We start from the raw sequence: 281885 nt of genomic DNA on the forward strand, positions 1-281885 counted from the left end.
TGACATAGAGTAGGGATGTTGTTGAGCACATTGATCATTCTTATGTCACCAAATGTCATTTTTACCAGGTACTCTGCAACAAATACTTTCCCATCATAGTCTTGGGAATAGTCATGCCCCTTCTAAGAAGCTTTCTCTTGATCTCAGGAGTGCTCTCCATCAGTGTAACTGCAACTAGTGTGCCTTTCTTTACTGTTGTCTGCTGCAGCCATGTTTACGGCCCAGTTGAAAGTGGCCAGGTCTTGTGTGGCCCATGTGCTGGGTTCACCTGCTATTTTACTTTGCCTCTTGTTTCTCACCCACTTCAAGTTTCTATCTGGCTAAATTGTATGGAAGCTGTCAATATCCTTTTTGGAACTGATATGGTTTGGCTCTGTGTCCCACACAAATGTTGTCTCGAATTGTAATCTCCATGTGTCAAGGGAGGGACCTGGTAGAAGGTGATTGGATCATGGGGGTGGTTTCCCCATGCTGCTCTCATGATAGTGAGTGACTTCTTACAAGATCTGATGGTTTAAAACTGTGGCACTTCCTCCCTCCCTCTCTCTCTCTCTCCTGCTCTGACATGCGAAAATTGTGTCTGCTTCCCCTTCGCCTTCTGTCGTGATTGTAAGTTTCCTGAGGCCTCCTAGCCATGTGGAACTGTGAGTCAATTAAACTTCTTTTCATCATAAATTACCAGGTCTCAGGAAGTTCTTTATAGCAGTGTGAAAACAGACTAATACAGGAACCAAGCAAGCGTTAGCTAAATAAATAGGACAATAGACTAATAGATGGAATAGGAAAGCAGCTGAAAGAGAACTTGGCAACTCCTGAGTGATTGTTCCAGGCTGTGCTGGAAGACCTAGGGCCCTTTTCTTAGTAGTTGTTCAGTGGTTCACGTTGATAGCAAAGCCTTACTCTCCTTATTATAGCTGACAAATTAATAGATTGGCACACTTTTAAAAAGTAGAGTTTGATGTGCTTTTCGTGGTGTAAACTAATTGTTCCATATTGAACATTTAAAATTTATGAAAAAGTAGAGAGAAATCATCCAAGGTCCTGCCATCTGGAAAGAATCACTGTTAATATTGTGCCCTGGAGCCCTGGAGACTTCCAGGACTGACAAACCCAACAGAGGTCTTTGACACTGAGACCTGTGCAGTCTTCTCATTCTGAGAAACGTGGATCTACCTGGACCCTGCAGGTGCACCTTGCCTCAGAGGAGATGTACCCAGGAGCACTGAGCAGAGTTCTTGGTACGCAGTTAGTGCTCAACAAAAATTAGATATTCATTCTTGTTTTCACCATTTAAAATGAAACCAGTGACTACTCTAGGATAGTCCCTGGGGGTCAAGTTGTTGCATACTTGAGCCAAGCTTTCCTGTGGCCAGAGAGGGGCAATTCCCACATCACAGGCAGTCCTACCCTGGAATCTGGGCAATGGGCCATCTTAGCTTTTCTCTCTCTCTTTGGAAACATGTTTCCCTGGAGCTATTTACAGATTACTGCATCTTTATTTTCGTTTCCACATTGGCCCTACCTTATCTTCAAGTCACTTACCAGTTTTTGCCTCCTGCCTGGGTACAGAAGGATAAAAACTTAATAAAGTAAGGCTAAATGACGCTAGTCTTGCTAAGAATAAGGGTGAGGATGCTATGTGTGAAGAACACAGACAGTAGCATTGGCTTGGCTCTCACACTGATCTTGGCAAACCAGGACAAGCCTTCGGATGGGGCACCCATGGGGCAGAGGCACTGTGGTTCCGGTTGTGAGGTCTGAGACTTGTTAGGAGCTTGACAGAAAATTCTTGGAAGACTCGTGCTTCACGTTGACAATTGCAATGGTTAAGGGAAAGAAACCTTTCCCACATAACCTATTCAGTGTAATAAGGTGTTTGATAGGTAATAGGAAATGCCTTACCCAGTTTCTGACATATTTTGTATTCCTTCCCTCTTACTTTGACCACCTTGGGTGGGAGTTCTGCTTCTTGGACCCTTTTTGTCTATTTTTGAATTTAGACAAACTGCCTCTCCTTGCAGGAGGGGTGACCCCAAGCTGGGGCTGGCTTTGAAAAGTGTTTGCAAGGCTCAGCTGTGTAGTTGTGAATTAGCATAACTGGCAGGTCCCATCTGTCTGGGTTACATTGTATAATGGAAGCTGCCCTGTCTTTTGTTGTTTAATACTTAAGATAGATTCTGGTCTTAGCAATGTCATCACAGGTGGAGAGAAAAGAACACAAGCTTTGGAATCTCACTTACCTACATGAGTTACGTTTATTAGTCTCATCTTTAAAATGGAGGAAATAACCGTGTCTTCCTCCTGGGCTTTCCTGAGGAGAAAATGAGATGATATTTAAAGTGCACGGCACATGTGGGTGCTCAGTGAGGGTAGCTGCTGTGTCGATGGTGCAACCTTCTCTGCTGCAACTCAGTAAGCCTCCTCTGCCAGGTGGGCATAGCATCCACCCTAGGAGTGCAGACCTCCTAGGGCTAGTGATAGATTTTACCATCCCTGGCTAGTGATAGTTTACCGTCCCTGGCACGGTACCCAGAACGAACAGGCACTTGGGTCTTTCTCAGCCTCACTCAGAAACTGGCTGGCTGTGTTCCTTCTAGAATAAATTCCCTGGCCACAGATGACTCCAAAATAAATATAAAATCTTCCATCCCCAAACTCTGGACTTGTCTCTTGACTTCCAGATGAACTGTCTCACCAAACCCTGTGCCAGCAGGTTAAACAACCCAGGCCCAACTTCCAACTCAGTCTCATGGCCCCCACCTGTCCCATCCTGGAAGTATTTCTGAGCCTGCACTTCTACCTTCTGCCCCTTTCCTTGCGTGTCCCAAACCAGGCGTTTTCAGACATTTTGTCACATGACAGCATTCTCCAAGAGCAGATACAAAATGTGAGCCGGGCGCTGTGGCTCACGCCTGTAATCCCAGCACTTTGGGAGGCCAAAGCGGGCGGATCACAAGGTCGGGAGATCGAGACCACGGTGAAACCCCGTCTCTACTAAAAATACAAAAAAATTAGCCGGGTGTGGTGGCGGGCGCCTGTAGTCCCAGCTACTCAGGAGGCCGAGGCGGGAGAATGGCGTGAACCCGGGAGGCGGAGCTTGCAGTGAGCCGAGATCACGCCACTGCACTCCAGCCTGGGTGACAGAGCGAGACTCTGTCTCAAAAAAAAAAAAAAAAAAAAAAAAAAAAAGTGAACAGGGGTGTCAAGGGGACAGCAAAAGGATAAGGAACTCTACTTAAACCTCCACCACAACATTGACCCTTGAACACACCCCAAAACCTCCAAGGCTCTGGGGAGCAGTTTGCAAACCACTGCCCTGGACAACTGAAACTGCTACCCAGGGTGCTCACCTGCATCCACCCCAGTCCCTGCTTCACAGCGCTGTCCCAGGAGACATTGCTAAGCCCTCTGGTTGTGTTTCTCCCCTATCTAAACATGTGCAGTTGCTGTCTACTGCCTGCATAATAGAGCCCACTTCTTAGCTTGGCATTGACCCTTGCTGGCTGCGTGACCTTGGGCAAGTTATGTAATCTCTCTGTGACTCAGTTTCCAGATTTGAAAAATGGGGTTGTGTTGAGGTCAAATCTGATTGTGCATATAAAATACTCAGCTCTGTGTGTGGCACATTATAAGCAAATGCTCAGGAAATCTTAGATGATGATATATTTGTTATTTATATACATATCCCTTTCTTACTTGATTGTAAACAATGTAGAAAATTCACAATCTTGTGCCTAATATGGGGCCTGGTACATTCGTGTTTGCGGTGAGGATTTTGACTCCTATATAGTTTTGAAGAATTGTGGTTTAGGCCTTCTAGATTATTATTTCTCAAAGTGTGTGCCAGAGACCACCTGTATCAGAATTGTCCTGAGTGTGTGCGGGCACCTAGGCCCTATTCCAGACTCACTGAACCAACATTTCTGGGGGCAGTGCCCAGGAATCTTCATTTTGACATAATCCTCTAGGGACTGTGATGTGTTCTGCAACGAGCTCTCAATGTAGGTGGTAAATCCTTGAGGCCTCTGTTTCTCTCCCAGGCTCGCAGGAGGTCTCTCAGCCTTGAGATGCTAATTCCAAAGTACCATTCCCATCAATCCATCTGCATCAACATTTAATTTTATTTCAATTTTATTTCAAAATCCTCCTCCTGTCCCCTACTGTCATACAATCAGCCCCAGGCCAGAAAAACTGACTTCAACCCAGAAGAATTCTTGCAGATATTTTTCCTCTGGCTTTAGTCAAATGTCGTTTTTGAGGGATCAGGCCTTTTTGAGAGCCCAGGTCTCACTGTGTAACAGTTCACGAATAACAACAAAAGGCTCTTCATTTGTCATTCATTTGCTTTCACAGTGAAGGCTTATTTTGGTGCCACGGCAGCAACTAATTAATTATTTGCGGTTCTTTTGTATTTTACCAACACTGGGCCAAATTTACATCATGGAGCAAGCCATCCATACAGTATGTGTCATAATTACTGTGTTGTAATTTCACACCAGCAAAAATTTATTAAAACTTCACGACTCATTAATAGTAAGTGATCATAATCACTTAATAGAAAAGGAAACTGTGTTAATGACAGCGGCTTTGATTAACATATTTGACCTTAAGTCATGAAGTCAAGTGAAATTAATATCACTGAGTGTTGAACATAAGGTTATTTACAGTGCACATCATTTCCATCACCATGAAAGGCAAATAAACTGGTTTTGAATTTGACTAGATTTGAAAGCCTTTTAACTCTTCATAGCAAATTAAGGCAATGTTAATGAACTCCTATACAATGACAATTAAGTGACAGGATGTGAGTAGATGCAGAAATGGCTCTTCTCCACCAAATGCTGAAACAGTGTCATTTAACTGGGTAAACACGCTGAGGCGTTATGAGTTACTAAAGCCTGTCTTGCAAGAATTTAGTAAATAGTAGCAGGCACTTGGCAATCTTTTGAAGACTTCAGTCTCTCCTAACAAAATCAATGAACGAGGGCACATGAGGCATCGTAACTCAGGAGAATCTTACTCCCACAAGATTGTTATTGTATATTAGAAAAACCAGCTGTCTTTTGGGATGTCATAGGTTCTGTCGTACGTCCCCAGGGCAGATCAGATGGAATGACCTGCCTAGAGTGAGAGGCTCCCTCCATTCCCTGAAAAGTCTGAATCTTCAAGGTCTGAACAGAGGGAAGAGAGAAAAGCACATAAACTTCCAGTAGGGCAGGAATCATGTTTCTCTGTTTCCCAAAGATAGCGTCCATCACATGATAGGCCTCCAGCGAACTTGCTAATGGAGGAAGGAATGAGCCTGAGGGGAAACCAGTTCATCTGTTCTTTCAAGAATAAGTCAGTGGCCAGGCGCAGTAGCTCACACCTATAATCCCAGCACTTTGGGAGGCTGAGGTAGGTGGATCGCTTGAACCCAGGAGTTCGAGACCAGCCTGGCCAACATGACGAAACCCTGTCTCTACAAAACATACAAAAATTAACTGTGTATGTGGCATGCACTTGTAGTCTCAGCTCAGGAGGCTGAGGCAGGAGGATCGCTTGAACCTGGGAGGTGGGGATTGCAGTGATCAGAGATAGCACCACTGCACTCCAGCCTGGAAGACAGAGTGAGACCTGGTCTCAAAAAATGAAAAAGTGCACATTCAGACTCCTACTAAATGCCCTCCTGGGTCCCAGCATCACTTTCAGTTTTACTGTTAGTGTCACCGTCAGTTTTTGTTGTTATCTTCTTTACAACAGCAGCTGTTACCAACACAGTAACTTCACAGCAACTCCCTGAGGCAGGTTCTTGTATTTACTCCATTTGACAACATGCGGGAAACTGAGGCTCAGAGAAGTCAAGTCACTTCATCTCCAAAGTCTGTATCTTCAGAGTCTGTGGACTGGGAACACACAGAGAAGTCTGTCCTCTCTTTTAGGGGGTGTCTCTGAGGCAGGGGAATAGGGTCTGGAAGGCAGGGAACCTAAGGCCTATTCAGGCTGACTTCCTAGAACTAAATCAAAAGGAAAACTCCAACTTTCCACACCCAAGTAACAAAAGGGCCAGAGGCTACTCCCTTTGCAACCCCCCTCTTTTTCTGTATGGCAGATGAAACATTGAAAGTACCTCTGATTGGTCCCCTCCCACAACCAGTCAGGTTGGTTGCAGGCCAATTCTTCATTTGCATAGGAGTGTAACTTTGTAACTGCACTTTAGCGGTTGATTGGTTGCTTTTCCCAACCAACCAGACTGATTGCATGCCAGGACTTCACTTATATAGACTGTACACCAAGAAACAAATAGGAAACCACCAGAGGATATTTAAACCTTGGAAAATTCTGTAACTGGGCCCTTGAGCTGCTTGCTCAGGCCCGTTCTCATCCTGTGGAGTGTGTTTTCATTTTCAATAAATCTCTGCTTTTGTTGCTTCATTCTTTCCTTGCTTTGTTTGTGTGTTTTGTCCAATTCTTTGTTCAAAGCGCCAAGAACCTGGACACCCTCCACTAGTAACATTTCCAGCCTTGCTGGGGAGGGGAGGCTCATGTTCACAGAACCACAGGTCACATGGGAGCATAGGAGCGAGCCCATGAAAGTTGGGCTCCCAAAGATGGAAAACTCATTGTCAACTGGAGTGACTTGGAAGGCTTCCCAGAGAGGAGCTGAGGGATGGGTCGGTAAGCGGGGGAGGTGGATGGATGGGGCAGTGGAGAAAGTGGTGAGGAGATCTGCTTATTTGGGTGCAAGGGGAAAGTAGGAGTAGAAGTAGAGAGGTAGTTTGGAGTCAGAACCTGGGAAGCCTTGAGAGCCTGATGACAGTGGACTTTGAGAAAATCAGTGTGGAGAGGAAAGGCTAGATGCTGTCGCAGGGGAGAGCCCACAGGTGGAGGTGCAGGGACAGAAGGGAGGGCGGAGGCTTGCTGGCCAATGGGATACAGGCAGGGAGGGAGAGAGGAATAAGTCAACCTGAATGATGGAACCTGACGCTGGTGACTAGGGAGGTCATAGGCATCCTGAACTTAACGAGGCCACCGTGGGATCCTCTCCGTCCTTCTGGGATCTGCTTCTCCCTCGGTGTAGCCCTCCCCTGCAAAGGAACCATGTGCACTTGACTGCTGGAGTCCTGCCTGGGAGTGACTGTTGTTCACTTCTCACCTTCTGGCAGTGGAGCTGGATATGAGACTTACAGGCTGAGTCTGGAGTCAGACTTTTAAAACGTTGCCCATGAAATGACCACTTAAGGAAGTCCTGTTTCACACTCGGAAATCCCAAATTAAGAGAAAATCCAAGCACGTGCATTGGTTGGTTATTCACCATCCTAAAGGATGACCAATGTAACACCTCACGTTTCTTTAAAGATCCTTTCCTTTCATGGCCTTGAAAATGATGCGATTTGCAGGAAACCTCTTCAGGCTGTCGCGGGATGACACAGGTTACAAAGCAGACCCTTGAATCGGGCTGCCTGGATTCAGACCCCACGGTCCCCTCTGATTCATGGGACTTTGCCCAGTTACTTAGGCTCTATTTCTTCATTGGCAAAATAGAGACTGCAGTACCTGCCTCATAGGCTGCCCTGAAGACCCAATGTAATCATCATGCTTAGAAGAGGAACCACCGATGGAAGTAGGGGCCCTCTGGAAACAAGTCTTTGATTCCAGATGTGAAGAGATAGAGACCAAGCAGAGACCCAAACAGAAAAGGACTGTATGGTGGGGGGGTGTGTTGGGGGAGGATAGGGGCCTGTGAACAGATCTGGAGGTGCCAGTGTCTGAGAAACCTGGGCTTTGCTGGCTTGATGCTAGTTCTGGGGGTGAAGTGTAACTGGATGTAGAGGCTCCCTGCTCGCATAACACCTGGAGGTCATCGGCTCCACTGGGGCCAGTACTGGCAGCCCCCCTCATTGACCTGGTCCCCACACCTGGGTTTGCAACCTTGAGTCATTTAAGTGTCCAGTGAGGAAGCCACCGCCCTCTGCTCCCTTTGGTGATCCACCAGGGCTGAGGCCCCTGAGCAAGTGAACAGCACGCTGTGAGATCTCTGGCAACCCCAGGCTAGGCACATGAAGTTGCGTATTTTCTGAATGATAGCAGGGGTTATTCAATACCACGTAAAAACTGCCTTGAAAAACTCAGTAGAAGAGAAAAATACAGTAGACTGTACGGGTGTGCTCTGCAAAAGCAGATAGTAAATTAAAATATTTTGCAATTCTGGCATGAGTGGGAAGATGTCAGAAAAGAAGTCAGGGAGCTGGAGGGGAGGCCATGACACAGGGGAAGGGGGCTGAGAGAAGGACTCCTGGCCTGCAGGGTCCCCTCTGCCACTGGTCAGACAGACACATCCTGGAATGGGGATGATGAACCAGCTCCCCACCCACCAGCGGGGGTGTCCAGGGAGAACATGCCTGCCTGTGAAGGTGCTCTGTGGACTCTGAACTGCTCCCAAGCTTGGTGACTTCATCGGAACACCTGAAGCATCCTCCAGTGACGGAAATGTTTGGAAGAAGGAAAACAAACCAGGCTTGTGTCAGAGTGTGGCTGCTCTCCTGTTCTGATACTGGGCCTTCCCAACTGATGGGCCTGGGGATTCACTTTCTGTTACCTGGAAGGGAAGCAAACTTATGCCAGAACAACGCATCCCAGAAGCCACATTTTTCTTATTGCCTGGTTTATCATTTCTTCTCAGTTTGGGTCCTAGTTTTTGAAGCTCCTTTCCAAAAGCTGAATTTCTTGATCTGCTCACTTCAAAGGGAGATGCCCTGGTCCTGAGTTGCTAAGGCAAAGGAAGCTGCTTCTGCCATTCTGTGGCGGACCTCAAGGTGTAAGGACCGTCAAGTCCAGTGCTTTCTCCCCTGCAGGTTGTCTGGGTGTGGACAGGAGTGGGAGAGGTCGAGATCTAGAATCAGACGGGGACTAGGGACCAAAACATTTTCCTGAGCCAGCCACCCTGCCAGGGGTCAGACATTTAAGACCTGCCCCCACCACCTCCCCTCGTCTGCTGTCCCCAGACTGAAGACAGACCAGGCACAGAGGGTGATAGCTGGAAGGGGATTCTGAGGAGGGTGGCTGAGCACCCCCAGAAGTCAGAGCTGCGTCATGCACTTCCCAAGTTGTAGGATACCAGGCCAGCTAGGTTTCTCCGGGCACAGCCTGTGGGTAAATGAGATTCTTTAAAACACTTAGGCAGGCTTTTGTCACTTGGTGTTAACTGTATACGTTGCCACGGCTTTAACTGGTTTTATGTCTGGAATGAGGGACTGAAATGGAAGTGTAAGTCTAAGGGGAGCAGTCCCGGCACTCAGATGGCTTGTCATATTTCTTTTTAAATCTGCTGTTCTTTTCCTTAAGGCAAGGGAGGTAATCTAATTATCTTTTGAAGACAAACTCATGCCGCATTATGCTGACTTGGGCAGCTCTCAGAACATAGCCCCAAGTGTGGATGGAGGGAAATGTGGTAGGGCCGAGGGGTGTGGGTGTACCTGCGAGCTTTCCTGCTCAGAAGCCAGGAGACTTTCTCCCCACCGGCCTGAGAGCAGAAGAGGGTGTCTAAAGGGCTCGGACATCAGAAAACAGAATTGGAGTCCCACCCTGGCTGTGTCACTTTGCATCAGTCATTTGCTCTCTCTGAGCCTCAGTCTCCTCAGTTGCAAAATGAAATTAAATGTATCTGAGCTGCTGTGAGGACTAAATGAGATCATGTGCACACAGCCCATCCATCCCCAGGCTTGGTGCATGGTGAGCACCCAGCAACTGACAGCTGTTACTATCATGAGCCTTCTGAGAGTACCGTCTGCAGGGTGGGGTTCATTCTTGGAAGAGCTGACCCAGCCTCCCCTTGGGCTGGGAAGGCCCTGCATGGAAATGACTCACCCTTACATTGTCAACCACAGGGAGAGGAGTTATTTTAAAACCCTCCTATATAACACAATGCACAGCAGGTGCCCCTAAGGTGCCTCTTCCCTAAATTGCGGCAATTAATCTTGCAGGAGGTGCTGGTGGGGGCAGCCACTCACTGCTTCTTGGGCTGTGCAGGGCTTGGCTGACTGCAGTAGGGAACCCTGCAGAGCCCTGGGAGCGCTCTGAGTCAGGGCTGCGTCAACCTCTCTCCTCCAAAGAGCAAGGCTCAGAATCTGAGCTGGGTTCCAGAAGTTGCACAGCTTGTCCTTCCTTTACTTTTTATTCTCTAAAAACAATGGGTACAAATAATATATGGATAGAGTAAAACCTATGTAAAAACTATATCCAGGGAATATTCATGTCTGTCTATTATCTTTCTAGCTACCTGTCTATTTATGGTCAATTACCTATCTATAGAAATTTATCATCTATCATCTATTAATATCTCTATCTCTACCTATTTATATCTGCATCAAGTATCTATCCATAATCTATTATTTATTTATGGTTATTTATACTTATCTCTCTCTTATCTACCTAGCATCTATTGCCTACCTGTATCATCTATATATCTATTGATCTACATACATCTAGCTGTCATCTATTTACCATCTATCAATCATCTATCTATACCTGCCTATATCTATACCTGTCCACCTATATCGATGTAGAGTATATCATCCCGCTTTCTGTCAATCATCTATCTATGATCTATCTCTATCATCAATATTTGTCTACCATCTATCTTTTTAAACTCTATACAAGTAGGACAATATTTTTCACCATCCTGTACCTTGCCATTTCACTCAACACACTATAGACCCCTTTTGGTTTAGTGGATGTACGTCTCCTTTTTTAAAATAGTAGCTTAATATTCCCTCATCTAGCTGCGCTATAAGTTCTTTAATCAGCTCACTATTGATGGGCATTCAGGTTGTTTCTAGTCGTTTGTTATTACAAATTATTCTGTGGTAAAAATAGTATTGCATGCGTCTTGACACCCTGTATAAGAATGAAGGGCAAATTCCTTGCAGTGACATTGTTGGTTCAAAGGAGATGTAGATTTTAAATTCTGATACATATTGTCATACAATTTTTGCTTTTTTTCTTAAAGATTGTCCTTATTTATATAACCACCCAGGCCAAATGCTCACCTTATCTTTTAAATATGGTGAATTCTCTATCTACCAGCCTGGATGGCAGACATCTCTGTGAGGCTAAAGCCCATCAGGGCATCCAGCACTGCCAGTTTATGGGACTTTTATGGATACCCCTGCTCATATCTTCGCATCACTGTGTTCTCGTTTATGTTTTATTTATGTCACCAAACACAAGCAGTCTTGTATCTTGTTTCTGTCATAGATTTTATTCACTTTCTTGGCATTTCTCTCAGGGTTTTATTAGTCATTTGTTGTTCCAGCTCCTAAATTTTCTATCACCTGCATCCCAGGGATTTGGTTGCATTCCGAAGATGATTAGAATATGAACGGATGGGGGTCGGAGGACCCTGAAGGTCCCCAGGGCGCTCGCTGCGGCTCTGTCTCCCACTTCTGCTTGATGATTCTGGGAGTGTTCTAGTCCTGCCCATCCCCACGGGCCCTGCACCATCTGTGCTGACAGCTGGGGTTCATTTCTCCGGGAATGAACTTGGGGATTTCTGCAAAAGCTGTCCCGAGAAGCCCAGAGCCAGGTGAGCTGCTGGAATCTAGGCTTTTGTTATACCTTTAAAACACCAGGCCAAGGTCCAAATGTTCACACAAATTTTTCATCCAAACCAACTTGGGGATTCTGTGGAATCATTCTAAACTTGGTCATTTGAAAGCAGAGCCAGGAAGCAAGACAATAGGAAAGCCCAGCTAAAAGAAAAATCACAAGGGAACAAAAGCGTGTCCTGCAGAATCCCAAGTGAAATACAGGCTTCTGTCTTAGAGCAAGCAAGGTCTTCTTGCTGTTTCAGGGACATTAGTTGCATACTGAAGCAAACAACAGTGGCAATATTAATTACTATGTTTTATGTCTTAACATTTTGCCTTAAAGGTTCCTGGCAGTGATAAGGATGCCAAAGATGATAACTTCCTCAGGGAAATAGGGGAGTCATATTTTGCGCAGCCACCTTCACCATCCTAATTCATGGCCTCATGTGATGTTAAGTGATTCTTCTTGGCCAGGCACTGAGCTAGATGCTGGAACCAAGAACAACCACCTCATTCTAAGTCTTTATCTTTTATCAAAATACTATTTATAAGTCTATAGAAATCATCCAATACAAACATGATGGTAACTAGGAATCCACCAACCCTATCCTCTAATTATAACATTGTATTTTGAGAACATAATATAAATGTCAGGTGTGGAGTGAAGCCCAGTGCTGTCTCCCCCGCAGGCTCCTACACTACACCCTGCTGCCTTTTGCCACTCATATATGAGCAAAAGGTTGACTCTGAAATAGTGGCTCTCAAGCAAGTGTGATTTTGCCTAGGCTCAGAGGACCCTTGGCAATGTCCAGAGATAGCTTTGACCACAAGTGTAGATGGGGGGCTACCAAAGGATGCTGCTGAAATCAACAATGTATAAGATCTGACAAGCCCATCCACCCAAAATATAATTATCTGGCCCTGAGTGTCAATAGTACCAAGGTTCGGAAACATGGTCTGGAAGTATTTGTGGCAGCCACACTTAGTCCTTCTGATCTGCTGTCAAGAAAACCCATTGTTTTGACACTGGGGATTTCTACATGTTTGCAGATTTCAAGAGCGTTTTCCAGTGAATGGGATAAAAGAAAAAGACACCACAATGATTTTTGTTTTTTAAAAAAAGGAAACAATGTTTATTAGGATATTCTGGGGTGGGAGGATGGCCAGAGGGACTATGTACATTCTGTAGTGCTTGAGCAATAGGCTAACAGAAAATTCAAACATCACAAAACCACTTCCAAAGTCCAAATTGCAAAACTTGTACTTCTACAGGAGATGTTCTTCCACGGGTGTTGGCAATAAAGGCTGTTGCAAAACAGCTGTGTGAGGAAGCCGTGTGGGAGTGACCCCAGGAGAATGTCCCAGTGTCCTCTGGAAAGCAGATACACAGGACGATGAGACAGATGTGTCATCTTCTACCAGTGAGAAGCTCAGTAAACACACAATAGAACATGGAGACGTGCCCGAAGCCTAACCGGAGGCTCCTCAACAAAGCTCAGTCAACCCCTCACCCCTGTTCTGAGGAGACTGGGTGTCTGAACCCCTCACTCAGGAATGAATTCTAAAAATACCCTAAAAATCAGAAGCCGCCTTCTCTACTCCACTGTACTATAAACCTGCATGAAACAGAACGAACATAAGCTGAAACATACCCTCGGGTTAAAAGTGAAAAATGCAACACCATCCAAAAGAGTACAAGAAAAAAATCCCACAACCTAAATCTCACACAGCTTCTCAGCAGGAGTTGGATTAAACTGAGAAAATAATTTCAATATCAAGGGATAATGCACGCAAGATGGGAAAACTCTTTAAAGCAAACTCTGCAGTGAAAAGTGTTTCCCCCACTCCCTTGGGCGAGGGAAGGGAGAAGAAGATAGATCATGAGAATGATAAGGCCCTGGATTCAGGTTTCTGAAACTGTTTTTCCAACCCTCGGAGGACAATCAGCTCTTTCTGAATCCAGAAGAGCACATCAGAAATGCCCAATGATAGTAAGACCACAGCCAAATATGGTGGGGCAAACTGACTTGGTTCTGCAATTTCCATTCTCCTTCTCCGCATTTGAGAAATGCCGTCAGCTACAGCTAAATAATAATAACAATAATAAACAATTCCAGATCAAGCATGCTTGGCGCACCAGGAAGATAATGCTGGATCATATAACCCTCCAATCATTGTGTGTGTGTGTGTGTGTGTGTGTGTGTGTGTGTGTGAGAGATAGAGAGAAAGAGAGAGAACCACGCATTATTGGCGGAGCCTTATGAGCCAGTGAACTGAGAAGGTCCAGGGTACCTTCACCTGTACTGCCACAGTCACCTGGTCTGGCCCCAGGTCATCAACCTTTACTGATTTTCAACAGCCCTGGTTCCCTATATTCAGGACATCCACTGGATTTTCTAATTCTTCTTCCCACTTCACTCTAGTCTTAGGATCTGTGCTATGCTTGCAAATATCAGGGGTCAACGTGCACATTCGAAGTTTTGCTCCTTTGAGCACTGCTGATTGTTTGCTTTCCTCAGCTAAAGCAGCTCTGGCATCTCCTGTTCCCACCTGCACCATGGCCGGTACCTGACAGTTGTGATTTCCCCACTGCTGTGCCTACCTGGCCAAGCTCATGGCCCTCTGAGGCCCAGACGAGTGGCCGCCTAAGTGCTCTGAGGTGCCCTTTTAGGCTCAGGATGAAGGTGGGTGTGTGTGCCTTCTCCATCATGGAAGAGCTGGATTTGTCATTGTTTGCACATGGCGCAGGACTTACCCCCTGGGAGACTGAGTCTGAAGTTTCATGAATGATTTGTAAACAGAATACAGCGTCTCCGAAGGACGTGAAATGGAAGGATTCTGCCAATCTGGAAGGGATGGGCGTTTCCCTAAGCTGCTGTCAGAGGGCCCTGTGTTCTCAAATTCAGCTCCAAATGCTAGTTCATTCTGTCAGAGTACTCACTCAATAAATGTGCTGACTTGATAAGCATTTGATGTTGCTTCTCGGGATACTGATGGAGAAGTTGTCATCCCTGGGATTCGTCTGGGATCGGCGGAGTGGTCTACCTTTCTTGTCAGCATCCTGTGCTTGAGGCAGATTAAAATCTCAGCGGACTAACTGGCGAATTTTCCACAAAGTCTACCCCCATTTTGGGCTCTGTCCTTTCTGGCAGATGTCAGCCTGCTGGTAAAGATGCTAGTTTCTCACCTCTCAGCAGGAAATGCCATGGGCAGATTTAAAGTCACTTGGATCCCAATGCTTTCTCAGACCCTTTCTCCCAGGTCACCCTCAAAAACCTCAGGAGGACACGTTCAGGGTCAATACAGCCCAATGCCAGGAATATGATGCCAATAGGCCAGTTCTTGCTACTGTATGACAGAATAAAGCCCTTAAATGTCAAGGTTTTTCATTTAACCAGTTTCTGAGTACCTACTATGGGTCATGCTTTCTGCCGAAGAAGCCTGGGTGTGAGCAGCAAGAGATGTTCAAACTAAGGAAGAGGCTAAAGATCTCTGGTCAGTCTCCTGGCACCCTACAAAACAAAATTGGGGATTGGTAAGAAAGCCTAGCCTGAGACGAAGAGAAGAAAATCAGAGAAAACCTTCTATGGATGCCGGTGCTGGGTTTGGCAGCTGCCCTGGAGCAAAAATTAACTCCCCATGGCAGTGGGACAAGATGCTGATATTGGCACCTGCCAGAGGCAGACAGCCGAAGTCGCAGCTGCGCTGGTCAAATGAGCTTGGAGACCTTAGGGGGCTGAGACCTCAACAACTATTAGCAGGCTGTGGTTCTCTGCAGGCAGTTTATTGGAATAGGGTTTGTGTGCCTTCTCCACCCCTCTGGGCTGGGTCTCAGAACAATCAGAAGTGCAGGTGGCACATTCTGCTGAAAACCACCCCTGCATGGTCTCTGGGAGGGAGGAGAAGCTCATCAGAGACACTGGGAGCAACAAAGGGATTCCTGGCAAGGATAAGACCATCCCCAATCCCAAAGCTAAGAAGAGAGAGCTCAGAGGAGAGTTAGCTGGAGGAACTTCGTATTTGGGGATTAGCATCATCTTCAGATCATCTGGCTCCTGAGAGAGGCTTCTCTGTCTTAAAAGATATCTGTTGGAACAGAAATTAATTTGGGTCGAACTAAATTTAGAGCAATTACGATGAAGAATTGGGGAGGGCAATACTTAGGCAATAAAGAACAAAGTGGTGGAGGGAGGCCTGAATAATAATGATGAAAGAGAGCTGAATCAGCCAATATCCTGATATAAATGAAATGTCCTACAGAATACATCCCAGGAAGGAGGGATTGGCAAAAAACCACAGATTTAAGGCCTCTGCAGTGAGAATCTTTTTCAGAGGTCCAGCCCTTACAAAGAATTCTAGACAACAGACTTAAATGATCACTTGAGAAGCAGAGCTGTGTCAAAGTCAAGAGGTGTCAGATATACACTTGAGATATCTATCTTAGGGATGAGAGAAAAATGTAGCTTCTAAGGGTATCCAACCAAATCCCCACTTGTTTTATTTTAGAATTTCTAATAAGAAATTCCTTCCTCTGTCATTCGGATATTATTATTAGCTCTGGCTTCCTGTCTCTAAATAACTTCAGCCTGATTCAAGGAACTCTGGCTGTTCTGTTAGAAGGTTCCTATTCTGATCAGTAAGGAACATCAGCGGACTCTGATCCATTCACCCTTCGAACATGGCCCACTGTTGCACCTTGATTTTGCCTTATCGCTCCAACTCTCCAAGCTCAGATGGGCCTTCTGCTGTCACTGTGCCCAGGCCAGTGGTAATTCACCCCTGCCTGTTGTCATCGCTTTTAGGTTGTTCTTGAAAAGATGGGTGTCACACAGTCTGATTTGCTTTATCAAAGAGCAGAGGCAAAAGCAACACAGATCATGGGGTTATGAATCCAGGAGATCATCAACAGCCTCAAAAGAGAATTAGAACATGTAAATTCATTTAAGCAGCCCTTTTCTGGTCTGCAGTTTATTGATTCAAATACATCGTGCATGTCTAACTGCATGAATGAAAACTTATTTTCCAAAAGACAGCTCCTCTGAGGCCACAATTTTGTAAATAACAACAGAAATACATTTCTGCTGAATTCTGAGAAAAGAATTTGCTAATTATATAAACTCCCACTGCTCTTACATCTCTTTTCCCAGGCACTTTACACGGACTCCAAAATGCTTTGGCTCTCCCACTCTCCTAGTACAGCAGATGGAGTGCTTGGGAGTGTCTGATTTAGAGACAAGAAGGCAAGAGGGAGATGGGCAGCAGCTAGAAGCGGCCCATCAGAGTGTATGCAAGATAGGAAGTGTCTGAATATGGACCAAATCAAAGGCTGGGGCAGCTCTGGAGGAGCCCTGTCTGGTGTTTGAGTAACTCGAAGACACAACTTCTAAGACATTCTTACTACAGCAAAAAAGTGTGTTTTAAAAAAATGAAATGGAAATCACACTCATCACATTCTAGATCGTTCGCGATACTTCATGAAAAATCACCTATGTTAATCTCAACTTACACGTTTTTTATTAGAGACTTGAAAAAAATCAGGTATGGAAAAATAAATAGGTAATTGGCATTCTCAATTCCTTCTCTATGTTGTGCGCTTCTTCCTTCATGTGCTCTATTAAAAAGATACTCAAGCATATATCGGTCAAAAATATTCAACATCAAAGTGGAATGAATGTGCTTCTAATCAGTGTGGCAATACTGCCTTTATGCCCCCTCTTTCTTTCTGAAATAATAAGTAGGGCATGGCTAGATGTAATCAGGAAGTCATGGGCTGCATGGACCCTAGTTACTGTTTCATTTCATCAAAATTAACTGCAATGACATACTTCCTGCAAGACACCCAAACCTCAGCAGATAACCCTTGTCTTCACTGGCACCCCAAATGCCCGGACTGAAGGACAGGAAGTAGTGAATCATGTTTGCTTTTAAGCATGCCAAGAAGAAGTGAGACAGGTAAATGATTTAAATCATTGTGCTCCAGTTCTGGGGCAAATGGTGGTGTTTGAGGGTCACTATGTCAAACGAAGATCACACTGAATGGCAGAAACCTTGCTTGGCTTGCTTTGATAAGAATCTCTCCAACGTGTTGTCCCTGAACAAGATGCTTCCCCTTATTTATTTAATCAGCAACTGATTTTCAAATTGAGGATTTGGTAACTTGAATATGCTTTTATCACTGAAGAAAAATGAGATCTTTGTTGGTGACAGATGAGGCTTTTCAAAATTTAATTTATATGTTGCCTACCCATGCATTCTTCAATGAAGGCTGCCCTTGTTAGCACTGAAACTCCCATTTCCTCTTTGGTCATCTGAAGCTAATTAGAGCTGCTGTTACTGCAGAAGTAATCAATAGTTTTCTACAGTGGATCACATAGAATCAGATCCCTATGCAATTAGTCCAGTGTAGATACACAGAGATAACTTAATGAAAACAAAATATGCTCTGTAAGAGCTATGCACTCATAGATAACTGGCATTCCAAATATTTTGACACATTTAATGTGTTTATTCAAAGTAAGAGTCTTTATAGAACTTTTCACTAATTAAATACAGTTGAGTGTCTGCTGAATTTCCCTTGAAAACATTTTGAACTGAAAAAAGTCAGTACCGAGTACTGTACATTTGTGTTAACATTTGGACACAAATGCACTTTGAACACCAATAGAGCTAAAAGACTATGCCTTATCTTGGATTTCACAGATTTCCCCTTCCCCCTAGCGATTTGACTAATCTGAGAAGGCAAACACCAGCAGGCAAAGGGGATCTGTAGAAATGTGCACCCTGGTTTCCTCCTCCATCTCTCTGCCAAGGTGGGAAAAAAGTCAGTGCTCCCCAGCACTTTATCAAGGTGGGATCTCTGCTTCTTTACTTAATGTTGGAGAAAAGTGGCCACCAGTACTTGATCACTGTAGATTCAGAATCTCGCCATCTAAACCAGACTTCGACAGTGCACTTTCGGGTCTACTTAGTCAAGAAAGAGAATAATGGAAGATGATATGTGGTTAGCAAAGCCAGATGCCTTATCACCAGGGTCCTGTCCTGCTGATCTGTGCCAACCAACTCATCTCGCCAGACCTAATGTCAACCCTCTTGATCCACAAACCTTCCTTCTTTTCTAACATGGTCTGCAGTCTGTCATGGAGGACATAAAACAAGATGCAAGCAGATCCTTAATGACCTTCAGACCAAAGTGCTCCAAACAGTGGCCAAGACATTGCAGTCAGGAGTAAGGACAATCCTTAGGAAAAGAACTGGGCATCCCAGCATGGATGTGCTTCCAAAGAAAGGACAACCTGCCCATGCCCATGTGTCCCAATCAAAGCTGCCTTTGTCAGATAACCTGAAAACCAAGGTGCCGGATTGCATCATGACAAGGGTGCCATGAGATGCTGCAGAACATTTACAAGCAGCCAGCAGTTCCCTCCACAGGTATGCAGGCTTGCACTTCAAGAAATAATAAAAGACAATGCTTGTCTGCTCTGTTTCCTCCTGCCTGTCCACGGTCACGTGATGCAGAACTTTCTGCTATAGCACGAGGCTTCTCAGAGTCTGCTTTTGAAGAGCTGTATTTGTGAAGTTCATATTGGAGCGAACACTACTTATGAGGGGAAACAAGCTCTGTGTATTTTGTATTAAACCATCAGTAAAAAAATGAGACAATATCATTACTTTCAAAATATAGAAAGCCAATAGTTGAAATCATTTAGTAGTAAAATTTTTTCTACATATAACCTCATAAGTGTAAAGAGTATTAGAGCGACGTTTCAGCTATATTGGACTCTTGTTAGGTAAAGGGCTTCTCACTCAGGTAAGGCTTAGGATTAGAAGAGTGCTGTTCAGGGATTGAGGTACTGACTCGGCACACTCATTCCCCACTCTCTATTTTGACTAAAAGACAGATACTATATTTAGATGTGACAGGTGTTTTTTCTTTTGTACAAGAGTGCAGAACTGTTTACAGTACATAAACATCAGCATGGAAAATGCTAGTACATATAGAAAGGTGAACATCAGTACCAGCTGTTTCCACAAAGCCCACTCTTGATAAGAATCTTCTTTGTGGCAAAAAAAGCTTGGCATCAATGTCAGGTTGAAATTTGTATCATTAGAAATCAATGTCATTAGATGAGATATGGGAGTTACCTTAGAAATATTAACTCCTTTTCTAGCTAGGAAAGGCCAGAAGTAAAACTGTTAAAATCATCATCATCATCGAAAACACAGCCCCAGTTTGCTTTACAGCCCAATTTACAAACTGTCCCTTTAAAATACAGCATATCCCAAAGCCTTCTGAGTATGGAATGGAGCACTGCGTCAGGTTTTTCACAGAAGCCCCGAAGGATCACAAGAAGCTTTCTTGAAAGAAAAAAAAAAAATGTTCCAGTTGGATGGAACTGTTTCTCAACTGAGCTCCTAAAACTGGAATTTCAGCTATACAAGAGAACAGGAAACAGATAACTTGGTTTTTGTCTTTTTACATGTCCATATTGTATTTTTTTTAAATGCAGCTACGATGTTTCTGCTAAAGATAAAGATAATAGGGTGGACAGAGCGGTTACCACCAGAACCAGCAGTGGGCTCAGACCGCAGCTTGGAGGAGCAGCCATTGATTTTGTGGTTATGTGGCTGGAAGCACCGAGACCTTCTTTTTCATAATTACCCTGTAAGAAAGAAAGAATGGTTTCATTATCATTCACTGCATGTCTTCTCTCTACCACAGTATACTTTACACTCTCTCTCCCCCCAGCTCCCCATTGGCTGACCCACTCACCAAAGCTGACCAAGATTTTACCACTGAGACTCAAATTCACTGACTTGCAGTTTTATGGGAAGAAACCATGAATCTGGATTAGCACCAGATACTTTTGATAAACTGGTCAATGCTTACTGCTTGCTCTCCCGTTAGGGATTATTAAATTCATTTTGGGGGAAGATATCTGAGTTCAGGTACCCCTGCCATTCTTTACCTCTCTCTCCAGGGTTCCATGTTGCACAGGTAACTGTTAGCTGTGCAGCACGGAACCCTCCTCGTATCACCGGCTGAAGAGGAATGCTCACTGTCTCTCCCCATCAGGGAAGGAGGGCAGCAGTCATCTCAGGAAACTTGCCCGAACAAGTGACAGTTTGTGTAGAGATGGGTCACAGACAGCACTGGAGACAGGCAGAGCAGCCTCTCCCTGCATGAGCCAGTTCAATCCCAGATTTTATAGATGAGGAGTTGGAGAGAGCAAGCGCTTGCTTGCTCGTTGCTGGGCAAACCAAACCAGAACTCCAGCTTCTGGACTCCCAGCCAGCACAGCTGTCCTTCCTCAGGATAGAATCCTCCATCCCCAGCACCTGCTTAATCCCATAATGCCAACCTCCTACACCAGGAACCAGGGCCCACACACAGCAGAATTATCGGTCTCCTCACCAGTAAACTGGATTGAGTAATGTACCTGCTCTAATCTACCCATGGGGGCCTGTGGAGGTCACAGGCACCACAGATAGAGAACATCTGGTGAGCAGTGAGATTTGCTATGTATCTTCTCTGTGCCGGATGATCTTACATGACTGTGATTACAGAGAGGCTCAGGGCCCTGGAACACTTGTATTAATCCTGGGACAAAGATCCCGGGGCCCAGGCTTACTTCCAACTTTGTGAACTGGAGTTCAAAGTCTTCACCTTGCTCAAAGGGCAGATGGTCATGGAGGGTAGCTTAGATTTCTTGTGGACTGGATACCTTCTTGTCTTTGAATGCTTTATGTGATACCCTGCCCCAGGGGCCCAAAGGCTATGTTTCTATAAATGCAGGAAGCCTCCAAAAGAAACATACTTACATTGGAAATACAGAGGTGTGTATTGCCCGACACATTGGATTTTAGCTTCTGTGCCTGGAGAGAGACAAGAAAAAAAAAAATGCTCAAACATAATACAGAAGAGTAATTACTGATGATCTATTAATCAGCTGTCTAGGGCAATGTTCTCTGATAAATATGTGAGACACAGCTGTGAGCTCCATATATAATTGAACATTTTCCAGTAGCCATGTAATAAAGAGATATCAGGTGAAGTTAATTTTAATAATATATTTTATTTAACCCAATATATTACCACTTCAAAATGTACTCAATATTAATAAGATACTTTACATTCTTTTTGTCCATACTAAGTGTTCAGAATCTGGTGTGTCTGGCATGGCACATCTCAATTCCGACTTACCCCATTTCAAAGCCGAGTGGCTCCTGAAGGAGCAGCCCAGGACTAGGTTACTAAAGAAAACGTTTTGAAGTCATCCCTCATTTCTTAAAGTTAATTTTTGGGAAATACCTCCTTCTAGGTAAAAATATTGCAATAAACGTCTGCATTTATGAGTAATATAGACAGAGGCCTTCCTGAGCTTGTTTGTTTGTTTATTTGTTGCTCCAGTCAACAAACCCTTACTGAGTACCTGTTTACCAATGCTGGGTATATGCTGATGAACAAAATAGGACCTGGCCCCTGGGTTCTTGGGGCTCCTCTCTAGTGAGGAAACCACTCACTAGTCACTGTTTAGGATCACATAGAATCAGGGGCTAAGGCACAGGGCAGGGACCCTTTCAGATGGACATCCTCAGAGAATCACGCGGAGCATTACGGATCCTCAATGTAGCCATTTGAAAATGGCTTCCCGAGCAGTTGGTAGGGGACTGGGCTGTGAAGGCACTGAGCTCCCTGTTTCTCCTTAACTGGAACAACCCTCCACTGGGCTTCTACCTGATAATTTCATCATAGGAAACATCCCATTGCTCAAACAATGACAGTGTAAATGCATGTGAAAACTACTGACTCTGGTACAACCCTCTCATTTCACAAAGGAAAACAGCCCAGAGAAGTTAAGTGACTAATTCAAGGTCTCATAGCAATTTACTTACAGACTCACGATGCAAACCCAGTCTTTTCAGTTCCTAAATGAAAATGTGCTACCTCCTGCATCACAGTGTTTCTCCCCAAAATCCACACGAAGAACTCCCACAATGCTCCTCCCTCATCCCCAGCAACAGGAGCCATTTGGCACTGACAGAGAGCTTACTTGTCAATGGGCTGAGCCCTGGTTAAGCGTTAACACTTGAATCAAGGAGGACCTGGGCAACCAGCTCTGTGAGGCTGGCACTGGCAGGCTGCCCATTGTGACTTTTGCAACTCCTGGAAGACATGCTAAGCTAAAATGATAGCATGTTCACCCAAGGAGTAATTTATTGACCACAATGCTACTTGGGAGGCATCATAATCTTTACCTATATTTGCATATGCCAGCTGTGAATATGAAATAGAAACCTTTAAACAAGTATCAAGAATAAGATACTGTGAAGAATCCCTGGGCTGTTCAAAGGTCACTAAATGTTATGTATAAGAAGATCAGAGGGGAAATTGGAAGAGGAATTGAACCTGATTCAAAAGCCTGCTTTTAATCTATATTAATAGCAAATCTGGTCCACTGCATTGTCACCTACAGAGAGTAATGTGTAGTGCTTTACATGTTTTATTTCTGTTCAAGTTTGGAATTGTGCCCAGACACCAAAATGGCCCTAAAACATCACATTCTGCCTTTTCTAGGCCATAATCTACAAAAGACATAAGCCCTTGCTAAGGGCCTTTGCATAACTAACAAATTTACTGAATTGCACAGGGGAGGCAGGGTGATTTCTAGACTGGGATGCATTGTGCTCTCAAGTTCTTTCTATGCTTGCGGTCACAGCTAAGTTGCACCTCAGTGTCCCAGACCACAGTAGCTTCTAAGAGTTCCAAGGGCTGGGAAGGCCTCCTTCCTACTTTGTTAGGTATGATTAGCACTAGCAGACAGTGTTTTATTCATTGTATACTCAATCTGTGACACTCATTAGCTATACTGCAGGAGTATAATCCTACCATTATTAAATGATTAGAAAGGGGCTTTCATCAATGGACTAGAAAAGGCCTCTATCTTAACAGGTTTTCTTAAGTGGACTCTGCCTGCACAGGTAGATTTCTGACCCTCATTAGTCACGGAGGGTTTCACACTAAATTCAGAATTTATAAGCTTTCAACCAGGGAGAGGCGCACAGGTATAAACTCCGAGGATCTTGTCTTCTATCTGGAAATGGCAGGCATAACTTCAATTACACAGGAAAATGCATTTAGATCAGCTCCAAGTCTGTGCAGTCTCTAAGTTCTTGTTCCCCCAAAGCGGGTACCCCATTGGCCTCTGTATAAAGGAAAAGGTCAGTTTCTGGCCTTGTCTCTGTGGAGTCCCATTGGCTAAAGCTGGAAGCAGCACCTCCCAGGCTCATCTTGCCTGGAAGACTATTCGATTGGCATAACTGGGGGAACTGATGAGTCCAAGTAAGAATGTGCAGCCACATTCCTACAGGGGATACTCTGAGAAAACGCCTTCTCTCTCGTTAAACATCTTCCCAACCCACAGAGGCACTCAGCACTCTAGAGACTTAGCAGTCCACACACAGGACTCTAAAGACTCTGCTTACATTGTGTGTTAACAAGCTTCCTACAGAGCGGTCTGGGTGCTCAGGAAAGCCCTACAGCAGCAGAGGCTGAGCAGAGAGGCTCTGGAGTTCCATCTAAACCTGGCACGGGCCACTGTCAGCTCTGTGAGTCTGATTAGCAGAATCAAAGGATTGCATATAGGTTTGAGATCTCTTTAAATCTTACACCAAATGAGCTGAGCGCCAGAGTGTGCTGGCTGTCTAGACTGGATGGGGTCGACAACAGACATCATCAGGCTGAGAGTTCAGGACCTCTCACAGTGGGCCTGCTACTGAGAGAGGGTCACAGCCTGGGATGCAGACCTGTGAACTTCTGGCTACTTGCATGCTTATGAGTCCTGTATGCAGCGTGAACTTCCTGTGACCACTGAGGGTCAGAAATCTACCTCTGCAGATCCAGAGTCTACTTAAGAAAATCTGCATCTTAAAACCCACTTTGGAAGCCTGAGAAACCTGTTATTTCCACATTTTAAAGGCTTTTATCCCCAGCATTTCTGAAAACATCATCAAGCTATCACTGTCTTGCTAGTCGGGTATGATAAATGCAAACAGATAAAATTACAGGGCATCCCCTGCTTTCAACTATCACAAAAAAAGTACTTACACACTTTAAATGCTGTTTCAGTTGCTGCAAAGTGGGATGTCCCAGGAAAATTAAAAGGAAAAAATAAACCCCAAACTCCTGAGACTTTGTAAGGTATAAGGTAAATTAGAAACTGCAAGCGCACCTTTTATCCCTGAGTTACACACTGGTAAAACGAAGGGTACAGTAATAGAAGGGCTGGCACAGTGTTCAGGGGCCCTTCAGTGAGCCTCACAGCCCTGATGATTATGAGAAATGCAGAGAGCCGACAAAGAGCTCAGCCAGCCGGTACCTATGCAGACACCATGCCTTGCAGTTTGTGGTTTTAACACGACATGCCTTTTAACAAGAGATGAAGAAGAGAAGATGCATTTCATTTTTCAAAAAATCAATTTGAACTATTCTTACAGTATGTTGAAAAATGAATTATTTAATCCTTTTTAAGAAAAGGTGTTTCTTAACTCTAATTTATAGCTATAAGGTTTAGGGGAAGCTGCCTGACTCTGAGTTGGGGAAAACACCACCACTGAAATATAGCACACCTTGAGGTTTTCATCTTGAGAATGGGAAGATGAAAATCATACTAGAGAAGCCTGTCCCCAAACCAAGCGCCTTCCCTACATTCTGGAAAACCAGGGAAACCTATTCTTTAGGCACGTGAAGCCTTGTCTCTCCAGCAGCCGTTGCTCTCATATTATAAAAGTGTCACTGGTGGTAATCCCCAAGTCCAGGCACGTCGCATAAATGAATTTCCAGGGCACTGTAATCGTGGGGGGCCAGACCTCGCCAGTCCCTGGCACCAGAGGGTTAATAAATGCATTAGATGCTGTTAACCTCTGTTACCTGGAGTCAGAGCAGTGCCTCTCCTGCTTTTTACCCCAGTGATTAGCATTTGGAAAGCCTGCCGTGGTGCCAGCAGCTTTCCTGTGCAGAACGCAGAGATGCACACATCATTTATAGCTCTCAGTCCAGTCCCCACGCGGGTTCTGCCCACAGCAGGCTATCCCCAAGCTCTGGGGACAGGTCAGGCTTGTGAGCAGCATGCTCACTCTGATTATGGAATTGGAGGCTTAAAAGCGCACTCGCCCGGAGCCTGGCCTTTGCTGCCCCAGGACTCCATTTCTGTAGAGAAGCCAGTGTTTAATCTCCGGATTTTAGGCAGCTGTCAGCCAGCAGGGCATGGAACATTTCTCTGTTCTCCTCCACGCATAAGAAAAGCCAGTTTCTGCTCTACCTCCAGAAAATAAAACCAGGGGAAGTTGCCCAATCCAATAGCAACAGACTGTCCAGTCTGCAGCCAGATAGTCATAATTAATGATGCTCTGGTTCTTTTCTTCCTTGCATTACTGATTAGAGAGATTTGCTATATTAGGAACCTGTTTGCTTAATGACAGAATACAAGCAATAAACAGAGAAATACACAGACTGTAAAATGCAATCAACTTTGCTCTCCAGCACTCACTAAGTACCTAGCTGCATCTATCATACTTGTCAATACCCGTTTATTAGCATACGAGTCTCTTCTGCAGCACAAACTGGACCTTTGCTAGGGAAAACCACTGTGAGTTTTTCACACAACAGTCCAGAAGCAGAAGTCCAGAGCTCAAAGCCATTTCTCAGTTTAAGTCTACATAGTTTATGCTCCCTTGTAAGACAAGCCATGGAAAGAAGAGTATGTACTTAATTGAGGTTAACTGAGCAGAGGAACCGGCTACCAAGTAAGCATCATTCACATTGTATCTTAGTCAGATAGACTCACCTGCTTATAGACTTCAATAGGTAATACTATATAACAATTCTATTGTGTACCTGATACCAATTTGCCCAAATTAATTTCTGTACATACAAAGAAGACACAAAAAAGACGCTCCTTGCCAGTGAATCCAAGCTAAGTAATGGTGGCCCAACAGTGGTCTGGAGCCATTTTTTTTTTTTTTTTTGGCTTTTGGATTTTGCCTATTGATGTCTGGGATTGCTGGGAGAAGTTTTATTGCTGGTCTGGTCCCAAGCAGTTGGCCAGCCTTTCTAAAACGTTTGGCACTGTCTATTTTGAAACTCACCTTCCTGGAGGTTTGCTTTTCCTACAAACTTGGTAAACGATCACTTGCAACCACTGGTCTGAATAATGTCCAGTAAAGTCAGCTGCGTAAAACAAGTGGACACATAAATAAAGCCTGCTCTGAGCCTGTGGGCTTGGCTGTTTTTCTTCCAGAGCCTGAGCTCAGCAAGGAAGGGATTCATTTCCTCCAAGTTGAATTCTGCCAAGCCCCACGGACCCTGGCCCAGGCCAGGAAGAAAACCAGGGGCTGTGAGGGCAGCCAGGATGAGTTTGGGCAAGCGTGCTTCTGAGAAGGGGCTGGAGTAGCCCTGGGTGGCTCTTCTACCACTGAGCCTGGGACTGTCTGGTCTCTTCTACCTGCTCCCCCCGAAGATGCTTTGTCTCTGTGTCGCCTGAACCTCAGCCAGAGGCTTTCATTACATTAAGCTCTTAGAAGGCCTTGTAAAGATATTTCACTCAGCACAAGTTTCAGGAAGGCTCAGGGGTGCCAAGTTTCGTTAGTCTGGGCAGGTCGAGTCACAGGATGAGGGATCTGCAGTCATACTTTTGTACTCAGAGGAGGCATAGCTCAGACAGATTGGGCTACGTTTAGGTGAAGCCTCCAATAAAGGGTGCATAGCGAGTTGAAAAAAAGCCAGATTCCAGATGTGTGTGTTTGGGTGTGGGGATCCTAGCCTTGAAGCTGACAGACAGGCTCTAGTGGCAAAGGTCTTAGATTCCTGGCACCAATGGGACAGTCAGAGTTGAACTGTGCAATTTAGTTTGAGCTTAGTGCCAAGCCTAGATCAGAAACCCTCTTCTTTGACCTGACTGGGGACTGGGCCCCTAGGTGGTCAATTGGGAAATTAAATGAAAGAATAAAATCACTTAGAAATGGTGTATCTATATGAAACTTTAACATCTAAATATCATTCCTTTACTGATTTTTGGATTATGCGACCAGGACCACCTTTATTCTATTTTTTTTTTTTAAAGAGTCTATTGATTGGAGTTCCCTGGTTAATGTTTTGCATAAGCCATGTCTATAATTCCTGGTCTACAGTTCCCGGTTGCAGTTTCCTTAAAACAGGAGTGACTTTTGACACTCGCAGAAGAATCTCAGTACACAATATTCCTGTGTTTTTATAATTGCACTCGGTCCTTTATAGTCATCTCACCCACACCTAATCCAAAGGCTTTTTTTTTAATTTTTTTTAAGGAATTTGCCTTTTCAGATATATTCAACTTAGTGTGCATTGAAGCGATTACCCTTTTTTTGGGCTCCTATTTCAGTGATTTATGTAATATTTCGCAAATGATGTAAGCAAAAATACCAACTACAACCAGCACAAAAGGGCATAAGAACAAATACAGTTGATGCTTGTTAAGCCTGCATCCCAACTGGAGAGAGTGAGGGGCACTTGTGGGCAGAAGAAGCGAAGCCTGCTAGTGTGGTCCATGCAGTGAGTCTTGTGCAGTAGCCAGTATGTTTGCAGGGGAAGGAGCAGGTTGGCTTCTATGGTGAGCTGGCTAAATGAGTGTCAGTTAAGAGAACTGCTGCTGCAATTTAGAAGTTGTTCCTGGTACTGGCTTGATTGATATGGTATGGTAAAAAGAGCACAGGCTGGCCAGGCATGGTGGTTCACGCCTGTAATCCCAGCACTTTGGAAGGCCGAGGCGGGTGGATCATGATGTCAGGAGTTCGAGACCAGCCTGGCCAGCATGGTGAAAACCTATCTCTACTAAAAATATATCTCTACTAAAAATATAAAAAATTAGCTGGGCATGGTGGCGTGCACCTGTAATCCCAGCTACTTAGGAGGCTGAGGCAGGAGAATTGCTTGACTCCAGGAGGTGGAGGTTGCAGTGAGTCGAGATCGTACCACTGCACTCCAGCTTGGGTGACAGAGAAAGACTCATCTCAAAAAAAAAAAAAAGCACAGGTTACAAGGTTCCTAGTCCTAGCTTTCCAACCATCATCCATGATTCCAATCATTCCTGCCTGACTGTCTAAATCACAGGGTTGCAAAAATCTAATGTGATACTCTAGATGGAAGTCCTTTCAAAATTCAAGTTTCTCTTAGCCTCTCTGTGGTTGATGGTCATTCTTTGATCAAGGCAAAAGTGGGAAAAATGCAAAACCTCACGCTAATTGGGCTTGTGAACATTGTATTGAAGAGAACCGGCTTGTGATCATCTGTGATTCCTCAGATTTGAAAATGAATGCAATGAAAGAGACACAGTCCAGTAAGATATATCAACAGTCCTCCATTAGCTAAGCATTCCCTCGGGCTTCCCTGTCAGTCTCCAGCGCACCATAAAAGGATGCCTGCAGCTTTGCACTTGTAATTTAACACTAATGGCAAGATGGCAAGGAGTGCTGCGTGCAGACTCTGTCTACAGCATGGAGCTTCACAGGGGGCCCTGGCTGGGCTTACTTCTTCTTTTCATACCTTCACAGGATCACCTTACATCTCTTTTGCTTTTACCCATGCTGGGGCAAACACAGGTTGCAGAAATACATTAGAAAACTGTTTGTTTTCATTCATGGTTAACTTGCTTGATTAGTAAAATATTCAGACAAGAAGCAATTATGAGCTCTATTTTAGAAAATTATGCGCAATTAACAATAAGATAATGACAAAATGTGTGAAAGACATTTTGAAGACGTTGTGGTTTGGGGTGAGGATGGCTGTTTTGTATCGCGAACATTCAGCATTAATGGTATGAAGCAACTAGGAGGGACGGCCCTAAAATGAAACATTTGTTTTCTCAGAATGTGCAGTTGGGAATGCAAATGTGCAAGAGCAACAGAAAAGATTCATTGTTGTCCCTGATGAGAAGTGCATGAAGCCTATCTCATCAGACACGCATCCTCATCACCATCAGATAATATTTATTAAGGCTCTCATTCTCCTGTGCATTTATGTGCAGCTGAGTGCGGCCCCGTAATGGCTCTGTGACTTATGGTGGTAACTAAGGTTTGATATAAAACACCACGGTTTGGAGACATAACGGACCAGGGGCTTTTGTTCATCCTCTGGTTCAGAAGATGGAACATGGTTGGTGTTGCAAAAAAACAAGGTAAAAGCAAAAAACCTTTAAAAATTTTTTAGAATATGTGCTTTTAGAGAAAAATATTCTCAAAAGTATAGGAAAACCAAGTAGATGAATAGTGATGATGACTGTGATCATTACTATCACAAACAGCCTTCACTGATGATGATCCCATCTGCCTTTTACCAAACACACCCATCACTGAAACAACTTTCTTTCTGAGGGGGGCACTCCCCTTTTATATGGGTCAGGAACAGGGGTTCCGAGAGGTGATGACTTGCTCAGGTTTCCACAGCTTGAAGAGGCTGTGCTGAGATTTGAACCCAGTCACTCTGACTCTAAAAATCAATGCATATTGACTCCATGCTAGATACACTGTTCATTATCTCCCAGATCTTACATCAACCCTCAGAAACAGCTCATTATCCTGGTGACAGCTAAGGAAGGTTCTGAGTGGTGCAGTCATAAGCCCAGGCTCACACAGCCAGCATGGACAGAGACAGCTCAGAATCAACAGAGTCTGAAAAGGAATACAGAGCCCAAGGGTGTCCTCCCAAGCTTCATCCCAGAAACCAGGAGCAACTTCTGCAAATGCAGTTTCTGTAGGAAGTCAGAGGTCAAGCCAGGCCAGGAGGCTTCTGCTCCTCCAAGACGCCAGTGGTGAGTGCCTCTCCGAGGTCCCTGCAGCGAAGGGGCAGGCAGGGGACAGCCATCCTGGGGGAAACTCCCAAAATGTCAACTCAATGTCTACCGTCTTGAGTTTTCTCTCTAGACAGTCTCATTTCCTTGGGTTTGAAATATAAGGGACAGAGAGGAGGGATGCTCTTGGTTGAATTTTACCCAATAAGAGAACCAGGGTTGTTTGCTTCCACATAAGGGAGTTCCATGGTTCAAGAACAGGCAGAACCTATTATTCAGGGGAACATGGTTGGCTGGAAGTCCTAAGGATAAAAGGTCAGTAGGGGATATAAGAAATTGGATTTATTTATAGTATGTGATCTAAATGTGCTCAGAGGTATTCTCACAGGTTACCCAGAACAAGAAGCATATTTATAGCTAAGATGGTGCACACGTCCTATTCCTTTTTATTAAGCATGTTTATTACCCAGCAATTGGGTTAAGCAATTGTCCAAGGGCTGAATTACTGTCCTTCTGATGGGCTGGCCTCACTGCCCTCTGGACCACAAGTGCAGGTGGCCTAATGGCTTTTCCCATAATGCACTGAGGAGGACCTTGTCTTCCCATCCCCTCTCTAAGTCTTTCTCATTTTTTGAGAATAGTGGTTTAAAAAAAAAGTGCTTAGGAGGAGACATCATAAATAGGTGATCAAATAATGGGTGATCAAAGAATTGGTCTATTTTTGCAAGGTAGCACACATATATGATGCTCAAGTTCACTTCTCAGATGAATTTTGGGGTAAAGGTCACTGGATGCCACCTCAGCACGGGCTCCTCCTATGTCATCATCAGCAAAGACCACCCAAGAGAATAAAATAATGGTATAAATAGTTACTGTCCTGGAGGCTGAGTTACTGTGATGAAAGATTTTAATTTGCTTAATAATTATAACACTCCTAGGCAGTAGCATTTATCATTCTCATATTTTAGGTGATAAATCCAAGGACCAAAGAGATTAAGCTACTCTCCATCTTAGCCCGCACAGGGTTTGAATTTTATTGTAGCAAGAGGCCTGGCCCTTCAGTATCTTCTCCTAAGTACAACAGCCTCCTTTTCTTAAAAAAATCAACATTGGAAACTAACCACCCTGTACTTCTTTGCATGATCACCTGTCAGGCATCAGTACAATTGATGCTGTATTTTGCTTGAGCTCTATTATCTTAAAGTGAGTGTCAGACTGGAGCAAAACAAAGGATGGTATTGCCTCCATTCTCCATGGGAACACAAAATCACTAAATGCTGTCCATTACATAGTACTAACATAGTACTGGGGTACTATAACATAGTACTGGGCTGTTCTGGGGCGAGGAGTGAGAGGAGACAACAGCTGAAGCCCAGAGCTAATGCCTGTCTGTAGGCAGCAAGAATGTCTTCCAGTTGTGGCATCTTTGCTGAGATGACTGAAACCTGCCAAAAGATATCCAAATGACAGGCACGGACAGCTTTACATTGTTCCCAAGGAACACCAAATTTCCACAGAAACAGCCTGGAGCCAAGCTGACAAAGATGGGTCAGATGACTACAGAACTGAATGAGAAACAGAAAAAAGGAAGCCTGGGTCATTTCAGGGTGATAGAACAAAGGGGTTCTAGGCGCTGCAGGTGACCTCTTCTCAAAGTATTTACCAGGTGGAGAGTTCAAAATCAGCCTGCCCTTTGTTCACATAAAGGTACCACTGCTTATAGCAGAGTGGTAATGGGCTGTGAACCCCGGGTCACCAGACTGCACCTCAGAGAGAGAGGAAACAGCCCAGCCACATGGGACTTCCTTTGACCTTTTCCATTTCTGTGTAGCAGACACAGGCTCTGAGCCAGAGCTGGTTCACTCAATAATTACACTGTATCCAAGGGTCCTGGGACCTAATTCCCTATGATGTGCTCCCTAAGCTATGTGATAACTGTGTTTGTATCCTTGGGCCACCTCTTTCACTGGCTTTTGTTGCCTGAAAATATACCCATGGCAAATTCCAGAAATATAAATAACATGAACTATAATTCCAATGACAATGAGATCATGCCTTCTCCCAGATGCTATAATATATGATAACACTTGTATTACTAGTAACGAGAATATATAATTAAATGATCAGGTAGGGCTGCCTTTCTGCTATTCACTTTATAGAATAGTAAACTATGAGTTATTTGGAGGCATTCATAAGAGACTTTATAAGAGTTAGGAGCTGGGGTTCAGGCAGTGTGATCAAGAGGCCATCTGTAAAATGAAAATCTTCTCTGGAGAGAACCAATTTATCGCCTGTTTAAGCTGGAGTTCTCCTGGCCTCACTGGTGTTCACCTAGTGCTTGGAAAATAGGCTTATTCTAGCTATAGGAGATTAGGGATAAAAGAGTTTTTAAAAAGAGAAAAATTATAATTTAGAGATACCGCACTGCGTATGCTTAATTGAGAGGGCATCTGGCTACATTGCTGCAGAGAAAAATAGATCCCATGACCTGCCTTTGTTGAAAAGGTGACATCTGGGTTCATTAAAGGTGTGCAATAGATTTTGATAAAAGCTATTTTTCTAAGTCATTAAATTGGTTTTTAGGAACTTTACACTCTCCTTCATTTGAACAATTATTAAACTATAAAATAGAATTGCACAATTGCTAAAACCGTAATCTGAAATTTTACAGCCAGCTATAAAATGCTGTATTATTAAACTATACTGAAGATGCTCAAGCCCATTACAACTTTTAAAATGAATTATAAAACCCTTTACTGCTGATAAAATAATCTTAAATTACAGTATTATGTATTCTAACAATATGTTGAACCAAAGTTTGCTACAATGCAAACATGCCAATCACAAAGAAATCATTTTTTGAATTAAGTTTGCAGAAGCTGGCAATCTGATAACAGCTGCTTCAGCAAGGCAGCCCAGCACCTGATGTCTGCAGGCTGGGCGGGACAGCTTGTCCTCCGTGGGAGCTGCCTTTTGCCAAGTTCCTGCAACCACAGGACTAAGAGTCAGCCTCCTGTTTTAAAGTCTGCACAAGGGACACTTAGGAGGGACCCGGGGATCAAGAAAAGGCTTGCAGTAACAGCACTGTTTTCCCTTAACGTCTCCCCACGAGTGAGATTTTGTAAATGCAAAATGCTTAGTTACTAAGTAGCTGCCACTTACATGTATGATACCTATGATGTAGGGTGCCACACATACATACCTATCATGAGGCCTGGCCCCCAAGATTAAATTCCTATTTTTTTGTACCAGTTATACCCTGCATGCGTCCATTTCCAATCAAGTTGAATACACAGTTGAAAATGTAGTTGAGCATGCTGGCTTGTATGGCAGCCTTAACAGGGTAATACCCAATTCTGAGCTCTGAATTCAAGCACTTTCTTGGCTGAAGGGCTTTGAATAACTGCTCTATAAGCAGTTATTACAAACGGTGTTTTTACAACAGTCTCTTTCCTCCCAAGGCTGACGTGGGTGGATTCTGGAATTCAGCTTCCCTCTAAGCTCCTCTGCTGGCGCTTGGAGCCAAGAAGATGAAGTCCAAGGAGGTCACTGGTAGCCTGTCCATGCTGGGAGCAGCAGGTTCACCACACAGGGCCTGGGACCACTTGGCAGCCTGGTCCAGAGCTCTGTGATGAAGCTTCCAGGAGGGCCCAGAAGGAAGTAGTCTGGGTGAGGGGCCCTGCAGCTTAACACTTCTGTTAAGGGAAGATCCCCCAACAGTTCATTCCTCCCAGAGTGGGGAAATAAACTCAGCCAGAGCAGGAGACCATTACGCAGAGAAAACGCTGGGTATAGCCAAGGTTTGGATTTTTTCTATGTGACAAAAACAACAGCGGGTGCTAGAAAACAGTCTGTATCACACAGAGACGATGAAAACGTCACAAACACCATAAACCAAACACCACAAATAACATGCAGCCCCAAGACCATTCTCTCAGATAAAAGGCCCAGGCAATGGTATCCATGTTGCTACAGTCATTTAGATTCTATGCCTGTGCTATGGGCTCAGTGTTGACATGTCTGATGCTAGTTTTCTAATCCCATTCAATCCCACCCCTCTTAAAGCTCCTCTGTCCTCAAAGCCATGTGTGAGAAGCCTGACCATGGTTTGGCACAACACTTCCATCCACTAGGGTCGTTGGGCAAAAGTCTCCTCTGAGATGTTCTCTGCAGGGTCATCATCCAGCGTGCTGGATACCTAAAAACACCAGAAGGTGATGGTGTGAGGATGAGACACCAGAGCTCTTTCTCTCCTCCATGTGAGATGCAGCAGAAGATGGCCATCTGCAACCTGGAAGAGAGCCCTCACTGGGAACGCAATCTGCCCACACCTTGACCTTGAACTTGCCAGCCTCCAGAGCTATACAATATAAATTTCTGTGGCTTAAGCCACCCAGTCTACAGTATTTTGTTATGACAGCCCAGATGGACGAAGACAAGTAGTAACCACAGCTTCCCTTCCTTGTCCCTGCCTACAGTACCTAGGAAAGATTTGGTCCAATGCACCAGTTTACACTTATATCTTCCTATGCTCCTTGCCACATAAGGAGGAAGAAACATGAGGATTCTCAAACGCCCCCCATTTTCTTTGTTAGTGTAAAGGAAAAGGGGATCTCTGAGGCACCCTTTGCTTTGGGCAGTGATTGTCAAGCAGGTATGCTTCTGCCCCCTGGAGACATTTGGCAATGTTGGAAGGACATTTTTGGCTGTCATAGTTGAGGTAAGGTGCTACTGGCGTCTGGAAGGTAGAGGCCAGGGATGCTGCTAAATACCCAGCAATGCACAGGACAGCCCCCTGTAACAATTATGGAGACCAAAATGTCAATAGCACCAATGTCAAGGAAGCCTGGTCTGGAGGAACTGTTCAACTCATAGCCAAGAGGTTACTAAACAATCCTCCCTGAAATCAACAGGGTTGGCATAGGGGTGTGCAGCCCACCTTCAGCAGAGAATACCAGGGAAAGCAAGTGACTTCCCATGGAGAAGTATCTATCTCCAAACTCCATTTCAAAACCCCCACTCTAACAAGACCTCATCCTTTGTCTTATCCATAACATGTTCCACTCCACACACTGGAGCTCCACAGGTCACTAAGACCAGAAAGCCTACTGGAAAACAGGCCCCATAAAGCAATGCCTCCTGAGTCCCATAACCCAACCTGATCCTTCAGCACTTCTCTGACACTGAAGGTGGGACATATCCAATTGCTGGGCCGAAAGCCCCTTGAAACTTACAACTAATAAAAATTTACATAGTACCACTTTTGAGCTGGGCACCATTCTGAGCATGCTTTACACTCACAAACACATTTAATCAGCAAACACCCCAGGAAGCTCTTCTACTGTCATCTCCATGTTAAAGATGAGGAAATTGAGGCAGAAAAGTTAAAAATTTGCCCAAAGTTTAATGGCTACTAAGTGGTAGAGTGCAAAATTTCAACTCCAGCTACCTTATGAGAAGTTTCACAGTGCTACAAATGGAGTTCAGTGTATACTGCTTGGGTGATGGGTGCACCAAAATCTCACAAATCACCACTAAAGAACTTACTCATGTAACCAAATACAACCTGTTCCCAAAAAACCGATGGAAATAAAACATTTAAAAAATAAAAGAAGTTTCACAGTGCATCTCTAGAATCAAAATTATATTTTAAAACAACCAACTCTGATGAGGCATTGTTGCATAATTAAGAATTTGACTGGCTTTTGTCCTTGGTTCCTGAGAGATGACTTCTAAATCCTTGGAATTTCTTGAGTGCTAGGAGTGCCTATTATTCACGAGTTCTCCAGATCACACCTGAGTGTCCAAGTAATGGGATGACTCAGGATTAGGTCAGGTTACCACAAAGACCAACCATGGGTCACAGGTTGAGACTTTGAGCCACAGTAGGTCAGCCTGACCTCCTGATCCCCATGGTTTGGGGAGGAGGGCTGATGACTGCCAGTCATATGGTCAATGATTCAATCAATAGTGCCTACTTAATAAAACTCTAACAAAAACTTTGGAAACTGAGCTCCTGGGCAGCAAATACATTAATGCGGCAAGGGGGTGACAAGCCCTAATTCCACGGGGAGAAGGCAGAGAAGTTCTCCATTGGAGAACCCCCCGCCCAAGACCTTGCCCTAGGCATCTCTTCGTCTAGCTGGTTCTGATCTGTACCCTGATCATAAAGCTGTAATCCTAGGTTTTGTAGCACTTTCCTGATTTCTGTGAATCATTCTAGTGAAATGAACTTGAGGGGGTCATGGGAACCCCTGAATTTGTAACTAGTTGGTCAGAAGTGCAGGTGGCCTGGGAACCCCGAAGTGTGGCTGGCATCTGAAGCAAGGGCCGCCTTATTGTGGACCACGCCCATAACCTGTGGAGTCTGACACACCCTGAGAGGTTAGCTTGGAATTGAGTTGTACTGCAGTCTACCAGTTGGTGTCAGAATAGGCATCATTACTTTTCTTTACGCTCATTTATGAACCAATCTGACACTTCAGTCTGCCAGATGTTCAACAAGAATTTAGGGACTGATTTAATCTATAGCCATGCATAATGTTACCCAGAAACACAATGTTTAAAGTGCTCTGGTTTCGGCAATACGGTGTAGCCATTTATAACAGGGGGCGGGGAGAAACGTTGCTTTGCTCTTGCTCCTTTTCTGATCAAGTATCTCTGTGCCTCGGGTCTCTTGTCTGAAAAATGGGAATGATAATAGTACTGACCTTCTGAGGTTACTGTGAGGATTACCCAGGGGAGGCACTGTGTACGCATTTGCTTTATTAATGCCTGGCCATAAAAAGCTGGGGTGACCTAAGTTATCAAAGCGAATTGTTCTGGGATCTGTCATAGGATTAGATGGTTTATAATGTTTTCCAAAGTGGGGCTTGGGGACTGCGGGTGGTACATGACATCACTTTAGGTAGCATGCAAACTTTTTTATGGTTTTAATTTTAATATTTATATATTGATTTTAATATAGAGAAAGCACATTGAACTCATGCTTTCACATATGTTAGTAACAGCTTCAGATGAGTCTCAAAGGCAGTGGTGTGCATATAAATAAGTATAGCTCATAATTGAATTTAAAGATAAAGACGGAGCAAATAATAGGATCAGTGGAGTGCAGATATGGCAAAGACTGCAAAGTCCTGGGCTTTCAGGCTAAGAGGCAGGGCTAGTTCTCAAATACTGTCTTCTCTGCAACCAAGAATGTTTCCTGTTAACAACTACATCACCTCTTCCCAATGTCGGCACTGGTTAAAAAGATGTGGCAGGGACCCTGGCAGCCAGTTCCACTCTGGTCACCAGGCTGGACCAAGATCTGACCAGAGTGGCAGCTCCAAGTCACAGCTCCAAGAAGCAGATTAGTCAGATGAAGCTCCCAGGAGATGCACGGAGAGACGGAATTTGGATCAGTTCTAATCCCTCAAGACCTAGTCCTTTTTTATTGCCTTTGGTTTCCCTTCCTTCTTAGTCTGGTGTCCAAAGAACATTCTCCCCCTTCCCCTCCTCCCTGGGACTTTCTACCAAGACCACATCTTAGAACTGGCAGGATATCATTCAGCTTAAACCTTTTTTTTTTGAGACGGAGTTTTGCTCTTGCTGCCCAGGCTGGATGGAGTGCAATGGTGCGATCTTGGCTCACCGCAACCTTCGCCTCCTGGGTTCAAGCAATTCTCCTGGCTCAGCTTCCTGAGTAGCTGGGATTACAGGCATGTGCCACCATGCTGGCTAATTTTGTATTTTTAGTAGAGAGGGGGTTTCTCCATGTTGGTCAGGCTGGTCTCAAACTCCTGGCCTCAGGTGATCCGCCCGCCTTGGCTTCCCAAAGTGCTGGGATTACAGGCATGAGCCACCGCACCCGGCCTCAAACCCTTCTTATTAATTAAGAAGGCACAATACAATCTAAAGAGCTCCATCTTTCTTCCTCTGTGCCCTGCCCCCATCCCCGCTCCTGAGAGCAGCTCTTCCTTTCTGGCCCCAGCATCCTGTGTCAAAATCTCTAATGCATCTCACCAACCATGTCAATAGTGGAGGCCGCTTCCCCCAGTGCCAAGGGTCAGCCCATTGTTGTGCCTGGGCTCTTTGCATACTTGCACTGTTCTTTATTCCTCACAAAAAAACCAAGAGCTCAGTGGTGTTTTACAGCAGAGATTCAGGGTAAAAACCAAGCAATGGTCATGGAGCCACAGAAGGTGAGCCAGGATTCTTACTCAGGTCCAACTAACTCCAAAGCTGAAGCTTTTCCTGGAAAACCAACTCTTAGACTGTCAACCATGGGTGAAAAGGAAAGTGCAGAAGAAATGCTCTCAGGGTTGCTTCACCCTACTTGGAGGGGAGGGGTAAGGAGAGGGGGTTAACCCCCTTCCTGGAGTTTGATGTGGAAATAAGCACCTCTCTTTCCTCGCTTCCATCTTCCCAGGCCTGCTCTCCTCCCGGTCTATCACCCTGTGCAAAATCCCAGCACCCTGGACTGGCTCTCAAGTGTCTCTTCTCTGGTGGAAGATTAACGGGCCGCCAAAGCACCCCATTGCTCTGCTAGCATAAATTGCAAGAAAAACATTTAGAATATTGATTAAGTGCTCCGTGCTAGAAGATTGAAATTTACCTCCTGTATTTCCAGGATTAGCTGACATAATGGGGTCAGTCTGCTGGCACAAATGATTTACAGAACGCCCATTGGCAGCTTTCCTTTTAAAACTCGACACTTAAAATTTTCACTTGGTCACAGCCAGTGGAGTCCTGGGTATTTGGTAGGCTTGGATAATCGCCTTCCCGCCGCATCTAGACTTTGGGGGTTGACCCCCAGAAAGAAGAGTTTTGAAATCATTTCTGGTCTGGTCTGGCCCCATCTGGAACAAATGGACTTTGGCTCTGAGGAAGTACTGGGGCCGTGGGGAGAGGGTGGAAGGGACCATCTAAATATAGATTATTTTCAATATTGGAATGCAGATTAGGAGTTAAACAGATTAGGTCTGCCCTCCATCCCTCTTGCCACTCTGCAAACATTAGGCTGCATCCTACAAGTACCTGTTTTCTAAGCTTGACACGACTCTGGGGAGAGAAGGAAATGTACTGAGGCTTTGCTGGGAGGCTGGGAAGGAGTGGACCTAGGCTGAAATCCAGTGAATGTGGCAGGTTCTCTGCTCCAGGCGGATGCCCACCCCCCAGGCCTCTGCCCTCACCCCGCACAAAGAGGGGCCCGCGGTGTCTCTACTCTGAACCCCTTAGGGCTAGCATGGTCTGACGGCCAGAGAAGACCAGGCAGCTACTGGTGGAGTGGTGGGGGGGCAGGGCAGCTGCCCTCTGCATGGTTGATTTTAACAAGAAGCATGCTTTCGAAGATTATCCACGTGAACCCTTCATCTCTTTCATGATTGGGTGAGCTGCTTTGTGGTTTCTTTCTAGAATACTGTTTTTCTAGAATACTGTTTTAAAAGTCCCACCAGGATGAGCTCTGTCACACTGGTCCTCCATGTCTCACCCACAGATGTGTTTTATGTGACTCACAAAAAAATTATCTAACTTTGAATGTGGTTAGTGCTGTTTACTGGAGCCCCTGCCAACTGCCCACAGCTATCCTCACCTACCCTGCTTGCTCTGGGGCTGAGCGTGTGCCCTATGGTCTGTCACAGCATTTCCAGGGGCAAAGGGGGATAGAGGCAGTGACAACTTCTCAGGGGGCCGGAGTCCCAAGGCTGTAGCTCCCAATCCTTGTTACTCTATTTGACCACAGAAATCAGAGGTTGACCAACACCATATTAAGACGTCTTCACTGTAAGCCACCAGAGTTAAGCAGTCAGTGTACAGTGATGCAAAATAGAAAATTTTTCTAATGCTCCAAAGATATTACTTTAAATAAGTCACACACACATACACAGTCCATTTGGTTTAAATATCCTGAGCTTTTTCCAGCTACCAGACCACTCCAGTGCATGGAAGATGAAGTAATTGGTAGGATTATTAATGTTTCTTTGTTTTCCATATGACCATTTCGTACAAGTTGAAGGAACAGGCCAACAATAGCACAGCCTGTGCTATGCTTGTCAGTAATATGACTGCCAATTAATCCTGACATGGGAGCTTGGCGGGTTACCCAAAACCCGGTATTTTATCACCTCAGGGGGTTAGCACTTGGACATTTCTGTAACATTTTATACTAATCAATCAACTTTCCTTTTTTAAAGCAGAGCCTTTCATAGGAACCATGGATGCATCCTATATTCTCCACATCCAAAGCCACCTAGTTCCCCAAACAGAACTGCGTTTGGTTTGTTGATAATTACACTTCAGAGCAGACTTTTGAAAATGTTTATTCGTGTTTCTTCCCTTCCAAGGGGGAAATCTATCTCAAATGTTAAGACTGAAACTCAAGTCCCCAAGAGTTTTCTCATATTATTGTATATTTTAAAATATTACAAGAGGGCGCTTCTCAAGGGAAGTGAACTTTAGAGCTGCCAAAGATAGTTGACTTTCTCTGAATCTGTTACCAATGGATCCCAAGCTGGTTAAAGTCAGTTCTATTCTGAGTAATGACACATGTGGCTGGGACAAACGCCATTCTAAGATATTTCTAGGACCCCCTCCCTCCTCTCCAGCAAATGGTAATTCATCTGGAGACGGCCATGCAGGCAGAGGAGGGTCAGATGGGGAGAATGAGTCTCCTGGGAGCCCTCCGCCCAGGCAAGAATCCTAAATCAGCTGGAGGGACCATGTTCTCGGGATGAAGGCCCTTCACTCATCACTCTCTCATTCCCCTGATCCTCTAGCCGCAGATGATCCTTTCAACCATTCTTCATAGAGGTCACCCTAGAAAATCAGCAGCTGCAAAAATGTTACTCGCAAACTTTCAGTCCTTCCCCTATACTGTCTCCTGGAATTGAGGCATGAAGAAAGAAACCCAGTCTGAAGTCAGAACTTTGCCTCTGTCCCCCTTATTTGCATTAGTGAACCTCAGGAGGAACTGGGACATGCGGCTCTCTTAAAACCAGCTTCTCCTTTCTTATTCTTTCCTTCTTCCCTGCTGTCTGTTCTTCATCCATAGAAAGAATCCCAGTTGTCCAGGGGTCATGGAGCAAGGCAAAAGTGCCTTGGCCTCAAAGTTAGAAATCTTGGTCTGCTACAGAATTACTGTGTGATCCTGGATATGTCACAAACCTCTCCCTGCCTCAGTTGCTCCATTTGTAAAAGGCAAGGATGTCTGCCACACCTGACTCACGGGGCTGCTGTGAGGAGTACAGAGGGCAAAGCACACAGAAGGTTTTGAAAAATAAAATAAACTACACACCTGTTAGTGTAACCTCCCACTAATGTCCCTAGCACACACCCAACACCCGCCCCCAAGGAAGCACAGCACCACCTTCCATCTGTTATAAAGGGACTAAGTGGCCACTGACTTGGGATCAGACACCAAATTGCATGTGACATTCATAAAGCACCATTCTGGAACATTCACTCTGCTCCACTGAATCCTAACTCCAGCAGCTAAGCCATATATGTGCTTTGTAGATGAGGAAGCTGAGGCTTGGAGAGGTTAGCACGCTTTCAGAGGCTACCATACTGGTGAGGACAAGAGCAGGGTCTGAAACAGACTTGGCTGCCTCCCCTGCCCTTATCCCTTATTCCCTGCCTCATTTGTGCAAAAAGGGGCGCGTGCAGGTCATCACCTTAGGAGTCAAAGTGAGGTTCCATGGAACCCTAAGGGCTCCCTGGGAGTGAAATGCTGTTTAGCTCCAGGACATGTGGAGATGGTGCGTATTACAGGGAAGTGAAGTGTGGTTAGAGCCACCCTTTGTTCCTCGACAGCCCCAAGTCTTCATGTCCCCCTCTGCCAAGGAGTTAAACAGCAGCCCAGAGATAAACGTCATGCTTTACTTTTTGTTCTGTTTTTGTTTTGATACACAGTCTTGCTCTGTCACCCAGGCTAGAGTGCAGCGGCATGATCACGGCTCACTGCAACCTCCGCCTCCAGGGTTCAAGGGATTCTCTTGCCTCAGCCTCCCTAGTAGCTGGGATTACAGGCGTGCACCACCATGCCCAGCTAATTTTTATATTTTTAGTAGAGACAGGATTTTACCATGTTGGCCAGGCAGTCACAAACTCCTAATTTTACTTTTGTCCTTCTGTTTAGAAAGCAGAGTTCCTATCACTAACAGGAAAGGAAAGGCATGGTTTCTGGGGAATAGAGCTCCTGTGTTCCCTGATGTTGCTGGGACAACCCTGAGGCAGTACAGATCCTCCTTGCAGGGAAAGGTGTCTGGACAGATCTGTGTTAGGGGCAAAACCTTGGCTATCTATGTGGCCAAGCCATGTACTGCACTGTACCACAGGGAGCTCAAGTTAGGAGCTAGGATTTGGGCAGTGGGGTAGGGGTGGGCGGTGTGGAAGAGAACACCTCCTATGGCTGACAGACCCCTCTCCTCTCATGTGGGAAACTCCAATTTCATGGAGTTTCCAGTGATGACTATTCTGAGATGTTGCCTTTTAACTTCCAAAAATGTGGACAAGTTGCATCTCGCCCGGTATTCTAAGTTTACTGACAAGGCAACTTTTGTTTTCGAATGCCTGTCTCCACAAAGTTTCTAAAACAGAGAAGGGACTTAATAAACACTGAACACTGTGTTTATTAAGTTCAGGCTGAACACTGAACACTGCCTCTGCAGTCACCCTCTGTGCACTGAGACATGTGCAGAAAAGAAGCTGGTTTTGTGGTAGCCAGAACTTGCTTTTTCTTTCCAGAAACCACCACTGGCTTCCTATGATCACCTTATGATAATAGGACCCTGCCCCTCACCTGGCCACTTGTCTTTACTGACACCAGAATCTGAATGGGCCCAAGTAGCTTGGAAAGCTGACCTAGGAGAAAGCAGGATACAGAGCACCCGCTGGAGATGGAGAAGAGACCCTGTTCCCTGCCTGGCCCTAGGCCTGCCTTTGACTCGCTGGAGGACTCTGAACACATCACTTCCCTGCTCTGAAACTCAGGGCCTCGCTGCAGGATGGAGCAATGCCATGCCATAGTATTTCCCAGAGCTCCTCCTGGCTCTGCCTTTCTCTGCACAGTGCTTTGGAGAGAGTACATGCCCAGGAAATGCTTTAGAAGTATGAAGCACATCTGGTTGACCTTGGGCTGTGCCATTTCCTTATCGGCCTCTCCTTAGTGTTTTGTGTGTGTGAGTGTCTCTGAGACTGTGTGTCTGGGGTGGAGAACCAGGAGGACAAAGGACACACAAGCTCAGATGAATGGCATGGAGGACATCCAAGATGAAGAGGGGTCTTAAGATACCAAGGAAATCAAAACCAGCTTCCGACACTTTCTAGGGAATGAAGTGGGTTGTAGGTCAAGGTGATATTTGGTGAAAGAAGGCATCTTGTGAGAATTCTAGTGAGGCTGACCCTTGATGGGGGCTGGGGGCCTCGATGTGCTCCAGTGATGAGCATGAGGCGACAGCACAGTGGCACAAAGGCCACCAAACATCCCCTTCTCTAGCATAGCGGGAGGCAGAGGTCACCATGTGGTCACCATTGCCCTCAAAATACAGGAAAAATCATGGAAAGAACGAGGATCCTGGGTTCCCAGTGCTGGCTCTGTGATGCATTAGCTCTGCAGACTTGAGCAAGAGTGATCCTTCTCTGATCCCCTGTGTCCTCAAACCAAAGAAGCTACAATACTATAGTGATAGCATCTCTCCTGCAGTCGTCAGGAGGATAACACTCAAAGGGGTAAAGAATGTGAGGGTACCCTGTGAACATACAAATAAGAAATGTCTTGCCAAATAGCTGAGTACTCATTACTATGAAAAATCAATAAAAAGGCAGGATAAAGACTCTGCTTTTGACTGAAGACAGGAAATCACCACTTCTATCTTGCTGTGGTTCTGCCCTCGCAGACCTGGATTAACCCCAAAGAATGTTCTTGACCGTTCTCACTGGACTGTGTCCACATGCGGGAGTTTGCAGGGCAGCTTGTGCCTCCTCGCGGCTCCTCCTACTGCCAAAGAGCACTTGCTTTTGCTTCTGAAGAACCAACCCATCAAGCGCTCTGCATGGGAGTTAACCAGCAACACTGTCTCTGGTTTACCTTTAGAGACAGTTAAATACTCCATGCCATGTGGTGATGTCAAACTCAAGAGCTCCTTTCATTTTATTATGCTGCAGCTTTGCAGAGAACACAGAATCAGCATAATAAATATGTAACCAAGCCACTTGACAACCCCACGCACAAAAACTTCAGAGACGCATCTCCCCAGAGCGCTCGTTTTATAGGTAAAGAAAGTAGAGCCAGAAACAAGCCACACTCCCAGTAAATGACAGAGTCAGTTCCATAGTCTGACTTTCTCTCCACTCTAAGACACATCACAATCTTCACTGGCTGTGTTTAAAATGCAGTTTTAAGACTCAAACCTGAGCACCATTTGTCATCTATCTCTGCATACACTTCGGAAAATGAGTCTACCCGTGTTTCCCCCACACCAGGAAGGGAGCCCTAACAAGGAATCGGGACGCATTTCTCACCTGTAAATTTGCACACGGTGGCAAAACGTGAGTGGGAATTTCATTCTCAGACCCTGCTGGCCCCAGGGGCTTGTTCTTGATCCGGAAGGCAGTGGTGGTAGTGGCAGTGGTGGTCTGTACTGGGAGGGCTGGCTGCCACACAGTCACATCGGAGCCATTGCCAAAGGCTTGAATTGCATTTTCTGCAGTAAAACAGGAGGAAATCCAATTTCAAAGTCAAGCAGCAAATGTAACAGACAGGATATACACAGCCAGAGAGGCACACTAGAAATTCTGATTATAGCATTGGACTTTTCTGAACAAAATGCATCCATCCATTTGCCCTATACGTACTGAGAGCCAGTCTTTGCGGTCAGGTGTTCAAAAATCAATTCAGTCATTAAACCCTGAGCTGGACACTTAGCTATGCTCAGAATGCAACAAATATTTATTATGTTCCTATTTATGTGCCAGGTGCTGAGCAAGATCCTTGCCCTGAAATATCTATCAGTCAAGCCCTTTGAAACCCAGACTCAGTACTGTTACTTGGGATCATAACTGTCCTATTTTCCAAGAAAATTCTTGTGCTCTGTCAATATTCTATATTAAAAGGAAACTAGTGCTTTTTAAAAAAAATCTTAATCACGAAACTGAGGCAATTCAATGGCATTCCCATTAATATGGCAGGCAAAATGGAACCAGTTTCTTAAAAAAAAAAAATCTACCCCAAATCTCATCAATATCTAGTAAACATTTAAGTAAGATTATTTTTTCCTTTTCTGCTCCAGTCTTCCAAACAAAATCTGCATAATTAGGTAGAAGCAGCCCTGCTTAAATGAAAAGTTTAAAATGTAAAACTTTAAAAGCTTATTACAGTTTCATAGGATTAGATTGTTTTTATGGCAAGAGTAAATTGGTTGTGTGTTGTTCCCCTCCCCAAAATGAATAAAAAACAGTTTCTAATCAGGTCTTTGGGGATTTGGCCTGGATTTAGGATTTTTTTAAAAATTTCATATTCATTGTATAAAAAATCAAACTCCTCCATTTGGGACCTGAATGTGCAAATTGTTAATATATGACTCTTAGTTGGCATTTTTCGATATACAAGACAGAATAATTTAAGCCTAATCTTCCTGTTAGAAGTGACATTTTGTTCTAAAATTGTTATCCTTTAAGTTCAGTAAATTGGAAGCTTGTTTTCTGCACCTTTACGTTTTTGGGGGCTGTAAGAAACAGCTTCAAATTAATGTAAATGCTTTTTATGCTCCCAGCTATGTTCCATGGCTTAACTGGTGAGTGTGAGGCAGAGAAAGAGGCGCACAGGGACCAGTTCCCTTAATGCCCAGAAGAACCACCACTGCTACCCTTGCTTTTGCTTAAAACATGTAGATTCAAGAGACTCACAGTTTCTTGCAACTACCTGTGCTTTTCCCAGTGTGTCTGCCTTGCCAAATCAGCGGTTCAGTTGTTTACTTGCTCATTCATTCATTCATTCATTCATTCAAATGTTAACAGAATATCTACTAAGTGCCAGGCACTGAACTATGCATGGGGCACACAGCAGTGAACAACAATAGCAACAAAAGATAGAAGTCCATGCCCTCATGGAGATCACATTCTGATTGTGCAGGCAAATAAGTGAAATATATAATACATTAGGCAGTGAGAAATGCTTGGAGAAAATGAAGCAAGGGAGCACCAGAAGCACTGAGTGGGGAGAGGGAGTTGGTACTTACATAAACGGATCCAGGAAGGCCTTCTGGTGAAGGTGCCATCTGAATAAAGACCTCAGTGAAGGCCACTGATATCTAACCTCAGCTCCATCCCATTTGTCTCTTCCCCATACATCTGTCATGCACATGGCTTAAAAACAACTGTTTCCTCCCCCAGACTAGAAATAAACAATTGGCTAGAGTTGTGTTCATGACAGGAAAATCTGGGAGAGGTTAGGCTTAATCTGAAGGGAGTGGAATTAAGTTTCTACATTTGGGCTGGAATCTACAAATTGCAATTCCTTCTAGTTGCAAGAGATTGAACTGATGGCCCTGTGTCTTTGGGGCTCTGTGCCCCATCTAGTCACAGTGGAAATGGAATGACTGTGGAAAATTCTGGCTGTCTTTGGCCCCTGATGCAGACAAAATGCATTTATTTTTATTGAAAAGTCATTAACAATGAGATATCAGACTATTCTCTCCTTCATCAAAAAGGTTATACAGCAGGAACAACTTTAATTTCCCTGTGAGGGAGAAGTTTTCCAGTCAGCGTGAGCAAAATCTTTCCCTACACTGACCTCCATCGTCATTGCTTTATCTTCGTTAAAACTTGCATTCTGCCAGAAGACTGTGGGATGTGAAAGAGGAAAAACACACACACACACACACTTTCGGTCAAGACCAAACAAGAGGTCCAAGTTGTGATTCCTTGGTATGCCCCAATGTCGTAGTGAAGGTTTCCTTACTTGACACTTGACACTACTTTTGTGGGTGTGAATTTCACTTAAGAATCCAAAAGCTTGTTTTATTTTTAAGAGGACCAAAGCAATTGACTACAGCCACATTATTTGAAGTGCCTAGTAAGCAAATGACTTTCAACAAAGTAAATGATGAGGAAGTTTTAGAGTAACACTCAAAAGCTTTGTGTGTGTGTGTGTGTGTGTGTGCATAGTAAATTATAGCTACCAACCAAGCATCATGGAGAAATTGTCACTTGAAGACAGGGCTCTCAGAGGGGTGGGTGGCTGAGCCTTGATTCCTATAAACTTAGTCCACCCCTCCCACCAGGAAGTCAGACTGACCTGGTTCCTGAAGTTCAGGCCTATGTTCTCATCCAACAGGCTCTTCAACATTGGGGTGAACAAAGCTCTTAGGACACAGGGGACTGCAAAAGGAATCGCACTTTGGATCCTAATTCTGGCATGCATGGCCTATGTGAATTACCAGGCTGTATTCAGCTGTATGGCAGGATAAAACCACCTATGTCTATGAGAACTCTTGTGTAGATTATAGTAAATGAGAATGTATATTTTACACTCGCTATAGAGTGGGTTGAAATTTTCAAGTATCTCAGCTGGATCGTCATCTAGGGCGTGCACATCTGGGTGGATATATGTGAGTCCTGGCACTGTGCTTTTGGAGTTTGATGAATGCCCATTGTTCGCATCCAACCATTTCTCTCTATCCCTGTCCTTTTGGGAAACATGTTTCCAAACTGCCTAAAGGACATTGCAATAAGAACTGATTCTGCTTTCAAGCAGGAGCCCCCTCTCTCCTCCCCAGTGCTTATCTCGCCTCCAGAGATAACGGGCATCCCGAGCCTCCTGCCTGCATCGCCAGTTTATCCTACTCAAGAATTGTTGCTTCTCCTCTGAGCCAGCCCTGAGCATCCAAGGGGCTATTGATGTTAACATTCTAATTTTTCTCAGAGAGTCCTTGGAGGCCTATCCCCATCTAATTTGTCTGAGCTTCTCACATTGTATATTCCGCCCAGGTTTCAAGAACCTTTGGAACAGACTCTCCGCAGGCTGCCAAGATCAAAATTTGATCTGCGGGTAGAAGCGTTCTTTCCCACATAATGTACCCTCAGTTATTTGAATCTCTTGCTCTCTCAGGCCTTTGGATTCACAGTCTTAGAGGCACCCAGTTCATCACTTGCTGGGTTCCCTGCTGCATGACACGGGGTGGCCACAAAAGGAGCTGGATTTACCATCAGTGACTAAGAGGAAAGAGAGAGAGACAGACAGAGAGAGGAAGCAGGCACAAGAAACAAGAGGACCAGGGACAAGGTACAAGAGGTACAGCTGGAGCTCGGAGAAGAAAGCGCGTTTCCTCGTTTGTTTCTTATTTTTTACAAACTCACTAAGACATGTATTGTCCTTGAAGAAATTCAAAAATTTCATGCACTCTTCTAGGTCATTCCCACTGTTGCTGCAGTCACACCATGGGGCCACACTGAGGCTGCTGGAGTCTATGTAGTTGGGGGTCATGACTGTGCCTAAAAGAATAAAAACAAGGCAATTTATTGTTGTACCATGATACTTTTCCAGAGCCTAAAAAGAAACCAATATTCCTCTGACGGCGGATGCACCGTGGATAATTACAAACATTGTGTTTGCTGAGTGGGAAATTATGTTAAGCAGTGCATTTTCTCGGCAATTTATCTTGAGCACATAAAATAATTTACACATTTACTTTAAAAATTATTACAGAACTCCTTGAGCTGCACTTAGGGTATTCTTTTGTGCACAAATGGTATGGATGCTGTGGAGTAGGAAAGAATTAACTTAGAGAATGCATGAGTTGCCAAATCCCTTGCATTTTCTTGAAAATGTCATTAATCTTCATAAATAGATACAGCTGGTTTACATATCTTAAACAATTTTGTTTAGGACTTTGAGTCCACTTCTCCCAGAAGCAAATGGCTTCTTTAGAGTGACACAGGGAAGCTAGAAGCTTCCTAGTGGTTATCCCACACCCTGAATGTATATACGTATATATGGGGTCTTCTCAACTGATCTAAACAAAGTCTTCCACATTGTGAAAAAAACTGGAAACAAACAATGGAAATTCTCTAAGCCAAGGGCTCCTAGAGTCTTGCCTGTGGACTCTCAGTGGTGCTAACAGAAATGCTGGGTGGTCCCTCCTGCCTACATCTTGTCATGATATTTCTGATGAGTTCTACACTGGCGCAAACACACAAAGCATTTATACTTAATCCAAACCAACTGTCTTCTCCTGGGTGGCTGACACCAGGCAATGCCCACTGATGACAAGAAGGCTTTTGTTTTCATATATTTTCTGGATGTAAGAAGTAATAGGTGGTCAATAGTCCACAGGGTGTATTTGGATCACAAACAGAAAAATAATTTTGTTCTAAACTTCTCTGAGTAAAGGGCATACTGTCTTTGCCCTATATTCTTTACTGATTTAAACTAAATAATACCACATGATACCTTGGGATGAACATTTTAACCTGCTGCATACAGGGAACTCCTAACTTTGATTGAGAAAGGAACTGGTACCCTAAACACTAGGGGAGGAGGTTAAGGCCATTGGATATGCCTGGTGCCATGGTGGACCCCTGGCATATATGGAAGAAGTAGGAATAAGCCTTGTACAGAAAGAAGTTGGAGAAAGAGATCCAGACCCAAGAGAAAAAGACATTTTGGTCTATGCAATGCATTGCCTCTGCCATTGGGCCCTCCATTCACCATCCTTAGGTGTGTAAGGGTTTGCCAAGTCTAGGAATAACTTCACGGAAATGCTGGCAGTACCTGGCCTTGGCCCCTCCTAAAGGGGTTAAGGAGCAGGTACATCTGGGAAGGGCACTGACTGAAGTGTTAACAGGGACTACATCCGTTGACTTAGAGGAGCTTGGAAAAAAATTGCTTTTCTGTTTGTGAACCAAATATATCCTGCGGATTACTGACCACTTATTACATCTTACATCCATAAGATGTAGACACTGTTAGCAGATGCAGCTAGAGTTGAGTTGGAGATACTCAACATTTTCTTCTGTGGGCTTCTCTGTATTTTAAAAACACTTTTTACAATGAGAATGCTTTGACTACTTTTGTTATTTCTGCAATTCCATAGTTGGTAAGTAATCCCTAGTAGAGATTAACTTACTCAGGAAAAGGAGAGAGTGAATGCAAGTTTGGAGTATTGGCTTAAGGAAGGTACACTCATTGGCCCAATCAATAAAAATCGAAAATACTTGGGAATCTGGGGAAAGCTATTACCCACAGCAGGGCAGGTATCCTTCCAAAAAGTTGGGAGTAAAGAGTGTACCAGGAACCTGTCCTATCCCTGCATTAAGTACTGTTGTTGATTTTCCCAAAGCTGCCTGCTGAAGATGCTCTGGTGACAAAGAATGTAGTCTGTGCTGTCATTCTCAGGGTAGGTTCTTCCTGCTGGTGACGTGTGTGACCCTGACACAGACAGCCGGCAGGAACACACACCCTGGCTGAGCCATTGTGCTTCTGACAACTGTGATTTTCCTCACCCTTCCATAGCCTTCACTTTGTGTTCCTTCTCAAATGCCAGTTGAGATGAGCCCTGCCACCAAGGCTTCTGCTGTCCCTGGTACCTGGGACACCTGCCTTTCCCTCTGACAGCCCTGGTATCCAGGGGTCCAAGTTTGCTTCCCTTCTGTCTCTCACGGTGGTCATGTGTAACCACACTGCTCGGAACGCTGAGAACATGGTTCTTCTAAAGCCTTGGGTCTTGAAAGACAGAAAATACTGTTTCTGCTATGTCTGTTTTCAGGAAAAAAAATTTAGCCTAAATCACCCTCTGTGCACTGGGAGTTGAATTACCAAGAACATTAACAGCACGCAGGGCCCCTGTATTTAGGGTTTTTATTTCCAAAGGGCTGTTTCTGGGAAACAGCCTTTTTGATTTCCCCACCCTGAATGACTTCTCTTTCTCCAAAGTTCCCTAATTCAATTAACTTTGTTTGACTCACTTTCTTCTTCCATAACCAAGCGCTTTTTTCTCTGCTTTTGTTCTGCGTGGTCAGTTTCCCAACTGAGACGCCTCGCCCATCTGAGCACTCATAGCCTCCCCACTCCTTAATAATCCCCGCTTCCTGCCTCTGCCTTTCGCGCATCCATTATCTCATTTTTTTCTTTTTTCTTTTCTTTTTTTTTTTTTTCTTTACAGGCATGTCCTCAAGGATTTAACAGCCAAACCCCAGCCCAGAGGTTACTGTGAGATTTTCACTTCTGCAGACATCAGCAGGGTGCAATGGAAAGAACACAGGTATTTGCAAACCACACTCTTCTCCCATCCTGCTTCTCCCGAATCTTACCAATAAGCCCCGAGTAGGCGAGGAGGCAGTCAGCGTAGTTTTCCTTTAGACAGCTGCTGACAGACCTTGACTCTGGCTGGCAGTTGGTAAAAAAATCCGCAAGGCGAGATCTACAATAGGAAAAAAAGGGTGGGGGGGTGGAAATGTGCTTTAAAACATCCTAAGCCTCTGGATAGACATGTTTTCTTTATTCCTTTGTTGATATGCCTTTCTCTGCACACACGCACACACACATACACACAAAATACATAGAAAACGTGAGCTAAGAAACTGTTGGCATCCTTTCTCATTCAACCACCTAATGTCCCTTTCCCCAGCCCTCGCTCACCTGTGTGTCTCTGTTTATTCAGATAGAAGTCTTCAGGGCCTATAACTGGAGGAATCTAGAGGCTTTGAAGTTTCCATTCAATATTTATTTCTGACTAGACTTATTTGCATCTTTAGGAAATATGCTTCTTCACACACTCACCGGAGATCCACACTGGGAAAATATTTACTTTACACAGAAACATGTCCCTGGCGTCAAAATAGGATCCTACAGCCCATCTGCTCCTCTTAATTCCTACTGGCTTTAAGAATGTGTATTTCTGTCTTGTAAGTCACCTCTCATCCACCAGCCCAGGGGTAGTGATTTATTCCAGCCGAGTGGCACTGAGGAGGAGCCTGCCTTTGGGGAACAGAAGGGGAAGGAAAGAGGGACAGAGAGGCTTGCTCTGGGCGGGTGGGCCTGTGGTCAAGGCTGTGCCTGGAGAGGCCGCTGCAAGATGCAACAGCTGCCTGCACGTTGGAATCTCTCCAGGGGCCGGCGCAGTCCACACAGAAGCCCTGGGTGGCAGTGAAGATGCAGCGGCCCAGAAGGCGACAGAAGCCGCAGACACGCTGGCCTGGGGAGAAGAGGGCTCTTTGTGGCCAACTGGCTGTTTTTCAGTCTGAAGAGGATATTGTTGGAGAAATCCTGAATGAGAGCTGGGCCACCTCTGAGGTCATCTCTGCAGACAACTGCTCTGTTTCTATGGAAGAACACAATGGACTTCACAAGAATTTAAATTATCTGGCAATTATGGGAGACAATGGGAGGCTGTCTCAAGTTTTCTTCTGTCTTTAGTTCACCCCAGAATTGGATGTCGACACACCCAGAGCTGTTTTACTTCTTTCCACCTAAGAGGCTGTGTTTTCTTGGCACGCTGTGTATGACATAAACAAGCTTGGTTGGGTGGAACCAAGACGGGTAGGATGTGTAGGGATCACAGAGGTTTCTAAGAGGCCCACAGGAAGCACGTTACACATCCATCTCCTGCAATTTTAACTAGAAAGGGCATTCAAAGACCTGATGAAATTATCCAAGTCCGCAGTATGCTGCAAAGTCATGTTTGTGTGGGGTTCTCTTCTTGAACCCTTGTAAACAAGGCTTGCCCAAGCTTCCCTATCTGAGCCTATCTTCTGTGCTCTCTATGTTCTGGGGGCCTGACTCCATTGCGGTGAATGCCCGGGGCAGATGCTGGAGGTCTGCTTCATTTCCTTTGCACAGCACCTGACACTCCTCAGAGAGCTCCTGTATAAGGCTCCCCAAATGGCCATGTGCTGAAGCTAAGTGCCTTGGCAAAATCCTCCGAATGTAGCTGGGGTGTGCGCATGTGTATGCGCCTGAGTAGCAACCACGGTCCGTGCCTCGCTGGTGTTTCCTGACTTTAATGGAACACACTGAAAGATATAAAACTTGCCTATTTTCTGTAGCCTGGCTAAAGGATTTATTTTTCAGAGGAAATCCCTAAAGATGGCTTGGGCTTACTCAACTGGCTCCAATGGCATCCAGCTTGGATTGAGTGTTAATTTCAAAAGAATTTTCCTGGTCATGAAAGTTAATGATCTAGTGGCACTGGGTTTCTAACTTTGCAAAGGCCAACTGCAGGTTCAGGCAGCTGGGGCTCCGGTTCTTCACACAACCTGGCTGCTGAACAGCTCTCTGACCTGGCAGTCCCATGCTCCCGGCTTGTCCCCCAGAGATAGACAAAAGGTCGCTCCTTCTCCACATCTCCTGTTTCTCACAGTCTCTCCAGCAGACTATTAACTGAACAACACTGTGATGAGGATTACTGTCCTTCAGTGAGAGACTAATGCCACCAGACTCATTTTGCTTAACAACCTCGGAATTGACTCACAATTGGACTCTGGAATGAAAGGCTAATTGAGTCAGTCTGCTGCAGAAAGCATAGCCCCGATTGGGAGGATAAAACAAAATATACTGCTCTGAGCAGAACTCTGGACAGGCTGCTTTTTGAGAGATCATCGGCACATATCCTGGCCTTATGACACACAGCCAGTGGATGGGAAGAGAGTTTCGATGTAAGGGTGAGCGCATGCGGCGCTGTTAAAACACTAACATTTCCACGTTTCATCACATTTGACCACCTCCCCCTGGCAGCTATACTTGGAGACAGGATGCTCACATTATAGGATTCACATGTTACAGATGGAAACACTGAAGTAAGAAGTTTATACAGCGCTATGCTGGGGCCAGCTCATCACTGGTGAACTGGTACAATTTCAGGAATTTTGCAGGTTGGTTAACAACAGTGCAGTGGCAGCTTGAGAGTGGCCATGGTGGGGGGATTTACACCACAGTAACCAGCAAACACTATAAATCAGGGCTTTGTGTTGTTCTTGGAGCACCGGTTGTTAAATATTTACTGGCATGACTCTATTTAAGAACCAGTATGATGTTAGTAAATCCCACTGATAATGCATGCATCATGTCTCCAGTTGAGTCCCAGCCCTTCTCAGACAGGCTTCCTCTCCCATCACCAGTCACCCTTGTGCCAAATGAAATAGGGCAACAGCAATTAACCTCCACTCTTCAGTACTTTCCAAAGAAGGAAAACAGCTCCACTCCCCCATCCCACTAAAACATCCTTCCTTCCCAACATCTCCTTCTCCTACCATCATAATCCTCTAACATCTCCTAAATTATGCACACAAATAGTCACATGTATTGACACAACAGCTGGATTCCTGTCCATCCCACTGGCTGACGTGTCAAGTGCCAAGATAAAATGATGAAAAAGACCCTGTCCTTGAACTTATATAACCCGCAATGTAGGTGCCAAGAAAAACAAGTAAAAAGATTATTATAATGCAGTGATTTGTGCTTGATAAAAGGTAAGAATGAATGGCTGCTAACAAAAAACAATACCTAGCCTGAATGAAGTGTTCAGTACATGTTAGGTATATCTTTACAAACTTACTTTTTATGACAGCAAAATAATTGATATTATTATTTTATTATCCTAATTCTATAGACAAGGAAACCAAGGCTTAGTGAAGTTAGACTAGAATAAAATAGTGAGTAGCAGAATGAGAATTTAAAGTCATACATTCTGACTCTACCACTTAAGGTTTTACTATTACACAGCTGCAGAAGCTGGTTTCCAAGAGGCTGTGATAATGGGATTGAGACTTAAAGGATGGGTAGAATTGGTTAAAGATAGAGTAGGGTATTCCAGACAGAAGGAAGCAGCAAAGTATAAAGTAATCACATTCATAATAAGACCTGCATAACAACTACAAAGTATTTGTACATGCCAGGTACTGATTTAATGACTTGACATGTATTCATACATTGGATTCTCACAACAACCTTATTAGGTGATACTTCCAATCAAGCCCATTTTACAGATGAGGAAACTGAGGCACAGAGCCTTTAAGCAACTCCTTCTAGGTTGTAGAGCTCTGTGATGGAGCTGGAACATGACCACATTCAACCTGATGCCAGAGCCGGAGATCATTCTCAATCGCTGCACTGAATAGATGCATCGCCCAGAACATCACTGGTCACTCACTCAGGATGCCCAGGCCACAAGATACAAATGGGTAGCGATGGGAAAAGATGTTGATGAGGTCTTGAAAGCCTTTGAATGATCTAAGGGTTTAGGTTTTTATCTTAAAAGCAGTAGGAGCCACTGAAGGATTTTAAACCCAGAAGTAACATGATCAGATTTGCACATTAGGAAGACTCTTCGATCTCACCATTGTTAGCAAAGATATCCTTCAGACTCTGTGCCCTCACTGTTCCAGCAGCAATGGGAAGAGCAAGAAAATTGCCAGGAGGGGAAGGGATGGTTCCCTAAGAGACCGCAGCCTGAACCAGAGCAAAGAACCGAGGGCCGGAAGAGGAGAAAGGAGGATGCCCGGAAATGTGGATATCAATAGAATGAAAGTCAAGACTTCAGACCGGAGGGGTGAGAACAGAATCGGGATGAGGACAGCTCAGCAGACAGTGGGGCTCTGATGGGAAAGGTGGGGGAGGACAGGTTTCCCAGGAAGATAATGAGGCTGGCGGTGGCTGTGTTGAGTTCATGATTCTATGGACAGCCAAGATGCTGACATGTTGTCAGAGCTCTGGCTGCTGCTTCTGTCCAGTCACCAACTGCTGCCTGAGCACCTACTGTATGCACAGCTCCAGTGCCCCAGGACAGCTCCTTTTGCGCACACTTCCCCCTGCCCACCCTGGGTTATGAATCATATTGTAATCAATGTCAATGGCTTCCCTGCCTGGGCTGCTGGAATACAAACAAGAAAGCCTAAATGTCCAGTATGGGATTAACAAAGAAACTCCTCAACTGGATTTCTTCTGGAGACATGAAATCTCCATGACGACAGCAATGATGAGCTCTGATTGTTTTTATCTGAGAAAATGAAAAGGAAATGAATAGGTACTAATGTAGAAATGTATCGCTCTCAGTAAGAGAAAATCTCCCACCCTTAAAGAAGAGGAAAAGGCAGACAAAATACCAAGATGACCTTAGGAAATCTGCAGAAACCATGGTTTATGCAGAAAGCATCATATTAAAGGAAGTACACTGCTAACTGGAAATAGAAAAATTATAATGATAATAATATCTAGGAGACTTGTCTCAAACAGCAGATGGTCTTCTGACAACCGGGAGAAAATTATTTACCTACTTTCTCTGTGAAAGTTTTAGGAAAGTAGTATGATAGAAAACAGGTAAAAACATACCAGTAATGCCCAATTTAACTCATCCTGGATTATCATAATCCTTTAAATATTCTTCCAGAATAAATCCCATACTTGGATACAAGCCATGTGGTTGGTGGAATTGAGCCTTCAACTGAGAATTGTAAGATCTTGAATGGGATCCAGGCTCTGACTCTAATGAACCAAAATTTCTGAGTGTGTTGCTTTATGTTTAAGCTCCTAGCTTTCCCTTCCACCTCAGAAACACAGTCTATGAGATGCTCAAAGCAACACAGAGGGGCGGAAAACCCACTTGTTTTCAAAGCATTATTATTCTTACCCATATTCCATCCTACTGTTACTCATGATTTCAGTGTCAAGGGATTTGGTTTTCTTCGAGTCTTGAGAACAAGGTTTTTCTAGTGGATCCCTTGTCTCACATACAAGACAGCTAAGGGCCAAAGAGGTTAAGCCTTGCTCAGAGTCACATGGCAGGTGGCCACAGATGGCATTCACAGGAACAGGAACGGCCAACCGCCCAAAATGGCTCTGGAGGGTAGAAGCGTGGGGGCTGACTTGAATTTCTCTGGGATTTTATTACAGTCATCAAGTGTATACCTGCTTTCCCCTGCCACCATTGACTACATCGTTCTTTCTAATGTTCTGCTGGCCTTAGAGATGTGACAGTCACTTTGAATATATTGCAGGAGCACAGCAGGGGCCAGAGGATGCAGATGGGACAGGAGGGTACTGAGTCTATCAGTGAATCAGGCCCCCCTTTATAAAGGAGTCTGTTGTACCCCACCAGGGACTGCACAGCACTGCAGGGTTTGACCACTGTATTAGTCTGTTTTTATGCTGCTGAGAAAGACATACCTGAGACTGGGTAATTTATAAAGAAAAAGAGGTTTAATGCATTCACAGTTCCACATGGCTGGGGAGGCCTCACAATCATGGCAGAAGGTGAAAGGCACATCTTACGTGGTGGCAGGCAAGAGAAGAATGAGAACCAAGCAAAAGGGGTTTCCCCTTATAAAACCACCAGATCTCGTGAGACTTATTCACTACCATGAGAAGAGTATGGGGGAAACTGCCCCCATGATTCAATTATCTCCCACCGGATCCCTCCCACAACACATGGGAATTATGCAAGTTACAATTCAAGATGAGATTTGGGTGGGGACACAGCCAGACCATATCGACCACTCAGGAGAAACCCAGAACTTTGGGACAGGATCCCCTTATCAATCTACTTGTGTAAGTCAGTGGAGTTTTTCTCTAAACCCAACGTGGACATTAGAGCTTCAAAGTCTTGGCTTTCAGTTCAAACCATTTAGTTTCTGAAAGCTTTCTCAGTGGGTCAGTTAAAGGAAAGAAAGTATGATAGGTAAGAAGGTGCACAGGCTTGGGAGTGACACAATCTCGTGTCTAATCCCAGCTCCACTTTTCACGCAGCCTCTCACATCTTAGCAAATTATTCAACTTCCCCAAGTCTCAGTTTCCTTACCTGGAAAATGGCACCAGTGCTACGGTGCCATATCAGGTGCTATGTACAGTCACTTTAAACGTCTCCTGTGAGACTTAAATGATAATTATATAAAGCTTCTCACCCAGAACCCAGAATACACCAGTTGCTCCCAAAATTTTTACTTCCATCCCTTCTTATGTTCTCCCCAATTCCTGGTTCATTCTAATGTTCAGCCTTTGCTGCAAAAACACACAACAAGCTCAATAAAGAGAAACATATACTGTGTCTTAGTCTATCTTTTGCTGGCCCTTATATTACATACTTTCAACAGGCTACATCTATGTAACTAAAGGCATCAACTTTGACCAAAACAAATTTGAGAAGTCTGAAGTGAGGAATCTGTGGTGTTACTTAAAGCCTCTCCATTACAGGAACTCATAAAATAAAGTCTTTTTAAGAAAAGCTACTTTTTCCCAGGGACTTAGAGCAAAAGGATATATTTTAAAAAGGACCAAATATCAGTAAGTTTGTTAAAACTGCTAATGCCTTTTGCAGAAAAAAACAATTAGAAAAACATGCTGCTAATATTAGACCAGGAATGAAAAGGCTAGAACACTGGAACAGTAATTGTCTGGTGTAGTGACACAAAACAGATTTTTCCTCTTTCTGTTTTTAGAAAATTACCTTAGCCCCCATTCTCTCACAGTCTGCTGTAACACACATCTGGAAAGCATCCTTCAGGAAACCAGGGCCTGTATTAAATACATTTTGCAGGGGGTGTTATTTTGTGTCGCTGTTTCTCTCTGTGCTGTGCATCTGGCTTCCTGGAGCAAAGGCCTAGTATTTGCCTAGGAGTAGGCTGCAGAGCTCGGGAGCTGGGGAGCTGAGCCGAGATTCTCTCCCTGCCTAGGACTGAGTGTAGAGACACAAAGGCCCCGGGGAGGTCCACATACCCCAGGTGCAGCTACGCAAAGCTCTGCACATCTTGTGTTCATCAGTCCCTTAACACAGGTTCCCACTCGTAGTGAGATTATTAAAGCCTTGCCAACTGATGAGCATATGGCAATTTAGCAAGACTGTGACCACATGTTGGTGAGAAACAGTACCATAAGGTCCAAGCAGCCTTCAAGCTTTTCCTAATGCCTTTGTTTCCTGGGACAGGAAGGCACCTGTGGCCAAGTACAGATTAATTCCTGCTCCCCTCAAATCCCTGCTCAGCCTCATCCTGATACGTGGGGCTTCCCCGATCACCGTTGCTCCTCTGGCTCCTTGGCCAGGCTCCTTGGCAGCTCTTGGCTGCAAGGGTTCTCCTTGCAGTTTTCCCAGCACATGGGCCATGGAGGCTGCTGTCACTGTACTCTGAGCCTAACACACAGGGGGTCTGACAAAGCTTCATGGACTGAGAAAGGAGTTCCGGCGATACAGATGGAGTCCCCCATTGTACGGTCGCTGCGTCCTGCCTTGGGTATCTCTGCAGGTTGAGGTTTCAGCAAAAGCAGGCTGCAGGACACAGAGGTGATGCTTTCTTAGCCTTTCTGATTGCATCAAACTGCAGTAGCCCCCAGAGGGAAGTCTAGGTTGGCATCTGATCAATTTTGGCATCCCTCCCGAAGCCACCTTGCATGAACATTGACAGCCATCAGTCAACATCGACAGAGCAGCTGACAGGGCTTGACAGGTACTCTCTACCTGGCAAATTTGAAAAGCAAGTCATGATAGTTGGCAAGAAAATTCATTCCAACCTGGAAGGGGCTTTCAGCAGCCTCAGATCAGATGTCCCTGAGCTGCCCTTTAGCCGGGAATCCACTGCCCTCCACCTATTTCTCCCAATGTGCAAACCGATGGTCGTGGTACAAGCAAATTCTAAGTAGTAATGGGAGCACAGCAAGATCTCAAACAACCCTGTGCTGCATCATGAAGTCAAATAAAATTGTTTTATATTATCCATACTATGCTACATCCATTCATGCAGAAAACCTAGCTTCAGCTTTGGTAGTACTTGTTTTTAAGGGAAGAAATTGAAGAAGAAAAGAAATGTAAAGTTTTCTGGATGATGAAAGGATCGTAAAGCGCTCCGACATTCAATGGGATAACTGCAGGTGACAAATATGATAAAACTCTTTAAGAGTAAACCTTACCCAATAAGTCTTTTATATTTCTGCAGGCAAACTTTAGAAATCAGTTTTGTGGCTTTTGGCCACAAGAAAAAAATGGAAATCTAGATGTTCAATCAATCTTTCGCCAGCAGAACCACACCCTAAAACTCTAGACCAACAGTGTGGACTTGCTTCAGGCAGAATTCAGCAGCACCTCCACCTTCAGAAGTAAATCCCTGAAGTTGCCTGATATTTATTCTGGAACTGTAAGAGGCTCCATGTCAGCTGCTCAGGAACCCTGGGCAGCAAAGGTCACCCACCATGGCTTCATTTAATTATTTATGCACACCCTATCTTCAGAAGGAATTTTGAAGTGCATTCAGACGTAGCTGTGATGTGGCAGAATAAATATAAAAATTAGTGAGAGAAATGGGGGCCACAGAAAGGTAAGATAGAGGCAGTAGTTCAGCTAGTACAAAATGCACACATGCCCCTGGCTAGATGAAAACTACGTATTTGGCTTGGAGATTTCCAGCAACCACTGGGAAGGGGGTTAAGATATTCATAACTAGTTCCACAATTAGTTCAGGATATCCCTCAAATTAAAAAAAAGATAGATGCTCAGAAGAAAAACTACTGTGGCAGGCAGAATGCCTACCTTTGGGTAGGCTCTCAAAGGCATCTGGACCTGAATTCCTGAAACCTGAGACCATTACTGTTCATGGCAAAATGGCCTTTGCAGATGTAATTATGGTCATGGATCTTGAGGTAGCGAGAGTGTCCTGGATTTTCCCGGTAGGACCAGTAGAATCACAAGAGTCTTTAAAAGTAGAACAGGGAGGCAGGTGAGGGTGTCATCGTGATGTCATGTGAGACTCCACTGGCCCTTGCTGGTTCTGAAAATGGAGGAAGGGGCCACAAGCCTGTGTGGGGAAAGAAAGAAATAGATCCTCCCCTGCAGCCTCCAGAAAGAACTCAGCCCTGATGACACCTTGATTTCAGCCCAGTGAGAGCCATGTCAGACTTCTGACCCTATAGATCAGTAAGAGAATAAATGTGTGTTGTTTGAAGTTTGTGGTAATTTGTTACAGAACCAATAGAAAACTAAAAGACTACTAAAAAGCAGTATACGGTAGGGGTTTTTCATACAGAACTTCAAGATGCACTAAGACTTAAATTTCAGCTCAATTGCTTACTAGCCATGACATTCTGGGCAAGTATCTTAACTTCTCTGAAGCCTAGTGATATAGTTTGGATGTGTGTCCCCACCCAAATCTCACGCTGAAACGTGATCCCCAGTGTTGGAGGTGGGGCCTGGTGGGAGGTGATTGGATCCCGGGGGTGGACTTCTTATGAATGGTTTAGTACCATCCTCTTGGATAGTGAGTAGGTTCTTGTGAGACCTGATCCTGTACAAGTGTGTGGCACCTCCCTCTACTTTCTCTTGCTTCTGCTCTGACCATGTGTCATGTCTGCATGAGGAATACTTTTGGACTCTCAAAGGAATTCTCTCGTTCCTGTCTTCCATCTTTCACTACTTGATATAGGTTGGACGTCCCCTCCAAATCTCACATTGAGATGGAACCCCCAGTGTTGGAGATGGGGCCTGGTGGGAGGTGTCTGGGTCACAGAGGCAGATCCCTCATGGCTTGGTACTGTCCTTGTAATAGTGTTCTCGGGAGATCAGTTATTTAAAAGTGTATGGCACCTCTTCCTCCACTGTCTCTCTTGCTCTAGTTCTTGCCATGTGAGACGCTGGCACTCTCTTTGCCTACTGCCATGATTATAAGGTTCCTGAGGCCTCTGTAGAAGTTAAGCAACTGCCAGCACCATGCTTCCTGTACAGCCTGTAGAACCATGAGCCAATTAAACCCCTTTTCTTTATAAATCACTCGGCCTCCGGTTATCTCTTTATAGCAATGCAAGAATGGCCTAACACACCTAATACACTCAGGTTGAGTGATAATAAGTCCCTCAAAATGTTCCTGGTAGGGTTAAATGTACCTGGCACCTTAGCACCTGTTGACATCTATTCCTGATTCCTAGATGAACAGTACCTCATCACAGCTGGTGTCTTCTCTTCTTCTCTGGATCAGCTCAGGGGGTCCACACTGACCCTGAGACCTTATGAAATCCTAGGAAGAGATGACCATGCTGGATGAATGCCCTTAGAGTTCATCAAATAACTTGGCATATGAAATGCTTTGTCCTAAGGATATTGATCCACTTTTTTTAGGAAAGTCATGATGAATATCAGCTTTATTCCCACCATTAAGACCAAAGAGAGATTTCTCCTGTGAGTCTTCAAACATCCTCAAGTAGCCCAATGCGTTTTATAGACCAATGAAATCATACTCCCTAAACAGGTCTAAGCAATTCTACAGGCCACTACCTGTGGACCCTCTACTGGTCTGGCAATTGAAGCATCAAGCCTGTGTTCATTTAAGGAGGTGCTGTCTGTACCCTCAGGAGGAAGTGTTGAGGTAGGCATCATAATATCTTGATGTTTATAGTCAGAGGAACTGAACCCTAATGAGCTTAGGAAAAAACACAGGTAAATTATGGAAATTATCCCTAATGCTACCTGGTCTTCTTCAGTTAAACTTTGCTTCTTTGGAAGTTCCCAGAATATGCAAAATTAAAATGGCACAGGTTCTCTTGATTTGAATAATTTGTGAATCCCCCCCCTCACTGTCTCCAGTCCCCAAAAGACAAGAGCTAAATATCTCTGTGTACATAAGTCCCAAGTTCTACTCCGCAGAATATTAATTTACCTTCCACTCCTTAAAGGAGCCTAGTTTCTGAGAGCCCTGGGAGGGGGTGGGGAAGGGGGAGGCGAATGGCTTTCTGAAAGGCTAACAACCTACACTTGCACAAGTTCGCTTTAAACAGAAACACATTAAAATGAGATTCCCTATTAATCTTTAATAGGCTTGCAGACGTCCTAAGGAAAATTATATTCAATAGTAAATATACACTAGATCATTTTTCTTTCAGGCAAGTTGTTTTAAGGTCAACAGAGATTTTGAGCTTAGCAAACAACTAGTTCCTAATATCTTCCTTCCTAGATAGGGCATTGAGAGTATCACTGTTACTCAGGAGACAGGGAATGGTGGCATTAGACGTCAAATGAATAAATCACTCCAATGCCACCAGATGATAATTCCCCCCTTTCGGGAAATTCCATAACTCCTATTAGTAACCCATTCTCACGCTTAGCATCCTCTTGTCAACAGCACCTCGACCCCAACCCCATTTTCTACATCTTCCCTAAAGCTCTTAGTGCTGCATTTAACATTTCTCCCTTTTTTATTTCTTTAGGGCAAAGAAGCTGATTTCCAGAGTCCACATAAGCCATTTTCTAATACATTGGCCCCTTCACACCTCCTCCCAGCCGAGTGATCCCAAGGCTTATTTGGACCCATTCACAGTGATCCCAAAGGTCTCCCAGAGCCCTCCCACCAAGTCCTCTCACTGGCTCCGCACCCAGAGCAGGGTGCCAGCTTCAGCCTTGCTGCCCACACCTCATGTCCATCACCTTCTATTCTGTATCTTCACATTGCTGATGGTCTTGCTTACACCAGGCAGAGAAGGAGAGCACCTAGAATTATGCCCAGCACAGAGCGGATATCCTTTAAATAACGTTGAATGAATGAGTTAATGAATGAACGAATCTGACTGCCACAGACTAAGGCTCCAATCACCTACAGATCAACACTCATCACGGACACTTGGTGCTGAAGGTTCAGCACCATTAACAGGTACAGATGAGGACAAACAGCAGCCCAACTCTAAACGCTCCAACTACATTGACATAGAACCTATCACTGTGCCCGGTGCTTTAAAACCTGTGTCATTTTTGTGCAGTGACCGTACTCGCCAGGTTTGCCTTATTTTACAGTTGAGGACAGGAGGTCCCAGAGAGGTCCACAACCAGCTCAAAGTTATGGAGCAGGCAAGAGGCAGAGCCAGGTTTTAGAAAGAAGCCGCAGCTTCTTGAGCTCATACGCACCCTCACAGCACTGAACAAGAATTAATGTTCCCTCTTTTCATTTTAATTCTCGGACTTTGGCTGCCATTTTAATGTGAATTGTGTGCTGCAGAAGCCCAAATCTGATTTAGTGGATATGTGATCTTTACTAGGTTCAATAAAAGAATGACAGAATTAGGGGGCATTCTTTTTGGTTAATAGCGCTTGTAGTTTAAAAACATAAAAAATAATATCTGTTGTCACTGTTCAGTAGGGCTCAAATGCAGTCCTGCGACACAGCTGTGTGGGGAAATCATCCGGGCCTAGGCCTTGCCTCTCTGGGTACCCCTTCCCCGGGCTGTGTTTCCCAGAGGGCACCCAGAAGTCAAGAAGTGAGGACACAACAGTGTTCCCCACACACTGGGAAGTAGGGCACCCTGGGCCCATGGGGAGAAACCCACATCCCCAAGCAGCCCTCCTTCACCACAGGGACCACTCCTGAGGCTGGAGACAGAGTGACCCAGGAGGGGCTGGCCTGGCCGGGACCACCATCGCGGGCATCTGGCCTGGCCGGGACCACCATCGCGGGCATCTGCCCTGGAATAGCAGACATACATGCAGAACCTTCCCAGAGCTGGTGGGCACGAGCACCAAATGTCAGATCAAATCCCAACTGCCCTGCAGGGGTGTCTCTGTATCTCAGTCTCCCCCCATATAAAACACAGACACTACCAGTATCTCCTTCACGGGCAGAGGTGAGGATTAGAGCCCGTATTCCAGGGTCTGGCACAGAGTTCAGTGCTCAGTGAAGTGCTACCTGTGAATATTGCTGTTACCACACTCAAGGTGCTTCCTGTGCCTGCTGCCTCTCTCCAACCACAGCCCTGAGAGGCAGGGATGCAGCAGGTGTCGCCTCCTTCCCAAGAGGGGACAAGAGCAGAGGAATCAGGCAGACTTTGGAATCCTCAGCCTGGGAAGCTGACCTGGCAGGGGGACGAGACTTCAGCTAAGTTCTGCATGCACCTGAGGTCAGTACCCTCTGCTGCCCACGATGACAAGGAATTTCACTGAGCACTGAACTCTGTGCCAGGCACCGGGCTACGGGCTTTAATCCTCACCACTGCCTGTGGAAGAGGTGCTGGTAGTGTCTGTGTTTTATATGCAGGGAGACTGAGGTGCAGAGAGAAGAAGCATGCCTGCAGGGCAGCTGGGGTTTGGTCTGACGTCAGGGTTCCTGCCCACCGGTAGGAGAGGACACTCTCATTCATGGGTTGGTAATAAAATCCCATGCACAGGGAGTATTTGGTGCCATCTCTTGTACACCAGAGCACACCCCTTCTGGCTTTCTCTAAGCCTGGGAATACTGGGGAGCCACCTAGAGAGAGTCCTCAGCCCAAGGCTTCCAGGATGGACTCATAAAATACCTCAGCATGCAGGAACCCAGGACAGAGACTGTTCATCTTCAGCTTTGTAACCTGGCACCTAGTGCGTGCCTGGCCCAGGGTTCAAAAGGCAACCAACCGTTCAATGACCGTGATCACTAAGCACCCACAATGTAAGATGCTGTGTAAAAGGTGGCGGCCGTGGTGGGACAGGAACAAAGATGAAGGAGGTGCAGTCCCTTTAGGATATGGAATCCAACCTCCTACCACCTGCATCCACCACCTGCCCTTGCCTATGACCCATCTGTGAACTGAGGGGTGAGATGTACCATGTACTTGTACAGGCAAGGGTTCATAGCAACCTTGGTTCATAGAATCACAGCGCTTTTGCATCTTGAACACACGTGTGTGTTTGCTTGAGTCATCTGCATCCTGGCTCCACTGCAGGTACTGAGGATAGACCCTGTCCCTCCACGTTCCCTCCTGACAACCAAGGGTGCTTCTACCTGCAAAAAGTGACAAGAAGAGTGGAGCAAACATGGCAGTTTCCTTATTCGAATAGCCCAGACCAAAGACTGCTCCAAAGGCCATTTTAGAAGGATTTCATTACCTTCAAACCCTCTGTTTTGCTTTGCATTTTCAGGTAGAACCCAGCCAAACAGATTCCGAGGCCAAGGTCAGCCTAGAGACAACAGACTGTTTACTTCTTCATGTGCAGTGAGGGCAAGGTCCCAACTGCAGTGGGGCCAGCCCAGGCAGTGACTAAATAGAGATACCATCAGCTTGTCTTAGTATCCTTTGTGTCTGAGGAACTACCAGCAGGCAATAGAGCCCTTCCAGTGGTCCCCACAGCCTTCCAAATAGAGCCCAACCTTGATGCAGCATGGAAACTTTCCATGTGTTGTCCCCACCCACAGCTCTGACTTCCTGGGCTACGATGTGCCCTCTGTGCCCCATACCCGACCTGGGCTGTCAGCCCATACCCAGCCACAGCAGGGGCTCCCTCTCCTGTGTCCTCTCCTAAGCCTACTCCCATCTGGTGCCTACTCCTCATTTTCAGCTTTGCAGACCCAGTTGAGAGCAGGATGAAGCCATCAGCCTAGATCACCTGGCCAACATTCTCTAAGGCAGCATGGAATGGTGAACCCAGGCCAGCAGCAGCAGCAGCTCTGGGAATGCTTTAGAAATGCAAATTCTCAGGCCTTACCCTAGACCTCATGAAAAGAAAACAAATCCCAACTTAGGCAAAAGCTGGAGATCCACAGCCCCAGAGCAAAGGCGCCTCTGAGAAGTCCCTGAGCCCATCCTTCCCCACGAGGCTGGGCTGGCACAGCACTGGTGACTGTCCCTGCATGTGCACTCTGTGGGCACAGGCACCTCCCTCACCTCTGGCCTTCGGGGCCCTACAAAGCACCTGGAAATCTGGTCCAACTGAACCAGTGAACAAACCAATCTCCGGCAATGACAAAACACCAGCCCGTCCAATAGGCAAAAAGCAAATGTTCTCAAGCCGTAATACCGCATTTGTAACTAAACATGTTTCACTTGAATTTTTTAGTGTGAAAGAGCTGTATCTGCATTCGCTTTTGCCTTATTTCTACGGAAAGGTTTCCTGGGACAGTGTCAAGCTCCTTTGCTGGAGTGAACATTCTTGGAGAGGCGGCATTCCCTCTCCAAGCTGTTAGATGAAGCCAGCTAACTCTCCAATAGGAATTCCAACTGCTGGCTGCTCCCCGGCACCTGAAACTTCCAGGTTCCCGGCTTTTCCAAGTCTAAGGGTTAGCCCAGGGATACTGTCATTGTCATCATTTAGTTGTCCCTGTGGCAAATGATTATGTATCAGAAAGAGCAGAGGGGGGCTGCCCCTGAGATGGCCCACATCAAGGCACCAGCCAGCATTCTAAGCACCGGAGGCTGACCTGTGGCACTCTCCCCAAACCCCTACTTGGTAAGAGAAAAGCTCCACTGAGCCCTTCTGGACACAAAGGTTTTTGCACAGCAGCTCAGAGTTCTGCCTGATCAAGCTGAATATGACGGTGAAATCTTTCGGCATGCTAGACAAGAGAGGAACCATCTACAAAGGAGCTATCAGGAGGGCATCTCTCAGAGCAAGAAACCAAGCTGGGCTCAGTGCTCCAGCCTGCCAAGCAGCCCCGAAGCGACTGCACAGCTGATGCTAGATGCTGCAAGGTTCTCTAATTACTCAACCCGTTTCCACCTGGAGGGGCTCTAGTGCTTGGCTGGGGCAGACATCTCACAGCCTCGGCGTCCTGACCCACTGTGGCTAACGGAGCTGGGCACAAGGCAGGCACACACCCCAGACTGTGCTGGTTCAGGGAGACCACAGGAGTGCTGGTGCACACACAAGTCTTCCAGCCCAAGAGTACTCTGGTCCATCTAGCACAGCAGTTCTCAAAGAGAGGTCCAGGGATCCCGGCAGTCTCAGGGAACCTTGTAAGGGGTCAGTGAGACCAAAACTGTTTTCCTAGCATACTCAGACCTTAGTGACCTTTTTCTCTCTCTCCCAGCCGCCTTCCAGCCAGATGCTAAATTTGTAAAAATGTAAAAACAATGCCACACTTTTCCCTAATTTTTTTTTTTTGGAGAATATAATGATTGTTAATAAAAGCATGTTCTGTTATTTATGGTAACATGTAATGAGCTGCTTGATGTTATTTTTAAATGAAGTAATAAATATGTAAACTGCTTTTCACCTTCAATCCACTGTGGTAAGTACCTATAGATTTAGCGCACATAAACAAAAGCCCGTTGAGATCCTCAGTAATTTTCTAAGGGTGTAAAGGATTCCAGAAACCAAAAAGTTTGAAAACTGCTGTTTTAATGATAAATGAACTATGTTTGCCAAGGAGCACTTAAGCCCTATTTTGACAAGACCCAAAGGTCCCTTATTTTAAAATTTTTGTTTTAAAATAAATAAGAAGTACAAGTAAAGTAACCCCCAGTATCCAATTCCACTCTCCCTGGGTGTCTCTGGGAGTTCTGTGGGTGGTTGACAAGACAGGCGCGTCGTGTACAGAAATGGGCAGTGCAGCATTCGGCAACATGAGCTCCGCAGCCCCACAGACCCTCTGGGTTCCTTGACTGTGGAGCGGGGCAGCAGAGAGGGGCTGCACCTGCAGCATAATTAATTGCCTTTGGTTCCAGCAGCACCACTTGGGTGATGTGGAAGTTGTTCAAGATCTCACCTCCTCATCCAGCGACAGGGAGGATAACAGCTCCCACTTCCAAGGTTGCTGCAAAGAGCTCAGCCCAGGGCCTGGCACAAAGTAAATGTCAAGTATGTGTTGCTCGTCTCGTCATCACCCTCACCACCGTCACCGCCATCCACTCGTTCCTATAACCATGTCCCCAGCTCTGCACATTCTGAGCTCCTGAGTCCTATATGACAAGCCACTCTGCCCCCAGTTGTGGCTTTGCTTCCTAAGGGGAAGATGGGGTGATTCACAACATGGAAACATCCAGAGGGAGGGGGCTTCAGATTCAGTCTCACTGAGTCAGTGGCTGCCCTTTGCTGGATCCCTCACATCACTGACTCAGACACAAGCACCTCTGAGAGCCCCTGATTCACAGTTACTCCAGGTCACAGAAGAAGCACGTGGCCAAGAGGCTGCCAGAGGGCTCCCACTGCCTATTCAGTCCAGACAATAGTGAATCTCCCCACTCTGTGCCCAGTAGTCTCAGGGCCAGCTCTGCTCACATCTTACTGTGTATCTTTGTGTGCCAATAATTGTATATTCTGGACAGAAATGTTCTTGAGATGACACATGCTCCAAACACCTCTAGACTCTGTCTGCCTCCGCCTCCACCCCCCCGTTTTCCCTAATGGTACAAAGGCTGAAAGAGGGTGATTATCAAGCTTAGCCATGTGGCATTTCCACATGACGTTTAGTGCTGTGGGTGCAGAGAAGTGTAGAGTAATGGGAATCTGCCCGCTCATAAATCCTACTTTAATTATTATTATTATTATTATTATTTTTAGGGACAGGGTCTTGCCATGTAGTCCAGGCTGGACTTGAACTCCTGGACACACATGATCCTCCCACCTCAGCCTCCTGAGCAGCTGAGACTACAGGCACATACAACACACCAGCTCACAAGTTCTACTTCAAAGATCTCTGTCTGTTCTGGGGGATATCACATTTAGAATCTTAAGCTTTGTCCTCCCTGATAAAAACTTGTGGGGAAAAGTGAAAGAGAAAGGACGACATATTTATTGAGAGTTTTCTGGGTTAGATGGCAGGCACATGCTGATGTACTTGCACAAAAATATCTCATTTAGTCCTCACCGCAGCCCTATGAAGATGGAGTCATTATCTCCATTTATGGATGGGAAACTGAGGCCTCCGGCAGCTGGTGTCACAGAACTAACAAAATCGCAACGCAAGCCCAGGTCCGCCTAACTCACAAACGCTTACGCTGACAACTACTGGGGAAGGGAAAAAAATCCCAAGACTCCAGCATGGTATGGTACTTTTCACATTGATGGTTCTTTTAAATTCTTGTGTTTCTTGGATGCAAAATTTTCTGCATAATTAATTGCCTTTGGAAATGACGAGCAATTTCCCATTCACTGAGTTGGAAATGCCCTGTAGAAATGTAAATGGCAATGTGACTGCAGGATCCTCACTTGTGGTAATGCCTGGGATGGGTGTGGGGGAGTCTGGAGTCTCCCTGGGTGGAGCAGGATTCTAAGCCTGGCTGTGACACCCAGGCCCACACTGGCCTGGCAGGTGGGGAGGCCAGGGGAAGAGGTGACTGCCAGAGGACCCTCCTAGCAGCATGGAAGAGGGTGCTGGCAGGTTCCCAGGGTCAGGCTCCCGGGGTGAGATGAGCCCATGCACGGGAGGGGGTGCTCTGGTGTCGCACTGCCCAGCCCAGCCCAGCCCTACCCTCCACGGAGCCCTCCTTAAGTCACTGAATGTTAATTAAACACAGGACATGCTCCTCTCCTTAAATACAGTCAGCCTGTAACTAAGGGGGCAGATTTCCCCATGCAAAGATGAGACTGCTCTGGGTCACAGGCTACTGACGTCTTCCTTCTCCCCATTCTTTTGCACCCCAATTTGTTGCTCCGTGGATGAAACACCTTTGAAAACAGAGCTATAGGAAATGGAAACACCCCCTTCCCTGGGAATTAGAAAAAAAAAACGATCATGAAATCTGGCTGGGCTAGGTTGGGCCTGGGCTTGAGGGGCCTGCAGCTGGTGCAGTATGCCTGTGAACTTCATGAGTGCTAGCAGGAGGCGGCCGGTGGGCAGAGCAGAAGGGTCCTCTTTGAAGAGAGACAAGCTGCACAGAGCAGTAGAGGGGACCAGCGGAGGTCTCCCTCAGCCACCTGCAGTTGAACAAGGTGGTCTGAAGTCCACAGACCCATAGACCCCCTTTGAGTTCCCCCGCCCACCTCCTCTTCTTCAGGTCTGGTAAAGATCCAGAGGTCTTGTGTCCACCACCCCTTTCACCAGCACTGTACTCTCTCTCTCTTTTTTCTTTTTTGAGATCAAGTTTCGCGCTTGTTGCCCAGGCTGGAGGGCAATGGTACAATCTCGGCTCACTGCAACCTCTGCCTCCCAGGTTCAAGCTAATCTCCTACCTCAGCCTCTGGAGTAGTTGAGATTACAGGCGCAGCACCGTACTCTCAAGATGCAATCCATAAAATGGAGGGTTTCCTGATGATTCACGTAATGGCCACAAGCCAGGGAGAAGGCAGGAAGCTGAAACACCTGGATGACCCCAAACTGGTGACACCATGGATTATTTAGAGCTGGTTGTTGCTCTAAATAAATTTGTGACAGCAAAGAATTCATTTGCTCTGAGACACAGCCAGGTGCCAGACGTCCACTGCCTTCAGGTAGGTTAGGGTTGAGGACACTGATGGTCAGTGACAGTTCAGCAGGGAGTTAAGGAATCCAAACCAGGTGAGTGTGCATGCCTGGGAAGGGGTGCACCACCCACACATGCAGGACCCTCACTGTCCAGCGGATTGTGCCCAATAAATGTGCCTGGACCAAATAATTGAGCTAACAATATTAATAGTAAAGCCAGAGTGGTCTGGAGGGGTATTTTTTTCCTATTTGTAGAAACGACTCTTTTGAAATCAGTAAGCTGTCACAGAGAAACCACTCTATAATAAGCAATGAGTGTTCAAAAGGAAATTAGATAAAGAACCTAATGAGCTTGTATTACCTAAGCAGCTTTTATTTTTTAAATGACGCTAAGAGGCTCTTATGGACATGATGTTCTACCTCTCTTTAAAAACTGCCTTTAACACGGATGCTGTCTTAGTTACTGAGCCATAAAGAGTGTCTGCATTCAGAGGCTGGCCAGAATTATCATTCTGGCTGTCTGGAACTAAAGGTAGTAAAGGCCGAACAGTGTAAGAACATTGTATTCCCATCATGAAAGATAGTCATCTGGAAATAGTGACAGACACCAGGTTTCGGAGTTAGGAAGACTGCGCCGATTCCTACGTCGTCTGTGTGGGAGCGGGGTGACCCTTGGGCTGGCCACTCCACTGATCACCCCCGTGCAGGCTGGCTGGGTTGATGAGAGATCACATTTGTGAGGTGTGTACCTCAGTGCTGATCAGCAGCAGCACCTAGTGAATGCATTGTTGTTGTTGTTGTTTTGTTTTTTTTACTTCCTGTGCCTTCCTCAAACCCACAGCTCTGGGCCTTTGCCTTGTGACTCTCTTCCATGCCAGTCATTGGCTAGTCCAGCTCAGATGGCGGCTTTCTCCAAGAAGCCTTGCTAACAGCCACACTCAGCTGGCTGTTCTCAGCACTTTGTCCCTTCCTGCCAGAGACTGTCACACCATGCTGTCGTGACTGTGTGTGCTTGCCTTCCTCTCTGCACTGTAGCTGAGATATCAGGTTGTTATTCCTAGCACAGTAAGTGCCGGCCAGATGGATGGATGGGTGGAGCGAGGGAGGGAGAGATGGATGGGTGGGTGGGTGGATGGATAGATAAATGGATGAGTGGATAGATGAATGGGTGGATAGATGGTGGGATGGGGGGATGGAAGTAGGTATAGATTGATGGAGAGAGGAATGAAGGTATGGACAGATGGATGATGGATGGACAGATGGATGAATGGAAAACTGAATGGATAAATGGAAGGAGAGAGAAATGGGTGGAGAAACAGATGGAAGGATATACTTCCTATGTACTGAATTGTTTCCGTGAGTTCTCCTGTGCTCTCTGAGTGATCAACACCAATGACCATCTCCCTTTTCTTCTTTTTCTTTTTTTTTTTTTTTTTTTTTTTTTGAGACGGAGTCTCGCTCTGTCACCCAGGCTGGAGTGCAGTGGCCGGATCTCAGCTCACTGCAAGCTCCGCCTCCCGGGTTTACGCCATTCTCCGGCCTCAGCCTCCCGAGTAGCTGGAACTACAGGCGCCCGCCACCTCGCCCGGCTAGTTTTTTGTATTTCTTAATAGAGACGGGGTTTCACCGTGTTAGCCAGGATGGTCTCGATCTCCTGACCTCGTGATCCGCCCGTCTCGGCCTCCCAAAGTGCTGGGATTACAGGTCCCTTTTCTTCTTAAGACTCTGTTCCCCTTTGGCTTTTCAAGGTCCTTTGCTGGGTTCTCCAACTCTCCAACTTCTAAGTCCCCTTCAGACACCCCCACCATACACCTGGTGCTCCCAAGGTTCAGACTTTGGCCGATTTCTCATTTCACCCACTTTCTCTAGAGAACAAATCTTACCAAGCATCTTTTACGACAACCACTATGCGGACGATTGTAACCCGACCCCTATATCCCAGCCCCTTCTCTGAGATCTAGTCATGTTTTAAATGTATTCATTCAGTAAAGATTTAGTCAGTACCTCCACAGTGTCCAGCGGGTCTCCCAAATTCCTGTCCTGTTCATGTGGGCCTCTGTGCTCATCACTTCTCATGGGGTCAACTGCAGGAGCTTCCTAACTTGATCCCAGCCACTATATCTACCACTCCAACCCTCCCTCCATGTTGCTCCCACCTGGGAGTTTTCTGATGCTCTCCTAAACCTTTGATAGATAAAATCCAGCACCCCTCTGACACAGGAGGCCCCAATAGCTCGCCTTTCTATGGCACTGAGTTTTCTCCCTCTGCCGCCATGACAGTCCCCAAGGCCCCTTCTTCCCACCTCAACCACTGTATCCCCTTCCCCACTCCTTGGCCATCAAGGCCTGATCTGAAGATGGCTCCTGAGGCCCTCTGCTGTGACACCCCTTCTCCAAAGAAATACAGGCCCTCTGTTTGGGCCTCCTGGGTGGATTCCATTCCATTCCTTTTCCATCCGCATTCACACGCAAAGATGATAAAAGATGGTCTGGTGCCAAGAGTCCATCTGTCCACACAGATCCAATGATCAACACAATATGCAAATGCAAAGACAAGGAGTCCCTGCTTCTTTCTCTCTCTGAGCCAAGAGTGAAAAAGTGATTGGGAGGACTTGGGCAGGTGAAGGAAGACATAGCAAGGAAAATGAGGCAGAGACCCTGAGCTTGGGCAGATGCAGGGAGGGGACCGGCTGGAGAGAGGGAGAACAGGGAGTAAAACTAGACAGGGACAGGCTCCAGCAGGGGCAGACAAATGGCTTCACACCCACCTCTGCCAACAGAGAGATAAGGAATGAGATAGAAGGCGAGATGGGGCAGGTCATAGCTGGCTCCTGTCTGGTCCAGGGCTCAGGTTACCTCTGAGAGCCCAAGCTGATAGAGCTCTGCCACTGCTGAGTGGAGCTGAAGGGCCACACATCAGGAGGTGGTGCAGGCAGAAGGGGCAGGCTGGAAGAGCCAGCAGGAAGGTGCCCCTCCCCACAGGATGGAGTCAAAGAGCACGAGGGCGGGCAGTAGCAGATGTCAGAGAACCTGCTTGCTCTTCTCTCAGGGTCTTGATGAATCTGCTGCAGGCACATAGGAGTCCAGCAGCCCCCAGAGCAGACAGGGTGGCGGGTGGCTTGTGTAGGTGGGGCATATTAAAAACGCGCCATTCGGCACTCCAAACGCATTGCTAGAGACACCCGTGTAATCATTTGAAATGAAAACTGCTCAAATGAACTGGAAAATGTTTTACTTGTATTTTCTCATATTCCCGAACCTTTCTTTCCACGGTTCAAAAGTTTGCATTGTCTAATTGCTGATTTCCATTTGTGAATGAATCAGCGTAAAATAAAATTAAGTGCCAAATTAATCTACCCATCTAGTTTTAGGCATTAATTATCCTGAGCCATTTTCTCCTGCGCTTGCTGCATGTCAAGGCAAGCCTGGATACAGTGATGTGGGATCCAGTATTTGACTCAGGAATTTAAGCCCAAACAGTAGAGGATGTCCTTGATCTCTAAGATCCACAGTTTATTGTGAAACGGGGTTCTCATTCCAGGCAAATGAAACACATTTCTCACCTTTTAAAGGTGCACTAACACTGTCAGACCAAATAAATTATGGGAGCAGAAATTCGCTGCATGGTTTTATGACATATTTCCCCAGTTGCCCTGATCAACCAACTAACAACATTACATTTCCTCTAAGTGTCACGGGGTCAACCCCAGTGTGGCAAATGCAGTGCTGGTGAGGGCAGAACTTTGGAAATTGCATGTGCTGTTCTCCTGGAGTTATGCCAAGGAAGGCCTTCTTGGTTCTGCTAAAAATCCCCCAGGCATCCAGGATACAATTACAGGGTCCTCGATCCCTGGGGAATGGGAAAACCATATATGGTGATTTCGTCAAAGCCACCACTCTTGGAGATTATGGGGACAGAGAGTTGGACACCAGGAAGAACAAGTGTATCATATCTCTAGCAGGGTCAAGAGAACTTTGGGGACCGAGGACATAGAGCCCCTGACCCATTTCCTTTTGAGGTTCAGCATTATCAGAATCTTTCTAAAAGGAGGGAGATACCCTTAACCCAGCACAGTTGGCAATAGGAATGCAAATGTAACATTCAATTTCCAGCTACTCAGAAGGCTGAGGCAGTAGGATCACTCCAGGCCAGGAGCCTAAGAGCAGCCTGGGCAACATAGCAAGACCCTGTCTCTAAAAATAAATAATTAATTAATTAAAATAAATTTGCCAGGCATGGTAGCATGCACCTGTAGTCCCAGCTACATGGGAGGCTGAGATAAGGGGATCACTAGAGCCCAGGAGTTAGAGGCTACAGAAAGCCTTGACTGCAATACTGTACTCCAGCCTGGGTAACGGAATGAGACTCTGTCTCTAAAAAATAATAATTAAACAAAAGAAAAAAGAGAAGCATTCAATTCTACCTAGTAACACACTGCCAGAAAACGTAGAGCCTGGGCTACTGGTGTTCAAGGTAGAGGGCTGGCTCTGATTGGAACCCCTTAGAACGTAGCTCCCCAGAGCAAAATGTCATGCTTCGGAAACAATGGCTGCATACGTGAGTATAAACTAGGTGTTGTCACTCAGGTGAAGCAGCTCTGCCGCACATGCTGAATGCCCCAGAAGGACGAGGCCACTAAACCACCAAGCATACCCTGAGTTTTTTCTCAACAGCGACACCATGTGGCAGCAGCTAAAGGCACAGGCAAGCGGGCTGCTTAGCAGACTTGGGTTCCCTCTTTGCTTGACACTGGAAGCAGAAGGGATTTTGGAGTCTACCTCTGTGGTTCTTCGATGAAAACATGAGGGAACTTGCCCAGGGGGAAGGCGCTGGACTGCCTGGTAATGAAGAATAGCTGAGGTACTTGAGCGATTAATTACAATAAAGAGATAGGAACTTATTTGTGGCACCCGAGCCAGTGCTTAGACAGGAGGGAAGATATAAGTTTAAATTATACAGATTTGCATCAGGAACAAAAGGTTAGCTTCCATTCGGACAAACCAGTCCTGATATCTTTCCAGGCACTAAGAAAAGCAACCAGAGGAAACCTGGCAGGGGAGACATTGCTTGGGGGGAAGACTGTGAGGCTTTGAAATTCCATCTCACCCTTCTAATAATACCTCTGCATTTGCTTTTCTGTAGACAAGCTTGGAGGCCCAAACAGTCAGGCTCTGACTCTCCCCAGCTACCTCAAGGGGAAAGGAATCTGTCAGCTTCCCTAAAAGGGAAAAGGAAAAAGGAAAACAAAGTCAAACAGAAAAGCTAATGTTGCTTCTCATCTGTTTGAAGGCATAAGGCGGAAGAGAGACAGGTTCTGTGCAGAGGCACTGTTGGACCCTGGGGAAGGAAACCTGTAGGCCCTCAGTTGGAAAATATTAAATTCAGGGAGCTTTTAATGAGCTTGAACAGCTCTTTGATGGTTGCTGATGTTAAGATGTAAATGGAGCATTTGAAAGTGTGAGCTTTCCAAGAATATGGTTTTTAGGAAGCAAGTTTCCCTCTTGCCATCCCTTCCCTTTGGGGCTATTCAAATGAGACCTCAAGTCATCACATCAGTGGTGGGGTTAGGGTTATAGCAACTATAATGTGAGACCCAAAGAACCCCCAGCTCCCGCTAGTACCAGCTGCTACTCTGGGTAGAACAGCAATGGCCTCACACAGATGGATTGAGAAGGGATGGGATAAAAGGAATAAAATTAAAGGCAAGAGTAATAAAATGTGATGGAAGCAAACACTGCTAGCCAACCTAGCAGCTCAAATTACATTTAGCACCTCCGACAGGGAGGGGGTAATCATGAGTAATAAATCCAGGCTCTGGAAAGAAATTATGGGCTAAATCACTTGACAATGGGTAACACGAGGGAAGTCATGGATTCAGCTTCCCAGGAAAGGCTCAAGACAGTGTATAAAACCCATCAATCACACTGAGACAAATTTCACTGGGTAGGGCCCCAGGACAGTCTAGATCTGGATTCCTAAACAGCCTCTGAGTTTCTCCCAGAGCCAGAAATGTGGCAGCAGCACAAACACGCCTCTAGTCCCACCATCCAGCCTAGGGATCCTTCACCCCAGTGCATGGTGGCTGCTGTCCACTCCAGGAAGATCAGGCAAAGTCAATACACAGACAAGGGCCGTCTGCTTCCTGCTGTACATTTCTGTGCTGTCAGCTGAGTCCACTCCCTGCTATTACGGATGTCACAAACAGTTCCTGGAACTTGTTCCTTCCTCAGTCTGAGGCCCCAGACAGCACCTAAACCATCCTGTTATCTGCAGGTTCCTCCCATCGCCTCCTCTAGAGCCCTCTAAGTTCTCAACTCCCAGCTATTCTCACTACAGCTTAGCAGGAAAGCAATTTGATCTAATGAATTCTCACCAACCCTCAAATGATTATCTCTTTTTAGAAGAACAAGCCAGAGAATGCAAATTATCTGCTCAATATGGGCTTTCTCAATATGTGAGGGGAGGTCCCAGACCTTCTCTGGCCATCTTGTGTAAGATAAACCTGGGAGAAGAGGAAGGAAAAGCTCCATCACCACCACCTCTCCCACCTCCCAGCCATCATTCCATAGATGGAATACTCATCCACAGCTCCATTTCTGCCCTATACAGCTTCCCATCTTGAGGCAGGACCGAAAGCCCAGGTCTCCTGGCTTGGAACCATCAGTGGACAAGATCCCATCTTATTATAGAGACACAGAGGAGCTGTCTAGCATTAAGCCAAGTAAGACCCTAGAAATCCAGTCCTGCTCCCAGAAGGGGGATCCCTTTTGCTCAGAGACTAAAGGGGCCCCAGGAATGGGGGTTTCACATCCAGAGATCTTCAGGATCTCTGCTCCATCCCATCCCTGGACCCCGAGCAAAGCTCCCTGCAGCTTCTTGGCTGCATTCATTTTATTCATCTTCAGCAGAAGGTGCTTCAACACCCTAACTGATTGGCTTCCCCAGGTTCCTGGCTTGCTGAGGCTCTGCCTCTTTCTCAGGACCCTTCTAGCACACCTATCCCTGCTTCTAGCCCACAGCTAGAGTGCCTTAATGAACCAGGGGCTTGGAAGTGAGGAAGCGTCCTTGTATTGTGTTGCTGGAACACCTGTTTCTTCCCAAGATGCAAACTCAGTTCATAAGATGCTTGGTCATCCGAGTCCTTCCTCATAGAGCAGGTCTCTTGCTTCCAACTTGTTTTAGAAAGGAGGAGAAACATTACTCCCAGAAAGTCTTCAGCATGAGAGGGTTATACAGATAACGAGGACTTACAATTTTCTTTGGTCATTATTACAGCTGGTTTAAGGAAAGAGTGGGTTCCCATTCTACCGGAATAAAACTTAAGTTGAACAGAAACTCAGAATCTTCAACATCGCAGACTTTTTTTTTTTTTTTTTTCCTGCTCTTGGCTTTTTAGAAATGGGGAACCAATAAAAAACAAGTACATGGTCATACTCCCATCTGCTTGTCCACTGGCTTAGCATATATTGAGGGCTTCTACCTGGGGACAAAGTACAGTTGTTTTTCAATATGATACCCCAAATCTACTTGCTTCAATCAGCAACTGAATTCAACACTAAGTTCTGGGAGGACACACACGAAATGGTTAACAGTGACTGCCTGAAGCTTGGGGGTGAATGGGAGCAGAGTAAAGGGTAACTTTCTCTTTTCACTCTACCTACATCTATACTGCTGTGTTTGTGGTTTGTGTTTGTTGATTTGTTTGTTTTGAGACAAGGTCCTACTCTTTCACCCAGGCTGTAGGGCAGTGGCATGATCTCTGCTCACTGCATCCTTCACTTCCCAGGTTCAAAAAATTCTCCTACCTCAGCCTCCTGAGTAGCTGGGACCAAAGGCATGTACTACCACGCCTGGCTAGCTTTTGTGTTTTTGGTAGAGGCAGGGTTTCACCATGTGGGCCAGGCTGATCTCGAACTCCTGACCTCGAGCAATCTGACTGCCTCAGCCTCCCAAACCGTTGGGATTACAGGTGTAAGCCACTGTGCCAGGCCTGTGGTTTTTCTTTTTTTTCTTTTGAGACAGATTTTCGCTCTTGTCCCCCAGGCAGGAGTACAATGGTGCCATCTTGCCTCACTGCAACCTCCACCTCCCAGGCTCAAGTGATTCTCCTGTCTCAGCCTCCCAAGTAGCTGGGATTACAGGCGCCTGCCACCACACCTGGCTAATTTTTTGTATTTTTACTAGGGACAGGGTTTCGCCATGTTGGCCAGGCTGGTCTCAAACTCCTGACCTCAGGTGATCCACCCATCTCAGCCTCCCAAAATGCTGAGATTTCAGGCGTGAGCCACCACGCCCAGCCAGTTTTTTGTTTCTTAAACACAGAAAGTGTATTCATGGACTCCTTCAGATATCAAAGTAAATTCAGAAATGGCCAAAAAGCAAAAGGAAGTGAATATTTTTAACAACATGGTCCAGGCTCATCAAGTTTCTGATGGAGGCTGAGATCTGGGAGATTAGCTAAGTGGGAGGGTGACCTCTTCATAGCCACAGAATAGTCCAGAACAGACCCAGGCATTCAAAGTTCACCCCAAGGCTGGACTCTGCTCAATCCCTCTCACTGGTCTCTTCCAGGTTTCTGCCCCTGAAGCTCAAGAGCCTCCAAAGCTCCAGTCAGCTCCTCTTTACTTAATCCCTGGCAGCCCTCAGGACTTGAGGAGCAGGTGTGTGCCTTGAGGTCACTGCCCCCCAGGTGACCCTCTCACCTGAGAGGTATCCAGGAAAGGCAGTGGTATTTTACCTCATTCTAGCATCCCTCAAAGCATTCCCGGATTAAAGATGGGAACTTTCGCCAGCACAGAGGCCTGAGCAGCTTCTGAAGAACTCCGTGGCAGACACAGAGGTCAGATTTTTGCCAGTTCGTTCAAATGAACTGGGTTCCCCTCCCTCCTCTACCTTGGTAGAAGCACAGAAAAGGGAGTTTAGCAGCCGAAGCAGCCACCAAGACTTTCCCTGTCACCTCATTAATCACCGGCTGCCAGTGCCCGCTTACCTGCAGATGTAATTCGTCTTGCAGGAGTCCTGCAAATTCAAACAGTTGGGCTTCTCCCTCTCTTCATAGGAGCACACAGGCACGATGGTCTGTCGCCTCCGCTCTGTGCAGGCGATGTCCCGGCAGGAGCAGAAGAGCATTCCATAGCTGTGCTTGGCCGGGACCTTGTCAAAGAACTGCCGGAGGGCCTTGTGGCACTTGCGGCGGTTGCAGACATCGTTGGACACGCTGGTGGTGCACGGGGTGATGTACGCTGATCTGTACTTCTTGCAAGTGTCGTCGAGGTTGCAGGCCTTGGCTGCATCCAGGCAGTTGTTCCCTTTGGGAATGTGCTCCACTGCAAATGCAGAGAAAGACAGGCATGGTCACAGTGCTTGGCTCTGTGTTCTCACCTACTCTGTTTTAATTGAGATCTTGCCATTTATCTGGCATTGCCAGTGGCTCTAGAACTTAATGAGTTTTGAAGCTAATAACTTAATGACTTCATGACAAGAGAAAGCTAGGAGTACAAATACTAGGAGTCTACAGCAGCACAAAAGCTCCTAACGTTCTCACAGATGTAGAATTAGGAGGTGCTAGGTGAGGCCAAAACAGAGGCACCTGCCTGGCTATGTACATATGAGGCAACAGGAGAATAAGCTTCCAGCCCCTGGTTAGTAAACTGAAATGAGGATAAAAGAAAAAAACAACAAATTATATACTTGTTCATGATATGCTGAATGCAAGTATAATTGCCGTACAATCCTCCAAGAATATAATTATGTAATAAATGCATATAGTACATGCTAATTACTATATGATTACAGAGTAATTACATGGTTATTTGAGCCCAGAAGACAAAATATTATGCCAGATTCTCTAAACAGGAAGAAGCAACCACAACGAAGCTGTATTTAAGTTTTAGTTCGCAGGATGTTGAAAGAAAACCAGAATCAATCACATAAAAATTGGCAAACCTCTCAATTACCACTTAACTTACCATAGACAACACGTGGGCTCTGTGAGTACTAAGGTTCTAGATTAGAAAAATTCAGCTTGTCTTTTGAATAGAATTTCAATGGGCTCCAGGAAACTCACAACCTATGCACTCACACCACCAGAGAAGCCAATGCTGTCTACACCGCCTGCCCTGTGCTATCCACACTGCCTGCCTTCTGCTGTCTGCAGCAAAAGCATAGTGGAGGCAGGGCCCATTCGGTGCTGGGCAGGCAGGCCAAGGCCAAGCCCAAGCCCAATAGCGAGGTTAAAGGATGAACGGACAACAGGAATTCAACCCTGTCCCCATTAGAAGGATGTTTCTTCAGGGAGAGGGAAGTGATGGAAAAACCTTCCAGAAACAATGTATAAGGTAGTCCATGGAGTACTGATGATGAAGTGTAGCAGTGATTCTCTGGAGCGGGCAGGGAGCTGTTGGACCAGCACTGTGCAGCCGTGGGATGAGATACCCAAGCAAGTTCCTCCTCAGGCCTCAGCCCCTCCATGGATTCTATGACTGCCTTTCATTCTGTTTATGTGCCTCCAGTTGATAGGGGCCAGGAAGGCATTTAGGAAATGACAAAAGGCTAAAAAATTGACAAGAGACAAGGAACAGTTGGGTTAGGTGGGACTGAAAGACAGAGCAGTGTATTTGCTGCCTGTCTAAAGGGCACACGGTATATTATTCAGCCTTAGAAAAAGAAGGAAATCCTGCAATGCGTGACAACATGGATAAACCTTGAGGACATTAAGCTAAGCAAAATAAACCAGTCACAGAAGGACAAATACTGCCTGATTCCACGTATAGGCGGAATCTAAAATAGTCAAACTCACAGAAGCAGAGAGTGGAATGATGGTTGCCAGGGGCTGGAGAAGAAAATGAAAAAAAAAAATGGGGAGTTGCTCTTCAAAGGGAATACAGTTTCAGTCATGCAAGATGAATAAGTTCTAGAGACGTGCTCTACAACACTGTGCCGATTATTATCAATATTGTATTGTACACTTAACACTCTGTTAAGAGGGTAGATTGCATGCAAAATGTTCTTGCTACAATTTAAAAAATTGTACATAAATAAACAAAGGGCACACAAAGCAAGTCCAACATTTTAGGAAAACAACTCTCCCTGTTCTACTGAAGATGCGTCTTGCTTTCAGAAAACCCATATGTAAATATCTGAAATCACACCATGATACCCTGGCACCACGAGTCACATTTCATTGTGCTCCGGGTTCATGTGTCTTCCTGTGACATCAGAGTCCAAGAAACTTGCTGTAGAGAGATATAGACCAATGGAACAGAACAGAGCCCTCAGAAATAATACCACACATCTACAGGCATCTGTAAATGGGAAAAGGATTCTCTGTTTAGTAAATGGTGCTGGGAAAACTGGCTAGCCATATGTGGAAAGCTGAAACTGGATCCCTTCCTTACACCTGATACAAAACTTAATTCAAGATGGATTAAAGCCTTAAATGTTAGATCTAAAACCATAAAAATCCTAGAAGAAAACCTAGGCAATACCATTCAGGACATAGGCATGGGCAAGGACTTCATGTCTAAAACACCAAAAGCAATGGCAACAAAAGCCAAAATTGACAAATGGGATCTAATTAAACTAAAGAGCTTCTGCACAGCAAAAGAAACTACCATCAGAGTGAACAGGCAACCTACAGAATGGGAGAAAATTTTTGCAATCTACTCATCTGACAAAGGGCTAATATCCAGAACCTACAAAGAACTCACACAAATTTACAAGAAAGAACCAAACAACCCCATCAAAAAGTGGGCAAAAGATATGAACAAACAGTTCTCAAAAGAAGACATTTATGCAGCCAACAGACACATGAAAAAATGCTCATCATCACTGGCCATCAGAGAAATGCAAATCAAAACCACAATGAGATACCATCTCACACCAGTTAGAATGGCGATCATTAAAAAGTCAGGAAACAACAGGTGCTGGAGAGGATGTGGAGAAATAGGAACACTTTTACACTGTTGGTGGGACTGTAAACTAGTTCAACCATTGTGGAAGACAATGTGGCGGTTCCTTAAGGATCTAGAACTAGAAATACCATTTGACCCAGCCATCCCATTACTGGGTATATACCCAAAGGATTATAAATCATGCTGCTATCAAGACACATGCACATGTATGTTTGTTGTGGGCACTATTCACAATAGCAAAGACTTGGAACCAACCTGAATGTCCATCAATTATAGACTGGATTAAGAAAATGTGGCACATATACACCATGGAATACTATGCAGCCATAAAAAGGGATGAGTTCATGTCCTTTGTAGGCACATGGATGAAGCTGAAAACCATCATTCTCGGCAAACTATCAGAAGGACAAGAAACCAAATACCACATGTTCTCACTCATAGGTGGGAATTGAACAATGAGAACACTTGGACACAGGAAGGGAAACATCACACACCGGGGCCTGTTGTGGGATGGGGAGGAGCGGGGAGGGATAGCATTAGGAGATATACCTAATGTAAATGACGAGTTAATGGGTGCAGCATACCAGCATGGCACATGTATACATATGTAACAAACCTGCACGTTGTGCACATGTACCCTGGAACTTGAAGTATAATAAAAAAAAATAAATAAAATAATAATAATAATAATAATAATAAAAGAAAAAAGAATTTTGCTGTAGAAGGCAATGAGCAAGACAGGAGCCCTTCTTGGGTGTGGAGTACAGGAAGCTGGCAGCTGCACATCCATCCTGGCTTTAACAAGCACACCTGGTACTGTTTCTCCATCTCACTCTTTCTATGTCTGCTCTCTGGCTCCTCTATTTCTACACTCAGGCTTCCCAGGACTCAGGAGTGAAATATTCACCACGTGCCCTGACAGGGCCACCAGGGCCTCTGGGCCTTGGTGACACTTCTAGCCTTCTCCTCTTTTGAGACTTCTAATATTTTGCTATTGAGCCCAAGGGCAGTGATTTATATTATTGAAAGTCAACAGTTCTCTGGATTTCTAAATTATTCATTTTTGATGATAATCTAAAACAAATTAAGATGACCATATTCTGGATCAGACTTTTAAGGCTGGGTACTGGTACACAATTTCACTACCTGCACTTACATTTGTATTGATGTTGAGTGGCACTTTATAATCTCTAGCTAAAAGGGAAAGAACAGAGGCACAGAGCTAGATGAATACTTACAGGAAGTGGCTAGTGAGATAAAAACAAACAGTTCAAATGGAGAAAAATGCCTGAAGAATGGTGTCAATACGTGGCACCCAGTAATACAGGCCTGCCAAACTCAAAAGGACCCATGGAGAAGCCGAGCACTGCATTCAAACTGTAAGCACCAATTTAGTTTCAGCAAAATAATATTATCTCTTACACTAAATTAATGTTATTAGCCTGCATTTCATTGTTTTCAAAGTTCTGTTCGTATTTATGTGTGTCATTTTCATAGTTGTGTAAAAGCCAAGAATAAGAGCTTACAGTTGTATGTTTATAAATGTCAAATAACATCATAATAAAAATAATGAAAGTCAACACGTAACATCTAGGAAATTAATTTTTCTCTGTAAGGAGTCCACCAACTTATACACAGGCTTTAAAAAATTTGGCCTAGTGTGCCAGGTGCGGTGGCTCACGCCTGTAATCCCAGCACTTTGGGAGGCCGAGGCAGGCGGATCACGAGGTCAGGAGATGGAGACCATCCTGGCTAACACGGTGAAACCCCGTCTCTACTAAAAATACAAAAACGTTAGCTGGGTATGGTGGCCGGTGCCTGTAGTCCCAGCTACTCAGAAGGCTGAGGCAGGAGAATGGCGTGAACCCGGGAGGCAGAGCTTGCAGTGAGCTGAGATTGCATCACTGCACTTCAGCCTGGGCGACAGAGTGAGACTCTGTCTCAAAAAAAAAAAAAAAAAAAAAAAAAAAAAATTGACCTAGTGTATACCTTTTTTGTTATAATAATACCTTTTTAAAGTTGTTAAAACTACATATGCCATTAAGGTTTTCCTCTTAATGTTATCAGAAAAGCAATTGTTTTTTAAAAAAAGGCTTTGTACAAAGTTGGAACGGGGTGAATAATTTTATGTCTAAACCAATTGCTCAAAGTTTACTTCATGTAGCAGTGGGTGTGACTTAGCCTCACTTTCTACTGATTCTATTTTCATCTATGTATAACTCTTGCCAGAGCACCATCGCCTTACATTATTTCAGAGCCCATGACAAATTCTAGAATGCACAACCTGGCACATTCAAAGGGGAAAAAACTATTAATTCATTTCTAGCTCACAGGTGAACATGCGACTTCCTTTTTATTTCAGATTCTCATTCACACAAAATATTTTTATAACCCTTGCCAACTTGACATTTGAGGTCAGCATTACCCAAATACCAGAACTGAACAAAGACAAAAGAAGAAAATAATAGACTGATATTGCTTACAAATACAGATGCAACAATATTCCCCAAAATTTAGTAAACTGCATTGAGCAATATGTTAAATGGCTAATGCATCATGACCAACTTGGGTTTATCTCAATAATGCAAGGGTAGTTTAATACTTAAAAATATATGTAATTCACCACACTAACAGAATACAGTAGGAAAACTATAATTATTTCAATAGATAAAGAAAAAGCATTCAATAAATTTCAATACTCATCCATGATAGAAAAAAGTTCAGCAAATTAAGAATTAAAAAGAATCCCTTCAATCTGATACAGAACAGCTACGAAAAACCTATAGCTAAAGACATATTTCATGGTAAAATACTAAGATCAAGAACAAAGGATTCCCCTTCTTACTGCTTATAGTCAATGTTGTTTTGGATGTCCTATACATCTCTAAAGAATCCACAAAACAATTATTAGAAATAATAAATGAATTTAGCAAAGTCATATGATACAAATTTAATATATAAAAAGTAATTGTACTTTGAAAAATACATACTATTTTTATTGATATATAGTGTTTGTACATATTTATAAGGCATATGTGATTTTTCATTAATGCATAAAATGTGTAATGAGCAAGTCAGAGTATTTAGGATTTTTCTGAGTCTACAAGCTTCATTTTTAAAAATTTTATTTGTAATTAGTAAATAATAATTATATATATTATGAAGTAAAATGTGATGCTTTGATATATGTTTAATGTTATGGAATGACTAAATCAAGCTAATTAACATAGCCATCACTTTCATATGTTAGCTGCAAAAAATTAGAAAATGAAATTTTAAAAAATAATTTTATTTACAGCAGGATCAATGAATAAAAAATATAAAAAGCACTTAAAATGAATGTAACAAAAGACATACAAGACCTCTACACTGAAAACTAAAAACACTGCTAACAAAAATTGAAGACCTGATAAATGGAAATATATACCATGTTCATGGATCAAAATACTCAATACTGTTATGATTATTAAGGCTCAATATTATTAAAACTTAATAGCTTATGTAGTTTTAACAACTTTAAAAAGGCAACTAATATTATTATAACAAAGAAGGTATACACTAGGCCAATTTTTTAAGCTTGTAAATAAGCTTATAGATAATTATCTCCAAATTATAATACATTTTGAAATTGTCAAACAGATTCTAAAGCTTATATGGAAATGAAAAGGACACAGAATAACTAAAGCAACTGGAACAAGGAAAACAAGGTTGAAGGATTCACACTAACCCTTCTCAAGTTTTACTATAAAGCTTAAGTTATCAAGACAGTGTGGTACAGTACAGGCATAGATAAATTGAACAATGGAAAAGAAAATAGAACTCATAAATATCCCACACACCTACAGTCATTTGATTTTTTTGAAAGCAACACTGAAGAAATCCAATGGGGGAAGAAAGTATTTTCAACATATAGTACTAGAATAATTGGATAATAATTTTTAAAAAAGAAAAACCCAAATACAAACAAACAAAAAACCTCAATCCCTACTTCACACCATACACAAAAACTAATATAATATGGGTCACAGACTTAAACATAAAAGCTAAAATCATAAAGCTTTTAGAAGAAACATAAGATAATCCTGGAGATAGACAAACATTTCTGAGACAGGACCACAGAAAGCAATAACCATAAAAGATAAAACGTTGATAAGGTAGAGTTCATCAAAATTAAACACTTCTGATCACAAAGGACACTGCTAAGACAATGAATAGACAAACCACAGACTGGGAGAAAATATTCACAAAACATACGTCTGACAAAGGACTGGTATCTAAAATATATTAAAAATGCCCAAACCTCAATATAAGAAAACAACCCAATTAAAAATGGGCCAAATCTTTGAACAGACACTTCACAGAATAAGATAAATGAATGGCCAAGTAGCATCTGAAATGTGTTCAACATCATTAGTCATCAGAGAAATGCAAAATAAAACCACAATGAGATACACTCTACACTCACCACAATGGTTAAAATTTGACATCAAATGTTGTTTAAAAAATGTGATGTCTCTAGAATTCTCATACATTGTTGGTGGGAATGGAAAATGGTTCAACCACTTTGGAAAAACGCTGGGTAGCTTTTTATAAAACTAAACAGACAATTACCCTATGACCCAGAAATTCTACTTTTAGGTTTTCATCCAAGAGAACTGTGAACATATGTCCACAAAAGACTTGGACAAGAATATTATACCAGCATATTGATAATAATAAAAACTGGAGACAGCCCATGTATCCATTAATAGGAAAATGGCTTAACCAACGGTGGTCTATCCACAGTTATCCACCTGGACTACTACTCGGAAATAAGACGAGATGAACTATTGATACACAAAATAGTGTGGATGAATCTCAAAAACACTCTGCTGAGTGAAAAAAAATAAAAGACTACACACAGAAGTACACACAGTATGATTATATATGTAGTTCTAGAATAGGCAAAACTAATTTATGATTTTTTTAAAAATTAAAAGACTGGCTACTTCCAGGGAATGGGGGTGAGGATTGGCTAGGAAGGAATAAGAGGTAACTTTCTGGGGGTGATGGTAATGTTCTCTACCTTGAGAACGGCTTGTGTTGCACAGTTTGGGCCAAAACTCAGAGAATAGTATGCTTAAGGTTTATGCCTATGTAAACATTACCTCAAAAATGGGGGCGGGGGGAGGGAAGGCCAGGAATGATGGCTCATGCTTGTAATCCCAGCACTTTGGGAGGCTCAGGTGGGAGGATTGCTTGAGACCAGAAGATCGAGACCAGCTTGAGCAATATAAGGAGGCACTGTCTCTACAAAAAATTTAAAAATCACCCAGGCATGGTGGCATGTGCCTGTAGTCCTAGATACTCAGGAGGCTGAGGTGGGAGGATTAGTTGAGCCCAGAAGGTCAACACTGCAGTGAGCCATGATCCACACCACTGCACTCCAGCCTGGGTGACAAGAGCGAGACTGTGTCTCAAAAAACAAACACCACCAACAAAATAACAAACCACGAAAAGAAACAGCCTAAACAAATATTGAACACTGGTTAGTGATATGTGTGCTGAAGCATTTAGGGGCAGTATATTGATAAATGAATTTTAAAAATTTAGAAGATGGACATACGGGCGCTCATACAGCAACCATATTTAGATGTGAATATGGAATACAGGTGCTGGGTATATGCATTAACCATATTTTTTCCACTTTTCTGTATGTTCGAAAATGTTCATAATAAAATATTGGAAAAAATAAATTCATGCCTACCTTATTATTACTCTTTTCAAAAAGTTTCACAGGGGCAATTGCGCACGGCACATGGGAAATCACTCTTGGCCCCTCCCCTCCTTTCGCCTGCTAACTTAGTCCCTCACAAATCCACCTCCAGCTCTCTCCGGGGCCCTGATGCTGCGTATCCTACTGCAATGAAGTTCAAAATAAACACTGCTGAAATCACAGGATATATAAATTAGGGTTGAGTTTTCACCTGGTAAGAAGATTGATCCTCTATATCTATTAAATGGATCCCCCAGTGCACGAAAATACTACCTCAATGACTTGAGGGCACCGGGAGGAGAGGGGAGAATGATTCGATTTACACCCTTGGAGTCAAAGCCAGCCTTCCATCAGCTCGCACACCGCACAGAGGATCAGGAGCCCGCCTGTGTTTTACGGTCTGGGCACAAGCGCCTTCTCGCCTGCGTGGGAAGGCTTCTGAACAGCTTTACCATAACTCTAACTGCCATCCTCTCCACAGCTCATTTTAGAGCTCAGCATTAAAATGTTGCTTTCCCCCCTCCCCTCCCCCTCTAATCTCTCCCTCCATCTGCTGTTATTCATTCTTTAACTTGGTAGAACGTCTGGGATGCTGTCTGAATGGGAAGTATTCTCAGAATGAACGCTGTTTACTAGAAATCCTTTTTTCTTGGGGGAGTGCATATGCGAGTGGGTTGTGCTCAGCTAATGTGCTCCTCTCCAGCCTCGGCTCTGTATTACGGAGAATGCCATTTAACCAGATTTTCATTTCAAATTCCACACAGCCATGTTGTTACTTTGCCAGTTACGTATTGCTTTCTTTACCATCATTCTAAGCCTCTCTGGCTGTGATCACATCTGGTGGTGACTTGTTTCTTGTTTTCTTGGCCATGGGAGGTATAACATTCATGGCAACTTGAGGGCGAGATCCCAAAACCTGCAATGAAAAGGGTCAGGTGCTGCTGAAGGAGGCATGGATTAGGAGTGAGGGGCATCTGGGTTTTAAATGTGGTCCAATCATCGGGGCGTCTTTGTACAGTCAGCTTTCCCCCCGTGGATGTCAGTTTCCCTATTTGTGGGATGATATATCTAAGGTCCCTTCAAGCCTTAACACTCTTTGATTTAATGGTTCTAATATAATTTGCCTTTTCTAAGTATAACGTCAAATATTTAGAATAAAATGTGGTGATGAGGGACAGAATGCAAAACCCCAGCCAGAGGCTCTATGCACTTGAAGGCACTGGCCTCTCAGCAGTCTGCTACTCCAAAGGAGTACATGGACCAATGATTTTAGCCCTGACTTGCAGGCAGAGCAAATGTAAAAGGTCCCTCCAACACCGTGAGATGTGGAAGTGTCAGGGATGAATTATATAATCAGAGAAGCTTTCATATTCTAAACTCCTCTGGAGCAAGGAACTGCCTTTATCCCAAATACAATCCTCACACTGTCCCAAGTAAGAGGCTATCACTGTGGCCGGCAGCCCTGATTATTTACACTTAGAAAATGCCACCGTTATTGGCAAACACCAGGGCCAACTAACCAGTTGAAACGATTCAGGATGAAACACAGATGCAAGCAACTAGAAATCCATTTCTATAGATTATGAGGTGGAATAAAACAATAAATATATTAAAATCTGCATGGCCTGCATGAGATATGATTTACAAAGCAAAAATTCACAAGACGGTAAAAGAATGTTTGTTTGCAAATGCTTGCCAATTTCTGGTATCTTTCTGCCTTTCTTTTTAAGGCTGCAGAATTGAATTCACAATTTGTTTCCTCTTTTTCTTTCTGACTTGATTAATTACTATGTTAATATAACTACTGTTCTTCTTCTAATAGGCTCCCTCTAATGTGTTGTCCCAGAAAATTAAAAAATGGGTAAAAGATGCCAGACCTTCACAGGTGTAGGCAAACTTTTCCGGAAGCTCACAATGGCAGTCTGGGCTTCTGATATCCACACGGATCGTATGGCAAATTTGATCATACAGGTTGTGACCCTTGTAAATGATCCTTCAAGAGCTTGGGATTTTCCAGCTAGGGTGCTAAAAATTACATTTAAAAAGCACATGTTGGCTATTTGGAACCCATTTTGTCATTCGTACACTGTTTCAGACATACTGTATTACATGATGATGAAATTCTTCCTAGTTCTGTTTTTTCATACCTTACACAACTATATTAAGCTGCAAGCCATACCCAAGTTTTCTCTGGGGTTCACGGTGACTGAATTATTTTCAATACCTGTAAGTTTGGAAATAATTATTTGGTCTGGTGAAGACAGTTCCCCATGTTAACCACACGTCACGGGCTAGCCTTATCCATTAGAGCTTCCATTTCCTTAATGCACATGCTGTCGCCAGCCTGCACCCTCTGCTGTGCAAACCTTAAAAAATTGGATGTCTCCTGTAAGTGGTGTGCAAGTCACATGCTTGCTGCTGCACAATGATTAATAGTGCTGTCCCAGAAAATGGGATCATTACATTTTTAATTAACCTTTCCAACCTCCTCCACCTTTTCCTTTTGTTATACATTGGATCTCTGAAGTTTTCTACTTGTTTATGTTCAACTAGGTTTGAAACAAAGGCATGAAAAATGGTTGCAGGTGACACAGGAGTCGATGCTTCAGGTGAGATGCCTGGTAGGGTGCAGTGCCTCATTGTACATCAGATGGAGGGACAGGCGCTTGGAACTTGGTGGCTGGGTTCCCACCTAATTTTTGTTTTGGCAGCTTAGTGTTATTTAATGGCCTTGGCTACCAGGAAACTGGCTTTTTAAAATCTCTTTCAACCTAATTATAATTACGGTGTATAAATCATACAATGATCAATTATAAAAATCTCGGGTTCATAAATATTTAACTTAGCATTTAAATCCACACTGCAGGAGTGCATGAAATTTCTGAACCCGTCTCTTCGCAAACAACTGCTTTATTACAGTTCCATTGCCAATTACTGAAAACTGAACCAAGTTTGTCTTGCCGCACACTCAGGCACATATTTGAGCATAATGCCTTTCTGTGTGTTAAGATGGCACAATTTAGTTGTTTCTAAAATATGCCAGGTCTCCCATTAAAAAGATATTTTGCAAAGACTTCTATAGCCATCTTTTAATTCCTCAAGTATGGAGAGGCACAATTATAATATTAGACATAAAAACACTCATTAAAATAGATTTTATCTAATGTAAGATTGATTCCGAGATAATTGAGGTCAGATTTGTTTGGAAAATGTATTGTGACATGTGCAAATGGTGATGCAAAGAGGAAATGATCTTCTAGGAGGACTCAAGCACAACAGCTAAATATTTTTCAGCAAAATCATAAAACCATAATTGGATTTCAATTTAGTAATAGCCAGTCTAAGACAGGCCATTTTTAATAATCTAATTATGTGTTCAGGGCCTACCCAGAACTCTACAATGGCTACAGAACTATTAATTGTACTCAATCCTGTTGCATCTTCAACCATGAAATTTGCTATTACATGTAGGACTGGCTCTCAGTTATGGATACTTTTTTTTTCCCAATCTCAGATCATCTTTATAACATCCCAAAATGCCTATTCGTTTAATTTTCTAAAAGTGAAATTTTTTAATGACTTTCTCTGGACCAGAAAAAAATAGCTCAGATTTGTGGTCCTTCTACAGACAAAATTCACAATGAGATCTACAAACATTTCCCCTGTTTTTATGAAGGCTCAGAGATCAGCCCTTGCTTTTGTCTGATTTTCATTAATTAAAGGTATTTAATTGCTAACATCTCATTAGCAGTAAAATTAATGAGTACTTCAACTACAGGAAAAGATCTGCATGATAATATAAACCTAAATCATTTTATGGGGTACAAACTGTAGCTCCACTAATATTTAGCCTGTGCAAGCGCCACTGATACTTAGCTATTTCAACAGTAAAAGGCTAAACATGTCTTTAAAACCAACGCTGCTTCTCCCCAGAGAAAACAACAAATGTGAGCCAGCCGAGTAACAAAGAATCCAAACCCCCCCTTCCCCCTCCTTTTCCACCAATATATTGCCATGGAGAAGACTAACTGGAAGAGAAATATGGAGTGATTTGCTTTTAACAATTTTCTAAGTTGCTACTAAATAAAAAGGTATCCTTAAAATAATGTGCACTTATAAACCAGCATACTCAGCTTTCAGAGTATCTCTGTGTGTGCCATGCTGAGTAGCCAGACAACACTTGTCCCAAAGAGGCTGCCAGTGCTTGGGACATTTCACGGAACTCTTTCCTGGAAGCCTCAGGCATGTTCTTTGGAATCCCTGAATGACATCGAGTTCCCTGCATGGAGGATGGACTTTAAAAGCCAAATGTCATTTAGCACTAAGTGTGATGAATAAAGGAGGCCATGATGTTGGACAATGCACAGGAGTAGAAAACAAGGAATGAATATATGTAAGGATTTTTTCCTATGGGTGACCGAGATGTCAGCTCTGAAAATATTCACTGGCTTTCCCAAAAAGCCGTTGCGTCAAAGATGGTCCACGAATAAGTGTTTCGCTTCTCAAGGTGACTACTTTGAAGGAGTAGTCACATTTGAATGTATGTGTTCTTAGTAGGCTCACCATCCATAGTCACATTGTACATTTGCTCTGCTCCTCCAAACAGCTAGAGCAAAAAGATGCCACCAGAAGGCAGGCTACAGGTCCGAATGTCACTTCTACTACACAATCTACAAACATTGTTCTGGCCTCAGTATGCATAGAGAGAAGGAAAAGCATGCATTCTAAAGCCAAAGAATCAGCTGAAACAATGAAAAATGAAGAGGCTGAAGATCCTATTAAGTAGCCTAGATGATGCTGAGATAATAATGAATCATTGATGATGTCGGCAGTTTTCAGGGCCCTCACAGTGTGGAGTTCAGCAAAGATAAGCTAAATATCAGGTCTTTATTTTTAGTTAAAGAGCATAAAATTCAATGCCTTTCCTCCCACGAGCCTATTTACATACCTGCTGTGCTACCTATTTGCCTTCACCTGCTCCCCAATTAATACCCCATTAAGCCACTCCACCTGCAGTGGCTTCTACCTTCACCACAGCCCTGCAACCATCACTCATCTGCTACAGCTCAATTGTTTCTTCCGGAAAGATAAACAAAAGCTGCATGAATAATAATTGCAGCACTTCACATTTACAGGGTTCTTAAAAGACAGTAGCCAAAAGCTTGGCCAGTTTGTGAGGAGAGAGCCAGGAGCTGGGCAGAAAGTCTAGAGTAAATGGAGCTGCACTCAAGAGGACCAAGGAAGCAGAAAGGTCCATCTTAATAGATATGTGAATTCTGGGCTCTGTGTGTGTGTGTGTGCGTGCATATGTGTGTTTATTATTGAGACAGAGTCTCACTCTGTCGCCCAGGCTAGAGTGCAATGGCGCGATCTAGGCTCACTGCAACCTCCACTTCCTGGGTTCAGGCAATTCTCCTGCCTCAGCCTCCCCAGTAGCTGGGATTACAAGTGCCCAACACCACACCCGGCTAATTTTTTATATTTTTAGTAGAGATGGGGTTTCTCCACATTGGTCAGGCTGGTCTCAAACTCTTGACCTCGTGATCTGCCCGCCTCAGCCTCCCAAAGTGCTGGGATTACAGGTGTGAGTCACCATGCCCGGCCTGTATATATATTTTTAATGGTGTTTTGCTTCATTCACGAAGGTGCTTCCTGTCCCTTTGGGTTGATAAAACTTTGGTTAAGCACTTTTCATCACCTATTAGTACATTATTTCTTATTTATATAAACAGGTTTTAAGGGTTCCAAAATTTGGTTCCTTCAGTGGCCAAGCCTGGCCACCATCTGAAAATGTGTATTTTTACACAACTCCCAGGCACTTCCGATGATCAGACTTGGAATTCGCTTTCTGTAGGTTAAAACTTTCTTTTTATACCCACCTGCACTCTTACTTATTTTCCTACTAAAGCCTGGCTTTCTATTTGGTTTTCAGGAATGTGGTCCTTAAGAGCTACCTGCTAGTGGACAGTATATTCCGTCCTCATTCCATGAAGATCTTGTTGATGGGAAGGTTTTCTTTGCCCATGTTTCATGTGTGACTTCATAATTAAGGCTAGACTAGATTTACCAGGGGGTCCTAGAACATACATTTCCAGGTAGATTAAAATAAAGCAAGATGGTAGGACCCCCCTCCCCCAACACACACAGACACACCTCCACAACTGCCCCACCAACCCCCCATGGCCTCTCATGAGCTTGAGATGAAGGAAGAACAGCAGAACTGGCAGCCCAGCTGCATGCCTCAGTGAGCCTTCATGTTTTACTTTAATGGAGTGTTGGCGAGTCTTCCTGTTCATTTTGTTTCAAGCTTTAAATTGGTTCCAAATGCATTCACACACTTAACTGTTTGAGCCCTGGTATAACTCTTGTTAGATCCCCATTGGAAGGACGACACCAGTTAGCTGAAGAACGAAGTTTAAGCCCTGGAATTTTTACATTAAAATTCCTTAGTCAGGACCTCCATTGTGCCTCTGCAGCTGAATCCGCCACTCTGTCTCCCACGGGAATTGCAGAGTAAATTCGGCAATATTCTCGTGGTGTTGGGCACCAAGCCACCTCTCCACAGGACGTGCTCTCCCACCTGGCTCCTGCCCGTCGAATGTGGCTGAGAGTTTGCTGAGGCAGGTGGAAGCAGGTGAGTAATCCAGCACTCTCAAGTTGCTTCTATAGGTTGGTGCAAAAGTACTTGTGGTTTTTGCCATTACTTTTGCACCAACCAAATAGAACATGGCATTCCTGAGCTTTTCACACAAGTGTGTTGGTTTTGGGGTTGTTGTGTCCCTGATTACATGAGCACCACATCAATTAAGATCCCAGGGCTAAATAAGAACAAGCCCAGCATTCAGAACTGACATTTCCACCTAGCGATTTGCTCAGTAAGAAAGTAGGTACACAGTTTAGGTAAAATGCATGCGTTCTACCAAGGACTCCTTCACGCTTCAAAGTGTGCCTTTTCGAACAGAGATTTGGACTTGCACACTAGCTAGTTTCTGTGAGAAATGCTTGCTTGAATGGTTCCATTTAAGCATGGGTGAGGCTGAAGCCAAATATGAGTGTTGGGGTCAAGATGATTCCCTCTACTTTATGCCTGGAGAGATCAGAATCACATTCAGCACAAGTGCCTGGGCTCAGTCCAGCTGCTAATGCTTCCAGCAGCACCCCAGGACATGCCAAAGGGAAAGGGTCGCCCTTTGGCTAGGGCATTCAGGGACGAGAGGAATGAGGACTATTGGCCTCAGAATGGTCAGCCATGCTGCCCTTCAGTGGGGAGGGGATAGAGGGCTGAGAGCAGCAGTGGATTTCCGCTCCATCGGGGGACAGCTGGGGTCCCTGCACTTGCACTGGATGGATGAGGCTCTGGATTGCAGGTGGTCCTGTTTTAAGACACAGGAAGACTCATACAAAGCCAAATTTCCATCATTTAGCATTCTTACCATGATATTGCCAACACAGGTACTAATTAGCCTTTTACCCTTTGGCCTTCAAAAAATGAATGATAAATGGCTCCTGAGAATTTCTCCTGGTGTGTCTAGGACTGCCTCCAGTGCCAGGAAAGATTGGGCAATCTTATTCCTATGGCATTAGCTAATGAACTTACCCAAGAGAACTGAGAGAGTCCTAAGGTAGGAAATATGGTAGAATACAATTCTTAAGGTAGGAGTGTGAAGGTTGGAAGTGGGGGCTGGCTTGACTCAGGAAGGAAACCGGCATTTCCAAGGACTATAGTGAGCCTTCCAGGAAGTTCTTGAATAAAAACAAAATGGAAGTCCAGTGGCTTTTTGGTGGAGGGCAAGGCTTTCTCAAAGTTTCTGCTTGATCTATTATGTGAAACAGATGATCTCCAATGGCAGATTTACGAGCTGTTAGTTTTCACCGAAAGGAAATCCATCCCTTAGAATCTTCTGCAAGCCCTTCAAGTACCGCACATGAGAAGTTCTATTTGATAGTATAAGTCGGACCACATTTAGTGATGTTTGGGGATTGAAGCGGTAGTGGTTGAAGTGTATGCAGTTCAAAGATCTGGCTTAGAAATACATTTGTAAAAAAAATTGAAAATTAAATGTGGCATTAGGAAAGACAGGTGAAATAGCATAGTTTCACAGAAAGCCAAAGTTCTGGAAATCTAACATATACTCTGAAATTGGTAATTCATTTCTGGTATGGAGTCTGCATGGTAGAAAGAAAAAAAAAAGCAAATGTCTAAATCTATTTCTTGACACCAGCAAGTGGTCCTCTTTGTGTGCTAAAGACTTCTTTAAACTGTCAATAACTCAGGAGTGCTTCCGCATTTGAGAGAGAATAGAAAGGAAATTATAAATGTGATTACAAGCCCTACATGGTCTTCTAAGGAAAGGAATCACAATCACCTGCTGAAGCTGAACACTGCAGAGGGGGAAAAGGTATCTACAGGAGATTAGTGTGTCAGTAAATACATAAAGTACCGAAGTCCCACATATTTGACATTTGAAGAACAAAGCTATCCATCAATGTCCTGGCACAGATCGATCAAGCAGAATGCTACTGCTGAAAACCTAATAGTACGATGGTAATAATGTAGCCATAAAACCTCTAGTCTATAATTGACTGCTTCCACTTGAAGCTAACATGTCTAAAACAGTGACTAATGTTCACGTAAAGATTTCACTTGCGTTGAATGACAATCAGTTACACCTCACACGATTCAGTAAATGGCTTGCACTGGATATAATGGCCCAGGGACAGACACCAAGGTGGAGAGGGAGAGTATATCCCAAAACGAACAACGCAGGTATGTGATGTTGAAATGTAGGTCTTGGGTATGTTTCTTCTTGGCCACCTCCTTTAGATGTGATGAGGCTGCCACTTTCTGACAAAGTAACCCAATTCGAAATGTAAGTGGCTGCAGAGTCCAGTACCATTATAGCAAGCTCCTCAGGGCATCCAGGTCTTAGTTGCAAGCTTTGTTTAGTGAGCCTAGTACTATAAATCACATGCCTGTACCTTGAGAGTATACACTCTGTCTCCTGGCAATGAGTAACTAGAGGCAGAGAAACCAAGGGGTTTGGGGGAGAGAAGAACAGCATTCACAGATTTTGGACTTCTGTCATCTTCTTTTTTTTTTTTGAGGCAGAGTCTCGCTCTGTCACCCAGGCTGGAGTGCAGTGGTGCAATCTCGGCTCACTGCAACCTCCTCCTCCTGGGTTCAAGCGATTCTCCTGACTCAGCCTACTGAGTAGCTGGGATTAGAGGTACCCGCCACCATGCCTGGCTAGTTTTTGTATTTTTAGTAGAGACGGGGTTTTGCCAAGTTGTCCAGGCTGGTTTCAAACTCCTGACCTCAGGTGATCCACCCGTCTCGGCCTCCCAAAGTGCTGGGATTACAGGCATGAGCCACTATGCCCTACCTCTTCTGTTTCTTTTCTTTTCTTTTCTTTTTTAAGCTCTAAGAACATCTGTGAATGCTGGGTGCCAGGCTGGTAAATAAGTTGGTTAGGCAGATCTTCTTAGACAAGAGATGTATAGCTGGGCTGTTAGCAATGAGAATTGAAGTTTGAAAGGAAAGCTTATTGCTGTTGGTAGATGACCAAACAAAAGATTACTTACCTCTCGGCACAAATTCAGAGCCTTCCATTAGTATGAATGGTTGCTGAATGGACGTGGACCAAGCAGTGCAGGATCATTCATTGTGGGCATTTGCTACAACTACATTGATCAGCAATGCCCCGCCATGCAGCAGGAGGGAAAAATGGCTGTGTTTGTTACACACATCTCGGTATTTTGGTGTGTTGTGTTTTAATCTCAAAGGAGGTTTTGTATGCACTCTTTGAAAGCCACTTCCACTCTGGTCATGTTTAATTTCAAAATATGAGAATTCCCGTTTCCCCTTCAACAAATAGGAGAAAAGCCCTATGCATCTTTGAGTTCACAGTCCTGAGTTAAAGCCCTTTTATAAGTTGGATTCAAGTAAAATAAAGTCATCTTTGGATTTTATTTTCACAAAATCCCCAAGACCTTTCTGTGCTCCAAAATGTTATTTGCAAATTTCAGCGTTTCAGTTAGCCAATAACTGTTTATTACCAAAAGTAGAAATGTGTCCCCACACTGTAAGGTTCATTGTAACTAAAAATTTTAATTAATATGGCTGGTAGCTTCTAATGGACTTTGCGTGTACGTCAGATTGCTTTGTGGCCTTTGATATATACTTAAAGGTAATTGGGTAGTCTAACTGATGTATTTTTAAAGAGCAAACTATTGATTAATAATGTTTCAGTATTAATATAACCACTTTGTGTGGATCAAGAAACATCAACAGTAGAAAACCCATATTTATCTACAAATTAACAACTCTATATAGATCTGTTACTTTAAGCTAAATGGGGTGCATCCACTCATTACATTCCAACAGGGACTAGACTCCTCGTAACAAAGATTAAAGCTGAAATTGGCCTTATTTTTCCACTGCATGAAATGAATGCTATTCACCACTTCATGCCCTATTGGAGCTGAAGAATAGTTGCAGTAAAGCACAGGTCCACTTCCTGCTCTGACAGGCCGGGATTTTTAATGCTTTACTTGATGAAAACACTCCATATTTTGGAAGCTTTAATTGCTGCCAGTGCTGAACAGAATGAAATAAAAAATGATTGTGCCATACAGGATGGAGGTGGGGACGATCCCAGCTTTGTCCCTACTTAAAACCAGTTGTACGGTTCATATACTCCAAGTGTATGTTCATTCACATTGAATTACTACAAAGAGGGAAAGCTGGAGTATTTCAGAGACTTGTGATGAAGCAGTTCCTGAGGCTGGGTTTTAGGATACTGGGCAGAGCACTTCTCAGACAAACTGGAACTGTCAGTTCAATTTTTTTTTTAATTAAAAAAAAAAAAAGTACCTAGAAGGCTTGAAGACTCTACTACAGAGGGTGGTTTAAATGAAATTCCTTAGTTGTCTTTAGTATAGGGTGACGGATACCCTAACCTCCAGGCAGTCTGTGTAAACAACTGTCCGAGTGCCCAAGACAAGCTACAAACAGCAGCAATGGCAGTTGCCCAAGCCAAATTTCTGAAAGGGTCACTTTGCTCTGAGCCGATGACAAAATATCCATACATTGCAACTGCTACCTGAATGTTATTTAGATTTATGGAGAGAGAAAAAGATACCAGCTGGCAGGGTTCCTTGTCCTAGTTTAATTCTCATTCATTCTCTCTCATTCTCTCTCTCTCTCTCCCCCCCATGCAATGAACATGGCAAATTTAACTCTAACTCTCTAACAAGCTGGAAGAGCCACAGATGGGAAATTAACATACAGAGAACTAAGAAATTTGCAGGAGGTCACACGATGAAGTTATCAGCGACCTTAGAAGGGGGCTGTGATATAAAGCTCAAGTATCCTGGTCCTAGGCCAATGTTCTCTCCACTCTAATGTGTTATAACCTGCAAGTGTTGACAGCTTTGCAAAAAAAAAGGTGTGCTGGCCTAAATGTTCTTTGTCACTGCTTGGTTTGGTAGAACATCTGAATAGAGGCTCTGAATGACATCCTATTAAACTAGTGATGCTTAAATTTTTTTGAGCGTAAGAGTCGCCTGGGGAGCTTGCATCTGACTCCCACATAGACTGATTTAGTGAGCTGGTCTGAGGTGAGACCTTGAAATCTGCATTTTAACACACTTTGCATGTGACTCTGCTAGACCATGTTTTAAGAAATACTGTACTGCTAAAAGAAAATGACTTCCTAGAAAGCTAAGTTCATTAATGAGATAGATATATTTTCTGTATATAAAAGCACATGATAAGCCAATAATAATCTAAGTTATAACAAGTAGGTTTCAGTAATTCTATCACATTAACTCATTCATTCATTCACAGTGTTTACTAACATGCCAGGCCATATAAATTTTGACCCTAGTATTCCAAACTACACATTCAAATTCACTTCAAGCTAGTGAATATTAACTGAACAAATGATATGGTATAAATGCTGTGCTAGTTACCTATGAGGAATACAAGATAATGTCAGCTAAGCAAAACATAGCCCTTTCTTGTCTAAAACTAAAGAAGCAAATATACCCAAGGAATGATATAGATATCATAATATGATATTCATAATCTATATGTATGAATTGACAAATACTATCAGCTGTCAAGAATTAACTACTTAAAAACAGCCCTGTGACAACTGAGTATTCCCTTGAAAAAAGATAAAATTAGATTTCTAAGGTATCCATGCACGAAAATAAATTCTAAATAAATTAACTAATTAAAATGTGAAAAACAAAATGTTAAAACTTTTAGAAGAAAACATAGATTACGATTTTGAGATAGTAAAGCAATTTTTAAACAAGACATATACCTCCACACCATAAAGAAAAGACTGATAAATTAACCACATGAAGGTTAAAATCTTGGCCAGGGTGGTGGCTTCCACTTGTAATCCCAGCACTTTGGGAGGCTGAGGAGGGAGGACCACCTGAGGTCAGGAGTTCGAGACCAGCCCGGTCCACACGGCGAAACCCCAGCTCTACTAAAAATACAAAAATTAGCCCAGCATGGTGGCACACACCTGTAATCCCAGCTACTCGGGAGGCTGAGACAAGAGAATCTCTTGAACCTGGGAGGTGGAGGTTGTAGTGAGTCAAGATTGCGCCAGTGCACTCCAGCCTGGGCAATAGAGCAAGACTCTGTCTAAAAAAAAAAAAAAAAGATTAAAAACTTACAACAACAACAAAAAAATTCTAAAGGCAAAGTAAAAAGATAAGCCACAGACCAGGAAAAGATAGATGGACTCACAAAATGACAAAATAATGATTTCCAGAATCACATAGAACTCCTATGAATCAATATGAAGGAGAGAAATATGAGGAGGTAATCAATAAAAAAGACTGTCAAGCATAAACATATGTTGCACCAAGAGAAAATTCTGAGGACAGGAAAGAATAGAATTTCAATTTCAAAGAACAAAGGGAACTTCATTATTAAGGAAAAGCTTAGTAGTGTACTGTTTAAATGGATGCTAGTGAGAGTCGAATCATTACACTATTTTCACTGGTTGCATTGAGAAGGGTGATCTTTAGTTTTATCTTTAAATATCTGTATTACAATATCATGCAAATTACATCCTTTCCAACTACATAAACTTATGTTAACATATTTTATATGTTAATGTAAAAATGTGTGAGGAGGCAGCTTTCCAAAATTCTCTTAGAGAATACCTGAGCAAAAGAATTTAAAGACAATAGCTATAGAGAACTTCTCACACATATTAGTATGTACAAGATTGTTATTGTACATTGTTTACTTCCAATTAGTCACTATTATAACCCAAATGCCCACTGATGGAAGACAGGACAAATAAATTATGGTATATTCACACAATGAAATACTACAAATGGCAATGAAAATGAATGAACAAGAGCTATAGCATATCAAGATGGATAAATCTCAATGTTTGGAAAGGAGGCAAATTGTAGAAGTATTTGTACTGAATGGTAACATTTATTTAAAGAATAAAAACCTAGAAACAAAGCGTACACACACACACAAACACACCATTCACATTTGTGTATAAATAATATATACTTATACATATTTATATATTTATTCACATATTTATATATTTATACACATATGTAACATACATGATAATTTTATCTATTTCATACATATGAATGTATTAAAACATGCAAGAGAATGATGAACACCAACAAATCAGAAGGAAAACACAATTCACTATCTGAGTAGATCCCAGGTTTTATGAGAATAGATTTAGGGGACTCTCTTTAAGAAAAAGAATAGAGAAATTTAAACAGAAAAAAAATATGATGTGTTTATAATTGTATATGCTACATCATCAAGTACATCCCTGATAGGAAAACCATATTAGTTTGAGTAATTGTCAATGAGACTAGAATCATTTGCTTATAATTTGACGTATTTAATGATTTAATTTATCTTCCGTAGACAAGCTAATGGCTCTATACATTTCAAACTCTGCTTCTCAGGCATCAAGTGTTGGCACCACAGGACACATTCACGTCCCTGTATGACCTCAAATCCTGTTCCTCCATGTCATGTTGCTGGTGAGTCAGAACCATAGACAGTGCGAATATTCCTGGAAGCCATCCACCCCTCCACAGGGACATCTAGCAACAACTTAAAAATACATGGAATCGCCACACTGTCTTCCACAATGGTTGAGCTAGTTTACAGTCCCACCAACAGTGTAAAAGTGTTCCTATTTCTCCACATCCTCTCCAGCACCTGTTGTTTCCTGACTTTTTAATGATCGCCATTCTAACTGGTGTGAGATGGTATCTCATTGTGGTTTTGATTTGCATTTCTCTGATGGCCAGTGATGATGAGCATTTTTTCATGTGTCTGTTGGCTGTATAAATGTCTTCTTTTGAGAAGCGTCTGTTCATATCCTTTGCCCACTTTTTGATGGGTTGTTTGATTTTTTCTTGTAAATTTGTTTAAGTTCTTTGTAGATTCCAGATATTAGCCCTTTGTCAGATGGGTAGATTGCAAAAATTTTCTCCCATTCTGCAGGTTGCCAGTTCACTCTGACAGTGGTTTCTTTTGCTGTGCAGAAGCTCTTTAGTTTAATTAGATCCCATTTGTCAATTTTGGCTTTTGTTGCCATTGCTTTTGGTGTTTTAGACATGAAGTCCTTGCCCATGCCTATGTCCTGAATGGTATTGCCTAGGTTTTCTTCTAGGATTTTTATGGAAGACAGTGTGGCAGTTTCTCAAGGATCTAGAACTAGAAATACCATTTGACCCAGCCATCCCATTACTGGGTATATACCCAAAGGATTATAAATCATGCTGCTATAAAGACACATGCACACGTATGTTTCTTGTGGCACTCTTCACAACAGCAAATACTTGAAACCAACCCAAATGCCCATCAATTATAGACTGGATTAAGAAAATGTGGCACATATACACCATGGAATACAATGCAGTCATAAAAAAGGATGAGTTTATGTCCTTTGTAGGGACATGGATGAAGCTGGAAACCATCATTCTCAGCAAACTATCACAAGGCAGAAAACCAAACACCGCATGTTCTCACTCACAGGTGGGAATTAAACAATGAGATCACTTGGACATAGGAAGGGGAACATCATACACGGGGGCCTGTTGTGGGGTAGAGGGAAGGGGGACGGATAGCATTAGGAGATAGACCTAATGTAAATGACAAATTAATGGGTGAAGCAAACCATCATGGCACATGTATACATATGTAACAAACCTGCACGTTGTGCAAATGTACTCTAGAACTTAAAGTATACATACACTAAAAAAAAATAATAATAAATACACGAAGTAACTGGGAGCTCTATAACTCTATCCTGCTAAACCAAAACCAAATGTACCCCCAACATCAACTGCCCCTTAGCCAGATGCTCACATATCTGAGACCTGTCCAATACTGTTGGACAGCAGGGAACATGGAGAGAAGAAAGCTCAGAGTGAAAAATGACAGTGATCTTCACCAATTGCAGCTAAAATCTCTGACTTTTGCAAATTTTACAAATTTTTACAAAAACATATATTCATGTAAATGCACTACAAGAGACTCTCCTAGGGCTTGTGGAAGGGAGGTGCCACAATCTTAAACTTCATTCGCTTCACAGTAAAGACACCCCTGGGGATCATGGGATGAAAAAAGATCTGCAGTGATTCATTTATTTGCGTGTGTGTGCGCGTGTGCATGTGTATGTGTGTGAGAGAGAGAGATCAGATGCAAATATGTCAAAATGCTAAGATTTGATAAAGGTGGGCTTCTATATACATTTCTATTATTGTTGTTTACACTTGTTTGCATATTTGAAATGTTCCATTAAGAGGCAGAGATAGAAACAAGAAACAGAAACAGAGACAGAAACAGAGAACACACGGAGTGTGCTTGTGCCCCGAAATCTCCTGAGGAACAGCTGATGGGAGCTCTGCAGACACAGCTTTGAGAGAGGCCTTTGGCCCTAGGGGGAGGGGAGTAGGAGGAGGCACAGCCTGACAGATCCTGTGGCAGCTGTCAGTCACCAAAGGTCAAGCACATCTGCATAATTGATTGGAGCTGGTGGTTCACACTGCACCACCACATCTAAAAACACGCATGGTGTTGAGTCCTTTTTTTTTTTTTCTGGAAGACACCAGCTTATGCCCCAGCTCTTGACTCCCCACAGAAAGGGCTACCTGTTTTATCAAGAAAAAAGAAAGCGCTAGCGCCTAGTGTGACTCTGTCACCACAAGTCACTTCACGTCAGCTGGCACATGTCAGAGAATGACACAGAAAGCTGCCACCTGCCATCTTCACACAGAGCACATCAAACTTCTTTTTGTAAAACACTTCAACAGCAACCAAGAGAAAATTTCCTTTGTGAACCACAGAGCCGTCTCTGAATGAGAGCAGAGGTGAAAGCTCTTTTCCTAGAACTGGAGACAACAGAGGAGGCAGCGACTCTGCAAAAGGTCTCAGGTTAAAAATAGACCCTCCACTATTCTCACTCGCAAACCTCACACACGCTCCTCCCTCAGAGATCTGCTTCCTGGGGACCCCAGTGGAGGTGTCAAAAAACCACAGGTGGGTTGTTTTTTTTTTTTTCTTGGAATACAAGTTGTAACATTTTCTGCCTAAAATGAAGGACAGTAGGATGTGACAGCTGAGATTCTTTTTACCGTGGTTTTATCTAGTGTGAAAGCAAAGAACATGTGTGTGTGTGTGCATGCATGTGTGTATGTGTGTGTGTGTGTGTGTGTGTGTGTGTGTGTGTGTGCGCGCGTGTATGTGTTGGGGGGGTAGGGACCGTTTTGAGGATTTTGCCTTTTGTCTTCTGGTTTCACCTTACAACACTTTAAAATAGTTACTAAGAATTAAAAACTTGAGGGCCAAATGTGACCTCAGAGAGAATCGAGTCCAACATTCTAATTGAAAGGTGAGGAACAGTAGTTAGCTAGCTAAGGGCAGAGTCAGGAGAAGAATCCAGAACTTCTTCCCACAGCCGGAAGCATGTGTGGTGTGCAGTGATTAAGGGTGAAGACTCTCAACAGGACTCCCGGGGCTGTACCCCACTTCTGACCCCCGCGCTCATGCAAATGTGGGCAAGTCATTCACCTCTGTGCCTCCATTTCCTCATCCATGAAATGGGGATATGATAATAACAGTACAAAGCTCAGAGGGCTGTTTCAAGGATTAAATGAGATAATATATGCCTAGCACATAGCAGACGCTAATAGTCTTGGCTGTTGTTAGTTCTATCATTCACCAGTCACTTGCTTCTTCCACCCTGCCAGGACTCCCACGCTCAAAAGACTGTTCCAGAATGAGCTTTACTAGGGGGTGCATATGGACAGCCTCATAAATATAAAACGATCATTTCCATGTGATGGCTTTTTTGAAGTAATTGGCTGTGATCTTAAGAAAAATAATCATTAAACACAAGAAGAAGCTTATTCCAGGGCGTGAAGAAAAGAGAAGAAGGATGAGAGAATAAAGAGTTGGCTGAAAGAGAAATGGGACAAGTGAGAAAAATGCAGCTGTATTCTAATGGGATCAATTTTTAACTTGATTCAAATTAAATTTCAAGCGCCTTATTTTTTAAAGGAAAGAAATTGTTCTAATAAGAGCACACTGGGTCTAAGGACTGTTGCACACATTCAGACAAGGGACTGGCTGGGCACTGTCACCTCCCATATGCCCCACAAGCCTGTGGCAATGAGCAGTGAGTTCTCTGGATCAACTACCTCCAACATTAGACACATCTTTAAAATATGTTTCCAGGATGCTCCTGGAAAACGGGAGATGTTATAGCCAATAATTAAGGATCTCAACATGCTCGAGAATACTTATGGTATAACAATGAAGTCATTACTCTTTATCTCCTTGAATTCCAAGAAAGCAAGAAATAGCAGCACAATAAAAAATCCTTCATAATGGTTGATTAGAAAATATGTCCGGCGGAAAATCAAGCTCTTTGCACATTAAAAATCCAAACGTGTTAGAGAAACAGGGATTTTCAGCCCCACACAGCTTTAACACAAAAGCTCACATTAATAAGATACAATTTGGATTTGCATTTTTTAATAAGCTAGGGATCAAAGGGAACACATAGCTGAAGGGGTGTTAAGCTGCGTGCAGGCAAACTGCTCACTACACACTGAAGGAAGAAGACACATTCCCCCTTGCAGGAAGACACCTATAATTTTAGAAATATAAAGTCTATTCTTTCGTTAATACATCATTACTGATGAACAATTTCCAAGCATTCTGAATAAGTTCAGGTAGATTTAATCTGCCTGTCTACCTAATGGACTCAGTCTATCTTAATGATACTGATTCCAACGATTTAATTGAGGATATCAATGAAGGAATTGATGTAGGACTTTCCCTCCTATGTACATTTTAGTTATGTAAAAACAAGTACCAGTCCCTTAATTCCTCAGGCTGGGTAGGATATGAGTGTGGCTTCCTATTATCAAACCATTATGATTAAAAACAAAACCACTATTATTTTAAAGCTTGAAATCAGGGTCCCAGGGGCTGGGAGAGACTCATACAGAAACTCTCCTTCTTAGTACGTTCCAAGCACTCCACAAAGGATCCCTGGAAGGCAGATGCAGTTATATTCTTCTAGAGCTTAATTATTAGTATTTGCTGATGGCTAACTAAATGTCCAACGTAGCACCAACTCACCACTCTTCATGGATTCTTCTTTCGACACTGTTCCTCTATTTTCAAAGCAAGGAAGTGGAGGCCCCGAAAGGCTAAGTGGTACGGCTGGGATTTGAATTCAGGCAGATGAACACCAGAACCAATCTCTGGGTCTGCTGCATTCCTGAAGGCCTAGTTACTCCTCCTCTCCCACTACCGCCATCCTCCAAGCCATCCCAATAGTGGTACTTGGAGTCCAGATGGCGCCTCCTCCTTCCACCCTGATAACCGAGCTTCCTCTAATTAATGTCCTTGCTGTCACACTGCTCTTCCTTAAAGAGAAACTCTGGCCCTACTTCATTTCCTTCAGGAGCCTTCCCAGATCAGGCTGGTCATCCTTTCCTGCTGCAGTTCCTGGCCAATATGTGCTCTCTCAGGTGGGAGTCATGGAAATGCTTCTGAGACGTCTCATAGGACGTGCTCCTCTGGGTTTCCAAACAGTCCATGCCTTTCTAAGAACGGTTTCCCATGTAACCGTCTTCCTGTCTGCCCCCAGAATATTCGCCAGCGGCACTTACAGCTGCAGCATTTACCCTGAGATAACTCTGCCATGAAATATCTCGCTTTTATTATTATGTTTGCATCACTCTAGTGTATTGACTTTGGAAACAAAACACATCGTTTTATTTATAGCATTCTGTTTTTAGTAGTGACATTTCCATTTACAAAATATAGTAATTCTCGATTGCTGAAAAATGTCAAATCCTAGAAAATGTAGCATTCCTACACTTGATGTTAACATTGTTCTCGAACAGTTGTTGGCCAAAAATTCATTTGATGAATCTGATTTTTCTGAAATAGACGATTCAGATGATTCCGATGTTAGTTCTGTTTAGAAATAACTCCAAGAACAGCTTTTATATTTTATTTTCACATCAAAAATCAGTCAGATTTGCTTCAGCCTCAAAGAGCATGTTTATGTACAATTAAGTAAGCACTGGCAGTGAGCTGCACATTTTTTCCCCTAAACGGGAAAAAGGGTTAAAGAACATCCCCTGGGAGTCCTTCCCATGAACCACATCTGACTAAACTGGGACGTACCACCTGGATCAATGGAATACTGTTCTCCCAGAAACCTGGTACTGCTACTCTCTGTGGACTGCTTACAGATAGAACAGATATCAAGGCAAGCACCTGCACAAGCTCCAGATATGCTTTCTGCTCCTTGGTTTCCAGAGACATGCCTGGGTTCTTATTCCTCTCTGTGAATGAAGCAAGTTGGGTTGGTCTCTGTTAGCTGCAATCAAGAAACCAGTGACTAAGAAACACTCCAAGGGGACACTCTGGCAGTTTATGTTAGTGAATTGGTAACAGGAAACCCCTGGCAGAGATGTCAGGAACCCCCACACCTGTTAGAAGGCCAAATGGCGAAGGGGCACCCCACTACATCACAACCACTGACTCTTCTCTTGAGGGGACGTGGCCAATGATCATTAACTAGAGACCAGAGCAGTAACTTTAGTCATTGGATGAAATGGAATTTAAGGAGAGACTTGAATGAAAACATAGATCTGCTAGGGAGTTGAGGGGCTGTAAGCTCCCATTGGAAAATAGAGGGAAGAGGGACGGCTCATGTGGAATTTGCAAATGACATAGAACGGGGCACCAGGAACTGGTGGTTAGCAAGGGGAAGAAGCAGGAGGGTACGCACCACATGGTGAAGACCTGGCAGACCGTTGGCCTTAAGGATAGCCAATGGCCATTCATTTCTTTGTTTATTGAGGATCTACTGTATTCCTGAAACGAGGCATACATTTTAGATACTAGCGGAAGAGAGAAGCCAGGCAAACAAGCAAATAAATAAACAAGATTCATTTTATGGAAGGAATAATACGATAAATGAGGAGACGACTCCTCTACTCCACTTTAGGGAGAGTAATCAGGGAAGAGCTCCCCAAGAGGTGAGTTGAGAGGTGGGGTGAGTTGAGAGGTGAAATGAGTGGAGGTAAGCCCTAGGGTAGGGTAAAGCTTGGCGTTTTGGAGAAATGAGGAAGGAGACTGCTGTGTCTAGAGCACAGCGTGTGAGTGGGCAGTGGTAGGAATCCAGGTGGGAAAGGCTGACGGGGCAAGATTAGACACTAAATCATCTGTATGGAAAGGAGTTTGCATATGATTCTAAGTGCAATGGGAAATCACGATTCATGTTTTAAAGAGATAATTTTAATGGATGGGCATGGTGATGTAAGGTGGACCAGAGAAGAAGCAGGAGCACCAGTTTGGAGGGTATTGCAATAACCCAGTACCCCATACTGTGGAATCACACAGAACCGTCTTCACGACCTTTTAGAAACGTTCACCAGAAAGCACATGCACACTGTGTCCGTCTGTTCTTGTGCTGCTGTAAAGAAGTACCTGAGGCTGGGCTCAGCAAGCTTACAGTCATGGTGGAAGGCAAAGAGGAGCAGGTGGTGTCACATGGTGGGAGTAGGGGCAAGAAGCCCAGCAGGGGGCAGGCACCAGATTCTTAAGCAACCAGATCTCATGTGTACCGAGTGACAACTCACTCATCACCAACGGGATGGTACTAAACCATTCATGAGGGATCTGCTTGCCTGACCCAACCACCTCCCACCAGGCCCCACCTCCAATATTGGAAATCACATTTCAACATGCGATTCAGATGGAACAAACATCCAAACCATATCACATGCCCTCAGCAGCAGTTGGATATGCTCCAATTTAAATATCCAAGGAAGTGTCTTTTGTTTTGATGATGTTTCAAACTCACACACATTTGTGACCATGATCACGACGCAAAGATGTACTGTGAACTTCTTAAAAGAATTTAGGTTTCTTTTAGTATGTGCTACGTTAGATTCGCTAAGCTGATAACATTTTAGTATTCAGCAAGTAATTACTGTTTATTAGGAAGACAGTAGATGACAAGTGCTTTTATTGAGCACTGAACTGTGTGTCAGAGCTGGACTAAGTGTGTTATAAACCTGGTCTTATTTAATGGTTAGTAAAACCAACCATCCATCCATCTATGCATCCATCTATCCATCCATCCATTCATCCATCCAACAAATAAAAACTCCGAGGGGGCCTCCTTATTGTCCCAATTTTATAGATAAAGAAATAGGCTAAGGTAGTTATGGGATTTGTTTAGCACTACAAAGCCAGTCATCTATGAAGTTCTAGAGCCAGAAGACTGGCTTTAGAGGTTGGACATGAAGGTTCTCAAATGATGCAGACAGAATGAGCTACACTCTGACTGCTAAACAAAGAATGAAGCATTTCCCAGAGCACCCAGGGTTACCATTTCACCATCCTTCCTCCCTTTATATCCCTGCAGAGCAACAAGCTTTGTCAACTACATCCCACTTAAACCACCCCAGAGTTCCTGACAGGTTGAGTGCTATCTGCTGGTTTAGAAATTAAACCACCATTGCCTTAAGATATTACTTTTTGGCTAGCTTCCATTTATTTGAGAACCCTTTAAAAAGTAGTGGCTCGACCAAGTGTGGAAATAAACTATAGCTTCTAAGAAATGAGAAACTATATTAATGACTTGGAGTAAGAAAAGATTTCTTCAACAAAACACAAAGAATGCCTAGCATAAGAGAAAACTGACAAATTGGACTGCATTAAGTAAACAAACTTTTGTTCATCAAATGATACCATTTGAAAAGTGAAAGGCAAGCTACCACATAGGAGAAGATATTTGTAATACATTTATCTGACAAAGGACTTACATCCAGATTTTATAAGCACTCTATAAATCAATCAGAAAAAGACAAGCAACCCAGTAAAAAAAAAAAAACAAACAATAAGCAAAGCACTCAAACATGCACTCAAACAAACAAACAAAAGAGAACTTTTAAATAGAGAAAGAAACATACAGAAAGGTGCTTAACATCATTAGTCATCAGGGAAATGCAAAAATAAAACCACAGTGAGATACCACTACACACCCACCAAGATGGCTAAAACGAAGAGACAAAAACAAACATGAGTGTGTCCGTCCATCACTCTTACAATCTGCTGGTGGGCGTGTCAACTGGTAGAATCACTTTGGAAGTCTAAACTGTTTGGCAGTACTAAAGCTGAATATAAGCATTCTCTTACGATCTAGCAATTTTACTCAACAGGAATGTATCTATATGTTCACCAAAAGACACAAACGAGAATTATCATTGCTGCTTGATTTATAGCCCCAAACTGGATACGACAAAATATCCAACTGTAGAAAGGATAAACTGCAGTGTAGTCACATGATAGAAAAATATACAGCAATTAAAATTAACAAACTATCGCTACATGCAACAACATGGCTGAGTCCTATGAACTCATGTTGGGCAAAAGAAGCGAGTCTCAAAAAGTATGTATTTTATTATTCCATTTATATAAAGTTCAAACAGGCAAACTTAATCCATGCGACAGAAGGCAGAATGGTGGCTCCCTCTGTGGGGAAAGTGACTAGAAGGAGTTAGGAGGGTGCTTCTGGTTCCTGGTCACGATTTATTTCTCCATTGGGTGGGCTTCAATAGATTGTGTTCACTTTGTAAAATTGCATCTAGCTGTATAGTTATGATTTGTTCACTATTCTGTGAATGGCAATGAAAGTTAACTTTAAAAATAGTGACTCCTAATGCCTTCACCACAAGCCCTTATTGAGCACCTACAGTAGACCAGGTCCTAGGCTGGCACAGAGAGGAATGGGGATCTGCCTATACATAAGACCAGGTCCCGGCCAGAGTGGACCTTCCAGCTTTGAGGTCTCTGCGCCTCCGTGCTCTTGGCCACTGCTGACTCGTCAGTGGAGATGATTCCATGCATAGGGAGTTCCTCCTCAAAGGAACCCTGCTAGGGCTTCTTCAGAAAATACAATCGACTGCTTGAGACCTTACATACTTTCTGGAGGAGGGTATTTATGTATCACATATATTAAAAGTAAAGCAACAATCCTTGCCATTTTTAGCCCCATTTAAAAATAATGATACTGTGAATAGCTTCCCAGAACTCTAATGTGTCAAGAACTTTATCTCATTTAATACTCACAACAATCCTATGGTTATGTATTATAATTCCCATATTAAAAATAGGGAAATAGATTTAAAATAGGCAAAATAACTTGCCAAGGTCACCAAGCTGATGACTGGCAGAGCAAAATTACTTCATCCAGTCTCTTGGGCTCTCAAACCCTGTTAGCAATTAACAGAGCCATTCCAAACACAGCCACATACCCTCCCTCTAAATCTTCCCCATCTAGCGGAGGGAAGGAAGAGGCAAGCAGCTGACGCCACCCGTCACCTGTTTTTCCTCATAGGGTGCTGATAGAAGGTCCGAAGATGAAAATGATTTGCTGCAAGTCACCTGAAAGCAGCTAGAGAAGGCCTCAAGGAAAACGAAGGCTTGTCTCCCACAACCCAGAACTGATACATATCAATGGAATTTTTTACAATTATAAAATATGATTGTACATATCACCACAAAATTAGTCCATTTTTCTGAGCACCTTTTATCCTTAAAGCACGGTCAGGTTCAGCAAAACATGGTAACAAAGGCAAAGCTTGGAAACCAATGCTGAGGAAAATGGGAAGGAGCACAATTATTTTCCTAGTGCCTCATGAAAAATGGAAGGTTTGGCTGTTGGGGTATAAACAGCTCCTCTCTGTGCCACCAAATCATCACGCTGGACGCATGCCGGAGCCACAGGCAGTGCCAGAGACAGAGATGTTTATGGGCTTGGTGAAAAATAGATGGTTGTAAAACCAACTCTGCTTTATGAATCTGGCCAGTTAGAGAGGGAGAAGCCTTCTCCCGGGACAGGCTCTCCAGCACACCCACCAAAAGCAAACGCTAGAAAACAAAGAAGGCCACGATCTGTCCTGTGCAGGCCTGAGTGGCCCATGTGAATCAGCCTCACTTGGAGCAGGTACCGAAGAAGACAACATTTCCATTCAGAAACGGGCCTCTTTCACCACTGAAAGGAGGCAACACAAAGCTCCAATCAAACCAAGCAAAACTGTGTGCTCCTAAAAGCAGGGAACAGAGCCATCGCTTCCTGAATTCTCCTTGGTTGGAGATTCTAGATGGTAGATTGGGAAGGACAACACAAGAATATTCCTTTGAATGAGAATAATCTATCACCACTACATCAATCTGATTAATGTAATAGGATCATTTCGAAAGGAGGAAATGACAGGTCATTAGGAGGAATTTCAAATGAAGTTATGGGTTTAAATGCTTTTCTTCAGTTTTGTAAAGAATTTAAACAGAATTTTATTTTGCATGTTTCATTCAGGGAACAAATGATATTTACATGCTTTTACAAACCTTTCATGTACCCCAAGCAATGTGGAGGCCTGAATTCTGGAGTACAACTAGAACTGCTTCAAAAATCTGTTTTGCCCCAACATGGCCCATGCAATGTGTTTCTGGTTCAGCCAAACATGTTATCCATCCCCACTCATTCTTCATATTCAGTGATAAAACAAACACCTCAATTCCAGGTTGTTTACAAAATAGTCTGATAATCTGATTCCAATTAAATGGTGAAGATCTACAATAAGAATAAAAATATAAATCATGTTAACCATCTGTTTTCAGCTGATAAAAGCGGCAAATGGAAAGGTTAAGTTGATATTCTGCATTTAATCTGTGCTATTGTGGAAGGAAAACCCAATTAGAGATGATACTTCATTGCAGGCTTTACACTGTTTCCCTTTTGTTCTTTAATTTGAGCTGTACCCATTGTGTTTCCAAACTAGGTGGAGGGTTCATTATCTCCTCCCCCAACACATTGCAAGGGGGTGCCCTCATTTATAAATTTAACATTGCCAATGCCAGCTAATTATAACTAGCTACTCTCAACTGCCGAAATAACTCCTTCGCAGAGTCTAGCAACAGAGCTGTCTTCAAATGATCAGACAACAATGGACTCAGCTGTAACCCGCATTGCTCTCCCAGATACAGTAAGGTGGGAACTCAGTGAAAAGGTGCTTTTAAACATTAAGAATTTAAAGGAAAGGTTAATCCAAACATTTCCTCTGGCATTAGCTCTCTGGGCACCATTTGTGAGTGGACAGTGAAGTCTGGAAGTAGAACATTTGGAAGTCATTTACTGAGGAAATGCTGCTGGCTGACTTGAAATCAAATTGTCTTCAATGTCTATGCCAAAGTAGAATTTTAATGACTTCTTTCAAGGGCCCAATACTCAAAAGCTGCTAGATCTGGGTATCAAATGTCTAGAAGGGGCAGACACGCTGCTGATCTCACCTTGTGGAACCAGCTGCTTGGCAATGCTTCGGCATATCCAGCACACCAGCAGTCCGGTGACTGGTAGCTAAAGGCACCATCCTACCCATCACAATACCCATGAATCCATGCCTTCCAGCCCCTCAGAAGGGATAGAGTTCTCTGTTCATTCAAGCCTTCATGCTTCCGAATATGCTGTCCCTATGCCTTGAACATCTCCAGGTAATTTCCTATTCATCCTTGAAGAAAGAAGCATCCCCCGCCTCTCCTCACCAACCTGCCCTCTCCTCCCATGAGACTCCTCCTCCCCTTCCTGTGCACAACACCATCACATGGTCAGTGGTACTTGTCACAGTATCTGTTCACATGAATTGAATGTGAAATTGGGAGTTCCTCGCTATACAACTACCTTAGTAAGCTTTCTATTTCCAGCACTGTATACAATGAACGACAGCCTGACAGAGGAATAAAGGAATGAATGAATGAACTGCCATTGTCCAATTTTTTGTCCTGAACCTCAGAGCTGGTGATTGGGTGAGAGGAGCATCTCTTAGATGCTCTGATGGTCCCCTGGCTTTGCACAAACACTGCAATGTGAATACACAAAAGTCCTCCATTCCTTACTCTGTAAGCCTGGTGGGTCAGAAGCCTTCCTTGTAGGAATGTTCCTGGTCTCTGGGTTAATCTCACTATCTAGTCCTAGTGGTACATGGCTTGTCATTCCTACTTCCTCAGGAATAGTCCCTGAACTGTGTTGATGCGGTCTTCCCATCAGATCACTTCCCCTCACCAGCAAAGGAAGTAAGATGTTCTCTGCAAAGAGTAAATGGCCATGCGGCTGGAAAGCGGAATCATTATTCCTGGTTGGTAAGCTGCCCAGAAGGCAATTTAGTGAGAGTCACCCCAGGATTGAAGGTTTCCCTGCTGCCAGGATCACCAAGTACATAAAGAAAATATACAATTATAAATAGATTGTAAGCTCCATGAGGGCTGGCACTGTGGATGGGCATAGTGCCTAGCTCAAAAGATACTTGTTGAGTGAATGAATGATTCAGGAAAAAAATCTTAGGAAAGGGTAGAAAAGCTGGCTTCCCCATTTTATTCATGAGAAAACTGCATGCCCAAAGAAATTGCTCTATGCAACCTAGAATTACACTTCAAGCCTCTGGTGGTAGGTCAGGAGGGGGAAGGCCGTGGAGTGTGGAGTAAGGTCCAGTCCACAGGAAGGGACACCATTATTCCAGAGAAAAAGCCACCAGTGCTGGGAGGACATGATCAGCCTGGGAACAGTGATGTCTAGCCACTACTCAGCAGGATGCTGGAAGCCACCACGAACAAGGAAGTCAGGGAGATTCTCCCCACTGCAAGAGGCACTCACAGTGAGCAAAACAATGAGGTGTTCTGCAGAAAGCTAGAGCCCAGTACCAGAGGGGGTCACCCTGGCTGCAAAGGCAGTGGGTGCCAAGGTAAGCTTAGAGGGGCACAGGGACAGCTCTGTCAGCAGCACTGAGGCCTCAACACAGTCTCAGCCCCTGTGAGCCATGCACATGGTCCTTCCAATCACGGCACACAGACTGGACCCCTGGTTCTCATCAAATGCAGGGGCATCCCATCCTCCGCAGCAGAGGCTTTGCGTTTGAAGGAAATGGTGCATTGCCATCCTCTAAGTCATCAGGCGTGATACAGTCACATTTTTTTAAAAAGTGTGAACATGCATCCTGGTTATATTCAACTATGGACAATCCAACTAAGGACCAAAGTCAGTGAGTAGGGACCAAAACACAAACCAGTTTCTCACCTGACTTCAGAGTTACTAAAGTCAGGATCCCTAGTAGACAACTTCAGTGACCTTCTGACTCTACTTCTCTGAGGAGGGCAGTGTCTTCAGGACCCCACACTGGCCCAGCTTGTTCTAGTCTCATCTCTTCCCTAACCCAGAAGTTCCCACGTGTGTCCCTTGGAACTGAATAAAGAGGTCACTGGGTCATTTTGGTTTAAAGAAAGCTTAGCACTTTTCATCACTGCAGAACTTGTTGGCGCCTTTATATGCTACCATGTAGTGGATCCTCATGCAGGCCACACTATGCTGTCTGCTGTGTTCCCCACTCTTACTTCACAGAACAGGGGAAGTACTGATCTGATGCCACACACAGAGCTTAGTGTCAGGGTGTCCCCACAGCAAGGCCCTCATTTCAAAGTGTAAAGTTCAGTGTTTCCTGGGCCCTGGCTCTGGCTGTGAATGCAGAGGGCTGGCTGGAAATGAGCACTCTGACTTTGCACTACACCCTGCACCGCTTTTGTTAGGTTCACAGCCCTCCATGAACAAGTGAAGTGGGAGACTGGCTGCACAGGAGGCTAAGGCCAGAAGCCCTGCGGTGTGCAGGCCACAGGTAAGTACACATAGAGGTTTGAAGGGATAGCACATCCTCCTTGTCTTCCCACCCATCAGAGCTGCCCTTAGGTCAATTCAGAAAACAAAACGTGAAGACCACCTATCATTCCACAGCTTATCAATCATATAAAATAGTCACTAATCCCACCTCCTACTGATAACTGAACCATAAGGATTCCAATAGACAGAAGTTCTTTTCTTTACAAAAACAAAATCACGTGAAATTTACTTTTTCTTCACTAACCAGTATATCAGGGACATTTTTCCTGGCCAACATATAAAACTGCCTCATCCATGCTATCAGCTTCATTCGAATCCATTGTGAGAAACTGTCATTTATTCCCCAGTCTCCTATTGCAGGATATAAAAGCCTTTTGGTTTTTGTCTTTTGGTTTTTATTATTAGTTGTTACAAATAATGTGGCAGGAAACATTCGGGAATTTATGTCTTTATGTACCACATTTCTGCACACTAAATTCCTAGAAACAGTACTACAGAGTCAAAGGAAAGATATTTTTAATTTCAAAAGATATTGTCAAATTATACTCCAAAACTCCTATAACTATTTTACATTCCCACCAACATGACAAAAGAAGGGTGCTTAGCACTTTCCCGTAATAGTTATTTCGGTATATGTCTTTTTCTGCAATCAGTCAGAAAATGCCCCGAAGGCAGCAAACATCACTTATCCATCTCTGTGTATTCACGTCCTTGGTATTTCGTCTCACTCACAGTAGATGCTCAAGGAATATTTGCTGAATGAATGTCAGTAAGAAATCATTAGACATCATTCAAGTGCCTGGGATGAAACCATAATCCACAAGCAATAAACGAAGATCCAGTGTTATACAACATGACAAAGGCATACAATTATCTGCAAGAATAACTGTCCTAAATGGGTTGGAGATCAATGACCAATTAATGGGCAATATAAGTTTCACAAAAGGATGTATTGCCTTTAACAAATCATGCATCTAGACAACCCCCAAGTGGCGGGGACCACCAGGCACACAGCCATGAATACATCTGGATATCCACTCACATGCCACATCCAATTCTACGCAAGCCAGTGTGGGTTCCTCAACTACTTAGAAAGGAGGGCACCTGTCAATAACAACAATAAATTATTAATTCTTGGGTTACAGGATCTTAATTTACTACCGAACTCCTCAAAGGAAATCCATGCAAAAGTAGAAACCAGGACATACTCCTTTCTCAGGAGAATTCTGGGCAAGATGGTCTCATGCAGCCAGAGAGATCAGATGGCTTCCAACCTGGAGGAGGAGAGTGGGAGGCAGAACTCAGGAGCAGAAATCAGAGTTGGGATGCCAACTGGGAGGTGAGAGGTGAGCCCTGGTGCTGGGATTCATCTGTGAGGGTGACTGGATAGAGAGGAGGACTAGGACAGGCATCTTTAAGCACAGTCTGGGAAGCAGATGCTCCATAATTTTCCAAAACTCTAGACTTTCTCCGTGTGGTCACTGGAAGGTCAGTTCTCCAGCCCAGTGCTTCTGCCCCAACACACAGTATTTGATGTGCTATGTTTTTCCAAGATCCTTACTTTCTAACTCCCAAATATGGAGATTCTCATTTATGATGAGGTCCACCATGTTCTGCAAGAACCAATTTGGAAGCAGCAGCGTCTCCATAATAAAAAGAACGCGGGAAGCTTCTTACATCAAAAAGGAAGTTGATGACAACTTTGGCATGAAAATGTATACTCTATTGATATGGTTTGGCTGTGTCCCCACTCAAATCTCACCTTGAATTGTAATAATCCCCACATGTCAAGGGTGGGGCCAGGTGGAGAAAATTGAGTCATGGGGGCGGTTTCCCCCATACCGTTAGTGAGTAAGTCTCATGAGATATGATGGTTTTATATATGGGAGTTCCCCTGCACAAGGTCTCTTGCTTGCCCCCATGAAAGACGTCCCTTTTTACTGCCTTCATCTGCCATGATTGTGAGGCTCCTCCAGCCATGTGGAACTGTGAGTCCATTAAAGTTCTTTCCTTTATAAATTACTCAGTCTTGGCTATGTTTTTATTAGCAGTGTGAAAACAGACGAATACACCTATATAGAATTTCACTGCCATTTGTGCAAAAGAAAAAATTATAGGCCAATGTTCAAATGGGCCACTTGGCCCTGTACAAATAAGAAGCACCATTTATGGCCGTTTATAACATTGAGAATTATTTCAGGCTCCAATCTCAGATAATAACCCCCTTGCTGGGAAGAGGATAGTCTTCCAGAAGGTTTTCTATTTGCCAGCTCTTTTTCAAGCTCAAGCTTTCGGAACAACATTCTCTTTCCCGACTTTGTTTGCTGGAATTTTCCCAAGTGCAGCCCACATCATGTTTCATCAGCTCTCCCAGAATCTAAAAGGCACCAAGACTGGGTTCATCAGCAGTAGTTGGACCTGGAGGCAGCCAAGCCAGCCCTGATTTGACCCATGTCATGGATCTAAGCAGGCAGCATCAAGCTGGAGAAGAGTCAGGGACCAGAGTCTAGGGAGAAAGAGACCAGAGAACTGAAAGGACCCACAAGAGCATTAACTAGTCTTAGAGTCTAGGGGATGTATCTCTCCACAGGCCAAAGCCACGTTAATGGTGGTCATGGGGTGGTTGGAGGACTGGGGCCTCCCCAACCACCTCTCCAAGCGGTACTCGCATCCTTGGCAGGACTTCCCACCCTCAACTGGCTCTGGGGTCCCTTCTTGCCACGCTTCCGTGATCAGGCCTTACAGGTTCCTCTGCAAAGCGGTTCATCTGTGGAGGCTCTGGAGCATGTGAATGTACAGGGTTGCATGTGCACATACATATGCACTCGGACACTGTGCTTAATGGAGGAGCTCACAGCCAAAAATCCGTGTTGAAAACTTTCCACTAATAAGACAGATTTTTAAAAAGACAATTATACATTGTTCCAAAGAACTTTGCCTTGTGATGATTGCACAACCTTATGAATATACTTAAAAACCATTTTAAAGGGTGGATTCTATGGTATGTAGATGATATCTCAGTATAAAAGAAAGAAAGAAAAAAAAAAGGGCTGTGACTTAGAAAAAATCCTTGCAAGAGCTGTGCCTGCCTTTGGTAGATGAGCAATATGTCTTGAGTCACAAGGACAGATTTGGGCTCTCAGTCACCTGTCTGAACATATATCTGCATGCGGAACAGGATGGGAAGACGACACCTCATTCTCTGTAACAGTCACATGTGCTGCTGACCATTGTAATGTCACATGCTGCTGCTGGCAGGCGACCCCTGGTCCACAGTGTGGGAAAGGCCACCTGCCTCGCTCTTAATCACCCCAGGCCTGGATGAGGAAAATCGATGTAATGACCCATAAGAGGAATCTGTTCATAAAGAAGGTCACTAAACACCTCTAGTTATTCTCTGGCTCTAAGGAAAGAAAACACCATAAAAATCTATGGGTAGGGCATAACCCCATGCTCCATTAACACACATGATTTGGGGAGGAAAAAGACTCATGGGTGCTCATGCCAACATTTTCTTCCTCATTCCTGTCCACACCAAGTGCTCACATGCCAGGCACTTAACTCAAGAACACCAGAAGCCAAAGCATAGCTTGACATTGCAAACAAGCCTTTTTGTTCTCAACCCATTGAAGACGTTGTTGGGAAACAATTTATCCACAGACTCAGATTTCCAGCATCCCTGTGGTGCCTTCAAGGCCCATTTCTTCTTGGGCTGTCAGTTGCTAAGTGCAAACTCCAAGCAGCATCTTGAAATTCATGCAAATTCGTGAATAAATACAATTTGCTCATTGGAAGCATGCCTTCGCCTTTCCCACAAGGCCACCATCCCCGCGGGCTGTGCTGCGGTCACTCCCCCAGCATAGGGTGACCTGCAGCAGGGCCACAGACCCAAAGCACACAGTCCCCGCTCGCACAGCCTGGTCTTTAGCTTCCCTTTTCAGAGTGGAACGCACATGGTAAGTCTGTGAGCCACAGAGGGAGGGGATCTGGATAAGCCATAAGGTCACACTCTCCACCAATGCTGGCCACACATTTCCTCCCCATTGCTCCACTCATTGAGGGGTTCTAACTTGAGTGAACCTCCAAAGGGCTGTGTCCCGAGTTTGATCTGTCTGTCCCACCACCAAGGAGATGTTAGACATGGGATGCCACCAGACATTGTGCAATGTCAGGAAGTCTTTGCTGGATATGCTTCATAAATGCTCCCATCGAACCCCTTGGTGCTTCCTTTGTGCTGACACCATTCCCACTCCCAAAGAGGCCTGTGGCAGCAGTAGGTCAGGAGATCCCTAAGGGAACCAGCAAAGGACGGCCACTCTTCTCAGTCCTTCTCCAATGTCACGCAGGCCCTGCTTGCCACAGATGGAATGCTGGCTAACTCAAGCTGACAAGCCCGCAGATTAGACTTTACTGGATGGCCTTCATACCCCAACTCCTCATTGCTGGATGTCTCAATGTTCTGTATGAATTAACAGCAAGACATAACCTGTGGCATCCTACCATTCACCGGGTTTAAAAATTAGCAGTACTAGACAAGTTCTGCATTTTCCTAAACAAAAAAAAACAACAATCCAACACTAACCTCCAAAATCTCTTATTGTTTTGCTTTTCAGTTTTTGTGTAACCAATTAGTCTCTTTTGTGCTCTTGGTCCTGCTTTGGTTTGGGTAAGAGTGAACCGCATTTGAAATGAAGGCATTGTTTATTCACAAATCAAATAAGCTCCGGGCAGCTGCCCCAGTGGCTTCCTCATTCAGCTAAATTAATGCCCAAGGCCTCAGGGTGAACAGTCTTCTGGAGAGAACGTGGGCATTCATTTTCGGATTCTCATTCAGTGTTGGGTCTTTTAATGCCAGATCCTATTTAATATACTTGTGTTATGTTAAACTGTGTGCAAATTTATTCTATGGACTACTTGACAGAATTCATACTATTAAAGTCACATATGATTTGCACTTGAAAAATAAGGTCTTTACTTCACTTTAGCAGCAACCCAGTGTTGCCTTTAGTGGAATTTAAGCCCTACCGGACCCTGCCATCCCTCTGAAGCCGGCCCTCGTTTTCTTATTTTCTTTCTAGTCGGGGAGGTCACTGCAAAATATTGCAGGCATTCTGTCCTCCACCTGTGAAACCATTTATACGATTTTTAAAATAAGTTTTTCATAATAACTGTTGCTCTTTTTAAGTATGTAACCAGCACTCCTTTCCAATATTGTGCCTTCTCATTCCACCTTGCAAGGGACAGACAGTTCTTAATAATGTGTTACTGGATTTCAGAACTATCCTTCAGACTTCGTATTCTCTGGAAACATGGAGCTTCTAAGAGCTTTGGGTCCTGAAATCTCGGAGTCTGAGGTGAATTCTGACTCAAGCAGAAACTCAGTGTCTTCAGCAATTCTATCTTAAGTTTCATTCTGCCTTTAACACGTCCTAGTCCCCAAACACAGCTCAGGAATGCTCAAAACAGCAGCCACACATGGAGACTGTGTGGCGACATTTTGTCTCCATCTCTCAACTATCCTCCCCGTATTGTGGATAAGAAGTCACTTCCATATGTTTGAAAGGTTGGGTCCATTTCTCTCCTTATAAAACTGAGGCTGTCCCAAGGGAAAAACTCTTATTCAAGCACAGGGCCAGGCTATAACTCACATGAAACTTACTTCCTGTTCTCTCACATGATAAGGTACATCAGCTACTCAATCACGGCCATAAACAGCATTTCCCTTGGTCCCTGAAATCACTTCCAATCAGAAATCAACCTAGTGAATTGTGGTTACTCTCAAAGCTCAAGAAACCCTGGCCCTCACTGTGTACTTAAAGGTTTCTAGTTGTTCTGCTTTGGTGTCTCTGTCTCTCTCTCTCTTTCGCTGTCTCTCTCTCTCTCACACACACACTCACTCACAAGAGAGAAACTCACATTCTCTCTCATGAGGGAAAGAGAGAGACAGAGAGAGGGGCTAGCGAGGAGAGGAAAACAGGACCTTGTGGTGATGTATTTTTATTTTATTCTGTTTACTTTTAAGTTCAAGGGTACAATTGCATGTTTGTTACACAGATAAACTTGTGTCATGGGGCATTGTTGTACAGATTATTTCATCACCCAGGTATTAAGCCTAGTATCCATGGGTTATTTTTTCTGATCTTCTCCCTCTTCTCACCCTCCACCCTCTAAAAGGTCCCATTGTGTGTTGTTCCCCTCTATGTGTCTCCCACTTACAAGTGACAGCATGCGGTATTTGGTTTTCTGTTCCTGCATTCATTTACTAAGGATAATGGCCTCCAGCTCCATCCATGCCCCTTTCAAAGGACGTGATCTCAGTCTTGTTTATGGGTGCATAATATTCCATGGTGTATGTGTACAACATTTTCTTTATCCAGTCTACCATTGATGGGCATCTGGATTGATTCCATGTCTTTGCTATTGTGAATAGTGCTGCAGTGAACATAAACATGCATGTGTCTTTATGGGAGAATGATTTATATTCCTTTGGGTACATACCCAGTAGTGGGAATGTTGAGTCAAATGGTATTTTTGTCTCTAGTTGTTTGAGGAGTCACTGCACTGTCTTCCACATTGGCTGAACTAATTTATCTTGTGGCTATTTAAATCCACTACACCACTGCTCCTGGGTCTACAACCGTTCTGTGAGACCACTTCTCTTCTCTCTTGCCTCTTCATCAAATCTCTGTCCAAAATGTTTTCTTCTGGGCATAAACACATTCGGATCTCCTTTTCCCAAAAACCCCTTCCCCTGGACCCCGCAGCCTCTACTATGTGACCCTGAGCCTCAGTCTTACTGTGAACGCCATCCCACTGCCAAGTGTCTTCTATCACACCCTAAGGCAGCTCCAGTGCACTTCAGTCTCCTTTCCTCCCCTGCCAGTTCCTCCCACTCCTTATACTCTGATTCCAGCCAAAACATGGAACTCCCTCCCTTGAAGGATCCCAACAATCTTCTTAATCTCAAATGCAATTGTGTCTTCTTGAGCCATATTTTCTTTGACCTTTAAATAGCAGAAGAACTTTCTCCCCAACATTAGACTTTCAAGGTTTTCCTAATTTGCCAATGGCTCCAAAAGCCTTTCCCAAATGAATACTTTCCAGGACTCAAACTTATCCTCCCATCAACAATGATTTAAATCCTACCCAGCATTGCAGGTGGGGCTCCAAGAGGCCTTTGGAGGCTTTGCCCCTTCATATTTTCTCCTTGGAACAACTCTAACATATGGTCTGGCATAAGCCTCCTACTTTCTCCTTGATGGTGATCCCTAGTTTCATCTCTGTCTGGCCAGATCCTAAGCTTATAGAGGGTGAAGACTGTCTCAATCCTGTTAAAATCCCTGTGGGTTGGGCCCAATGCCTGGTATGAAATGTCTGCAGAAGGCCAAATGAGTTCCTTTCAAAATTAGTTGTAACCAAAGTCCTTTTTTTTTTCCTTCCCAGTTTCTGCATTAGACTCTCACTTGGCACAAGCCAAACACCAAAACTCTCAGTTTTAATGTGCAGAATAGTCCAGAGAGCCTGACTTTTAAAATAGAGGTCCCTGGGCTCCAACCTTAGATACTCTCAAGTTGCAGGTCTAGGGAGGATCCCAGGAAAGAACATTTTTATCAAGCATTCTAAGTGACCAGGACACAACCTGAGGAATGCTGCTTTACATCCATGATCATCAAAGAAGCACTGCTATGAAATACTCGGGAGAGTCAGGCTTCATGTCAAGTGCAAAATCCACTCCTGATTCATGAAATCTTAAATTGTTAAGAGTCCATATTTAAATTGTTAAATCTCTTAAATTGTTAAGAGACTTTGGGGACTTGGTGGGGAAGGTTGGGAGGAGGGTGAGGGATATAAACAACACATTGGGTACAGCGTACACTGCTTCGGTGATGGGTGCACTAAAATCTCAGAATTCACTGCTATAAAATTCATCAATGCAACCCTAAACCACTTGTATCCTATTAAAATAAATAATACATAAATAAGAGTCAGTGGTTCAAACCTTCAAAAACCAGTGAAATTTTTTATTTTAGGTCAGACAGGCAAGCATGATTGTCATTCAACAATTATTTATTGAGGACCTACTAAGTACAAGGCACTGCTCTAGGTTCTTGGAATAGGGCAGTGAATGACACAGACAAAGCAGAAATGTCTGCCTTCCTGGGGTTTGCCTTCTGAAAGAGCTGCCCTCTCCTGCTACCATGTTAACATTAAGATAGGGTTCAAAAGAAGATTGAGCAAGGCAGGGAAAAATCATCTCCTGCAGTTTCCCATGCGATCAAAACAGAGTTTCCATAGCATGTGTAAACCAGTTCCCATGCTGGGTGGTCCTGGCCCAGAGTCCTTCTGGGTCAGCTATTTCCTTCTGCAACTGTCTACCTGCTGTTGTGTCACTCTGCAGGCCTGGGCTCACTCCACTTGCTCATCAGGCAACAGGAGGAAGGGTATCATGCTGGTCTGTTGAATTAAATACTCAAGCTCCCTTCAGGTGGATCATGGCCAGTGGGGAAGAAGGGCCAGTCTTGGGGGATGGAACAAGAAATTCTTTTAGGGCCCCCAAAGAGCTTCCCCTTCTCACCGTCTGTCCAGCAGAGGCCGTGGGCTCTGCTGAATATTTCACATGTATTGTCTGCTGCTAGGGTTGTTTTATTCATCATTAGTTTTATTTGATCCAACTGTTTCTTGAAGCCATCTGCATCCAGCATGCAGATTATACTCATACCAGATTTTCTTTCAAATATAAAGCCCACAATGAACTCTGCTATATAAACAATTTCTCAGTACTTCAGATAACTTTAATAGCTTCTCTTTGAAAACAAAATCCTTAGTGATATTTAGACATGGGTTCCAGATAGGGCAGTTAAGTATACCTTGCCCCTGGGAAGTTTCTCTGCAGCAAGGGAAGTGGGCTGGGCCCCATCCCCTCCGTCACCTCCCACTGATTTCCCTCATCACCCCTGAGGGATGATGCCTCCAACTCCAGGACACAGGACTAACTCCAGGGCCACTTGCCAAGAGGGACCACTGTCTTTATGGGACAAGAATCTGACAAACTCAACCAGTGCCCCTAAGAACATCAAGATCCCCTGACTTGATCTTAAATGTTAAAACATAAACTAAAAAGTACCTTCCCTCAAAGCTGATCCTAATCATTTTGAAATGAACAGGAGGCAGGGAAATACTAGGTAGAAGATGGTGGGGTCCCTGGAGAGGGCTCCACCCTCAAGCTGGACCTGCAGCCCTAAACAAGAACTTCACATCCCTGTTTTCTCCCCGAATGTTGACTTTTGGTCCACCATGGCCCATATCCTGTGCCCATAAAAACTGAAAGCTCCACTGGCAGAGGAGCAGGGTGCTGTGGCAGAAAAGGAGAGAAGAGAAGAAGTGTCTAAACGTCAAGAGGAGAAGAGGCAGCTGGACAGCAGAGACTACGGTCACAGAGTTTGGCCAAGATCAGTTGGAGAAGAGTTCTGTCCCCAGCCGAACTCCAGGAAAGATTATCTTCCCACTCCATCCCCTTTCCAGCTCCCCATCCCACTGAAAGTCACTTCCACCACTCAATAAAATCTCCACATTCACCATCCTTTAAGTCCATGTGACCTCATTCCTCTTGGGCACTGGACAAGGACCCAGGTGCAGGTGCAAGAAGCTGTCACAGTGACCCTCCACTGAGCTGTTTAACACTTAGCCATCCACAGACAGCACATGCTAAAAGAGCACTGATTATAAAACACACCCTCTGGGGCTCCAGAGGTTGCTGGCAACCCCTAGACATTGCTGTGGGCTGGTACAGGGGTTTGTTCCTGCCGGTGCCCAAAGGCACTCGCCCCAGTTCCTGCACCCACTCACCTGCAATGCACCACCCACCATAAGGGGTTTGAGCACACGTAAGCAGCTGAGCAAACGAGCCACCCCTGTTGCAAGTCCCACCAGAGGGTCAAGGGAGCTCTCCTGTCTCAATTGCTAATCAAAGGCCTCCTATGACCAACATTGAAGTTTAGGACAGGAAGAGAGTCACCACCACGGTTATCTGCTATGTGATGCTGAGCCTATCTTGATAAGAATTCAACTAAAAGGACAAATCCAAGGAGAATTCTTAACATGTTTTAATCATCTACTAGTTGTGTGGCATTGAAAAGGAAGTGGGGCAGTCAACTCCATTCTCTCTCTGGGTTACACTGCTCCCAAATATCTTCTCTTTACTTTCAAGTTTTCTATTGAGATAATTCATGTAAAATGCCTGGAATATGACCGGGTATCATACCTACTCAACAGATGGTGTTTCAATTTGCTCTTCTAAATTCCTCTGTTTTGGACCAAACCAAAGGAAACCGATACCCTATTTGTTACTGAGTAATGGAGCAGAAGTCTCTTTGGACTCCCTTTTCCCCTTTGAGCATTTAAAACACAGGCTCCCTACCCCATGACTTTTCATGGAAATTTATTCACATTCATTAAGGCTTTGGGAATTTTGAATTAATAACTCAGGGAAGCGCAGATTCAATTCTCCAATAGGCCTCCGCTTTTTTTTAACCTGATCTTAATAAATCAAATAAAATAACCCACACTGTTTATGTAAATGTAAACCTACTGGTTCATAAAAGTGGGCTCAGATAAGCAAGAAAACCCCAAGAGTTTAGACCAGACAAAGAACTTCCCCTGAAAGCTTATCTGTTCTCCAGGGGCCTTGATTTCAACAGCTGCTGTAACCTCCTGTCTAAAAATCTTGGTAGAATACATTTGGAATTTTCAATATTCACAGGACACATCCTTTTGCTAACACATCCCAGCCAGGTCTCCAAAGTCACCCTCACAGTATTTGCAGGCTAATCTTTCTACATTTACTTATAAAAGCTGTCAATTAGGAAAACCTGTCTCTCTGACAGTCAGGAACTGCATCCTATTTTCATGTACATAGACACACAATGAATCACAGGCTTTACTAATCCTTTAAGAGTGTTAGAGGTCCTAGGGGACTGTTAGAATGAAAGCAAACCCTGCCCTGGATTATGCTATTTCCGACTAATCCTAGGAAAATGAATGTTAATTTATCATGAAAAAGGGTTAATTATGCATTTATTTCCGACGTAGGTACATGAGATCAGGCTCAGAAATAATACGGAGTATAATTCTCTTTTAAATGAGGATTCCATTTTAAGCATTTTTATCAAACAGACGCTAAACTCGAAGCAACCATACCAAAGAAAAAGAGTAGCTTGGTAATGACAAGACCCAACTATAATTTTAATTAACCTTCTGATCCTGCTTAAATATATTTTGCCTTGTAAAAATCTGTAATAACATCTATTTCAATCTCCTCTGCTATTAGTTATTAAATTGAAAATGGATGCCTAGACTGATTTGGCAAAGATATTCAAGAAATTTTTCTTTTTTCTCTCTGGTTTATTAAAGTAATAATTTGTAGCATAAAATTTCTCTGATTAAGTAATTTAGTGTAATTAAATCACCAGATTTATTAAGCTTCCTGAAACAGCACACACACAGCTGGAATGATGGTGACTGTGAGCAGCTGCTGAGACACAAGCACATCTTGGCAGTGGCTTTCCTTGAATTTTCCTTCCGCTCAGATCAAGGAGTCATCGGTTTCACCTGCCATCTCCCATGGTCTCTGAGGTTCTGAAGGCTTCTACCTACTGAGTCACTCCTGCTCACAATTAAAGAGGAGTCCTCATGAGAAGTCACTCTGCTGGTATCAGTGTGGTATCAGCAGACGGAGGCTCAGCAAAGGAACTCTGTTTAGCCCCGATGTAATCACTGAATGTCCAGCTTGGTGGTTTTTCTTCTTCCCTCTCCTATAATCACTCGGATCCCCAAAGCTCCATTCTGAATGTTTCCCTTGTCCCGAGGATACGCGTCAAGTCCTTCCACTGTGTTTACCCTCAGCCCTGAGAACTCTTCAGAAGATGAGACCCGGTTAAATGTTCCCAATTCTATCATCTTTACAAAGCCTTTGGAGCTTTGCTGGAAGACATGCAGGAGCCAGGATTACTTATGAATATTAATAGAATATACAATTCCTAATCCCTCTGCTGTGCCGTTCGCTCACAACTGACACACTAGACGTTAGAGGTAAGACAAGGGAGCTTACATATACCCACCCATCCATCTGCCCACCTACTTGGGAAATATTTACCAAGAGCCTATGATCTGTTCCCCATTGAAGTGGTATGGGGGAGCAAGGAAGGCCCAGGAACCCTATTCTCAATAGGTTCAGAGTCCATTAAGGAAGGCAGATATAGAGACTAAAAATTAGTCTGTCAAATAGTACGGTTGTCAGTGGGAGATGAGGAGGAACTCCAGATTCAGTCGGAAGAGGGGGTGCAAAGGCTTCCAAGAGGAAATGGCACTTGAGTCCCTTCTTGAAGGAAGAATGGGTTAGGGGGCAGAGGGTTCAGAGAAGGAGGGCCAGGTTGAACAGAATGAATGCAGGAGGCCGCCAGGCAGGGCACGTGTGCGGAATTCTAGTAGCTCCGGCTGGCTGGCAGATGGGCATGTGTAAGGGGAAGGTGGAGGGTTAGCAGGACTCAGCAGATACAGGGCTGTGTATCTAGGCCGAAGTGTGAGGGCCTTAACCTCACAGAGTGGGTCAGTCACCACCTGAGGGTGCCCACGTCCCAGCACCTCCAGTGGGGACAGACCCGCTGGCTCAGTTTGCACTTTGGAACATCTCTGGCAGTCATGAGGAGGTAGGTAGGTCGGTCTAAGAAAATGCATAGTCAGAAGCCAAGAGCACGAGACTGCTGCAGACACCCAGAGGTATGAGAATTTAAAACTGACATGAAATCATCCTGAATGGGCTTCGAGCAGAGGTCTGCTTTAAAGGAGACAACAATAATCTGGATACAGAAATTCTCCTGTCATAACACACACATTTGTGGAATATATTCTATGAGCCTGGTATTGAATGCAAGTATTTCTTTTTTAAATTGGAAATTGCTGTATGTTAAGTTTCATACATCAATACACATTTAAAAGCACTTCCACATAGATGATTCCATCTCGTCCTCACCTGAGCAGCCATGGATGCTGGGCACACCTCAGAACCTGGGGACCAGTGCTGTGGGACCACTGCTTTTCCTGGTGGCTGAGCTCATGCTGTCTGCCGACCCTGTATGGGAGAGGCTGGATGACAGTCCTAAGGCTGTGCTGAATGGAGGCTTGATGGGGGTATGACGTGGCTTCCGTTTGACAGATAAAGACAATGAGGCACAAAGTATCCGGTGTCACACCTGCCAAGGGGGCGTAGGCAACATGCCCCCTTCTAATTTTCCTAGTTCCGCCATTTCTCCTACACACATTGCCTCTGGCATATGGTACACTTCATATTTTAACCCATATATGATGAAGAGTATACCTACTGCTTTCACCGTATCCCTTTCCAATAACTATTCATTGTTTTCAAGGGCACAAGATAGACCATGACTCCCAAGGGATTCAGAAAGGCTCCTCTATTCTAAACAGAGGCCTAGAAACTGATTTAAAACAAACAGAACAGAACCGCTGCCTTAAATACCAACCCAAACTAGAGAAAGTTTTCTGACATATATCTGTTTAGTTGGGCTGAACAGGTTTTTTTTCCCCCAAGTAAAAAAAGTCAGTTGGCTGGTGCAGTGGTTCACAGCTGTAATCCCAGCACTTTGAGAGGCTAAGGCGGGTGGATCACCTGAGGTCGGGAGTTGGAGACCAGCCTGACCAACATGGAGAAACCCTGTCTCTACTAAAAATACAAAACTAGCTGGGCAAGGTGGTGCATGCCTGTAATCCCAGCTACTTGGGAGGCTGAGGCAGGAGAATTGCTTGAACCCGGGAGACAGAGACTGCGGTGAACCGAGATCGCGCCATTGCACTCTAGCCTGGGCAACAACTGTGAAACTCCATTTCAAAAAAAAAAAAAAAAAAAGTCAGTCAGTAGCTAGGTCTGCCAACCCTGATCTTTTCAACAAATTAGGCCTTCTCAAAAAAAAAGAAAAAAAAAATTGCTTTGCCCTTTCTCTGCAAACCTACCAAAAGTGATTGTGTCCTTGTGGGCTAAAATATGATTCCAGTATATTTTTGGTCTATATAAATTTGCCATGTAACCAAGTAACACTTTTCAGCTTCAGATATGTCTATATTTCAGAAAAGAGTGCTAAGTGGAATCTAACGGACAAAATGAGCTAATTTTGTGAATCTTCCAACTAGTCTTTTCCCTGCATTCTTCTCCTTAATAACCTATAAATTTTAGTCACAAGAATCATTCTTCAGCGTCTGGGGCAGTAAAACTCTTGCTAAAAATCAATAGTCTGCCTACTTTTAAGACTTCAATGTGTTGTTAGGCAGCAGAGGCCTTTCTTTATAAAACTCCATAATGACCTAAAACAGATTTGATTCTAGAAATCAGAATTCTCACACTAATAGGCTTTCATTTAAGAAGGCTCTCGTAGCTGAGAACAGACTACCAAATGGGTTAGATTTTTCAATTTTATACCTTAGTCCATAAGTGCTAATTTCTCAGTGGAACAGTCAGATAATATACTACTAGAGATTACTGAAACCTCTAGTCACAGCTCTGAATTATTAATTTAAAAGGTTATGCACCAGTGCTAATATAAATTATCTTTAAAAACTATCTATATGGGTAACATTTTAATAAGCTTTAAAACATGATTTTTCTCTCTCAACGTTGAAAGCAAAATATAATATAGAATTGGCTCTGAGTGAGCTATGGATTTATTGCATTTTTTCCAAAAGATTTGCACCACCCTTCCTTATAACTGATGAGAAAGGCCCCATCATGGATCCTGCCTGCAAATGCGCTGTCCTAATCAATTTAAAGGGGCAGGTACACAGTCCTTGCTCCCTCTATCCTAGGACTCAAAATGAAATCTCACTCAGGCACACCCCGAGTGTTGGGGCTTCTTTCTTCCGCAACCTGTTAGAAACCCTGTACGTGGCATTTAAGCTTCACCCAGGCACATCACCAGGAAGGGGAAGGATGCAGTCAGGCCCCAGGGGAAGCAAATAAAATACCAACACTGCGGCAGCCGGCAGAAATGTCAGCTCTCCTCCAGGTTAATAGTGTTTGTTCTGTGCCTAGTGTGGAATGCTTTACCCTCAACACGGTGCCATATCCTTGGGAAGGAGGATGACTTAGAGGAAATATGTGACTTCTTAGCTGTCTAACTACGTCCCAGCTCCAAGAGATGGCTTGACATTTATCAGGAAGCCTGAGCAAGCAGGAGCTCAGCAGGCTGCCTTCCACCAAGGACAGAAGAAGGAGGAAAATAATGCAATGTTAGATGACCATGCATAGATCATTAACGGACGAGATTAATGTTAGTTGATTTTATACTCGTTACAAGCCTCGCCTGGGAACCTCATCCAGAATTTCCTTGCTAGCTTTGCTTCAAGAGCTACATTCAAAGTTTCAGAAAAATCGGTAAGGTAGCTAGCCCAGACCTCTACCATCGTCAGGGTCCCTTTGTTTGGCATTGTCCTATCCTGGGGAAAGGGTGACCTCCCACCCCTCACCAAGGGACTGCTCTATGACCATAGTTACAAAATGTAAACATCATATGGTAATAAAAGGAAACAAAGCATTCAGCTGCACCGCTTTTCAAATTCAGGAGGAAATGAAAGTCTTGGTTATTCTCCTTTTATGTGTATTGCCTTATTTTCCAAAGGGACCTACCCATTTCAACTTTGCAGGGCCTAAGCATGAAGTCAAAAAACAGACCCACATGTGAGATAGAGTTCCTAGCTGGTTACCAAATGATCTGTCTTCAGCTTTTTCCTAAGTGGATGAAAAAAAAAAAAATAGGGGCTACCAATGTCTGATACAGGCTGACCATTTCCACCACAATGCAGCAAATGCAGTATCATTTGGAAAAGATGACAAACAGAAATGTTAATTTATCAGCAGAAAGAGTATCAACCTACGCTTTTATAGCCCAAGGATTTTAAAGCTATAAATGTCACATTTGTGACATTCTTCACAAACATGTGTCGATCTGCCAATATTTACTAAGAGCTGACTATGTGTTAGTGCTCTGAAAAAATTATGTGACATGTTTAGACCTTGGGAAGGTGGAACAGAAGTGCCTGCATGAACATTTCAGGAATCTTAAAGGCATCCCCTTATTCGTTTCTTCCATCTTTCACTCCTTGAGATAGTCTGGACGTACCCTCCAAATCCCATGTTGAGATGTAATCCCCGTGCTGGAGGTGCAGCCTGGTGGGAGGCGTTTGGGTCACAGGACAGATCCCTCATGGCTTGGTGCTGCTGTCCTCGCAATGGTGTTCTTGGGAGATCTGGTTGCTTAAGAGTGTGGGGCACCACCACTCTATCTCTCGCTCTGGCTCTTACCATGTCAAATGCCACTCCCTCTTTACCTTCTACCATGATTGAAAGCTTCCTGAGGCCTCACAGAAGCCGAGCAGATGCCCAGCACCATGCTTCCTGTATAGACCCCAGAACTGTGTACATTTCTTTTCTTTATAAATTACCCAGCCTCACATATTTTTTATAGCAACACAAGAATGGCCTAACACACCCCTTTCTCCCTCCCTCCCTCCCTCCCTCCCCCCCCCCCCCCCCCCCCTCCCTCCCTCCCTCCCTCCCTCCCTCCCTCCCTCCTTCCTTCCTTCCTTCCTTCCTCACCACCAGCAATGTTGGGCCTACCACGGACAAGGCATTGGATTTAAAAAGGTAACACTCTGTGATAGTCCTCAGGAAGTTAACTTCCATGAACAAATAGACAAGCAAGGGATCACCATGTAATGTGGCAGTGGCGGATGCTGGAGTGGAGCGGTGGTCCAGGCACATGACTTCACAGAGAAGGAACTTTTAAGTTGGTCTTGAAGAATGAACTGGTCTTCATTAGGTAAACAAGGGAGACAGAGACCAATGGACAGTGGGAACAAAAACAGACAGGCTGTAATTTACCTGACTTGTTTAGGGCCAGGTAAAAAGTCAGGTGTGTCTAGAACACAGAGGATGGGGCAGAAAATGAGGCTGGAAAGAAAGGTGGAGGCCTGACTATGATGAATATCATAGGCTCTGATAAGAAATGCAGGCTTCCTACTCAGACAATGAGGAGTCATCCAGGGTCCTCCGACTAGACAATGACAGGAGCACATCTATGAATTAGAAAGGTGACCTGAGTGACGGTGTAGAAGACAGGATGCAGGAGACAGAGAGAAAATGGCCCATTAGGAGGCTCATGCAATGGTCTAGGCAAAATAATGAGGCCCTGGGCTAAGAGAACAGACACAAGAATGGCAGAACAGGCTCAGGACAAGGTAGCATCACCATCTGCAATAGGAAACACAGCAACAGGGCAGGCCTTGGGGTTAGCGGTGCTCATGAGCCTGGGAGGCTCAGAGAGAAGCTTTAGAAATAAGGACCTGGAGCTTGGGAGGAGGGTCTTGGCTAGTGTTGGCTGTTGTCATAACATGGGTGGGTAATTGAAACCCTGGGAGTAGATGATAGTATGAAGAATGGGGAAAGGAGGCACAAATTCTCCACTCCCATTCTCCAAAGGACCAGGAGATGGCAATTAGCTGGGAAAATGAAATACATGCAGAAGAAACATAAAAGTACTTCCTGAATATCCGAGAAATATCCCTATAACTTAATAGCACACAACTTGCCGCCTCCCTGCTATTCCTTTCTACTGACAAAGAAGTGTACACACTTGCACACTTTGGCCCACTGAGGACAAAGCCAAGTGTCCCAACACCTGAGCTGGAAAGTGATTGTGCCATGAAAGTGTCCAGCAAAGAGCCAGGGTCATGGTACCAACTCAAAGCCAGAAGAAAACCCCCTAGAGATCCCAGGCCCCCGAGCTAATTCTGCCATATCCACTAATGGCAGAATCCAACAGTTACTGCTACAGTTGCATTTTCAAAATCCAGACTTTGGTATCTTTCTCTGAGCATGCGCAGTTGACATATAAACTTAGATGTATAAAATGCACACTTTGAAAGCAGAGGACAGTCCTGCCTGTCGTGTTCCTAAGGTTGAACTGCATGCAGATCTGGTCTGGGCTTGGCTCCTTCCCAACTTGGAAACTGGGAAGTTTTCAAATAAAGCTGAATTATGCACTATTTGTTTTGCATCCCCTAAACACAAGGATCCTGGCTGTGCCAAGAGCCCTTCCCTGGAGCGTACCAGCCCACAAGGGGTCGGGGGGGGTACTTTTACTCCCCTCAAACTCCTATGGTATGTCCTGTCTGTACTGTCTTGTGCTGTTAATTAACTATGTCTTGAGTTTATTGTTATTTGATTGTCTCTTGGCCAGATGTCAAGCTTCTTGAGAACAGGCTGAGTTACACTTTTCCGTGTGTTACAAAGTAGGTACTCGGCGAGTGCACCACTTCAAAAATCGAATGCCGCAGTCTAGGGATGCAATCTAAGCTTTCAAAACTGGGTGCAGAAAACACATTCATGCCCAATGAACAACTTCACTAAGAGCTCTAGGAGAGGTGAACGCTGCAGTAGATGCCCGGAAGAGGGCAGAGATGAATCCCCACTCTGATCTGACTGGGGTCACCCACAGTGTGTATCTTCGCCAGCGTCGGCAAATACACTCAAACCAAGGGAGCCCTGAGCAAGGCTGCAGAAACATACTCCAGAAGGAAGAGCGTTATTCTAACCGAAAAATACCATCTGATCTCTTCTGTAGACTGAGGGCCTTCTCTCTCATTCTCTTTTAGGGTCCTTCTCTGATGGGATCATCTTCTCCGGGGCACTAAGAGAAGAATCGCAGTCAGTCCTCTGAAGCCCCGGTGTGCATCGAAGCACTCTGTACTGTGGCAGAGAGCACTTGCTTCAGGAGTCTGAAGCTCTCCCCAAGCCAGGTACCTGCTACCTGGTTGGATCCCTTCTGCTCCCCTCGTTACTGACTGCCGATGCACGCAGTGTAGGGTTCATGCAGAGGAAGTTACACAGCAGAAGCAGAGGCTGGCCAGCCCTTCAGCAACTTACAGTCCAGATGAGAAGACCAAACACAACCCAAAACCCAGCCAATCACAGCCTCAGCACCAAATGGCTATATGCTCTGGATTTTATTTCATATATTAAACCTGCTGTCTGGAAGGCACTGATCTAAACACCTTCAAAATGGTAACTAATGAACTCTTCATACAAATCCTGTGAGGTAAGTACTTTCATCACTATTTTCATCACCACTGTCAGGGAGCATAGATTCACAAAAGAAAATGTTACATTTGTGAGGACAGTGTAAGTATCTGGCTTTTATTTATGTCCTCACACACCACACAAATAGGTTTTCTGTCCCGTGTGCCAGAATTTATACTGCAGAGTTTTACTACAATAAGAAAACTGAAGAATGGAGATGAAGTGACTAGCCCAAGGTCTTGTAGCTGGTAAGTGGTAGTGCCAGGATTTAAACCTGGGCGTTCTGGTTCCAGAATCCATGATCTTCACCACCTCGATATACTGCCTTTTGCTTACACAGACACCTGAGCTGGACACTGGGGACAGAAGATATGGTGGGCCTTTTGGGTTGAGTGGTTTAGGACACAGAGATGTGCTTTGGGCACAGAATGATAAATGGGTTTTTGGTAGGAAGAGAGGGCTTGGAAAGGACACTCCACACAAAGACAGCATTAGGAAAACCTCTAAATGGTGGCTAGAGGTGAACTGTCCCATTCCTGAAGGTTCAGAAGAGTCAGCAGGGGTTTGGAAGTGAGCAGATGCTATATATAGAGGTGCACATTTTGTGCCTACAGAAAGGCAAGGTGCAAATTCTAGAGTTTCCAGGGTCATTAACCCAGAGAGGTTGGCCTTGCACACCATGCCCTGGAAATGAAACAGGGATTCTTGGTGTCACCCACCGAGCAAGACCCGGCAAAGGAGATATTTTGTTTCCCACACTGAGAATTTTGTATCTCTGGCAATCCACAATTTGTCAAATGAATTAGATTCCTTAATAATCATTATTCCAAACCATGCCAGTCAGCAAATATTTCTTTCTGAACAAATACATAATTAATTCAGACACCACCTTTTTGACTCAAAGGTTTTAAAGCGCCTGGCTGAGGTGAACACTCAGAAAAAATAATGGTATTTCCAAAGGAAAATTCATACATAGCTCAATTTACAATATTGTAATAAGACTCTGCAGCATAAATTCTGGCACACTGGACAGAAAACCTATTTGTGTAGCGTATGAGGACATAAATAAAAGCCAAATACTTATACTGTCCTCACAAATATAAAATTTTCTTTTGTGAATCTATGCTCCCTGACACATATTCCAAGGAAGTTGGGTCCCATGATAAATATTGTGCCTTGAAGGTCTTCATCAATATCAACTCTCTTGCTCATTATTCAGTTACTAAATAAAAAGGATGGTAACAGAGTAACAAATAACAGAATGATATAATTAAAGTTATGTATCAACCTTCACTCAATATTCAGTCACTACCAATTCTGTCACCAACTTCATAACTTTTCTCTCTACAGCTAATTATCCTATTCTCACTTCCTATATTCTACACCCACCCATGGCCAATCATTGGCCTCTCTCTAGGCTCCTTCTATCCCTTTCTTTTATGGTTTCTTTTTAAGTGTTCTGTTTGGGTTTTGAATCTGGGGTTGGAGTTCATCCCATCTGGATGTTCCATCCCCTCTGGGTTTCCACCACACCTCCACCACCCCTCCACCACCCCTCCAAATAACGTTCTTTCTAGACCCTTCCATAAGCTGTGTCTGCAGTCTCTTTTTCTAGAAAGCATCCTTTTCTTGAGATCTTTGTTGTATTTCTGAATACTTTCTATAAGCCTTTTATGGATCCATAATTTTGCAAGAAAAGGGATTGGGTTCAGAAGCCCAGTCTTTCCCGTCCTTCTAAATCACCCCACAAAGTTACAGTCCATAAATAATGTTGTTCCTGGTAGAGAGGCAATTTTGATGACGCTCTTGAGGTAGATGACAATAATGAGCTGAAATAAGCCTACTGGACTCCATTTCTGGGAACCCAGGTACAAGGATGTTATTATTATTCTTTTTTTTTTTTTTTTTTTTTTCAGATGGAGTCTCGCTCTGTCACCCAGGCTGGAGTGCAATGGCACGATCTCGGCTCACTGCAAGCTGTGCCTCCCACGTTCACGCCATTCTCCTGCCTCAGCCTCCCAAGTAGCTGGGACTACAGGTGCCCGCCACTACACCCGGCTAATTTTTTTTGTATTTTTAGTAGAGACGGGGTTTCGCCATGTTGGCCAGGATGGTCTCGATCTCCTGACCTCGTGATCCGTCCGTCTCCGCCTCCCAAAGTGTTGGGATTACAGGCGTGAGCCACCGCGCCCGGCCGGATGTTATTATTCTTATGCCTATAGGTATCATAAGGTGCTTGTGCTATTACTTTCTGCCCTGGTGTGTGGGAGGTACTGCTATCTCTTGTCGAGAAGCAGAGATCAGGAAATGGAGGCAGAAATGCTTGCAGGCAGTCACGTGTGCAGACTGAGAGAATGGGGCAAGGAGAGGCCAAGAGCCCAGGCACTCAGCCTCTGGCCCAAGGAGTTGAAAAAGATGCACCCATAGGACCACGAAGGCCAGACTCTTACAGACACAAGTCACCACTGCTGGCCTCACAATGGAAAGGGCCCTGGGCCAGGAGACAGGAGGAAGGCCCAGCTCTGCCATCCATCTCAACATGTGTCCTCATGCTGGAGGACTGAGCTTCTTAGTTTAGTTATCTATAAAGTGGCCACAATAATATCTCAATGAGCTATTCATTTTTTCTTTTAAGAATTTACCAAAAACATCCTGAAGCAGAGGTAGTGAGCTAGCTATGTACACAAAAATATGAGTTCTTTTTTTTTTTTTTTTTTTTTTTTGAGATGGAGTCTTGCTCTGTCGCCCAGGCTGGAGTGCAGTGGCGCTATCTTGGCTCACTGCAAGCTCCACCTCCCAGGTTCATGCCATTCTCCTGCCTCAGCCTCTCAAGTAGCTGGGACTACAGGCACCCGCCACCACGCCCGGCTAATTTTTTGTATTTTTAAGAGAGACAGGGTTCCACCATGTTAGACAGGATGGTCTCAATCTCCTGACCTCGTGATCCACCCGCCTCGGCCTCCCAAAGTGCTGGGATTACAGGCGTGAGCCACTGCCGCCGGCCAAGTTGATCTTTTTTTTTTTTGAGTAAAAATGGAAAGAAACTAAGCAAGCTCTGTAGTGAAATATCATTTGCATTTTTTAAAAGATGGGCACATGAGTATCTTGCTGAAGGATGCATATATATTAAAGAACACAGATTTAACACATGTAACTGGGGTCTGGGGGTGGTGGGGAGGTCAGAGATGTGGAGGGCAAAGGTGGGGAGGGCAGAAATGGGGCGTGCAGGGAGAAAAATCCAGATAAACCAATGAAAAGGACTGTCCCTTGTATAGCGCAATGATGATAGTATTCCATAAGCCAAATGGAATGACTAACTGACCTAATGATTGCAATAATAGCAATCAACACAACAGCTAACTTGCTGGAACTATATTTTGTGCAGAAACCACACAAAGAAAACATGTATTGTATATTTAGTAAAGAGCAAATGTTTTCAGTGGCGGAGCTTGGACTGAACCTCACTCTTTTTGTAATCACCCTCTTCCACACCCCCAACCCCCAGAAGTCAAAAGCCTAAACAAACACTTGTGAAAGTTGCAGAATGAGCAGATCTGGAGAGCCCTTGATACTGTGGCAAGTAACATTCACCGAACTACATTCAGGAACTCCCTAGACGCTAAGACTGGTTCCAACCAGATCAAGCTGTTCCCATCTTCTAAATCAGAAATGACCCAAAAGCAGCTCAGTGACACAGGTGTCAACAAACTGCCATCTGCTTCATGTCAGATTTCTAGGAGTGCTAGAAATCCAGCTGATCCCATTCCCAAATATCAGAAAAGGAGATAAATGCAATGAACCTGACTCTCTTTGCCAGTTGAAGAGATGCCCAGGTCCATTCTTAGATGGGCAGCAGGAAGTAAACAAAGCCCAGGTCTGAAAGTTACAGTCACTAAGGTATCAAACAATGACATCCACCTTCAAGTATCAGTCAGAGCTAAGCACTCCAGGAAGACATCTCCAGATGCTGGTTTCCCCCATGCATCCATCCAGCCAAAGGCAGCCCAGGTGTCTGTCATGACCTGACACAGTGTAACTGACCTTTTGGAATCAAGGCTGCTCAAGAGCCTTCCCAAATGTCTGGCTGGACAGATACATTTTGCCCTCTTCATTTCTCTTTGCCTTCTTGACTTTTCCCAAGTCTTGAATATTGAAGGGAAACATGCATTCTTTTCTTCATAGGGAACAAGTACAGCATGTGTTGATCAATTTCCTTTCATCCTTCCTCAGTGCTCTTCAGAAACATGAGGAAACTTGTTTTGCTGCTGGGCCTGGGGTTCAAGGTTGACTCTCCTCAGTCAGACAAGACTTGGTGAGTACAGACAGTACCCCGCACTGGAAATCAACTCCCATTCAGGGAGCTTACAACAATGGGTCCAACCCAATTCTAAAAGCCTATCCTCACTGAGACTTTAAATGTGTTTGTCAGGGAATCATCTCCACAGCCCCATGAGCTTCCCTCCATTATATCCATTCCACGGGGGAATTTCAGGCTCACAGAGGTTCACTTCCTCAAAATCAAGAGCAAGTTATGTGAATGTGAAACCTGGGTAGCCTGAACTCATGGCCCCACTCCCACCCCAGAGTAGTTTTAGGCACCAAGAAGACAGAGCCTGATGGATGAAGACCAAGGCATGGCACAGGGAGGGTAGAGAACAGCACCGCTGGTTCTCCCTTTTCCCAGCCCTCTCCTCTCCAGAAAGGCCCTGGGCTCTGGCAGGCTGGGACACTTGGTCCTCTCTCTTCTTTTGCTTCCTCTTCCTTCTCTGCCTCTTGCTCACTCACCTACTCTTACACTCAGCATCTTGCTTCCAGGCTCCTCTGTAACAGGGCAGGCAGGACAGCATCTCTGCCCACTTACCGATCCCAACTTCCGTCTAAGCTCCTGAAGGCTGAGAGAGTGTTTGGTCCCTCTCGTTCTCTCCAGGGATATGCTTCAGTCTCGTTATCAGGACCTGGGACAGGTCTCCAGTTCCCCAGATGAATCACTCCACTGCCTCCCTTGGAATTTACTAGGTGAAGGTCACTGCCTTGGGCCAGCTACCCTGCACAGCACTGCTTAGGAGTACTCCAGGGCACTGGCTGCTGGAAGTGCTTCCCAAGGCTGCATGGAACATTTTCACAAAATGTGGTACCCACTCCTTTTGGAAGTCTTCTAAGAAAGTTATTTGTTTTTGTGACAGCCCAATTGTTCATGAAATGCACAGTAACAGACCCTGTGATTCTCCCTACACTGTAAAGACTGACTCAGACAGACGGTTTTCCTGACCCTCTAGCAACTGGTTCATGAAATTTCCAGGCATCGGAGGAGCTGCCCACCAAAGCCCCCAGATGGCACAGGGGAGCCCTCAAATGTCATGGGCTGCCCATGCCAGTCACCTCCTGGCCAGCTGCCAATGGAGAGGTCCACGCAGCTTGAAGGAGGGCAGATGACAACCTTATCCCTGGGCCCACATGCCAGCATCCATCAGTGTCCCCAGTTCCCAGAGATTCCCTCACTTTCCATGCTAATGACCAATGACTGTGCTTCCCCAGAGGAGCAACACATCTTCCTTCATGAGGCCTGGCAGGGACCTGTGGCCCTGGGTACAGCCCCAAACCAACACCCAACAGGCCGGGGGTGACATCTGGCCACCAGAAAAAGCTGCTTCGCTCACCAGGCTCTGACCTCAAGAGGAGGTGGCACTACAGGTGGGCCTCCCGGCCAGCTGCTCAGGCTCTATTTCATATGTCTCATCAGAGGGTCACAGCAGAGAGCTGGGGCCTGTCTCAGGGCAATTTCTCTGCCTGGACACGAGGCTAGTTCCAGTTCTCAAAGCAGGATGTCCCGGGAAAATCGGTCACATTGGTCACCGATGTTTCTGGCTGTTTAACCAGAGCCCTGGGTAGAGTCTCCCCGGTGGGACAGCTCTCACCAAGGGCCCACATGTCCCCAACAGACACAGTCCATCCACAGGCAGTGCAGGACACAGGCCTTTTCTAGGCCCTCATGTAGCTCCAGAGGCATCAATCCAGCACTCCTGCGCCTCAAAATACAAGCTTTTTTTGTGTGTTTTTCCATCAAAAAATGTATTTTTTTTCCTTGAGGCTTTTAAAGTCTGCAGAGTGTAGCTGTTCTGAATGTAAGGAAAGAACCTTGCTCAAGTGAAGGCCTGTAACAATGCAGCGTAACATACAGCACGGTGGTATGAGAATGCATCGGTAAGGGAAGCAGATAGAGAGAGACTGAGAGGAGAGAGGACCTGAACTTAAATCCCAGCTCTGCTACTTCCTAACTTTGTGATCTTGATGCCTTACCTAACCTCTCACAGCCTCAGCTTCCTCGCCTGGTTTATGAAATCTCCAGGCTTTGGAGGAGCTGTGTACTTGATGCACAGAGGTGCTAGGCTGATGATCTGTAAGACAGGCTATTAATAGTGCCACCCACATTAATTGTGATGATACATAAGACAGCACCCCATCCCGGTGGACCTCCTTTGAACCCACTCACCAGCTTCCGTGCTTGTTGCTGCTCAGAGCCTGCACCTGTGGCCCTCAAAGGAGCACCCCTGGCACCAAGCTACCCAGCCTGTTTACACTCCCACTCCCCACCGAGGCCAGGTGCCCCATTAACCAGTGACTGACTCGTGTTGGATTCAGAAGCCCAGCTCTTTGCATCTGGGCAGGACACATCTCGGGGATTATTTATGCTCTGGAGCCCCTCCTGGGATCAGACAGGGCCTCATTTGAATCTGCTCCCATGCGTGGCTTCTCCCCCTCCCTGCCCTGCTCCCCACCCCAACTCTGTTATTAGTTTCTTCAGGGAGCGCTTCCTTAATAAATCATTTGCACAGGAATTCTAATCTCAGAGTCTGCGGAACACCAGCAGGGCAATAAAGGCTAGGTGCCATTATTATTGTCACTGTTTTAATTATAACGGTGCTGCTCACAATGTCCCACAGGACTGGACTGATATCTAGGCATGGACTCTGGTGCACCCCAAGTTGATATCCAGACATGGAGTCTGGTATGCTTCCAGGAAAGTTGCTCTTTCTATCTTTGAAATTTTATTTTACTTTATTCTTTTTTGGGAGGTTGGGGGTAGTAGGTGGGAGAGCAAGAACCCAGGGGAATTCCTTCCCAGAGCTTTGGAACACAGGAGCAGCCGGTGGCAGCCATTCTACAGCCTGCCCAGACCCTGAGTGCAGGGCCCAGAGTGGCAGCACAGGGAGGAGAGCCCCCAGTGCTCACGGAGAGGGCACCAGGCTTCGCTGTACCAGTGACAGTCCCCGGGAAGGAGAGGTGCTTCTGAGGGTTAATGTGGTTAGCACAGTCCCAGACAACCTTGCCTTTTCCAAACAGGCTTGTGTTTCACCAGTGATGAAATGTAACTCCCTGATGCAACCTCCTTGAGGAACTAAGTGACAAGAGAGAAAAGCCACATTACTTCACGCAGAGGTGGTGGCAGCTCCTAACGACTGATGCGCCACTAAGCAAAGTTTTGCCAACAGTCAATTGAGCAGACACACTTACAAAATGAGGGCATGGGGCAGGCACAATGATTGGTTTCCACATATGTCTGTGACATTACACAATTCTGAAAGGCCAGTCTTTCTTTACCTGTATAAGGCAGAGGAAAGGCTCTTAAAAAAAAACAAAACAAACAAACAAACAAACAAAACCAGCCCATGTTTAAATGCCATACTGTTTCCCATCCAATTACCTCTGTATTCTGTCTAAACGTGGGGGGCAGTGGGAGGTGCTGAATGTTCATTTTAAGTGCCATTTATCATCTGCTTAATTAATCACAAGCAAACTCCTACTGTATTTCAGGTGAACATAACATAAAAGAAATAAGATTCTCTTGACAAATGAGAGTACTGCATTTATAAGGATTAGCACTTTCTCCCCAGAGAAATGGAACAATTTTCACTGCAATTCATACCCCGGCCCTTGTGAGCTTTAAGCAAACTTCAAGTGCTTCTTGCACCTCAGCTCAAGCTAGTGCCCCTCCACGCTGTTATGGTGACAACTGGAAGGCAACCTGCTCACACAGGGTCACGTCTCTGTCCCTTTTTCAAGAACCACTAATGGTCCTGGGAATTTTGACGTTAAAACTCAATGAAGGAGTAACGTGAGGTTTTCACAGTTGTGTTCAGGTAACTGTGCTATTTAAATGATCAAAGTATTACATTTGAATGGAAGACAGGGTTTTAAAGGCAACAAAGTAGAAAAAATGATGACTGCAATACTTGCATTAGTTAATAAAAGCACCAAGTAGTCTAGAAAAAGGCTTAACTCCTCCTGAATGCAAATATTCTGTGAATACTTCATATTTGTCTATTATTTTTTCATTCAAAAAAAAAAGTCCATTTGAGGTCATGAGGCTGGAGCCCTAGGCTCCAGTGTCTGCTCGACCAGCATCTCCGGAAGACCCTGTGTGGCCCCTGATGTCACCTGCCTGCAATTTTCTTCATACAATAAGTTGGATGAGGTGCTCAGTGATGTCCCTTCTAAAACTAACAGTCTAAGACATCAGCCTTATTCAAGGAGTTATTTTCTAATTCTCCAGGCCTGAGAACTGCTATCTTATTTTTAATATTAATAAGGCCAAATTAACATGATAATCTAGGAGTTAGTGGCATGGATAACCCAATGAAGGAACTCACCCAAAAGCCATTTTATCTGGCCCAAGAACGCAAGGGTTGACTTTTCTATAGCAGGTTATAGCTTTTAACTGTGTTTTCTTTAGGTTAATAAAATTCATTTACCTTCCCTGAGCACCCATCCACAGATGGGCACAAAGAAAGCATCCAGACCCTTGTCAGGCTACACAAGGGGAGCAGTTGAAATCTAACTGTTGAAATCTCAACATTTGCCATGGAAAATCTAGATGAAGGCAGCGAGGATTCTAGTAAAAAAAGGCAGCAGTAAGTTTGCGTTGACCTCTGAGGCCCCCAAAGCAGAGCCCTGGCCAGGGCTAGAGACAGAGATGCATTCTTTACCCCTCCCCACGCCCTGCAAGTACTTACTGAGCACCGACTGGGTGAAAAGTACTGAGTGTAACTGGCAGATATGAATCTAGACAGTAGACATCCCAGGCCTCTCAGATCTTATAATCTCGTTACCCAGTCAGCCCATCAGGAGAAAACCATAACCCTATATATAACACATACTGGGACAGAGGAAATGAAAGGGAGCAAGCAGGATGTAGGGGCCAGCAGAAGAGGACTTGTTCAGATGGAATGGTTGGGGGAGGGACCTCTCTGCAGTAGCAGTATTTAAGCTGAGACCTATGGGATGGGGAGTCAGCCCCATGCAGAGGTGCCCATGGGATCTGAGGGTTCAGAGGAATGAGGACCTGTGTCCCTGCTCCCTGGCATGCAGTCTCTTTATCTGTGATAAACCTGTCTTCAAAAAGGTGGGCGAGAGTGGAACAGGCTGGACATAAAAGGACAAATTGTTTATCATTCTAGTTAGAAGAGGTATTTAGAACAGTCCAATTCATGGAGCTAGAAAGTAGAACAGTGGTTGCCAGCATTTCAGTGGAGGGGAGAATGAGGACTCTCAATGGGTATAGAGTTTCAGTTTGGGATGATGAAAAAGTTCTGGAGATGGATGGTGGTGATGGCTGCACAACATGTGAATATACTTAATGCCACTGAATTGTCCACTCACGAATGTATTAAAATGGTCAATGTTGGACTGGGCACAGTGGCTCACACCTGTAATCCCAACACTTTGGGAGGCCGAGGTGGGCAGATCATTTGAGGTAAGGAGTTTGAGACCAACTTGGCCAACATGGTGAAACTCTGCTAAAAATACAAAAAACTTAGCCGGTCATGGTGGTGCATGCCTGTAATCCCAGCTACATGGGAGGCTGAGACATGAGAATCACCTGAACCTGGGAGGCAGAGGTTGCAGTGAGCCGAGATAGCACCACTGCACTCCAGTCTGAGTAACAGAGTGAGACTCTTAAAAAAAAAAAAAAAAAAAAAAGTAAATGTGTAAATGTTATGTTATCTGCAGTATTTATTACCACAATTTAAGAAAAATAAGGGTCGGGGGCAGGCATGGTGGCTCACATCTGCAATTCTAGCACTTTGGGAGGCTGAGGCAGGAGGATTGCTTGAGGCCAGGAGTTCCAGGCCATCCTGGCCAACACAGGGAAACCTTGTCTCTTAAAAAAAAAAAAAAAAAGTAGACAAGTGATTGCAGCATGCTCCTTGGTCCAGATGATGAATTAACTGCAGGCTGAAAAGTGGTTATGCCTCTTCATAGACTTAAAGCTGGAATACATCTTCTTCCCCCACGAAGGGCAACTGTTTTGGCGGGGGGCAGATCTTATCAGGTGGCACCTAATGCCACAGTGCCTTTGTTCATTCAAATCATAACTCAAGAAACACCATTTCCAAGGAACTTCCTTGACCAACACATCCTGTTTACCCAAGGAATAACATCCCCTGAGCCCCAGTATGCTCTTTGGTGTATTTATGTATGTTTCTCTTCCCACCTGTCTTAGAGAAGTGACACTCATCCCTTCTTCCCTCCTTTTTTGATTCCACCACCTTCACTCCAGCTACGCTCCAAACACGTTTCACACTTTGGTGCAACATTTACATTTGTCACTAGATAAATGAACTACCTTAAGTTTAATTCTCTTTAAGTGTCCATCATAGCAGAATTATTACATAAACAGGTTCTGAAATTCATTCATGCATTCATATTATTGAATGAAGTATCTTTTAAGCAATGGAAATAAGAGAAGGAGGTTGAGAACCACTGACTTCTACAATTTTATTCAATGCTTTGAGTTTGATTTTCTATTACAGTTTATATTTCCAGTGTTATCCAGTACAATGCTTTTTTTCTTAGCCAAAGACAGAATTTTCTTTAAACCATCGATATATAATAGTTATCTATTTCTCCATTTATAACACTCATCATTATAGAAGGTCAAGGCAAATGCATTAGGCCAGGGTTTTTTTTTTTAAGGTCTCTTTTCCTGATGAAGGTGAAGATGGTCAAAGCTCTCTATGAGAAGACAAATGCTCCCTAGGGAGGCATTTCCAGCCTGATGAGAGCCCCAGACGAGGCAGAGAGGGGGACCAGAACTCAGGAGAAAACCAAAGAACATCAACTGGGATACAGCTGGGGAATGCTTCATGAACCAAGCCTGCAGCCAACATGGCACTGGACACAATAGCATTCTCCCACCAAATGAGAAGCCATTATTCATTCAACACATTGGCTGTGCTTCTCTTCAATAAGCCCTGTGTCAACTGCTGGCAATTCCCCTGCACTCATAAAGCCAAACATTTCAAGTGCTTGGTGCTCAACATGGCACAGAGCAGGTGTACTCAACACTTAGAGGGTGTTTGAAATCAAACTTCTAGAGGTCGGTAGTCACTAGATGGCTCCTCTCACTACCTGGACATGAGAGTGGATCAATGGACTCCACTTGCTGAAATTCACAAAGAGCAACGGGCTCTCAAGAAGTCGGCCTCCATCCCAAGCCAGTGCTCTACAGACAGGAGAAGGAAGGGGAGCCTGGGTACATGGCCTTCCCCAGAGCTCCTCTAAAGATGCAGGCCCAGAAACTAAAGGTCCCGCAGAAGCCTGAAGAATGCTGCCAGGATCCCACCCTCCACTCCACCTCCCCTTTGGGAAAACTCCAGGATATTTGCTTCATTCAAGTACTTTCCCAGAAGTCTCAAAAAATTCTTCCCAAAACCCCAGACTCATGATCTACCAATGCCCCAAAGCCATTTCAAGAGGTTCTGAAAGTGAACGAAAGGAAAAGAAGAGGAGAAAGAGAGAAGAAAGCTATATCTGTCTTTGTCTAAGATGGGTAGGAAACAAAGCCCTTTCTTTTCTCTTTGTGCAACAATGTGCACTGTTTATTTGGTGACAAAGCTCCAAATGTTAATTGAATGCATTAAAGGCATAATAACACAATCCAGAGAATTATTTTGCTGTATTTTTAAACTTCCAATGTGCTTGGCTACCTACAGCTGAACATGAACAGGTAAAAGATCTCCCTGAAATAAAAAACAAGACAGCCCAAGGGGAGGGGAGCAGGCACCTACTTGAGAGTTCACTGGGTTCCCATGGAGAAAAGGGCAACTGCCTGGTGCAAGGCAGTTTGGTATCAATGCAATAATTTCTGGATAGCTGCCAATGCTAAGGTTAAAAAGCAATATTATAAGCCTTCTATGATGACAGCCTACTGGGAGACATTTGTTGAAAATTGCTTTGCCTATCATTTAGTCAGCAAAAAAACCCCACAGTACTAGTTATGCTAGAACTCTGTTGAGTGTGCATCTATAAATGATTCAAATTGTAAGTACATAAAGCCCCCATACAGGTAGATGTAATCACCATAAAAGGCTAGAGCCTCGGCTCTGTTCTTTCACATTGATAGGCCGTATACATTTTCACCGTATGTTGCCAAATAAGAAGCATAATTATAAAGAAAGTAGATTCTGAGTTTTAAATTCAACTTTTGAAAATGAAATCAGAGTGGCTTTTTTGTCACCAGGCAATAAACTTTTCAGCACATTGTGAAAAACTGACGCTATACACAGTACAGCATCACACGGACTGACTTAATTGTAACTCTACCTTTTCTGTCTACAAGAAAGGACAACTTACAAATTGCCAGGGGAAAAAAAGCACAAGTTTTTAACTAGACTGTCTCCTCAAGTCTCCAAATATCCTCAAAACATTTTAAAGCGAGCTAAAGCATGTAAAAGAAAAATAAAGGCCTAGTTATTCAGGGATCAGGGCGGTGTGAGCAAGTCTGAGTTAGTTTTCAGTTAAAGGTAGGTTAGGTAGCCAGGTGCGGTGGCTCATGCCTGTAATCCCAGCACTTTGGGAGGCAGAGGCAGGCAGATCACCTGAGGTCAGGAGTTCAAGACCAGCCTGGCTAACATGGTGAAACCCTGTCTCTACTAAAAATACAAAAATTAGCCAGGCATGGTGGAGCCACCTGTAATCCCAGCTACTCTGAAGGCTGAGGCACGAGAATCACTTGAACCCAGGAGGCGGAGGTTGCAGTGAGCTGAGATCGCGCCATTGTACTCCAGCCTCGGGGACAAAAGCGAGACTACGTCTCAAAAAAAAAAAAAAAGTAGGTTAGGAGCTGCCTGGCTAACACTACATAGTCTAAATGAATCATTTCTTTTGTCCTTGTCTGTGACTTAAAGAGTAATTTAATTTCTTAGTAGTTTGGGGCTTTTTGCCTGCTCTGATATCAATGCAAGCTTTGAATGGGCACCCCCATTCCTTGTCCCTATGGGCCAGGAGTATCTACCTGAATGCACACAAATAAATCTTCATTCCTACCAAAGACTAAGAGTTTAGGTTTGCTGGTTGGGTGTGCACATGTGTCCATATGAGGCCATTTGCCTGCAGAAAGCGGGCAGCATAGGCTGCTAGGGAACCCCCAGGTGTTAAGGCCATTCCACGGACCTGCCCTCAGCATCACCACCAGCTCCAGAAAACCCATGGTTCCCCCCAAGAGCCCCCACTTTCAGGGTCATTCCAAATCACATCAACACAATTCATGGCCTGGTGAAGGGTGAATGAATCATCCAAGGCAAACACAGAACTCGCTTTGTTTGGAGGCTGAATCCACAGAGTCAAACTGCAGACTCTGAGAATTGAAAGAGGCTGCCTGGAGCACCTTCACCCCTGTGGCAATCCCCTATCTCAAAGTTGACCAGCTCCTGCCCATCTGGTGTCACCCTGAGCACATCCTGTTAAAAGCATGGTTTCAGAAAAGCAAAGACAATTTCATGGGAGTGTGGGGCTGGACCCTCCACAGTACTGGAAACCCCACCCGGCCAGCCCTGCAAGCAGTTATGGGCACCAAGGATAGAACAGGAATCAGAGAGGATTCATTTCCATTTTCAGCCAAGGCTGGGGAAACAGAGGCAGTCCCAGGGGAGTGTTGGAGAGTGCATTTTCTATACTTTATGCTTCCTTTGAAGTGGTCAAGCGAAGGCAGAAACAGCTGCCATCTAGGACTCAAATCCCCACCGGCTTTGTACAACTCCTACCCCCTCCATCTCTCCCAGGCCCCTCCACACACGCAGCCAACCCCCCCCACCCCCCACCAAACAACTGTTCCTTGGTCAAGCTGGGAAACCGTGTTTGTCAGGCTAATTTTCAGAAGTTACTAAAGTGGCCTGGAAAAATGGAAGCCAAGGAGCCTCAAGATTACAAAATAAAAATAGATTTTTTTTTTTTTTTATTGAGGCATTTTAAGAGCAATTATGTTGCTGCAGTCATAACAGCCACTTCTACAAACAGCAGGTTTGGAAAATACAAAAGACTCCTGCCACCTCCACACCCACTCCAGGGGCTATTAAAGTTTGGGGACGGAAAAAAAACAGAAAGTGTTTTTAAGACTTTGGGGTTTTTTGAGTTGATTCTTAAAAATCTATTAACATATCCTTTACCATTCAAAGGGAAATAAAACCAAACACACTCTGGGGAGGCAAGATGAACAAAACCACACTTTGGGAATAAAAGATAAAGGGTTTCATCAAGTCCCAAGTTCACGGAAATGTCACTAATCCCTCACCATCAATCACATCTGTGTTGTATTTTCTGATGTAGCCAGCAGAGAAGAACCAGTATCCTAAGAGACACAAATCCTGCTTTTGTTGGGAAAATTCTGTGTCCTGTTACCTGAGAAGACAGACAGAGGGATGCAGACCCTCTCTAACCCAACCATGAAGGGGATACTCTTGCATTTAGACCTGCTTACAGACCACTCTGCCTCCCCAAATTACCTGTGCCAGCACTGGACCTGAGCCAAGGAGAGTCAACCTTCTATAAAAAGGTGTCTCAGGATAAAACCTTAAATGAGGAGCCTCAGGATAGCTGGTGAGTTACTAATAATTTGCAGTCTCTTGACCTGCTGAATATGCAGAAAGTAGTTTCTACATATCCCGTGAGTTTGTTTTACTATTTACAAATTGAGTCTCTTCAGTAAATCAATGTTGCCAAAGTGGACGATAAATAAGAACAGAATATCTAAAAGTAACCCATGAATTCTTCCCCACCAGATAGTCAAGCAAACAAAGCCATTTCCAATGAATCATTCCTGACCCCCACCCTCACCTTGCTGGGTCAAATATAAACTACCCCTGTCTGCAGATGAACCCAGTAGACACTCTATGTTTTCTAATTTATCCTGAAGAAATCGAAAGGGAATTTGAAAGGTTAATTAAAATTTCTGGTATAGATTTTGTCAATATGCAACTAAGTATACAATATTTAGCTAGATCCAGAGCTGGGTTTCTGAATGATTAAGTATTCTGGTTGATATAGAATTACCCTACATATACGGATTACCGATGTTCAATAATTACAAAAGAAACAAACACACTGAGCAACTTTAACTTTTTTTTGGTGATTCAACCCTTGGCCTACTGATTCACACATAGCAGGGCATCAATAAGTGTTTGCGACATGCCTGAATTAAGAAGATACATCAGCATTTAGGAGCACCTTTGAGCCATTGGTCAGCTCATCTCATCATCAATATCTTCATCTTAATTCCCTACATAGACTGAGAACCATTTCTGAAATTTCCACTCTTTATGACTTCTGATTAAAAACCTGCTATGAAGACACAGGAAAGAAGTCAGACAAGGAACAAGAGATGTTTCCCTGGCATTTTCTGTAAAGAGCCAGGTAATAAATGTTTTCAGCATTCATCTCGCAGGCCGGACAGTCTTTGTGGAAATCATTCAACTCTGCCACAGTAGTGCAAAAGTAGCCAGAAACAATATGTAAATGAATGGGTGTGGCTGTGTTTCGATAAAACTTTATTTACAAAAATAGGTGGTCAGCATTTAGGCCATAGTTTGCCAACCCCTGCGCTAAAGTACTGTTTCCTTTTCCTTCATGGCCAAGCATAGGAAAAACTTCCCCCACTGAGCTTTCTTTAATACCTTCACAAAGAACTCCTTTTGTTTTAAATTGCCCTGCTAACTTAATACTATCTCTTTTGTTATACTTTCACAGCCAGACTGAGACACACAGCATGCCAGACTGCTAATTCTGTGTCCTTCAAACTCACAGCCTTTTAATATTTGCTTAACATTCTTGAGAGCAGTGGTCACCAACCTTTTTGGCACCAGAGATAGGTTTCATGGAAGACAACCTTCCCATGGAAGGGGCAAGGGTATTGCTTAAGGATGAAACTGTTCCACCTCAGATAATCAGACAATTCTCATAAGGAGCATGCAACCTAGATCCTTCACATGTGCAGTTCACAACAGGGTTCAAGCTCCTATAAGAATCTAATGCCAGTGCTGATTTGACAGGAGGTGAAGCTCTGGTGGTAATGCTCCTTTGCCAGTCACTCACCTCCTACTGTGCAACCTGGTTTCTAACTGGCCACAGACCAGTACCAGTCCATGGCCTGGGGATCTCCAACTCCTGTTGTAGAGGGCAAACTGATTGCTATGTCAGGGAAAGGTAAGAGAGACCAGCATTTGGGCACTCAGATTTTTCTGCCTGGTTCCCAGCAATTCAGCTCAGGCCCAAACTTGCAAACCCTATTCAGTGAAACCTCAGAACAGAAAGTCTGAGTTTGAATCCTGATTCTGCCAAACGTTTGATTTGGGGTGAGTTACTAAACTTCTCTGAATGTATGTTTCATCAACCAGAGATGAAGACAACCAATCCTATCTCACAAGGTTAATTATTTTGACAAATACTTACTGAACACTCATAAGGTTCAATACACCTGATTCAATAACACCCGGCTCTGTTCTAGACACTGCAATATGGGGATGAATATCACAGCCAGGGCCCTGCTCTTCTGTAGCTTGTATTCTAGCAAGGAACAAGTAAACCAAAAAATGAAAAGTAATTTCAGACAGTGTTGAGTACTGTATTTGCTTACTAGGACTACTGCAACAAATTACTACAAATTTGATGTCTCAAAAAAACAAAAAGAAAAAAAGGCCAGGCACAGTGGCTCATGCCTGTAATCCCAGCACTTTGGGAGGCTGAGCCAAGTGGATCACAAGTTCAGGAGTTCAAGACCAGCCTGGCCAACATAGGGAAACCTCGTCTCTACTAAAACTAAAAAAAAATTAGCTGGATGTGGTGGCAGGCACCTGTAATCCCAGCTACTAGGGAGGCTGAGGCAAGAGAATCACTTGAACCTGGGAGATTGAGGTTGCAGTGAGCCAAGACCGTGCCACTGCACTCCAGTCAGGGTGACAATGCGAGACTCGATCTCAAAAAAAAATGTGTATATATAAATATATATATAAATATATATAAAAATATATATATAAATATATATAAATATATATATAAATATATAGTATAATTTATATCTAAATATCTAAATATGTATATATTTATGTTTTTTTCAGTTCTGGAGTTCGGAAGATCAAAATTAAGGTGACAGGAGGGTCATGCTGAAGGTTTCTCTGAAGGTTCTAAGAAATCACTCTTCTTTGCTTCTTCCTGCTTTTGGTGGCAGTACATCTCCAGTCTTTGCCTCTGTTTTCATGTGGCCTTCTCTCCGTGTCCTCTCCTCTTAAAAGAACAACCAGTCATTGGATTTGTGGCCTATCCTAAATCCTCGATTTCCTCTCAAGATCCTTCATTGCTAGGGTCTGAATGTTGGTGTCTCCCCAAAGTTCACAGGTTGAAACCTAATCACCAAGGCAACAGTATTAGGAGGTGGGGGCTTTGGGAGGTGATTAAGTCATGGAAGCAGAGCCTTCAGGAATGAGATTAGGGCCCTTGGGGCTACACAAAGGCACCAGAGATCTGCTTTACCCCTTCCAGCACGTAAGGACACAGCTAGAAGGTGCCACCACCTATGAACCAGAAATTAAGCCCTTACCAAACACGGAATCTGCCAGCACCTTGATCTTGGTCCTCCCAGCCTCTAGAACTGAGAAATAAAGCTCAGTTGTTTATAAGCTACCCAATTTATGGTATTTTATCATAGTTTGGAATGTATGTGTATATACTGTTTATGTGTATATATATATGTATATCATTTATATATGTGTATGCACACGTATATCTGCATATGTATGTGTGTATATCTGTATGTGTATTATATATATAATATATGCATGCACACACACACAGTTCCAGATGAACTAAGACATTGAACTAACCCTATTTCCAAATGAGGTCACATTCTGAGGTTCCAGGTGGACATGAATTTTGCGGGGGACACAACTAAACCCACTAGAAGTGCTGCAAAGAAATTAAACAGGGACATGGGGTGGAGTTTCGGGGCAGTGTGTTGAGGGTATACTTTACCACGATGGCCACAGCAAGCATCTCTGAGGAGGTGACTGCCTAATGAAGAGTGACCAGCTACAGGTGGATTGTTCCAGAGTGCTGAGGCACACATGGGCTTGGACAACAGGTCCCAGGGACCAGATGGAGGCCCATGGAAGTGAGTGAGCAGGTGAGGGAGTCACACTGCAGGAAGGCCAGTGCTGTGACAGCAGCGGTGGGTCACGGGGCCAGATCCTATAAGCTGATGTGAGAACTAAATGTGGTAAAAGATCCCAAGAACTAGGATGCATTAACTCCTCCTCCGCAAGGGCTAAAAGGACTGAACTTATAATCCATCCACCAAAGAGAGTGGGTGGTCCAAGCCTAGGAAGCCCCAAACCACAGCAGGCTTCTGATCAGAGTCTGCATTAATTTATAGACGTCTCTCCCCCACGCCCCCCACAAGATACAGGTGGTTTCCTGATACAGGATATTAACTTTCAGCTGCTGGAGGTCCCAAACCTCCATGCTGGCCTAAAAGGTTTCGTCAGGTTTGGATAAGCCTCAGATAAGGAGCTGAACTTTTGCGGGCTTATGAGAACTGCACCTGCAATCCTTCAGAGATTCACTCATCACGAACCTTAATCCATCTCAAATAAAACCTGTGCATACAGACGTGCTTTCCCACCCATGGCTGTTTAATAAGGAAAAAGAACAGCTTTGTCTGTTCTGTAAAAGCCTCCTCTATTTACACTGTACCCATGGATTTAATTTCCGAGATTTACATTTTAATTCTTTAAGATATGCAGGAGATAAATGGATAGAGAGGCCCAGGTTGAGACACAGCCCTTTCCCGTAAAGATAGTCGCCTTGTTTTCCTCTCTTCCAAGCCCTGGTTTCCTTCTGTTGCCAAATGTAACCTGGTTTCCTTTTCTACCTTCCTTAGGGTGTCCTCCCTATCTGCCAGCTCTGGACTCTGTTTCTTGCCCCAGTCCTTCCTTGATGCTTCTCTTTTATTCTGGGCCACCCACATTGGCTGGTCATCCATCTGTAGTGGTTGAAGAGTTCTTTCCCAAATTCTTGTCCCCTCAAACCTCAGAATGTGATCTTATTTGGAAATAGGGTCTTTGCAGAGGTAATTAAGTTAAAATGAGATCACGATGGATTAGGGTAAGCCCTAAATCCCAAATGACTAGTGTCCTCATAAGAAAAGGAGAAGATATTCAGAGACATGCAGAGACAAAGACCACGTGATGACAGAGGCAGAGATGGGAGTGGTGCAGCTACAGGCCAGGGAATACTACGGACTGCTGAGAATCCCCAGGAGCTGGAAGTGGCAGGACAGATCCTCTCCTAGAGCCTTCAGAGAGAGCATGGCCTGCTGACACCTTGATTTCAGAATTCCAATTTCTAGGACAGAGAGGGAATAGATTTCTGTTGCTTTACACCACCTCTTTTGTGCTTATTATAGCTTCCTAAGTAACTGCAGCATCTAAGTCCAGAGCCTACCCTGCAGCCATCCCTCAGGCATTTTGGCCCCAAGCCTTCTTCTCGCCTGATGCTCTGCAGCCAGACCCCAAACCTGCCTCCTCCTCTGGGGTGGTCCACCTCTGCCAGACCTCTGCATTTATGCCTATGGAGGCCACATAATTTCTCTTTATCTAGAGGACTCCAACTGGATGGGATCTCTTTTTCCTCAACATTTTACTATAAAGTTTTCAAATATGTAGCAAAGTTGAATGAATATTACAATAAACACTCATACTCCTACCCCCAAACTCTACCACTAATGTTGTTCTATACTTGCTTTACCACAAATGTATCCATCCATCCACCTCTCTATCCATCCAGCAGTAAATATAAATACATCTTATTTCATATGCATTTCAAAGTAAATGGTAGATACCAGTATACTTGTCCCTAAATATTTCAGTGAACACATCATTGACCAGGGTTGGTATTTGTTTCATTTTTTTCCTTTTAAAGTGAAATTTACATACAGTGAAATGCACAAATCTTAGGTGTATACTCGCTGAGTTTTGACAAATGTATACACCTCTATAGCCAAAACCCTACTAAGATAGAGAACACTACCATCATCCCACAAGATTCCCTCTTGCCTTTCAAGTCAATCTCTACTTTCCTTTCCCCAGAAGCAAATAATGTTGAGTTTTTTTCATCATAGTTTAGTTTTAAGAATTTCACATAAATGGAACCATACAGAATGTTGCCCCCTTTTGCGAAGGACTGCCTTCACTGAGTGTAATGTTTCTGAAATTCATCATGTTGTGTGCAACCTTTGTTCCTTTTTATAGTTGAGTAGTGTTCCATTTGATGAGTATCACAGTTTGTCCTTTCTCCTACTGATGGACACCTAGACTATTTCCAGTTTGAGGCTATTATGAATAAAGCTGTTATGAAGATTCATGTACAAGTCTCCTTCTTAGACACATGCTTTCATTTCTCTGGGGTCTGGGTGAGATCTCTGGCCTGATTATGGCACTGTTTATCTTGATCCAGTGGCAAGCACCACTCAGCTTACTAGTCCCTCCAAGATGACTGTGTAATGTAGTCATAAAGAATTCAGACCAATTTCCTGGATCTGAACTCAGATTCAGTCCTTCACTAGCTGTAAGACCTTCTGCAAAGTTTGACTTCTTAACTTCTACTTAAGTTTTGGGAATCTATTTCAGCATCTGAGACCTGGGGATAGAAATGGAGATTAGTGGCCGGGCGCGGTGGCTCAAGCCTGTAATCCCAGCACTTTGGGAGGCCGAGACGGGCGGATCACGAGGTCAGCAGATCGAGACCATCCTGGCTAACACGGTGAAACCCCGTCTCTACTAAAAATACAAGAAAATTAGCCGGGCGAGGTGGCGGGCGCCTGTAGTCCCAGCTACTCCGGAGGCTGAGGCAGGAGAATGGCGTGAACCCGGGGGGGCGGAGCTTGCAGTGAGCCGAGATCGCGCCACTGCACTCCAGCCTGGGGCACAGAGCAAGACGACTTCTCAAAAAAAAAAAAAAAAAGAAATGGAGATTAGTGAGTATGTAACTCTTATGAGGATTCTCTTAGTCAGTTGATCTGCTATAGCAAAATATCTGAAACCACAAAGATTTATTTAGCAACTAATATTTCTCACAGTTCTGGAGATTGGAAGTCCAAGATCCTGGTGCCAACAGGGTGGGGATCTTGGCGAGGACTCTCTTCCTGGCTTGCAGACGGCAGCTTTCTTCCTGTGTCCTCACATGGCAAAGAGCAGAAAGCTGAAGCTCTCTACTCTTTTTTTTATAAGGGTGCTAATGCCATTCATGAGAGCTCTACCCTATGACCTAATTATACCCAAAGGCCCCACTTTCTAATGCACACATTGGGGTTAGGATTTTAACATATGACTCTGGGGAAAACAAAAACATTTAGTTTATACCAGGGTCATTCTGGGGAGAAAGTGAGTTAATGTATGTGGAGCGCTCATTGACATGCCTGGCACACACTAAGTCAGTTCGTCAGCAGAAACAACCATTATCTTCTGCCACCCCACATACAATATGGACAGTTTTATGGTGTGCTGACAGTGCATGCTATTTCTCTGCTTAAAGAGCTGCAATGACTTCCTTGGGCTTTCTAGAACAAGTCTAAACTCTGCTGCCTAGGTTTTTAAATAACCAAGAAAATCATTGTTCAAGCTATCTAAAATATCATTTGTTTCCCTCTTAAGGAGGTGGAATTTCATCAACTCAGGAGTTTAATACTCATGCTGATTGGGAGTGCTGAGTCACTGACTGGTAGTCCTTGAGTAACTAAAGGAGTAATAAAAATGAGTAATATAAACGAGAAAACTCAATAGCCAATACTACTCACTTGGTAGACAAAAATCTCTTCAAATCATACTGAGAGTGTTAGGGGGCAGAAGAAAAGAGAGGGTTTTTTTTTGCAGTAAACACATTAAACACAGTAAACACAAAGGCTCCATCACTGGCTCTATCCAATCCTAACCCAGAGTCTACCAGGTTTGCTGCCCTCTCAACATCCCATAAACACAACACTGTATTTGTTTTGGTCTCCACCTCCATTCAGACTGTCCTCCTCCCACCTCCTGCTTCCCGGGGTTGCCCTTATCCTGCCCAATTAGACATTCAGCTTCCTTCAAAACCATCTCCCAAACCATTCTTGTAGTAGCCTCTCCTTCAGGGTCGCCTATCTGTAAAGCTTCCTCTTGCACTGGAAGAGGACAGCACCCACAGACCAACCAGCCTTGGATCTCCAATGAAACTGTTGGTGCTTAGAAAACAGAGGCAGTATCTGCTAAGTCCCCTGGAGTCCCTGCTCACGCCTTGTACAAACCTGGGAAAGTAAATACTTGCTGATTCATTCTACGTCCAAACACTGTCCCCGCCCCCCTCACCTCTGCCACCCACTCCAAAAAATGGTGGTGAGGGAACAAAATGGAGAAAGATTTTTAGATTCAAGAATAAGATAAGATTTGGATTCACTGACAACGTGATCATCAATTACACTACCAGAGTTCTGCCTCACCCTCATAAAAGAACCTAGGCTACCAAATATGAACACACAAGAAGCATGTGCATACACTCAGCCCACACAAGACACCGATTCCTCTAAACTTTGTCATCTTTTCCACTTTCGTTCATCAAACATCTATTGAGCCCCTACTATGTGCTCAGCACTGCACTGGGTGCCAGGGATTCAAAATAAAAGACAAGATCCATCATCTCTAGGAGCTCAATCTGGTGTGGGAAGCCAGATATGCAGATAGATCATTCTGAGAGTGGGAGAAAAGTGCTAACAGAGGGGTGGGCAGAACTCCCACTTGGGGGGTGGGGTGAGTCAGAGGCAACCTGACTTCCAGCAGAAAGGATTTGGGCTGAGTTTTGAAGAATAAGCAAAAGCAGCAGTATATCTATAAGGGGCATTGGGTGGTACCTTCTCAAAGATTTCAAAGGAAAATGTCACAGTGGCTGTGAATATGGTCATAGTAAGACATTAGAGAACCGTGTGGAAATGAGAGTACGCTCTCCCCACACACACCAGAGACAAGCACCTTGTATTCGTCCATTCTCACACTGCTATAAAGAACTAACTGAGACTCGGTAATTTATGAAGAAAAGACTTTCATTGACTCACAGGCTGAACAGAAAACATGGCTGGGAGGCCTTAGGAAACTTACAGTCATGGTGGAAAGGGAAGCAAGTACATCTTACCATGGCGGAGCGGGAGAGAAAGGGAGCTGAGGGGGACGGGCCACACACTTTTAAACCATTACATCTCATGAGAACTTACTCACTATTATGAGAGCAGCAGTGGGGAAATCCACCCTCATGATCTAATCACCTCCCACCAGGCCCCTCCTCCAGTTTGATATGAGATTTGAGATTAAGGGGAGGACACAAATCCAAATCATGTTATATCCCCAGCTGGGCCAGCCCCATTAATGGCAGACCCTGGCTACTTTTCTTAGGATGGGGTGCTGAAAAGAGGTAAAAGAACTCCAGGTAGGGGAATCAATCCATCCAAAGACATAGGAGCAGGTGTGGATGAGCATTTTGAAGAACAGGGATCAATCTGGCCAAGCCTTATGGAGATGAATGGGGTGAGATGGGGGAGGAGTGCTAGAAATGAAGGCAGGTATTAGGGCTGGAGGAGGTCCAGCCCAGTATCCCCTAGAAGAAAGCCACTTGTCAATGAGTGGCCACACCCAGCCATCAGCAGAGCATATTACCAAACCTACTGTCAAGTGTAAAGAACACATTTCTATCGACTCCCAAAATTCATTCCAAAAGATCGCTTCAGCTACAAACAAAAAATTCATATGAATCAACTACAATTGTTTGTAATTCTCTGTGACTTCCAGCAAGCCAGGCTCCAAAAACAATGCAAGTGGGGCTCCCAGACATCAGGGGTCCAAGAAGCCCCCACTTTCTGACTGCTGGGCTGAAGGGAACCAGGTGCACCAGAGGCAGCAGAAAGAATCAGAAAATAGGCTCCACATATCTCCACAGGCACCCGTGTCAGCTGGCTGATAGATGCAGCCTTCACAGCAGGTCTCCAAATAATAACAGCTCTGGCTGGAGGGGACTGTGCAGCAGCACAGGCATCTGGGAAGGGGCATCAGAGAGAGGCAGCTGGGGGAAGTTGACACATGGGTGCCAGTCCAAACAGACAAACATGCTCAACCAATCATGCACACAACCACCCTCCTGCCCAAGCAGGAGATTCCCAGAAGCCTCATAATCTAGCCCCAGGACAAACTCAGAGACTTAAAAGATGGCTCTATCCTGGTTCCCAGTGAGCAACAATCTCAACTGAGAAAAAGGTACAGACGGTTTAAGCACTCAATCAATTAGGGAAGGTACAGAGGGTTTAAGCACTCAACAGCTGGAGTATTATAAACAGTTCTGTTATTTTGTCCCTGGCTTGCCTAGGCCACGGAAAAAGTACAAATACCTTTGCACAGAAACAAGACACTATGCAATTGGCCTCTGCTCTAGATAAGGCAAACCCACTGAGAAGCTAGCAAAGCTAGAATTGGCTGAGAAGTCCTGAGAATAAGCCTGGGTCTGGCGTAGAAGCAGAAGGGCATGCAATAAACTTGTACTTCTACATCTGAGCAGTCATGTCTGGCCTTGGAAAGGGTCAAGGATCTGTGATTCTGTCCCACTGTGGGTAGATGAAAGCCCTTCTCTAGGTGTCAAGAAAGCAGATTGAACCCAGGTAGACTGACCCGAAGTCAAAATCCTGGTCCAGATGACTTACCATGGGAGTGGGAATTTACAAATAACCAAATTAGAGGAGGCTAGAATGATCCATGTGGTAATGGGTTAGAGTTGAACACATCAAGAGGAACTCATGCTTAATTTAATATATACCTGGTTATATATATAAATATTTACAGATATGTGTATTTACACAGGTCAGTGTACATGCATCTACTTCTTTGCTGTGTCAGCTAGGAGGGCCTAAAAGAAAGGACACCCCGGTAGCAATAAGCACACCTAACACCCAGATCTTGGTTTCTTGTATGATTCTTCAGTGATCAAAACCATAACTCCTTGGAGAAATGATTGTACAATCCTATTGATTGTGGGATTGCGGTGGGAAATATAAATGATGAGCCTGGGGCATCTTCTAGTGCCATAAGTATTACAGAAGTATTCAAAAAGTTACTTTTGTTAAGGAATATGTCAAAGGGGCATAGAAGCCAGCTGAAAGAGCTCCAAGTGGCCAAAGCAGGAACAATTTGAGCAACAAAATAAAATAGTAATAGATTAGAATTCAAAGCATAACGTAAATATCTATGAGTTCATATTGATGTAAGTTATTGAATAAATTAATACATGAGGGATAAGAGGCAAGTCTCCAGTGCAGAAGAATAATTTATGTAGATACACGACCCTCAATGAGGTGGAACATAACTCCCCACTCCTTAAAGGTAGGCTGTGCCTAGATTTCCTTCCAAAGCGTATAATATGGAAAGGAGGAGGAACGTAACCACACCAGTGGAGAAACTTGACACACACTATTTCAGCCAAGTGATCAAGATCAACATCAGCTGCTATAAATCACACTGATAGTATGTGCCCTTGATAGGATGTGACGAAAATGGCACTTTGCCTTTGTGATATTCCTCACAAAGACCCATAACCCAGTCTAACCAATAAGAAAAACATCAGGCCAGGTGTGGTGGCTCATGCTTGTAATCCTAACACTTTGGGAGGCTGAAGTGGGAGGATCTCTTGACACCAGGAGTTGAAGTTTGCAGTGAGTGAGCTACGATCACGCACTGTACTCCAGCCTGAGTGACGGCGAGACCTCTGTCTCTACAAAAAAAGTGTTTAAAATTTAGCCAGGCATGGTGGTGCATGCCTGTAGTCCCAGCTACTCAGCAGGCTGAGGCAGGAGGATCACTTGAGCCCAGGAGTTGAAGGTTGCAGTGAGCTATGGTTGCACCACTGCACTCCAGCCTGGACAACAGAGTGAGACGTTGTCTCTTAAAAAAAAAAAAAAAAAAAAAAAAATTGGACAAATTCCAAGAGAGGGCATCTACAATATACCTGACCAGTACTCCTTAAAACTCTCAAGGTCATTCAAAATCAAGGAATGTCTAAGAAACTGTCTACTGCGGTCTGAATGTTAGGCTCCTCCTACCCCTTTCACATGTTGAAAGTTAATCCCTAGTGTGATAGTATTAATAGGAGGGGTTTTTAGGAGTTGATGAGGTATAAGGGCTCTGCCCTCACAAATGGGATTAGTGCCCTTTAAAAGAGGTTTGGGGCCACCATTTTGCCCTTTTGCCATGTGAGGACACAGCTAGAAGGTGCCATCCATGAAGCGGAGAACAAGCCCTCACTAGGCACCTTAATCTTGAACTTCCCAGCCTCCAGAGCTGTGAGTAATACATTTCTGTTGTTTATAAATTATCCAGTCTACTAGGGATTTTGTTATAGCAGCAGGAAGGGACTAAGACACTGTCACAGTCAAGAGGAACCTAAGGAGACATGATAACTAAATGTGATGGTGGGATCCTGGATGGGATTTCAGAATAGAAAAAAGGATATTAGAATAAAAAACTCAGAGGAGCCAAATAAACTATGGACCTTAGTAATAAAGTATCTGTATTTGAACAAATACACCAGACAAACGTAAGATGCTAATGAGAGGGGAAACTGAGTACCGGGTATATGAAAACACACCGTACTATCTTTATAATTTTTTATATCTTTCAAGCTTTTCTAAGAAATAAAGTCTAACAATTAAAAAATAATCCTGGCCGGGCGCGGTCGCCCACGCCTGTAATCCCAGCACTTTGGGAGGCCAAGGCGGACAGATCATGAGGTCAGGAGATCGAGACCATCCTGGCTAACACAGTGAAACCCCGTCTCTACTAAAAATACAAATAATTAGCCAGGCATGGTGGCGTGCGCCTGTAGTCCCAGCGACTCGGGCGGCTGAGGCAGGAGAATGGCATGAACCCGGGAGGTGGAGCTTGCAGTGAGCCGAGATGGCACCACTGCACCCTAGCCTGGGTGGCACAGCGAGACTCCATCTCAAAAAAAAAAAAAAAAGAAAAAAAAATATTAATCCTGGCTCTGCCACTCACTAGTTCTCTAACCATCATTAGGTCAATTCTATACTGTGCCTTTGTTTTCTCCTCTGTGAAACTGGATTATCAGTTAAAACTATAATCATGTGTCACCTAATGATGGGGATATGATCTGAGAAATGCCTCATCAGGTAATGACCTCATTTGTGCAAATGTCAGAGTATACCTATACAAACCTAGGATGTGTTGCCTACTCCACGCCGAGGCTATATGGTATAGTGTATTGCTCCTAGACTACATACCTGTACAGCATGTTACTACACTGAATATTGCAGGCAATTGTAACACAATGGTAAGAATCTAAGTATACATAAACATAGAAAAGGCATAGCAAAAATCCAATATTATAATCTTATGGGACCACCATCATTTAGGCTGTCATTGACAGAACTATTGTTATGCAGCACATGACCGTACCTTACAAAGTTTGGGGGTAGATTCAGTGAGGAAATGTGTGCAAAATACTTAGCTCAATGTCTGGAATACAGGGGCACACAAATACTAGCATTATTATTATCCCAATAAAAATTTTAAAAGGGGCTAGGCACGGTGACTCACACCTGTAATCCCATCACTTTAGGAGGCCAAGGTGGGTGGATCACAAAGTCAGGAGATCAAGACCATCTCGCCAACAAGGCGAAACCCATCTCTAGTAAAAATACAAAAATAGCTGGGCGTAGCGGCACGTGCCTGTCATCCCAGCTACTCCAGAGGCTGAAGCAGGAGAATCGCTTGAACCTGGGAGGCAGAGGTTGCAGTGAGCCAAGATCACACCACTGCACTCCAGCCTGGCGACAGAACTAAACTTCATCTCGGGAAAAATATATATATACACATATATATGTATGCGTGTGTGTGTGTGTGTGTGTGTGTGTGTGTATTTTTTTTTTTAAAGGACAAACTGCTCTTCTTTTATAGACACCACCTCAACTAAAAAATCTAAAAGTTCCCTTCTTTCCTGATTAGGAATTTTGGAAGACAAGTTAGTGGTAGGAGACCCTCTAAAACCTCACCCCAAACTTATGCCCTCGGATGGCAATGGGCACACAACGAATCTGCGACAAGGAAAGCTCCACCCCCTGGTCACCTGGCAGGGAAGAGGCAGCCTCACACAGCCCCCATGGAATGTGATACAACATCTCAGAGAATGTGATTGTTTAAATCCGGTTATCATTTTCCTCATACATCACACACACACACACACACACAAAGTGAATCTATGCAAAATTAAATGGTAATGTTGTTCCGTTTGTGCCGGAAAGATGGATGCATTTCCTACATGACTTCGAATATTCTACTGATTCTACTGAAACATTTGCACAGAGGAGTGTGACTGGGGAACCAACCACTTTCCACCATAAAAGTGCTCATGCATTTTTCTCATTTCCTAGTTTGCCATCACATAACAACTGGGAATGTTTACCTGGAAGTGATAACAACAGATTTCATTTATTCACTCAAATCCCGCACTCATAAAGAAAACAATCTTTCATAATGTAAAACATTATCAGGGGGAGCATAATTCATGGCTGAGGGGTTGTACCTTTATAATAGATGGGTTTTCAGAAGTGGCGAGTAAACCTAAGACAAAGGCCCAGCAGTTTGACCCGTAAGTTTGAAATATGCAAAAGAGCTCAAGTCAAGCTCCTGATAAATGGCAGTGGGCCCGTCACCACAAGCCCACCCCAACAATTAACAGGCTTGGCGCTTGGCTGCCAGAAACCAAAGTATGATTTATTGTTCTCTTCAAATTAATAAAAGCAATGCCGTCCATTGTGGATTCCAGTATGTATCCATGTGAGAAAGAGCTGATGTTTCAAAATGGCCATGTGAACAGGTTATACTTCTGAAACCACATTCTTTTAACCTTAATTCACCACCACGAGGTAAGCCTCTGCTTTCACCCAGGTTATCTAGTGTATAGCCAAAACCTGCACAAGGGATATTTCTGTACTCTATTAACTCAAGTCCACTTAAAACTTCTCAAGATAGAGCATCTACAGAAAGACAAACAGGATCTCTCCAATTCTCTCATTTTACAGATAAGAAAACTGAGGCCAGAGGCCAAAGCACCTGGCCCAAACTCTCCCTGCAAAGGCAGCAACCCTGCTGGAGAAAAACTGAGGTTTCCTAATCACCAGCCACCAATCTGAGATCAGAAGCCATTCTGGCCATAGATGAGTTCAGTTTGTTTGTTTAACCTTTAATTAAAAGCTTAAACATTGTAAGGTTTGGCACACCATTCCAGATTCCTGCTTCTCTTGAAAATCCTGGCTATGTGGCCATCATGGGTCCAAATTCCTGCCTGGCCTCACTCTGCAGGGCTGGGGAGTAGCTGCCCATGGCAAATGGGCAAGTGGTGCTACAGCCCTCCCCAAAAAAACCCCTTTCTTTGTTGCCAATGGTCCTGGAGACCTTGGAATTGGTGTCTTTCCTCTGCATTATACTCAGCTGAGGCTAAAAAATATATGATATATATATATTTTTTTTTTACCTCATATGCATGTAATACATGATACACACATGTATGTATGTATTGTAGAAAAGTGGCTATTTAAAATCTGAAGATACATATAGGAATATTTTAATGATGTCTTGAGCATATTTGCCAGCTTTAAGGAGAGCAGATGTAAGTCATGGGCACAAGACCCTTTTGAGGCAAAACGAGCAGAAAGTGGGCACTCAGCAGAGGTGAGCTGGCTGGGAATGGGGCTACCCGTTCCCACCGCTTGAGAGCGCAGAGACTCACGAAGCAAGGCAGTCAGAGCCTCCCACTCAGCACTCAGCCCTGGTCCTGATTTGTGCTTCTCATGTACTGTTTTTTTGCATTTTCACAGCATCCAGAGTGGTCATTTTTAAATGTGAATAAGATCATGCCATTCTCCTGCTTAAAACTCATCTCCGACTCCCTTTCTCTCAGCCCCCCAGATGCCTGCCCTGTTCTCCTTGTTCATTTCACACAACTTTCTCCATCACTCCCGAGCTCCAGACACACCCCAGGCTTTCTTCTGAGCTTGGAACATCGGGTGTTCCTACCTTGTAAATCCTTCTGTCCTTCGCCAAGATAGTTCAATAACTGGCCCTACTTGTCATTCTCTGGCCACTCCTCCTGCAGTGGCCCTGGTAGCCACTAGCACATCACCCTGAGATATTTTCTTCATTCATCCCTGTTTGAATTTATCACGTTTATTTGTAAACTTGGCTACAGAATGCCCCTCAAGCTAGACTATAAGTTTTCTGAAAACAGGACCCTGTGCTGTCTTATTCACTTATTCTCAAGGTCCAGAAAGTGCCCTGCACATATGTACCAGCTGCAGAATAAACACGTCATGCCCTGTGTTTGAGGGGTATCGCAAATTACTGGAGCCGGAAGAAAAATCTCTCCATTAACAAGATCCTGGCTCCAGACGAGAACAGGGGAGGAGGAAAGGTTATGCCTCCCTGGGCTCAGGGTCTTTAAGGGACTTCAGCTGCCAGTGCAGGGAGGATTAACTAAATGGTGAAATCTTTATACTACGCCCACTTACGCTTTAAAATGCTCTGCTGAGTGGTACTGCTGTGATTTCCAAGCGGCTTGCTCAGTTTCTGTTCGATTTCAGAATCAAGGTTGAGGCAACGGATGAGCATTCAAAAGGTGCTTCAGTAACTTCAAATGAGGCGTGCATGTGTGTCTGTGTGGTCCTGACTTCATCATTAGTAAACGATTGGCATTAAAGTGCTCTAAAACTCAAGACTCGAGACACGCATGCACATACAGAATTTTCAATTGCATTTGAAGTTGTGAAGAGCAATTCTATGGCACTTTGGAATTCCTGAGAGCCACCTAAGGTCTCTGTGGACAACAGGGAATGTAGGTCAATTAAGGCTCCTTGAAAACATGGCCCCGTGGCCCCGGAACTCGTATGTAGAAAGGCCCAGCTGCAGGCCTGCTGGTCCTTGACCGTCCTCAGACTCTGTGGTCTCAACATCACAGCAAGTGGCATTTACAGATGAAAGAATAGAAAAAGCTATAAAATGGCATGAGAGCAGGGTAGAAGCACGCTCTCATGTGCACATGCCACAGATACAGCAGAGCAAAACCCAGCAGTAACTGCTGTGCTGTCACCTACTATAACAAGATTGATCTGTAGTGAAATATAAGATAATGCAATCCAGAGGAAATAACTTCTGTTTCCTCTGAGAACGTCTGATGTTGTCAGCTGCAAGCCTGCTTCCCTCTTCTGCCTGCCACAGTGCACAGCACCCCAAATAAGCAGGGACTCCACTGGGCAGAGTCCTCCCTCCCTCACCGCCAGAAGCACACATTTATCAAGCAGTGTTTCCCCCAACTGCCCATGACTCCTTGGCCACGTCAAAGCAAGCAGGGCCTGGATGCCCATGGCGTGTCCAGGAAGGCAGGGCCACTCAATGTTGCTATTGTGTGCATGGGCCTCAGACAACGCTGTGGCATCTGTTCATTTGAAGCTAAGTCGTTTTCTGCTTGTGGATTTCTAGCACAATTCATCATCCCCATATTTCAACTTAATGGTACAATTCTGGCCCTGAGTTTCAACCACAGAAGACCTTGTGGAGATCACGGTTTTAGATTCCACCTGTAAGACACAGAGCTGATGTGACTGTCACCGGCTGAACATTTTACGGAGCAATATTTTCATAAACAGGATGGCCAGAAACAAAGGTAAGGAGGGGGTACCAGCAGGTGAGCTCTTTGCCATTATTTTAGAGAATGTCTCCATATGAAATGGTCCAATACGGCCCCAGTCGTGTAAATAATTCACAAAAGCAAGTTCAGTTCCTTCCCTTTGAAATCCGAGTAATACCTTATAAGGGAGCTGCTGCCCACCGACACACAGAGCGATGGGTAGCTAGCAGCTTCCATCTCTGGCAGTTGTTATGAAGTCTCCATAGCCGGTGATTTGTAGATGATTATAACTTTTGCTCTGCATATCATTGTTACTGGCAGGCAAATCCCATCAATCGAATGGCATGACTGATTAAAAAAGAAGGCAAACTTGACAGAGGCAGTCTGGTAAGCCATTTTTTTTTCTGCCAATTACAACCACCATGAACGCTCACCATTGTGTATAGAAAAGCCAGATCTGACACCGGCCTGTCCTCTCCCCATTCTCCAGGAGCCTCAACACACATGTTCCAGAAAGCCTTTCCAAACTCAAATGTTCCGTGTTTCAAGAGGAAAAATGCAATCCGGCGTGGGGTTGCTTACATTCTAGTTCCCAGAAAAAAAATGATCTGCCCAGAGTGCCCCACTGACCCCCCAGTTTGTCAAGGAAGAAAACTCACTGCAGCCACAGGCCCTGACAGCAGCACTTTCATTACACGCACAGTCACGACACCTTTTCAATTCTGCTCATCTCTAGTCTCTAGCCAAATGGAACTTATTACTTACAGCTTGTTGAGATTTATGAATTATTTATAAAAGTAAGTCTATGACTCCAGACTCTTAAAAGACAATACAACAGCACCCTCATTGTTATCCACAACTGCACGTCTATCAGAGAAAGCAGATATTCTCCATAACACACGCTGCATGTTTGGGGTGAAATAACAGTTGTGAAAATACCAAGCCTGTAAGATTATTTGGAAGCTATTTATGGAATGCCTGGGTATATTTTTAAACCAGTCTCTTTTATTCGAAGCCAGCCTCAGATTCCAGAAAGACACAGCAGATGTGTGCTACCAACATATTTCCCAGCTTGACTACAAACAGTGATACCCTGCTACTTTTACCCCGTAGTGTCAAGCTGTGAATAAAAAGGCAATTCCCCCTTGACATATATCCAGAAGGTTCGAGGAGGCCATGATCCATGAGTCTCCTGCCGCACCCCAGAGCACAATGGCTTTGCATCCTAAGTGGGGATTAAAACATGGGCCAGTGTGGGGTTAGGATTTCACCTCCAGCTCCTCAGAGCACATGACCTTGCCCAGTAAAACAGACGACACTGCACACCCTCACCTGGGTGACACTATCTCAGTCACAGACCCACTTGGTGAGGTTGAAAGGCATGAGGTGGCCAGCCAGCCATGGCTTTGCCACACCTCTACGACAGTGGCATGTTTGCTTGGCAAAGGAATCTCCACTGGCTTTGGTACAGGGAGCAGCAGCTGACCCAGAGATGCAGGAGCCCCAACGGACAGGGGCCTTCCCCCAGACTCCCCTCCAGAATCTCAGTCCTCACCACGCCCATAGCATCCCTCCCTCCTTCCAGGGCCCAGCCACAGACCCCTCTTCAAGTGTCCCTGCCCAGCTGTCCAGTCTACATCCTACCCCAAAGCATGGTTCAGAGAAAGAAGCAGAGGTTGGACAGCAGAGGCCCAGGGAGGCTGATGGCACTTTAAGCCACTGTCCTCATGGTGTCCCTGAGGTTCCACATGACGTGTCCATAGAGAATGAGAAGCCCTATAACCCTCTGCACACAGACCATACCCATATTCCCCAAAGAGCACACAGCCAGTGAAAACGCAGGCAGGAAACAGCGAACTTACCTTGCTGAAAAACATCTGCCAAGAGAGAAGAAAAATAGGGGAGGGGAGAGGGGAGAAAGAGAGGAGAAAAAATATTAATAACAATGTTGAAAGTCACAGTATGATGATAACATATGCTGACTTTGCTAAACACTCTATGCATATTTCCTTTAATTCAGGAGGCAGTGCTTAAGAGCTCAAGCTCTGGAATGAGACTGCTTGCATTTCAGTCCTGGCCTCACACTTACTAACTCTGTGACTTACAGTTCCCTAAACCACAAAATAGATCTAAGTATGGGAAAAATTAAACAAATGATGACATACATTTTAAGAGCTTAGACCCGTGCCCAGTACATAGTAAACATAGAAAAATCAGCAGCTATTATTTATATTGATATTAGTTTCACAACAATCTTATAAAGTAAGTTTTATTATAGTTCTCATTTTATAGATGGGGAAACTGAGGCTCCAGAAAGTTAAGTAACTCATTCAAACCATAGAGGAACAAGCATGGTCGAAGTCTGTTAGAAAAGTTAAAAAAAAATTAATGTATTTTTTCCGGCAAATATTGAGAGGCTACCAAATACCCTAAATGCCAATTACACTGACACCAGGAAACACAAATCTAGGGCCAGGCATGGTGGCTCACACCTGTAATCCCAGCACTGTGAGAGGCTGAGGCAGGAGGATCACCTGAGGTCAGGAGTTTGAGATCAGTATGGCCAACATGGTGAAACCCCATCTCTACTAAAAATACAAAAATTAGCGAGGCGTGGTGGTGGGTGCGTATAATCCCAGCTATTCAGGAGGCTGAGGCAGGAGAATCACTTGAACCCGGGAGGCGGAGGTTGCAGTGAGCCGAGATCACGCCATTGCACTCCAGCCTGGGCAACAAGAGCGAAATTCCATCTCAACACACACACACGCACACACACACACACTCTAGTTAAAAAAAATAAACAAGCAGTCACTAACTACCACCCCACCAGAAATTCAATGGCCTGAATTTTATGTAAATGGACTGATACAACATGAATTCTTTTCTTGGCTTCTTTTGGAGTCATCCATATCATAGCATGTGGTAGCTCATTCATTCTCACTGCCATATGGTATTTCACTGTGGGGTTATACTACAGTTTATTTCTCCACTTGACTGTTGGTGGATATTGGGTTGTTCTCAACGTTTGGAAATTAGGAATTGTGATGAACATTTCCATACATATCTTTTGATAAACATATGTACAAATGCCAAGTACTTTTTGACATCTCCCACGTGGATTCAGGTTCACCCTGCTTATACCACCTCCCACTCACTCCGAAAGTACTCTCATTTGCTCATGCTTTCTCACTCAGTAACTTAAAGACAAAAGAACACCAGCAAAGATACAGACAGCACCACTCAGACATGAGCCGGTTCCTGCTCTGATGGTAGGACTGTAAAAAGGAATGAAACTTCTAGAAGATAGTTTGACAGTATATAAAAAAAAGATTAAATATGCACTCCTTGGCCCACCAATACCACTCCTAGGACTTTAATCTAATGAAATAACAAAATATATAAAAGAAATCTACATGAATGTTCCTCATGACATTGTTTATACTGGCAAGACACTGGATATTGCCTGATTGTCTGGCAATAAGGAATCAAGCCAAATATAATATATCTCACACAATGGATTATTGTGCAGCTGTTTTAAATGGCTAAAGACCTTGATTATTTTGAATGAAAATATTAGATAGCAAAATGGCACATATAATCCTGAGCCCATTTATGTACCTGTATGAAGAGAAATCTGTGACAATGGTCACAGAAATATTGATTATTTTCAGGAGATGGAATTTAGGGTTACCTAAAGCATTTCTGTATTAATTTTTAGCAATGAACATGCCTTACATTTACAACCAAAATTTTAAAGCTAACGTTATTTTCATCTTAAAAATTAAGTAGAAACTATATATCATCAACATCTAATTTTGCTCTGTCAATACCAGAAACATCAGCTCCTACATAGTCACAAAGAACCAAGGGTCCACCAGTGGTGTGGCTGAGACACGCACCTTGTAGGTTAACAGCCTGCAAGAAGAGAAGATCTATGGTGGCAGTTTTCACTCCAGTTGGGCACACGTGACCCCACAGGGAGTTGTTCATACTCCCAAGGGTACACTGAGGCCAGTGGTTGTGGTGCAGGTAAAACAGATTGCAGGCTCGTAATTCCCAGGGAATTGGCAAAAACACCGCCATTTCTTTTACACTCAACAAAGCCAACTGGGATTTAAATGGCTCCTATCAGTGCCACTACAGGAAACCTTGACTCTGCTCTAATTGATACACACTATACAGTAGTCTCTAACCTAAATTCATCATTAGTACAAATTCTGATCCAGCAGTGTGTGGGATGCCACTGCCCAGAGACTGTGAGAATCATGTGCAGCTCCCTAAATATACCACTTTCACATGCACTTGCTTCCTGGAACCCATAGTCTGCACCACCCACCCTCTGACCAGCCAGCACACCTGGAGGAGCCCTCCTACTCAGCCTTCAAATGTCACAGCCACTGTGAAGTCTATTCCCACAGAGAGGGAATTCACTGTTTCCGCTTCTGTGCCCCTGGAGTAATTTGTGCATGTTGCAATTATAGCTCTTATTATAATGAGTTATTTATATAGACCATGAGCTCCTGAGGACAAGAGCAATGTCTCTTAAACACCTTTGTGGATCCTACCTGCCTGGGCATGGCAAGCTCCCACCTACGAGGGAGGGAAAGAGGGCTGGTCTGTCTTAGCACTCATCTGATCCAACCTCCTTTTACAGATGAGGAAACTGAGTCCCAGACAATTCAGAGATTTTTCTCCAGATCACACATGGAGTTAAAGGCTGAGCTAGGACTACATGAGATTCATTTAACCTTAATGAAGCACAAAAGCTCATGACTATTATTAGCAAAGTACAAACTAGAGATTTATCATCCCCCTCTAATGAATACAGACAAAAATTTCCAACCCTGAAAACATCAGTGAAATAAGATTAGTGTTTGAAATACGGATTCAGTCTCGACATCCGTCCAGAATCCTCAACCTCCTCTGCGTGGTTTTGACAAGGAGCACTTCCTTCAAAATTCAGTACTGATCTGAATTACTGAAAAGTATCAGTGGACAGGGAGGATGGAAATTCAGGGAGGGATTTAGTGACCTTATTCTGTCCAACTCCATTGTATATTTCACGCTTTAGCAGACAAATATACATGGAGTAACTATTCATATTTTCTATTCTAAAAACTCATGGTAGCTATTTTAGATTTTTCCAAAAACTCTTTTTCAGCTTTGTTTACATTTTGCACTGTTTTATTCAACTGTAAATTTTAATAAACATTAGTATGAATATTGCAACAATTTTGCACATGAATTATCTTGGAACTTAACACTCGAAGTTTATGTCTTTCGTTGTCTGAGGTATAAATCATTCCATTCTTATTATTGATCTTTTTGGTCTAATAATAATGGTTTCGGTACCTTCTTTAAAATTTCACTTTTCCAGAATGAAATGGCAATCCTGGCTCACGCACACATGATTCATGGGCAGACAAACAGGAAATAAAGGAGAAGGTGGTGATTTTTGTGCTGTTAGCTACATTTTAACTTCCTCTCCCAAACTGTGGATGTCAAAGGATATCAGCCATTGAAATATTCTTACCATTCGCTACACTGGTGTTCCTGTCCACCACTCCCATCTCCTAAACTATAGGGAGTAGTCACTTACAAAAATCAAAAGGCCTCGAATTTGAGTGTGATATTCTTCTTTCAGTCTAACCAACCACAAAGTCAGCAGTCCATCCATTACACTTGCTGAGCGCGAGTTTCCTTGTTGAAAACCCAGGCATATTCTAATACCCCTATCATGGTGGTGAGAAGGTAAAGTTAGATATACGACAAATGTTTTCCCATTCCATCCGTTGCTGTGGGGAATTACTCTGAGAATAAGACTCAGGACCATCTTTTCTGCTCTTGCAGGAGTTGGAAATCACGCCAGTATGGAGTGGGGAATTGCCACGGCTGCTCTAGCCAGAATCAGGTTGAGCCCAAAGGACACCAGGGACACTGGTACAGAGGAAATGAACTCCTTCAGACAAAGCTCTGCTCTTACTCACTTCCCAAGGGAGAAAACCCCAACCCCAATCATTCACGTGGACAAAGGAAAGCCTGTTCTTCCGCCTGCCCCGCCTCCCCAGCCCCACTAGCCCCTGGAGCCATTCTGGTCCTATAGATAGAAGAAAGGGTGTGTATAAGTTGGTGATTCAGATGTGGGAGGAAGAAAATAAGAAAGAAGGAACTCAGATTGCCTTTCTTAGCCCTGCTGTCCAATGTCTTCAGTTAGGAATGAGCATCAAGGATACTTGCCCCTTCCCCCACAGCTACTAAGAGATTCACACCCTAGAGATCTTTAATGCACTGAGTCCTCCAGAGACAGGGGCCATAAAAAGACGCGATTATTTATTATTATTAATAAGTTATGGCAATTAGGCTGGGTGATTCCTAAATGTTGCTGATTAAAACTTTCTTGAGTGCTACTCATCCACATGACTAGTGTTTACCTCGATTAAAAATGACTTAACTACACTCCGGGTGAACCCCTCTCTTGCGCCTGGGTTAATAATTAGCAGTGCACAGAGCCACGCAGGTTAAGTGAGTTGGCTCTGCTTTATTTATCTATTGCTTTATGAGGAGAACTGGATGGCAGTCTTATTGCCCATTCAGTCTGCCAGGAATAATTTACTATTTCAATCCATAGTCCATAACTATGGTTAGAGAAACTCTCACTATTATTACAATATCACACTTAGCCCACACCCCACAGTATTAAAGGTATGGCAAACAGTGAAACCGAGCATGACTTCCATAAAACTGGGGGAGGTAAAGTTACTAGTTCTCAAGCAATGTAATCATACTACTCTCTCAATTTTGCTTTCTTTTCTAGGTTAAATTATAGATGAAGGGAGTTTAGTTTCTTGAAATGCATGCACTTAACTCCCATTTAAGAAGTTTCACCTGGGGAGACAGCTGTCTTGCAAGTCCTCCTGTGGTTTGAGCTACAGAAAGAAAATTCTCTTTCAAGTACAAGTGCTTTTACAGTAAAGCGCTGCGAATTTTACTGGGACCCAACTAACCAGGGCTGAGGAAGGAAACAGCTGGAATGAATGCGGCTTTCTTGATGGAGTCAGTTCACCATTAACCAAAGTCAGTTTCACAATCGGCTGCGCTGCCGCCCTCACCAAGTTTAAAAATCCAGCAAGCTCTGTACATAGACACGAAGAGAAATGAGAATTCAGTCGGTACATTTCTTCTGCAAATCTCTGCGAATGGAGTGAATTTTTTCTTTTTATGTTGAAAAGTGGGGCCCATCAATGCCTCCCTACTTGTTGAGTACCCGTGGCACTCCAGGGAACTTCTGTTTTCAATTGACAAAGCTCAGGTCCAAACCTGCAGGTGGGCTCTCCAAAGGTGACAGGATGAGTCCTTATTTGATCCAGTGCTGTGGCACCACAGGATTATGGCCACTGGATCTCAATGATCTGGGATCAAGTCCCAACCCCTTACCAAATGGACACCCGGAGTAATCACTGAACATGTTGTAGCTTACATTGCTATCTATAAAATGGCAACAGTAGCGAAGAGCTTTTTCCCTACCATAGGAATATCATGAGGATCAAGTGGGATAATTTAATCAGCACAGAGCACAAGTACTTTGTAGTCAAATAATATTCGTTCAATCCTGGAAAAGGTCAGCATCCTAGCCACACTGGACTAGCTATTTAAACTCTATGAGTCTTCATTTCCTCACTTGTACAATGAGGATAATAAAATGTATCTTGCAGAATGCCTAGGAGGACAGTCAAAAGCGTATATGTAAAGCACTTAGCACATGGTGGCTGGTGTATGCTGCATGTTCAATAGGTGAAAGTCAATGTTATAATAATAAGCAATAGAAACAGGGTCATAAAAATTCAGGTTCTGATGTCAGAGCTGGTCCTATGTTCGCCTGTGCGATCTTGGGCAAATTATTTTGTCTCCTCAAGCCTTGATTTTTTCATCAGCAACATGCCAGTAATGATAGGTAATTTTTGTGGAGACAAAATTTGCCATGGAGACTGAATGAGAGATTGCCTATAAGAGAACACGATGACTGGCACCCAGAAAGTCTTCTATAAATTATAGTATTATTATTCAAAAAACATTTATTGGTTGTCTACTATTTGAAAAACCTCTGTGACTTGCATAGGACTGTAAGGGAATCATGAGAGGAAAATTCATGAAAATAAAATAATCCTTCTAATTCCTTCTTGTCATCCTGTAGCTATACACCATTCAGAAGCCCCAAATCAACTCTCAGATATTACCTATGAATGAATTATTTTTAAGCCTTGACATCAGTGATCCAATGACATCCTACCTTCAAACACCAGCAATCTAAGGAGTTGTGGTTAGAACCCAGAGGGGCCAGAAACCCAAGGCCTGACCTTTGTTTTGGGTACCACTCATTCCTTTAACATTACCCATCTCCTCTGGACCGGTCTTTGTTTCTCAAGACACCATTTAGGGGGCTCAGCTAGCCCTGTCCCGGGCTTTGATCAGCATCTCAAGCCACACTCCCTGGTGGGTAAGGGTCAAAAGAGGTAGGAACTGTATGGGGGCAGCTGAATTGGCGGCACTCAGAGAGAGCTGTTCTGTTCCCTATAATGGGGTTCATTGGAGAATTTGCCTGAGAAAAGGGTTCCATTGTTTTATTAAATAAAGTTTGAGCACAGCAAACCACTGAAGCAGAGCCCCTTCCTGCCCAGGTGCAGGTCTGTCTCTCCCAGAGCATGGCCAGAGTCCAGAGCTCCTCCAGAGTCCCCGCTCAGCCTCAGTGGCACCACATAGGGGCTGTGATTAGTTTTCCGTGTCTCCAAAGCCAGACAGCTCAGGCAACCATGTAGCCACACGGCCAATATTCATGACCCTCCTGCTTCCTCCAGGCACACTAAGGTTGCTCAAACTGAACAGAGCCCCAGTGAGCCTTCGTAATAGCTTTAAGGACTAACCGGAAGGCCTCGCTCCGCATCTCCAGCTCTCTAAGCCAAAAATGACAACCACTCTTTAATGCTGCAAGATCTTTTATCTCACTCTGCCTTTTCTTCTCTACCTGGTTTTGGATGTAGGCTGGAGAAAGTTCTCTCGTTTTCCTTGCTTCTGGCCTCCCTTCACCTTTTATCATATTAGAAATGAAGACCAATACTTTGCCTGTCACCGTTGTACCTCTGAAGGCACAGAGTGCTCAGTAAATGTCTTTTATTTGTGGATAAGAAAAAAATTTTTTTAAAAAGCCTCAAAGAATCTTCCTGCTACATTTACTAGGGAATGTACTACCAACATCAATCTTGGGCTGTGTGCTTGTAACCCATCAACCTGCGCTGACTTGGAAAGGCAGTGCAAGAGACACGAGCTGGTGAGCCCCTACCATGTTTACGACATTCTATCCCTAGTGTATCTCATTCCTAGCACAGAGGAATAAAGCTCTTAACTACTGAAAGAACATAAAAAAATAGATTTAGGAATAATACTTTTTATGATTGCATTCTGTATACTATGAAAGTTATGTTCGAGTCTGCTAGTACTTTATAGAGCTGATAAAGTAGAACAGTATGGCTTCCCAGCTCACAGTGTATTTTATATCCATTTAAAATGTTTTCTCTTAAATTGAATTACTTTTTGAGTAATTATAATAAGACTAATCTGGGCTTAATGAATTCATGTACAAATATTTTAGACTGCATTATTAAAATCTCTATGATATGAAACTATGTTAAAATTGATCCCTCTAGCAACCAGTGTTTTCCTATGAAAAGAGCAGCACACATGACCTCCTCTGAATTCTTTTGAATCAGCTGAGAAATCAGAAGAAGCCACATTAAAAGCCTAAACAAAAGAAGTTGACAAGTAACATTGCTTCAATTTTCCTAAACTTCTATCATTGGATATTAATTGGAGTATTAATTAGGAGTCACAAAAAGTATTTGTATTAAGTATCCATATATGCAAAGGGCTGAAGAGATGGCCCATCTTCCAGAAGAAATGACATTATAGCTGTGATTAGCAATGACATAAAACTAATACTAGTAAAATACTAAAAGTGAGCCCCTGGATATCAAGCTTTACATTGTAAAAAGTCTCCAAATGCAGTTGTCTAAACATCTGGATTCTAGTTTGCAGTGCAGGCAAAGCCACTCACCTTCCCTGGGATTCCTTCTATTTGCAAAATGATTCCTACTAGATGATCTCTAAGGTCCCTTCCAGTTCCAAAGCATGACGATTTTAAGTTTAAAATTACACACATTGTATCAAATGGACTCTTACTGCATATAGCTTATTTGTCATCTTACGCATGCTAAATTACATTCACAAAAAAATTTCATTCTTTGCAATTCACATACATCCACAAACACATCCATAATACAGCCTGTGATTTCAAATTTATTCCAAGATATTATCTCAGTGGTAAAGTATTTTTCCCATTACAGATAAATTATAAGCCATCTGAAACCTTTAAGGTTCTATTACCTGCTTGAATGAGGTTTTAATCCCCCAACCCGCCCACCCAACATACACTTCCTGAAGATGCTTTTTCATCTCCATTTCCAAGTCAAATGATACATTTTACCCACATGTATTCCTCAGCCAGCTCTGCGTGATCCAGGTTTTAATCAGGTTGGTTACCCAGTTTCCAAAATTCAAACTGGATGTTTACAAATGTCCAGCAAACTAAATCTCTCTCTTTACCAGGTGATCATTATCAGGATGGACAACTTTAAAGTAAACAGAAGACAATGATTATCATCATTACCTGATGCTTGGCACAAATAACCATCAGGACAGCTCCCAGGAGCCAGAGACAATTCAAGTTTGAATTCTGAGAAGCTGCTCTGAAATCAAGCGTTGCTGATCATCATGAAATGGGCCCAAGATTTCTAGGAGGGGCTTTGATGACGTAATACACTCTAGATTGACCTCAGTTTCAGGAGGGTACAGGTTCTGGCCTGGCTCTACTATAAATCACCTGAATGAACTTAAATCATTTAAGCACTCTGGGTTTCAAAGGAGCAGCTGACAAGAAAATAGCTGCAATCTTTTCCAGTTCTAAAGTTCTATAATGAACACTACCAGGACCTTTCATTAGAACTCCCTGCTATATGCTCCCATATCTACTGTACATCTCCTTGGTGCCCTAATATACACCTGTTATTTTCTTTCTCTTTCTCTCCAACTAAGCTGAAAGGACCATGATGTCAGGGACATTCTGTCCATTGTAGTCCCAAAGCCCAGGGCAGAATATTAGAGCATAAAAGTCCATATTAACATTAATAATAACTAATATGTTTTCAGAGTTTTCTGTACATCAGGCACTATTTTAAGTAGTTTACATAGACTGCCTGAATCCTCTCAATCACCCTAAAAGGTAGCTATTCTCATTATCCTCATTTTACAGATAAAGAAACACAGGCCTGGCCGGGCGCAGTGGCTCATGCCTGTAATCCCAGCACTTTGGGAGGCCAACGCGGGCAGATCACGAGGTCAGGAGATCAAGACCATCCTGGCTAACACAGTGAAATCCCGTCTGTACTAAAAAAAATGCAAAAAAATTAGCCGGGCATGGTGGCAGGTGCCTGTAGTCCCAGCTACTCAGGAGGCTGAGGCAGGAGAATGGCGTGAACCCGGGAGGCGGAGCTTGCAGTAAGCCGAGACCAAGCCACTGCACTCCAGCCTGGGCGACAGAGTGAGACTCTGTCTCAAAACAAAAAAAAAAAAAACCACACACACACACAGGTCCACAAAGGTTAACTAAAGTTGCCAAAGGTCAAAGGGAAGCAAGTGAGCTGGAATTCAACTCAAGCAGTCTGGCTTCAGAATCCAAACTCTTAACCACTTTGCTACACTGTCTCTCAATGAAGACACCATTGATAGATGTGTGGAAGGAAGAAGGAACAAATAAATACGCCTCATCCCTTCTAAGACACCCTAAGCAGAGAAGAGAATTCATGTTCATAATACCTTTTTTTTTTTTTTTAAGAAGATGCGGAACCAGAGTGAGCAGCAGCAAGATTTATTATGAAGAGCAAAAGGACAAAACTTCCGCAGCATGGAAGGGGACCCGAGCGGGTTGCCCAATACCTTTTTTTTTAAAGACAGAGTCTCATTCTGTTGCCTAGGCTGGAATGCAGGGGTGTGACCTCGGCTCACTGCAACCTCTGTCTCCCAGGTTCAAGAAATTCTCATGCCTCAACCTCCCAAGTAACTGGCATTACAGGCATGTACCACCACGCCCAGCTAATTTTTGTTTTTAGCAGAAATGTGGTTTCACTATGTTGGCCAGGCTGGTCTCACACTCCTGACCTCAGGTGATCTGCCCACCCTGGCCTCCCAAAGTGCTGGGATTACAGGCGTGAATCACTACACCTGGCCTGTGTTCATAATACTTTTAATACAATAATCCCCATGTTTCTAGATCCCCAGCCACATTTTTTTTTCTGTAACTTTATTCTCTGTGGATTTCGGGTCCAATTGCAGAAACTGCCTAGATACACATTTACCTTTTTAAAACTTTACAAATTCTCTTCCTAAAAGATTGCAACTGTTTCAATAGGTTTATGGCGATTGCTAAGGTAAGGTAAGGACATGGGGAAAGGATGTCTCCCTGGACTAAAAAATGAGAATTCCAAGAAGAGAGTGAGGAAGAAGAGAACAATACGATACAAGGAAATATGACCGAGCTACAAAGATCTATGCAGCTGCCCTGACCCAGGGCCATCCTACTTGGGTTTACGAAAAGGAGGGTGTGAGAGGTGGTAGAAGGGGAAAGAGCCAGGCGGGAGGTAATGCAGTGCAGGCAATGCACATATGAGTGCAGCAGCCGGAGGGCTTTCTTTTCTTCTTCTTCTTTTTTTTTTTTTTTTTGCCCTGTCACCCAGGCTGGAGTGCAGTGGCATGATCTCGGCTCACTGCAACCTCCCTCTTCCAGATTCAAGCTATTCTCCTGCCTCCGCCCCCAAAGTAGCTGAGATTACAGGTGCCCACCACCATGTCCAGCTAATTTTTCTATTTTTAGTAGAGAGGGGGTTTTGCCATGTTGGCCAGGCTGGTCACGAACTCCTGACCTCAGGTGATCCGCCCCCCTGAGGCTCCCAAAGTGCTGGGATTACAGGCATGAAACACCGTGCCCGGTCAGGGATTGTATTTTGACCCTGGATCTGCCACTGGGAAAGTAATCTTTCTGTTCTAAGCCTCAACATCTCCATCTGATACAGTGGGGCAACAGTGATATGGGGCTGTTGTGAAGATTGCAGGAAATCAAGTTAATAAAGACTTCACACAGTGCCTGACACATAGAAGGCACTTCACAGAAGCAGGCAATTAGACAGAGATTTATAAGAAATCAAGTTGCAGGATATCATCAAGATCAACCAAATTCTTTGGCATGCTGGCAACTGCGCTTGTCGCGATGAATAAAATATACAGTCAGACCTCCATATCCACAGGTTTTGCATCCACAGATTCAACCAACCATTGATTGAAAATATTTGAAAAAATAAAAAGTAAAATTAATGATACTACAATAAAAAATAATACAAACTAAAACAATAAAGTATAACAACATTTATATAGGATTTATATTGTATCATGTATTACAGGTAACCTACAGTTTAAATTACCTGTATACAGAAGGATGCGCATACTCAAGTAATTAAATGCAAATCCCACACCATTTTATATAAGGGGTCCAGGAATCAATCTCCTGTGGATACCGAGGAATGACTATACTTACCTGGATTCTAAAACTCAAAAATAAAAAATCAGAGGTGTGCAGCAAAATATCACAGCCTACTCCCTCTGCCTACTAGCCCCCCCGCATGGAATGATGTCATCCAGGAAAAAAATGTGAGAGAACATCTCTAGCAATAGAACATTCATATTCTCCTAGTCATATTTGCTTCTCTGGAAGCAGGATCAATGTTTACCATGTGAACAAACACTAAAACCAGACATATTACCCTACACTCTATATCACATAAGTGCTAGTATTTTTCAGAAGTAGTTGTAAGCAGGTAATTAAATGTAAACTACAGGTATTTCACGAATCTTTCAGAGCACAGGCCTTTCTGCCAGAAGGTAGTACATTTTCTAGAGTCACCCACTTACAGGCTGAGGTAGCCTATGTGGCTCCTCCCTCTTCCTCGTCCCATGTCATGACTGTGCGTGGCAGGACTGCATACTGGGCTGGGCTCCTCTACATTGAAGCCAAACATTTCAGAAATGGAGAGTAACCAGAGAGCTGAGAACACCTTGCAAAAACCTCTGCAGCTGCACACAGGGAGGACCACCAGCAAAAACGTTTCCCTCCTTGTGAAGAACAGTCAGCAAGCAGTAAATGTGATCACCACAGCTCATACCCCACTGAGTGCCTCTGCAAAACAGAAGGGAAAGTTCATTTGGCAGTTTAAGATTCTTCTAAATCTGTATGATATCATTCACTGGCTCAACACAATCATGAAATGTAAATGTCATTTTCATGAAGAATTTAGGTGGCAGGCTTGCCAGAAATTCCCTGAAAATAAAAAGGGATTCCAGCATCTTACAGAGCTTAAAAAATGTTAATTGTCCTTTATACATATACTTCTTCAAGCATCACAGTTGACACAGCGTTCCTTCCCTCAAGAGAATATGGCAGCAAGGCGCCATCTTGGAAACAGCATTCCTCACTAGGCAATCGGACATGCTGGCGCCTCGATCTTGGACTTCTCAGCCTCCAGAACTGAAAGAACAGGGATTCTGTTCTTTATAAATTACCCAGCCTTGGTAGTTTGTTATAGCAGCACAAACGAAGAGATGGCTATACTCAAAAAGATAATAACAAGTGCTGGTGATTATGTAGAGAAACTGGAAGCACATACACTGCTGATGGGAATGTCAAATGGTACAGCCACTTTGGAAAATAGTCTGGCAGGTCCTCAAATAGTTACGAATAGAGTTTATCATATGATCCAGCAATTCCACTCCTGGGTATATACGAGAGAAATGAAAACATGTCCGTGCAAAAATCTGTACACAAGAGTTCATAGAAGCATTAGCCATAATAACCAAAAAGTGGAAATAATACAAATTTCCATCAACTGACAAATGGATAAATAAAATGTAGCACATCCACACAATGAAATAATATTTGACAACGAGAAGACATGAAGTATTGATACGTGCTACAACATGGATGAACCTTGAAAGCATGATCCTAAGTGAAAGAAGCCAGACACAAAGACCACGTATTGTATGGTTCCACTTATAAGAAATATTCAGAATTGGTAAATCAAGAGACAGAAAATAGAGTAACGGTTGCCTAGAGGTGGAGGGGATCAGGGGGTGACAGCTAAGGATGTGCCAGATTTTTAAGGAGGTAAAGAAAACACTCCACAATTGACTGTATGCTGAATAGAAAACTCTGAATATACTAAAATCCATTTAACTGTACACTTTAAATACAGCTAGGCAAGCCAGTCTCACAAATGCATCCAGCTCTTCATCCTATGAACACATCTGAAGAACCACACTCAGATGCTAGACACTATAGCTAGAGAAAACTATGCTCAGATGAAAGACAGCATCTCCTCTCCTCAGGGGTCACAACCTGGTGCCTCTACGGACATCTATGCTGTTCAATACAGTAGCCCCCAGCCACATGTGCCCACTCAGCCCTTGAAAAGTGGTGAGTGGGAATTGTAATATGATCTAAGTAAAACTCCGACACCAGATTTCAAAACTTGGGTCACCAAAAAAGGTAAAATTGCTTGTTCATAATTTTTTCATATTAAATTACATGCTAAAATGATATTTCGGGGCCAGGCGTGGTGGCTCATGCCTGTAATCCCAGCACTTTGGGAGGCCGAGGCAGGCGGATCATGAGGTCATGAGATTGAGACCATCCTGGCCAACATGGTGAAACACTGTCTCTACTAAAAACACAAAAAGTAGCTGGGCGTGGTGGTGTGCGCTTATAGTCCCCACTACTCAGGAGGCTGAGGCAGGAGAACTGCTTGAACCCAGGAGGGGGAGGTTGCAGTGAGCCAAGATCACGCCACTGTACTCAGCCTGGTGACAGAGCAAGAGTCCGTCTCAAAAAAAAAAAAAAAAAAAGGAAAATGATACTTTAAATGATCTGGGTGAAATTTTTTATTTATTTTATTTTATTTTTTTGAGATGGAGCCTTGCTCTGTTGTCCAGGCTGGAATGCAGCGGTGTGATCTCGGCTCCCTGCAGCCTCTGCCTCCTGAGTTCAAGTGGTTCTCCTGCCTCAGCCTCCCCAGTAGCTGGGACTACAGGCGCCCACCACCACACCCGGCCTATTTTGTATTTTTAGTAGAAATGGGTCACCATGTTGGCCAGCCTGGTCTCAAACTCCTGGCTTCAAGTGATCCACCTGCCTCAGCCTCCCAAAGTGCTGGGATTACAGGTGTGAGTCACTGCACCTGCCCGAAATTAAATATTATCATTAAAATTAATTTCACCTGTGCTGTTGCTATGTTTTGAACGTGGTACTGGAAAATGTTCAATTACAGATGTGGCTCACATTACATTTCTATTGGACAGTGCTGGTCTAGTACTGATCTTTAATGTTCAGATCTAGTACTGATTTTTAAAAATAAATAAAGAAATGAAATTTTCTTGATCTCCAAGGTTTTGGAGGGGTATTTTATTCAGACTTCTCAGTGGTAATTAACTTTGAAGTCCACTCAGCAGTTATAAAATGCCCTCTGCTCTGTGATTACGGAGGCACAAACGGTCTCTTGTTTGCTGCCCTCTGCCAACTGGATCCTTGAACTAGGGTGGAAGATGGTTGGTATGGCCTTTTAAATACTGGCATGCCCCAAGTCTTTACAAAGCACAAATGTTTCCCAAATAAGCCAGGCCCAGAAAACGTCAACTGCACCCTCGAAGAGTCATGATCAAAGGGTTGCCTTTTGAAAATGATGAAAGATGAGGCCGAGATGACAGACCACTATTCACAGAAAGGAAAGTTCTTCTAAAAGGGATTTCATCGAGAAGGGGCCTTGCGTGTCACCGTGAGGGCTTCCCCGCTTAGCTCCACATTTGTAAGCTCTGTATTGTTCAGAGCGGCTTCTGCTTCTCCTTCTCTAGATCAGCGGTCCCAGACCTTTTTGGCACCAGGGACTGGTTTCATGGAAGACAGTTTTTCCACAGGCAGGGGGTGTATGTGAGTGTGTGTGAGGAGTGGTTCTGGATGACATAGTGCATTACATTTATTGTGCATTTTATTCCTATTATTACTACATTGTAATATATAATGAAATAATTATACAACTCACCATAATGTATTATAGAACCAGTGGGAGCCCTGACCTTGTTTTCCTGCAACTAGTGGGTCCTACCTGGGAGTGACAGGAGAGAGTGACAGATCATCAGGTATTAGATTCTCATAAGGAGCATACAACATGGATCCCTCTCATGTGCAGTTCACAAAAGGGTTTGCCCTCCTATGAGAATCTAATGCTGCCTCTAATCTGACAGGTGATGGAGCTCAGGTGGTAATGTGAGCAATGGGGAGCGGCTGTAAATGCAGAGGAAGCTTCACTCACTTGCCCGCTACTCACCTCCTGCTGTGCAGCCCGGTTCCTACTGTCCAGGGTTGGAAACCCCTGCTCTAAATTACTCTTTGAGCCACATGTCCAGGGCATGGCAAATAGGACCTATAGGACAGCAGCAAGCTCTAAACCTCTGGCCCAGCTGGAACTCTATAAAGAATCCACAGGTATGTCTGTACCCAAAGAGTGGAAACAGAAATGGACCTTAGATGTGGTGGGCTCTAGGGATCAAATAGTTATCATTAAGTAGCTGGGCCAAGAACCCCTACCAAACTGTCTGGTTGCTTCAGTAGCCAGCCAATGCCCAAGGAACTATGTTTACTGCCTTTTTCAAACTTACTCTTTGGAGTTAAGAAAGAAGTAGAGGTGAAGTAATGTGGCCAGAGTCATAGTGCTGGCAAGTGGCACAGCCATGATTCAAACTTGAGTTTGCCTGATCCCAAAGCTAATGCCTTTAATAAGCACAGAGCTATATTGTCATTATTTCCTTCCACAAACACTATTCCCTGCTGGGTGCTGCGGGAATAGAAGATTAGAGTGATTTATATAAACCAGCATCCTGCCTTCTCAAACGGGACAATCTTAAATTCCTGTATCTACTTTTGTTCAGCATCTCCAGTAAACTGAAGTAGAAGGCAGTCTCATTGGCTCATCTCTGTTCTGTGCATTATGGAAACAGAGACAAGATATCTAGGAGTTCTTAATCTCTTCTGGACACACAGTGGGTCCAGGAGAGATTAAGTGGGTCCAGGAAACAGAGCTTAATTCCATCTCCTGTCACATCAGATCCATTTCCTCCACGTGCTCATAAATGAGAGTGTACCAAGCATCACGCTTGTTCTGGCACTTAGAATGGGCCATGCAACCAGCTCTGTACTGGGCATATCCAAAGATGAATATACCACAGTCTCTGCCCTCTGGAATGTTCCTCAGTTAGAGGCTATCAAGTTATTTTAAAGTGCCTATGTTTTGGGCAAAGTGTGCTATAAAGAACAAAGCTCATTTCTGGAGCCAGTCTGTGGCTTGAGGCATCTTCAAATTATAGCAGTTGTTACAAAATGTACCTGACTTCGCATTTCAAAAGAACTGGCTGGAACATGGCTATTTCTAGATGGACTTGTTCAGGGCCTGGGTAATCAAAGCCCTCATTTTCCACTCTCCTCCCACCACTCCCATTATCTCCTGGGCCTGGTAGTCAGTAAGCAATTGGCTGGCTTCGCAAGCCCACATGGTGTGATTTAGAAAGTTAAGGGAATTATGATGAAAATGTCATTGCAAACCACCAAAAGTCTGGAGGCCTCTGATAAAGAAGTTTAAAGGTGTCTTCATCATCTTCCAGCTGGAGATGCCTAGGAAGACAGCCAGGATTGCTCCAACAGATGGCCAGGAGGTCCAACCTACTCTCTATTTCTGGCAATGGTGCACAGACCAATGCCCCCTGCCCAAGATGCTCATGTTCTAATCCCTGGAATCTGTGAAGAGGTTACTTTACATGGCAAATGAGACTTTGCAGATATGATTACATTAAGGATCTGGAGATGAGGATGTTTTCCTGTATTATTCAGGTGGGCCCAGCCTAATCACATGAATCCCTAAAGTTGGAGAATCTTCCCCCAGAGAGTTATAATGGTGAAAAAAGGGTCAGAGAGATGCTGTGTTGCTGACTTTGAAGACAGGGAGGGAAGCCACAAGTCAAGAAAGGCAGGTGGGGCCAGGCGCAGTGGCTCACACCTGTAATCCCAGCACTTTGGGAGGCCAAGATGGGTGGATCACGAGGTCAGGAGTTCAAGACCAGCCTGGCCAAGATGGTGAAACCCTGTCTCTACTAAAAATACAAAAAATTAGCCAGGCGTGGTGGCAGGCGCCTGTAATCCCAGTTGCTCGGGAGGCTGAGGCAGAGAATTTCTTGAACCTGGGAGATACAGGTTTCAGTGAGCCAAGATAGTGTCACTGCACTCCAGCCTTGGTGACAGACCAAGACTCTGTCTCAAAAAAAAAAAAAGGAAGAAAGAAAAAAAGAAAGTCAGGTGGCCTCTAGAAAATGGAAAAGGCAAGAAGACAGATTCTCCATCAGGGCCCCCAAAAGTAACACAGTCCTGCCAACTCCTCGAGTTTAGTCCAGTAAGACCCATGTTGGATCTGTGGCCTACAAAACTGTACACTAATAAATTTGTATTGGTTAAGCTACTACATTTAGGGTAATTTGTTGCAGAAGCAGTAGGAAATTAATACACTGGTTATACACAACCAAACAGTGGGGTGGCCAGGCAATGAGGGCAAGTGACAAGGAAAGTGATTACACAGAAAAACAGCCAGCGTAACTAACTAGTCAATTTTACCCAAAAGAAAACTCAAGTATTTCTACAGAATGACCCAGTCTAAGTTGAAATTGCAAGTACAAATTGCATCAAAGCACTGGGTCATCGAAATTCTGTTTGTTCTTGGAGGCCCTACAGAATCCTCAGCCCTCCTTCATCTGGGGCTCACCCAGTGCCAACAATAGCATCAGAGAGAACTCTTCTCAGATGGAAAGATATTAGAGAAAGGAAGGGTGGTGTTCCCAGAATCTTATTCCTAAGAGTACAACCCTTCCCACCCCTCCTTAGGAGCAGCATGATGTTCTGTGAAGAACAGGTATTTGGAGCACATGAAGATGAGGAGGTGGCTCCCCTGCAAGGTTAAAACAGACCTATGATGCTTCCATATGGACAGTCAGCTGTAGGGCTGCCCTTCCCCTAATACATCCACATTTTAAGCAAATATGTTACACTGTTGGGACTCAGTCAATGATGGAAGGCTGGGTGGTGGGAGGGATGGCTGGGCCTCCTTCTCCTTCCTTTTACCTGACAGATGAGATAATAGTTTATTTTAACCAGCTCTCACTTGGTACAGGCAGTCGTGTTGGAAAGGAGGCTGCTCTGCAGGGTGGTATATTCCTACCAGGCACACCTTGGGGAGCTGCCTTCTCCACGGGTTTCCCTGGGTTGTTACCTGAGCAAATCCCTGCTGTGTCTTTGATTCAAGCTTCCCAAGGAGCTTCTTTTTACCCTTTTCTATTTTACCAAAGCATCCATTCAAGAGTGTAATCGCCCACCCATTTGGCCACTTTCTGAAGGTCTCAACAGTGTTTAATCTCATCAACTCAAAGGGCATCATCAAAAAGGAAACAGGGTACCTGAGGACTTGGAAATCCGTCTAAAGTATGGTTCCTAAAAAAAGGATACCTGATACATCCTGATGGTCTAAGTGGCTCCTCTATTCCAAGCACCTGCTGTGTATTTTTCTGATGTAATTCTTATGCTATCCCTGAAAGACGAGTACTGTTATCTCATTTTAGAGCTGAGGAAACTGACGCTGACAACTTGTTCAAGATCACAGTGATAGCAAATGAAGGAGCTGGATTCCAAATTAGTCTCTCTCATGCCAAAGGCCAAGCTCTTCTCACTATGTTGAGTGGCTTTCCAAGATGGAAATTATTTGCTCCTCGTAAGTTCCTGGAAACATGCTACAGTGAAGACACCCACATATATAAAGGCTGTTACAAGTCAATTCTCAGTAGAAATCTAGCTTTTCCAGATAGTGAAGGGAAGAGTTCTCGATAATATAAACAAGACTGGTTTCAACTCTGAAAGTATTTATTGAGCAACTATTAGACAGAGGCCATACGTACAAACAGGCCAGTGCCCCCTTCTATTAAAGAAACTAGGCACATGTGGACAGACACACACACACACACACACACAATTTAACACAAGAAAAAGAATAAGTGCTTTATCAAAGCTATCAATGAGTAAACTGTTATGGAAACAAGTAGCAGCTACAGCAATTATTTCAATAAGTCAAAGAGGAGGAACACTCAAAGTAGAAGCAGAAGGAAAACATGGGGCTGTAGAAAGATGGAGTATCTCTCGATGGGTGGAGCAGCCCAGTGTTCTTAGGAGAGAAGAGAATGAGGAGGAGTCTGGAAAGGTGGGTAGGACAGGGCTAGCTTACTGATGGGGAAAAGGACTTTGAATATCATGTTAAGGAAAGTTGGAACTTTATTTTCTATTTAAAAAACATTGCTACATATTTTGAAGTCATGGCATGAGGGGTCATGAACACTTCTTAGCAGAGAAGTGAAATGTTCACAGCTGGGCTTTAAGCCAATGCCTGAAAACAATGCAGGGATTGGCAGGGGCAGATGGGTCCACAAGAAGATGACCAACCAGGCACAAGACCTGTCCTAACGACTTTGTCCCAGGAGTCAGCCAGGTCTGACAGACAACCTGGGTTTCTAGGCTGGCTCCGTGACATGAATTCAGTTATATGAATTTCCTGAGCCTCAGTTTCCTCATGTCTTACATGATAAGGTTAAACTAAATAGTGGCTCAAATCATATCTTCCTCCAAAATATTATAATTAAAAGTCATAAATTTATATACAAGACAGAAAAATGACCTCATATCATATAAGGCATGGGGATAAGTATTCCTAAAATTACTTGAATCTCATTTTGAATTCAAATTATATAATCGATACAAAGCATTTTTTGAAGTGTGCCTATGTTAGGTAAATCCAAGGTAAAGCTTTTTTTTTCTGAATTCTACATTAGATTTAAACAATGCTTTCCATTCTTAAAAAGCATTCTCCTTTTCCTTTTCCCAAATTCTAGACCTTTGTCTTCTGCTTTAACTAAAAACAGCTGCCAGCCTTTTCTGGACTCACCTGCTTAGTGAAGAAAAATAATCTGTTGTAATACACCATAAATTTAAATTCTAACTACTATATAAAAGCTAATGCTCTGTAACAGGCATTACTTCACATTTCCACAACACCTAAATCAAGACCTGGGCACACAAGCTTATTTAAAACGAATTCAACCAAGTTGTGAATCAACTGCACTTCCTTCGGCAAACAGGGACTATTGCAGAAGAATGTCCGTAAAATACGGACCTGTCTAGAGTTGAACAAGTAGATGTTATTCTGGGATCAAATTAAGACCCCAGTATGGAGAGGGCGAACAAGAGAGAAAGAAAGGAGAAGGCACACTGACCACCTTCTTCTTCCTCAATGGCTTACATTCTCTTCTCTCCAACAAATAATCTGGTAATTCAGACTGGTGAGGGTTTTAGGTAAGAGTGCCGCCCTTTTATGTCAAACCCTCCATACCTGGATAGTTGGACTCTGCAACCTACTAAAACAAACATGTTAAAAAGTAAACATATTCCATACTATGCAGAATTAATGTGAGCAAAAACACCAGTGATTTCATCCTCCCAAGGAATGTACCTTACAGGGTGTAAGTTGGCATCCCTGCAGAATCTTGTCTCAGATAGCAGTTGGGTGATCTTAAAGGATGAGTATTTTAGTGCCTCGACTTCTCTTTAAATATACACCATTTAAATGAATCCATTTATTGTAAATATCAAGGCATTGTGTTTACATTTTTATACCTAAAAAAAGTTCTCAGCCATTTTTCTTTGAACCTTTTAAGACATTTGAATGATTCCTAATAAAAAAAAAAAAAAAACTAATCCTGGTGTTTAATGATGATAAAGGACTTGTCTATTTTTGTAACAAATCGCCAGAACAAAAAGCTATTATGGAGTAATTAAACACCACATTCGGCATAGATAGAGAGAAAAGGAGAATTGCGAATTACTTTTTACAGCTTGTTCTGAAGTTTTCTGAAGTGGAATATATTTTAATCATTAAACTCCTCAGAGGTGTTAAAAAGTAATCAGAATGGTTATGTGATAACCTCCAATTCCAGGGCTCCAAAGCCTCAGATCTTGCCAGGGTCTCCAGCTAAGCACTGTCACCAGGCTGAGCCCCCGTCTTTGATAAGTCCATTCAGAGATAACTGCAGGGAAGTCCACGTCTCATGGTTTTTCTGCTTTGGGAACCCTTAATGGGGGGCACAGAGATCTCTGACCTTTAATTAAATATAGATTGCTAGTTCAGGCCAAAGAACAAGTTATTTTAAGTTCAGGCCTAAATCAGGATTCTAACAAGCCACCTTTACTTCTTTCTTATTATTTAAAAGGTATGCTTGGGCCAGGAGCAGTGGCTCACGTCTGTAATCCCAGCAGTTTAGGAGGCCGAGACGGGCAGCTCACTTGAGGTCAGGAGTTCAAGATCAGCCTGGCCAACATGGCAAAACCATGTCTCTACTTAAAATATACAAAATTAGCTGGGCATGGTGGCGCACACCTGTAATCCCAGCCAGTCAGGAGGCTGAGGCAGGAGCATCCCTTGAACCTGAGAAGCAGAGGTTGCAGTGAGCCAAGATCGCACCATGGCACCCCAGCCTGGGTGACAGAGTGAGACTCCATCTCAAAAAAAAAAAAAAAAACAAAAATGTATTTTTAATTGAGTTAATCAGCTTTCTGAGTACACTTGGAAATGTGTAAGCATATTAAAATATAAGGATTCCCTGCCTTAGGGAGTTCTCAGGATTAATTCCCAGCATCTCAGAGCAATCGAGTTTATGATTTCCTGCACAGACACCCTGGGCAGATACTACTGCAGCCTGGCCTGGTCCAGCCTGGATGCAAGTCACCTTGTTTTGAGCACCCACAGCCCATGGCCCCCGCAGTGCTGTGACTCATCAGGTGCTCCCCCATCTATCAGGATCTTCCTCGTTCAAGGTCATCTATTCTGCTCAATTGGCTTACTCTTTCAAAACTGGGCGATCTAAATACTTTGCCTGATTCCTTTTAACAAACACACTTGATGTTTCCCCCCAATACAAATTATGTCTAAAGGCCCATCTTATATAAAAGGGGAAAAAAATTATTTTCCTTCGACTCCACTGAACATGGCTTTGGGGAAGACTGTCATTTACTATAATTGATGCCTCTTGCCAGGGATATCGGGAACAAGCAGCTGCATATCAATTCATTTTTGGATATGGTTCCTTTTTCCTCTTTCCTCAGCCCCTGGGTTGAGTGAGCATTTTAAATTCTCTCTACTCTTTGGGAGAAGGCTGAACTGTACTTATGTTTACAACCCTGATAAATGCAGGCTTTTTGTGCTAAACCAGAACAGAGCTCAGCTATTCAACTGTCTTTGTTGTTGTTGTTACCTTTTTAAGGAAAATACCTATAACAGCTTTGCCTTTTTTTCCCCTTCAGTGAAACTTCTGAAGTCCCTGGAAAAACTAGATATGGAAACCTATTCAATTCTCATCTGGCTTAGGTCAAACCTACTCTTGACTGGACACCATCCTGGCGACCCAGTGAAATGAAGGAATAAGGGTAAAGAAGAAACCAGCTCCAGCTGGTGAGGGGAAACAGGGCCTAGAATCCTAAAATGCAGCCAGTGTTTTTCACCTGGAACAGGTGTTTCTGAATCCATAGGATATAGCTTCAACTTAGGACACACAGCAAAAGAGACCTCACTCAAAGAAGGTCCATTCATTTGGATCCAATGTAGCCAATTCATCATAGACGTGGGGCTGTAAACCTAGTCATGGCCCTCTGGTGGATCACTCCATGGCCTTGGGGGGCAGCACACTTGGCCTCTTAATGTTTCTCTAGTATATATGAACATTCTGTAATGTAAATTACATTACATATATACAAAAAATGTACTACTCAAGGCTACTGGAGAGAGCTCTGGGGTGGAACATAGACCTGTGCCACTAATCTGGAGAACCGGGACACTCTCAATATGTGAGATATGGTTTGGCTGCGTCCCCACCCAAATCTCATCCTGAATTGTAGTTCCCATAATCCCCACATTTCATGGGAGGGACCCAATGAGAGGTAATTTAATCATGGGTGGGGGGTTCCCTCATGCTATTCTCATGATAGTGAGTGAGTTCTCACGAGATCTGATGGTTTTATAAGGGTCTTTTTCCCCTTTAGTTCGGCCCTTCTCCTTGCTGTCACCATGTGAAGAACGTATTTGCTTCCCCTTCTGCCATGATTGTAAGTTTCCTGAAGCCTCCCCCCAGCCATACCAAACTTTGAGTCAATTAAATTTCTTTCCTTTATAAATTACCCAGTCGCAGGTATGTTTTTATTAGCACTGTGAGAATGGACTAATGCGGCACCAGATTGAGTCAGGAATATCCGTGCCTCTCTCGGCAAGCAACCAAATCCAGTGATATCCCTGAAATGGGTTTGCCAAGGCCAGGCAGAGGGAAGACACATGTGGCTAAAATGGCCACTGTGGTTTGCCCAAAACTTATGGTTAGCTACAGTATTTTTAGGCTGTTAAAGTTTGGTTTTCTGACCCACGAGTTTCTTTCCACAGGAAGCGAATCTTGAGGTACCTATTCCCTCTTTGCCTAACAAGGAATAAATCGGTGTTGACAATATTTGATTGGATATCCAAATGCCTTACTAAAGTCCTGCACCAAAGCTGCTGCCCCTCTAAGCACCAAGAAATCACCCACCATCACCACCCATCACCATCACCCACCCCCAACCTCTAGACGATTCTGCCTGTTACTGCCCCACATTGGGTTGAGAGTGTGGGGAATGGTCCACCGTAATTCAGCTCCAGCAACTGCCCCTCCCTAAAGCTGGCAAATCCCCATCCCTCCTGTTACAAACTGGAGATCTGTGCTTGCCTTTTAAGTCATATGTTGAAGCCCTAACCCCAATGTGATGGTATTTGGAAGTGGAGCCTTTGGGTGGTAATTCGAGTTAGATGGGGTCATAAGGGTGCAGCCGTCAAGATTGGAATAGTGCCGTTATAAGAAGATACCAGACAGCTTGACTGATCTGTCATTTTCTGAGTCCACATGAAGAAGAGGTCATGTGAGCACACAGCAAGATGGTGGCCCCCATCCCGTAGGAAAGGCCTCAGAATGAAATTCACCTTGCTGGCACACTGATCTTGGACTTCCAGCCTCCAAAACTATGAGAAATAATTTTCCACTGTTTTAGCCACTCAGTTTATGGTACTTCGTTATGGCAGCCTGCACAGACTAAGACACAGCCTATCTCTGTGAGCTTTGTCACTGCCCTCGAAACAATGACAGGAGAAGAATTCAAGGATGAGAACAACAAAGGTGCCACCTCTGTTCTGACCAAAATTCACCTTTGCTTTGGCGATTCCTACAAGCACATAACCAACTGGCCATGAACATGGACAACCCCTAGTGCCCTCTGAGGATAACAACCCCAGCCCATGGTGCCCAAGGGGGACCTGCATGCCTCGCCAACTCTGCTCTGCCCAAATCACTTCCTATAGGCCCTGAAGACACTGCCTCTGCCAGGAACCAGAGAACTGGAAACAACAACCCCCTTTCAGCAGAGAAAGGTGCCTGAGGTGGAAAATTTCCCCTCCACGCTCAAAAAGGTTGCCAGGACTTTCCCAAATGCAAAAGGAGAAAAGTTCCATTTTTATAAAAATCACCCAGAAAGAACAAAACACTGTGAATAAGGACTAAATTGAATATGGTCCCTGCCTCCCAGGAAGCAGGCAATCTGAGAAAAAACAGACCCAGAAAAAAAAAAAAGATTAGAAGCAGGCAACTGATGAAAAATATTGAATAAACCCCTAATGTATATACAAATTAAACATACACCATGTGTCTCTCATATGAGGGAAGGGGCAACTGTTAGGATTAAAGAACATATTTATTTAACCAAGAATGGAGTTGAAGAAGGAGAATGGAAGTTTACCAGCTCACAGAAAGATTTCCTGTCTTACCCCCAAAAGCTGGGGTACAACCTCATCTGGGCTCCCCTAGCATTTTGTACCTTCCTCTGCAACCACCTTGGTGAGATCCTGTGATTATCTGTCTTCTCCACTAAACAGGAAAAGATTACTTCTTATATGCAACTTTGTTTCAATACTACCAGGGCAACAATAATAGCAAAAATGTAACGTGCCTGCTTATTTTGAGCCAGGCCTTCAAGTAAGAACTTAAAGTGCATTATCTCATTGAACCCTCACAACAAACTTGCAAAACTATACTATTATTATTTTATAAGAAGTAATATATGTATATGCACTACACGTAATACATATACTATACATATGCCAAGTTCCCACACTGCCTTCAGATACAATTACTATTATCATTAGTGTCTTATGAATCCATCCATAGTTTCTTTGGGTATACACAAGCATCTTTTTTATTTACAAAAGGTAGCAAGCTATACGAACTGCTCTGCACTTTGAGATGTTCACTTATCTTGAAGGTCTTTACATAGACAGCTATCTCATACCTTTATACAGCTTTGTACTATTCCGCTCTGTGGTTGAACCATAAAACATTTAACCACATCTCTGTTATTGTAGTTTACAGATGAGAAAAATGAGGCTCAGAGAGGTTAAGTGTCTTGTGCAAAGTCACACAGCTGCTATGTGGCAGAGGAAGGATTGAGGCTGAAGTTGGTTAGATTCCAACCAAAGCTCTTAAGCAATTTGCTATATTTACTGCCTGGCACGATGCCTGTTATGCAGCAGACACTGAGTACATACTTGAATAGATTAATGAACCAATAAACTAAAGGCAAAAAAAAAAAAGCAAGAAGAACGACTCTGCTCTCTTTCTTCTATACTTCCTGTTCTTCCTCTCTAGATAGCTACATCCACAGGCAGCCACCCTCTGTGTATTATCAGAGCAGTAGAACAAAGAAGTTTTCAGTCATTCAGCATCTTGCAAAGACCTGGGTCCTGCCTGATTCCCCATACTTACTTAATCCCAGCTAAGCTCTGGATAAAGGACATCCTAGAATGTATGCAAGCTTTGCCTTTGTTGGCCAAAAGCACCAAAGCTCTGCGCAAAAAGGTCACGAGGAAGTGGGGAAAAGGGTTCCTAGGGGCAAACAACACCTGTGCTTCCACCTCCAGGCATCACAGGGACACATCCAAGCTGAGCATCAGCGCTGATGAGACAGCCAACTTTCACTCCTTTCTTGGGTGCTCGCGGCACAGCTCTTCCTCAACCAAGCAGACATCTTGAAAACCTTCAGCTCCTTCCAAATGCGCTGTAAAGCTGACACACGGAGCCTCGTTTTTACTCTGTGTTTTACATTAGGCTCAGTCTTCCAATAAATTTAACACCGGAATTATATACAACATTAAGTGCATGCAAACCCAGCTGATTTCTTCACAGGCTCTTTTGTGTGCAGCTGCTGGGAAGGTGCAGCGTTTGACAACAGGAAAGCCGTGTCTTTCAATGTGGCAGGCCCCGGGGAATGCCGTCTGCCAGGTAACCTCCCAGTGACCTCTCAAGGTATCAGAAAGGTTTACTTCATCTGACTTCTAAGTGTTAGAAGAACATTGCAAACTTCACTATCTGCATTCAGCCTGCAAGACCCTCAAAACACATGCAAGGCCTGCCTTCTGAAGGGCCAGATGTAAAACAACTCAGAATGTGCATGTCACATATATTTACACATGCAATATACACCATTCCCTGTCCACATTGTCTGTGAATGTTCCATATATATGGAATTTCTGGAGGGCAAGGGACTGATCGGAAAATGCACACCTGTCTTTCCTCTGATGTTTTGCTGTCATGATGGATAATAAGCAATATTTATTTAACAAGGGCTCAGAAGTACGACTTAATTGGTTATAATCTGCTCAATGAAGAAATAATGTCCTCTGCAATTATTCCAATCTAATCCATTTAATCTAAAATCTATGGGACATTACAGATTTCTCCAAGAGAGAATATTTAAATCTCTTCCTCCATGTTTAACTTTCAACTATTGACACGTAAAATAAATGGTCATTTTCTTAAAATGCTATGATGCCAAAAAAAAATCTGTAATTTTTGCCCACGTTGAAGGCTAGCTTATGAGCTATAGGATTAGCCTCGCATTTGCAATTCCCCTTAAGTGAGAACATCTTAAAGCTTGTATGTTTTTCAGTTCCTTTGACGGGGTTCACACTGAAATATGTGAAATAGAAATCTCAAAGCAAGAGTATCATCAGCCATGTCCAGCTGTATTGGAAGCAAATCGGAACATGCATTTTTACTAAGGTGACCAGAGACAGAGAAAACGGCATGAGCTAGCCAACTAACGAACAAACGTCTCATCTTCATTTGTGGGTTTCCGTTTAAAATGTTTATATTTATGGTTCTTCCTAACACATCACATTGATAAATTCTGTTCAAAGCCGGTGTCTAAACACTAATAGGCATTGCACAACTTGTATTTCTCATATATAGTCAAAATACAGATCACGATGGAACAACTTGACATTTTTGTTTTATAATTATTATTATCACAGTGAAATTCCCACAGGGTGTTGCCGGATATATATCAGAAGTAAAAATCTTTTTAAAGTAAATCACTATAAAATCCCTTTCCTTTATACCATGCTGGAACTGCAGTGTCTAAAGGTCTTTTGGGAAAATAAATAATGGAAATTTTGTTATTGATCTCACGCAGAGGCAGCGAATCTAATGAGTTATTGTTATTCTACCCACAGCAAATATTATGAGGTCCAAAATAATAACATTCAATTAAATAAAGAAAGCCAGATAAAATGGAAGATAAAAACGTAACTTAACAATGAATTCCTTTCAGTACTTCCTAAACACTAATTTTGTCTGTCACACATTTAGAATGAAATTCTTTTTAAAAAGTAGTTTCCCATGCCACAGTAATAATTAAAATTATTATTTATCTTGTGATAGACACGTATCATCTTCAACAAAAGGAGGTTGCTGATCTTCATTAAAAGATAATTGATACTTGGGTTTTTTAAAAATTTAACAACAAAAGCCTTAAGCTGATAGCTGAGTCTCCTAGGATTTACCAAAATTTTTGAGAGTTAAATTTGAGCAAAACTATCAAAGCAGTTTTGAACATGTTCACAATAGCACCCTGTTAACATGGATCCTTGTTACACGAGTTGAGGTTCATCAGACTGAAAGGTCATACAACGTGTCCCTCGGAGCTTAACTGGATCCAGGAAAGCACAGCAATTCACAGAGGGAGAAAGGATATCTACAAGCAGGTGTTCGTCGATTTCTCTATGATGTATTTAAAAAAAAAAAAAAAACAGAAATCATTGCATTTTCAAATTCCGTATCTGGTTCATCAAGCCACCAAGAAAATTCAAGTGACCGTTGAGCTTTAGGAAGCAGCTGGTATAATCTTAAATCTTCAGGACAAAGCCCCCACTGTTGTTCCACAGGCTGACCTAAGGCACCGGCCTCCTACCCCCATTATGGTGACCCAACTCCTCCACGGCTTGGGTTCTTGCTGAAGGAGAAGACCTCTTATCACTGTGCTCCATGGCTGAACTTCATCCTAGCATCATCCTTCCTGTAGCTCAGCTGGTGCTCCACCCATCTCCCTATGCAGTGAAAATTAAGACCGAATCCTTGGCACCCACTGACTATTTTCTTTCTCATAAGCTGTAACAAAATCACATTCTCAAAGAAGGATTTTCTAGAAATGGATTTCTTTTGAAGGGTGTGAGTCCTACCATTTCTCAAAAACCAAAGCATCTAATGAGAAAATGAATCATTTTGAACTTTTTACTTGGGCAGAGTGAAACGAAGGCCCTTAGATATGTGGGAAATGACTAGAAAGGATTATGTCTAAAGAACTCCAGCATGATCTGCCCTCCAACATGGCATCACAGTTAACTCTTTAACCCATTCACCCGCCCCTCAACTGCTTGATGAAGGAGGAAAATGAAACCGTCTGCATCTTAGCCACCTGGCATTCCACACAGGGCTTGGCATAGAGTAGGCTGTCTCGACAAACATCTGCAGACTGAAAGGAATAAACGAATGAATAGCAGCTAACACACACGGTGCGCACTCTTTATGAGGGACTATACTAAGAATTTTAATCTTCAAAACAATCCTAACAGGTAGCTGTAGTTACGATCGTCCCATTTTACGGAGAATGAAACTGAGGCTTGCGGAGTTGACATCTGAAACCAAATCATCTGCTCCAGACCTTAAGCTCTCAACCACTGTACTAAAGTGCATAATGGACGAATCTCGATCCTCCAAAACAAGCCCTTATTTAAGATTCACGTATTTTCACATACTGGATAATTTAGAATTTCATAATACATTAGATTTCTAAAACATGTGTGTTTTTGCAAGCCAGTACTCTCAGATATTGAAGTGATAGTGTCTTTTGCCAGAACTTTTAAAACCAACAACATGGGGAGAAAACCAATTCACACATGTCCAAGAACCTGTCACCAAGAGGTTCATGGTCCCCGTACTTTCGTCCAACTATCTTGCAAGCATTTCAAATTTCCTGGAAGCAACTGAGAAAACAGAGAGGCCTTGGAGAACCAAACCTGTCAAAACAAATCTCAACCACACAGTTTTAGTTTGTGTGCTGCTTCGTTCATCCTGACATAAAAATGCATGGTCTCAGAAGCCTCTCAGTTGACTGTCTCTGCAACGTCTTCCTTCCCGATGTGAGCATCCTCACCTGATCCAAGTGGTAGCTCGATGGGCGTTAATACATATTGCCACATGATGCAGATGAGTTTGGGAATGGAAATAAAATGCATTGGCTGAAGTTCCACTTTGGCAGGAAACAGAGGTTCATCTAGAACTGATAGGATGGTCAAATTGGATATTTTTCTAAACATGGAAGCATTTGCCATGCTCCTTAGGATTTTCAGACACAGGTGGAGACTGACGCTTTCGTTGTTATGTACAGGATTGGGCTGCCCTGGCTGACTACTGCTGTATTTGTTCTGCAGGCTAGCTAGAAATATCACTAGATCCAGAAGGAAGTTTCAACACTAAGAATAGGAGAACCAACTCGCTGCCCAGCCATTCTCACTGGAAGGCAGCACACAGTAGCCAAGGATCCCGAAAGTGAGCTGACAAACCCTAAACAAGAGTTGTGAGCTTGAAAAAATGGCCATTTCCAAAAGGGAGCTATTAAAAAAAAAAAAAAAAGTTGTCAATCATAAAACAGCTGTGTTTACACATACAAACTGAAGTAGAAAAACTCAGGCAGTTACCCAGATGATTTTAATCAAAACATCCCCTCAACTGAAATACCCAGAAAACTGAAGATATAATATAGGGGCATTCTTATTTTTTGGCTTGAATTATTCAGATAACTACTTCATCTCTCCACTATTCTTGTTTAGACACAGTCTAAAACCCTGTGCGTTGGCAATGGAAAGCACAATTATTTGCAGATGCGCATACTTAGGGAGACAAGTGTCTATGGTTACAATTACGTGCAGATGTAACTCAGCATAGACTGGCTTCAAGTTTAAAGTTTTGGAAGCCTATTTTGAAAATGTGATCATAAGCAGAGATAACTTCTTTTTAAACACAACATTCTATAAAAAGTCACATAAGCAGGTAATGATAATTTGTTCCCAAAAAGCTAAACAATATACACTAAATGATTTCCTTAAAACTGTCCTATTTTGATCTTGGGAAGAGAAGGTATCCATAAAAACGTGTGTGTGTGTGTGTGTGTGTGTGTGTGTGTGTATGTATGTATATTTGTTTGTTTTTTGAGACAGAGTCTCAGTGCGTTGCCCAGGCTGGAGCACAGCGGTATGGTCTTGGCTCACTGCAACCTCTGACTCTGAGTTCAAGCAATTCTCCTGCCTGAGCCTCCCAAGTAGCTGGGACTACAGGCATCCACCACCACACCTGGCTAAATTTTGTATTTTTAGTAGAGATGGGGTTTCACTATGTTGGCCAGGCTGACTCCTGACCTCAGGTGATCTGCCCACCTCGGCCTCCCAAAGTGCTCGGATTATAGGCATAAGCCACTGTGCCTGGCCAAAAACAGAATTTTTAATAACCGAGTCCTTACCCAAACTGGCCCCTTTTGGCTTCAGAAACCACATTTCCATCAAATATGCTTTCTTTCTTTTTTATATTTAAGGTGTACAACATGATATTTTGATATGCATAAACATAGTGAAATTACTACTACAGTCAAGCAAATTAATATACCCATCTGTTTTCTTAAATCAGCTGGAAAAACTACCTCCCTTCCAAATATCACTTCTTTTCAGCTTCACTTTTGAATGATCTACTTTATCGCCACCAAGGAAAATATGTCATTTCTTATATTGCATTTAAAATCTTGATTTATGCATCTCAAATTTTACTTATTTTTGAATATATTCTCCAGCTACAGAATATATTCAAATATTTGTATCACAAAGGAGAAGCAGAGAATGCCACTAACTCAAATGCAGCCCCAAACTATAAATTCATTTTAATTAAAGATATTTGATAAGCAACCATGCTGAAAGAAATGAAGTGGGGAGGGAGGATGCCAAAAAAAACAGTTATCTTTTACAGAGAAATTAAAAATTGCAGGAAGAATTCAATAACCCAAGAAGGCATCTAGAAACCTTCTGTTTGAATCCTTTTATCTAAGCATGCTGATCAGAATTTGGTACTTCTCATTTCTAGTCAGTATGGTAACCTGAAATGATACAGGTATATAGACAATCTTCCCCCAACCTTGCTCCCCCCAAAAAAAAGAAAAAGAAAAGAAAAAATAGAGAGAATAGTAAATGTGATATAACAAAAAGGGTTTTGTTTTGTTTTAAGAAAAAAAATGGGAAACCGGGCACGTGTCTATAAGGCAATAATGTTCAACCTGGGCTGCACATTTAGAATCACCAAGAAGCTTCAAAAAAAATATGTCTGGGAGTGGGTTCCAGGTATCAGGGCACTCGAGCTTCCAGTTGATTCCAATGTACAGACTGTCTTGAGAACCACTGTGACAAGGCCTTGAGAGAGCAGCCACTACAGCCACAGGCCCTGGTCAAGGAAACTCTCACAGAGCTCCCTGCATAAAACCAGCAGCCCAGAAGAGACATATCTTGAAAATAGGCTCAGAATATCTCTACTCACTGGTCTGGGGACAAGAAACAGGAAGAAACGTGAATCTTGTAAGAGTGGAGTCCCCAAGATATTCCTCCATGGAGTGAGGAATTAACTTAAAAATGGCCCAGCATCCATGAAACCTGTAAGGCCCAGCAAAGAAAATATAGATGACTGCATAAGGTTGCCTTAAAGATCCTATGTAGGACTACTAGAGAAAATCACGGTTACTAAAGATGAACTTGTAGTTGAAATAACAAAACACACAAGAAAAAAACAGTCATGACAGAGCCTACATGAACAAGATATGGGAGAATATTTCAGATTGATCTATTACAGATCTAGTGATCTATTACAGATTTATTAAAAATTGATCTGAAAAAATGCCTTATAGTAAATATTTTCAGTGAGATAGACAAGCAATAGAAACTACAAGAACTCATCTCATCAAAAAGAAGAAAAATAATATATAATATATAATTTTAATAATTATAATTAATTTAATTTTAATAATTTAATTTTTATATAATTTAATATATAATAAATTTTAATAACAATTTAATATATATAATCCTATATATCAAAATATATAGGAATTCTAAAACTAAGATATATAGGCATTAAAATTTTAAAAACTCAATGTATGGGTTCAACAAAATAGAGAAGGAGAGAGGATTAATGACTAGGAGGAAAGACTTGAACACACCTGATCCCAAATGTATGTCAGAGAAATAAGGAAACTGAAAATAGGATTCCAAAGTTGAGTGAAATAGAGAAAAGAGGAAGAAGCTTTGTCTGATAGAAGTTCAAAAGGAAGAGAAGTGAAAGAACAGAGAAGTATTAGAAGAGGATAATTGCAAAATTTTCCAGAACTAAACAAAAATAGATGTATTCACATAGGAAAAACAAAATCATACCTAATGCCAAAAATGAGGAATCTTTTTAAAAATCACACCTAAATACCAATGAAATTAGTAATCAAAAGCCAACAGGGAAACCTTAAAGTATGAGAAAGAAAGCTAAAAAGAGAGCTTAAAGAAACAATACTTAGACATTCTAGACTATCAGCAACTACAGATGCCAGCTGGCAGTGAAATAATATTGCAAAACTGCTGAAAGAAAATAGTTGCCAAACTAGAATATTATACCCAAGTAAATAATTGAATGAAGACCAAATGAAGACATTTTCAACCTGAAAAGACCCAGTGAAATACATATCTGAAAATGAGTTTGTATCCAAAATATACAGAGAACTCTTAAAATGTGACAATAAGAAAACAACTCAATTTTTTAAATGAGTAAGTGATCTGAGCAGACATCTCACCAAAGAAGATACACAGATGGCAAATAAGCATATGAAAAGATGCTCCACACCATATGCCATGAGGGACTTACAAAGTAAAATAAAAACAACCATGAGATACCCAACACACCTATTAGAATGGCTAAAATCCAAAAGCCTGACAATACCAAATGCTGATGAGGGCACAGAGCACCAAGGACTTTCCCTCAAAGCTACTGGGAATGCAAAATGGTACAGCCACTTTGCAAGACAGTTTGGACAGTTTTTACAAAGCTAAATATAGACTTTAAATATGATCCAGCAATCACACTCCTAGGTACTTACCCAACTGAGTTGAAAAGTTAGGTCCACACAAAAAACGGAACGCAAATGTTTATAGCTTTATTCATAATAAAACGGACAACAGCCAAAACTGGAAAGAAGACATCCTTCAGTAAGCGAATGGATAAACAAAGTCCATCTATACAATGGAACACAATTATTCAGCAGTTGAAAGAAGTGAACTATGAAGCCACAAAAAGACAGAGGAAACTTAAGTGTATATTACTAGGTGAAAGAAACAGTCCTCATGGCTCTGATTCCAACCATATCACATTCTGGAAAAAGAAAACTATAGAGACAGTAAAAAGATCAGTGGCTGCCAGAGGCTTAGAAGAGGAGGGATAAATAGGGGAAGCCCAGGTGGTTTTAGGGCAGTGACACTCTTCTGTGTGACTGTGATGGTGGATACGTGGCACTGTACATTTGTCGAAACTCATAGAACTGTTTAACATAAAGAGGGAACACTACTGTAAACTATGAACTTTGGTTAATGATAATGTATCAATTACTCATTAATTATAACAAACGCACCACACTAAAGAGACATGTTAATAATAGGAGAAACTGGGTGTGGTGGCTTACTCCTGTCATGCCAGCACTTTGGGAGGCTGAGGCAGGCAGATCATGGGGTCAGGAGTTTGAGACCTGCCTGGCCAACATAGCGAAACCTGTCTCTACTAAAAAGTACAAAAAGTTAGCCAGGCATGGTGGCAGCTGCCTGTAATCCCAGCTACTCAGAAGGCTGAGGCAGGAGAATCGCTTGAACCCAGGAGGCAGAGGTTGTAGTGAGACGAGGTTGTTGCACCATTGCACTCCAGCATTGGCAACAAGAGCCAGACTCCATCTCAACAATAATAATAATAATAGGAGAAACTTTTGGGGCAGAGGGTATATGGGAACACTTTGTACTATCTGCTGAATTTTTCTGTAGATCTGAAACTGTTCTAAAAATATAGTCCAGTAATTAGAAAAAAATGAAAAGGAAAAGAAAAAAGACAGTGATCACCGTGCATAGACACTGAATGGACTATTAAAAGATATGCATCAGCAAAAAGGACACTCAATACGGAGGCATAAGCAAAGAAATAGGCTAATAAACTAAAATAGTAAATTAAAAGCCAAACAGCAATTAGTAAATTAAAAGATGCCTTGACTACTTAAAAACCAAAGTGAATTTTGAAGGATTTAAAAATGAGGGGAAAATGCATGTCCCCTTGTATGGTATGTGAATTATATCTCAATAAAGCTGTTACCAAAAAATAAAAAATAAAACATGCATGCCTCATAACCCAGTAGTCCTATTTCTAATTATCAATTTCCTCGATATGCACAGAGAAACCAGAATAAAAACAACAGTATTATTTGTAATTTCAGAAACAAGGAATGCCCATCAAGAGCGGAATATTGTTCATGGAAGTATATATGGTAAAACATAAAAATGGGGATAGCACGAACAACAGCTCTGCAGAGGAAAAGATGTTCAGATTTACAAAAAGCATTTTAACGTGTCCAAAATGGAACTCTTAAGTCTGCACCGCTGGATGCAAAAATAGCACTGGCCCCCCACCCCTGCCCCATCTCAGAAAATGGCACTGTCATTCACCCAGGTGAATGACAACATCAAAATTCCTAGAAGCCATCCCTGGCTTCTCTCCTTCTCTCACTCCCTGTCTCCAATTCATCAGTACAACATGTGGGTCCCTTGAATCCAACTGCTTCTCATCACTAACCCAAGTGCAAGCCCCCATCAGTTCTGGAGTTGATGCTACAACAGACTTCTTTTTCTGTTTCTCCTCTTGCCTATTTACAGTTAAGAGATTTTTCTAAAACATAAGTGAGATTATGACATTATCTTCTTCAAAACCCCCCCAGTCCTACAAAGGACTCATCAGTTTTGGAACAAACCCCAGAGTCCTTATTCCGTGGTCTTTAAGGCCCTGCAGCCATGTGCTGGGGCCCCTGGCTGGCTCTCCCAGTCCTCACTTACTGGGGTGCATTTCCACTGCTCAGCTTGCTCCTTGGACTCACCAGCCTCTTTCCACCTCTGAGGCTGGGCATTGACTGGTCCCTCCATCTCAGAGGCTCTTTCCCAGACTTCACAAGCTTGGGACCTTGATTTCACTGTGTCAAATGTCTCAGCAGAGAAGACTTCCTCTATCTAAAATAGTACCCACTCCCATCACTCTCTACTCCCTACCCTCCTCTATTTGCCTTCATTATATATTGATGTATCATCTGCCTCCCCCTAGACAGAATGCAGACTCCTTGAGGACAAAGGCTTTTAATGGCTGGTTCCCCATTGTATCTCCAATATACTCGGCCCACAGAAGGCACTCTGAAAATACTTGTAGAATGAATCACTTATGCAATGATACTTTAAGTAGACTTCAACTTTCCCTGTAATAGTTTCTTTTTTAAATGATGTGGTTTTAAAAGGCAAATAGTTACACTGGTTCATTCTGGGTGGTGGGTACACAGGGGTTTGCTGTCCTCTTGACTTTTCGGGTATTTGACATGAGACCGTAATTCCCCGCCAACTGGGGAGCTGACTTTGTGTTCCACAGGCTGAATCCGACCAGATCTGTGGCCCTGAACTTCTTCTAGAATGTGGCCTGGGTGTGGCAAGGGCAAAAGGGGAGAGCAAGGGAGCAGCCTCAGAGCTGGAGATCTCAGGCTCATGGGGCTTGGCCTGCCACTTGCTATGAGGCTGGGCCAAGTCTCATAGTGGCCTGCACCCACTAGACCTGAGCTGCACCTCCACCATGCCAGGTTTAAGGCAATCAGATAGGAAAGGGAGCACTGTTCCTTTCCCTGGAGACTTAAGGGACATGAAGGGGATTCTCAGGGGAGGAGAAGCAGCTGATCTCCAGACAACTTCAAATCTCCAACAGGCCCCACAACGAGTCACAACTCACCTTCTGCACTTTCACTAGAAGGACCCTCAGGCTCCTTCCAGCTCCAAAGTGCTAGGGTTCGTTGTTTCTAACTGTCTTGAATCCATTCTCTTCCCACAGTTGAAGGAAAATCAAAACAACCAAAAGTGACTTGCTTTAGAACTGTGGAATTTGCAAAGCATTTTGTTATGTGTCAGCTCCTGTAGGCCTGCCAACAAGTCCATAACCCCAGTTCACAGTAGAGAAAACTGAGGCTGGGGGTTGGGGTGGGCAGTTTCAGGACTGGCCTAAGAGCATGGGGTCTGTTCGAAAAGCAGCGAATTAAATCTCTAGCATACCAGCACTAATGCTCCAGGGGCCTCTTCTCCCCAGATGGGTGTAGTTGGTCCTTCTCAAATGTGACAATGACGACAGTGAACTGAGAAAACCATGCACACCCTGCAATTCCTGCCACGGTGAATTCCAAGATTTAGGCATCCAGGCTGAGTCTGCAGGCCAGTTCCAGGGCTGCCACATGGCCCCACTCCTTCCCCCAGTTCCTAGCGAGCTCAAGATGACACGTCCAGTCTCATCTCACACTGGCCACTCTGGCTCACTCCCTCGCCCCACACAACCTTGGCCTTTCCTTTGCTGGAACATTCTTCCCACCCTAAGCCTCATTGCCGGTGCTCAGAGCATCACCTGTTTCTCTTTGGGATCACTTTTTAAACTTGGATTTTCTAAGTATTTGTGTCTCTCCCCTCTGCTAGACTACAAGCTCCATGGGGAGAGAGGCCAATCTGACTTTGGTCGCCATTCTACAGCCAAGTACTGAGTCCAGGATGGTGTAAATGAGGCTGTGAGGCCTGCAATTGCTTGGGTCCGTTACTGAACACAAGAGACAAGCGTGGCACTGTTGGGAGGTCCTACCCTGTTGGCGCTGCAGGTGTTGCCCCCAACACAAAGAGCACATTCAAGAACTGGAGGTCCAGGAGGCATGGTCCTGGTGACAGCAATTTGCCAGAATCCTGTCCTACTTCTGGCCTTCTGATAAGTCCTAAGTGCTGACAAATTTTCTTTATCATCCAAGTCTGCTTGAGATGAGTTTTCTGTCCTTCATGAAAGAAAGGCTCCTGACAGATGCACCTCCCTGGCAAGACCGTAGGCTCCCTCATGTCATGACCTGTACACCTCTGCCCTGCTTCAACTAATTGCTGGGCACCAAATAGCTAGTTAGTAAGCATCTTCTACCTACCTAGCTCCCACTTACTATGTATTTGTTCATTCATTCATTCATTTATTCAACAAATATCTACTTAGCACCCACTACATAGTTTTCTTGGGAAAACTACCCAGGTACAGAGAATTGAACAAGCCGGATGGTGTCCTTGCTTGCACGCAACCTAACATTAGTTAGAGAAACAGGCACACGACACGAGTAAATCTACAAAATAGCTGAGGACAGCGGTAGGGTCTGTGCAGATAATGAAACAGGAAAATATAATAAAGAATGAACAAGGAGGGAGTGATATTTAGCAAAGTGGTCTTCTCTTTATGGAAGACCTCTGGGTTGAAAATGACAAGGAGGAGCCAGCTAACTGAAGATCATGGAGAACATTCCAGATGACAGGGGAAGGCGAGAGCAAAGGCTTCGAGGCAGAACAAGCGAGATGTGTGTACCAGGGAGGAGAAAGGCAGACTGTCTTCAGATCTATGATCCTTCGTGGGAAATGGGGCTCGATGAGGCCAGAAAAGTGGGCAAGGACCTGATTCTTTAAGAATTTCTCCAATGATAGTACAGATGTGTGCAGGGATTGCCTTCATCTCCTGGGGCATCGCCATTCTTCAGGCCTGTCCTACATGGACACTACATATGTCAACCAAGGAGAGAGGACCCAGGGCGCTGGGTCCCCACTCCAGCCCCATTTTGTCTCCTAGCATAGCCCTCAACCATTCTGGTCTTTAATTCTGTTATGAACTTGGTGATCACAAAAGACTCTTCCAACATCAGGATTCTATAATTATCTTGCTTTGTGTTATATTTTTAAAAGAATGAGATAAATCAATACAAAACATGAGCCCAGCACTAGAGGAGAGCTATCATTTAAGGATTACATTTTCAAAGCGAACATCTGAAGTACAACAGGGCAAAGCTGGCCCCTCCAAGTCACACTCGAGCACAAAGTCTCCGGTTCAGACGGCTGTTTCACTCATGTCTCAGAATTCTAGGATAGTGAAACGCAGCCACAGATACTTTTCTGGGTACAGTTCATGAGCCCCATCACCCAAAAAGCAGGTGCCATCGCTCTGAAGCTTCCTGGTGTCCCCTGGCCATAGCTCCCTCCTGAGCCCTGGTGGTGGCCTGGTCACATTGCTGGCCCCCTGCGCAGGGCAGCAGCAGGAGATAATCACTGGTAAAAAGGGACCAGGCTCCCACCTTATTAGCCCCCTGTTTCTGGGGAATGTACCAGGCTCGGTCCACCTGGGGTCCTTGGAGCTCTGCACAATGCTCTTCAGCAGTGCTCAGAACGGCCAGTTCCCCTTTGTCATTTAGGTCCCAGCTCAAAGTCACCTTCTCAGAGAGGCACATTCTGACTTCCATGTGTAAAAAGGGTCCCCTTCTCCCCTCTGTTCCCTTCCCTATCATATTGGTCAGTTTTCTTCTTCAGAATACTGACAGCCATCAAAACACGTGCATTTTAATTCATATGTCCCCTCTACTAGACTATAAGTTTCATGAGTTCATCCTGCCCATGCCAATGTCCCCAGGACCCTAGCACAATGTCCAGCCCACAAAAGTTGGCTCAGTAGATATTTGTTGATGGACTGAAGGAAGAAGTCATCCAAAGATCCTTGACCAAGCTCCAAAGAGCACATAGCAGGTCAGAGCCAGAAGATTCCTGGGCAAATCATCCACCATAGCATAGCAGTTTTCACCTAAGACAGCACACCTGGGGTAAGGGTGGGGGTGGATGTCTCAGAATATCATACACCTCCCCCACGAGACACTGATGCACAAAATGTGTGAGGTTGCCAGGTTAGAACCACTGGTATGGTCCAAACACTCTGCTTTGCCAGAGAGGAACAGAAGGGTCTGGCAAAAAACGCATAATGGGACATTCGGAGACTCTAACTCAGGTGTCTGACACATACAAAGAATATCTCAAGTCCAATGCCAGCCTTCTAGGAGTTTAAACACTTCGGCCAGTAGAGTTCCTTTATACCTGGGAGCTGGTGGGGAGGCAAATCTGTCAATTCCAGCATCCCATGCTCAGTTTCAAGAGGAGAAGTAGGTGAAATGGTGCCAGGCCCACAATCAGGGCTTACCAAGCAAAACACGCCACAGTCACCTGGATGGGCGGAGGAGGTACACGTCTGAGAAGGGGCTGGAAATGCAGTCATGAGGCTGACTAAGGGCAGAGGAGCAAAAATGGGCAGGAGGGTGGGCAAAGGAGGCTTTGTCGTCATTCCACGTTGTAAAAGCCAGCTTAGAGGACACAGACAACAATAGGCCTTTTTTTTCTTTTTACAATTACCAAATATAAAACCCTGAGCATAAATTTTCTATTTTAGGGTTTTCCAAACAACATTTGACTTTGTGAGTGTTTTACATCTAGAGTAAATATTTGCCAGGCATTTCTGGCCCACGTCAGAGTGCTTATCTAAAAACCTGTTTTGTTCTGCTCTTAATAGGAAAATTCTACATCCAACGCAGGGTACTCACTCTGCCTAGGAACTCACAAGCACTTCACCTTCCCTCAGTCTCCAAGGCTCGCCCACAACACGAGCAGCAAGCCGGATCTGCATGAGAGCCATTTCTGAGAGGCTGTTTCTATCTACATCGACTGCACTTTCTCTTAATGAAGGGTAAGCACGTGGAGGAACAGGTCAATGGCTGCCCTCACGCTCAGGTGCATCTGCCTCAGCTCCACCAGGCTGCAAGAAATGTGGAAAAATGTAGTAACCCTAAGGCAAGGCTGCAGGTGATACCAAGTGAGGTATACAGCTGGTGCCTATTGCAGCATGATGGGGCTGCTTTGTCTTATAGGCAAGCCAGGCTATCAGTGGTCATGCATCTCAGGTGGCAAGTACAAATGTACTGAGCAGTCTCTAGAGAGCAGCCACGAAGTCTGAAACGCACCCTCACCACTTCCGCCCTGGAAAGCTGGAAGGACCAGCACACGGACCACCTGCCCTTCTCAGGTGCAGTGCGATCTCTGGAGGCCAGTAAAAGATTCTTGTCTTCAACTAACAACTTCTATCACTGTGATTGGGTGATAGGCTTCAACACGCTGTCTCATAACACAGATCCAGTCCTTACAATGACACGGCACAGCAGATACTGTCTACATTTTACAAATCAGGAAACTGAGGCTTAAAGGTATTAAACAACCTGCCTAAGTTATGAAAGGATGAAGTCAGGATGCAAACTTAGTCTGACTCCAAATCTACATCCTTTCTACTATAGCACTGCTCCCCCTCCACCCCCCACAATATAAAAATATCTCCCTAAGGTTCTAATGTGCCTCTTCCTCAGTCCACAAGATTAAAAGAGAAGGCAAGTTCAATACAGACCATGTTTGAGTTATGGCCAGGATATCTAGATGGGACTACCTAGCACGCAGCTGGATAGACCTGTTCGAAATGAGGGCTTCACAAAAATCAGAGATCATCCACAAATTCCCCGGAGGACTCTGCCACATAGGAAATAACAGAGCAACAGATGCCACAGAAACTGCAGAACTGGAGGTCATGGGCACCTAGGTGGAAGCACAGAGTGCCAGGATCCCTGGAGGGCTCTGCAGTGAGTCCAGCCAGCCAGGGCAGGCACCGGACAGAAACCAGGGTCAAGACCAGTTGCAGTGGCTGAGGCCTGTAAACCCAGAACTTTAGGAAGCTGAGATGGGTGGATCATTTGAAGTCAGGAGTTCAAAAACAGCCCGGCCAACATGGTGAAACCCCATCTGTATTAAAAATACAAAAATTAGCCAGGCATAGGGGTGCATGCCTGTAGTCCCAGCTACTCGGGAGGCTGAGGCAGGAGAATCGTGTGAACCTGGGAGGCTAAGGTTGCAGTGAGCCAAGATCGCACCACTGCACTGCAGCCTGGGCGAGAGACACTCTGTCTCACAAAAGAAAAAAATAAAAGAAGAAAGAAAGAAACCAGGGTCAAGGACAGAGAGGCATCCAGGAAAACTTCTGGCCAAGTCCAAGGCCTTCTTCCTAAGCCTCTCTAAAATAAAAAACATGTAATTTTGTTTTCTATTCAAATACAAACAGTGCTTAGACCAGAGGTAGCTGAGGATCCATCTTGCATCTAGCTACTTTTGTTCTTGACAATCAAAACAGCAACAAGGGGGATAGCATGCAAGGGGCTAGGCCTTTGCAGCTGAACAAACTTGGCTCGAATTCAGGATTTGCCACCAACTAGCTATGTAGCCTTAGGCAGGTCACTGGACTTCTCCGAGTTTTGGTTTCCTCTTATGCAGAATGTGAATAATGCCCCTCATGCACACTCAAGGCTAACACTCAGGCTTTTGTGAAGATTAAATGAAATAGCCTATGAGACCGGGTGCAATGGCTCATGCCTGTAATCCCAGTACTTTGGGAGGCCAAGCCAGGCAGATCACCTGAGGTCAGGAGTTCGAGACCAGCCTGGCCAACATGGTGAAACCCCCGTCTCTACTAAATATTAAAAAAAAAAATGAGCTAGGCGTGGTGGCAGGTGCCTGTAATCCCAGCTACTCAGGAGGCTGAGGCAGGAGAATTTCGTGAACCTTGGAGGCAGAGGCTGCAGTGAGCCAAGATTGTACCATTGCATTCCAGCCTAGGCAACAAAGAGAGACTGTCTTAAAACAAAATAACAACAACAACAAAAAAATATAAATAAATAAATAAGAAAGAAAAGAAAAGAAAAGAAAAAAGAAATAGCCTATGAAAGCATCTCCTGTTTAGGCATGGTGGCTTATGACTATAATCCCAACACTTTGAGAGGACAAGGCAGGAGGATTGCTTGAGACAGAAGTTTGAGACCATCCTGAGCAACATAGTGAGACCCTGACTGGAAGGAAGGAAGGAAGGAAGGAAGGAAGGAAGGAAGGAAGGAAGGAAGGAAGGAAGGAAGGAAGGAAGGAAGGAAGGAAGGGAAAGCAGGCATCCCCTACCCTACTGATGGGAGCCCAGCACACATTTCACAATTAATGTTCTTTGACAACTGCCCTTTGGCAACCAGAGCCAGCTGTCACTCTGACCTCAGGGCTGGAACTTGAGTCGAGGCATCCCAAAAAATGCTCCTGGGAACCAGAACAGCTAAATCTTCAAGTCTAAAGTGGACATTCATGGACATCTTGATCCTTGCTGGCAATGCCTATTTTCCTAAAGAGGAACCTTGTCACAGGAAGAATATCTCAGGGCCAGATCCTCAGAAAACTGCCACATGACCAACCAGCCAGTATTCCAAAAAAAACAGCTGCCACCAAACCCCAAAGGAAGTCATTTCCAGGCAATGCCCTTCCACAAGAGGATTCTAGAGAGATCTCAAACCCAGACAAAGAAGACGGAGATAAATGTGTGGTACTCAAGAATTCTGACCCTCACCTGACCCCATGCACAAGATAGTTGCAGTAAGTTCACTTTCTCTGCAGACTGACAAAGCCACCAACAGCTGTGGAATGTCAAAAACAAGGCTGCCTGGGTCTAAAGTTACCCCCTCCTCCACCATGAGAGGAAAGAAAACACATTTCTGGGCTTCAGCTTCTTTATATTTTGCTTATGAGGAACAAATGTCGACAAGATATAGGATATGCTGCTCTGTTTGCCACCAAAATGCATGGAACATAATTTTATATGAAGCTACACCCGCCGCTTAATTATGATGCATTAAGTATTATGTTCATTGTTTCTGAAACTGAGTAGAAATGAATAATTTATTTCAGACAAAGGAAATTCTTGAATATGAAATGCCTCATCTTTTAAAATTACAATTTGGAAAGCAAGAAGGAAAAAATACCCATAGCCAGTGAACCTTATACTGCTAATAGAAAACAATGCTTCAACTGTTTCTACTTTGTTTGCAAACATTGCATTTTTTAAACATTCTTGAGAATCATCAGAAAAAAAAAACACTAGGTTTCCACCATGTTCACATCCACTCAACAAAGGGCTAGCATATTCAGTATTAATTTTCTGTGCTGGCGGGGTACACGCCCTTTCCTTTCCCACTGATGGGTTAGCTCACCTGGAATCCACTCCCCACATCCCTGCATTCCGGTCTCTGCCATCCCCTTCCAGAACTTTCTTTCCTGCATCCTAGGTCTCTGCCATCCCCTTCCAGAACTTTCCTTCCTGCATCCTAGTTCTCTGCCATCCCCTTCCAGAACTTTCCTTCCTGAATCCTAGTTCTCTTCCTCTCTCCTTCTCCCCTTCCTTTACATGGCATTGTACTCTGCACTTTCTGGCTCACCACCATCTCCCCAGCAGCTAGCACATTCTCTGGCGCACAGTAAGTTCGCAAGAAACCTGAGTTACTGCTTAGGCGTAGAGTAGAAAATCAATGTTTTGGACTGACTGGTAATTGTAATTTCGGGTATGGCTATTGGTGTTTCTTTTCTTTTCAGAGCAGAAGAGATCTGCATGCACTCAAATCATCTACTATTCCTGTTTCATGCTAATAAATTGAGGGAGGAGGAGAAAGGGAGTGAGAATGCATAGGAAAGGAAGGCGCTGGCAGTCACCCCACCCGCCCACCCCTGTTTCCTGCACAGTTCAGGAGGGCCAAAAACGAATGAAATATTCCCTAAGTGTTACTTCTAGCAACCCTATGAACTGGATACTATTATTAGCCCCATTTACACATACAGGACCTAGAACTTTGTAAGTATTTACCTGTGGTCTCACAGCTACTAAGTGCTGGAACATGGAATTCAAACCCGAGTGCGCTTAATTCCAAGGCTTTTGCTCCTTGCCACTGTGCTATTCTGCAGCACATATATTTTTTGGGATCATCAGGACCTCCTCCCCTGCCCCTCCCTATTCCCAGCCCTATCTCTGGGATGCATGCAGAGGGTTAGCCCAGTAGGTCCTGACCTAGGAACGTGTTGCCCTTCCTCCCAGGGATCATCAGTAGCTAAAAAGGGCAGCACCACCTCTTCCCACCCCAGACCCATTGATGTCATCGGTCATCAAAACAATGTCATAACACAGCATGGGCGCAGGGTAGGACACACAGAGAGGGTTTAGTAGCTTCTTAGGAGCCAGCTCTGTGGGCTGCATAGGCACTCCCAGCCCTCCTTCCCTTCCTCCCCATCCTCTCCCCTCGAGCAGGTGCTCCCTGGGGTGAGTGGGCACTGCTTTCAATTAACACAACTCTCTTTATTTAGAACCCTTGAGTTTTCATTGAGACATTCTCTTGCGAAATGTTCTGAATCCAGTTGAGAATTTGGCACAGTCAACAGCTAGGCGGGGCAGAAGACTGGAGAGTCAGAGGAAGAAAACAGCAAATACAAAATAAATGAATAAACAAGCCCATACCTCAAGTCCTCCAAACGGGTGCCAGCAGGTTTCCAGAGGTCCAGGAAAGGCTGGACAGCACCATCCCTCCCAGGGAGGAGGACGACACTGCCTAGGGAGCCAGGCACCCACACCTGAGCCACTGCTCCCAAGTGACAGAGCAGAAGTCCGACCTGAGCCCAGGACAAAGGGCAGTGCTGGGGTTGAAGCTGGGACCCTGCAGAAAGGCAGATGGGAGCCATCCTCTCAGGGACCCATACTGTGCACATCCCCACTGTCCACCAGGGGAGGCCTCCTAACACCAGCGATGCCACTCAGCATCCACAGGGTCCCAATGAACCGTTGTCAGAGACCACCTTTCTCCTACCACAAGCCAAAACGCCTCCTAGCAGCCAAGGCCCTTCAGGATGACCCAGCTTCCTAGATTGATTCCTGCTGGCCCCTGTCTGCTCTGCTGTCTTTCTGTTTACCTGTACTCCCCCACCTCGCCCCCACCGCACCTTCCCAGGACCACCCAGGGAGACGCAGCCAGACTGCCTCAGGGACTCCTGCTCCTCTGTCCTCGCCGCCCTCGGCACCTAAATGGTGGGCTCCGTGCACTTGGCCTTTGCCTTCCGAGCCTGTGCATGCTTTCTCCTCAAGAAGGTGTATCCGGAAGGGAGGAGCTTGAACTTGACCCACACTTGCTCTTGCTCCATTTCCACCTGGAGCTGAGGCTAATAGCACAGTGCTCCTGGCCTCATTTTTTGTTTTCCCAGAAGGTACCTTCTATGAGGAGGGGTTACTCACCCACAGCAGGTCTTATGTCCTTCTCTGGTCTAGAAGCATCCAGAGCCCCTGCGTGTGCTTTTATGACACAAAACTATATTAAGTTGAACTGTCTGAAATTGTTGCTATTCTACCATGTTGACCTACTAAAATGGCAATTTCATCCGATTCAATCTAAAAATTTCAGCAATGCTGAGACAAATTAGCCATCTTCCTTTCCTGTCTTCTATGACAAAGGCCAAGCCCCTGAGTGTGACAAACCTGCCTCTTTGCTCAGCTCTTCTCACACCACTCCTCATACCTGCTGCTCAAGCCACGGCAAACCCTGGACACACCGTGCCTTTGCCCAGGCTCTTGCCTCTGCCTGGAATGCTCTCACCAGTCAGCTCTCCTCACCAAACTCCTATCCATTCCATAAAAGCCAGCTGAAAAGTCCCCTTTTGCAAGGCTTCTCTGACCCACAACACCATCCAGTCCATTATTCCCATCTTAGGGCCACATGTGAGCTTTCTACAGGGTTCTACTCATTCATCATAATTTATCTTGTTTATATCTATCTCTAAAGCAAAAACGGGAATTCTTAGAGGACAATTCCTATTTACCTCTGAATCACCTGGGCCTCCCACTGTGCTCACAGTAAGTTCTTAATAAATATGTGATGAATGAATTTGGCAGAAATGAAATTCTGTCATACTGAAAAACTGAAAACTGATAGAGACTATAAAAACTTACCTCTTCTTCTCTTCATTCCAAAATAAGTATAAATATATATGTAACATAATATGTAATGTATACATAACATATATGTAATATATATAACGTAATATGTTATATGTATATTATATGCATCATATACCCACATACATATCACTCAGTAAAAAATATCTAATAATCCTTTATGCAGTTCGTGCACTTCCCTTTCATAGGATATTTTCATGGGCTATTTCTCCCATGCATGTTATATACATGCAAATGGGTGCTACTGCATGAGTTCTGAAGCCAGGCTTCCTGGATGAGAATGCTGGCTCTACCACTTCTGAGGTGTGTGCCCTCAAGACAAGTTTCTCACTTGAGCCCCAGTTCCCTTATCCACCAACCAAGTGGGGCTAAGAGTACCTCTACCGAACAAGGCTTAAGCAAGTTAGGATACATAAAACACCTGGCTCGCTACAACTCACAGCTGCTGTAATTACTATTTTTACTTCTCTTTAAGTATCATGGGGAAGGCAACTATTTCGAATTGGGAGTATGTTCAGCCTGATCACTTCTTTTCCCATTCAAATACCACTTGCCATTCCCAAACTTGGAAGACTATATATAGTGGTTCCATTGAGAACTCTCCGGAATTCAGGGATCTCCTGGTATCTTCTTCATCAAGTGTTTTATTCAAAACTCGTAGTAACAGGAATCAATGAAACATTTCATAAACATGGGCTTTAAGAAACCTGCTGGCCTTCTCCTACAAAGAATGCAATCAATACTTATTTTCATACATTATTAACTGTACACAAAACGATCATGTGCAAAGGGCAACAGAAATCACAGCCGGCATGGTGCTTCTTACACAGTTCACAGGGACCTAGAGGAAAGTGGCACCAGCATGGTGGAAGACAAATGAATAGCACATTAGGTCACCTTAAAGTGGAACTAAACTATGTATTCCTTTTTTTTTTTTTATCACTGTGTAATGCTATTTATACAACAACATGACAAAAAAATGGCCCTAGGCATTCTGCTCCACTTTCGAAGCCTTCCATCTCACACTGAAATGAAAAAAGATACAATCCAGAAATTGCTTCCTTGGTTAATATTTCTGCAGTTCCGCAGGAATGGTTTTAATAGCACGCGTGCTCCGGATTTTGGTTGTCAATTAATAACCCATCAGACTGCAGGCCCAAATATTAAAATAACAGGTAGTGGTGTATATTGCAACTTTAAAGGCCCTTTGTCAAACAGTGTTTTAGGGTGGAAGACCGAGGAGAAAGCTGGGAATTAAGGAGGGAGAAAAGGGAGTAGATAGCTCTTTCTAAATAAGGGATCCTGGTCTGTGCTTAAAATTTCATCAGCTAACAGCAGAAAGAGCACAGGTTTTGGAGTCACAGGAACAAGAAGTGAATCGGAGCTCTTCCACATATCAGCTGTGTGGCCTTAAGAAAGTTACTCAACCTCTCTGATCCCAGCTTTCCTCCTCAGAAATCAGAGGGCACAATACGTACCTTTTAGCATGGTGGAGGACCAGAAGAACATAAGTCTGTGAAAGGGCAGCTTAGTGCAGGACACACAGCACGGTAAGGGGACACAGGGTAGGGGCTTCCCCAGCGGGATTCCTCTTTGCTCACTCACCTCCCCTTTCAAGAGACTGAGGATTCAATGAGGAGAATACACAGTTCTGGGATGGGCAGAGTTCCAAAGGGAACTGCAGTTTGACCAAAAATAGGCCACTTGACCAAATGATTAAAAGTCTGTCATATGCTAATGCGTGGATGGGGCGGACCCTCGGTCAATTTAGTAGGAGTAAATTGCAATTGATTTTCGAAGAAATTGCTTGTTCTCTTGCCTTTCCTCAGCTGTGTCACACTCGCACACACAGCTGCCTTTGTCACAGCCAGGACCAACTGAAACATGTGTCAAAGAAGATCTTTTTGAGGCAAAATTTTTTATCGTGTCCACACTTAACACACACTATAAAAACATGCACATGTGAGCAGGCAAATATACAAATGTATATATGCCTGTATGTCTGCATAGCCATTTATAAAGATGTTTTTGAGAGCTTGTATTTAGAAACAATTCTGCCACCATGGCTGCATGCTTCTATATGGTTTGCAAATCCTCCTGTGGCTGGAGAGCTATCCTGAGTCATTTTTATTTTTACAACAGCCTACTATTTGAAGAAAGATTGTAAAAGAGTACACCCCTAAAATCTCTCCATATACCCCATAGCCCTGTCTATGTAAATCCTGGATATGAAAAGAAAATGGTTAAAAGATTACAGAAGATAAAAAAATCATAATAATAAAGGTTAACAATAGCTGCTTTCACCCCTAATTTCTGATATGGCGATAGACCCTCTTAGAACATTAATTAGAATGGAAAGAGAGATGAAAGAAATGCCCGGGAGACACAATGAATTAGCCCCTTATGCAAATTACCCATTCATTTTCATCACTGACCCAGCTAGTTGAGTCTCTAAATTACAGGAAGTGGTTAGCTCCTTTAACAAAAAACTCTGAATGAAAGATTATCTTTAAAAAAAATCTGAGGGCTGACATGGCTTAAAGCAACAAATAATTTCTCACTTTTCCTTACAGACAACCCTGAAGGGTGCCAAGAAATATGAAAATTAACATTCCAGCCACTAGTTCTTGTTGCCAGAGACCTATTAATTAACGCTTGTTCCAAAACAATGGACAACTACCTCCTTAAGTCAAAGGCTGTGGCTCTCAAGCTAAAAGAAACAAAGAAAAAAAAGTGTTGTATCCTAAGCGGGGCCACAGATTTGAAGAGGTGAAAGACAACTGAACTGAGGTGGGGAAATGCCAAGATATGGAGAGTTTCAAAGACCCATTTAAAAGCAAACGCACACCTAATTTTACTTGTCATCACTGTTGTAGACAATTTATGTTCCATTGTCCTATCAATTTATGGAATTCTGCTTTCTTATCAGTAAAATAAGGGGACAGGACTAGGATGACCTCCAGATGTCCTACTGCATCTACAAATCCAGTGGTTTTATTTATCCTTTTGTGAAACAAACGTGGCACTTCCGATCATTTAATTTATTGAAATATAATCTTGTAGCATGCATTTGTGTACTGAGCTCACTCCTGGCTTCATTTTCTCTTTTCTACTCTCATTTTCACTTTTCCCCGTTTTCTCCATTTACTTATTTTCTTTTGTACTTTATCTTCTTCCATGTATTCAAATAAGATGCCATTCTAGTTCAAAGTAAGGTATACGTTGAATAAATCATACTTTATAAAGGTTATTAACATGAAAGACGTATGCCAAGATCCCAAGTTTCCTTGGCATGAATAAAATGCTAGAAAGAAAAATAGTTCCAGAATAACTAACTGAATAACTACGCAAGATTCAATATACGGGCTCTTCAAAAAGGAAGGAAAACATTAAAAGTAATGGTAAAAACAGTAATTACTTTTGCACCAATTTAATATGTTAAAATTCACTCTAGGCCCCTGCCCTCAAATTACAAAAGGAGCAGATGACTCTCAGGACCTGCAGACACTGGCCCAAGGTCACCCAGCTAGTTAGGGGTAAATGATGCTGGAAGCCGAACACAGATCTCCTGACTGCTGGATCCATACTCTTTTACCAAACAAGCCCCAATTGATACATCCTCTTGAGAATTTGCTACTATGTCCCAGAGAACAAAAAACAAAAAGGACATCCGTTGGAAAGAACAAGCTTCGACAGCAGAAAAATTAAGAGATGGCAAAAAGAAATACTTCAGAGGACTAAGAAGAAGGAATGAGGACAGACATGTTGGCTATAAATAATTTGCACCTTGTAACAATCTTCAGTTCACGCAATTACCTGTCACTCACTGATGTTTTATCTCCCTTCCTCTGGTAACAGGACCTACAATGACTCTATGCAAAATATTTAACTGTCTGTACCTTCACAGCCTTCGCTGGAACATTCGGGTCTTTGCCACAAGTGTACAGATACTAGCTTGTCCTACTCCTTTATTCATGGACCTTCTTGAGGTTGACATTTAATCTAAATAATAAAATATTGCCTTTAGGAACTGGTCAGTGAGACAGAAAGACATAGGTTTTTCAGATCATCATGCAGGTAATCAGAGAGTAGATGTAGATTATGACACCATTTTTGTAAAAAGCATATATGTATGTATGCATGTATGTACTTACACATCTATGCATATTTACATATATAGCAAAAATTGGAAAAGGCTCCCATTAGCATGTTTACAGCGGTTATTTTGGGGTGGTAGGACACTGGGTGATTAAAATTTCTTTTCCTTTTTTACCTGTTTGCAATTTCCTATTGTTCTACAATAAAAATGGATTGCTGAGGGGCAGAAGAGGGAGAGAATAAAAACCAAAAGTAGTGGTCTGTGAAAGTGAAATGTAAGTGTACTTAGCAGAGCCTTTGCAGACGGAAGCATCTCCCAGGTTTAAGGCATGCCCTTCTCAGGGAGCAGTAATTCTTGCCGCTATGAGGGGTACTGGAAAGAAGATTTATGGGGAGAGGTTAGAGGAATAGGAATCAGCCAAGCTTGGAAGGGAAGGCTGATCACAAGAATCCTTAAGCACAGGAAAAGCTCCCACCCCAGGTGATCTCCAGCTGCAACCAACTCACTTTCAACCACAGGGCATGAGGACAGGGGTCCCAGGGAAAAGGAGAGACTCGGTACAGGAATAAGGAAGACCTTCCCCACAGGGTAGCTAAGCCTCAGGCCGGGTGATTAAGAGACAGGACTTGGCTCTAGGGCCTTTTGGATAGAGGATAGATTTTTCATTTCCTGAAGGCTCAGGTTTGCTACCTTTTGCAAGACATAGAATCATCGTTCTCTGATGAGGCAATGTGGTCTGCTGAAAAGAGTCCCAATCTTGAGTCAGGAGCAAGCCAACATCGCCTTAGTGTAGCTTTAAAAAGGACTGAGATTTATTGAGGACCAAGTATGTTTCAGGCACTATACCTGATATTTGACATATGGCATCTTTAATCCACAAGAACCTATACAGTAGGCATTATCATCATCCCATTTTACACCCATGGAACCTGAGGCACAGTGAGCTCAAGATAAGGTGAGTGGCAGAGCTGGGATTCATTCACCTAGGTTGGTGGAACTCCAGAGCATGCGTTCTTTCTCCCAGCAATGGCAGGTGCAAAATATGGAGGGATGAAGCTGCCCAGAGTGCTGGTAGAACGGCAGCTGCTCAGCCTGTCTTGTCTATGATACATGGTGGCTGGGGCGAGATCAAAAGCCAGTTAGTAAAGGAATGAAGGAAGACTGAAGCCAAAGTGTTCCTGGAAGTCACCAAGGTGCACAAGACCTGGAAATGAGGAGGTCAGATTGGACTGGGAGAAGCTAGGGAAGTCAGTTGGAAAAGCCCATGCAGAGTTCAAGTGAGAGATAAGACAGTTATATCCATGATGTGGAAAGAAGGGAGCAATTCAAAAGACAGCAGGTAATTTCAGCAGGGCTTGGTGATGAGTCAGACTGAAGGGTTGAAGACAGTGGAAAGGACGGAGAAGACTCCACAACTTATAGTGCAGATCACTAGGAAGACAATAATGCTGTTAAATAAAACTGGAGCTCCAGGAAGAGAGAGTATAAGGAGCAAAGGAGAGATGATGAGATCCATTCTGGATATGCTAAGTTTGAGTTAACTGATACACCGCCAGATGGAGTCATCCAGGACTCAGCTAGAAATGCTGGTTTAGCGCTCAGGAGAGGCTGCAGTAGGAAGGAAGGCTCTCAGTCATCGATGTAAGTGGTGGCTGAGGTCTCCAGAATGAATGAGGCTTGTCCAGAGAGTATGCAGACAGAAAGGAGCCAAGGCTGGCTCCCCCTACACCAGTGCCATGACCTGGCAAAGGTCCCCAAGCCTACCCTCAAGCACTGTGACCCTGTCCAATCCCCTCCCCTCTCTGAGCTTCAAGTCTATAAAACAGAGTGCTGGACTAGATCTCTAGGGACCCTTCTTCTCTAACGTTCAACTACTCGTGATTGACTGAATGCCGGCTCAGGATCAAGAAGGATGCTTGGTGCTGAGTTGACACCCGGCATACCAAGCAAGTCTCCGACTTTCCAGTGGGAAAAACAGACACATAAATAAGTCCTCTCGATATGCTGTGATTAATGGCTACCATAAAGGCAAGAGCACGACGGAGCATGAGGGAGTCCTGAGTGGAATTGCCTGTTTGGGGGGATTCCAGCAAACGCCTTCAGAGGCGAAATTTGATCTTGGTCTTAAAGAACTGATAGAAGTTTTCTAAGTAAAGGCAAGGCCATGTGCAAAGGCACAGGAAAGTGAATGTACATGAAATACTTGGGGAATTGTTCGGCTCAGTGAGCTTGAGTGGAGAGGGGGTGTGGGGCTTCAAGATGCAGAGCAGGGCCTCCACTGGCCCACTAAGGAGTTTACCACATGCCAGAGTAAATAACAGGAAATGAATGGGGGTTCTCAAATATAGGAACCAGGATTAGACAGCTGAGTGGCAAGAAAAGGACCACCACGACCCCTAATAGCTGGTATTTACAAGGCTTTCTCTCGTCATGACCTGACAAGAAAGCAGGTGATGTTACAAGGCTCTTCTCCAACATGTAAACTGTGTAATAACTTTTTTAAAAATAATGACTTAAATATGATGGTGCATTTGAACAGAAATGCTAAACATGGCTAATTATTCAGAGAATCACTCAGAAAAAAAGAGGCAAGACTCAAAAGAGAGTTTAGGCACATCTCATCCTGGAGCAAACCACTTCCAATTACTTGGGAACCAATCTGGAGATCCTAAGGCTTCCCAGGAAGGTCAAAGTCACTCCTAGGACTTGGTAGGAAAAAGACGAGCGCCAGAAGCTGCGACCTTTTCTTCCAGAAAATCAGGATGTTCAAAACCTAACATTACTCTTTCCCTACAATCTATCCACTTGATTCTTGCATGCAATATCATTAACTTGCATTTTAAGGAAGGCCTGGCATCTCCTGACTTCTCTACAAAAATCCAGTCTCCCAATCAATAGTTTTAAACCTTGCTGCCAAAGAAGTGCTTCTGTCCTCCCTCTGATCCCCATCCTCAGGCTTTTCTTAGTACTCACTGTATTTTCAAAATTTCTCACTGCTTTGCTCTTCCACTCCAGAGAGTCCAAAAAAAAAAAATTGCCAATTGGTTCATTATCCTTTCAAATCCCTATTTACTTCTTGCTGTGTCTTGAACTTTTCTGAGGAAGAAAAGCAGGGGCAGAACAGAGGTGCAAGAGCAGAGAGCTTGGCTGAGAGAGACGCAGATGCTAAACAGTGCATTGTGCATACTAGCTTCTGCCTCTGAGCCCCTGAGCACCCACACAGCTCTGCCCTCTGGGATCCCAGGATGCTTCTGTGTTCCTGCCTCTCCTCTGACATCCTCTTGCACTGGCTTACTTTTTCCTGTGTGTCCTCCCGTTCACTTCATGTTCCAGGCCCCTAAAACCCACACTAGCCTCACCCCACAGGAAACACACGCCTCAAGCCCTTAATCGTGCCCCAGGGGCCAAAGGCTTCCGCTCTCAGGTTTCTGGAAAGCAGCCCTCCACCCTCCCTCTGCAGTTCTCTCCTGACTTGGCTACTTGGTTTCCCTTCTGCATTTCAAGCTTCAAAACAGAGAGGACGGTTTTTAGATTCCACCTTATTTTTGTTCTCCTGCTTGTTCCCAACAGACCACTGATAATACATCAGCAAGGCCTTTTATGTGGTTAGCAAGCAAACAATGGCTAAAATGACCGTGGGTTTGAGGAATCCAAGGAAAATGGAAACACAAGAATGTCAAACATGTCTTGTTCCTTGGGAGGATTCAGCTCACCCTTAGTGTATGTGGATAAACACGCTCTTCATGTTGGGCAGAGATATCCAAATATGGAAACTCTGATTGCTACCATATCTGTGAAAAGCAGAGACACTGTTGTCCTGGTTTCCTCAGACAAATTTTCAAGACAGAAGGGATGTTCTAGAAAGCTCAGATTCAAACCGTGAAAAGCAACATTTATCATCCTGTTCCTCCATCTTTTTCCATCCTACAAAGGCCAAACTGGATAATATGCATTATTCAATGACTTAAAGCCTCTCGAGGTTCCATTTGGCTTTACTATCCCACTTAAGGAGCAGAGTCACTGTCAGAGGTCAAAGCTCATTAGTGCTGGAACCTAAAGCCAATGCCCTTGAGATAGAAAATGGAGCTCTAGACAAGGCCTTTCTGGCTCTGGCTGATTCATTATGATTTCTGGGTTCTAGGTAGGAAGGTCTCACAAACTCCAGATCATACTTTCTGTGAAAAGAAACCTGGCCTGTGAATGGGATCCAAGGAATGCATAAGTGAAACTCGGCCCATGCAGAAGAAGCTCCCATACTCATAAATTCAGACAAACCTGTTGTATCTGAGAATGACCATGCCTCCTTAAGAGCTGAAATGATTGCAAGGCTGGAGAAGGTGACGTAAGAGAACTGTGGAAGAATTCTAGAGATGAGCCCAACCTTTTCTCAGATCCACGGACAGTAACAATTAGAGATTATTTACTCCAGTTGCCTCATTATACAAATGAAAGAGCAACTCTGAGAGGGAAAATGAGTGTTAAAAAACTCAATTGCTAGCCGGTGTAGTGGCACACCTGTAGTCCTAGCTACTCGGGAAATTAAGATAGGAGGATCGCTTGAGCCCAGGAGTTTGGGGCAGCAGTGACCTGTAATCAAGCCACTGCACCCTAGCCTTGGCAACAGATCAAAACCCTGTCTCTAAAAAAAAGTTTTTTAAAAAAAATAATAAAAACCCCATTGTGGCCAGGCATGGTGGCACACACCTGTAATCCCAGCACTTTGGCGGGCGGATCTCTTGAGGTCAGGTGTTCAAGACCAACCTGGCCAACATGGTGACATGTATTTCTCTACTAAACATACAAAAATTATCCAGACATGGTGGCAGGTGCTTGCAATCCCAGCTACTCGGGAGGCTGAGGCAGGAAAATCACTTGAACCCGGGAGGCAAAGGTAGCAGTGCGCCAAGATTATGGCACTGCACTCCAGCCTGGGCCCTTGGCTGCAGTGCAAGAAACAAACAAACAAAAACCCATTGCTCGTAGAAATTCTGAAATTAAAATCCAATGGCCCTTCTTCCTTGCCTGCTTCCTCACTATCAGTGACCGTGGAGAGGCTCATACCCTTCCAAGGGATCAGTACAAAGACTGAGGAGTCTACAGGGCAGACAGTAGGTAAGAGGCATTGTCCCTCAAAAGCAGGATGAAGGTCAGATTTGCCTCTGGCACTCCACTGGCCACATTGCATCCTAGTTTCTACAGATCTGCTCCCAGGAGAGCTTAGGTGGTCACATACGTTTGTCTGTACATCTCCTCTCCACTGCTTAAAACACTGTCCTGGCTGGATCAAAGGGACAGAAAGCACTAGAAGTGACATGGAGTGGAAATTATTGGCATTACACAGAGAAACATTTGAATTCCTCTTATACTAAGCTTGTATCCTTATATCTTATGCCAAAACAGACTCTCTCTCTCTCTCTCTCACACACACACACACACACACACACACACACACACTTTTCCTCTGAAGGAAAAGACAGAATGATGTAGAGGAACGCTTCTCAAGCTTCATGTGCATATGAAGCACCCAGCCCAGGGATCTTGTTAAAATGTGTATTCTGATTCAGTAGTTAAAATGAGATCCTGTATTTCTAATGAATTCCCTGGCAATGTCAATGATGCCAGTATAGAAACCACACTCTGAGTGGCAAAGGGTAGATGTTACAAAAGCTTAGAATCAAACAAATCCAAGTTTCAATTCTGGTTCTACCATTTAAGACTTTCGTGATTTGGCGCTGGTTTCCTAACTTCACTATGCCTCAATTTAATCATCTATAAAATGGAAATATTAATACCTAAGAAGCACTTGATGATTACATAAATTAATGATGTAATACTGTTAACACAGCGCTTGGCAAATAATAAGGCTTGATAAATGTCAGTTCCTATCTATCTCTAAGATTCATGAGGGCAAGGTGATGACTGGCTCACTGCCCAAACCACAATAGCTAGAACATAGTTGGGGCTCAATGGATGTTTGGTGAATGGATGAATGCATGTATAATACACCTAAATAAAATATCAGTATTTATACACTCCCTTGATCCTGTGGCTTTTCTACAAAAAACAAACAAACAAACAAACAAACAAAACACAAAACATTTAGAACACCAGGACACTCTCACCGGTTACAAACCATAATCTCATAGAATCAAATTCAACATTAACCATCACGTTTAACCACTGAGAGACATATAATTTGTGGTGGCTATATATACTTGAGAAAATGTCTAAACTGTAAATAAATAAAGACAACATTAGTCTGGAATCTGTATGTCATAAAGATAAATTACCGCCTTGCTTATTTATGGGCTGTCTGAATGCAGATGTTATGAAAAACTTAATTCTAAAACAAAGTTCATTTCCAAACCACACATAGAACTGCAAAGAGAGACAAAACAAACCATGGGAAGCGAGACCACATTTAAAAGGGCCATTGGGGCAGGAGTACATTCTCTCATAAATGCACACACTTGCTCAGGAAAAAATAGAAGCAAAAGAATTCTTAACAAATGGCAGAGCTTAATCTTTTAAATCAAAGGCAGACAAGAGAATTCATCCCAAATTTTTCAACAATCTAAGATTATCTTCAGGCCTCTTGTAAAGTAAGTGGCATAATCTGAACAGATCCAATTTCCAGGGAGGCACTATGTAAGGTATGTAGCAAAAGAGAATACGATTGCCACCTACAGACAGAAGTGGCACTTTCTTTGCAAGAGATGGCCAATCATATTTTAATGTGGAAAACAAAAAAAACAAAAAACTCAACCAAGTCATCTCCCTCGAACCTCTTCCAAACCACCACACCACATTACTTCATTTAGAATTACTTTCAAGTCATACAATCATCTCTAGGCATTCTGCCTCTTCATTATCATCATCCTATTTCTAATTTCCCAGAAACACTGTGCCATTCAACTATCTACTTATACGCTCTTTGAGAGCCAAAGAGAATGGAAGCCAACGAATTCAAGCACACAAAAGCATCGGGGTGGAACTATAAATCTGCTTACCTGATATGAATGGGACCACCCGGAATATATCTGACAATCTGCTGTTAACTGGTTCATATGGGGAATCCTCCAGCAGATCATTTCCTAAAAACAACAGAAAGACTGGGCTCAGATATGAAAATCGTATATTTCAAGCAGGTTTTTGCTGCTGAATCTGAATTCTAATTATGTTATGATTGTGTAACAAAAAGATGCTGAAACTTTGAAAGATTTCAAATGCATCTCTTTCTCTATGGTTATTTCTTTTCATTCCCTCTGCTTTTGTTGTCCTTGTTCTCCCCAGAGTGCCATGAAAACATTGGAGAACAACCCAGCCTGATCTTGCCAGAAAACTCTCCCACTCTTTGCAAAGGAATAGAAATCAGAGAGGAAAGCTGGAGCCGATGACGTCACGAGCCCTGCTTGCCTCCAGGAGCCAATGGAAGAAAGGTGACCCAGGAAAGACCCACATTTCTGCTTGCTCCCAAAACTTGGCATACAGTTGGAAGGCAGGTACCATGGCTATTAAATAGCCCACCTCTGAAACAGGTTTTCATTAATAGACTCTGGAGGAAGTGGCTGCTGACAGGTCAAATCTGTATAATACATATCTCCCGTGTGAGTCTCAGTCGAGAATGAACACACAAGGTGTTTGTGTTAGGTTTACAAACATGAGCCCCCTCTGGCTTACGAGGACCAAAACATTCCCATTGGACTGGATGGTTGTGACAAGTGGTTCTTTCTCTCCCTGAGCTACTTCTGTGATAACCGAGGTTGAACCACACCAGCTGGTTCAAGACTCAGCTAATGTAAGATGACAAACGGTTTTTCACACATCTGCCTTTGATCACGTTTGGTGGGGAGGGTGAAGATAGAATGGATTTTCCTGGACCTTTTACAATACTTTATCTCAGGTCAGAGCAGACTAAAGGGAACAAGACCGGGGGAAAGTCCAGACCAGCTGCAGGGCAAGCCCTCCTATTACTATTCTGAGGCCACGGAAAGCTCCAGGCTGGCTCTCCTTGGAAAGAAGTTGTGGGTTCCTTGGGGTCCTTGAGTGGGATCCTCCTCCTATGCTCTGACCAGGTTTCAGAGAGGTCAGTGGGGTCCCAGGGGTGCCCCCCGCCGCGCTCCCGACCTCCTCATGGGTTTTCCAACAACCAGGCTCAACAATGCTGGTCAGCCCAGCAAACACCAGCTGCCGTTGTCCCTGGGGGCCAATGAAAGGTCCTCCTTCCGCAGCTGGGGAGAAGTGAGTGGAGGATGAGATCAGCTGGCCGGGGGACGGAGGGCCCGCCTGCCTTCGGGGAGGGACGCAGGGTGGTGTGGGGAGGTTCCGGGCGTACCCTGCAGGCTCTGGTACATGCTCCAGTAAATGCGCAGACAGTTCTTCTCCTTCTTCATACCCCGCTTGCAGCGGCAGTTGTAAAGCGACTTCTGCTTCAGGGCCTCCATGGCGCTGCGGCACTCATCCTTGGCCTCAAGGCCGGATGCCAGGCTGAAGTTGGTCTCCTTGCCCGCCACACACTGCCTCAGCGTGCGGTACTTGGTGCTGCAGCTCTGCTCCTTCAGGCACTGATCACTGGCTTTCACGCAGTCCAGGCGGTCTCCGCCGCTCACTTTGGCCGACAGGAGCAAGTCTGCGGGGTAGAGGGGAGGGAGCCTGAGTGCGGCGGGCGGGGACCCGGGACGCCCCTGATCCGGGCGAGGGCGCGCGCCCAGGTCAGGGATGCTTGACCAGCCTTCGGGGGCGCCCTGCTCAGGGATCGAGCGGGTCCACCTCTCGACCATCCGGGAGTCCATTTTCCCGCCCCCTGGAACTCCAGCTCCTCTCCCTTCCGGGCCCGTAGGGAAGGGTGGCGCAGGCTCAGCCCGCGGGCTTTAAGGGATTGCGCCAGAGCCTGCGCTGCCCACCGTGCACGTCGGCCCTCCGCCCCGCGGCATCCTGGCCTGAGCGACGACCCGGGCTCCTGGGCCACCCCCAGCTCCAGCCACCCGCTCCGCCCGACTAAAACTCAGGGTCTTTCCGAGGAGAAGCGCGGCGGCGGACTGGGCACCGGGCGCGCGCTGGGCGCGGGGCAGGCCAGCCGTGGTCAGCGGTCGGCCGGGCGAAGAGCGCTCAGAAGCTACTCGGGAAAAACTTTTCTCTTCCAAGTTTGGTCTCCCGGCCCCAATGCTCCCCAACTCCACCTGCCTGCCGCGGCTCCGCGAGCTGCCGGAGGCTCTCTGGGGTTGCAGGGCCCTGGGCTGGAGGGCTCCTTAGTCCCCCGCCAAGCTGGGTCATTAAAAACCACAGGAAATCAAAACCAAGCCCGAAAAGCTTCGGGCAGCGCCGCACCGCCACTGCCTCCCTAACCGGGGGATTCGCGATCCCCTTCCCCAAAACGAAACTTCTTCCTCCCACATCCACCGCACCCGCGCCCCAATTTTGGTGCGGGGGACGGAGTGGGCTGCTGCAAACGACCCTAGGAAAGACTCAGCGGGTAAGAAAGCCCGCGGCGGGCCTCGACTTACCCAAGAGTGGCAGCGCGAAGTACAGGGTCGCCAGGAACATGGTGCCGGCGCGGGGCTGGTCCCCGCCCCCCAAAAAAAGTCCTGAGCCGCCGCTGGGTCTTGCCGAGGGAGCTCAGCATGCAGCGATCCCCGGACAGCTGTGCTGCTCTGGCCGCCCAAAGTTCAGCTCCATCCAGTGAAAGAGGAAACTCCGGGTCTGGCAGCCGCCACCGCCGCCGGCGACTCAGCTCCGGGCTGGCGAGGGCGGGAGGCGGTTCCGCTTTTAGGGGTTCAGGTCCGACCCAACCTGGAAGGGAGGGCGCACTTTGAGATGAGAGCGGAGAGCGCAGGAGACTCCCCCCACAGCCCCTCTCCCCTCCCCCGTTCCCGCCTTTGGAGACTTTCCAACGCCAGGGTGAAGACCCACCCCCACCCGGGTCGGGGTGCATGTGCGTGTATTCCAGGGGCCGCTGACACGGGAATGGGGGTGAGGGCTGGAGAGGGCTGAAGAGGGTTCCTGAAGTCCAAGGGGGTGTCTGTTGGGTTCAATCCGAGAGGCTGAACACAAGCAAATAAATAAATAAACGGTACTTTCCGAGCGCCGTGAGCGGAGCCGGCCGCTGCCTGGAATACAAGCCCTCGGTGGCGGCGGCGGCAGCTCCCCAGCCAGCCCTGGCGCCGAAAGAGCCCCTTCTCCCGGGAAGTTGGCCTCCCCCTCCTCCGTCAGCCACCGAGCTCCCTCAGCCGCCGGCCCTCCCCACTCAGATCGCCAATCCCTAGCCCCTGTCGCCGCCCTCCCTCTCCCCGGGACTCGTCTCCCTCCAGAGGCCGCCAAGCCATGGGGAACCGATGTCCCGACTGGGGCTGAAACCCAGTTCTTGCGCCCCTACCCACCGCGTGTCCTCGGCTCCCTCCTGAGTGTCCGCACCTCTCACACCCTCGCCCGGTGCCCGGACTCGGGCGCTTCCGCACCCCCGCCCAGGGCGAGCGCGCTGGCCCGCAGTCCCCGCGCGCCCCGGCAGGTGCAGCCCGGCGCCACGAGCGCCCCCCGGGCCCCAAAGTTGGGAGACGCCTGCAAAACGGAAAGAGGTGGCCGGGGGAGGGAGGAAGAAGGAGTGGGGAAGAGGGACAGGAAGCGGCAATGGGTTCCCAAACAGAACGAAAAAAGCTCCAAATGCCACCAACCTGGACTCAACCGACCGCGTCCAGCTGCGGCGAGGAGCCAGTTTATTTACTTATTTATTCTTTCGGGGGGAATGGTGTCCCCGCCCCCTCCTTCCCTTTCCGGGCTCACTTTATTTGCCCTAGGAAAAAAAAAAATAGATGCGGCAATCTTCTAGAGCTCCAAGGGCCGAGTTGGACCAGGACGATTTCCGAGCAGAGCCCTCGGCTCGGATGCTCATTAGGGATGTTAGTGGTTATTGGAAGTGGCGCGGGGAATGGCGTGTTCCGAGGCCAGATTTCTTCTGGCCAGCGGACCCTCGGCCTGCTCCTGCTCCCGCTGCCCCGCAGCTCCAGCCCCCTCCTAAGCTCGCCCTCCAGGCAGCCGCAGCTGCACACGCTCGCTTGCGGTGAGACCCGCGGCCGGACAGCACGCGCGCACAGGACACGCAGCGTTCTGCAGCCGGCCGCGGGTGCTGCCAGACACTTTCTCTCTCTCTCTCTCTCTCTCTCTCTCTCTCTCTCTCTCTCTCTCTCTCTCTCTCTCTCTNTCTCTCTCTCTCTCTCTCTCTCTCTCTCTCTCTCTCTCTCTCTCTCTTTCTCTCTCTCTCTCTGTCTGACTGACACACACACACACACACACACACACATACGGGCACAAGGGCTCTTTCTTCTTATGGCAATCAAGCCAGACCCTTCTTTGGAACACAAAGTTTTCCCCCCACGTCACTAGTGGCTGTGATTCAAGACTTGGTGCGTAGAAGACACACTCAGATCCAGGACGCCGGAGCGGCGATCCTGGGATGCGCCCACCCGTTCGTCCACGCCAGCGCGTGCACACTCACACTCACACGCACACATGCACACGCAGTCTCTACCTATCTCCTCGAGCTCCGACAAGGAGACAAAAGCCGAGCCCCCAACCCACTGCATTTAAACCCGGCCAGACCTGGCTTTAGAAAATTTATAAGCTGACCTCCATCTTGGCTGTTTCGAGAATAAATTTAAAAAAAAAAAAAAGAAAGAAAGAAAAGAAAGCCTAAAAAAGCCTAACATGTACATAGCCCTCGTTCCCAGTCGTGCTGCTCACTCCCCGCCCCCCACCCCTGACACACGCTCCCCTTCCCGCACGCCGGGGGGCGCCCGGGGCACCGAAGTCTACACTGGGTCCGGAGACTGGTCTAGGAGCCAGCCCGCAGTGCTCGGGATCTTTGCTGATGTCCAAGTTCATCTCTCGGGGAGACCGAGTTTGAATCAAATATGTGTGCGCCCAGCTGTCAAATCAGCAAACCTATCACGCCAGACAATGGGCCGCCGCGGAGGAGAGAAAAGAATGGCTCATTTTGATCGAGGGGGGTTAATTGGAAAAGGGCACGGGCTTTGGTTGAAGTTTGAGGCCCGGGTGTCAGGGCGGGGAGAAGAGGAGGAAGGAGGAGGGTTGGGCCGCTCTCCATTCAACCACACATCAGCCAGGCGCGCCCCTAGGCTGCAGCGGCTGCTTGCAGGCAGGCTGCACATTGTGTGGAGTCGCCAAAGAGGGTCTGTGTCTCGGGGCGCGCCCCAAACCCGGGGGACATCCTACGGATCCGCACTCCTCTTGTGCTGTACGCGTGTTCCTCCGGGGTAGGTATGAGGAGAAGGACGCCCTCATCAGACACCCCTCCTCCAATACACACACACCCATAGCCACACCATTCAGGGATCCTCTAGTTCAGTGTATCAGTTTACACTTGGTTGTTGAGTAAACAAAGCAAACATATGTCACATTTTCGCGACAGATGGTTCAAACCAAGGGCTACTTAAGTTCTCTCTCTCTAACAGTCTAAGTTACAGGGTGGACTAAGCAGAAATGTAATTAAGTCATCTGATCAGTTTCTTCTCCTTAAAGTGTTTTCCCATATTTTCACGAACAAACCAGATAAATCCTGGGGATGTGGTTTCAGGGAAAGGAAGGCTGAATATGAACTAAGACTTTGTGTGAAGACTCCGTTTCTCCCTGGTCACCAGAAACAGAAAACCCTCTTTCATTGTTCCATTTCTTAAGTGGAGGAGAATGTCTTCTTTTGGAAAATCAGTAATTGGAATTTCAATTTTCAATAGAGGGACTAGTGCTTACCGGTGCTGACTACTTGGGATAGTTGGACTACAATGAGGTTTAAGACATCATCCACATCTTTTGTAAATGTTCTTGGTTTAGAAATGACTTTACGTTACCCTATATATTCCACAGAATTCTTTTGAATCAAATTTTAACAGGGTCGGGGAAGGATGAACTAAAAGCTCTCCAAATGTAGAATGTGGGACTTCTTTTTAAAATACAGATTATCTCCAACTTGTGATGCTTCTACTTATATTTTTAGACTTTACCATGGTGCAAAAGCCATATGCATTCAGTAGAAACCATATTTTGATTATGGACCATATATAATCATTCTGTTTTTCACTTTCAGTTCAGTATTGAATAAGGTACATGAGATAGTCAACACTTTACTATAAATTAGCTTTGTGTTAGATAATTTTCCCCAACTGTAGGCTCCTGTAAGTGTTTTGAGCATGTTTAAGGTAGGCTAGGCTAGGCTGTGAGGCTTGGTAGTTTAAGGTATATTAAATGCATTTTTGACCTATGATATTTTCAACTTATGATGAGTTTATCAGGGCATAAGCCTCATTGGAAGTCAAGGAGCATCTGTATTTTTAGCTTCAATAACATATTTCTGAACCATTCACTCACACTAGTCCTTATTAAGTTCGTGCTACTGATGAAAACAGAGCTTTGTTTTTAAAAAGGTAACAATAACCCCCAGAGGCTGTAACTGTGTTTTCCAATACAATAGTTACTAGCCATGTGGCTATGTCAATGAAATTAATTAAAATTAAATAAAAGAAAAATGCCGTTCCTCAGTCGCATTAACCATATTTCAAGTGCTCAATAGCTACATGTGGCTGGTGGCTACCATATTGGACAACACAGATATAGAACATTCCCATCATTGCAGCAAGCTATAGTGGACAGCACTACCCTATAATGTTGGTGTGGAATTAGTTAATATGATATATATATATATATATATATATATATATTTTAGAATAGTAGTATAGTGCATAGAGTGCTTACTTCATAAGCAGCAGCAGTAGTGGGGGTTGTAGTTGGAAGGATAATGATAACGATGATGATGATGATGATGATGATGATGATGATGATGTTGACAAAGATGATGATGCCTTGTTAGTCTCTTGTGGAAGTCAAAGAATCCATGAAGACACAGCCCACTTCTGGTATGTCAGGATGAGATCAGCAGGCAAAGAAGCTAAGGAGTAGGAGAACCGATATGTCCAAAGCTGATCTTCCAAGGAAAGCTGTGAACAGAAAGATGTGGCCTGTACTGTAGCCTAAGACTTCTTGTAGTAGGAGCTAATAAAAACAAAAATTAAAAAATCACTGCTTTATAACTACATCCATTAACTTTTTTTTTTTTTTTTTTTTGAGACAGAGTCTCAAACTGTCGCCTGGGCTGGAGTACAGTGGCGTGATCTCAACTCACTGCAACCTCCGTCTCCTGGGTTCAAGGGATTCTCCTGTCTCAGCCCCTCCTAAATAGCTGGGATTACAGGCACCCACCACCATGCCCAGCTAATTTTTTTGTATTTTTAGTAGAGACGGAGTTCCACTATGTTGGCCAGGGTGGTCTCAAACTCCTGACCTCGTGATCCACCCACTTCAGCCTCCCAAAGTGCTGGGATTACAGGCGTGAGCCACCACGCCCGGCCTACATCCACTAACTTCCAAAGGTGAGAGAAACACACGGCCAGAAAGCCCTTGGAATATAGAAGAGAGAAAAGCATTGTGACTTAATGTATTAATATCATCTCTGTTTCCTTGGAGCTTATCTGTTTCTGTGTGTATGGCACTGATCTCAGGATGAAAGGTGACATCAAAGTATCAAATATTATTAATAATTATAAAGGTTCATGTAATCCTCTGTGACATGTTTTCTCAGCAGAAAATTGGTTTTAATGCCACAAAATTGGGTTCAATCTACCCGTAAGCACGTGAAGTGAGCAATTTTCTGGCATTTCTTGATGTAAGTGTATTTTCCTAAGTTAACAGATGAGTCAGGATGAGAATGACAGTTTTATTCCATGCAGCATTTTGTCTCTTTCTCTCATTGCTTTCCTTGGCTCTTTATTTTGTAAAATTCTACTGCGCAAAAAGCATTCAGATTTTTTTTAACTCATTCTAGTCCATGAAAGTTCAACGTTTGACATCAGACAGCTTGACAGATTTACCGCTGTAGTTATAAAAAAAAAAAAAAACCACTCACCAGTCCCTAAGCGTACCATGACGTTTTTGACTGCTATACCTTTGCCCATTCATTTCCATCTGCCTAATGCATGCTTCATCCTGATATTTCAAGGCTCAGCTCAGCTCAAACAGGACACTAGGATAATACAGGCCTCTTTGGTCAGAATTCATAGTTCCCTGTAGTATACTCCATGGCCTCATCGAAGTCTCTGCCATATCTATTGTAACACTGCATTGTAGTTAGTTGCTGCATCTGTCTCCACATCTGGAATGTGTGCTCCTTGAAGGCAGGAAACTGTCCTAGTCTTTTTTTGTTTCATCCCCAGTATTTAGACTGATAACCAAGACACAGTCACCCCCAATAAATGTATATCGATTGCATGAATAATCAGTGATGCTGTTCCTCATTTTCCTCTGATACAATAATTTTACTGAAAGGTTTACATAAAATCCCTTTACTGGATGAACAATGCAAAGTATAAGTACCTCATACAATTACTGGTATTGCTATTCTACTAATAGTATCAAATATGTATTATTCCTTTGGGGATTTGACATTTGAATTTTTTTAAACAAAACCCATTATTGTAATAGAATGCTCTTTTTCTGGTTCACTTTAATAGCAACATATGACATATTTCATTTCTGGGAAATGATAGCTTGCCTTAGGTCATATTTTAAGGCATAAAGCCAGAAGCAGAGTAAGGTTCCCACCTGAAGTTCTCTAATCATCTAGAAATGTGCCTGTTTCTGGCTGGGAGGCAGGGATTTAGAAGGGCTAGATTATGACTACCCTGGAGCATTCATTCACAAAGGCAAATTTTTAAAAGGCAAATTGGTCCCAAAGTGTTAAAAATTCTTTTATAAACACACGAACCCTCTTGCAATCTTTTAGGAGAAATGAGAAAATAGGAACCGTCTACACGCAGAAAGCTGGTTTAAGGGTCTATATGCTGACACAGATCTCACCTTCTAATGCTATGCTTTGACATTTGCCCTTTGGCAATACAAGGAGAACCAGTTGCTCTCAGATTTCAGAGCCCTTTTCCAGGCTGACTATATTAAGAAGTGTCTTTTGAACATTATTTGCAAATGGAAGTTTCTTATTGGCAATCTGGGCACCTGACCCCCAGGAACCTATCTTAGGAAATCTTTCTTCCTCCTTAGTTTTCAAGTAATTTTTATTTCTTATACTAATAAGCCGGTGCAATGATTTTAATGCCTTTGTGGAAGGATATTGCATTTCGTGAGAGTTGAAGTCATTTGTACTTTGGCCTTATGCCACAAAATGCATTCAAGGTGTGTAGCCCTGATGAAATAAAGTGCCTGTCATGTCTTATTGCCTGAATATATGGCAAAAGATACCCCATCTTCGGGGGACTTGGAAGGCTTTTCTCTGATTGCCATAGGTATTGGATTAAAAGCCCTGTACATTTCAGTCTTCTTTATCCAGTAAGGATGGAGAACGCCTGCACGGAGAAAACATCTTTTCTCTCCACCACTCTCCTAATAAGCCCTAAACCCTGTTCCAATGGGATTGTTCCTTCATAAGGGCAAGAGGGAAGCTTAATCCCCAGCTTTGTCCAGTAATTAGCCTCTCTCTCTCTGGAGGCAGCAAACACAGATGCCAATCCGGATGAGCTTTGGGACGTGGAATGAAAACAAGACTGAAAACACTGACTCACTTCTTCAGAAGCCTTTTAGCAGCCTCGAAGACAGCAACAACCTCTGATTTCTATTGATGCACGTTTGTTCTAAGTGGTGGGATGGGGCCTCTCCCATCGCTGATGAAGCAAGAGAAGAAGCAGAGATCACCAAAGATGTGGGGATACGTGACCCGAGGCCCCTCTGCAACAATGAAGGCTCTGTAACGCAGCACTGTTCTTGTTATGCCACTTACCCCAGCATCTTTCAAGAAATGCCATGGAAATGCACTGTTTACCAAAACCAAAACCTCTGGAAGCGCTATAGTATGAGCCCGCTAACACAATTAACTCGCAGTTAATGATGATGCCCCCACCAGAACTAATTAAGCCAGTGGTGCTTGTAGCACAAAAGATTGGGGCCTGTTTTAAAGCATCAATTGTGACATCATTTAGAAGTCATTTCAAACTCCTCCAAACTCGAAAACTATTCCTCTGAAAACAAACGCGGTATAATGTTCTTAGAGTTGTTGGTTTTATTTTCTGCTGTCAAAAATCTGACAAAAGTCAGTTGAAACTGTCAAGGAAAAACATCACACAATATGAGGTTTTCCTCAAGTTTGAAGTCTATGGAAGGAATGACAAATCTGTTATATAGATTGCTCTAGCACAAAAGCAAATTAGGAAAGTCTAGGAGATACACTATCACAATACATATATGAGGTTTCCCTTGACACAGTTCATAAATTTGAGGCCATGACAAAGAATTAAAATTACATCCATTTGGTTTTGATCTGAATCATCTGTTAAGCTTACAGTACAGAAGGATCAATGGGATGGATGTTTTTGTGCGTATTTTTTCTACACACAACTCATATTAAGAGACAAGCAGAATTTCTTCTGCTCACACCCCAGAGGATCTCTTTGTAAAGGCCCCTCTGGCCTTCATTTTTTTTTTGTCTGAAGTATCAGTAAAGACTATACCTCTGCTGTGTAATAGTTCATTGATTGTTTGATTTATGGACTGATTGCTTTGGTTGACTATTTTCTTGTATCTATCCAGTGTCTAATACTGTGATGTGCACTGCAAGGAATTCAGGTAAATTATTTTGCCTATGGTCAAGTACTTCCTTCTCCATGGTGGAGACCCCTAGTTACTCTCTTGATTTCCTCTTTCATCCTTCTGTAGTAGCACCCTTCAAATTGCAGGCATCCCCCATTCGTTAGTCACAAACAGCATTTATTTTATAAACTATAAAAATACTAAATGTTGGCACAGTGTGGTGGCCCATGCCTGTAATCCCAGCATTTTGGGAGGTCAAGGTGGGTGGATCACTTGAGGCCAGGAGTTTGAGACCAGCCTGGCTGACATGGTGAAACCCCATTTCTACTAAAAATACAAAAATTAATCGAGCATGGTGGCAGGCACCTGTAATCCCAGCTACTCAAGAGGCTGAGGCACGAGAATCACTTGAACCCAGGAAGTAGAGGTTGCAATGAGCCAGGATGGTGCCACTGCACTCCAGCCCGCAACAAAGAGAGACTCTGTCTCAAATAAATAAATTAATTAATAATAAAAATATTAAATGCATCACTTAAAGTAGTGGTAAGTATTGTTTCATAAAAGTTTTCTATGTGTTCATGGTGTCTGTATTGGGTCATTAGGTAAAATACATTTATTATTATGAATCATGGTTTTAAAATTTTGAAAGCTACTGCATTTTATTAATGGTACTCTGATGTTTTATTTAAACATTTGCCACCCAGTATTAAGGCTACATTTCCCATCCTCCACTGCATCCAGTTATGGTCATGTGGCCAGATCTGATGAATCAGATGTGGCAGAAAGGATGCGAAGAAGCTCTGAGGAGGTGCCCTCCTTCTACATGTTCCCACCATCCTGCATCTTTGTGCTGTGCTGGACCAGGCATGCAAGAACAACACACCAGGGATGGCGGAGCAACAAGATAGAAGACGCCTGAGTCCCAGAATGACTGCCTGGAGTACAGCTGTCTGCCTGCCCAGAGCCTTGCATCGCATACTATAATGTGAGAGACAAATAAACTTGTCATATTTAAGCCAGTATGATATTGGGTCTTCAATACATCCAGACAGTCTTTGTAGAGCTCATGCACCCAAATTCTAATGAAAGAGAAGTAAAGGAAAATAAATTCAAAAAACAATTATTTATTGAATATCCATCATGGACCAGCCCTCTGTTAGGCTGCTATGGGAAATACAGAAGAATATTGACTCTGAAGGAAAGTGTAATTTCACTGGGGAGATGAGCTGCATATCTGAAATAATCAAACCATGTTGTAAAGAAGTGTAGGAATAATTGTCAACATGAGTGGAAATAAAAATAACAGAACAGATAGGAAGAAAGGTAGAAAATGAAATGAAGTCATGTCATTGAGAGAAGGGGAAAAGAGAGAGTAACAGAGTAGGAGGAACATTCCTGAGAGCTAAACGAAATTGAAGGTCTCTGAAATAGAAGGGGTACATTGCTTTATCCCAGGTCTCCCCTTTCTAGCCCTAAACCGTACTCAACCAAGGTGATCAGCAGGAGTCCATGCTATGGCAAAGCTGCAATCTACAGGCATGCTCTTCACCTAGACACAGACTCACGCTCACTTGTCAAAAACCCTCTCAACACCAGACGAATCAAAGGCCCAAGCCTCCTTCATCACAATCTTATGCAGAAGAGGATGCTCTCTCTGTGGGAAGTCACTCTGGATTTGGTGAGAATGACTTCCTCGTGGGGAGGAAGCCCGTCTACCCAGACACACCTCTGCTTGAGGATGCATTGGTCTTTGCCCTTTTCTACAAGACTTTGGTGAGGCTTCTAATATTTCTCCAAGTAATTTGAGCTGCTAATGATGTGGATATTCTGGAATTCAGTTTTCTGCATACCAGCTAAAAGCCATTTAACACACGGGCCTCTCTCCTTGGAAGATGCATGACTCGGAGATGCCTTGCTGGCAAGGCTGGGCTATGTTAAAAGGAAGAGTGTTATTTCAGCAGACTTGCCACAGAGGTATGTGTTAATTAAGTTAATTGTGCCATCAGTGATCTAGACAATGACAGTAACTGCTCCCCATAATGGGGCTGGGTTATTGCCATCATTTATTAAATGTGCTGGTTTTCTTAAATGCAGTTTTCCCTTATTCTTTAAGCATGCATACCCCCCACATGCACCCACCCACACATACACACACACAGATGACTTATAGTTTATCAACCACTTTCATATGAATCCAATTACATTATTGATCTTTATTGCTACTCTGTGATGAAGGAGAGGTTACTTTCTTCATTGAGCAGATGAGGAAACTGAAGCCCAGAGTTGTCTACTTACTTGCCCAAAGCCACCCAGCTTCTTAGTCAAGGAGCCAAATTCCAAGTCCAAGGTCCCTTTCTGTGTGCCACACTGTATGTCCAGGAGTCTCAATATCCTGTAAAGCAAAAGCCAAGTTTTTATATTCTATATGCCCTAGCTAGCACATTGGATTGATAAATGTTAAGTAAATCATAATTTATCTTTGGAAAAATTATTGGTGAATTGTATAATTGCTGTCTTCATGAAAGTCTAAGGTAGGAACCTTATACATATGGGTTGATCAAAACCAAACATGATCTATATAAACAGAAATCTGGATAATTTAGAGAGTTATCACAGACCCTTTCCCTCCTTGCCTCTCCAAAATATTAGTAGATATTTGACTTAACCTGAGTTATTCTCACTGTAATTACAGTGAAGACTAAAGCATAATTTAGAATGTCAAATCAATTACAGCCTTTCAATGGACTTAACTCAGACTTCTGTTGAGTGCTTCCGGTTCCACAGTGATTGTCCGTTGAGTGGCTTACCCAATGATTGTCCCACCAAAATGACTCCCTACCTTGCGGCTGAGGGTCTATCTTTAAAGCTTTCGTATAATTAGTGTCACCTGCCAAAACATAATCATCTTTGGGACAATTAATGCAGAAGCATTTTGGTTAATGGTACTTTAGCATGAACGAGCTTCTAGCCCCTTTGTTGGAAGGAGAAAGGGCTACAACACCATCATACATGATACTCTAGAGTGGATGAGCTCTGAGCTCCCTGAAAGAGCCTCATTTCTGGAAACTAGTGGTCAGGCTTGGATTGGTGTGCAAGAGCCACGTCTCACAGTGCCCGAATGCTTCAAGGTAACACTTCTAATAAAGGTGCATTGAACACTGACTTCCACTTCATGACAAAGTATATTCTAGAAGCAGAGATAGAAAGATTTCCTTGCCAAATAACTGAAATGCCCTTGTGTATCATCTTTTACAAGCTTTCTAGAATAATCACCTTAAGTTGTTGAACAGAAGAAATCTGAATTGATTGAGTGCATCCACTGAGCCTGAGCAGGAGAAAGTGTCAGAGAAGCTGTTTTGTGCCTGAACTGGCTATTTCCTGTTAGTGTAAACACTGAGGAGCACAATTAGAATTTGGGCACATGCCAGGCACAGGATGACTCTATGACCAGCCACCAGTGGAAAGCCTGGACACTGAATCCCTAATGAGTGTCCTCGGTAGATAACATTTTACATGTTGTCAAAACTCCTTGCTGAGGGAATTAAGCATGCTCTGTGTGACTCCTCTCTGGGAGGACTCTTGGAGGCGTGCACCTGGTTTCCCCTGGACCTTGCTCCATGAGCCTTTTCCTCTGCAGAGCTTGTTTTGCTCCTTTCCTTATAATAAATCATAGCCATCAATACAACTATACACCAACTCCTGTGAGTCCTCCCAGAGAATCATCAAATCTTGGGGTGGTCTTGGGGCACCCAATGCAGAAATGTTCTTAATACAGTTCATAAAATAAACAGACAGCGGTGTACGATTGTAAAGGATTATATTGGACTGACCAAAGTGTAACTGGCTTTATAAACGTGAGACCTGTGCAGTCACGCAGCATCCCACGCTTAGGAGGTCCCTGAGCTTGGTTTCATGCTCTGCTGTCACCATTTTGAAATTCTTAATAAGCTATGAACCAAGGGTCCTGAATTTTCACTTTGTGCTGGGTCCTGTAAATTATAAAACTGATGCCCAGTCATGGTGATGCTTAGAGATAAAAGAGTGGAACATCTTACTGCCTCAGATGCTAACTTTGTCTCTGCTGGGAATTATTCACTTACCTTTCCCCAGGGCCTAAAATCTACCCATTATAGATTCGCTTTGTGGAGGAGAATGTCCCAGGAAGGTTAAATGGCTATCAGTGATTCACAACTTCGGGTGAACCTGATTACTCATTCCCTCCCCGCACATTCTAGTCCTTAACCCTTAGCTGAGTTTAGAGTCCTGGGTCAGTACTTCCCAAAGTCTGTTCTTTAGAATAATAATCCTTGTGAGATGCAAGCGGGGAGGGGATGTTGTTGTCAAATAGGCTTGGGATGCTCTGTCCCCTCTTTTGGAGATTTAGGGCACATGAGCTTAGTACACACTCTGTAAAGTCTTGCACTGAAATAACGTGTTTAACTATGTATTCGTTTCCCAGGGCTGCCCTAGCAAAGTGCCATAAACTGGGTGGTTTAAACAACAGAAATTTACTGTTTCAGTTCTGGAGGCCAGTGTTGGCAGAGTTGGTTCCTTCTGAGGGCTGTGAGGGAGAATCTATTCCATGCCTCTCTCCTGGTGGATTGCTGGCAATCTTTGGTGTTCCTTGGTTTGTAGATGATCACTCTGATCTCTGCCTTCATGTTTTCCTGGGCTTTTCCGTGTGTGTGTGTGTGTGTGTGTGTGTGTGTGTGTGTGTGTGTGTGTGTCAATGTCCCACTTTTCCTTTTTATAAGAACACCAGTTGTATTGGATCTGGGCCCACCCTAATGACCTCATTTTAACTTGATGTCCTCTGTAAAGACCCATTTCGGAATAAGGTCACATTCGGAGCTACTAGGGGTTAAGATTTCAACATATAAATTAGGGGTGATACAATTCAATTTTATTATATTTTCCCAACACATTTGACTGTTGGGGGCTGGCCTAACTACCATTAACATCTCATGGAACCAGCGTTTCACAGCATAGAACCAGAGATGCTCCATCAGATGAAGAGAGAAAAGTCCATGTGACAGGGGGAGCTGCAGTACAGGGTTGGGGAGGTTGGGAAAGGTGGGGAGAGGAGGGGTGGGAGGTAGGCCACTGAGGTCGGTTTGGGCCAGAAACTACTCTGGATTCTGTACTCTGGGCAAAGCAGATTCATCAGAGATTCACACAGGACTTCTCAGGGATTTCTAAGAGGGAAATGGCATCATGAAATGAGGCAGTAGCTTGGAGATTAAAGAGTTGAAAGACTGGAGGCAGGAAGACTGAGAGGCCATTTCAACACCTGGTGAAGGGAAGAAAAGAAAGCCTGAGCCAAAGTAATGGCCGCGGCGAAGAAGGAAGGCTCAGCCTGAAAAGTAGAAAATGCAAAGATGCACACACACATTCATAGCCATGTATTAGCTTAGCTTGGGGCACAATTAAGTGCGGTTTGCACCAACCTAAGATATGCATCTATGTGCATATATGTATATATAATAAAGCTCTATATCTATATCCCCGTATAATTAAAAGAATCTCAGAGGAGGGGCCTTTGCTTTGCCTTGCTGGTGATTGGGGGATGTACATTAACATAATACAGACTCTGTGTTTGGGTGAAATGCTCACAGAGGGCTAGTCTGGAGATGTGTCAGGCTGGAAGGATCCTGTTTTGTCCCCGTTAGTGGCCTTGAGTGTGCTATGAATTCTAAGAGGCAGATGGGCAAACGGGGTCTTGCATGGTCTTCCCCAGCCTCATCCTGCTCCCCTCCCTGCTCACTTTCTTAAGCTCCAGCCCTATCGACCTTCTTTAAGTTCCACTCCAGAGCTTTGCACCTGCTGTTCCCTTGGTCTTGCTTTTGACATGGTCCCTGTTTTGCTTGGCTGAGAGTTGCTGCATGCAGGATGCTCCTCTGGAAAGCCTTCTCTACTATCCTGGCATTCTCTCATCAGATGTGCAAACCCTTGTGCAATCTCTTTCTTCTCTGCTGGACTCTGCGTCCATGAAGGCAGGGAGCAAGTCTACCATGTTCTTCTTGTATCCCCAGCACCTAGCACAGCCTGGGACAGGTAGGCATTTGTATCTGTTGAATGAATGAATGATTTACTATATAAAAAGGACTTGAAGGAATGTAGTAAAGAAAATGATAAAAATAGATGAGGGGCTAGATAACATGATATATTTAGAAGTGAGTTTAGAACCCACCCTTACAGAAATTATTTTTTTATTTTTTTATTTTTTTTTTTGACAGAGTCTCCATCTCCGGGCTGGAGTGCAGTGGCACGATCTTGGCTCACTGCAACCTCCGCCTCCTAGGTTCAAATGATCCTCCTTCCTCAGCCTCCCAAGTAGCTGGGACTACAGGCACGTTCCACTACGCCCAGCTAATGTTTTGTATTTTTGGTAGAGATGGGGCTTCACCATGTCGGCCAGGATGATCTCAATCTCTTGACCTCGTGATCCACCCGTCTGGGCCTCCCAAAGTGCTGGGATTAGAGGCGTGAGTCACAGTGCCTGGCCATGATTTTTTAATTTTTTTTTTTTTTTTTTTTTTTTGAGACAGAGTCTCGCTCTGTCGCCCAGGTTGGAGTGCAGTGGCCGGATGTCGGCTCACTTCAAGCTCCGCCTCCCGGGTTTACGCCATTATCCTGCCTCAGCCTCCCAAGTAGCTGGGACTACAGGCGCCCACCACCTCGCCCGGCTAGTTCTTTTGTATTTTTTAGTAGAGGGGGTTTCACCGTGTTAGCCAGGATGGTCTCGATCTCCTGACCTCGTGATCCACCCGTCTCGGCCTCCCAAAGTGCTAGGATTACAGGCTTGAGCCACCGCGCCCGGCGATTTTTTAATTTAAAGACAAAGTCAGATTTTAAGGGATTCATATTAACTTAATCTTATCCAAATAAACTTATTTATTAGAGAAAAATGGGGGCATAACCAATATTTATTTTAGAAGCTTTGTAGCATCAAATCACTTTCATTAACACCAACAAAACACCAACAAAAAACTTTAGATGTTTGTGTAGAAATGGTCAGAAACATGTGGATTGCATTTCCCTTAAACTCCCTTGGGTTTGCAAATTGGAAAAAAGGGTTTGGAATAAAATCCATTTTCTATTCTCCTGAAGTCAGTATACTTGGGAAACAGTGATGTTTGAGATATTCAGGAAACTGAAAATACGTGCGGGTACTTGTTTAAGTAACGTTATTGCCAATCCTACACCAAAGCGGCTGATAAGAAACCGGAAGTGGGCATTTAGCATCTGAAAAGAACCGCTTCAACAACAACTTTTTTTTTTTTTTTTTTTTTTGGTGTAGCTTTGACACAAGGGAAATCTCCCTCCCTCTGCCTCTCCCCTTGACCACAATCAATACTTTTAGGGGGATGAAGGCGGGAGGAGGAAAGAGTTTATTCAGTCTTTTGTATGCGACTGAGCTGTGGAAACAGGATGAAGATTTTGCTAAATCTGTCCATTAAGTGCCTCTAAGTGCTTTCAAAACATGTCCTAGAGCAGAATGGAGGGCACAAGAAAGAGAAACTGGGAATTAAAGCGAAATTATTACTTTTAAATGTCTTGACAGTGGAAATGTCAGAAAAAATAGCAGGAGTGGCAAGCAGATACATCTTCAGATGCTCCGCTTACATCTTCTGTTGAACATCCCAAAAAGCTGAAACGTTGTTCTGGTTTTAAGTGGTCAAATTATATAATTTTTATGGAGCGAGAATTTATTTTGCTTGTTATTATGTTAGTATCAATGAACAGTTTTTCCCTAAATGTGCTAGATAAATATTGGGTTAAAATAAACCAACCTAGCTGGGCATGGTAGCTCATACCTGGAATTCCAGCACTTTGGGAGGCCAAGGCACATTTGAGGTCAGGAGTTCGAGACCAGCCTGGCTAACATGGTGAAACCCCATCTCTACTAAAAATACAAAAATAGGCCAGTTGCAGTGGCAGATGCCTGTAATCCCAGCTACTCGGGAGGCTGAGGCAGGAGAATCACTTGAGCCCAGGAGATTGAGAGTGTATATATATATATATATATATATACACACACACACACACACACATACATACATACACACACACAGCAACCTAAATGCTTAGTATGATTACCAGGCATGTCAATAATTTTCCCCATAAATAGAAATTTACTTTCTAATTTAGATTTTTAGAACACTTTGAACATAAAGCCAAGAAGCTTAATTTTATATAGAAAATAACTTTTAATAAAAAGGAGAAAAAAGATGAAATAGAATAATCTTTGACCAAGAATATCAGTAATTTTGCATGGGAATTTTGAAAAATGTTTAGATCATATTAATCTAGTAATATTGAGAGATAGCAATGAAAAAAGAGTAATTCATGTTTAGACTTGCAAATTCTAGCAAATTTGTGTCTGAAAGGTGGACTGCTAGAGCCCCCTAGCTGCTGGAAAGAATTCTGTCCTCCTAGGTATAGATAAATAACCTAATTGCAAAGGCAGTAAGTAAGTAGCACACCAAGAAATCTAGTGGAACACAATTAAACAAGAGCGTACAACGTGATCCTCCACTACTGTCCTACCTTTCAGGTTGGTTGGCAACGTCAACGCAGCTGTGAGCATCCACAGACATCGTCCTGGGCCCCCAGCCCCACCACCCTGAACTTACTGACAGATCAGTTGTAAGGACACCATTAGCACCCTATTGTTTTGATTGGTTGGAACTAGATGGTCTCTCAAACTCAAAAGTGCAATCAGTTCAGTCAAGGTAGACATTTCAATTCCATTTTTGGTAGAAGGAGAGTCTATCCCAGGAACCTGGAAAGCTCTGAGCCTTGGGATGAATGAGAGGCTACAAACTCTCAGCCATGGACAAATGTGTTTTGTTTGGTTTGCACAGAGCTTTCAAAACCTTTAAATAGCTTACATAGTTCTCTTTAAAGGCAATTTACATAGATCAGAAATGTTTAGATAAAATTCATATTTCCAGCTTCTCTTGAAAAATCAGAAGATCCAGTAACTCGGGGCCCAAGTACTCATACAGTACTGATAGGCTAAGTAGTGGTAGTCTCCTTTATATGGTGAATAAAAGTTTAGTCCACCACAGTTCCCACCACTTCATATTGGATAATATAAAACCAGCATGCTCAATGCAATTACATAACCTGCTTGGAGCCTGTAGGCATCTATGTCTGTAACTCCTGGTCTAAACTGTGAATAATTTTATTCCTCCTTCTATTACTAATAATAATCAAGCTTCTAGTGATTAAACACTTACTATGAGTCAGGCACAGTGGAAGGTCGTTTTTGTGCAGTGTCTCAAGTCTTCGTAGCAAGCATTCAAGACAATTATTATATTTATTTTGTAAATAAAAATATGAGATTTATGTTCAAATTAAATAATTCAAAAAATATATAAAGAGTGCCACTCTGAGCCAGGTATTGTACTAAATATTGGGTATAAAATGATGAACAAGGCAGCCAGAGCCCCTGCCCTCATGGAACTTACAGTTGAATTACAAGCATGATTACAAAGTACACGTGTAGATTGCTGTGCAGGTATAAAGCAGGGGGGATCTAATGTGGTACGTATCAATGTCCTCACATTTTTATACTAGAGTCACTCGGAGAGCTTGCAGGTTCCAGCTGCATCCCTACCTGCTACATTTCTCTCTCCCTCTCTCTGTCTCTCTCTCTCTCTCTCTCCCTCTCTCTCTCTCCATTCCTCCTTCCTTCTCTCTCTCCCTCTCTCTACCTTCCTCCTTCCTTCTCTCTCTCCCTCTCCCTTCCTCCTCACCCTCTCTCTCCCTCCTTCTCTCTCTCTCTCTCCCTGCCTCCCTTACCTTTCTCTCTCCCGCTTCTCTCCCTCTCCCTTACTGCTTCCCTGTCTCCTCTCTCTCTCTCTTTCAGTTTTCTGATTATCTAGGCTTGGGTGGCCAGGAGTCTGTACTTTTCAAAATTGTGGTGAAGTATAGATAACAAAAAATTTACCCCATAGACATTTTTAAGTGTACAATTCAACAGCATTAAGTACATTCACATTGTTGTGCAGCCATCAGCACCAGCCATCTCTGGAACCTTTTTCTAGATCTTCTGAAACTTCTTCAGAATCTGAAACACCATAAAGCTCCCCATCTCCATGCCTGCCAGCAGCATAATGTCTCAAGGTTCATCCAGGTTGTAGCATGTATCAGAATTTCCTTCCTTTTTAAGGCTGGATAATATTCAATTGTATGTATATGCCACATTTTATCCATTCATCTCTTGATGTGCACAGCTGTGAATAATGCTGCTACGAACAAGGGTGTAGAAATACCAGTTCAAGTAGGAATTTACACTTTGTTTTTCTTTTTTAGGAATTTCTTAAATTTTATTTTAAGTTCTGGGTTACATGTGCAGAATGTGCAGGTTTGTCGCATAGATAAACGTGTGCCATTGTGGTTTGTGGCACCTATCAACCCATCACTTAGGTATTAAGCCCACTATGCATTAGCTATTTATCCTGATGCTCTCCCTACCCCTGCAACCCCACCCCTCAGGCCCTAGTGTGTGTCGTTCCCCTCTTTGTGTCCATATGTTCTCATCATTTAGCTCCCACTTACAAGTGAGAACATGCGGCATTTGGTTTTCTGTTCCCATATTAATTTGCTAAGGATAATGGCCTCCAGCTCCATCCATGTCCCTGCAAAGGGCATAATCTCATTCTTTTTTATAGCTGCATAGTATTTTATGGTATATATGTACCATATTTTCTTTATCCAGTCTATCACTGATGGGCATTTAGGTTCATTCTATGTCTTTGCTATTGTGAATAGTGTTGCAATGAACATATGCATGCATGTGTCTTCATGGTACAACAATTTAAATTCCTTTGGGTATATACCCAGTAATGGAATTGCTGGGTCAAGTGGTGTTTCTGGTTCTAGGTCTTTGAGGAATGAACGACACTGTCTTCTACAATGGTTGAACTAATTTACATTCCCACCAACAGTGTGAAAGTGTTCCTATTTCTCCACAGCCTCGCCAGCATCTGTTGTTTCTTGACTTTTTAATAATTGCCATTCTGATGGGTGTGAGATGGTATCTCACTGTGGTTTTGCTTTACATTTCTCTAATGATCAGTGATGTTGAGTTTTTGCTCACATGTTTGTTGGGTGTGTAAAGGTCTTCTTTTGAGAAGTGTCTGATCATGTCCTTTCCCCACTTTTTAGTGGGGTTGTTTTTTTCTTGTAAATTTGTTTAAGTTCCTTGTAGATTCTGGATATCAGACCTTTTTTTTTTTTTTTTTTTTTTTTGAGATGGAGTCTGGCTCTGTTGCCCAGGCTGGAGTGCGGTGGCATGATCTTGGCTCACTGCAAGCTCTGCCTCCTGGGTTCACACCATTCTCCTGCCTCAGTCCCTCTAGTAGCTGGGACTACAGGCATCTGCCACCACGCCCAGCTAATTTTTTCTATTTTTAGTAGAGACGGGGTTTCACCATCTTAGCCAGGATGGTCTCAATCTCCTGATCTTGTGATCCACCTGGCTCGGCCTCCCAAAGTGCTGAGATTACAGGCATAAGCCATCACGTCTGGCCATCAGACCTTTCTCAGATTGATACATTGCAAATATTTTCTCCCATTCTGTAGGTTGTCTGTTCACTCTGATGTCAGTTTCTTTTGCTGAGGAATCTGCGCTTTTACCAATAACCCAGGCGAGTCTTGTACAGGTGGGTCACGAGACAGACTTTGATCAATGATGATCTAAGGGTCAGGGAAAGTCTCTCTGAGAAATTGCCATTGAAACTGAGTCTCAAAGCATGTGTAGGAGTTGCCCAAGTTAGGGGAGGTAACATCACTGACCCTGGAAACCTGAAAATGTGGATTTTGAACTTCACCTGAAATACTGAGATGTTGGAATTGCCACAGGAACATTCATCAGCACCAAGGTTTGCAAATGGGTGTCATAACTTAGTTGAATAATTAAAACAAGTGTCACTAATCAATCACTCTTAACAATTATGTGCTAAGTGTCTCCTATATGTCAGGCACTTTGTTAGGTATAAGAAATATCATGTGTCCATTTATCCATTTACTTCCAGCGAGTCAGGTGATGTGCTAGGTGTTGAAAACTTACAGGAATTGTTGTACTATATAATTTTGTTAATTGTTTTTACAAAATCCACATATATCACTTGTCAATAATTTTTCTCTATGCTGATCCCTGAGAACATCAAAGAATTAATACTTACACACTTATCTGTAGGCTCCTGAGCTGATGACATGATAATTTTTTTTCCCTCAGCTCTAAGTGATGGAACTTATCACGGTGATCATTGCTGAGTTTTTAAGGCATTCTTTATTTCAACTGTTAATCTATCCTTTTGCTACCATTGATTTCTGGGTTTCCACGTTTAAGGATGACTTGCATATTTACCAAAGTTCATCAAAGCTGTAAGATTTATCTTGACACATTGATAGAAAGCTGTGGTTCTTTGAGAGGAAAGGTAGAGGAAGTCATTTATGACTAAATTACTTTTTAAAAGCCTGATATTATGAAAAGAATGTCTAATGATACATAATTTTAAAGCACATGTCAAAGATAAAAGGTTTAGACTGCAGAGGTCTCAAAGAAATTCAGGAGAACACTTTTCTGAATATTTACATCACTTAACATAGCTGATATCATAGTCTACCTTGTATTAAAATTATTATTTTTACCTTATCAGAGTACAAGTTTCTTGAAGGTAGGAACCATTTCTTGATCTTTATCTTTGAATAGCTCTCAGCATTAGCACTGAGTAACCTCCAGCATTGAATAACTCACAATATATCATGTACCGAACACTCCATAATAAAATAGATACCCAATAAACGTTCAATGATCGGACAAATAAATGAACATGATTCACGGAAGAGCAATTTGGAAAGAAGCAAACATGAGTTACCATTTGCTTAAAATAAACACACTTCTGTGACACAGCAAGTAGGTGGCAAAATAATGATTTAATATAAAAACAAAATACTGCAAATAAAACATTTACTTAATTTCAAAGGAAAGGAGTTTCAAAAAGCTTCGAGAAGCTTGTCATTTATTCTTTAGAAAAAGCCCTCTCAGAAGTGTGAATACTCCGATCTGGAAGGGTAAACCAGATTAAATATCAGGCAGAGAGAAGTTGAGTACCCTGTGCTGCTTGGAATAAAGTGACTGCTTGGCGTGGGCTATGGAATCCAAGAAGGCTAGTAGACATTTTTTGTAGTTTGTGCATTGACGAGCCCAGTGACTCAGATTGACACCTAATCAGTGCTTTCTTCAGGGGTAGGTAAGGAAAGAGGAAGAGGGTAGAAGACAAGGGATGCGGAGGAAAAGGAAGGAGGAAGTTTTAACTTAAATTTGAAAGACTCTTTCTTTCCCTTCTATTCCAGATAAAGAGCGTGACTTAAAACAAAGCAGTCAGTAAAACAAAAGATGAGCCTTCTATTATTTTCAATGACTTTGCAACATCTTCTTCTGGAATAACCTGTTTGAAAATAATTTCATATTTGGTCATTTTGGGGAGAAAAATTCTTGCAAACAAAGTTGTTTATGTTGAAGCTCACACATACCTGCTTATCTTCCATCCACCATTTCTGAGAGCTAAATCATGTCCCAGTTACTTGCTTCACTGGCTTTCATGAGAAGGAATTCAAGAAAAATTTTGAATCTGTTTATTTCTACAGGTTCTTGGGAACTGACTTCCTGGGACTTTTTCCTCTATAACCCAGTGATTCCTAGTTTTTTGGCCTACGTTTAATTGGAACACTTACTTTTAGAGAAACTTCAGGTGAAGCCAAATTCTCTGTAAACTAGGGGAAGCAGAAATAGCAAAGTGAAGGGAGAGGCTAAGAAGTCAAGAGAGAAGACTTGGAATTACAGAGAGATGAGTTTGTAAAGTCCTCTGATTCTCCCCAAATGCAAAAATGAAATTTGGCTGATGTACTGTAACTTAAACCATATTGTTTCTGGTGAGTATAATGCTATATAAATTTTTAAATCCTGTCTTCTTATGGGGCTGACTCGAGAAGTCTGGACAGAGTGGGTTTACAGTGTATGTCGGAAAATCAAAATCGAGTGCAAAGGCTTCATTTCAGCTTGTTCTGGGCTGCATCTTATAGAACCAGGACTAAAGCCAGCAACACAACAACTTCTCTCCACTGTCTGATGCTCCCTTATATATCACTCCTGGTATGTCACTGGCTCTGCTAAAAAATGAATGTTTTAAAAAATCTGGGAATTATCAATGTAAGAAAATGATCATGTGCAGCAATCTACTTCCAGTGATTTCTTGTTTCTAAATGGACACAACCTGAGGTGCAGATTCAGTCACCAGAGCACTCTGCTCTGAAGCAAGTCCATGCTGTGGCAGGCATCTGGTCTCTTATTCATCTCTCCATACCTGGCGCAATGGGGAAGCTTCATAACTGTTTGTGGAATGGAGTGCGATGATATTACGCAAATTATTGTATGACACATAATTAGGGAGAGCCTTCTAATTTGTGAAGCAAGCAATTGCCCATGTGAAGTGATTGCCCAATATAACAATTGTTAATTATTCAGCCCTTTGGATTAATTCAATGTTGCCAAGAACATATTGTTTTGATTAATTTAAACCACATGAAATTGCCAACACTTGACCATTTTTGATCTCCCAAATGGCAGTTTCATATGGTTCCATCTAATATTCTAATTATCATATTAGTTGTAAGTTGAACCTTATGCGGTTGCTATTTGTATAGGACAAACACTGTTAACTACCAAAAACATCAGAGATTTCAACTATATTGTAAAAACAGCTACCACTATCTATTGAGTGTGTATTGTGTTCACATACTTTGTTAAGTAGTTTGTATACTTATTTTATTCAATCTTATGAGGTAGGTTCTAATATTATCCCTCAACTTACGCTGAAAGAGACCTTAGCAATCAACAGATCCAATCTTTGTTTATTTATTTATTTATTCATTTTTTTTCTGAGACGGAGTCTCACTCTGTCATCCAGGCTGGAGTGCAGTAGTGTGATCTTGGCTCACTGAAACCCCTGCCTCCAGGGTTCAAGTGATTCTTCTGCCTCAGCGTCCCAAGTAGCTGGGACTAGAGGGGCATGCCCGGCTAATTTTTGTATTTTTGGTAGAGACGGGGTTTAGCCATGTTGGCCAGGCTGATCTCAAACTCCTGACCTCAGGTGAACTGCCCACCTTGGCCTCCCAAAGTGCTGGGATTACAGGCATGAGCCGCTGCACCCAGCCAGTGACAGATCCGATCTTTACATTTGACAAGAGGCAGAGACTCAAAAAAGGTTACATTACAGCTGGGCTGGCCAACAGCTGGGTTATGGGCTGCCCTTAGGTCAAACTGAGAAGTAGGTAAAACTGTTCCCTGTCCTCCCACCTCCCTTTCCCAGGCCTCTCCTCTTTTCCTGTATTACTTATAGGAACATTAATAGCAGTGTCATTTATGGAGCTCTTTCTTAGAGACATGGCATAGTGTAATGTTGAAAGACTTTGGAGCCAGACAGCCTGGACTCAAATCTTGGCCCCTCTACCTCCTCATGTTTTTATTCTCTGAGCCCTGATCATTACATAGCATTTCTCTGGCATGCCCTATCCTTTCAGAGTACTTTTTTTTTTTTTTCTTGTTTCCTTCCTGGTTCAGCTTCCTGTGTGCTCAACCTCTGTCCTCCCTCCATATGGTTTTTCCTTGATGATCTCACCCATTTTGATGGCTTCAACTCACACCTCTTCGTAGTTGACTCCCAGATCTTTATCTTCTCTCCATCTTCTCTTCCAAGGTCCAGGCCTAAATTTCCAGCTGTCTGCCAGACTCTTGTAAATATCACACCAGAAACTTTAAGTCATCATGTCCAGAATCAAATTCATTGCCTCCGGCCATCCTTTTATTACCCTCTTGTGTCTTCTGCATCCTCCCCTCAGGCAGCTGCTGAGCCTGACAGTTTCACCTCTGCCACTCCTCCTTTATTGCCCCCCTTCTTTTCGTTCCACCTGCCCACTCCAATCAGGCCCTCACTCTCTTCCTCCTGGCCTTTTGCCTCCAGTCAGCCCCTACCCTCATTGCGGGGATGACCTTCCTAGATTCAACCTAGGATTCTGGCTTTCCTACCAGAGAACATTCAGTGGCTTCTGGTTGTCTGTAGAGGAAAGTTCAAATTCTGATTGGCTCCAACATGCTTTTCCAGTCCTTCCTTCAACTTCTCTACTCCATATATCTTACATGCACATGTACTGGACTACTCACTCCAATGCTTCCTGTATATCTATCTATGTTTCTACCTTTTGTCTATGTTATTCCCTTTGCTTCACGTTCTTTTCTCCATCTGTATTTACCCATCCTTCAAGACTCAACTTAAATGTCCCTTTCACATGTCTATCATACCATCACACACTAGGTCCTCAATAAAAATGTGAACACTAAATTGCTCAATGTGACTTTTTAAAATGACATCTGCAAAGTAATGGAACTGTACTTTTGATTCAGTGAAACAACAGACTCCAGACTACCTTTCTCTCTCTCTCTCTCCCGAAGTATAGTCATCCTTTCAGAAGGGTGTTCCTGTCTTTTAGGCAGCAATTATTAGGGACGAGCTGGCCTGCCCAGCCTAAATCCTGTATCCCTTTGAAAAGCCTGAGAACATCTCATCCCTCATGAAGAGTCTAAAGTCTTCCTTCCTTTCTTTGCAGAAGCTCCCAGGATTCTTGGGTGGCAAATCTTTGACCTTCCTTTTCCCTTGGGCATGCTAAACTCAGCTCTCCTTTGTAAGGGTTCATTACTGAGAGTACTCAGTTATTTCAAACCCCAAACCTGTAGGGAAGAAGGATTTTTTTTTTTTTTGTCGTTGTTGTTTTTTAATACTATCCCTGTGTGTTTGTGGAGAGGCTGGTATAATTTGATGAGGGCAGAGAAAGGTTTTGAAAGTAATCATAGGCTGCTCTTATGATTACCAACTAAAAACACTGGTGATACTTAGAAATGGCTAAAGATAACTTTCCACACTATATTTATATTTAGGCTAAGATCACACATGAGAAATGAGTTAGAGAGACAAGTAAATATGAGCTGATCATGAAAGGTCATTCATTCTTCATCTAACAGCTAAGAGGCAGCACTGAAAAAAATGCACTTCCTGCTGAAGTTTGTCCTTGAACTAACAACTGATTACGGAATTTTAATTTAATATTACAGCATATGTTGTCTTTCTGAATTTAAAAAGCCATGAAGATGTCAAATCTTTTCAAGTTCTGCAGAAGAGTAGTGTCACCAAAATAAGGTCATCAGTGGTAGTATTTATAATAAATTTACAATTTCTGAAAAAATGAAATCAATATATACAATTAATATTGCAAATAAACGTCAAAATGATATACTTCCTGCTGTATAAATGAACTCTGTTTCACACATAAATGTGCTTTGTGGCAATAGTTCAAAATTCTTTTTCTTCAACAGTAAGCAGATTGAATGAAATAAAAAATGATGTGCCAGGACTTAAAGGTACAAATGGTACAAATTTCAAATTATTGATTGCTGACTGTGCTTACAGACATCAAACAATACTTTTTCAGGCAGCTATAATAGTCCACTTCAACAGAGACATGATATATTACAGGAAAATTGAAAATATGGGGACTATTTGACTGGTCAATGGTCATTTTAAATTATTAAGGTTTGGGGGTGGGTTTTTTTAGGTTATAGAAAATACAATGCAAACTAAACGAAATCTCATTAACTTCAAACCTTTTTTACCGAGTACCTTTATTGTAGTTTGAAAAGTACCAAGATGTTCAGCCAGAATATAAACTCACTTTGCATTAGAAGAAGTGCACATTTCGGCAAAATCAATAGTCAGTGACATCCCTTAATGGAAATCCTAGCAGGCCAGAGAAATCACTCTTGAGGGACCAAGACTGTATTTATGCAGGCAAGAAGTTTTCTCGGGGACTAACTTCTGATGTATAGGTGAGACATGTTCTCTAACAGAGTATGAATCTGAGCTCTCTCAACCTGCCCACTCCTTCAAAATTGTTCTTAGGTAACATCTTCCCACAAGTAACAGTTGAGTACAGCATCAAAATTAAGTCAGCAATCCTGCACCATTGTACTTGAAGTACTCCTTCCAACACCTGGAAATAAGAAGCAGATTTGTGTATTAGAAAAGATCTATTGGTCAGAATTTTTCTAGTTGCAAGCAACAGAAACCAAACCCAAACCAGTTCAGGCCAAAAAGATAATTTATTGTAGCAGCTTATCAGAAAGTGCAAGTTAGGCTGGATCTAGGGGTTCAGATGATGTCATCAGGAATGTGTCTGTTTCTTCCCATCTCTCTGCTGTGCTTCCTCTGTAAGGGATTCATTCCCAAACTGGCTGTAGCCGTGTGGAGAACACTTGACAGGCAGGGCTGCTGAGAACTGGTGCCGATCTGGAGGAAAGTTTTGTCTTCAGGCATTTCCAGCAAGGGTTAACTGGTTTAAAACAATCTTTACAACTGACTTTATGGTGATCTATACACTGGACTCTCTTTCCCAGTAACAGGTACTATCTTCCTATCCCCTTCTTCCTCCCAACACACATGCTCCCAACTCCATCCCCTCTTTGGCCTAGCTCATAGGCTTGCATGGTCCTGCACTTACGATTTCACTAGGCAACTGTCTCTGTCTCTGTCTGTCTGTCTCTTTCCCGGGCCCCTCCCAATTTATATCAAATTTCAAGGCATTACACCCACTGGCCCTGATTGAATATCCCTAACTCTGGCCAATCACTATGCCTGGCAAGGTGGAATATTCTAGTAGGCCTTGGACATGCTCATCTCCATAAGACGTAGAGTCTGCTTTGATAGACAGCCTCACCAATTTTACACACACAATTAGGGTAAGGGGAGCAATGCTCAAAAGGAAGTGTTCTACCTTACACAAACAAGAAACAAACTCTACCTCAACTACTGAAACCATTGGAAGAATCAGGACTTACTGTTTTATGTGATTTTCCCTGAGACTAGTTTTCTGGCCTAGCTGAGAGCCATAAAATCAGTTGAAATGAGTCGAATCTGGAAAACCTTTCTAGGAGCTAAATGGGGAAAGGAAGACTTGTTTCTTCCTCATTCTGTGGCATTAGATCCAACCTCACCAGTAATATGTTGCTCAAACTTGCGTGTGTACCTAGACTTCAACATGTGGACAGGGCACCCAGCTTTGGGGTAGTGAAGCCGGTAGTTATGGCAGGACAGGAGAGGAGGCTTCAGTACGGGGAAAATTCTCTTACCTTGGAATCCGGCTAAGGTAGTGAATATGGCAATTCTGGTACAAACCTCATAAATAAAGATGCACTGAGCATCTCTATGTACCAGGCAATATGAGTACATATTCATGAATTTTTTTAAAAAAATTCCCGGCCAGGCGCGGTGGCTCACGCCTGTAATCCCAACACTTGTGGAGGCTGAGGCAGGTGGATCACGAGGTCAGGAGTTTGAGACTATCCTGGCCAACATAGTGAAACCCCATCTCTCCTAAAAATACAAAAATTAGCCGGGCATGGTGGCATGTGCCTGTAATCCCAGCTACTCGGGAGGCTGAGGCAGGAAAATTGCTTAAACCTGGGCAGTGGAGGTTGCAATGAGCCGAGATCATACTACTGCACTCCAGCCTGGGTGACAGAGCGAGACTCGATCTCAAACAAACAAACAAACAAACAAAAAAATCCGTGCCTTCAGGAAATTCACAGATGTAGGGGATCACAGAAAAGCAAATTGCTAACTACCACACAATGTGATTAGTGCTACCAGAACAGTCTAACAAAGTGTTAAAGGAGCAGAGAGAGGAGTGATTCATTTTTCCAGGGGTGGAGGGAATGAACACCATCAGGAAAGTGGGATTGCGGGGCACCAGTGGAAGTTCCCAGAGGAGGTGGCATATGACCTGAAGAATGAGAGGGAGTGTGACAACTTAGAAGCAGGAGAACAGCATTTCAGGCAGAGGAAACAGTAACAAAAAGGAGGGGTGAAAATCAATCCCACATCTTTTTAGTAGTTGCTGGCCAAGTTTCCAAGACCAGTGGGAGGATTGAAGCAATTATTGAGAAAACTGTCTCAATCTTTCCTTTTTGCCTGGCTGTGGAAATCTGGCCACTGCTGCACTTTTGTAAGAGAGAGAGTCTTGATTCCAAAGACCACACAATATTAAGTGACAGAAAAACTATTTTTTAGACAGAATGGAGAAAAACCACAGCACCTGAATTCAACTGGGAAAACTAGATTTTACGAGAAAGGAAAACAAAAGCTTTCTCATCTTTCTCTGTCTTTGTCTCTCTCTCTATTCATTTTTCCCTGTTCCTTTTTTTATGGTAGAGGGGAGTTTGACTTGAGATAGCAAGTTCATTGAGCAAGAACCATATGTATATATGCATTTGCTGCTTTGTGAAAGCTTAGTAAATACTTGGAGTAGGATGATGTAATTATTCAAATATTTTTTCACGAATATACTAGCATGGGCCAGGTGTGGTGGCTCATGCCTGTAATCCCAGCACTATGGGGTGCCAAGGCAGGTGGATCACCTGATGTCAGCAGTTCAAGACCAGCCTGGCCAACATGGTGAAACCCCGTCTTTATTAAAAATACAAAAATTAGCCAGGTGTGGTGGCATGCCCCTGTAGTCCCAGCTACTCAGGAGGCTGAGGCAGGCAAATCGCTTGAACACGGGAGGTGGAGGTTGCAGTGAGCCAAGATCAGCGCCACTGCACTCCAGCCTGGGCGACAAAGTGAGGCTCTCTCTCAAAAAAAAAAAAAAAAAGTGTATACATGTATATATATATGTGTGTGTGTATATATATATACACACACACACATATACATGTATACACATTTTTCATATATATACACACACACACACACATGCGCACACACACACTAACATCAAAATCAGAATCAAAATGAAGTACAACTCCAAGAATTGTTCCCCATACACTCTTCTCCATTATCCTATCTCCCCAAATGTCCAGGAAGCTTGTTAGCATGCAGTAAGATTTGAATAAGATTTGAAGATTAAACAACATTAAATTTTTGTCTTGCAAGAAAGAGACTATAAATTTATATGAAACAAGACATTGGTAGAAAGGCATGTAGAAACATGACGGAGGGAGAAATTCCAGCTTAAAGTCCACAAAATGCACTTCAAATGAAGAGATACCAAATGGAACTCAGTTTGCGTTTTCAGCCCTGTGATGTCTGAACTGTTTAACTTTGGACAGTCTCTTCACCTCTTTAAATCTCAGTTTTAAAATGGGGATAATGACAGTGCCTACAGCATAGAGTTTTGAGGATTGAAAGGAATAATCCATACAAAAATGATTCACACAGTTCCTGGCCCACAATTTTATCTTAAAATCAGCAGAGCAATGGCATGCATGCATACATCTGAGATATTGCGGATTCCGTTCCAGAACACCACAATAAAGCAAGTTACATTAATTTTTGTTTGGTTTCCTAGTGCATATAAAAGTTACGTTTAGCGGGTGGATCACCTGAGGTCAGGAGTTGAAGACCAGCCTGGCTAACATGGTGAAATCCCATCTCTACTAAAAATACCAAAATTAGCCAGATATGGTGGCACATGTCTATAGTCCCAGCTACTTGGGAGACTGAGGCAGGAGAATAGCTTGAACCCAGGAGGTGGAGGTTGCAGTGAGCCGAGATTGCGTCACTGTACTCCGGCCTGGGTGAGAGAGTGAGACTCCATCGCAAAAAAAAAAAAAAAAAAGTTATGTTTATACTATTCTGTAGTCTATTAGGTGTGCAATAGCATTATGTCTAAAAAATGTAAGTGCCTTAATTTAAAAATACGTTATTGCTAAAAACTGCTAACAATTATCTGAGCCTTCAGTGAGTCAAAATCTTTTTACTGATTGGTCTTTCTCCAATGTTGATGGCTGCTGAATGATCAGGATGGTAGCTGCTGAAGGTTGGGGTGGCTGGAACAATTTCTTAAAATATGATAGCAATGAACTTTGGTGCATCAGTTGACTCTTCCTTTCAGGAAAGATTTCTCTGTTGCATGTTGTACTGTTTCGTAGCGTTTTACCTACAGTAGAACTTTTTTCAAAATTGGAATCAATCCTCTCAATCTCTGCCTCTGCTTGATCAACTAAGTTTATGGAATATTCTACTACATCTTTTGCTGCCATTTCAACAATGTTCATGGCATTTTTACCAGGAGTAGACTTTATTTCAAGAAAGCACTTTCTTTGCTCATGCATACGAAGCAACCCTCATCTGTTCAAGTTTTTTCATGAGATTGCAGCAATTCAGTCCTATCTTCAGGCTTCACTTCTAATTGTACTTCATTTACTTTTCCCACAATATCCAAAGTAACTCCTTCCACTAAAGTCTTGAATCCCTCTAAGTCATCCATAAATGTTGGAATCAACTTCTTCTAAACTCTTGTTACTATTGATATTTTGACTCCTCCCATGAATCACAAATGTCCTCAGTGGCATCTAGAATGGCGAATCCTTTCCAGAAGGTTTTCTTTTTTCTTTTTTCTTTTTGTTATTGTACTTTAAGTTTTAGGGTACATGTGCACAATGTGCAGGTTTGTTACATATGTATACATGTGCCATGTTGGCGTGCTGCACCCATTAACTCGTCATTTACATTAGGTATTTCTCTTAATGCTATCCCTTCCACCTCCCCCAACCCCACAACAGGCCCCAGTGTATGATATTCCCCACCCTGTGTCCAAGTGTTCTCGTTGTTTAGTTCTCACCTATGACTGAGAACATGTGCTGTTTGGTTTTCTGTTCTTGTGATAGTTTGCTGAGAATGATGGTTTCCAGCTTCATCCATGTCCCTACAAAGGACACGAACTCATCCTTTTATATGGCTGCGTACTATTCCATGGTGTATATGTGCCACATTTTCTTAATCCAATCTATCATTGACACCAAAAGCAATGGCAACAAAAGCCAAAATAGACAAATGGGATCCAATTAAACTAAAGAGCTTCTGCACAGCAGAAGAAACTACCATGAGAATGAACAGGCAGCCTACAGAATGGGAGAAAATTTTTGCAACCTACCCATCTGACAAAGGGCTAATATCCAGAATCTACAAAGAACTTAAACAAATTTACAAGAAAAAAATCAAACAACCCCATCAAAAAGTGGGCAAAGGATATGAACAGACACTTCTCAAAAGAAGACGTTTATGCAGCCAACAGACACATGAAAAAATGCTCATCGTCACTGGCCATCAGAGAAATGCAAATCAAAACCACAATGAGATACCATCTCACACCAGTTAGAATGGCGATCATTAAAAAGTCAGGAAGTGACTGGAGTGCTAGAGAAGATGTGGAGAAACAGTAACACTCTTACACTGTTGGTGGGACTGTAAACTAGTTCAACCATTGTGGAAGACAGTTTGGCGATTCCTTAAGGATCTAGAACTAGAAATACCATTTGACCCAGTGATCCCATTACTGGGTATATGCCCAAAGGATTATAAATCATGCTACTATAAAGACATATGCACACGTATGTTTACTGTGGCACTGTTCACAATAGCAAAGACTTGGAACCAATCCAGAAGGTTTTCAATTTACTTTGCCCAGATCCATCAGAGGAATCACTCTTTATGGCAGCTGTAACTTTATAAAATGTATCTCTTGAGCAGTTAAGATTTGAGAGTCAAAATTACTCCTTGATTTGTGGACTACAGAATAGATGTTTTGTTATCAAGCATGAAAACAACATTCATCTCCTTGTACATCTCCATCAGGGCTCTTGGATATTAAGGTGCATTGAAAATGAGCAGTAATATTTTGAAAAGAATCTTTTTTTCTTGAGGAGTAGATTTCGACATTGGGCTTAAAATACTCAGTAAACCATATTATAAACAGATATGCCGTCATCTAGGCTTTGTTTTTCCATTTTAAGAGCACAAGCTGAGTAACTTTAGCACAATTCTTGAGGGGCCTAGAATTTTTGGAATGGTGAGTAAGCATTGGCTTCAACTTAGAGTGGTCAGCTGCATTAACAAGAATCAGCCTGTCCTTTGAAGTTTTGAAGTCAGGTATTGACTTTTCCTCCGTAGCTATGAAAGGTCTAGATGGCAGCTACTTCCCATATAAGGCTGTTTTGTCTACATCGAAAATCAGTTGATTAATGTGGCCACTTTCATCAGTTATCTTAGCTAGATCTTCTGGATAATTCGCTGCAGCCTCTCCATCAGCACTTCACCTTGCGCTTTTCTGTTATGGAGATGGCTTCTTTCCTTAAACCTCATGAACCAAACTCTGCTAGCTTCAAACTATTTTCCTGCAGCTTTCTCACCTGTCTTAGCCTTCACAGAATTGGAGAGAGTTAGGGCCTTGTCCTGGATTAGATTTTGGCTTAATGGAATGTTGTTTCTGGTTTGATCTTCTATCCAGACTGCTGAAGTTTTCTCTATATCAGCAAGAAAACCTTGTTTTTTGTTTGTTTGTTTGCTTGTTTTTTGCATTTTTATCATTCAAGTCTTCACTGGAGTAGCATTTTTAACTTCCTTCAAGAACTTTTCCTTTGCATTCACAACTTAGCTAACTGTTTGGTGCAAGAGATCTGGCTTTTGGCTTACCTTAGTTTTTGGCATGGCTTTCTCAAAAATCTTAATCATTTCTAGCTTTGTATTTAAAGTGGGATATGTGAGATTCTTCCTTTCACTTGAACACTTAGAAGCCATTGTAGGGTTATTAATTGGCCTAATGTTAATATTATTGTGTCTCAAGGAATCGGGCGGCCTGAGGAGAGGAAGAGAGACAGGGGACTTGTTGGTGGTTGGAGCAGTCGGAATGTACACAATATTGATAGCTTAAGTTCACTGTTTTATATAGGCATTAGTCATGGTGCCCCCAAACAATTATAGTAGTAACACCAAAAATTACTGGTCACAGATCACCATATAATAATTTAACAGTTTGAGATATTGCAAGAATTACCAAAATATGACACAGAGACATGAAGTGAGCCTGTGGTGTTGGAAAAATGACACCAGCAGAATTGCTTAATGCAGGGTTGCCACAAACCTTCATTTTGTAAAAAGCACAATATCTGGGAAACCCAGTAAAGTGAAGCGCAGTAAAACAACATTTGCCTGTACAAAAAATTGTTCCAGCATTGATACTAGCCACAGAGCAGACATTATAGACATTATCAAGATTATAATCTGATACCATTGATCCCATCTCCACCATTTTTGTTCCTTCACCAAAGTGTTGATATTAACATGATTTGGGGACTGTTATTATGACATTGATCCATGCTGGATACCATCCAAGATCCAAAGAATGACTGCCAGTGATTTTGGCGCTCCTGTTATTTAAAGAGAAAAAAGCCGGGGAGGCATTGGTCTCCCTTCCCTGAAAACCGTGGCCATTTGGCACCACAAGAGTTTGATTGTTAAGAGAAAAGGAAGAAGGGAAGAAGTCCTAATATGATGTTAACACTTGGTCCAAAAGGCCATGACACAGACCTTTTCCCTACCCCATGGCAGAACTTCTGGTGTCTGAAAATGTACCTCAGATATAACACATCATCTTATGGGCATTAAGTTTGAGAATTAGCTAATGTTTGACATTGGCCTTGAGTTTTGTATTCTCTTTATAAGAAAAAGGAAGTCTAAGCTTCCTTCTGAAGTGTAGTGTGGGTAGCAGTGGTGGTGTCTATAGTTCAAAACTAAGTGTGAACATTCCCTTTATGTTGCACATAAGAATTAAGTACAAAATTAAGTACATAATTCAGTGCTGCATGTCCTTAAACTATATTTGCCCATTAGGCTTTTGACTTGGAATTTATTTATTACAAATGAGCTAACGTGAATTTAGGTAGAAACAGGAATCATGACAATTTTCAGTAAGCTGTCTAGTAAATAAACCTTCTTGAACCTTATTTTTATAGCTGATTCTTCCAAAATATTCGTAATTTATCTCATTTACTATACAGGGAATTAGGTATGCCTGATTAGAGATGTAAAATTAAAATAAATACTTGGAAGGAAGCACGTAGGACTGTGCACACTGTGGGCAGAATTCTCCGTGACTTTGTTCACATACCTGCCGTTTAAATTCACTCTTTGCTGGATATACACACTAAAGGGATGTGTTGACTGTGATTTATTGAAACATCTGAATTGTTGCAAAATATGGATCCTTCTATTTATCTATCATTCCAAATGAACATTAATTATAAAGGAAGTGACAGTTTAGAAAAAGAGGAGCATGAAGTTGGAATAATAGAATGGGTCACCTTATGATTTGTATTCACAATGAAATTTGAGGAAAAATACTTGACTGGAAAATCGTAAAAGATACGTTCAATTTTACAAAGTCAAGTAAGGGTGACTATGCACAAGGGGTAAAACCTGTGATTTCTATTCATAGTTAAATACTGGTTTCTTAGGTCAGTTTTCCATGTGACATTACAATAGTCTTGGCTGTGATTACACTGAGTTCTCATCTTCCTTAAAATCATGAAATTGAGGGCATTTTTCTAAATGGACAAAGATGCTGTATACTTTTAGGCTTCTCAGTTCAGAAAAGGCCCATTAAAAAGTGGGTGCTTTTGAGTCTAGAACCAGTTCTGTCACTTCTGCGTTTGAGCAAATTAGAACCTCAGTTTCCTGATCTGTAAAATAGTGACATGCACTCATGGTCTGTCCCTATGATGGCCAACAGTTTAGCAGAATACTAGCCTAGACCAGAATCCCACATTTTGGAACTTTTGGCCACAGGGAAGCTAAATGGCCTGTGACCAAGGCCTCAGTAGCAGCCTAAACAGAAATCCAGACCAGGGTTTGAACAACTAATCATATTTTGCAGAACATCATTGATCCAAACATGGTTAAGGGTGCTTCATGAAATAAAGGGCTTTGTGGCCAAATAAATTTGGGAAGATCATATTAAATGGAATGAATCGGGTTTCTTGATTGCAGGATGTCTCAGAACCTTTAATAAACCAATGTGCATTGTGAGTCCCCAGGGGGACTAAAGAATGCAGTTTCCCAACTTGTTTTCACATGGAATCACTGTTTTTGTTTTTAAAGAAAATATGAAAATCTTCAGGAATATTAGGCATTCTTTAAGGCACATCTCGGAAAATATTTCTTTATGTAATTTTTCTCAAGTTCAGATATTTTAGCCTGGTACATTTTTAATAACAGGATGGTAAAGAACCACAATTATTCAGCAAAATACTCTTTGGGAAGGGGATTTCTTAGAATTTTACATCTTTCACTGGAAGATCATGGGGTTGTCTTCATTGATAACGAGTTAATTATGGCTTGTCAGTGATTTAACATTTTCCGAGTCGTAGAGATTGTTGTAGACATAGAACAATATGGAACGTGGAAATTGGACTTAAGTGTGATCTTTTGGGAACCCAGTTGCACAATTTAGAGGTGATAAGAATTTCTTTCTTACGAATTAAAGCAAAATTGTTAACTGCAGAGTAGAAGTCAGGTCAGGCAGATCTACCGCTCCTGAGAATGTGCTGATTGTGATTTGTATTTTATGGTAGCTGAAGAGTTTGAGTTGCTTGCTAATGACATCAAGCACCATTACATATATTACTAGTATCCTCAGAAGCTGCAGTTCTATTTTGAAACATCTTTATGCTACATTTGTTCAAAGTATTGTCTTTCTGTGAAAAGACTTCACCCGTGCATTAATTTTTCTTTATAAATAAACTACTGATAGTCTAAAAAAGTATTTCTACATATCTCTTTGTTGGAATTTGGAAGATATGCATTTTCTTTGAGTTCTATTTCTTCTGAAAACTAGTTGTTGAAAATTACAACTGTCACGATGATTGTAGGACTGAATGATCCTGTTGATTTCCTAATTTGTTGTTTGAATTGTAATGCCTCAAAATAAGAGCAGCCTCTTTATAATATTTGTTATCTTATACTGTTTGGAAGATAAATTGTCTTAAGTGGAATAGTTGCTGAAATTCTTTGTAGAATTGAAGTTTTAACATCAAGGTCTATATTTGAGAAAATGTAGGTGGCAGGAATTTCTCTTTTTGAGGGAGGTGTTTCTAATCCAGGTAGCATAAAATTCTGGAGTTAAGTCTGATGTAAAAAAGATAAGATAAAGGAGATGAATTTCCAAGTCAAAAAGAAAGCTGGAATGCATATTAAAAAGAGTACAAGGAGTGCAAGTATCTCTGGAAGATACTGATCTCATTTCCTTTGGATATATACCCAGAAGTGGGATTGCTGGATCATATGGTAACTCTATTTTTAATTTTTTAAGGATCCATCCACACTGTTTTCCATAATGTCTGTACCAATTCACAGTATGTTCTTTGCAGTATTATTCACAATATTCAAGACATGGAAACAACCTAACGAATGAATGGGTAAAGAATATATACAAATGGAATATTATTCTGTCTTAAAAAGGAGGAAATCTTACCATTTGTGTCAATATGAATGAATCTGATGGACATTATGTTAAGTGAAACAAGTCAAAGGTAGAAAAACAAATACCACATGATCTTACTTATATACGGAATCTGAAAAAGTCAAAAATCATAAAAGCAGAGTAGAATGGTAGTTGCCAGTTGGCTGGGCATTTCAGAAATGGAAGATGATAGTCAAAGGGTACAAAATTTCAGTTGTGCAGGATGAATAAATTTGGGAGATCTAATGTGCAGCACAGTGACTACAGTTAATAACACTGTATTATATAATTAATATTTGCTTTGAGGGTGGATCTTAAGTGTTCAGACCACACATATGCAAAAGGTGCCTATGGAAAGTGATGGATGTGTCAATAAGCTTGATTGTGGTAATCATGTCACATTATCAAATGTGAGCACCATTATCAGGTTGTTCACCTTAAATATATACAATTTTTGTTTGTCTAATATATGCCAATAAAGCTGGGGAAAAAGAGTGCAGGATTTAGGTTCAGATTCACCATGAAGCCTAGGGGAAATCAGGCAGCTGTCTAGGTGTCAATTTCTTCATTTATAAAATGAAGAAAATAGACATCAGTAAACTGTGAGGTAAAACATTTTTCATTAGACATTTGGTATAGAAGGAAGGAACAAAAAGAAAAAATATGGACTCTAGCGACTATAGAATTCTTTCCACATGTTAAATGTGAAAAATCAGTAATACCGCTAGGACTCATATTTTCTTTATTCTTTAGTTACCATTTCACATGTAGATTAGCAATGGCTATTGCTTTGGGGGCAGAAAGCATCTGCAAATTTGACTCAATTTTCCACCTGGAATTTTGTATGTTGTTATATGCCTAGAATATGGGTTTTATTTTTTTTATTTTTTATTTTTATTTTTGCCATTTCTCATTTGAAAGGCTTTCACTTACTATGCCTATAAGCTATGATATTAAAGCTCAATGCCAGTAAAGTTTCAGGGAAAAGAGTGAGAAAATTATTTAAAAGGACTACTTTTGGATAATGGCAGTGTTTTGACAGTTTTTGACAGGCAATTTGGAATAATGCAACCTCTTGGATTACAGCCAACCTCTGAAATGGGCTGTAATTTAGAATGATGGCAGCTTCTATGACCTCTGTATTAGAGAGTCACTGGAATTAAAACAGAAAAAAATTCTCCAAACAGTTGAGGTCTATATTTGAAAACCTGGTTTAAATGTTCTGATACATAGCCATTTTATTTAATGAAAGAATTTTCTTGTCCTATATACAACTCCATGTGCTTTTCCTAAAGCTGGGGAAGCTTTTCTTCCTTTTTGTGTATGGCGAAACTCTTCTCTAATGAGTTGGTTATGGGCATGTTTGCCCCTTCTCGTCACTCGATGAAATTAGACACTTAGGCGTGGGTAATTGTATCTTGTTATCCCACAGAGGATGGAAGTCCCAGGCTGTTGCAGTTCCAACTTTCTTTTTCACACAAATGTGCTGTCTCAGGTCTGAGTTTGGTCCTTAAGCCTTCTTTGAAAAGTAGATTTTATTACTCCCCTAATTCTGAGAGTTAAATGCTTTTTAAAGAGTTGTGTAATTTAAATATGAGCTGGGTGGGTGGTGTAGGATTTTTAACTGAACCGCAATTCTCCAAACATACCAATACATTCCAAAATTGCCAGTTGCAGGCCATAAAATATTTACATTACAGAGTAAATAATGTATGTTTAGTAAGAAATGATAAAATATTTACAGGTTTTCTAAAGATACTGTATGGGATTTTTCCTCTGCCACAGTCATTTTTCTTGAAGTAGGCAAAATAGGCAACTTCAAGGGCTCTGAGAGTGATGGGGAATCATCTGCGAAGGAGAAGAATGGTCCAAGGCAGTATATGGAAAAGTCTCCATGAGGAAAAGAAATGCCAGCTGATCCCAGCTATCAAGATACATATTTCATATGGTTGATGGTCTAGGGAGGCATTAGCAAACAATTTTGGTACCCTTACCATTAAATTGAAGGGTTGCTAGGCTCAGTTCACGTGACGCAGTCATTTGCCAAAGCTGTTCTGTGGGAGTGTTGTAAACCTCAGAGGATGACTGTATGACCTCCCAAGTTTCTAAATAAATGCCTTTTCAAAACCTCCCCTACACATTCACTGACCCTGAACATGATACACAGAACAAAATCACAGTGTCACTAAATCATCACTGCACCTGTTTGGGAAGGAGCCTGAAAAAGCTCTTAACAAAGGTTTTCAACAGAATCTCCTGGGAGAGTCTTACAAACAGAGATTCCCAGGTCCCCCATCCTCCTAAGAAATTCTGATAGGACTAATCTAGTGCAGGCCTGGGCAATCTATTTTTGAAAAACTTTCCAAGTGGTGATCATCCAAGTTTGGGAACTGTTGTAGGTTGAACAATGGTCTCCAAAGATATCTGTGTTCTAATTCCTGGAAGCTGTGAATGGCAAAATACCTAACATGGCAAAAGGGAGGTTGCAGATGTGATTACATGAAGAATCTTGGGATGGAGGGGTTATCCTGGATTATCTGGGTAGGCCCTAAATGTAATCAAAGTGTACAAGAGGGAGGCAGAGAAAGATTTGACTGTGGAAGAAGAAGGTAAAGTGATGATAGATGCAGGATGCTATAAAGTTGACTTTGAAGAGGGAGGAAGAGCCCATGAGCCAATGGATATAGGTGGACTTGAAAGTAGGAAAATGCAAGGAAAAGGATTCACTTCCAGAGCCTCCAGAAGGAAGCAGCCATGCTGATACCTTGACGTCAGCCCAGTGAAACTGATTTTGAACTTCTGACCTTTAGAACTGTAAGAGAATAAATGTGTCTTGTTTTAAGCCCCTAAGTGTGTAGCAGTTTGTGACAGCAACAATAGGAATCTAAGACAAGAACCATTGCCAAAACCATGTCAATTTTAATATCCCTTTATTGCTAAACACAGTTCTTCAAGCCAGAACTTTAAGGCCCTAGAATTTAACCTGTTCCCAACTATGGAGGGACACAAAAGCAGCATTGCCTGCTGGAAATTTTGCTGCCCCCTCTTGCCATTTGTGTTGAGCACTTCCCCTCCGTGTTACACTCCCTTGGGAATGCCCCACAGCTACCAGAAGAGGCAGGGCAGCAGTGTGGGACCATGGCCAATAACTGCATCCCTCAAGTTTGAACATCAAGCCACAGAATTCATCATATCCCTCCTGTGTGATCAGCATTCTGCTAGCCACTGTGGGGAATTTGGAGAATCAGAAGAGGCCATTGCCCTCTCTCCTGCTGAGTACTGACATTGCACAGTGATTACAAACACTTAGATTGCATTTCCAGCAATATCAAAGCTGAGGCTTCCCTGGCTACAAAGGATATTGTCTCATCTTGGGACAGGATAAATACATCATTGCAGTTTAAGGGAAGAAGATGATGTCAAAGCATGGGCTTACCCGTGACACTCTGACCAAAAGACCTGGAAATCAAATCATTTTCCTGTAGTTTTAGGTTCTCAATAAGCTGAGGGATATACTCATGGTGCCTGTATTCCAAGGTGGGTGGGATGTATGAGTAGCGGGGGGTTGGGGGTTGGGAATCTCTATATTTTATCAGCATTTGCTCCTATCAGAACTCCTCATGGTGAAAAAAAAGAAAAAAAAAAAGATGGCAGCTGTGTAGAGCTGGGATAGCATCTCGTTTCTATGACAACAGTATCTGCTCTGCTTCCAAGCTCCATCTGGTATTTTTAGGGCTAACAACCAGGTAGCATGTAAATGCCTAATAGAAGAAAAAAGCAACAATACTGGTTCTTTGGATCAGGCACAAATGAACACAACAACACCATGCCTTTCCTAGGAAAAATAGTGAATTACTTTGACAGCAGCAGGATATTATGAAAAGAGACCACAAAGTACATAGAACATGCTCAACTCTTATTTTACTGACTAAGCTAATACAACATGCACATACAATTAAAGTAGCTGTTGGGGCTGACAAGGGTTTTTTTGTTTTTTCCTACAGGCAATCTAACACTACTGTCATGGGATGATTCTTGCCTTCCACCCTTGCTTGCTTTTCTAGTCCTGTTTCGTGGAGTTTTGTGTGTTTTAGGTAATATGGATGCAGCAGCTCTTACCTGCCTCACTGACCTTCCCTGCAGATTTTATCCTTGCTGATTACTGTTCCCTGGTAGCTCTGCAGAATTTATGAGAAGCTAAATTTCAGTTCCTCCTCCATGGGCCCTCGCTCACAGAAAAGCATGCTTTTAAAACAGCACAATACAACACAGCAGGTCTCCACCTTCTCATACCCCCACCTTGAACACAAGCTAGTGAAAGCACCTCTTTTATCTTCCTTAAGAATGCCATCATTACAAAGCTAGTATCTTTATGAAATTATAATTTATCTAAAATACAATACAATATGACATTATAGATAGGTTGCCATGTAGTATTTGGGACAAACTTACACTAAAAACTTATTCATTGTAGACCTGACATTCAAATTTAACTGGAAATTCTATATTTTTATTTGCTAAATCTTGGCAATCGTATTTACAGACAGGAATATAGGCTTTTAAATTCTTTGGATCACTTAGGATTTGATACAGCGTATCACAATGCCAATACACTGAATTCAGTATTGGTTTCTAGCATTTTCTAGTTATTAAAATGAACACTTAAATGTTCATTGTTAGACCAAAAACTATTGTTCATGCCAACCCTTTCATACATTCGTTTTCCTTTATTCATTCATTCAACACAGAGTTATTGGGAAATTGCTATTTCCCTGATACTATTCTAGGGGCTGGGAATCACTGGTGTGCCCAAGACTGCCTCATGAAGCTACCATTTGATGGTGGCTCCTGGATTTTATTTCAGGATATTTACTCCCATTACATACACACCACTGCTTGATATATAAAGACCCATCAAATATGATGAGTCTCAGCAGAGAACTCACTGCCCTCCAAGAGCTGATAAACTATGTTAGATTAGCTATCTCCAAACCTCATCAAATCAATCCCATGGGCATTTAATTGCAGAGGACATTCAAACTGTCATTAATTCCTTTGATCATTATTTTTCCACATTCTTTTCCTTTAATATTCTAGATTAGGAGACAGTTGACTCTGGAATGTTTAGTGATTACCTAATACAAACTCACTATCAGTTTCTAGAGTGTTTTCTTGTCCTCGCTGGGATCATTTGGATAGATTCTGAAATCTCTTCTTGTCCTTGCCAGGATCTATATGCTGTATCCTCTTCTCTGGAGTACTGACAGAAGATTGGGACTTACAAGTGATACTTCCATTCTTTCTTCCTCCTTTCTGTCTTGTCCAAACTCTTTTCTCCTTTGAACTATTTCATCCATTTGGTACTGGTAACTATTAAAGTAGAGGAGGGAATTAAAGGTCTATAGTGTTCCAGAAAGTTCTTGAGACATGGACCTATTTTTAATGTTTTTTCTATATGACTCAGATTCTTTCCTTTCATATTTCACCTTTTGACTGTGACAAACTTTTATGAGAATTCTATGTAGTTTATTGTATATACTCAAATACAATATTTAAAGTGTGTAACCACTGTGGTAGACAGAATAATGGTCCCCAAAGATATCTGCATCTTAATCCCTGGAACCTGTGAACATGTCACCTTACCTAGCAAGAGGGACTTTGAAGATGTGATTAAATTAAGGATTTTGAGATGGCGAGATTGTCCTGGATTATCTGGGTGGGCCCAATGGGATCATTAGGGTCTTTCTAAGAGGGAAGTGGAAGTGTCAGAGCAGCAGAGAGATTTGAGAATGCTACATTGCTGGCTTAAAGAAGGAAGAGGCCAGGAGCTAAGGGATGTGGGCAGCTTTTACAATCTGGACAAGGCAAGGAAAGGAATTGCCTGTCAGAGCCTCCAGAAAGACTAGTAGCAGTTTGATTTTAGCTTACAAGGACCTATTTCAGACTTCTGACCTGCATAACTGTGAGATCACACATTTGTATTATTTTAAGCCATTAAGTTGGTGATTTGTTACAACAGCCGTAAGACACTAATGAACAGCCAGAGTGATGAGGGTTGGTCTTGGAGGACTGGGAAGCAATTATTTGCCAATCTGTGTGAGAGCATTTCAATATATTTACAGATAGAATGGGAGTACAGTGAATTTCTATTGTGTACACACTTACACATGATGAAATCTGAAAGATATAGAGAGAATTCTGGCAGAAATCTTGAATTTTTCTTCCCTAAGACCGTGATATTCATTCTTAACCAAAGGCAATGATCCCGATACATTTCTAGATTCTTTTCCATGTGTCCTGTCTGGGGCTTTTCCAAAGAGTGAAGTGAGATGACTCCTTTTTGCTTAAAGGATTGTATTACTAAATTCTTAGTTTTTGGATTTTCTTTTCCAATTTACTACCTGAAATTTCCATCTGTAAGTATTGTTTTTATTTTTTTTCTTTCCTCTCTCCCATTTATTCCCTTTCTTTTACTCTGCTTCTCCTATCCCCATTTGAAAACAAGTAAAATAAGGGAGAAAGAGAGTCAATGACTTGTTCTAGGTCACATAGCTAGTTATCAGCCAAATGAGCCCTGGACCCAGGTGCACACATTCCAGTCAGTTCACTGTGATGTGCGGCCACTCTTCCACCAAGGATGAGCCCCGGACCCAGGTAGACACACTCCAGCCAGTCCACTGTGATGTGCAGCCATTCTTCCACCAAGGGAGCAGTGCACAGTTGTCATCTTCTTATTCTTAAAATGCAACCGTTCCTCCCACGTAACCCTTTTATGGCCCTCCACTGCATTTGAATAAAATCCAAACTCCTTCTTTTGCCTTCAAGGTCCTGCATGATCTGACCCTTTTGACAACCCCATCTGTGCCCCAATTCCACTGGCTTCCTCTCTGCTCTGCAGATGCCAAGTTCTTCCAGCCTGAGAGACTGTGAAGCATAAGTGTGTTGTTCACATCATTCACAGCAGGTCTCCGTTCTATGCTGTTATATTTATACCTACACTTACTCCATTTGTATTGAATTAATGAGTGTGAATTAATGAATGTGAAGTTATGAGATTTGGGAGGGGCCAGGGGCAGAATGATGTGGTTTGGCTGTGTCCCCACCCAAATATCATCCTGAATTATAGTTCCCACAATCACCATGTGTCATGGGAAGGACCAGGTAGAGATAATTGAATCATGGGGGCGGTTACTCTCATGTTGTTCTCGTGATAGTGAGTGAGTTCTCAGCAGATCTGATGGTTTTATAAGGGGCTTCCCCCTAGGCTGGTCACTCATTCTTCTTCTCTCTGCCACCATATGAAGAAGGATGTGTTTGCTTCCCCTTCCACCACGATTGTAAGTTTCCTGGGGCCTTTCTAGTCATGCTGAACTGTGAGTTACTTAAACTTCATTCCCTTATAAATTACCCAGTCTCGGGTATGTTTTTATTAGCAGCGTGAGAATGAACTAATAAGCCTTGTTTCCTGTTGCTCCTGCAGGCTCTTTGAGTTCTGAGAGCTCATTTATCTTGTTCATTGTTGAGGCACAGGACCTGGCACACAGTAGATCTCCAATAAACACTAAAAGATGTTTGTGGTCACTCCTCACAGACTCACCCTCAAGCCCTAACACAACTGTCAAAGCACGGAATTCCTAATCCATCTTACAAACCACTGAGACAGGCTGCCAATCAGAGGCTGGGACTGAAAAAAAGAAAAACGGGTGTCTGGTTGGTTACATTAAATATCACAGCTGGCACTTAAAGGAAGTGGAAACTAGCTTTCTGACCTCTGTGGTAATCAGCTTACACGGTGAAGCAGGAGATTTGAATCCCCTTATCTACTCCTAGATGAGAATATTATGTCTCATTTACAGTTACAGCCTTCTGGACCAAAATATCATATTTTATGAGTAATAATAACTGTAAGTAAGATGAAAGACATCACAAAAGAAAATGAAAGCATTTAAAATACAACAATTACTGAAATAAAATCATCTTCAGGACATTTTTCTGACAAGTTCTCTTAGGTTTTATTAATTTCTTCTAAGAATATCACCATGAATCTTTTTTATGAGTGTTTGGATCCTTCATGCACAATCCTTGCATTTATTCACTTGAGGCTATGGTACAAAACAGTGTGGGATCTCAGCCCATTTCCTGCTTTTTTCTCTGTCTTAACACCTTGAAAAAGGAAAGGATAGATTGTCTAATGGCTTACGAAACCTGTGCATGTACACATTTTGTAAGCAAAATAATGAGATATAACGAGCACAAAATTATAAGATGGTCAAGTTTCAAATGATGACGTATACATTTATTCAGTAATTCTAGAATTTTGCAATATTTCGTTATATGTCTTCAGATAATTTCAATTCCTTCCACTTTTTATTCATTCCATTTAGTTCTTTTCCAGAACTGCTTACTATTACCCATGAAATAATCAGCTTATTTTCTGTTTAAAATGTTTCTTAGTGAGCTCTTTTATCTAAATGCTAATTAATTATTTTCTTTAAGCTTCTTAAGGGGTTTTCTGCATTCTATTAACAGCACACCTGCAATGTCAAATAAAAGATAAGGTTTATGAGCCATGTAAACTATGATAAAACATTTTGAACTGTCTATGACATCCTGGCGGGAAAATAATGGCAGTGTCTGGTTTTTATAACGCAATGCTATTGTACTAAGGCCACTAAAGTCATTTCAAACATTGACAGCATAAAGTAGTTTTATCCTGATAAATGAGCAATTTAGCAAAGTGTTTTAAGAAACAGAATTATGGTTCACTCTATCTATGCATATATGTGTATATGTACATTAAATATTTTTCAAGCTTTCCAGTCACTGTAAATAATTCATAGAAAGTAACAGAAATATTGCAATTTATCCCAAATTTCCAAATAGTTGGTATGACTAATTCACTTAAATTAAGAGAAATGTTCATTCATAGAAATTGTGATACGTGATTAGACAGAGTAGAATATGTTAACTGTTGGTTTAAGTTTAGACCTACTCAACAACTAAGAGTCAATTATTTACTGGGTAAGTAATCATGTGTTAATTAGGTAGGCAAATAATGATTAAATGTCATTACTTATTTAATGACTAAAATACTGTCTTACAATTATCTTTTAATTATTCTTATATAATAATCGCAAACCATTCCATTGTCATGTAAACTACAACTTGATAACAACTAGATTTTAAGCCATGTAAACTACAACTTCATAACAACTAGATTTTAAGCCCCTTGTCTTATTCATCCTTGTAATGCCAAATTCTTACTTGCTGTACATATAGTATATACCCAATAAACATTTATTGAATACATAAATGAATTACACATGGTAGAGAATTTTATTTTCCAAGTTTTGTTTTATTTTTGTTTTCTGGGGCTGACAATCTACTGTCTCGGCTACAGTACCTGAGATAGCCTTCCTGGCTCCTGTGCTGGGCTCTGGGCTCTGACAATGTAAAAATCCAAGTTCACCAGGTAAACTGCAGATTTTTCTTCCAAATATTTTGATACTTAATGATTCCTAAAGTGAATGGAATGTCTTCCTGCAATGCATTTCATGACCAAAAAGAGATTGCATTTCTTAATCAGTGATTAAGAATTGGCCATTTACCTTCATTTTTACGTAGAAGTATAATACTGAAGATAAAATGGATGCTTTTATCATACATGTTTGTATGTATATATGTATGTATATGTATATGTGTATGCATTCATGTGTTTTTCTCAATATCTCTATCTATCTGTCTGTCTAGTAATATTATCATCTCCCTAATCTCCTTAATGGGGAAGGGTCCCTGTGGAGGATGAATTGCTCCAGGCCAGCCCTTTACCCTGGTTATATACCATTTCTTCAAACTCTTATAAGAAAATTCAGTATAGAAAACAGACTAAAGAGGAGTTACTTTAATTGAAGTGGTTCAAAGCCACTGGTGAACAACAAATATCTTTCATTGGAACGGAAAAATTATAGGTGGGGGGTTCTAGACCTAGCTCTGATATTAACTGCATGTACAACACTGGGGAAATTTATCAACCTCCCTGGGTTTATGTTAACACCTATAAAAGAAAATAATTGTGCAAGGTGTTTTCTACAGTCCCTTAAATCACTAAAAATGCTTTGACCATAATAGAAATAAATCAGTCTTGCTTAAAATTTTGTTTAAAATCATATCTATTTCCTGCAACTTATCTTTTAAGGTTGGTTATGGATTGACTTATGTTCCCCAAAGGAAATGTTGAAGTCCTAACTTGAACAGTCCCTGTACATCCAAACATGACCGTATTTGGAAATAGGTTCATTTTCAGATATAATTAGTTAACATGAGGTCATGCTGGATTAGTGCAGGCCCTTTATCCAATGTGACTGGCATCCTTATAAAGAGAGGAGAAGAGAGAAAGAGACAGAGACATACAGGGAGAATTCCAAATGACAACAGACGCTAAGATTGGAGTGACTGTCTATAAGCCCAAGAATGCTAGGGTTGACCAGCAAGCACCGGAAGCTGGGAAGAGGCAAGGAATATTCTCCTTAAGAGCACCCACTGAGAACCAACTGAGCTGACACCTTGATTTTAGACTTTCAGTCTCCAGAGCTGTAAGAGAATAAATTTCTGTTCTAAAACACTCAGTTGTGGTACTTTGTTATAGCAGCCTCAGGAAACAAATATAAATATTAGGAAACAAATATAATATTTTGCATATGAATTGCATTTTTTGCTTTATGTATTAGATATACGGTTGGTGGAATAAGCATTTATAACAAGGCATAACCTAGTTTCAATTATTTTTCCTTAAATCACATCTTATTTTAATTCATTACGAATATACCGCATTACTAATCCAAATTCTAGAAGTCTGAAATTTCTTTAGAAAAAATATTAATTTGTTGGTAATAGGCATTTTTTTGAAAATGTATCTACCTTGAAACAAAACACAGCTACTTAAATTGTCTTATTTTCTCCTGCCTCTAGTTTTTAGAGGCAGTAAAGGGAGGTGGTTAAGGCCTTCGCTTTAAGAGACCATCAGGATTCAAGTTCTCATTCTGCTGCTTCCTAGCTACTATATGTGACCTTAGAGAAGTTACTTGGCTATGTCTCCTCAGTCTCCCAAATAATAAAAGCATTAATCTCTTATGGTTGTTGGGTCAATTAAAAGAATTAATACACGTCAAAGTCTCAGATGGTTATTGTCTCATAGCAAGGGCTATAGCCTGAATGTTTGTGTCACCCCCACACCAAACTCATATGCTGAAATCCCAACTCTTAAGGTGATGGTGTTCAGGGGTGAGGCTTTTGGAAGGTGATTAGGTTGTGAGGGCAGGGACCTCATGATTAGGATTGGTGTCCTTATAAAAGGGATAGCAAAATGCTAGCTAGCTCCTCCCACCATGTGAAGACACAGTAAAACCCTTTCTATGGACAAGGAAATGGGCCCTCCCCAGACACTGAATTCACTAGCACCTTGATCTTGGACTTCATAGCCCCCTGAACTATAAGTAATACATTTCCATTGTTTTTAAGCTGTTTAGTTTATGGCATTTTGTTATAGCATCCTGAATGGACTTTGCCAGTGAGCTATTCAACACATGCTACATGTTAGTCTCTTTTTTAAAAATTATACTGTAAGTTCTGGGATACATGTGCAGAAAATGCAGGTTTGTTACATAGGTATACATGTGCCATGGTGGTTTGCTGCACCCATCAACCCATTAGTCTCTTTCTTTTTAGTGCTTCTAACTTCCTGCCATGAATAGACTGCATAAAACAACTCTGACCCATCACTTACCTGATCACAAACATTAAGTAGTCCTCCAACACATATATAAACATGTTAAACATCATCCAACTGTTGACCCCATCCAATATTCTGCTATTTTTCTCCCTTACTTTATATTTGTTGAAGTACCACCCTCCTTTAAAACTCAGCTCATATTTTATATCCTACTGATAGTCTTCCTAGATCACCCACGTCAGACTTCTTCTCACTCCATCCCCTATATTCCCAAAGCACAAGGGTGATGCTCTTAAACACAGCATGCCTTGGCATTATTTGTGCATACTGTGTCTCTTAAACACAGCATGCCTTGGAGTTATTTGTGCATACTGTGTCTCTTAAACACAGCATGCCTTGGAGTTATTTGTGTGCACTATGTCCCATTTGGTAGACTATCACCTCCAGGAGAGTAGGGTCTGTATCTTTTCAACTTTGTATCCCCCATAGTACCCAGCAGAGAATTTTACACTTAGTAGATCCTCAATAAATGGTTGTTAAACTTGGTTGAACACACATAATTTTTTTTTCTTTGTGGCAGATGCCCTAAGACAAAACATAAAATAAATGAATTACTTTTCTTATTTCCATCGCAATATATATGCCCTGGGCTAGTGTGTATTTGCAAGCCTGGTTTAGAACTTAGGGAAGTCATCAATCTAGGAAAGGAGAGGAAATACATTTTAAATCACAAAAGCAGTATAGTCTTATATAAGGCCTTCTAGCAAAGCAATTATCAATGGCTCAATAACCCAGGTGCTAGTGTTATTATGAACAAAAGTCTAAAGGTGAGAAACAATGAGTGATATCAGCTTTTATATTCCATAGGTATGCAATTCAATGAAACATGTACAGATGGAAGCTGTAGATCTGAGAATCATATCTGTGTATTATAATGCAAATAATTGGCCTTCCTTCTAAAGAACATCTGTTGAAACATCTGAAAGCAGTTGTTTATACGGCTGCCAAAATGCTAAAAAATATAATAATTCTCCAGTGAGGTTAGAAATATCCGGGGGAAGAAAAATACTTTTTTATGTAGCTCTGTTTTATTAAATCTTGTTGTTTTTTCTCTAATATGGCACATAGGAGATGCTCAATAATATATGTTGAATGAATAGCAGAAACTCATTAAACAGTTGTTGAATGAATCATCTCTTTTTTTTAGACTTATAAGGCACATTTTCAGAAAACTGTATGCCCAAGTTTTACCACATTGTATACCATTTTTATTTGGCATAAATTTAAGTAATGCTACTCTTGCCCTGAACATTATAAAATGTAATGAGGATGGATATCTATAAGAAAAACTATCTTAACACTACAGAAAATGTATAAATAAACCTAGATACACAATGACAGTATTTTTAATTATCTTAATATGTCACTTTTATTATTATAGGACACTTAAACTTTGCGTTGTGAGCTCATATAAATCCTATTTGCTTCAACAAACAAAATAAAATGTAAAATTCCTGGTAACGTGTATGGTTATGATACCTCTAAGAAGAGTGTAGCTTTGGATTTAAAAGCACCAGAATATTCTGGTATGCCAAGATGACTGCAGAAGATGAAGAAGCCATTTCTCCCCATACCCGCTTTCTTGAATTTCCAGCAGCTCTTTCTTTCATACTCCTGTGTAAGTGAGGCAACTGAACTCCCCAAAGACCGGCCCAAATTTTACTCTGCCAAGTTTCAGCACAGAAAGAGCATGTTAAATAATACATGTGAATTTGAGTGTAACTAATAAAATTAGAATGTTAAATAGAAGCATGCTTTTGAAAACCAGCCTCCTTGTGAGGACGTTCCTTGTGCAAGTCCATGGGAAATAATTCTGAAGGGAGTGATATTAATTAGTAATATAATTTATCTTCTGGAAGCCCTTTCTTTTGATGGCCGCTGTGATACAGTTTATAAGCCTCTAAACAAGTGCTCAGAGAAAATGGTTCAAACCACAATTTAAGCTTTGTTTTCACCCTCGAACAGATAAACAGTAAAATTTATTTTGGTACATCTAAATTTTACACATGGCTCTCTATGATGGAGGATTATGAAGTTATAAAAATATATTTATGAAGAGTTTTTAATGAAATGGTAAAATGTCTGGGATGTAATAAGAGGAAAAAAGAGCAGAATCCCAAATTAAATTCGTGGCTTCTGATTCCAGATTTCTTGGTTTCAGTTCTCACTGCCATATATGAGGTACGCAACTATGGCAATATGCTTAATTGTTCTGTGCCTCAGTTTCCTCAACTATGCTATGAAAGTGACAGCAAAAGTCATCTCAAAAGGATACAGAGTGTTCAAAATAGTGCCTAGCAAATAATCAATAACAAATTATTATTATTATTACTGATTCACAATAATTTCAAGTTTATAAAGGAAAAATGAAGAGTGAGGAGGGTTACCTGGAAGGGAATTGGTAAAATGCTAATATGTACTTCTAAATGACATGATTATGGGCAGTTCTTTTCTTCTTTGTTACTTTTCAGTATTTATTCTTTTAAAATAAAGTCAAAGAATTAAGTTTTATGCATCAACGGCTTGATGGAAATTAAGGCAGAAATTTGAAATAGGTTAAAATGTATAACTGATTAGACTGCAGCATTAATGAAATATTAATTAAGCCTATTGTGATGTG

General features: G+C 43.3%; 1 protein-coding gene across 4 annotated transcripts; it reads right to left on the reverse strand.

Annotated features, from left to right (window-relative positions):
• Positions 1-12683: 12683 nt before the first annotated feature.
• On the reverse strand, positions 12684-233758 carry GFRA1 (GDNF family receptor alpha 1). 4 transcript variants are annotated; one of them, XM_025397767.1, is made up of 12 exons: positions 233202-233758; positions 232074-232192; positions 230910-231195; positions 229742-230035; positions 228417-228500; positions 170378-170392; positions 80395-80731; positions 51674-51783; positions 48722-48856; positions 44888-45069; positions 21387-21440; positions 12684-20227 (listed from the first exon to the last, which is right to left on the reverse strand). In XM_025397767.1, the coding sequence occupies exons 3-12, from the start codon at positions 230947-230949 to the stop codon at positions 20075-20077; spliced, it is 1404 nt and encodes a 467-aa protein (XP_025253552.1). In that variant the 5' UTR covers positions 230950-231195; positions 232074-232192; positions 233202-233758; the 3' UTR covers positions 12684-20074. The 4 variants fall into 4 exon arrangements, with proteins under 4 accessions (XP_025253552.1, XP_025253551.1, XP_025253553.1 ...); XM_025397766.1 differs by lacking the exon at positions 233202-233758 and having other exon boundaries at positions 232074-232536; XM_025397768.1 differs by lacking the exons at positions 170378-170392; positions 232074-232192; positions 233202-233758 and having other exon boundaries at positions 230910-231545.
• Between the last annotated feature and the right edge of the window lie 48127 nt (positions 233759-281885).

Source organism: Theropithecus gelada, chromosome 9, assembly GCF_003255815.1.
Source record: "Theropithecus gelada isolate Dixy chromosome 9, Tgel_1.0, whole genome shotgun sequence".
Classification (NCBI taxonomy): domain Eukaryota; kingdom Metazoa; phylum Chordata; class Mammalia; order Primates; family Cercopithecidae; genus Theropithecus; species Theropithecus gelada.

Coding starts and splice junctions, on each gene's coding strand:
- GFRA1 (XM_025397767.1), bottom strand. CDS start 230,949: ATGTTCCTGGCGACCCTGTACTTCGCGCTGCCACTCTTGG. Junction 230,036..230,909: donor CTTCGCGCTGCCACTCTTGG/GTAAGTCGAGGC, acceptor TCTACCCCGCAG/ACTTGCTCCTGTCGGCCAAA. Junction 21,441..44,887: donor CACCGTGTGCAAATTTACAG/GTGAGAAATGCG, acceptor GTCTCTCTCCAG/GCACAGAAGCTAAAATCCAA.